Source organism: Pinus tabuliformis, chromosome 1_2 (genome assembly GCF_031772625.1).
Source record: "Pinus tabuliformis cultivar Carrire ecotype Pingquan chromosome 1_2, CPIR1, whole genome shotgun sequence".
In the NCBI taxonomy this organism is placed as follows: domain Eukaryota; kingdom Viridiplantae; phylum Streptophyta; class Pinopsida; order Pinales; family Pinaceae; genus Pinus; species Pinus tabuliformis.
Window position 1 is genome coordinate 42471908 of NC_142298.1, and position 288358 is coordinate 42760265.

General features: G+C 39.3%; 3 protein-coding genes and 1 pseudogene across 3 annotated transcripts; 2 read left to right on the top strand and 2 right to left on the bottom strand.

The window, feature by feature from the left end:
• Positions 1-18205: 18205 nt before the first annotated feature.
• On the bottom strand, positions 18206-184042 carry LOC149204310 (NAP1-related protein 2-like). Its single transcript, XM_089394688.1, has 10 exons — positions 183672-184042; positions 183434-183556; positions 183172-183222; positions 86451-86522; positions 86133-86246; positions 85883-85944; positions 85635-85695; positions 18924-18980; positions 18759-18815; positions 18206-18603 (listed from the first exon to the last, which is right to left on the bottom strand). Exons 1-10 carry the CDS (start codon positions 183774-183776, stop codon positions 18532-18534), a joined length of 774 nt encoding a protein of 257 aa, XP_089250814.1. The 5' UTR covers positions 183777-184042; the 3' UTR covers positions 18206-18531.
• Positions 65163-65920, bottom strand: LOC149204311 (T-complex protein 1 subunit zeta 1 pseudogene; annotated as a pseudogene).
• Positions 184043-185526: 1484 nt separating the features above from the next.
• Positions 185527-238283, top strand: LOC149204312 (uncharacterized). Its single transcript, XM_089397089.1, has 2 exons — positions 185527-186222; positions 238257-238283. Exons 1-2 carry the CDS (start codon positions 185527-185529, stop codon positions 238281-238283), a joined length of 723 nt encoding a protein of 240 aa, XP_089253215.1.
• Positions 238284-239984: 1701 nt separating this feature from the next.
• LOC149204313 (uncharacterized) lies at positions 239985-240716 on the top strand. The gene has a single exon (XM_089397090.1). It carries the CDS (start codon positions 239985-239987, stop codon positions 240714-240716), a length of 732 nt encoding a protein of 243 aa, XP_089253216.1.
• Positions 240717-288358: the final 47642 nt, after the last annotated feature.

Here is a 288358-nt window from a genome sequence, read left to right on the forward strand (position 1 = left end):
TCATCTGAGCCCACTCTATGATTATCATCCAGCAAGCCTCATGGAATAAACTTACCAACTTAATGAGAACTGTACTGAGTTCTCATTTTTTAAAGATCATGATTTTCATGTTGATTTTGAAAAGTGTTGATGCAACATCAACCAGTTTTTCAAAGTATATTTTTGACAATTTAGATTTTGTTATGTATTAAGTATGTACATTTTTTTAAATGTTGGTGATTTTCATGTGGATTTTGAAAAATATTAATGCATCATTAACCATTTTTTTTGTGAGGGCATGTTTTTGACAGTTTAAATGCTCATATGTCCCAAGTATGCACAATTTCTTTTTAAATGTTGGTTATTTAACCATTTTTCAATTTGTCTTATTCTTCTTCTTGTTTCTCATTGAGATGTTTGTTTTTAAGGGTTTTTCAAGCTTATACTTTTTGTTTTTCTTTGCAATGTTTTTTTATAATGAAATTTTCAAATTTTTAGCAAGGTTTTAAAAGAGAATGAAGTTAGGACTTTTTATATATTTATATATCGTTAATTAATATTTCAATACATAAAATAATTGTCACTAAAAAGATAATAATTTTAAACACTTAGACAAGAAAATATAGATTTTTATATATATATACTTAAAAAATACATATTTTGGAACTGTTTTGCTAAAAATGAATGTTAAATAAAAGATTTTTATGCAAAAAAAATTGAATAAAACAATTTTAAAAATAGCAAATTTTATGAATTTTATGTCTAAAGATGATAACATTTGAAGTATTTTTTTCCAAAAATAATGATTCACATAAAATTTTAAGTTAAAATAACAAACAAACAAAAAGTTTAACCAAAAAAATATTGGAAAACAAACAAACAAAAAAATTCGTAAAACAAATAAAAAACATTTAAAACAAAAATTGAAAAATAAAAAACAAAAAATCTTAGCACAAAGAAGAAAACAAACTTAAAACAATATATGAATTTTAGAATTAAAATTTACTTAAAGAACAACTATAAAAAATTAAAAATAATAAAATATAAAACAAATCATTTCAAAAATAAAATAAATAAAACTATAATTAAAAAAATTAAAAAACGAAAAAAAAAAATGCAGTTTACTAAAAACAAATTAAAAATATATTTAGAAAATATATATTACAAAAAATACATTGATTGCTTTAAACATTAAAATAAAAAAAAAAAAATTATTAATGATGACGATGACAATTAACATCCAATAAGACCAATATGGTCTATCGGACTTTAAGAAGGTGATTCACTGAGACTCTTCAATATTTTATTTATATGATCAAAAAGAAGGGAGAGAATTGTTCTTTGATCACTGTAATGTCCCTGAGCTAACAAGTCAAGAAGGTTGGTAGTGTGGCAAATGTTTTATGAAATAGAATAGATGTGAGTGAGGGTCGGGAAATCCAAGAGAAAGTGATTTTCATCATCAATTCCCTTAGTATTGCAAAGGGGGTAGATTCTTTCGTCCCAACATGTTTTTGAAATAGACCAACCCTCGGTTTCACTCTAAAGCTCATGAGAATTAGTCAGAACGATAATTTTGGTTAGCAAGAGTGTGGTTGATCACCTCCTTATAATACCTTAGTTTCCTTTTTCTCTCTAACTCCTTATCATCCCACAACTTATCCTTAAATTTGCAAGTAATAGTATTTTTAATATTATCCTTATTCTCCAAGATGATCTACGCCTTTATCCCCCAATGGTCGAGTCAGGACTGGGATCCTTATGTTAGCCTCACATGGGTCGGAGGTGGGGGTTTTGACTATAGTTAGAAGCAATTTTAGGAGCCTCTTGGCTTCCATGTTGTACAACTTCTTCTACATCAGATACATAAACATAGTCATGCTTACAATGGGGGGAATGTTAACTTTAATCGAGAAAATAAGGTAGGGAGTTTGTCCTTTAATATTGAGGTTGTAAGTTATAAATTTCTTTTGAATCATCTCAATCTTTCTCCACAATTCACTAGATATATTGCAGCCCCAAACTTCACATCCATATAAAATAATAGGGGTTACGAGAGCCTCAAAGAGGAACTTTTTTTAACTCCAAACCCAAAGATTTATCAACTTACAATTGTTTTCAAGCTCATAGTAAGCTTTTCAGCCCCTAGTAATCCTCTTCTCAATGTTATAGTTCCAGTTAAGCTAATGGTGAATGTCAATACCTAAATATTTGTATGAGGAAACCTTCACTAAGTAATTGTTATCATAAACGAAATTATCATAGTTGATCCTTTTAGATGTAATTATCATGACTTTAGTCTCATCAGTATTAACAATCATACCCATATTTGAGCTGCTAGTCAAGATCATTAGGGCTTCTAGCAAGAAGAACAATATCAACAGCATAGAGGAGAAGAGTAATGACTATACTAGTGAGCTTGGGTCCACCACATCCTGCAACTTCTAAAAATTCTTCTAGATTATCAATGTAAATGTCAAAAATGGTAGGGGATAGGGGACAACCTTACTTAACTACGATATTCCATTTAATCTCCTCATACCAACCCTTGGTGGTATTAAGCTTGGTAATAACATCCTTGTATAACCTAGTTACATGACCAACCATCAACACAAAAGAAACCATTATCTCATTAAGCCTTTGCCATAACTTCTTCCAAGGAATAGTGTCAAAATCTTTTCTAAAGTCAACAAAAGAACAAAAGAGATTAGTTTTACTATTAAAGCACTTCTCGACAATGGTCCTAAGAATGACAAGGTGGTCATTAGTTACTGATGTTTGCTCTTTAGCTCTTTACCATGGGTTTCAAACCAAAGGTTAATCTTCTTCTCCAAAATTAGCCCAAACAATTTTGGCTAAAATGTAGCTAACCATGATAGTCCTATAGTTAGAGGGAACGTTTTGTCCCCACTTTTAAAGATATGCACAATAAGGCTTTGCGTCCAAGGCTTAGGAAAGTCAATGTTTCACTACCAAATCGAGGAGTTTGTTTATCCCATATATATATATATACTAAAAAAATTATAAAATTTTAAAAATATATATAAAAATAAAAATAAAAATAAAAATAAAAAAAACCAAAGTTGGATCTATGTCACACCACCCCTAGCGCCCTTGCACACAGCACTTTAATGTCAAGGTGGGTTGGCCTAACTAACCCCCAACCCTGTTGCCAACAAATAGTTTCTTTTTTTTAAGTTTACATTTTAAATATATTCTTTAATTTAAAAAATAATAATAATAATAATAATTTTTAATTTGTTGGTTTTTGTTATTTGATTTTTTTTTCTATTTTTCTATTTTTTTTCCTTTTTGTTTTTTGTTGAAAATTTTTCTTACATTATATTTTTTAAGAGATTTTTTTGTGATTTCATTTTTTATGTCTATTTTATGGGTTCTTTTCTTAAATATTTTACATTTTTTAAGCTTGATTTTTTTGGGACTTTTTTATATAATTTTTTATGTTTGACTATTTTCTTTGGTGTTTTTTTTGTTTTTTTTAAGTGGTTTTATGTTTTAATATATATTTTTATTTAATTGTTATTAATTTTTTAAACCTTTTTCTTTTTTTTTTCTTTTTTTATGTGCAAGACGTGTGTTGATCCTCACTCCAACCTCACTATGTGTCAATTTGATAATTGAATTTAAATTTTTTTCTTAAAATGGATCAAGTCTGCCCCCACGGTGCATTAATTTCATGGTTCATTTTTTAGTTTTTATTGCAATGGGTTGAGTTCGCCCCCACTGCATGTGAATTTGATGGTTGATTTTTTAATTTTCGTTAAAATGTGTGAACTTGACTTAGGCTAAGATTTTAAAATAGTTATACGTTTAGCATTTAAAAAAAAATTACTCTTGGAATAATGACTCTTTCATTTAGATATTCATTTTTAAGGGTTATTTTAGTCACGATATTTGGTTTTAATTCTATGGCCAAAAAATATCAAAATTTTATAGTTTTTTAGAGTCATGATATTTTATATTTAATGTCATCATTGAAAAAATGTCAAAATGTTAAAGTTTTCCGAAGTCATGATATTTATCTTTAACATGGTGATTAAAAATTATTGGAATACCATGGTTAAAAATTATTGAATTTTTTAGGTTTTTTGGAGTTGTGATATTTTATATTAACGCTATTGTTAAAAACTATTGGAATTTTAAGGTTTTTCAGAGTCATGATCTTTTTTTAATATCATTACTAAAAATGTTGGAATTTTAACAAAAAAAATATTGATACAGCGTCAACACCTTTCAATTTTATGGTGTGTTATTATGTTTATTGCAAAAAACAAAATAGTTTTTAATGTCATTGTTAAAAAATATGGTGTTGATACAACACTTTCCATTTTCATGGTGTTTTTTCATGTTTATTGCAGATAAAAAATAAATTTTATATATATATATATATATATATATATAATGAAAAAAAAAAAATTGATGTAACATCAACATTTTTTGTTTGTGGGTGTTTTTTCATTTTTTTATGCAAAAATAGGGGTTTTTGGACTAAAGTTCACGTTTTGAGGTTACGTTTCTCATTAAGTTGGTAACTTTGTTATAGGTTTCTAAGTTATGTTATCACCAGAGTTTTTCTGTGGTTATCAGCCAGTGAGCCTTATGGGTTTCTCAGTTGTGTTTTCAATAGAGCTTCTTGGTGATTTCAACCAACAAGCCTCATGGGTTTCTCAGTCGTGCTAACACTAGATTTTTCTCTTCTCCCTGAATTCTCTTAGTCCTGATATATTCTCTTCCCTCTCAACAATGAGCTTCATCCTTAGGAGCCTCTAGTCCTCCTCTTTTTCCCACTCCTTTCTCTTCCTGTGCGAATTTAATCACATGTCATTTATCTTCAATAGGAGCCTCTTAACCTCCTTTTATTTTCTTCAACTGGATCCCCTCGGCCTCCCTCTGTGTTCTTCTACAAGATCCTCTCAGCCTCCCTCTGCTTTTTTTCCACGGGATCCTCCGACCTCCTCTTCTCGTGGTTGTCGTAACTTTTGTCTCCCCTCGTCCTTTTACTTCGTGAAGGAGTATCCCCCCCTTCTCGACCACGATGGTTCTATCATTCAGAGTGTTCTACATGGTCCCACAACACTAAGCAGCGCAGCCCATACTCCTCACTAACCTTTTTTACCTTCATTGCTCGTATTATTTCCCAAAGGGAATATGGGCACGTATTTGTTTCGCAACCAAATTAATACACAGTTGGTTCATTAAAAACCACTCAGTCACCCCATGATTGATATTTATAACAACCCACTTCCTCAAGCAATGGAATTTGTGTCCCTCTCTCAGCGACTTTAATTTATAATTACAAGGAGAAATTTTTACAAGGGGAATCAACCCGCACAGGATATCATAATCCCCACCCCCTTGAAGGAGCATCGTCCTTGGTGTTCTAATTATCAACACAAAGGAAAACATGATTAACCAAAGCATAATTTATTTGGAGCTTTATATTTATAGCTTGATTACAATTACAGCTCACATATACAGTTGCTCACCCAAATACTAAATAAAAATGAATATTATCCTTGGATCAACCTCTTTTTGTGGCTCCTTTGTAGCCTTCTTGGTGCTTATGTTGCACACTCTGATATCTTCAAGCTGCTACAGTCCTCCTTTCAATCAGCTTCATTCACCCAGACCTGGTAGTTCCCATGCTTTCCTGTAACATGGTATACAATCTCTCATGAGACTCATCATAAAGAATTTGCAAAATTTAAATTATACCTATTGTATTTTCCTTTGAATGATTGCTCAACCATTCACACACGTCTTTAAGAAAACCCATTTTTCAAGTGTTCTCAACAACTCTTCACTGTAGCGCCACAGTGGCCACATATCAGTCATTAACAACTTTGTTTATCAGGTGTTCTCAACAGCTCATCTTTGTTACATCACAGTGGCTACAAATCAATGCAGAGGTTCATGCAGAGCATAGAGAGTCTTGGTTTAGCCTTGGAGAGAGAGATATAGTTAATAGTGTTGATTTTTCAAGTGATATAGATACAAGCACAAATTTTTCAAATACTTATAATTACTTCTAATGATGTAGATCTTCTTTTAACACTTCTAATTTATCATTAAGCAATTACACTTAAGAAATTCAACCATAAAAGCATAAAGACAGTATAGATCTCAATGCATAAAAAGAACACAATATTTACCATGGTAAAACTCACTTCAACCCAGCAACCTTTCCCTTAGAGAAATTTTCCAATTCAACGGGAGATACATCTAATGTTGATAGTCAACTATGAGATCAAATTGATCAACAAGCTATGGTCAAACTTGGTTAAGCAACCCTCTAGTCAAGTCAAGTCAAGTCAAACTTCTACCCTTTAAAACCTCGGTCCTCTCTAATTTGCCTAGGCCAAATTTTGGCCACCTAGAATATGCCCAAAAACTCAGCCTACCCAGAATTTCAGCTTGCCCAGAATATGTTGCCCATAAATTGCTGCCCAAAAACACGCATGCGAGTTAGAAGAGAGAAATCCACACGTGCGTTAGAGAGATGATGTTCGTCATTCTTCTTCACCCTTCTTGTCCTTCTCTTGGATGCCCAGAAGATGTATTTCTTGTGTGAGGTCGAATGGTGGCTTGTGGAGGAGGTTGAATGCTCTGTATATAGTGTTCAGCCTTCGCAAATGGGTGTGTCTCTTCACTGGGTCCGACTTGACTAGTTTGGAGCCAAATATTTGAAATTCAAATTTCAAAATTCTCTTTTAAATCCGACATGAAGAAGATGTCTTATAATAATATTTTGAAGGGATAATTAATGAAAATTACATGAAGAAAATGTCTTACAAGTTCATTATACATTACAAGGGCTAAAATATAAGTTATGAAGACGAACTGTAACTGTCATGCGGAAAGAGTCAATTTTGCGGACAAAACCGACCTCCCTAGAAGCTAAGGCTTTCTAGTGACAGACAAAACAATCAAGCACTATCTTTCCCTAAATATGCATTTAAAATAAAAACAACCAGGTGTTTAAGGCATACCTTTAGTCCAATGCTGTTTGTAGCAGCCAAGCCTCTTCGATCCAGATGAGCTCCTTCTCCTTGAAGCCTACATTCACTAACAAGCAAACGATTACATAGCACCTGAATAACTCATATAATAAAACATATTCATCATAAAGACCAAGGAGTTTATGAAACAAATTATATATAACAACTTGTTGAGAAAAATGAACTTAATTGTATTAATTGGAAACAAAAGAAACCTTACAACCAGTGCCTTGGTGTTGTGCAGGTCCCTCCCAGGGTCCAGCAAGAGTTGTCCTCTACTTTGATCAGCTCACCCACTTCCAAATGAAGCTAAGAAAGGATTGGAATCTCTCCTCTCAAGCTCTATAAGGGAGTCCTAATTTCAGCAGCATCTACCCTTAGGAATGTTCAGCTTTCAACCTCCCCTCCCTCTGGCCCAATGCCTATATTTATAATGCTTTGGAGGAATTTAATCAGGTCCACCATCAATGGGATAATCTCCTCTTTCAAAGGGGTAGCTCCCCTCTTCGTGGGATAAGTTCCTCTTTCATTGGGATGCATGAACCATCTGGAGGCGCTCAATCCACGTCAAACCATCTTCTAGAATGCTCTAGAATCGACCGCAAGTAAGTTTTTTGAAGTAAAACTTGCGCCTTTTGACCTTTACAGGAGTACGCACCCACCCCTTTACAGACAGAGCGTACAAGTACACAGGTATTATGAACTTGAGGTGCATACACGCAGGTAAGAGTAAGAGAAACTGTGTAACCAAAGTTATATTGACTTTTAAAGGCTTTCTCTCTTTTTCGGAGTTTGACATGAGGAGCAGAGGTATAAGACTTGCCAAGAAGGACAGTACGGTTGTTGATGGAGCCATACTGACTGCAAATAGTCATGGTGACAAATTTTAGTGTAACAGATTGCCCCCTAAAGTGCGAGGTCTGTAGTAGATTAGGGTTTTATATCATCTAGGAAGGGTAAAGCAATTTATCATTTCGAGGATCATCTTGTGGAGAGCCCAGTCGGAACCTGCAAATATTCAACACAAAATACATATATGAGATCATATCATCGCTGAGGTAGGCATTCCCATACTCAAATCAAAAACTTAACTAACAAACTAACTACTGCTCTGATACAGGAATGATTTCGCAGTACATCATAATCATAGACTCATGTAGACACAGTATGGACGCAGCCATTTGTTTATAATTAGTCTACTATATAATGAATACAAAACTCCTCGCAGCCTGGATGGCGGAAACAAGATCCAGGGTCTTCATTTCTACTTCCCGAAATAGTACGATTCTATCCATGCGAATAAATGAGTTGATGTCGAACATGGTAGAAACCACTTGATTACCAGTCAATGATGTAAATTGTTAACAAGTGTGAGAGAGACCACCAGTGATGTCAATGGTTCTCAAAGTACCCAGTACAATCCATGAGATGCGAATGAATGTGTTGATGTCGAACATGTCACGGAATCCTTCGATCGAAAGTCAATGATGTAAACTGTCGTCAAAGGCGAGAAATCTGCCACTGAGGCATGCAGATTTCAAGGTACTGACGATTCCTAGATCATCTTTCTAGATAATGTGTTGATGTCGATAGAAAGTGATCCGTCGTAGGCAAGCCCACAACACGAAATCATAAATCAAGTTGAAGAAATGTGGCTGTAAGGACTGACTCATGGATGGTCAAAATGGATGACATATATTTTGCAGATGAATGGTTTATTTGCAGTGACCTCTTGAACACATAACGACACAACAGATGGCTTGGTGACAATTGACCCAAAGTTAATACCCAGAAACCGGCTAAAGATTTTCAATGTGGTTTGATCAACTGTTAGGCAAAGGATTTCCCAACCCAGGTGAATGAAAAGTGTCGTGTTCAAGAGTGGTGATAAGGTTTCTTCGAGACAAAGGATAACAAATAGGCTCATTTTTCTTTCTTTTCCCCCACCATTTCTGGCAAGTACCTCTTTATTTTTTACAAGCTTGAGGAGGATAACATTTGCTTGATTATAAGCTCATCCTTCGGATGAGTCCAACTTAGTTTAGATTCGAACCCTAAGAAGGAGTGGTCCGTTCCTGTTTGTAATCGAACATGTCCTTTACTGTGAAATTTTAACGAGTCCAGTATAGGAGAAACTCGGCGTTTTTCAATTTTAGAGAGTTTGAAAAAACTTAAGAAGACTCTAGGGTTGACCTTTTTCGTAAATTTGTATCTCCCAAGCCCAAAAAAGTATAAAATAATACTTGAGAGAACCGTTTGATCTTTACGACCAAGGAGTATTTCATGATTAGTGTCTCTGACCTGAAAAGTAAAAAGCGATCAAGGACACGTCGTTTTATTTCCAATATCAAATTTGAAACGACAAAAATCTGGCAATCTTTTCATGTTTTTACGGTCAGAAAAGGGCTATAAGAGGACCGTCTTTTAATTCCGTTTTAACAAGTGTAAAAGAAACGCTCGGCAATCTTTTCATGTTTTAGGAGTCAGAAAAGGGCTTAAAGATGACTCTGATGTTTTTGTTTGTAAAAAATGACAATTTTCCCTGAAAATCCTTTATCCTGCACAAAAACCAACACATTACTCATACCTATTGAAGATAGATAAAAATACTTTGAAAAATACCTTTTCATGGTGAAAAATAAACAAATTTACAATTTATTTACGAAAAAAACCTATAAAAAGAGCTTTAACCAATTCATTTTTACCATTTTACTGTTGAGGAGAGAAAAAGGGCTTTTGGCAAGAAACTTCCCATGGACATTGCGGAGAATCCGACCGTCGAAATTGAACGCCGTCTCTTCCAGGTAATTTTCAACATCCTCCTCTTCAATTTCATCCGTTTAGAATTCTTTTTTAGGCCCTAGATTTCATTTTTTGGAGGCTTTGGGGTTTCAAAGACCGCCTCTCGGCGTACGGAGGCACCACATTAGGGACCTGCGTACCCCGACATTTTCTCAGTTGGAAAAATGTCAGGGGTACGCACCTTGCCTTCAGGGACCCTGCGTACCCACGCTCTGTTCCTAAAGGCGAGGTGCGTACTCCGCGCAACAAGTTTTTAAACCCCAAATTCTCCAAAATGGACCAAAAATTTTTGATTTCATGGATTCTAATGGATGTTTTTTGGCATGTAGATTGCTCACCATGCTTGATTGGCGCGAGAGAGAGCACGAAGATGTTGATTTGGCCGTCATTAATCATCAACCGTCAATTGATGCTTTGAATGCATGCGGCTTTTATAAATACTGGGCCATACTTGGCATGAGAGCCCAAGTGAGCTTTCTAGAGTGGCTGGTAGAAAGATGGAACGTTCAGGACCAGTGTTTTTATATTGGAGGGCACCAGCTCGAGATGGAGCCCGCAGATATCTACTTTCTCACTGGTTTGCCCAAGAGAGGCGAACACTTGACTCTGTTCGGGACTAGGCCGGGTGGCCAGTCCATCGCTAGTCTCCGACTAGAGTGGTGTAACACTCAGACTCAGGAGAAGGGGATAGAGATCAAAACTATATCCCGCCCTGAACTTAAGGTGATTGCCTTTACAGTTACCAGACTTTGCGGGGCTGCCACTTTACACATTGCCACTGGATCCCAGATGCGGATGGCGATTGATTGCTATCGAGGTACCATTTTCAACTGGTGTGATGCTGTGTTGGCCAATATAAAAGGCCAACTGACTAGAGCCAAAAACGAACAGCTAAAGACTTTTGGTTATGGGCCTTTAGTTGTGAGTTTTGGCTTAGAGAGGGTTCCGATGCTGATCCCACAGCAGCTCATTGTTGGTGTTGGGCTTCCTCGAGAGCCCAAATTGATGCGATGGGTTGTGGTTATGGCCCGTCATCCTGATGAGGGAACGGAGGTTGTCCGATTTACTCCGGAGTACTTTCGCTGGTTAGAAGACCAGGTCTTTTCTATATAGGATTTTCCTTATGCCGGAGTTGATTTTCGTGGAGATCCGGACATGGTTCTTCCACCGGGAGAACAATGGGATGATACAGGTAACTTCATTTTCCACAAGTTTTTTAAACTATCTATTTTTTTTTTGTTTTATATCGTCTCAAAACTGATAGTAATAATTTTCAAAATGCAGATGTAGGCCCACGTCGTCCAGCCAATCTCCGGCCTTACGAGAGGAGACTACCAGTTGCAGCGGCACCGGCCCCACAGGACAAGGCCACAGAGACTTCAATCCACGTCAAACCATCTTCTAGAATGCTCTAGAATCGACCGCAAGTAAGTTTTTTGAAGTAAAACTTGCGCCTTTTGACCTTTACAGGAGTACGCACCCACCCCTTTACAGACAGAGCGTACAAGTACGCAGGTATTATGAACTTGAAGTGCGTACACGCAGGTAAGAGTAAGAGAAACTGCGTAACCAGAGTTATATTGACTTTTAAAGGCTTTCTCTCTTTTTCGGAGTTTGACATGAGGAGCAGAGGTATAAGACTTGCCAAGGAGGACAGTACGATTGTTGATGGAGCCATACTGACTGCAAATAGTCATGGTGACAAATTTTAGTGTAACAGTAACTACAAAATTCAAGAAAAAGTGAGGAGGTTTTATCAGTGATAATTACTCCTGAAGGAATAAGAGTGCACTCTCTAGCAACTTCTTAGTGGAACTTCCACATGTTTTCTCAGCCTAACCTCGTGGAACTACCATCGGATGTCACTTGCTCACTAGCCCTGGGTGAATCTCCCAAAAATTATCAACCAACATAGCCTCTAGTGCATTTATCATCCCTTTAAGGCACAACCCTGCTTAGTGATTATCAGCCAGCAAGCCTCATGGGTTTCTTCATTATGCTATCATCAAAGTTCCTTTGTGATTATCAGTCACCAAGCCTTATGGGTTTCTCAACTATGATATCATCAGAGTTATGCTCCATAATTATCAGCGAACAAGCCTAATGATTTTTTCAGCTATGTTATAATTTATTCTCTGCTCCATCAGACTCTCTTTTGGCCCCAAATCTTCCATTTGCATTTGCGTTAATTTCTTTTAAATACAACCATTCTTCCACAGGAATTATTCCCAAGAAGACCCTATCAGACATAATGGCACACATATACACACACACACATATATATATATATATATATATATATATCAGCTTAATTATTAACATGCATTTGTATATGTAATTAGAGTCAAGGTCAAGAGAACCTCCTTTGAGACATATTCATGGTTGTCATCTAGTTGTCCAATATCCCCCTGGACCAAACCAACCCATGTATATTTCCTCATTTATGATTGTTGTCACATTCAAGAGCGATGTTCCAATGCACACAAACGATGGTTTTTCTTGACCCGTTTCCCAAGCCCAACATTTCTTATTTTGTTCATCATCTTTATTTATGCATAGGGCCTCTTTGGCTCTCCTACAGGAGCCTTGTGGTTTTCCTGCCATGCCCAACCAATGTTCCCAAGGCCCCAAAGCATGAAAAATGAAAATAAATCCAAAGGAAAAGAGGGCAACAATAAAAAAGAAAAAGAAAAAAATCATGACAATAGTCATAATATCACAAAACAAGATAGCATGGCCATGCACAATTCAATAGTAAAAAGGACAATTAAAACTTAAATCAATCAAGAACACAAAACAAAAAGTCTTCTATAATCATAACTTAATCCCCATGAGTTCCAGTGTTTCCAATAGTTCATAAATAAAAATCAGCCCAAGCCCTTTTCAAGCTTTCATGGCAGCCTTTTAATTTTGTTGTGCCCCTCCAATTTCGCCAAGAAGGAATTCTTTCAATACCTATCAGAGGGTCTTAATGGAATTCCCTCTCCTCTTTCTTTTCTTTCAAAATTTTACCTTCTTGTTTCAAGTGTCCAAGAGCTCCCACCAACTACTCTTTTCTTGTTGTACAAATCTCTTTATGTGTTGCCACTTGCATTTAGTTGATAATTTTATTAATGCAAAATAAATATTCGTTGTTGCCTTGCCATGCTATACCAAGCATGTTGTCCTGCAATTGCACACATATCTCAATTTGTTCATTAGTCACATGTCTCAAAATCCAGAACATAATTAGACATACTTACATCTCAGCGAAATTTTCAAAATTAAAATTTCCATGCACAAGAGCATATCAGTGCATTTATAATCATGCCTACACAATTTTAAAAATCGATCTTTTTACCAAAACCATTAGCATTCATTATAGGCATCCACTTTGTTAAGGCCAACAATTCATTGCATCGGCAATCTCAAGGGGGTTAGAGAATCGTATGTCACATCAACATTTGTCATCATCATCATCATCATCATATATATATATATAACAAGGTTATGCATGGAATCAACTCATGACCATTCCATCACAATGCTACATTCAGCGTTCACTTGCACAACAAACAAACAATATGCAAGCCATGATTATAGTGTTGTAACCAACACCTACAACAAACAATTACCAAACCACTTGACTCTCTAATAGTGTCATGAACACTATGCCTTCATTTCTTCTGTGATAGAGCCCATCTAATCCAAGTGTTGAACCTAGAAGCTTTGATACTACTCGGTGGCATACCCCCTATTATCCCTAGCCCCTACTTAGGGTAGAAGGAGGCAGTTACTCTGATGACCCAACCTTCAAAGTCCAATCATGGAAAAAGGGGTCTAAATTTTTCGACATTTTTCGACATTCTTAAAACTTAACATGGATGATGTCATTGTGTTCATCTCATCAAGAGCTTTCGAACAATATAAAATTTGTCTCAATTTGAATTCTAGATTAAAATAGATTGTCAATTAAAGATTGGTCTATCATATAGTGCCATGTCATCAAACTTGCCACATGGCAACTGCATGGCTCCACAGCATATACATATCATCGCCAAGTGGCAAATATTGACCCACTCATACCAAGTTACAACCCTTAATCAACAGTTCGTGTCTATAATATATTACTTGGGTGACACCGCCCTCTCTCCGCTGCCCGTTATTTTTAACCCTTTCATGCATTATCCCTTCCACCTCATCCTGGATATCAAATCTCGAGAAATCCACTTACAGTCCTCGTTTTAGTTTAATATTTCATGTTTAATGTGGAGCTCTATTGGACACCTCGGAAGAAGTCAAGCAACTAGCCCCTTAGAACTCAATATTGACTACAATGAAATGGTTATTGTCAATCAAATCATGGACACTAAGACAAAGGATACCAGCGAACAACACATACAACTTTATCGAGTTGTGAAATTTGGGCAACTTGGTCACCTAGGCAAGTGGCTCACCAGGAGCCAAATTCAACAAAGGTTTCATCATCTAATGGCAGCACTCAATGCAATGGAAACCACTGTGCCCTAAGGGGAGAGGATTGATCCAAGTGGATATTGATGGCCACCCACCTATTCTAGTGGCTCAAAGCACAATTCTCCATCTTGGCAGTTTTTTGGGTTCTAAACTTCTAGGGTTGTTTTGAGGCCCTAAAGAACATTTTTTTGATGTGGCAGTGACCCAGGCAATAGCAATAGTTATTGTTTTGGCCTATTTGAAATGTGTACATCAACGAGACCTTTCCAACATGTTATCAAGCATGCCAAATGGAGATCATATGCAAAAGCTACAACACCAAAAGTTGGTGTACCAACTAACCCAATCAATTTGCCACAAGCCTTTGGTGTTTCATCTCCCAGGGTTAGGTTTTTAGATGTTTAGGGTTTTCTCATTGATATTTTATGTTAAAAAATGCCTTTCAGACTCATTGTCATAGCTTTTGCAAATGTGCATAGCTGCCATCTCTCTGTTCAAAGATAGCTACCACCATTCTAGCTGGTTTGTGTTCTATAGTATTCAATTATTTCATTTATTACTAAAAGTTGTGTTTTTGCCACATTATTTTAATCTTTGCTATTTTTAAATGTGTTTCATTTCATTCTTTGTACAACCCCAAATTTCCCCAAATGAAATATAAAATTTTGAGGCTTGCTTACCCCTTGGCATATTCACAATGGATGTTTTGTCTTCAACATGCATGACATTAGCATATGTGGAAAGTGTCCCCTATTGTGTTTGTATTAGGACAACATTCTCATTAGGGTGTCCTAATTTTGGATTTAACTTACCAAAACTACTCTAAATTCCAATGGTTAATTTGTAGCTACCCATTGATGTTCAATAGTGCCATGACTCCTACAAAAGCAATACTCGGGAGAAGTGGACACAATCATGTTCATCCTTGCAATCTTTGCTTCGGAATGTTTCCTTCTCACAAGCTTATTAGTTAGAACAAGCATTACCTACCAACCTCTTCGCCTCTCACTCCCAACTTTATATCAATTCATCCTTTTTGGCATTTGTATCAATGGGTGTGATATTAATGTTATATTCCACTCTAATCATGATTGCATCCCTATACAAATTTGGTAGAGTTGTTCGTGCATTAGCTTGAACATTGGGATGCAATCATGATAAGAGCCAATAAATTTCCTTTTTTTGTGCCCTGATATGGGATTGATCTTAGCAATTCTTTGATTCTCTCATCTTACATCAATGCAAAATCTTCTTTGCCTTATCTCCTTCAATTGTGTGAAAGGTGGCTTTGCATCTACATATCACAGTCTCTTTAAATCCAAAGTGATGTCTCAATAAAAAAAGAGAATATGTGCATTGAACTTTCTATACCATGTCATAGTGGTGCTTCATAATAAGCTTCAAAATCAATATGTTTCTCATGTTATAACCATTCCACATTCAAAATCAAGAGAAATATAAATTCATTGCCATGAATAATACCATCATAAATGGGGATGTGCAAATCATCCATTGCTTTGAACTTCTTAAGGTGTGAACATCTCTATCCGTCTACATTGTTCCCATTAGGTATATGTATGTGCACTTCTTCAAAGTTCAGGGAAAAATGTCAATATTTCCTTCATGGGAGCTTGGGAGGAATCCTAGGATCCCTCCCATTCCATTATGTATTGCATCCTTTATGCTGCCCATATCTCTAAAGCTTTGCCTTCTCAATTAATACTTCAATCTGACGCCCAAACTCTAGCCTCTTGTTGGCTCCCTTTCTTTCTCTTCAACATTCTATATGTCTTGTTTCTCTTGCTTACATTCCTATAAAAGTTGCCTTCAAAGTCCATACTGTGTTCACTTCTCAAATTCTAGTTAGCAATGCAATTCTCTCTCTAGCTCATTCAACATCCAAAGTCTCCCTTTTGAGTTGCCTTGATCTTTTCTACCTGAGTTATCTTGGTTTCTTCAATTGTCTTCATCTTCACTAAGCTTCAACATGACTTTTTATCTTTAATTTTGATCAACTTTGATTCTCTCCTAGATCACCTCCTAGATCAACACCATGTCCACCTTCACTCAATCATTTGATTCTCTGCTAAATCAACATCATATCTACCTCCACCAAACAACATGCAATCCAACAGTGAATTATCAACCCCTTGTCAAGTATCGCCCTGTAAATAAAGAAACCACATACACAAACCCTGGGTCCACACATTCACGTTCACTGAACAACCTCACAATCAATGCACAAACCCTAGGTCCGCACAATCATGTCCACTAAAAAAGCTCACAATCAATGACCACTACACCCATTACCATTAGAATGGTGACTTGTCATAAATATCCACTACGTACACGCTGCTCACAGGGGATGTCCACTAAAAAATGGAGTTGTCTATAACGCGACTTTTTGAAAGCCTTTCTGGCGGATTTTTCCGGTCGAAATCCGGCAAGAATTATTGGAATGGCAAGTTTGATAGCTAGTTTCTGCATAATGAAAGCGTCCCAGGGGTTTTTCAGGGTGCTGAATCCAAATATGCAGTTAAAAAACCATTTTAACGGCAAGAAATCAAGATTTGACCTCAATTTCTTCGCCGGATTCCGTCACCGGAATCTTCAAAAAGTCGCATTATAGACAACTCCCTAAAAAATGTTTATCATGAACACTAACTGCACAAGATATATGAACCCCTATGACCAAGTCAAACTTGATCACTAGGGTGGATATATAACATGGTTACATTGGACATTTATAAGACCACATTCAATGGCAGACGCCCATGCAGTTTGCGGAAATTGCTTAGAAGAGTTCTTGGGTCCAAATGATTGCACTATCCCAGGTCAACGGATCCAAATGATGGGTAGCAGGTTTTCAATAATCATAGCCATTATACCAATCATCATTGCCCTGGCCTATCTGAATTAGAGGGAGAACTAGCGTTAGCCGCTGACTCAACGTACATTTCCCTATTTGCAGCCTTGTATGCAATATAAATCAGCAAACTTGCATGTTCAGTCCCTATCGGTATATATACTCTCTATTTTTCTTTAACACTAAACATTTTATGCATATTTTGACTTGCATGTTCGGTCATTGTTAGCATATATATATTTCCTTATTTACACTGATTATTTGATGTATTTCTTATGCCTCATTTAGAGTCAAAAGTCAAGTACATGTTTGATAGATTTCCAATTAACCCATGTAGGCCACAATAAATTCACACGTCCTGTCTATCACAGGAAACAACGATATCAATGCTAGTCTGCAAGATAATTGCAGCTTCAAGTGCATTGCAACTTTAGATTATATTGTAACATTTGTACTTTAGCCACTGCCTACATGTCACTGCAGTGAAACGAGCAAACTTTTCACATTGTGACACTTCGTATCTACTTATATCCTTTCACAACAGCTCTTACTGAATCACTTGGATTTTCCTAAGTTTGATTATTTTAAACACCCATAATCACCCTCATTCATCTAGCTGCAAAATACAACTGCGCTATATGACATCCTTTGAAGTTCAGAATCTTTCGACAGTCCGATTGTAGATTCAGACACTTCCATGTGACAAAATCTAATAAGGTGAGGAAATACAAGTAAACAAACCATCTTTAAAACTACTCTGAGGGTGTGCTTTCTAGTTAAAATATATGCATCCTTATGAATGGGCAGTTACTGGTGGTACATGCTATCACCGTACACTTAAAGTAGTGGGCGATAACAACACCATCCCCAATATCGAGGTTACATGATTGCAAATAATGGGAGCAGTTTTAACACAGCCATGACAAGTTTTCTGTTTCAATTATAGAATCGTTTTAAATTACATTACCAAGGCAACACAAATAAAACAGTTGTGCTAACACTACCAAACTTATAGCCATTAGTTTCAGTACCTTAAATAGTTTTCAAAATGCACTATGCAATCCAGTAGTTCTCACAAATGGTATATTAGTTAGGACCATTACAGATCTCAGCACTTAAATAAATATTTTGTGGAATAGGTCAGAATTAACCTTCATTACATCTTAAACAATTTCACTGTAGAGACGTTATGTTCTTCATTGATAAAGGTTATACATACAACCCAGAATAAGACCTTTTGCACATGGAGCAAAGCTTTTCCTGGCCTGCCGACATGGCTATTACCTTGCTATCAAAAAATATATAATTAAGACTTCCATCTACATTACGAATATGTCTCTTAAATATACAACTTGGATTTCTTGATTTCTCAGAACAAACTAAAGCCCATTCAGAAAACAGTAAGGAATCTCAGACATCATCAACTTCATCATCCTCATCTTGCTCTTCATCATCTTCATCAGTGCCTTCATTACCCGTGCCCTGCCAAAAATATAACCAATACAGGGTAATATGGTAAATTGTCCTACAAAGCAATTATTGAAACAAACATAAATAGTAACCAGGTTATTTACCCTCGGTGCATAACAATAGATAAATATTAGTAATGAATTAACAGAACCATGCTTTTTACTTACACGCTCTTCATCATCATCATTGTCATCATCATCTTCATAATCTTCTCCATCTGCTTCCTGCCATTTTCATTGGAAATTCATGACAGCTACATCAACAAATTTCCATGAATCTAGGACAATACATTTTAAAAGGAAATAATATACTTCATCATACTCTGCACTTACATTGTTGAAGTACCTCAGGGGGTTAGGCCACAAATCTTCTTTAATTATCTCGGCTATCTGATTCATAAGAGGATGATCATAAGATTTCAGTGCTATAAAGGCAAGCTTCATATGCAGAGTAAATGTTATAAACAGTCACATACAGAGTGATAAGACTTGTAACATCAAGCAATTGCAGATAGTGTTTGTTATTTAACACTTCTGCAGATGGGACTAATACGACTGGCAAGAGAGGACAACTGCAGAGGTCAAACCACCACATCCTTACCACATGAATACTGGTGAGAAATAAAACTAACTTACATAAATAAATCCAATAATACTGGCTACAAATAAAAGAACATGTCAGTAAATCAAGTTAACTTTTAAATGAACTTGCATGTTTCCAATATCACAGGCATATTCTTTTTCCTAACAAATGAAGAGAAGAAAAGGGTGGTGCACCCACAAAATTCATGCATAAAGAAAGTTGTGAGACAGAATCAGCACATCATAGGGAATAAACGCTTGGAGAGATAATTGGTATTTAATTTATAAATGTAGATTCCACTAGTGGCTGAAGATGGTGAATTGAGCTGCTAAAGCACAATGACCAAAATGTACAATAGGAGTGCCCACAACCAATGTTACATTTATCGTTATTCGCAATTTATTGCCAGGGGTCTGAAGTTTAAATTATTGGCGATATTGGGGTAAATATCCGAAATTATTGGGAAATTTAACCCAAAAAAAAAACAAAAATAATCATTTTTTTTCAATTTTTTTAACGTATAAAACAACATCCACATCAAACAAACACATTGCTACATAAATATGAAAATATAATCGATATCTAAGATATATAAGATGTCAAGTGATATATTAAACATCGATATTGAAATATGATATTTGTCCCGACTAATGAGATCTAATAGAATGACACAAAATAATATCAAAACAAAAATAAATGTATCTCATGAGATGAATCATGGCAATGAAAACAACGGATTTCCCCTTGTTTGCTTGATGGAAAATGCTCACAGCATCCTCAACAATGTTATTAGAACTGGACCGAAAGATTGGTAGACCAAAATATACATAAAATATTCACTTTTGAAAAGAACATATAATTCATGAGCATCCATATGAATCCAAATTATTATACACAAACAGGAAAAATTCTCTATGTATATAGCAACGGTGCATATAACCAAAATATCACCAAGTGAATCAAAATAGATCAATAGAGAGGCTTTAAATGGCCCCTCTGAAATCCAAAGAAAATCATGTTATAACAAATAACTACATAACATCAAAATCATTGCCTATATTGGGATCCTCCTCATCAAAATAACCCTCTGGGAATTAAAATAAGATAGAAAATGCTTAACATCCTAATCAATGATTTTGCTTGAGTGAAGTGCACATTTTTACTAGGGTCGTGAAGTAGGAGCTCTACAGTGGATGCCACCAACATTGAGGTGCATAGAGGGTTTGGTGATCTTGATTAAATGTTAGTTCCATACCCTTGTACATCACAGAGTGCAGTAAAAACATTGCAACCCCGCCAATCCTAAAAGCTGTTAAGCCTGTTGGATTTTGAATGGGATCTAAAATTCTACTTTCTCCATATGAAATCCAATGAAGTTGGAACCACTCTCAAACATCCTGTGTCAATTAATGGTAATGTTAACAATTTCAATAAAGGATGAAAATTAAAGATAAAGGAAAATGTCACTTTTACTTTAAGAATTTAATATTACCATTAACTACGAGGGTATCTATCTCATGAGATGAACCATGGGAAATGAAAACAATAGATTTTCCCTGGTTTGCTTGATGGAAATAGTCAGAGTACTCACAGCTCAATCCCCTAACTCACTTTTACAAAATTAAAGTCAAAAGTTATTAAAGAAAAATTGGTAATAAATTGATATTGACAAAAATAGGGTGATAATTTCAAAATTATCATGATAAATTGAAATTATCGTGATAATTTCAAAAGGGCAAATTATTGCGATAATTACTACTGATATTATCATCGAGGTTCGTTTTGGCAATATTACCGCGATAATTCCGATAATATCGCGATAAGTGCAACAGTGCCCAGAACATCTTTAAAATCTATGTCCTATAAAAATTATTTATTATTTTAAATTTTAGGTTTATTATTTAATTTTAGGTTAATTAGACGAAAGGGCACGATCATAAGATCATGCCCTTTCCCCAAAGGGTGCCCATGGCGGTATATAGGCCAGGTACCCCCACTGTAAACAGTCATCTTCAGTCAATTAATCATATATATATATATATATATATATATATATATATATATATATATATATATATATTTCTCTGCATATCATGAAGTTTCCACTTCATTGGTATCAGAGCAACGAATCCTCTCGCCTGTGCTGGTTTCACGCACCCATCCCAAGTTCTTTTCGTTGTGCGTATCATTTCCGTTGTAGTCACCCACTCTCTGCCCTTATCACTGATAACCATCGTGTCGCCATCAAAATCTTGTCCGCCTTCGTCATCGTGCCACTGCCTTGTCTACCGCCCTCGACTCTGCTATCGTGATCCCGTCGGCTCCTGCTCCGTCTTGTGACTGCGCTGCCACCATTACCTGTGCCTTGTTGTCTCCACACTATCGCCCGACTCCCAACCTACCCACACGCCTTCCATCCGCTGCCAATCGTGATCCCTGCATCTGTTCTTCCACCTCCCGTTGTTCTTCCACTGTGCTCTTGCCATCATACCTGACTCCACCTCCCTGTCCACGCACTTTCTGCCATACAAATCCTCTGCGGATACGCTAAAACCCTCCGTCCAGCCCACACACCACGTCCCTTGTTGCCTACCGTCCACGGCCGTCATATTGCTATTCCCTTATCAGCTCCGTCCAAATCCGTAGCCCATCGTTAAATCTGCAGTGATATTCGCTAGTTTTTTTTTAACAGTCAAAAGATAAGATGTGACTGTCCATAGTTGACGTATATGATATATATATATATATATATATATATATATATATAAATAATATAATTATAACGTTAATTTAATTATAATATATGTATATGATACATTAATTTATATATAATGTATATATAATATAATTATATACAAGTTATATATAACATTAATTTAATTAATTAAAAAAAAAAAAAAATTAAATAATAAATAAAATTTAAGCTAGCAGATAAATACACGCCCCCACAAACTCGCTCAATGTCGACAATGACAATGGCTGATTTCCAAAAAAAATTGGTTGATGCGGAGCATAAGATGAATAACAACAACAATGAGGTCAATAAAAAATTAGATGATTTCCAGATCAAGCTTAAGGGGCAGGCTGACGATATCAAAAGGCTTCAGGATACGACAAATCGAATACAAATACAGATGGAGCATCACCGTGTCAAATCAGAAGTGAATCAAAAAGAGACCTTAACATTGCTGAAACTTATGTGTAAAAAGATGAATTATACACCCGCACAACTACTACAAGAAGATGAAGAAAATCAAGAGCACAACTCATCAGATTCAACGAAATCAACAGACTCTCAAGGAAAAGCTGAATCCCCAAAAAAATCGGCGACACCACTAAGAAATAAGTAACGCAACTCTTACAAATAAACAACTTTGGGATACCTTTACCAATCAACACCCCTTTTTCGCTCAACCATTAGTGACATACCAGCGAAGGGCAAAAGTCGAGATGCCTAAATTCGATGGAAACGAAAAAAAAAATGTTGCATGGATAAATAAAGCAGAAGAATACTTTGAGATATATGACATCAATGATGTTGACGAAAAGCTCAGGCACACATCCATGAAAATGGAAGGGGAAGCATATAATCGGTATATGTGGTGGAAAAAGACAACACACGTCATTAGTTGGAGAAAATTTAAGGATGCATTCTTTAAAAGATTCCAAGGTGTAAAGGAAGAAGAGTTCTTTTCAAAACTCATCTAATTACGACAAAAAGGAAGTGTGGACAAATACACCCAAGAATGGGAGACCTTAGTAACAGGAGTACCTGGATTATAAGAGTCTCGTCTAATTCAATCACACATCTCGGGACTCAAAACCCATTTACAAGTGGAACTTGAGATGCATGACATTACATCAATAGAAGTAGCAAGACGAAAAGCAAAAACAACCAAAAAGAAATTCGAACAAATATTTTGGTCAAAATCGGGAAAAACATATTCAAGATGAAGAATACTCCAGTATGTGGACTCAAATAATACAAGATATGTTCCACCACATCGTCGTGAAGATGAAAAATCTAATGTGGAAATGCAAAGGATAAAAGAAGGTAAAGCAAACATTGTGGTGAGAAGTGGGACCCCAAACATAGATGTGCTAAAGGAAAAGAACCAAAGAACCTATATAATTGTGAAGCAACAAATGATTCAAACAGTGAAGATTCTGACATAGAAGAAACAGAAGATACCCCAGAATTCTCACCAGAATTAGATGTCGGACGTATTCCGCAAGTGTCGCTATCAGCTATGACAGGTATATCACAACCAGATGTTAAAGTTGAAAGGACATATAAAGAAGAACAACGTAGTGGTTCTCATTGACTCTGGCAGCACCCACAATTTTTTAGATGCAACCATGGCAAAGAGACTTAATATTTTTTCGTTTCCCTTATCAAACATGAAGGTGATGGTAGCTGACAGTAAGAAGATTGAAAAAGTGGAAAAATTCCATAAGGTCAAATTGCAGATTCAAGACTTTAATTTAGAGTCTCCGTTCTTCACAGTACCAATAGGAGGAGTACATGTAGTCTTAGGTATCCAATGGCTACGAACTTTAGGTACTTATGCCGCCAACCATCAAGTACAATTCATAAAATTCAAATGGGGAGGTCAGAAGTACAAACTACATAGATTCCAAGCACCAGAAACTCAAGTTGTATCATCATCTTAGATGATGAAGATGATTCGAAAAGGAGCACCCGCTTATGTAGTACAATGTCACCAATCAGAAACGTTATCTGCAAATATGATCAGTGAAGAGTCACCAGAGATACAAGATCTAATTCAAAAACATGAAAAAGTATTTGAAGACCTACCTATGAAAATGCTACCTAATAGGGAAATTGAGCATACAATAGAAGTCAAGGCAGGATCAGACCCCATCAACATCAAGCCATACCAATATCCACATCACCAAAAAACAGAAATTGAGAGATTAATCCAAGACCTTTTAAAGTGTGGAATCATCTCGAAAAGTAAAAGTCCTTACGCCGCTCCAGTGGTATTGGTAAGGAAGAAAGATGGTTCATTCAGGCTATGCATTGATTATAAAGGATTAAACAAAAAAACAATCAAAAACAAGTTCACAATTCCCTTTATCGACGAAATGTTGGATGAGCTACATGGCGCAAAGTACTTCTCAAAGTTGGACTTAAGATCAGGCTACTATCAAATTAGAATCATATTGGAAGACATACCAAAAACGGCATTCCGAACACACGAAGATCACTATGAATTTAAAGTAATGTCGTTTGGATTAACCAATGCACCAACAACGTTTCAAGCAACTATGAACGAATTATTTCGTCCACATCTTAGGAAGTTTGTATTAGTATTCTTTGACGATATTCTAATTTACAGTAAAACTTGGAAAGAGCACTTGCAACATCTGGACAAAGTTCTTACACTACTTAAAGAACATCAATTTTATGCAAAAAAATCCAAATGCACCTTTGGAAAGGAAGAAGTAGAATACCTTGGACACATTATATCCCATGAAGGCATAAAGGTGGACCCTAATAAAATCAAAGCTATAAAAGAATGGACCAAACCTGTCAATATATCCAAGCTAAGAGGGTTCTTCGGTTTGACTGGATATTACCGAAGGTTTATAAAAAACTATGCACATATAACTGCACCTCTGACAAATCTTTTAAAGAAGAATTCGTTTCTATGGGATGAGGAAGCAGGAAGGTGTTTTGAAAAATTAAAGGAAATTATGTCTAATGCTCCCATATTAGCAACACCAGATTTTTCTAAACCATTTAACATTGTGTGATGCTTCCGGTTTTGGTATAGGTGCAATATTAATGCAACAAGGACATCCAATAGCTTTTGAAAGTAGGAAGCTCAACAAAGAGAATGCCTCAAATCCACATACAACAAAGAAATGCTCGCTATCATGCACGCACTAGCTAAGTGGAGGCAATATCTTTTGGGAAGTAAGTTTTCCATTCAAACAGACCACAACAATCTCCAGCGTCTCCTTCAACAAAAAACACTTTCCAAAGAACAACAAAATGGATTGAAAAAATTGCCGCTTTTGACTTGGAAATACTACATAAAAGAGGTAAAGACAATGTAGTAGCAGATGCCCTATCCAAGAAAGATGAAGAACCAACACTACTTGCAATTTCGGTTGTTGTTCCTGAGTGGCTTAACGAAATTCAAAGTGAGTATGCCAACGATCCAAAAATAACGGCAATAATCAATAACCTTCCCAACATCTCAAAATTTGAGTGGAAGACTGATATCCTTTGGTACAAGGGAAGAATCTATCTAAATACAAATTCCAAGTTTAAATTTAAGACACTGAAGGAATCACGTGACTCACCATCAGCTAGACATGTAGGATTCTTCAAGACTTACTACAATGCACGTCAATCCTTCTTTTGGAAAGGAATGAGTCGCGATATTTAGAAGTATGTAGCAGAATGTGACACATGTCAAAGGAATAAAAGTGAGAATATTACGACACCGGGATTACTTCACCCTTTAAACATTCCAAATCAGAAATGGGAAGAAATTTCGATGGACTTTATTGAAGGATTACCAGTATCTGAAGGCAAGGACAAGATTTTCGTAGTAGTCGACAAACTCACCAAATATGCTCACTTTATGGCAATAAAGAAATCATACTCAGCAAAAGAAATCGCTGAAATATTTTGCAAAAATATATATAAGTTACACGGTTTTCCGAAAGTCACTGTGAGTGATAGAGATGCCAAGTTCAAGGGTAATTTCTAGAAGGAATTGTTCAACCATATAGGAACCTACCTAAATATGAGTTCCGCTTATCACCCTCAAACAGATGGCCAAACAAAGGTTGTCAATAAATGTTTGGAGGCCTACCTACGTTGCTATGCTATAGAAAAACAAAATAAGTGGGCTCAATGGTTACATCTTGCTGAATGGTGGTATAAATCCACTTATCATACGTCTGAAAAAATGATGCCATTTCAAGCTTTATATGGGTATGAACCCCCGAAATGGAAAGATCTAGCTGTTGTCCAGACAAATCTACCTACTGTTAAAGATCAACTAGAAGAAACCCAAAAAATCGTCCAAATATTAAAAGAAAACTTGAATAATGCAAGGAATCGCATGAAGCAACAAGCAGACCATAACAGAACCGAAAGAGAGTTTGAAGTCGAAGAATGGGTGTTTGTCAAGCTCCAACCATACAAACAATTATCCCTAAAACAGAAAGGAAAAAACAAATTGGCACCAAAGTTCTATGGACCTTATCATATCAATCAAAAGATTAGCCAAGTTGCATATGGGTTAATCCTTCTAGAGACAAGTCGTGTTCACAACGTATTCCATGTATCATGCCTTAAAAGGGCACTAGGCAACAATCAATCAACGCAAACAACGCTTCCATCTTTGGATGATGAAGGAAGGGTCATTCTAGAACCAGAAGGTATTTTATCTACTAGAGAAAGAAAGCTTCGACATCGTACAATCAAGGAATATCTGATCAAATGGAAGGACTTACCCGAAGAAGATGCTTCTTCGGAGAATGAATCATTTTGTCAACAACATCCGTCGTTACGTATGCTTTGAGGACAAAGCATTCTTTCGAGAGGAAGGCAATGTTATGTAAAAATTATTTATTATTTTAAATTTTAGGTTTATTATTTAATTTTAGGTTAATTAGACGAAAGGGATCGTCCAAGGGTGACCATGGCGATATATAAGCCAGGAACCCCCACTATAAACAATCATCTTCGATCAATTAATTATATATATATATATATATATATATATATTTCTCTGCATATCACAAAGTTTCCACTTCAATCTAGTATAAATAAAAAGCAAGATTTACAAGAAATACAGTGAAGCCGAAGAAAGACCCAAAGCATGAAAAGGGGTGTGAAACCAGAGGTGGTCACCAAGATAAAAGCCTGAGAGCAATAGCATCCAAGAACTGAAAAATGGTTGGCAATGAGAATTTGTGCTGACAACTAGTTGAGGTTTTCAAAGGCTATAGTGGAAACCTAGCCACAAGGCTAGAGAGTAAACATGGGACTTGATAGTTTGGAACCAGCACCATGGAAAATCCTCTAAGAATATATTGTTAAAGATATAGTAAAGGAACAAGGCAGGACATCTTTGGTCCTTGTATTATACCAAAGTTATGAAGGAGTCATATGAGTCTCTCAACAAACAACGATGGCAACCATAGAAACAGCAAACAAGTCATCTAAATATGAAATGATTCTTGGCCCTGAATTCCAAAATATGAAATCTACAAGTATAGTTCTCCTTCACAAGATGATGATATATCTTGACTCTCCCTACGTAGTTGATAGGAACAAAACAAAAGTGGAGCCAATAAAACTCTCAAGCTACAAGGTAGTTATGTTCTACTATACTCTGGACTTCAAAAACCATCCTAAAATTGAAAGTTGCAAAGGAGTTTTGCAATTTAAGCACTCTAACTCTAATCCAACCACAATGACGATAATATATAACACTGCCTAGCATGCACCAAGAAGCTCCATCAACCTTTTCCAATTTAACACCCACAATTGTGTGCACCAGACCTAGACCATGATATGCAGCACTAGTATTACATTTATAGTTATCGGCAATTTATCACCAAGGGACAATTTATCACCAAGGGACCAAAATTTAAATTGTCAACAATATTGGGGAAAATATCGAAAATTATCGGGAAACTTGAAAAAAATACAAAAATAATCATTTTTATCAACTTTTTTAACTTTTAAACCAACATCAACATCAAACAAAACACATTGCTACATAAATATCAAAATAAAATTGATATATAAGATGTATAAGATCTCAAGTGGTACATATTGTTGATTTTTAATGATTTCCTATACTGATAATTGCTTCCAATCATTACTTCATTATTTTGTCTAGTGTCGCATTTATCATTAAGCAATTACACATAGAAAATCTCAACATTGTAAACAATCAAACCAGTAGGATCATGAAGAGACAACCAAACAAAAAATACACAAAGTTTACCCTAGGAAAACCCCAAACAAGGGGAAAAACCCAACAACCTTTTCTTAGAGAAATTTGTCCAATTCAACGAGAGATACATTATGAATTTTCTAGTCAAGACAAAGATAAATTGACCAATTACCAAACCCAGGACAAACTTGGTCAGACTGCCCTCTATCAGCCTCAGAAATTCAATCTGCTATACCACAGAGATTTTGGTCTGTTGCAGAATTCGTCCTTCAATTTGGCCTCCAGTTTCATCTTCTGCCTCAGATTTCGTCCTATTTCTGCCTCAGACTAGTCCTTGTGATCTGAATTTTTCCCAATAGAGGAGGTCAAATGGCCTTTATCTAGTGATCAAAGGAGCCCAGATGGACGTCCCTTGTGTTGAAGAAAGAGTAACTAGGCTCGATCTTCATAAATGTAATTTTGATCTGTGTACTTGTACAAGAAAAAAAATATTATTTTTGTAAATTATAGAAATGAGTTTCTTGCTCATTGCATAGGTCTAGCACATGTCAAAGTGCTATAGGGTAGTCAAAGAGTCAAAAGAAATATTGAATACCATTAAGGGCATGCTACACCATGTATAGTTATGTATTAGAGTCCAAGAAATACCTCCAAGCAAAGTCACAAGTCTCCTCCATATGTCAGCATCATAAAAGGAAGCAATCCGAATTAGAGGGATCAAGTCAGCCTCAAGTCATCAAGTCAGCCTAATAGGAGGGGCAAACTCCTATACAAAGGGTCATACAACATCACAAAAGAACCATCATCTCATCTCTGAAATCAGCGAAGAAGGAAGACGAGTAAAGGGTATAAGAAGGACAAAGAAAGGTGTCTCTAGTGCAGCGAAGAAGGAAGGAAGAAAATCGAGTTTTATAGGGTTGTCTTAAGGCCTATTACAGTCACACGTGCGAAGGAAGGGAGGCTCTCTTTGTTGTCATAACAGCCCTCCTATTGCAGTCATACAAAGAGAATTGGTTGGGCTAGGAAAGAGTGCCTATTAGGCCTCTTACTCAAGCGAAGAAGGAGACTACTCAAGCGAAGGAAAGAGAAGGAGTCAAGCACCATTTCGTGAAGAAATCCTCACACGTGCAAAGAATTAGGGCCACTGCTGCCACATCAAATCTGCAACTATATCAAAAGAAAGAGCTCAATTGGATAAAGTATAAGGTCCTCTTCGTAAGTGAGAAAGTCTAGAAAGGAACAAAGAGATAAGAATAGGCCTAGAAGGTCATACTCAGTGAACACCCGAGTGGGTATGTACTTTGAGAGACAATGATGATGGTGTCTATAGTCAGTGGTCTCGCCAACATTGTGCTCTGATCTACTGAGAGATAGCGCTGTCAGTCAAGGCCTTGCTATGGAAACAATGTTGGTTACTATAATGCTATAACAGATGGATTATCAATCCGATTTCTCTTATGTGAATTCTTTAGATTGAAAATGGCCAAACACCTTGTAATGATTTATGAATACCTCCCTAGTTAAGAGGGAGTGTTGAAGAAAGTGTAACTAGGTTCGATCTTCATAAATGTAATTTTGATCTTTGTACTTGTAAAAGAAAAGAAATATTATTTTTGTAAAGTATATAAATGAGTTTCTTTCTCATTGCATAGGTCTAGCACATGTCAAAGTACTATAGGGTATTCAAAGAGTCAAAAGAAATATTGAAGACCCTTAAGGGCATGCTACACCATGTATATTTATGTGTTAGAGTCTAAGAAATACCTCCAAGCAAAGTCACAAGTCTCCTCCATATGTCGGCATCATAAAAGGAATCAACCTGAATTATAGGGATCAAGTCGGCCTCAAGTCATCAAGTCGGCCTAATAGGAGGGGCAAACTCCTATATAAAGGGTCATACGACATCAGAAAAGAAGCATCATCTGATCTCTGAAATCAGTGAAGGAGGACAAGTAAAGGGTATAAGAAGGACAAAGAAAGGTGTCTCTAGTGCAACGAAGGAAGGAAGAAAACTGAGTTTTATAGGGTTGTCTTAAGGCCTATTACAATCACACGTGCGAAGGAAGGGAGGCTCTCTCTGCTGTCATAACAGCTCTCCTATTGCTATCATAACAGCCCTCCTATTGCAGTCATACAAAGAGAATCAGTTGGGCTAGGAAAGAGTGCCTATTAGGCCTCTTACTCAAGCGAAGAAGGAGACTACTCAAGTGAAGGAAAGAGGAGTCGAGCATCATTTCGCGAAGAAATCCTCTCACACGTGTGAAGAATTAAGGCCACATTGCTACCACATCAGATCTGTAACTATATCAAAAGAAAGAGCTCGATTGGATAAGTATAAGGTCCTCTTCCTAAGTGAGAAAGTCTACAAAGGAACAAAGAGAAATATATTTTCTAAGGCAAGCATAACTAGGGCTGCTATTAGTTGCTGGAAGAAGAACACAGTGAGAGGACGAAGTGCCAGAAGAAGAAGGACAAAGTGCCAGAAGGAGGATGAAGTTCCAGAAGGAGGACGAAGTGTCGAAAGGAAGACAAAGTGCTGCAAAAGGAAGTGATCTCGGATCAAAGGAAAAAGGCTTGACTTGTGCTTGGAGGATCTCCTTGTCAAGGGTATAGGGTTTGGCATTTGTCAATTGAAGCTTCAATAAGAGAAATTTGAATAAGGGATTTCCTCTCTAGGAGAGAGAGGTTTTGCCCTGTCTGAGAACCAACATCTTGTGTTCTTGTCTCGTGTTTTTGGTAACTATTTGATGAAGTTAGAGAACATGCAATAAAAATAATAAGAAGAAGATTGTGTTAACAAGAAAGGTAAAAGTACTTCACAAATTGTTATCATTGCTAGAAGAATCTCATCATAACTCGGATGCCCTAAATTCTTCAACACCTTGGGTTGGGCCGAATTGGAGCCAACCTTACATTTTGGAGGCAAAGTTTAAGTTTCAAAAATTGTTTTTTTTTTCTCTTTGAAAGCCAACTTGAAAGACAAATTATATTTGTCATTTTCTTTTATTTTGGAGGGCTAAAAATAGTTATGAAGACCGGCCATAGCTTCAAAATTCAACACACCCTCTTAAGTCGAGAGGTATTCATAATGACTTCTTCAGATGTTCTCTTGTTGAAAATTTCTCTATTACAAGAAAAGGGTGAATGAGCTCAGTTATGTTGATGAAACTATCCACCTCATGTTCAACACCAAAACCATGAGGAAAGCATCATCGCATCAGCATCAAAGGAGGCACTAATCACCCACTAGTCCTAGGGTCAACAACTCAACAATTCATCACTTGCAAACATGTTAGGAACTCCACCTAACCCATGGTGAAACCCGGGGCCCATTTACCATTCCCACATTGTTACATGTCATTGAATGGTAAATACTTGCCTAATGCTATCAGGTACAAGCTCAAGCCACTAGCTAAACCCCATGGCAATATGGTTAGAACCCCACTGACCGAGGGAGCAATCCAGGGCTCAATGCTAACAAGGCAATTCTCTCCAACGATAAACCATGGTTTCTCGGTCAAACCCCATGACCTAAGAGAGAAATCCCAGCTGCGATGCTCATAGGGCCAATCTCTCCAACCGTAAACCATGGCTTCCTAGTAAAACCGTATGACCTAAGAGAGCAACCCAAGCCTTAATGCTTAGAGGGCCAATCTCCTTAGGCAAATTCCATGGATTTCAACTCAAACCCCATGACCAAGGGAGCAATCTCCGCCCATAGATGCCACAACACCAACACTCCCTTTAACCAAGGGAAACATTTTCAATCACTCCAAGCTTGTCCCAAAAGTACACCAACTTCATCCAGGGATAAAGGCTTTGTGAGAATGTTAGCAACCAGCTCGATCATTGAAATAAATAGGAGCCTCACTGCTCCACGTGCTTTGACTTGTCACTATGATTGTCTTTGCACTTCATCAAACAATCCTGAGGCTCCCCTACATCACAACTTGTCAAGCAAACTGCAATATACTCTTTTTCAATAATTGTCAGCTTCCTAGTCATCAGAGTGATCCCTAAACTGAATTTGTGCATCTTAGCAACTGCACTCAACACATGCCTTGGCTCAATCATAAATTTTACCACAGCTATTGTTCGGGCATCCTGCCAATCTTGGTTGCCCCCTCTATCACAGAGGCAATTCTTTCTGCCACTATTGCTCCTTTTGACACGAGTCCTTCAAATTTGTTCACTAACCTGTTTCTTCTAAACTCGGAGCCTGTCGGGCATGATTCTAGATATTAATACAATTTCTCCCTCTTGAACACAAATCACTCCAGGGAGAATCCTCTTGTCACACACTTTTCTTTGTTCTTCCAATACTTCCATCGGTTGCCAGAGACTTGGCAACCTTCACAATGTACCTGCAATCCTCACTAGGAGGCCATGGAAGACGACAAGAAGCTAACTAATAGTAAAAGAACAATTATAATAATCAAGGAAGAGAAATATAAGATATATTTTGAGGATTGAGGGGAATTTGTTAGCTCCCTTTTAATCCTTGCCATCTGGTAGAAATCTTTTATCATCCATGACATCATCATTAGATACTTTCCTTCCTTCCTTGCATGAGCTAGGGTTTCTTCTTTCAGCGAAGACATTGATCCATGTCCATCTCTAGGTTTTTATCGACAAATCCTAGGGCTTTCACATCCAAGACTTCAAATCATTTGCAACAAACTTTGTCATGTACAATTTTTCTTTCCATATCCAAATGTCCAAAACCATAGAGCTTTCATGAAATCTATCATGTCATCAAACGATCAAGGATGGTCCATTTGATATCAGTCCAAGCAAAATGTATCAACATTAATGTTAATTTTGGGGCATTTAGCTAAAGATTAACATATGCAGACATCTAAATTTTCATTATCCATATCATTCCATCAGCAATATACATAACAATCATGCAACGTAATAGTAAGGACTAAATGAAAGAAAAGCGAAGACAGTAAGGACACTAGTAATTATGTCAGAGACCAGTGCAAAACCCCACAAGGAGGAAAACCATCCAATTTCTTCTTCTTCTATTAGATTATCATCAAAAATTCAATAAGGCTTGTTCACAACTTCGTTTGTGAACAACTGGTATCTATAATACATCTAATGTCATCATAACTTTATCATACACTGCAATGCTAGCATCTATATAAAACTGTGATACCAATGATTTCCATGCATACTGAAATGTTGGGATGCCATATATGTGATGATGATGTGATGCTAGTGGTGGTGCCATGTATATCTATATAGGAACTAAGCCATGATGTTATATATAGAGGTGTCATTAAATCAGTGATGCCACAATGATGACATACATTAAATATATATTGAATTGGACTAATATTCAACAATGCCATAAATATAACAAAGTCAAATTGTGATCCAAATGATGATACTATCTAGAGAGCCATACTTACAATACAATTGTGATTGCCACTTAACCAGTACAACTTCAGAATAGAGATAAAGAGATCCATCGCAGAGATATAGAGAGCCATTGTAGATATAAAGAGAACCATCGCAGAGATACAAAGATACATATGATTATATGCCACCGAATCACCATACTACAGAGAGACATAGTTCACACCATCATCCTCACCTAAACAGAAATAGAATTCACACTTTTGCTCTGTAACTGAGAGCAAGACTTGAGCAAGTTCTCTAAACCAGAATTGCGCGAGTCACAACAGAAAGATATTGAACCTCAAAACTTATGCCATCGAACCTCAGAACAATGCCATGCGAAATTGCACCTTGAATTAAACCCAATGAGGTATTTATACTTGATTCCATGGGTGAAAAGTTGTGACTCTTTGTAGAGCCGACTTCAACGACATTTGAGGCCAACTTCTATAAATTTGAATTTTCAAATTAACATTTTTCCCTCCAAGGAAAGTGAAGTCGACTTCATCACCTTAATGTAATTTCTTTTATTTAATTCAAATAATTTAAATGCATGCTAAGAGATTTCTCCCTAGCTGCCAACATTAACACTCCCTCTCAGATAGGGAGGAATTACCATCAACATCGTAAGCTTCATCTAGAATATCCATTATAGCAGCATCATGATGAAACTTGAATGAACATCTCTCAATCATAAGGAAAGACCTATCTCATATAGTCACATAAAAGAAGAGGCATTCATAACCAATGGTACCCTAGAAGTCTCGAAGAACAATCACAATTATATTAATAAGACATCCATCATATCATATCTCAACAGAACTTGATCATCAGTTGAACAAGAAAGAGAATCATCATAGGGAAGTATCCGACTTCCATTTGTTGAAGAATGTATCTAGGTTCAGTCTTCATAATTGTATTTGAGTCATAATGAAATGCATTTATCAAAAGAAACAAAAAGAAAATTTTATTATTATTATTATGACCTATTAAAGCATGGGTTTCATGCTTGGGTCATCATGTCTTAAGTCAAAGTCTCCATTAAGGACTTCTAGGTTTTAAATTGAGTCATTAGAGTCATTGTACATTTAATGAGACCCTTCTTGGGCTTTTGAATCATGTAAAAAGAATTATTATTGAGTAAAATATGTAATTTGTCACCTCCAAACCAAGTTGGCCCTTACTTGATCAAGTCAGCCTACATGAGGGTAATTCGAACTCCAGAAAAGGGTATATATACAGAGCAACTCCATTCATTTGGAAGATACACTCACACAAGTTCAATATAGGTGAAGGAGAAGCGGAAAAATGTGAAATTCTAAGAGAAGGATAAAAGTCTAAGTTTTTGGGTTGTCTCTCTCTCACACATGTGAATTTGTTGGGCTATTTGTTGGGAGATTAAAGTGTTGCTTCTAGGTCGAAGTTCTGTTGTTGCTACTAGATCGAAGTTTTGTCGCTGGGTCGAAGTTCTGCCGTTGGGTCGAAGTTCTGCCGTTGGGTCGAAGTTGTGTTAGGTCTAAGTTCTACTGCTGGGAAAGTTGAAAGTATGTTGTTGCTAGATTGAAATGCTAGGTCGAAGTTGTTGCTGGAAGGTTATCATTTATAGAAGAAAGGAAGGGTTGACTTGGTGATTGGAGGAAGTCCGTGTCTAGGTCAAGGAGTCTCAAATCATCTCGTGAAACTATTAAAGGAAGAGTTGTTGACTGGGTTTTCCCCTAGATAGGGGTTTTTCCCTGGCTGTCCGCCTACATCTGGTGTCTTTGATCTTCGTGTTATGGTTATTGATAATTGCCTGATGAACTAAGTTAAAAGAAGAACACAAGAAATTTAATAAGAACATAAGAATATCCAAAGTAATTATCCACATAAAGAAAATATTTTTTCCTTTCTGATTTTCCAATACCATCCTCTATCTAAAAATCAAGCCATATCTTCTGTTCATCTCCATTTGTTGAACAATCTCAAATTTAAAGAAGCAGTAGAATCTAACATCATTGGAGAGCCCACTACAACATCGGAGAGCTTAGCTCAATCTAGAACAACATCAAGGAGCCCTACTCAACCTAGAACCACATCGAGGAGCCCATCTCAACCCGAAATATAGGGGAGTCAATCTCAACCCTCAACAAGTATGATAGAGGCAAGTCCTCATGTCCAAGGGTAGAGCCCCTACTAGGCTTGATCCTTAGTGATCAAGAACATTATGCATCCTAGACATAGGGAGTACAACAGTACACTACGTATCCATTTGTAGTGTTATGGTCCCTAAACACTTTTCCCAACTCATTGGCCATATGAGAGGTACTTCCCAAGAGTCCCACACTGCAAGGGTAGGACCACTCATCCTGCTCATACGCCATAGGAGAAGGTGAACCACTCATCCAATCTATATATCATTAGCCATAGGGGAAGGTGAACCACTCACCCTATGCTCACATATACACCATGGGTATCGTAGGGGAAGGTGAACCACTCACCTTGTACACAGCATGCCTATCAGGTAAGGTGAACCACTCACCTTGTACACACTGTACCTATAGGGTAAGGTGAACCATGCACCCTATGGTCGCACATAGATCCAAGAAGTACCCCCGGCCCACAAGAGCTCCCAGAGCTTCATGTTCAACCCAACCAAGATCCCTCAATATAGGGAATGCTGCTCTCTAAGAACCAAGACCTGTTCTTGGTGACAATAATGATAGCATGTTCGTCCATGGGAGCCTCGTTGCTCCTCCCAACAACATATAGATGATGGCACACAGTTCACTAAAGAGCTTCTTCAAAACACACAATCTTATAGCTAGTCATTCTAGCAACAGCACTTAGCAATCCTCTGTTTCCTGTACATCTAGGATACCAAATCAAAATCATGTTAAAGAAAATATTTAACTAACCTTACTCCCTCTTACTCAGCCAGAGCTAAGCTTGTCTTAATTTATGAAGGTGCCCCAGTGCCTGATCTGCACAATTTTCTTTCTTACGACCAAACTCTCTTTGGTTTAAGGTGCATGCAATAATAGCCTGCTCATCATCGTATCCATTAATCTAAAGAATTTCCAACCAGCCTGCCATGCTTGTGACAGCTCACTTCCATAGCAAAGTCCTTTGCTATAATTATCGAGCGTTCAACAGAGAACTCCCTCTGAGACTGATGATATAAAACCTTCCTGCCAAAGATAAACTACTCATAGAACCAAATGTCATAGACATACCTTTACTTCATCAAATCAGGTTCAGGATAAACATCAACAATTCATACAAGGATCTTATCTTCCCTCAGAAGCCTTTTCATCAATCAAGAAGACTTCAAATACATCCTTCTCAATGAAAATCTGAACCAATTCATCTATCTGGTATACTTCTTGTTCTAGTCAATGTGGGATCACACTATATACACTATCTTAGTCCATCAAATGACTGTAACATAGTGATCCAGTCAACTATCCAGGCCAAATTGTAACTTCTTTGCACAATAATGATTATAAGTTTTCAGTGTATGGAGGTCTACAAAGTCTACATACTATAGTAATCCAGACACCCTTGGCCTTGTCACAGTAACAGTTCATCATATTTTAGTTTATCCTAATCTAGTCCAATCATATTTCTTGGTTCATTTCTTCTTTCACTCTCTTGCCTTGCCTTTCTCCTTGCACTACGTGTGAAAATTCTATCACAGCAGCAACTAATTTACTTTTCCTACTTATTTCACCATAAGTTATTCATGAAATTGCTTCAACAAACATTAAAATAAATATTGCTGCAAATATCACACCATAATACAGAAACAAACATATGCACAAGAATCAACACATTGACACAATTATTTTGGACTAATGTCCCCAGAAAAACCCAATGTGGGAAAACTAGTGCAGCAAGGGAGGATTTTATTATTCGGCGATTTTCTAGTACAACAGGGTGCCAAACTGGCTTACCCACAAATAGACAAATTCTCCAGCACTTCTACTAAACCCGGCGTAAGCCCTATTGAGGCTCTACACAGCCTCTTTGGCCTTCTGCATCACTCCTGCAGCCTCTGCGTGGATGACGCAGGCCTTGCTGGCTCTGCGCAGCTACCTCTACGTGGCTTCTTCTAGCCCCTGCTTCTGCCTCTGCGTTGATCTCCCGTCTCTCTGTTCCATATTCGCTGCCTCCTGACTGCTCTCCAGACCACTAATTCAATTTCTCAGCTAACCCCGCTCCAGAAATTGAACTGACTGGTCTCCCTCAGTGTGTTCTCCAAGTGACCCTCAAGCCTCCTCTTATACTTTTCTTGTTGACAAATCAACGACCGAGATTAAGTCCCTAATCAACGGCTAAGATTAGATCTGCCTTGATCCATGTCTATTGGACCATTCTAACACAGTTTCATATTAATACACATTAATATTTTATTTTCCCTAAGTTTAGACTTAGGGACTCCATTCTAAACTTAGGGACTCCATTAAAAATATTAATTATTTTAATATCTCCTAAAATGTTTAGAATCTGCCCAAACCCTTTCTGGGTATTGGAGATCTCATGTGACCCAACCTCTCCACCAAATTTTGTGGCTAAAGCACATCCGATGCTACCCCAAATCAACATTCCCTCTTAGCGAGGATTGTGCTCTAGTAATACTCCTCACTAAGTATCACCCTGATCATCCGGCATCGGTCCCTGTGCTGATGTTAACCCTACCTGCCCAACATCCTTTGCACTGCTGCATCCTATACTGCTGCCCATGACTCTGCTACTGCCACTGCTGCATCTATACGACAACTCCCTCTGCATCCGTGTTGTTGTTGGTCCTTTCTCCCAACACTGCATCCGCACTGCAACTCCCTCTACATCATTCGTGCTGCTAACACACTACTTGTAAAAGGGGTTCCTTACCATCCCCATCTTTTCCCTGAAGTAGTCAAATTTTGACTTTCCAAGGGCCTTGGTGAGGACATTTGCCACTTGTTCTCCTGTAGGAGTGTAGCTCAACTGTACAGCTCCTCGTTGGACACAGTCTTTGACAACGTGACCCCAGATATCAATATGCTTCGACCTATCATGAAATACTGGATTCTCAGAGAGTTTGATGCAACTCAGATTATCACACATGATCTTGGTCGCCTTCATATTTCTTCTGAATAGGTTCACCAGCAATTTTCTAAGCCATATGGCCTCAAATGAAGCTGTGCTTGCTGCCATATATTTTGCCTCAGATGAGCTCAGAGCCACAGACTTATGTTTCCTACTACACCAGGAGGTCATTCCTGATCCAATGTTGAAATAGTACCCAGAGGTACTTTTCCAATCCACTGAACTTCCTGCCCAATCTGCATTAGTAAGTCCACTCAACCTGATATCCTTCCCCTTGGTGTATAAGAGCCCATAATCAAATTTTCCATGTAAATACCTAAGAACATGTTTGGTTGTTGCCCAGTGTGCCCTCTTTGGTTCCACCATGAACTAACTGAGGTTGTTGACAGCGTACCAAATATCGGGCCTGGTATTGACCAGATACATCAGGGTCCCTATGAGTTGTCGGTATAGGGTATGATAGACATCCTTGTCTTCTGATGCATCAATCTTCTTCTAGTTGGTGATCATTGGCATAGCCATAGGTCTACAGTCTCCCATCCCGAGCCTTTTCAAGATCTATGTAGCATACCTCCCTTGCCCAAGGAAGATATCTCCTTTCTGTTGCCAAACTTCCAACCCTAGGAAGTAGTGCATTTGTCCCAAATCCTTCATATCGAACTCTGTGGCTAGATTCTTCTTGCAGACCTCAATGAGCTTGGATCGTCCTGTCAAAAAGAGATCATCCACATATAATACTAAGATAAGTGGCTCGTTCTCTATGACCAAATAGTAGAGATTCGGATCCGCGTCACTCTTGACAAACCCCATCTTCTGCAAGTAGCCATCTATTCGACCATACCACGCTCTCGATGCCTGCTTCAGCCCATACAAGGCTTTCTTCAGTCTGCATACATGGGACTTCTTCTCATGAGTTTAAAGCCCTCTAGTTGTTCAATGTATACCTCTTCTTCTATTACCCCGTTCAGAAATGTCGTCTTGACATCCATCTGATGGATCTCCCATCCCATCTAGGCTGCAAGAGATATCACGGTCCTAACAAATGTATACTTGGCTACTAGGGCGAAGGTTTCCTCATAGTCAATCCCTTCCTTTTGAGCATACCCCTTACCCCACAAACCTGGGCTTGTATTTTTCAACACTATCGTCTGCAGCACATTTGATCTTGTAGATCCATCTTGAACCTTCCACAGATTTATGTTAAGGCCTTGACACCACCTCCCAAACATCGTTCACCATTATGGAGTTATACTCCTCCACCATTGCATCTAGCCAGACCTAATGCTGAGCTGCCTCCTTGAAATTGGAAGGCTCCCCGTCCTGAGCTACTAACACCTGATACCTATCTAGTTGTTTTTGCTCCCTCTTACTGTTCCTTGGCTCACCGATGAAGTTCTATGCATCACGTAGAATCTGACGAAGTACTCTGCTAGTTCTTCCTCTTCCAACAGGTGCTTTGTTCACTCCTCCTCCTCATCTTGAGAATCTTCCTGGCCTGAGGAAGGATTCTTCACTTTTGTTGGTTGAAGAGGCACGACCAACGGATCCTCTCTTCGACAGCTCCTCGGAAGGCATTTCGCGAGATCTTCTGAAAGCTCTGTCCCCCATGAATTTTACATCTCGTCATACTACTAACTTCCTGCTCTCTGGAAGATAGATTTTGTATGCCTTAGCGTTCTCGCTATATCCCACCAAATACCCCTTTTCTGCAGTCTGATCCAGCTTCTTCCTCTTTTCTTTGGGTATGTGGCAATATGCTAAACTCCCAAATATCCTGAAATCACTGACTTCAGGTGTCTTCCCAGTGAAGACTTTCTCTGGAGTAATCTTGCCCAATCCTTGATGACGAATCTTGTTCTGAACGTAGACATTTGTGTTGCATGCTTCCACCCACAGGAATTTTGGCATATCCTGATCATACAGCATGGCCCTAGCTGCTTCTACAACGGTTCTGTTTTTTCCTTTCTGCCACCCCATTCTGCTCCGGATTATAGGGAGTTGTCCACTCTCTTCTGATGCCCTCCTTAGCGCAATAATCAATGAAGTCCTTATCGACATACTCTCCCCCATTATCTGAGCACAAGACTTTTATTTTCTTACCAGTCAAATTCTCCACTAGAGCCTTGAACTCCTTGAATCAACAGAAAACCTCATCCTTGGTTTTCAGAAAATAGATCCAAGTTTTCCGTGAGTGGTCAGCAATGAAGGTAAGGAAATACTCGACACTGTTAAGAGCTTTGGCGGACATAGGTCCGCAGATATCTGAGTGTATCAATCCTAGTACACTCTTGGCCCTATGTTTGCTCCTAGGAAATGTCGCCTTGGCATACATTCCTAGAGCACATCCTCTGCATACATCATCTCATTCCGTACTCAGATCCGGAACTCCTGTTACAGTGCTCCTGAGAATTCTCAGAGCTCCATGTTGCAAGTGACCCATCCTTTTGTGCCATAGTTTGTTCAAGTCCTTGTCCCCATGACTGCCTATTAGTGCCATTGGAGATTCTAGTTGTAATCTATACAACCGATTACTTTTGACCACGATCTGCACTTTCTTTTTCCAGCTCAGGTGTTTGACGTATACCTTTTCCTTGATGAAGTAGACGTCATAGCCCTTGCCTTGTAGTCGTGACACAGAAAGTAAGTTCATCCCCAATCCTGGTACATGCAGCACATTTGTGACACGGAACCGCTCTCCAAATTCTGTTTGAAAAACTATGGTACCCTTTCCTACTGGAGTACACTTTGCCTTGTTCCCCATGGTGATCTGAAAGTTCATCTTCTCTTCTCGATATTCTGAGAAACATTCCCTGATTCCCGTCATATGCCATGAGGCTCCACTGTCTATATACCATACTTCTGATGATGCAGCACTAGTCATGCACGCCACCACTTCTTCCAACCTGGAAGCCAACATAGAGAAATCGAAATCTCTTTCTCTTGTGCAATCTTCTGAAAATCTGCGTGAGTCCCCTGAGGTAGATGCCTCTGCATCATGGTCTCGACCCATAACTGATTTTCCCTTTCTATCTTTGATTACTTGCTCTGATACCAAGTGAAAATTCTATCATTGCAGCAACTAATTTACTTTTCTTACTTATTTCACCATAAGTTATTCATGAAATTGCTTCAACAAACATTAAAATAAATATTGTTGCCGCTATCACACCATAATACAGAAACAAACATATGCACAAGAATCAACACATTGACACAATTATTTTGGACTAATGTCCCCGGAAAAACCCAATGTGGGAAAACCGATGTAGCAAGGGAGGATTTTATTATTCAGCAATTTTCTAGTACAACAGGGTGCCAAATTGAGTTACCCACAGATAGACAAACTCTCCAGCACTTCTACTGAACCCGACGTAAGCCCTATTGAGGCTCTACGCAGCCTCTCTGGCCTTCTGCATCACTCCTGCAGCCTCTGCGTCGATGACGCAGGCCTTGCTAGCTCTGCGCAGCTGCCTCTACGTTGATCTCCTATCTCTCTGTTCCGTATTCGCTGCCTCCTGACTGCTCTCCAGACCACTGGTTTAATTTCTCATCTAACCCCACTCCAGAAATTGAACTGGCTGGTCTCCCTCAGTGTGTTCTCCAAGTGACACTCAAGCCTCCTCTTATACTTTTCTTGTTGACAAATCAACAACCGAGATTAAGTCCCTAATCAACAGCTAAAATTAGATCTGGCTTGATCCATGTCTTTTGGACCATTCTAACACAGTTTCATATTAATACACATTAATATTTTATTTTCCCTAAGTTTAGACTTAGAGACTCCATTAAAAATATTAATTATTTTAATATCTCCTGAACTGTTTAGAATCTGCCCAAACCCTTTCTGGGTATTGGCAATTTCATGTGCCCCAACCTCCCCACCAAATTTCGTGGCTAGAGCACATCTGATGCTACCCCAAATCAACACTACATACTGACATTGATGTCCATACAAAAAAAACCCATCTACTAGATTACATGGGTCACTAGCTATTGTAATCGCCAGTCCTCTAGGAGTTATTTTCAGGTACATCGTTTCTCAATTTTAATTAATTTACATGCGCATATCCTCCTTAGTGACTGTTGTTGCTGCACATTCACCATGCACATTCTCTTCCTTTTTCATGCTCAGGCCACCAACAAAAATGCTTTACTATTGTCCACAACTCTTACGTCCTGAACCTTAAAGCTTGGTCCATCTTCTACAGATCTGGAGAAGTCGAGGGTCTAGCCACCAATTTTTGCAACCCATTCAATTTGTTGTTGAATTTCCCTCTCACGCAACTAGTCTTCCACCAAATCTGATTGTATTCACTCAAATCCATGTTGTTCCTTTCAGGGCAAGCACACAGCACCTGCCTCACAAAGAAATTCAAGGGTCCCATTTGCAAACCTAGCCAAACACAGCTACCTTCTCCTCTACGAGGAATACACTGAAGAAAATGGATGGAACTCTACAATCACGTGTTGTGTTGAATCTGATCTCACAGCTCGATCATGCCGCTCATGCTGGAATTCACCTTCCATAATTCATCCTTGATCTCTAAATCATCTTCTCAGGCTGGTGACAATGAGACAATACAACCGGCCTCCATGAAAATTCTATTCAAAACCAAATTAATAAAGCTTCTTTGAACCTCATATGCTCGGCAAGAGCCAGTCCACTAAGATCCATTTGTGATGTTGTGGTGGCTCGTCCTGCCTCAATATCTCTTTCAAAAAATTCTGCGCACTTGATATGCCCGCCTTTTTGCAGTCCTGGCCCAGTTTATAATATGAATATTCGTATCTAACAACAATCATACATCCACCAAGCTGAATATTTGAATATAAGTCCCAAGTGGGTTAAAACACGATGACCATTATATTATATTGGTTTTGAAATTGAAGCGGACACTACCATGGCCAATCAGACATCTGAAGCACATGGCTTTGTTAGAGGCGACGAAACGGATCAAGGACATCTTGAAACAAATGGCAGAAAACATTTTCAGCAGGGCAAGCGGGTTGCCTGCACAGCCCAATTCATGGTTTTCGCTCTCTTTTGTCCTTCTGCCGACACGAAATCTATTTTGCATCGCATCCCCATAAACACTCTAACGTTTTCGTCCAAATCGCATTCTTGTTTCCAGTGATTTCTCCTTTAGAATTTGACCACACACTATTCATAACTAATTTGCTGGGCAAATATATCATCGCAGAGAAATACGAACCCATGTCAATGCCTCACAACAACTCGATCATTTTCACACAACCACGTCCATCACTTTGCTAAATGCCTTTTTCAACATTTTAACACACAGATCTAAACAGATCTAAGGTGATCTGGCATCTTCACACATATATTTGCTCATCTGCTTACGTAGATTTGTCCACAATTAAACTTCTAACTGAGATTAATAAGGTTCTGGTATCTGCCATTCCAAATTCTGAACTGCTTTCAGAAATCACCTAAGAGTACCACAGAGTCATGATAATCCGAACTTGGTGCTAGAGTAGCCTTGCACAAGACACAACGAACCTCCATAGGAACTTGGCCTATATGTCATAACAGTCCTCCAATAGAGTCCTCTGAATCATCTTGAAGAAGGATACCAGCTATCTCTTAGTCAAGGAATCATCTCAGTAATGAGATATTGAGGCCCATCAAACATGAAGCTATCAAAGGGTTCGGCTGTGCACTTTTGATTTCATAGATCCTCCCATGTCCAACCACTGTACCATTTCCTTTTCCAACAAGGGTTACTTAATCGCTGATCATATTCAAAAGGTTTCAAATACAGATTTCCAATCAAGGCTACTTCATAAGATTTCCTTTCAAAAACCTTAATCATCAAGGGTTCCTAGGGTTTCCTTCAAAACCTAGGACTGTGATAGGTTTCCTGCAACTCCTTCAAATCCTTAAATGGTGTCTTTCTCACAAACTTTCCTTCAGCCCAGCTCTGATACCATGTTAATTTTGGGGCATTTAACTAAAGATTAACATATCCAAACATTCAAACTTTCATTATCCATATCATTCCATCAGCAATATACATAACAATCATGCAATGTAACAGTAGAGACTAAATAGAAGAAAAGCGGAGACAATAAGGACACTGGTAATTAGGTCAGAGACCAGGGCAAAACCCCACAAGGGGGAAAACCCATCCAAGTTCTTCTTCTTCTATTAGATTGTCATCAAAAGTTCAATAGAGAGGTACAAGGTAAAAATATCATAAGGCTTGTTCACAACTTCGTTTGTGAAAAAGTTGTATCGATAATACATCTATTGTCATCATAACTTTATCATGAACTGCAATGCTACCATATATATAAAACTGTGACACCAATGATTGCCATGCATACTATAATGTTGGGATGACATATATGTGATGATGATGTGATGCTAGTTGTGGTGCCATATATATATATATGTAGAGGAACTAAGCCATGATGCTATATACAGAGGTGTCACTGAATCAGCGATGCCATAATGATGCCATACATTGAATATATATTGAATTGGACTGATATTCAGTGATGCCACAAATATAACGTAGTTAAATTGTGATCCAAATGATGATGCTATCTGAAGAAACCTACTTACAATACAACTGTGATTGCCACTTAAACAGTACTTCGGAATAGAGATATAGAGAGCCATCACAGAGATATAGAGAGCCATTGCAGATATAAATAGAACCATCGCAGAGAAACAGAGATAAATATCATTATATGCCACTGAATCACCATACTACAAAGAGACATAGTTCGCACCATAATCCCCACCTAAACAGAAATAGAATTCGCACTTATATGTTGTAACTGAGAGCAAAACTTGAGCAAGTTCTCTGAGCCAGAATTTCAAGAGTGACAACAAAAAGATATCGAACCTTAGAACATATGCCATCAAACCTCAGAACAATGCCATGCGAAATTGCAATTTGAGTTAAACCCAACAGATTATTTATACTTGATTTCATGGGTGAAAATTCGTGACTCTTGGTAGAGCCGACTTAAACATTTGAGGCCGACATCTATAAATTTGAATTTTCAAATTAACATTTTTTCCTCCAAGTAAAGTGAAGCCAACTTGATGAGCTTAATGTAATTTCTTTTATTTAATTCAAATTTCATAATTTAAATGTGGGTTAGGGGATTTCTCCCTAGCTGCCAATATTAGAACTCCCTCTCAGCTAGGGAAGAATTACCATCAACATCGTAAGCTTCATCTAGGATATCCATTATAGTAGCATCATGACGAAACTCGAATGAACATCTCTCAATCTTTAGGAAAGACCTATCTCATACAGTCACATAAAAGAAAAGGCATTCATAACCAATGGTACCCTACAAGTCTCAAAGAAGAATCACAGCTATATCAATACGACATCCATCATATCATATCTCAACATAACTTGATCATCAGTTGAAAAAGAAAGAGAATCATCATAGGGAAGCATCTGGCTTTCATCCTCTATCTAGTAATCAATCCATATCTTCTACTCAATTCCAATTGTTGAACAATCTTGAATCTAAAGAAGAAGAAGAATCTGACATCATAGCCAAGCCCACAACAACATCAGAGTGCTTAGCTCAATCTAGAACAACATTAGGGAGCCCTGCTCAACCTAGAACCACATCAGGGAGCCAAGCTCAAACCAAAATATAGGGGAGTCAATCTCAACCCTCAACAAGTATGATAGAGGCAAGTCTTCATGTCCAGGGGTAGAGCCCCTACTAGGCTTGATCCTAAGAGATCAAGAACATCATGCATCCTAGACATAGGGTGTACAGCAGTATACCATGCATCAATGTTACTTGGGAGCGGGAGCGGGAGCGAAAACGGGAGCCGGAGCGACCATTTTCAGAAGCTCCCGGTTTGGGAGCGAATCCGGGAGCGATTTTTTAAAATATATATATACTTTTTATATTTTTTAATTTTTGATACATATATGTCAACAAAAACATGTAGAATGATGAATTAGACACAAAAAACATAAAAAAACATAGATTGATCATTGAACCATATCACATCAATCATCTAGAAATTATAATCGTCATCAACCATGTCCACAAGTTAGTAAAATACATATTACAACTGCAACATATTGAGTCTTATAAATCATGATTCATCAAATTCAATCTTAAAGTTTCAACTTCAAGCTTTCAGAATTGAAAATTCAATAACATTTATCATCATTGATCACCAAAGTTGTACTTGTAAGCTAAGTTTAACCATTACAAGAAGTAATATCGAAGATATTTCTAAGTCCTAACTTCTAACTGTTAACACGATATGAAATGTTAAAAATTTATAAAATGAAACATGAATAATGAGATGAAATGAAACAACTTTAGTCTTTCACAAAGCATCATATTCATAATTCACAATCATTACCAATGAGTTATAATTGCCAAGGCCCAACTTCAAACTTCAAATTTTCATTGCCGCAGTGATATAATGTTTACAAAAAATATCATTATGATATGAAAGAGTCAAGAGTCAAGAGTCAAGGACTCAAAACTCAACAGTTATGAAAACTAAAGTCTAATAGAAACTAAAAAAGACAAGTAAACTGTAAATCTACATGTGGCCCTTGCCACGAGAGTCTCCAGGAGTATAAGCAGGTCGTGGTGGTCTTCTAGGAGTCTCCTGCACAAACCGACGACCAGAACTAGAACCTCCACGCGAGGGTGTAGATGGAGGTGGCGACAGCAAAGGAACAAGACTCGGACCTTGAGCACTGCTACTGGATGGTGGAGGTGGAGGTGGAGGTGGAGGTGGCATGGCTGCTGCTTCATTTTCATCCCTTACAAGTTCCTCTTCTAGTTCTTCAATATGTACAATGCCATCCTCCAAATTGTCATCCTCTGGGTGATTGTCCCAAATTTTATATGTGGGATCCTCATTAGCCCGATCACAGTAATGACTCAACAACCTCAAGTTGTAGTGCACATAAGCCAAGCTTTCTGCTCGGTTTTCATTGAGTCTGTTTCTTTTCACATTATGTATATAGTTGTAGGTGCTCCAACACCTCTCTGCAGAAGAAGAATTTTAAACCTGTGAAAGAACTTTTTTTGCCAATTTTGGAAAAATTCCGTGGCCGCCATATGTTTCCCACCATGTGAGAGATTCAAATTTATCTTTGTTGTCCATTGCATGGAAGTTACCATAAAAACCAGTGCCACTGAAGTATCTGCCTATTTCAAGGTGCACAGCTGCACATTCCTCCCTGTCAGGTACCAACTTTTCTAATGCTTCCAAATATCCTTTAGTTACCTCTGGATCTAAATGGGGTTTGGTCCTAACCCCACCCCCTGCTGCAGGTTGGCCCAACCAAGATGTAGAGTAGTATTTTGGCGTAAGGATATACGCCAAGCAATGTAGTGGAAGATTAAGCCTATTCCACCATTCACACACACAATCATGAATCAGTTTGTACAAGTTGGGATCTCTATTATGAACAATGTCTTTTATTTCCCCCAACATGGTATTCATTTTCTCATACACCTCGCCAATCACTGGTTTGTCTGTATCTGCAAACCGAATCATGTGATAAATTGGCTTGGTGAAATCCAATACCTGCCTCACACTTGTCCAAAACTGCCCATCAAGAGCGGCCTCCTCCACCATTTCAAAACCTCCCATGTCAGCTGCATTTGTAGCCCTTTCCTTTAATACCTACCAATGTGGACTTGATACCATGATAGCTAATGCCTCTATTACCTTCAAAAGGCGCCTGAAGGTGAGGTAATAGCTACCAAATCTAGTCTTCGCAATCTTCAGCAACTCCAATCTCAAGTGACTGCGGAAAAGGCCATGGGTATTGTTATGATTTGTAATAAATTTTATCATTTGTTTGCCTTTCTTGTACAAATTACCAATCCATTGGTATTGTTCATTTTTGTTTTTGACAATATCATGCAACAGAAGGTTCAATGTGTGAACCAAACATCCAGACCAAAATATGTTGGGGTATTTATCCTCAATAATTGCTCTCGCTGCCTTACAATTAGGAGCATTATCAGTGATGACTTGGATGACATTGTATGGGCCAATACGCTCAATTGTTTCAAGTAATGCTTCTGCAATGTTGATGGTCGTCTTGAACTTGTCTGAGTAATCATGTGCAGCTAGAAAGATGGGACCACTAACAGACACAGCAAGAACACTTATCAATGGCTTGCCTTTTACATTTGTCCGTCCATCAGATACAATGGACACCCCATGGTCAGTCCAAGAACTTGTCATTTTATTCAAAGAATGTGATATTTTTGCTTTTTCATGATCAAGGCCAACGGTTCTTGCCTTGTCATACCCAGGGCTCTTGTATCCTTTAGGGGCATCATTTATGGCAGAAACCATTTCGTGCCAATAAGGTGAGCGAAGAACATTGAATGGTATCCCACATGCATAGAGAAACCTGTAAACTTTTGAATCCACATCATTCCTACACCCCTCATCAAGGAAATCTGATATGGTTCTACACCTTAAAGATGATGACCCTGTGCCTCCATGTCCATATCCACTGCCTTGGGAGGATGCTGAAGGAGTTCTTTGTGATTGTGAGCTTGGTTCAAAGAAACCCCTTGATTTTTTTGTTCTGTATTGGGCTTCCTCCTCTTCCCTTATGTATTTGGCTCTCTCCGCTGCTGACACTGATGTACAAGTTTTGATTCCTATTTGTTTCTCTCCATCCCATGGCCTTTTCCCGCAGAGGTGTCTTCTAGCACGGGTGTATGAACCTGTGTAATCAGTGTTGCAATGGGGGCAATGAAATTTAGTGGTTCCACCCCCTCTCCCTGTTTCAGCCCTGTTAACATATTTCCACAAAGGAGTTTGGTCTTGTTTAGCTTTTTGAGGGTCATGTTCACCCTCCTCCAGCTCCTCCTCACCGGGGTTTTCACCCATTTGACTTTCTCCGGCTTCTTCATCCCCCTCTTCAGTTTGGGGTTGGCCCCTCCGTTTCCTACTCTCCAGCACCATAATAACCATAAAAGGGACCAGGAAGAGGAAAATGCCAAGAAATATAGCCAAGTCCATGGTGTTTGATGTTTGTAGGGTTTTGATTCTTGAATCTGCAAATTAATTTAATTTATTGGGATTAATTAATTTAGTTTATTAATTTAATTTAAATACATGATTTTTAAACTCAATAAGCTAAATTAAATTAACTAAATTACTACCTAACCAGCTAAACTAACTAAATTACTAAGCTACTTACCTCTGCAGGCTTGCTCCTCGCTCCTTGGCACTTGCTCCTCGCTCCTCAGCACTTGCTCCTCGCTCCTTTGCTCTTGCTCCAGCTCCAAACTCAAGCTCAATGAAGTAACAATGAATATTTTTTTGGCCCATTGGCCTTTTAAAACCAAAAAAAAAATTAAAAAATTATTTTTTTTCGGGTTCACGGAATTTTTTTCCGCCGACCCGCTCCCGGCCCCACGCGAATCGCTCCTGGAGCGCCAGAGCGATCGCTCCCTATAACGATTCCTAACAGACCAGGGAGCGCAAATTTTTTTGAGGGAGCGCGCTCCTGAAAATCGCTCCCGTCCGAGAGCGATTTTGGGAGCGCGCTCTTGAGCCGCTCCCGCCCGAAGCATGATTTGGGAGCGGGTTCGAGGGGGGGGGCGCTCCCCCGCAACATAGCAATGCATCCATCTACAGTGCTATGGTCCCTAACCATTTTTCCCAACTCATTGGCCAAATGAGAGGTAATTCCCAAGAGTCCCAGACTGCAGGGGTAGGATGTATGTTGGGGCATCCGCACAAGAAGGTGAATCACTCATCCTGCTCATATGCCATAGGAGAAGGTGAACTACTCATCCTATGCATATATCATTAGCCACAGGGGAAGGTGCACATATATCACCATGCGGTATCACAAGGCAAGGTGAACCACTCACCCTATACACATCGTACCTATACAGGAAGGTGAACCACTCACCCTATGGTCGCTCATAGCTCCAAGAAGTACCCCAAGCCCCCAAGAGCTCCCAAAGGTTCATGTTCAACCCAACCAAGATCCCTCCATAGAGGCAATGTTACTTCTCTGAGAATGAAGACATGTTCTTGGTGACAATAATGATAACCTGTTCATCCATGGGAGCCTCGTTGCTCCTCCCAGCAGCATATAGATGATGGCACACAGCTCACTAAAGAGCTTCAAAACACATGGTCTTACAGCTAGCCATTCTAGCAGCAACACTTAGCAATCCTCTGTTTCCTGTACATCTAGGATACCAAATCAGAATCATGTTAAAGAAAATATTTAACTAACCTTACTCCCTCTTACTCAGAGAGATCTAAGCTTGTCTTAATTTATGAAGGTGCCCCAGTGCTTGATTTGCACTATTTTCTTTCATACGACTAGACTCTCTCCGCTTTAAGGTGCATGCAGTAACAGCCTGCTAATCATGGTATCCATTAATCTGAAAATTTCCAACCATATTGTAATGCTTGTGACAGTTCACTTCCATAGGGAAGTCCTTTGCTATAATTACTGGGAGAGTTCAACAGACAACTCCCTTTGAGACAGATGAGATAAAACCTTCCTGCCAGAGATAAACTGCTCATAGAACCAAATGTCATCGACATACCTTTTACTTCATCGGATGTTCATCAGATCAGGTTCAGGATAAACATCAAAAATTCATGCAAGGATCTTATCTTCCCTCTGAAGCCTCTTCATCAATCAAGGAGACTTCAAATACATCCTTCGCAATGAAAATTTGAACCAATTAATCTATCTGGTAAACTTGTTGTTCCAGTCAATGCGGGATCACATTATATACACTATCTCAGTTCATCAACTAACTGTAACATAGTGATCCAGTCAACTATCCAGGCCAAACTGTAACTTCTGAGCACTGTAATGATCATAATTTTTCAGTGTATGGAGGTCTACAAAGTCTGCATACTAGAGTAATCCGGACATCCTTGGTCCTGTCACAGTTACAGTTCACCAGATTTTAGTTTATCCTAATCTAGTCCAATCATATTTCTTGATTCATTGCTTCTTTCACTCTCTTGCCTTTCCTTTCTCCTTGTGCTGCACACTGACATTGATGTCAATAGAAAAGGAAACCATCTACCGAATTACGTGGGTCAACAGCTGCTGTAACCGCTAGTCCTCTAGGAGTTCTTTACGGGTACGTGGTTTGTCAATTTTAATTAATTTACATGCACACATATCCTCTTTAGTGACTATTGTTGTTGCACACTCACCATGCGCATTCTCTTCCTTTGGCATGCTCAGGGCACGAACAAAAATGCTCGATTATTGTCCACAACTCTTACGTCCTAAACATTAAAGTTTAGTCCATCTTCGATAGATCTGGAGAAGTCATGGGTCTGGCACCAATTTTCGCAACCCATTCAATTTGTCGTTGAATTTCCTTCTCACACAGCTAGTCTTCCATCAAATATGAAAGTATTCACTCGTCTCCATGTTGTTCATTTCGGGGCAAGCACACAACAGCTGCCTCACAAAGAAATTCAAGGGTCCCGTTTGCAAATCCGGGCCAACACAGCTACCTTCTCCTCTTCAAGGAATACGCTGAAGAAAATGAATGGATCTCTACAATCACGTGTTGTGTTGGATCTAATCTCACAGCTCGATCATGTCGCTCATGCTGGAATTCACCTTCCACAATTCATCCTTGATCTTTAATTGTCTTCTCAGGTTTCTGCCAATGAGACAGTACAGTCAGCCTCCATGGAAACTGTATCCAAAACCAAATCAAGAAAGCTTCTTTGAACCTCATATGATCTGCAAGAGTCAGTTGCTATGCCGCTAAGATCCATTTGTGATGCTATGGCAGCTCATCCTGCCTCAATATCTCTTTCAAAAAATTCTATGCATCTGAGATGCCTGCCTTTTTGCAATCCTGGCCTAGTTTATAATATGAATATTTGTATCTAACAACAATCATACATCCACCAAGCTGAATATTTGAATATGAAGTCCCAAGTGGGTTAAAAATCGATGACCATTATATTATACTGGTTTTGAAATTGAAGCGGACACCGCCATGGCCAATCAGACCTTTGAAGCACATGGCTTTGTTAGAGGTGACAAAACAGATCCGGGACGTCTCGAAACAAATGGTAGAAAAAAAATTTCAGCAGAGCAAGTGGGTTGCCTGCACAGGACAATTCATGGATTTTGCTTTCTTCTGTCCTTCCACCGACTTGGAATCTATTTTGCATCACATCCCCATAAACACTATAACGTTTTCATCCAAATCGCATTCCTGTTTCCAACAATTTCTCCTTTGGAATTTGACTACGCACTGTTCGTAACTAATTTGGTGGGCACACCCATTATCGCAGAGAAATATGAACCCATGTCAATGCCTCACAACAACTCGATTATTTTAACACAACCACATCCATCACTTTGCTAAATGCCTTTTTCTGTGCTAGATCTCAACATTTTAATATGCAGATCTATGGTGATCTGGCATCTTCACACACACATATGCTCATCTCTTTACGTACATTTTTCCACAATTAAACTTCTAACTAAGACTAATAAGGTTTCGGTATGTACCATTCCAGGTTTTGAACTGCTTTCAGAAATCACATGTGTACCACAGAGTATCATGATAATCCGAACTTGATGCTAGAGTAGCCTTGGACAAGACACAACGAACCTCCACAGGAACTTGTACTGTGTGCCATAACAGTCCTCCAATAGAGACCTCTGAATTATCTTGAAGAGGGAAAACAACTCTCTCTTAGTCTAGGAATCATCTCAGTAATGAGATACCGAGGCCCATCAAGCATGAAGCTATCAAAGGGTTCAGCTGTGCTCTTATGATTTCATAGATCCTCCCATGTCCAACCACAGTACAATTTTCCTCTTCTTGAAGACAGGCCCAACTAGGGTTTCTTAATCACTGATCATATTCAAAAGGTTTCAAATACAAATTACCAATCAAGGATACTTCATAAGATTTCCTTTCAAAAACCTTAATCATCAAGGGTTACTAGGGTTCCTTCAAACCCTAGGATTCTGTTAGGTTTCCTGCAACTCCATCAAATCCTTCACTGATGCCTTTCTGATACCATGTTAATTTTGGGGCATTCAGTTGAAGATTAACATACGCAGAGATTTAAATTTTCATTATCCATATCATTCCATCAACAATATACATAACAATCATGCAATATAACAGTAAGGACTAAATAGAAGAAAAGCAGAGACAATAAGGACACCAGTAATTAGGACAGAGACCGGGGAAAAGTCATCCAAGTTCTTCTATTAGATTGTCATCGAATGTTTAATGGAGAGGTACAAGGTAAAAATATCATAAGGTTTGTTCACAACTTCGTTTGTGAACAAGTTGTATCAATAATACATCTATTGTCATCATAACTTTTTCATGAACTGCAACACTACCATATATATAAATTGTGATACCAATGATTTCCATGCATACTGTAACGATGTGATGCCATATATGTGATGATGATGTGATCCCAGTTGTGGTGCCATATATATATATATAGAGAGAGAGAGAGAGAGAGAGAGAGAGAGAGGAACTAAGCCATGATGTTATATACAGAGGTTTCATTGAATCAGCGATGCCACAATGAATATATATAGAATTGGACTGATATTCAGTGATGCCACAAATATAACAGAGTCAAACTGTGATCTAAATGATGATGTTATCTAAAGAGCCATACTTACAATACAACTGTGATTGCCACTTAAACAGTACAACTTCAGAATAGACATATAGAGATCCATCACAGAGATATAGAGAGCCATTGCAGATCTACATAGAACCATCACAGAGATACAAAGATACATATGGTTACGTGCCACCTAATCACCATACTACAAAGAGACATAGTTTGCACCATCATCCTCACCTAAACAGAAATAGAATTCGCAATTCTACACTATAACTGAGAGCAAGACTTGAGCGAGTTCTCTAAGCCACAATTGTGAGAGTGATAACAGAAAGATAACAAACCTCAGAACTTATGCCATCAAACCTCAGAACAACACTATCGAACCTCAGAACAGCACCATGAGAAACTGTGATTTGAGTTAAACCCAACGGGGTATTTATACTTGATTCCATGGGTGAAAAGTCAAGACTCTTGGTAGGGCCGACTTAAACAATTGAGGCCGACTTCTATAAATTTGAATTTTCAAATTAACATTTTTCCCTCCAAGTAAAGTGAAGCCGACTTGATGACCTTAATGTAATTTCTTTTATTTAATTCAAATTTCATAATTTAAATGCAGGTCAAGGGATTTCTCCCTAGCTGCCAAAATTAACAATTAATGATCCATTATGCCTTCATCTAGCACTATAAATAAACAACATCCTCCAAATATCAACAAAGGACAAATATATATACAAATATCTAGTGAGGGTAGGGTATTCCTGTTAGAAAATCCAAAAGGCAGAAAGGTTTTCTCTAGTTGATAATTACTTGTGATATCTTTGCATTCTTATTATTTTTTCTTATGTTCTTTTTTAACTTGGTTCATCAAGCAATTACCAAAACCAAAACACAAAGTTCAAGGGCACAAGATATACGCGCTCAGCTAGGGATAAAACCCTTATATAGGGGAAAGCCCAGTCAAGAACTCTTCCTTCAATAATTCAAATTGAGATGGACCTAGACCCTAGACTAGATGGCCTTATTGAGCTACCTCCAGTTGCTATGGATGAGTAGGAGCCTCAAGATGAGAGTGATTCCTACTTGGAGAGCATGCTAACTGAAGGATCTCAGTGATGTTGATGACATTGGATTGAGGAAGCCATTGTTCACTATTAGCTATTTTTATATTAGTATTCTAAAATTTCCTAGTTCTTGTTTGTAGATGCCTTAAGGAAAATTTTGAAAGTAGTATGACAATGGACATATATCATGATTCTTATTAATATGTAAACTCCAATTTGCACTTGATATCAAACAAGAAATTTTGAAATTTCATTGGGAATGTTGAATGTTCAATGATGTGCATGATTAAATATTTAAAGCTTAAATCATAAATATTTTAGTTTTCTTGTTTAAAGTTGAAAAATATACAAATTCATATATATTATAATTTATAAAACATAATATGTATATATATTATATATATAAATTATAATATATCCCCAATGAGCCCACGCACCCTATTTCAAAAAATGACGTACCCGTCCCCGTCTCCATACCCGTCGCCGTCCCCATCCCCGTCCCCGTACTCGTACCCGTCCTCGAACCCATGTTTCCTGGAAACATAGATAAAAACCCTTAGTTTTTGCATCAGTGTTCCCAAGTTAGATTTTTCTAGGGACATTTGTCCAAAAATAACAGTGTTAATTTTTGTGCGTGTGCGCTAACATATTTCTTAATTTCCAACGCTACTATTTTCCGTAGTTTTATTTGTGAAGGTTGCAGTGTGAATTATTTTATATTTGTTGTAGCAAATAAATTGTTAAATTAATTAACAATTACAAATGATGAAAACTTGACTAAACTGAGAGGGGGGGGTGAACCAGTTTAGTATATTCATGGACATTAAATTATTTTCCTTAACCTCATTAATTGAAACATTGCATGAGCAACTTAACAAATAATGGTCAACATATTGAATATGTGAACAACAAGTAATAAGCTAATCAAAACATCACATCAACACATGATAACAACATATATTGACACCACGATTTTATTATTGTTGTGATGCACAGGCAAGCTCCTACTCCTTATTACGTCTGATTTTTGTAGGCTCCAACCTATAGGAGGTTGCTACCTCAATTTTCTGCAAGCTGCAACATGCAAGGAAGAATCAACTCCCATATGCTTTCTGTAGGCTACAACACACAGGAGGTTCCTACCTCAACTAGCTCCAATTGGATATTTATCAAGCCACAACTTGAAAGGACAATACCATCCCCTAATGCAAACAAGAAATAACAATGTGTTGGTTTACCTGCTCATAAATTCTGCATATCTCCATCTTCATTTCTGCATCTTCTTCCCTTCAAATCTGCTTCACATCAGCTTCATAAGTGCCAAGTAACTAATGCATAATAGCTCAATCAACTCCCTCACATTCTCCCATTCTCTAACCTCTCTATGCCTTCCAAAATCACATCTTTTATAGAAATAGTTTTCTAGTTGTTTGTATCCCATATAGGAATATGAAGTGAATAGGCTTGACTCTTTGCCTTCCACTCATTCGTTTCCAAACTCTTCAGATCTTGAATATTGGAACACAAAAATAAATAATCCATCCAATATTAATTGCAACCATATGTAATGATTAAATGCATCAACCTAATGTCAACAACAAATAATATTTATCATTAATGCATCACAACAATCTTTGCAACATATTTGCCTTTGTCTTGGAGTCTTGCCTTTGCATCACAACAATTAAGCTTAATCAATAATTTCACATCACAAATTCTTCATTAAACAATCCCTGCAACATTATCCAAGCATCAAACCATCAACATGCCATCAAGGTATTTGTTGCTCCTTTGTCCCTTACTCTGTTGCTCCTTTGCTTGTTGTTCTTGTGGTGCTCCTTTGCCACCAATGACAATATTGCCAACAATCTCCCACGTTGGCATTGATGGAAACACATTAGTCCTGTGCCTTTTGTGTTGAAGTTTCTAAGTTTACTCAGTTAGAAACCCTCCATGCACTTTTATCTAATTTATTCCTACCTACTTGTTATTTTCCTTAACAAGTTATTTACAATGTAAATACTGAAAATAAACACTAGTGCATGCTCAACATATTACAGATCAGCAACTAAAAGAAACAAAAGCAAACACACCATATGACACCATTTTTTTTTGGACTAATGTCCTCGGAAAATTCAAAAACCCAATGCGAGAAAACCAGTGCAGCGATCTGAGGGTTTTCTTATTAGGCAATATTAGAGTACAATCTGGGTGTCGAAACTGGCCTGCCCAACAGAGAATTTCCTTAGCAGTAATGCCTCTCTGTTTCAGACAAATATATTGGCTAAAACCCCGGATAATCCTTTCGGCAGCTACTCAGAACCAATCTACCCCTGAAACCCCAGCATCTGCCCAATCTGGACAGCATCAGCGTCTCCTAGCACAGCGCTGGCCCTGCGTTCGCCTATCTTGGCCTGCGTTAGCCCCAAGAGGCCCTGCGTCAGCGACGCTAACCCCTCTGGTGCTTTGCGCAGCACTTAGCTGCCTCTGCGTGAGCACTGGTTGCTCCTGCATCTCTCTCTGGCTGCTTTGTTGTTGTCCCGACACTATCTCTACCTCTCTGTCTCTCTCTACTCAATGCCCCTCAGCTGCTCTCCCGACCACTGATTCTATCTCTCTTAGCAAACCCTAGTCTAGAGAATAGAATGACTGATCACTATGGTGTATTCTACAAGTGACCCTCAATCCTCCTCTTATACTTTTCTTATTGACATCTCCAACGGTCGAGATTAAGTCCCTAATCAATGACTAAGATTAGATCTGGCTTGATCCATGTCTTTTGGACCATTCTAACACAGATTCATATTAATACACATTAATATTTTATTTTCCCTAAGTTTAAACTTAGGGACTCCATTAAAAATATTAATTATTTTAATATCTCCTAATCTGTTTAGAATTTGCCCAAACCCTTTATGGGTATTGGAGATCTCATGTGCCCCAACCTCTCCACCAAATTTCGTGGCTAGAGCACATCCAGTGCTACCCCAAATCAACACTCCCTCGTAGTGAGGACTATGCTCTAGCAATACTCCTCACTAAGTATTACTCTAATCATCCGGCATCAGTACCTGTGCTGATGCTAGGCCTTCCTGCCCAACATCCTTTGCATTGTTGTATCCAGTACTGCTGCCCATGGTTCTGCCACTGCCACTGTTGCATCTGTACCACAGCTCCTGCATCCGTGTTGTTGCTAGTCCTTTCTCCCAGCACTGCATCTGCACTACACCTCCTCTCATCATGTTGCATCGTGCTGCCCACTGTTGCACTGCAACTCAGTGACTGAGAAGTAAGTAACTGGTCCTCCATCTGACCTCCCTATTGGGCTAGAGACACCCACTGATGCTGAAACTCCCTCTGTTGCTAACAAGTGCTCCCTCTCTGACCTCTGTGTTGCTGCAACAACTCCCTGCATCTCGCACCGTTGCACACCTCTCTATGTTGTCCTGCACTGGTCGAACACTCTTGTGCCTCTCGCACTGCTGCAGCCTGCTAGCCTCGCGTTGTCTCGGTACTCCTGCATTGTAGCTCTCTCTGCCGCTCCATCCACATCCGTTTCTACCCACCCAGCCAGTCCTACTACTCCTCGTCAGGGCTCCCGTAGCAAGGTCTAATCCAAAAGGCTGGGTACCTCACAGATCCTGCCCGTCATCGCATGTAGTCCTCCTGACTATAGCTCGATGCCTCCCCACTTCCGCTCAAGTGGCACGTATGCACTCATGGCACAGTCATCGTCTGTCAAAACTTCCTTCTCTACACGTGCTGGCACTACCTTAGTCTCGGAAGACTCTCCCTTACTCTTCTTCCTTGGACACTAGGTCGCATAATGACCCAGCTCTCCACAATGGAAGCACTTGATCTTGGAGAGATCTTTCTTCTTCCACTTCTCTTGCTTTCCCTCAGATGCTAGGGCCACATCTTCCTCCTCCTGCTTGACCTTGTTCCCCTTGCTGCTGCTACCTGTCTTCAACTGCCTTCTGATCTCTTCCTGGAAAGTGTTGCCCACATCTCGTCCCAAGGTGGGAGAGTCCCTCTGCCCAGGATACTCTGGACAAATACTTCCCAATCTTCTGAGACAACATTCAGGACTGTCCTCACCATAAGCTCTTGATATGGTGTCGCTCCTATAGCAGTCAACTGGTCTCGATGATCCAGATTTAAACAGGAACGCAACAAATTACAGAGATAACCATAAACACAGATATGCAGCGGAAATAATACTTCATTACATTAATGTAAAATATTGAAATATGCTTACAAACAGAAATGGAAATAAACCAGCTAGGGCGATGGTAGCTTATCTCTGAGAAGAGATGTGGCGGCTACATGCCTCTAAACTATTACAATGAGGCTGGAAGCCCTATTTATTGTTGAGAAACAATGGAAAACCCTTAACATCCCAAAACCTAACCCTAGAAGATGAAACACCAAATTGTGGGCCCCATTTGGATAAATTGGTACATCAATTTCCCGGGGTTGTACTTTGGCATACGATCTCTGTTTGACGCGTACAATAACTCGTTAGAAAGATCTAACTGAGCACTACAACTTTGGGAAGAGCAACATCGGTCCATCGAACCATGTTGCTCCCAAATTTCCCAAAAAACGTCGTTTAGGGCCTCAAAACGGCTCCGGAAGTTCAAGACCCAAAAAACTGCTAAAAATAGTAAATTGTGCTACAATTACGGAAACTGAAAAACTGAAAGGGACAGTTGTGGGGGTCCAAGTGGGATAGGTGGGTGGCCACCAACATCCACATGGATCATTCCTCCCCCCTTAGGAAGCAATGGTCCCCATTGCGTTGAGTTCCTCCATCTACTGAACTTGGTCCCTGGTGCGTTGTTCTGCAACTTCTGATGTGTCCAGTAATGGTGGGAAGCTTGGTCGACGACGGTCCACATTGAACACTCGGTGCAAGCGAAGGAATGGAGGAATGTTGTGCTCCAAAGCATTGTTTCCCACAACCTTGGTAATGCTGTAAGGACCATGTCGGAGTGGTCCGAGCTTCTGATGGGTTCTAGTAAGGCATTCCTTCTGTCGATGCAACCAGACTTTGCTCCCCACCTGAAACTTGTGTGGTACCCCTGTGGGTGAGGAGAAGTTGTTCCTGTGTTCTGTCATGACCGTATCCCTTTGTTGTTGCCGCTGCGTGGAGGAACCCTTTGCGGGGGTCATGGATGTGGTGATGATCTTCCCCTTACTTTGGGAGAGAACCAAACAAAAAATGAATTTCCTAGTCTAGAAGATGAGCTTCCTGCCTTTCTTAGCAGTGATCAAAGAGGTGGTGGTAGGTGGGGCTACCTCTGGTATCCTGTATAATGAATCGCCTAAAGTAATAATAACAGCGCGAGGCCTTGACTCATACACAGCATGTCGCCTCCACAAGTATGGCTAGCCTAATAATACATCACAAACATCTAGAGGTGTAACATCACACAATACCTCGTCTGTGAAAGGCTTGATGTTGTAGGGAAGGGGCACTGATGGCGAACTTTGAGATCTCATCCTTCATGAAGCCACCCGATATTGTACGGCTACGGGTGTGATGTAGTCAGTAGGCCCAACCGCTTCACAACCTCTGCTGAAATGAGGTTCTTTTGGCTACCAGTGTCGACAATGAATTGCAGTGGCAAACCCTTCACCCACATCTGTGAGTAGAAAAGACGCTCCCCCTCCTCTAGATCTTCGGGCTCATTCTTCTGGATCTTGGCAGTGGCAATAGTGACGTTGGGCTCCGCATCAATGATTTGCTTCCCTTTGCCATTCCCCTTGTCGGGTTCTGACTCAAGGTCAGAACATGCATCTGATTCTGAAGCCTTCAACTCAGCCACCAGCAACTACTTGGTCCGACACTCACTTGTGTTATGAGTGGGACTCTTGTGGAACTCACACCACTTTCCTGTATCCTTCTTCGACTTCGTGGTGTTGTTTTTTTCTTGCGGCTTCGACGAGTTGTCTTCAGTCACCCCGCCTTGGCTTTGTCCCTTGGTCTTCGGATTTTCAGATCCAAAGTCTCGCTTCTTCTGTTTGAACTTTTGCTCGATTTTGACAGCGTATCGATACGTCGTGCTGAGCGAGGAAATGTTCAGAAACTCCATCTCTTCCTAGATGTATATGTGTAGGCAGCCACGGTATTTGAGTACCAAATGCAGCTCAAATTCTTTGATACCCAACTGTGTGCGAAGGGTATGAAAAATGTTTGTGAACTCCGACACATCTTGGTCCCTTCCCTGCCGCAGTATAGTCCATTTGATGTATTTGTCCTCATAGCTTTTGACAAGGTAGTACTACTCCTTGACGGCATCCCGAAATGAATCCCAAGTGGGTGTGGCTAAAAATAGTGACCCCGTACTTTCATTCTTCTGCTCGCAGTAGGTTTCCCACCAGTCCTTGACGTAGGGAGCTGCTTTGAGAAGAAAGAAAACAATCTTTTCCGACTGGAAAATCATGAACAGAAAAATAGCCCTCTAGCAGATTTAACCATTTATCTATGGCATCTGCATCTATTTGACCCTCGAAGATGGGGATTTCAAAATTAACTTGTACCTTAAAGGGTATGGCATTTCCAGAGTAGCCGTTGGAAGCCGATGCGTCGCCTCTGGGTAGCCGCTGAAGGATCTGGGCAAAGTTGTCCATCATCGTGTTCCTTTGTCGCTTGAGGGCTTCTTCAAGCAAGATTTTGATAGCATCTCCTACCCCCTCGTCTTTCTTTTCATCCGCCATGGGAGACCGTCGGGATTTACGACGCTGGTCTTGCAAAGGTTCAACTAGTTCAAGCCCTAACTCCTTATATCCCGACCTCGTTGGGGACATGCAAAGAAAAACGAAGAAAAAGCAGACTGCTCTAATACCATTGATCCGGATTTAAACAGGAACGCAAAAAATTACAGAGATAACCATAAACACAGATATGCAGCGGAAATAATACTTCATTTCATTAATGTAAAATACTGAAATATGCTTACAAACAGAAATGGAAATAAACCAGCTAGGGCGATGGTAGCTTATCTCTGAGAAGAGATGTGGCGGCTACGTGCCTTTGAATTGTTACAATGAGGCTCGAAGGCCTATTTATTGTTGAGAAACAATAGAAAACCCTTAACATCCCAAAACCTAACCCTAGAAGATGAAACACCAAATTGTGGGCCCCATTTGGGTAAATTGGTACATCAATTTCCCAGGGTCGTAGCTTTGGCATATTATCTTCGTTTGATGCGTACAATAGCTCGTTAGGAAGATCTATTTGAGCACTACTAGGAAGATCTATTTGTTTAGGGCCTCAAAACGGCTCCGGAAGTTCAGGACCCAAAAAACTGCTAAAAATAGTAAATTGTGCTACAATTACGAAAACTGAAAAACTGAAAGGGAAAGTTGTGGGGCTCCAAGAGGGATAGGTGGGTGGCCACCAACTTCCACCTGGATCACTCAGATCTCATTCAGTCCTCCGAGGAAGGTGTCAATCGATTGACCCTTCTTCACTTGATACGACCTCATCTGGTTCTCGAGCAGCATTCTTCTCTACACAGAAGTATGCTGGTACAGCGTCTTGAGAGCCTCCCACATCTCAAATGTCGTTTCCTTCTCAGCTATATGTGGTACCACATGATCCTTGACCCCGTTAAGGATAATGCACTTGGCCCTTGACATCGCCTCTTCGTACTTGTCATTATCATTGGGGTCGACTCGGACAGCTATTACCTTCAAGGCGAAGTTCTTGACACAATTCCTATCAAGCACTGATAAGATTCTGGCCTTCCAAACTGCGAAGTTCGATGCTCTGTCCAGTCTATCCTGGTCTCTCACCCCGTGTAGCACCATGATGCTCCTCTACTTCCCTCTTGGAAGTTCTCTGTTCGACTCCTCTGAGTCTCTACTTCATGTCTGGAAGTTCTCTTCTAGGCTCCCTCTGAGTCCTGATTTCCCTCCTAGAAATCCTTTTGCCACTTGTCGAGATCCCCCATACTCTGATCGACTTGTGCAGCTGCACTTCTGATCCGAGCTCCTTGGCTAGAAACCCTTGGTAACAACTCCTCTGGCCCTACTCTGTCAAGTACTGTTCTGACTACAATACCTCACCAGCTCCACTCTGCAATATTCCTGCAGCCTTCTAGACCCCAGCAACTGCCTCTCTGTGAACTGTGTCAACCCCTCTCTGCCTCACATTGGCTCTGCCTTGCCCCGAATGGGTCTGCGTCAGCCCTCTGACCATCTACGTCAGCAACACTAGCCCCTCTGGTGCTCTGCGCAATTCTCGACTTCTTCTGCGTGGCTCTGGCTGGCTCTGCATCACACTTCCTTTGCTTCTGCGCTGCTAGAGACAACTTTTTTCACCTCGGGACAGTTGTTTTCTGCTGCTATTGCTCCGCTCGGCTAATGTTTTTTAGTCCTCGTGTGATCTGCAACCTCGCTCTGATAGACTGATACCATGTTGAAGTTTCTAAGTTTACATAGTTACAAACCCTCCATGCACTTTTATTTGATTTATTCCTACCTACTTGTTATTTTCCTTAACAAGTTATTTACAATGTAAATACTGAAAATAAACACTAGTGCATGCTCAACATATTACATATTAGCAACTAAAAGAAACAAAAACAAACACACCATATGACACAATTGTTTTTGGACTAATGTCCCCAGAAAAACCCAATGAAGGAAAATTGGTGTAGCTATCTGAGGGTTTTCTTATTAAGCAATATCAGAGTACAATCTGGGTGCCGAAACTGGCCTACCCAACAGAGGATTCCTTAGCAATAATACCTCTCCGTTTCAAACAAATCTACTGGCTAAAACCCCGGATAATCCTTCCGGCAGCTACTTAACACCAATCTTCCCTTGAAACCCCAGCGTTTGCCCAATCTGGACCGCATCAACCTCTCCTAGCCCAACGTTGGCCCTGCTTTAGCCTATCTTGGCCTGCGTCAGCTACGCTGGCCCCTCTAGTGCTCTGTGCAGCACTTAGCTGCCTCTGCGTGGCCTTGCGTGAGCATTGGCTGCTCCTGCGTCTCTCTCTCTGGTTGCTCTGCTGCTGTCTTGGCACTATCTCTACCTCTCTGTCTCTCTGTACTCAATGCCCCTCAGCTGCTCTCCCAATCACTGATTCTATCTCTCTTAACAAACCCCGCTCTAGAGAATAGAATGACTGATCACTCTGGTGTATTCTCCAAGTGACCCTCAAGCCTCCTCTTATACTTTTCCTATTGACATCTCAATGGCTAAGATTAAGTCCCTAATCAACGGCTAAGATTAGATCTGGCTTGATCCATGTCTTTTGGACCATTCTAACACAGATTCATATTAATACACATTAATATTTTATTTTCCCTAAGTTTAGACTTAGGGACTCCATTAAAAATATTAATTATTTTAATATCTCTTGATCTGTTTAGAATCTACCTAAACCCTTTCTTTGTATTGGAGATCTCATGTGCCCCAACCTCTCCACCAAATTTCATGGCTAGAGCACATCGAATGCTACCCCAAATCAACATTTCGTCCTCAAACATATTTCTCATTGTTGCCCATAACCTTTGCTTACCTCCTCCTTTGACATCAATAGCAAGGGGTTATAGATATCTTATAGCCTGTAAAAGAGTCCTCAGTGTCGCTGTCATCATTGCTTTAATGCTTTAAAACCTACAATGTATTGTTCTGCATCATTGACTAAATGCTACTCCAGATGGCTTATTAGAGCTCCTCCATATTGAATGAATGTTGCTCAAAAGTGAGCGTTGCTCTATATGACATAAACATTGTAAGAGCGGTGCAAAATATTGTTGTGAGAACACTCTGAAAGCAAGAATATTGTTGAGATAACACTTTGAAAGGAAAACATGGTATGCATGAGAATTGTATGATGATTTAAACCAATAATTCAGATTTTCTTCCAATCTTGAGTACCAACAGAAAGGCTTCAACCCCTTGAACAGTCTTCTTGAATGTGTGTATGAGATGCTGGCTTGTAGCAACTTCAAAATTCTCCAGTCCCCAAGAAAATAGATCTATTTTCAAGTGTGTTTTTAACGTCCTTAACTTGAGCGATAGTATAATCATTATGTCCTTTTATTAAAAATGTACATGAGTGGGGATTCCCAATAATTTCCATAAAAGAATACTTTAATTCTCCTAGGGCATGCTCATATACAAGCCCAACCCATCCAAGAACATTAGGAGTCATATCATCAACAGAATTGATAGCTGCTCACCATGTTAAAACCAATCTCTCCATATTGTGCCTCTTTGCTCTCCTCAAAGCTATACTACTTTCTTTTGCAAGAAGAGCAAGTGGCATAGGGTCTATTCACTTTTAATTAATCACAACAAAATTGTTGTTAGATCCATCACAAACCTTCTTCTACAGGCTAAATGATATTTTGAGTTTTCTCATCTACTTATTTTCTTTTTGCTAAAACCATTTTCTCCCTCTGCTCTGCATTTGAATACAATAAAGTTGTGTTTACTCAAGTATTTCATATTCTAGAGATACATAGCAAGTCAACATGTACCAATTCTCCACTTGTTTCTTCATGTCGGAATGTCAAGTTCCATGACCAAGAAACAGGCTTCAACTGGATGAGAATCTATTCAAACTTATGCCTCATATGAATAATGTCCACCATAAATAGATCAATAGATTCCGTTGGCCTTTAGGTACAAAGCACCACATTCCCAACAAATGTCAGTTAATTGATATGCAACTGTTTCAAGAGCTTTGTCCTAAGATTTGTCCTTGCTACCATTTTTAACATCTCCCTTTCAGGCGCTTCCTCCATAAGAACTAAGTTTTTGAAATTATCAAGAAAATCCAATGTAGTTCTTTTTGCAATATCAAATCCATCCACTAGCATAAGCGGGTGCATTCCTTCACTAATGTAACTTTCTGTTTTTTTTCATTAGCTCCCCAATGAAAAGAAATGGAGATGTTATGCCATCTCCACTTATATCATACTGAGTAGCAGCTGGGATATGAACAAAAGCTGAACTAAGTTTTGCTTTCCTGTGCATTGAGTGCACTCCCCCCTTCTTTTTTTTCACAATTTGCCGCTTTGTTGATGTTGGGTCATCTTCTATAGACTCTTCATAACATAATAGCACCGTAACTTACATCATTAAGGAGGCTGCATTAATCACTGGAAGAACATTGTTCCAAATACATTTGGAAAATAAACATTGCTGCTCAAATAACCCTGGAAAATTGAACATTGTTTGGAAAATAAACACTACTGTTCAAATGAACACTGCTCCAAATAGGCTTCAAAATGTATTAACATTGCAAGAACGCATTGGATAGACACATTGCAAAGCATTGTAAGAATTTTGTTGGGAGAACACTTTGTAAGGCATTGCATTGTTGGCTTTATAAGGTTGTTGAAAGCATGTTGGAATATAAGAGGCATAATAATAATAATAATATGTCTGCATATTAATTCAATGTTTGCAATGAAAGATGGAATATAATAATGCATTATAATAATAACCGTGCAATATTATCACTGCATATGTTGGCAATAATGAATTTGTATTAATGTTGCTCCATCACTCCATGTATTGTAATGTATCAATCAACAACCCCAACAAATAAGCAACCAATACCAATATGAGCCATGTCGATTTTCAACCATATTCACCATCATAACCAAAATAATATTCACTATTTACCAACATATTCACCAAGATAATATTCACTATTTACCAACTATTCACCAAGATAATATTCACTATTTACCAACATATTCATAGAGATAATATTCACCAAAGCTTTGCACCAAGATAATATCCACTTGAAATTGCATGATCATGCTTGACTAATTCCAATAATGATTTACCTGTCAAATAAATTCTCATGCACCATGATAAAAAGAAACACCAAATATATCCACATGTGAATTCCACTCATCATTAAATCTGCCCATGGTTTATATAAACAACTCATGGTTTTTCTTGATAACCATTTTTCTTTCGAACCAAACCCATTACCAAAAGGTTTAGAAAACTATGTGCTCCTCCTCCAAACCATTCATTATTTAATATAACCATTGCTCCGATTATAATAATACTGCCATATAAAAGCTCCTCTGAATATCAACATGGTTATCACACCCCAACTTTGTTATCAACTCAACACTGCTCCATGTAATTGCAATAACAAATTAACCCTGGCAAATAATCTTGGGAATATATATATGCAATTAGATAGGGAAAATATATATATATATATGCGAGGAGATAGTGTGTTGCCATATCTCAATGTTGTTATCAACTCAATGCTGCTCCATGTAATTGCAATACCAAATTAATCCTGGAAAATAACCTTGGGAAAATATATATATGCCAGTAGATAGTGTATTGCCATATAAACATTGTTCCGATTATGTATCTGCAGATTTTGTAGAAGATGGATTTATTGTATCAGTCGGAGCCTGGCACATTTCTTCACGGATTTTCACTTTGCGAGGTGTAAGATCATGGGTAATGAAATCACCGAGGCAAAAATAATAGTTCCACTGTAGTTTGAGTTTCATCAAGGGGTAAATTATGTTATGGAAATACGGGTGTCCAAAGGGCTGTATCCAAGGGACAACAATATCGATGGGGCACTCGTGCTGCTTAAGTTTAATATGATCGTTGCACAATACCCTGACATTGTCTTAAGGTTTAATATAGTCGCTGCACATGATCATATGCTCCAATGTAGTATATATAACACTGTTATAATATATTTGCCATCACATTTACGTATATCACCATTGAGTTATGTAATATTTAAACGTTGAAATTTGTAATGTATCACCATATTAACACATCCTATTGCATTGTAAACACCACTGTCCTTCAGACTCTGTAAGGCATATTTGTAATTGTTTTGGCTTTACCGATTTTGAATATTTTGTAACACATTGAATATATCACCTCACCCATCATACAATATTATATAGGGTTGCACCAGATTGTCAATGCTGCATATGATAATTATATTTTGTTGTAATAAAATCCGCTATGGCCATATAATAATATTATATCGACCAATGCCCACCAACAATATATTTATCAACAGGCTGCACACACTGAAGGTCTCTGGCACCAACACTCCTAAAGGAATATAGACATCCCAGACTTTATGGCAATCGTTTCTGTGAATTTAAAAAAAAAATATTTCCAAGTATAACACTGCCTTATACTGCCTTACTTGTTGCGTTAATATAAATGAACCCAGATGTTGTCCATAATATTATAACGCTTATGTCAATAATGTGCACCACCCTGTACAACTCAATTATCGCTCAATTATAAGAAAGTTGTGTGGGAGCTAGGGCTCAAAACCCTAATTCGTCTCCTTTTTATATATCCAACTTATAATTGAAAGTAGTGGCAAGGATTTGGAGCACCCAGAGGAAAGCGATGTAAATTTTGACAATTCGAGATTTCTTATTATGATCAGATTGAGAGTTGATTTCAAAATCTTCATCACAACATGCAAAGTCGAGCACTGAATTGTTTAGCTAAACCGGATGCAAATTTTTGTCGTCCATGGTAAATATATGGAAGAATGGACTGAATCAAACCTCGTCATCAACATGCTTCTGTTGAGGATGGTGAAATTGTTGTTTTTGCTGTGAAATTTAGTATTTTTCAAGGTGATGCTGGTGGTGTGAGCAGCTCAAACAATTGCGATGAGAGTAAAGTTCTTTCCAGATGCAATGTCTCAGGACAACATGTCTTCATAAAAACTGAAGGTGGTTCTGGGTGTGTACTCGATAACAATGAATATCTGACATCTGACTTTAACAGTAAATCCGAATTTCGGCCTCAATTTCTCTGTGGCTTTGGAAACCTCCTTCTCCACTCAATTTTGTGCCAACCTTCTCTGTAACTGATCAAATCCAGGTCAATTCTTCAAAATTTGGAGTGTAACGCATGCTGGCACATATCAGAACGCCATGTATTCCCTGCATTTGCCAGTAATTTAATGTTGCCAATGCCAATATAATGATAACTGCGCATTAACATATTTTATTCCTCAATAATTCCAATGCCAGCCAATATGCCTCAGTGCTGCACACTGTATAAATAATGTATTTGCCAGATATATATCAATGTCATCATATCATCACCAACCCCTCCATATAATATCAACATAACCCAGGATATTAACCATAGTTGCATGGTATTAACGCACAATGTCCTTTTGATGATTTATTTTTAACCTATTTCTCTGACACTTCCTGGAAAGGATCTCTACCAACATCCGTTTTATTTCAGATTAATACGTTGCCAATTTTATTTAGCATCTGATATCTGTCACCTCTATCTATATCCTATGCCTGCGTTACTCCCTTTGAATATGTCCTGGAGCATCACATCTAACAGTGCCTACATACAAGACAAGAATGATACTTATGTGCTGGTTTACCTGCTCATAAATTTTGCATATCTCCATCTTCATTTCTGCATCTTCTTCCCTTCAAATCTGCTTCACATCAGCTTCACAAGTGCCAAGTAACTAATGCATAATTGCTCAATCAACTCCCTCACATTCTCCCATACTCTAACCTTTATATCCCTTCCAAAATCACATCTTTTATAAAAATAGTTTTCTGGTTGTTTGCATCCCACATGGGAATATAAAGTGAATAGGCTTGACTCTTCGCCTTCCACTCATTCATTTCCAAACTCTTCAGATCTTGAATATTGGAACACAAAATAAATAATCCATCCAATATTAATTGCAGCCATATGTAATGATATGCATCAACCTAAGATCAACAACAAATAACAATATTTATCATTAATGCATCACAACAATCTTTGCAACAAATTTGCCTTTGCCTTGGACTCTTGCCTTTGCATCACAAAAATTAAGTTTAATCAATAATTTCACATCACAAATTCTTCATTAAACAATCCCTGCAACATTATCCAAGCATCAAGCCATCAACATGCCATCAAGGTATTTGTTGCTCCATTGTCCCTTACTCTGCTGCTCCTTTGCTTGTTGTTCTTGTGCTGCTTCATTGCCATCAATGACCATATTGCCAACAACAAAAATAATTTCCAGTCGCTGCAATAAAATTTCATAGCGAAATTTTCTGAGTTGTAGAATAATTTCGTAGCGCCGAAATTTTAACACAAAACCCCAATAAGGGGAAAACCAAGAATCAGTTCTTCTTAGTCAATCAATGTTCAGCATAGTCCAATTTGTACATCAATAACCAGTCAAAGTCAATCCTTTGACTACCAAGAGAGTCAAACCAAGTCAACGCCATTAAAAAATCAACAACTTGTTACCAGTCAATAATCTAGTCAAAGGACCAAATTTCATCTTGTAGTTTCCATAGTAAAACTTAGTCAAAGTCAACAGTCAACCCTGCAATCAATGCTCAGTAGAACAGTCTGAAATTTGGTCAACTCAGAGTCAAAGATTCAACCTTCTTCCTCAGTCAAAGATTTGGACAAATAGACAAATTCCTCCTGCAATTTTCGATCAAATGCCTCAAGTCACATCTGCAGTCAAAGTCCAATCAAAGCCTGTGGTCAACCTCAATCAACATGCCTAGAACAACAGTCAAACAGAGTCAAAGATTCTTGGAATATTCGGCCACCCAAAACAGTCCAAAAACTCAATCAAAACAGATCCAATCAGCCCAAGTCAACACAGATCAAAAGAGAGAGAAAGATGATAGTCAATGCAGAAAAAAAATGCCCTTTGATTCCTTCGCACATGTGAGAGATCCACAATTTCAAACCAAATTAATGTGATCATGGATGTCCAAATGAGGTCCAACAAAGATCTATTTATATGAGAGTTCGGAGGTGGCTTTTCCTCTTGTGGGGCCAACTTGATGATCTTTGGGCCGACCTAATCAAATCCACAAATATGTATTTTCTTCATCATTTTGATGATGAAATTCTGAAGCTACCATTTTCAACACTCCCTCTCAGTGCGGGAAGGATTTTCAGCCACATCATAAGACTCATCTGGAATGTACATGTCTCAACATAAGAGAAGCTCATTTCATCTCATCTCAGCGTAACAATGATGGCTCGATAAATAGAAGAAGAAGAACGATCCACACTAACAATAAGGGAGATCAATTTACCACAACCAAGTCCATTGTAGTGATAAATGACCTCGGTAAAGATCACACACCCTATGTCCATTGATTGATCCTCACCCAACTTGATCCTAAGTGATCAAGTGGTAGAACACCTACATCCAACACTTAGGAGATATCAATTTACCACAACCAAGTCCATGGCAACAGCGTTCAACCTTGTTAAAGATCACACACACCTAAGTCTCCTCAACCACTAGACAAATGGGTGGCAATCCCGGCAAGCTTAACCATCTCTATATGGCCCTTGGTCAATAATTACACAAAGGTGACTTGCAGGTAGGATGCAGATTGGGGTATGTACTCAGCCACTCCATGGCTTCAAGAAGTCCCCTCACACCAAAGAGCCTCACTGCTCATCCCTCCCCCACCAAGTCCATGGCTAGTCAAAAGACTGCGGGAAGAGCATATGCTCAATGTTCCCTCTCGAGGGGGGCTACATTCTCATGCACTCCAAGTTGTTCTTTGAAGAATATGAACTTTGATTTCGGCAAGGGCTTGGTGAGAATGTCTGCAACCTAATCCTCAATCGACATGTGTTAGAGCCTCACTACTCCTCTCTATACCAAACCTCTAATGTAGCGGTACTTAATCTCGATGTGCTTCAACCTATCATGGAATACTAGATTCTTTGAAAGTTTGATCCCGCTTTAATTGTCACAATATATCACAATCGTATCTGGCACATGATCAAACAGCTCTACAAAGAGCTTCCGCAACCACACAGCCTCACAGCTAACCATACTAGCTACAATATACTCTGCCTCGGTTGTACTGAGAGTGACAAAATTATGCGTCCTATTCATCCGGGAAATCAAAGCAAATCACAACCTAAATCAGAACCCTGGTGTGCTCTTCCTGTCAGTAACACTCCCAGCCCAATCCGCATCTATATATCCATGCAATCTCAAATCATTTACAGAGGCAGATCTCAATCCATAATTAATCATCCCATGTAGATATCTCAACACATGTTTTGCAGCCATCCAGTGACCATGCAAAGGTTCCACCATGAACTAGCTCAAGGTGTTAATAGCAAAACATATATCTAAAATGGTGTTGATGAGAAACATAAAAGCCCCAATCAATTGTTGGTACATAGAAGGATTCGCTAGATCTGGTACCGCAGCATCACCACATAACTTCTTTAAACCTTTCCTCCATCAGTGTGGCCATGGATTTGCAATCTACCATCCCAAATCTCTGCAAGAGCTTGATAACATATTTCCTTGGTTGAGGAAAATTTCTACAAGTTTCTACAAGACCTCTAAAAGCCCAAGAAATAGTACATCAACCCAAGACCTTTTAGTTTTATCTAAACATTCAAAGGCAACCTCCCTCTTACACCAGATAATCAGAGGCTCTGCTCCTGTCAAGAATAAGTCATTAACATATAAAACCAAAATCAAAGGCATGCCTTAGACAACCCTGAAGTAAAGGTTCAAGTCAGCATTACTTCTAGTGAATCCTAGCTTCATCAGGTATCCACCAATTCCAGCATACCAAGCCCTAGGGGCTTGCTTCAATCCATAAAGGGTTTTCTTCAATACACAAACATGGGTTTCCCTGTCATGTTACTCAAAGCCCTGCGGTTGCTCCAAGTACACTTCTTCCTTGAGTATGCCATGAAGAAAGGTTGTCTTCACATCCATTTGATCAAGAATCCAACCCTGATTAACAGCTAAAGCAATAATGGACTAGATGGTGGTATGTATGGCAACATGAGCAAATATCTCATCATAATCTACTCCCTCTTTCAGGGATAATCCTCTAGCCATGAACCTCACTTTAAACTTTTCAATGCTACCATCAGTTGCATGTTTGATTTTGTATATCCACTTGGAAGTCACAACAAACTTCCCCTCAGGTCTCGAAACAACCTCCTTTACATCATTTTTCATGATGGACTGATATTCCTTTGTCATGGCATCTCTCCAAACTTCCTCCTCCACGGCTTCTTCATAGCTACAAGGTTTAGATTCTATGATGTCGCTCATCAATGCAGCATATCCCTGGTATTTGTGAGGTTGCTTGCTCTCTCTGAAGGTGCATCTAGGGGCTAAGTGTCTTTCTGCATCCTATAATGTATCACGAAGCCACAAAGGTTTCTTCCTAGAAGGAGGATCAGAAGTAGGAGGATCCAAAGTTGCCATAGGCTCATATAGAAGGTCAGGCTCAGGGATGGATGGTTATGCAACTACATCAATAGTATCATCTCTTCTATCAGTGTTGGCAGGGATAGGAGAGTCCCTTGTTTTTCCAAGGGCAGCATCTTCATCAAAGGTCAAATCCCAGTTGAACTCAATGTTCCTCTGCCCTGGGACATATATTTTGTAAGCTTTAAAATTTTCACAATAGCCAACAAACGTACCTTTCTTTCCTAAAGCCTCTAGCTTTGACCTTTTCTACTTCGATACATGAAAGTAGATAGGGCAGCCAAATATTCTCAAATGTCCAACTTTCGGTTTCACACCTATAAATACTTCTTCAGGAGTCTTGTCTCCCAAGGCTTGATGAGGACTCCTATTTTGGACATATATTGCGGTATTTGTTGCTTCTCCCCATGGAAACATAGGAAGTTTTTTATCATGAATCATGGCTTTGGTTGCTTCCAAGATGGTCTCGTTCCTTCCTCTCAGCAACTACATGTGGTTGAGGGTTGTATGGAATAGTCAGCTCCCTCTTAATCCTAGCATCTCTGCATAAGTCTTTGAAATCATTTGAGGTGTATTCGCCTCCATTATTTGTCCCCAGGGTCTTGATCTTCTCTCCAATTTGATTTTCCACAAGAGTTTTGAAATCCCTAAACACACGGAAAACCTAATCCTTGGTCTTCAAGGAGAAGATGCTAGTCTTACGTGAGAAGTCATCAACAAAGATCACATACTATAGATATCCTCCAAGAGATGTCACCGGCATGGGCCCACAAAGGTTAGAATGAATGAGTTGAAGAATCTCTTTAGATCTACTACTACTAGAAGGGAATGGTCCCTTGACATTCTTTCCACTAGCACATCCCTGACATACACCTTCATGATCCACCTGAATCTTGGGAATCCTTGAAACCATCCTGCTCAAGTCAAGCAAAGCCTTGTAATGAAGGTGAGCAAATCTCTGGTGCCAAAGCTCACACTGATTAGTGGTATCATGGACCAATGCTTGAATTGGTCGACCACACATTCTGTATAGGCCTTCATTTCTGACACCAAGTGTGAAGGTTGCCCTTAAGCTAGAATTCCTTGGCCAAGCAAGGACTTTTCCATTAATGAATGCAACTCTAAACCCTTTGTCTTCCATGGCAGAAATGGAGACAAGATTCTTCTTCAAGCTCGGCACATATAGCACATCTTGTAGATGAATGGTTTGACCAGAATCTAAATGAAAAGAAACAAAGCCAAACCCTTTGACAGGATGAGCAGAATTATCCCCAAGTATAATTTTCAAATTAGACTCCATCTCAACCAAATTTGAGAGGATTTCACAATACCCAATAAAGTGTCTAGATGCCCCACTATCCACTGTTAAAATTGGCAACTAGGGAAAAACTTCATGTGGGTCATCCTATTCATGGCTGATAATATTTTTATTAGATTCCTCTCGTCGAGAGGTGTAGGATTGATATAAAGATTATCCGATTCCGATCAGTATTCATGGAGATATGAATTTATTTTGATTATGGAATTATTATCAAGCCGACCTACAACTCATGTAGGCTCAGAAGCCCAACAGTCACATCTATTCAAACACCAACGTTGCGTATAAATACAGGAGGACTTTTCCTCATTTGCACTCACTCATCTCATCACATCTCTCTCTCTCTACTGCGCAGAAAAGAGTCTCTTCTCTACTGCACAGAAAAGAGTCTCTTCTCTACTGCGCAGAAAAGGGTCTCTCCCTCACACATTTGAAGCCGGACACTACTGAAACTGAACTTGCAACTGCAGAAGTAAAGATTGACCTGCGTGGACTAGAAGATCTCCTCATTTGAACTGCGTTGTAGGTTCATCTGAACCTTCTCTGAAAGCCGCAACTTTTGGTGGTGGAATCAAGTCAATCCGATGGACAGTTTGCAAGATATCGAGTGCCCTAGTTTGAAGCCGGAAGTTGCTGAAACTGAAGTTGCAACCGCAGAAGTAAAAATTGACCTACGTGGACTAGAAGATCTCCTCATTTGAACTGCGTTGTAGGTTCATCTGAACCTCCTCTGAAAGCCACAACTTTTGGTGGTGGAATCAAGTCAATCCGACGGACGATTTGCAAGATATCGACTTGCCCTAGTTTGAAGCCAGAGGCTGCCGAAACTGAAACTGCAACTGCAGAAGTAAAGTTTGACCTGCGTGGACTAGAAGATCTCCTCATCTAAATTGTGTTGTAGGTTCATCTGAACCTCCTCTGGAAGCCGCAACTTTTGGTGGTGGAATCAAGCCGATCCGACGGTCGGTTTGTGAGATATCGCCTGCCCTAGTTTGATGATGAAGCCGCTAATGTTGATGTTGCTGATCTAGGGTTTGCTACTGCTGATATAAATCAGATTTATTGTACTATTTCTCTCTACTGAATTATTGAAGATAAAATAAGATTTGATCAAAGGGTTTCCCCACACATTGTGGGGTTTGTCCCTAGCTAGCCGCCACATCTTGTGTCTCTTGTATTGGCTTGTTTTCTGTAGATCATTTAATGTTCTATCTGCACTTTACTTTATGTACATTTGATTGCTAATCTATGGAACATAATAAGAAAGAGAAGTAAATTGTTATAAGCATAGAACATACCATAACTTAACATCCACCAGCAAGGTATCAATGTTATTTGAAGATAAGCTAGAAAGAGCAGCAACAAGATAGTATTTAGATTGAATATTAGCAACATTATCAACACACCTTTTATTCTATGACCTCTTTTGAGGGCGTTGAGTCTCTTCAAAACTTGCATGGGCAGCAGGACCTCTTCCTCTCCTTTTATTGAGTTTGTTCTTGTTGCCATTGTTGTTGTTGTTGGGCCTTTAGTATTTCTTCTATCAGGACAATCTCAGGTGTTGATTTGGGGTAGCATCGGATGTGCTCTAGCCACGAAATTTGGTGGAGAGGCTGGGGCACATGAGATTTCCAATGCCCGGAAAGGGTTTGGGCAGATTCTAAACAGATCAGGAGATATTAAAATAATTAATATTTTTAATGGAGTCCCTAAGTCTAAACTTAGGGAAAATAAAATATTAATGTGTATTAATATGAATCTGTGTTAGAGTGGTCCAAAAAACATGGATCAAGCCAGATCTAATCTTAGCTATTGATTAGGGACATAATCTCGACCGTTGATATGTCAACAGGAAAAGTATAAGAGGAGGCTTCAGGGTCACTTGGAAAGTACACCAGAGTGATCAGTCATTCTATTCCCTAGAGCGAGTTTTGCTAAGAGAGATAGAATCAATGATCGAGAGAGCAGCACAGCAGCCAAGGAGAGCGACGCAAAGCCAGCAAGGGCTCACGCAAGGCCACGCAAAGGCAGCCAAGCGCTGCACAGAGCACCAAAGAGGCCAACGTGTTTGACGCAGAGGCCCAGAAAACTGACGCAGGGCCTCCTGGTGTTGCTGATGCAAGCCAAGAAAAGCTAACGCAGCGCCTGCTGGGGAAAGAGAGGGGCTGACGCAATCCAGATTGGGCAGACACTGGGGTTGCAGAGCAGTTTTGTGCTGAGGAGCTGCTGGAAGGATTTTCCGAGGTTTCAGCTAGGAGATTTCTCTCAAACTATGAGGTATAGCTGCTAAGGAAATTCTTTGTTGGGTAGGCCAGTTTCGGCACCTAGATTATACTATGATATTGCTTAATAAGAAAACCCTTAGATAGTTGCAGCGGTTTTCCCGCATTGGGTTTTTCCGGGGACATTGGTCCAAAAATAATGGTGTCATGTGGTGTGTTTGTTCTTGTTTCTTTTAGTTGTTGATCTATAATATGTTGAGCATGCACTAGTGTTTATTTTCAGTATTTACTTTGTAAATAACTTGTTGAAGAAAAATAACAAGTAGGTAGGAATAAATCAGAAAAAGTGCATGAAGGATTTCTAAACCAAGTAAACTTAGAAACTTCAACATGGTATCAGAGCGTGATTGCAGATCACGGGAGGACTAAAAGACATCAGCCGAGCGGAGCAATAGCAGCAGAAAACAGTTGTCCCAAGGTGACAGAAGTTGTTTCTAGCAGCGCAGAAGCCAAGAAGTGTGACGCAGAGCCAGCCAGAGCCACACAGAAGAAGTCGGGAGCTATGGAGAGCCTCAGAGAGGCCAGTGTTGCTGATGCAAAGGGCCAGAGGGCTGACGCAGGGCATCCGAGGGCTGACACAAACCCATATGGAGTGATGCAGAGCTAGTCTGAGGTAGAGAGGGGCTGACGCAGTTCATAGAGAGGCAGTTGCTGGAGTCTAGAAGGCTGCAGAAATATTGTAGAGTGGAGCTGGTGAGGCACTGTAGTCAAAACAGTACCTGACAGAGAAAGGCCAGAGGAGTTGTTACCGAGGGTTTCTAGCCAAGCAACCTAGATCAGCAATGCAGTTGCACAAGACGATCAGAGTAGGGGGCCTCTTGACAAGCGGCAGAAGGATTTCCAGGAGGGGAATCAGGTCTCAGAGGGAGTCCAGAAGAGAACTTCCAAACGGGAAGTAGAGACTCAAAGGAGTCGAACAGAGAACTTCCAGGAGGGAAGTAGAGAAGTGTCATGGCACTAAACGGGGTAAGAGACCAGGATAGAATGGATGGAGCATCAAACTTCGCAGTCTGGAAGGCCAGAATCTTATCAGTGCTTGACAAGAATCGTGTCAAGAACTTCGCCTTGAAGGTTATAGCTATCCCAGTAGACCCCAATGATAACGACAAGTACGAAGAGGCGATGGCGAGGGCCAAGTGCATTATCCTTGACGGGGTCAAGGATCATGTGGTACCACATATACCTAAGGAAAAGGCAATTGAGATGTGACCAGTCAAAAATCAACAATTTATTACTAGTCAACAGTCTGGTCAAAGCACTGAATTTCAGCCTGTAGCTTCCATAGTCAAATTCGGTCAAAGTCAATAGTCAACCCTGCAGTCAATGCTTAGTAGAACAGTCTGAAATTCAGTCAACTCAAAGTCAAAGATTCAGCCTTCTTCCTTAGTCAAAGATTTGGTCAAACAGACACAAAGGCCTGCAATTTTTGGTCAACTGCCTCATTCAAATCTGGAACCAAAATCTAGTCAAAGCTTGTGTTCAACCCCAGTCAATGTGCCCAGAATAATGGTCAAACAGAGTCAAAGATTCCTCGAATATTCAGCCTCCCAAAACAACCCAAGAACTCGGTCAAAATAGATTTAATCAACCCAAGTCAACGCAGTTCAAAACAGAGAGAAATGTTGATTTGGGGTTGTATCGGATGTGCTCTAACCACGAAAATTGGTGGAGAGGCTAAAGCACATGTGATCTCCAAGACCCAGAAATGGTTTGGGCAAAATCTAACCGGTTTGGGAGATATTAAAATAATTAATATTTTTAATGGAGTTCCTAAGTCTAAACTTAGGAAAAATAAAATATTAATAGGTATTAATATAAAACTGGGTTAAAATGGTCCAAAAGTCATGGATCAAGCCAAAACTCATCTTAGCCGTTGATTAGAGATTTAATCTCGTTCGTTGATGGACCAACGAGAAAAGTATAAGAGGAGGCTTGAAGGACAGTTGGACAACACACCGAGAGAGATCGAGAACTCGATTTTCTGGAGCAGGGTTTGTTAAGGAAATTGAGTGAGTGATCAGAGTTGCAGTTGAGGAACAGCGAAAAAATAGCAGAGAGGTAGAGTTAGTACCAGGAGGATTAGCATAGAGTTAGGAAAGGGACGCAGAGCCAGCTAGAGGCCACGTAGAGGCAACCAGGAGCTGCGCAAAGACAGAGAGGGTCAGCGTGTGAGACGCTAAGGGTCCAGGGGCTGACGCAGAGGCTCCAGAAGCTGATGTAGAGCCCAGAGACGCTGACGCAGCGCCTAGAGGCAGCGCTCGGAGCTTTTCATTGGACAAAATGAGAGCTGGAAAGCCTGATAACGTGACGCAGTTCCTATCAGAGTGATGCGGAGAAGCAGAAGCTGCACTGTTGCTGTGGGATCGTTCATCCGGTGTTTTAGTCAACATATCTGTTTCCAACTGAGAGGTACTACTGCTGAGGGCATTCTCTGTTAAGTGAGCCATTATGGCACCTAGGTCGTATTCTTAAACTGCATAATAATAAAACCCTCTGAATAGTTGCACCGGTTTTCCCGCATTGGGTTTTTCCGGGGACATTAGTCCAAAAACAACGGTGTCACTTGTGTGCTTGTTTACTTTCAATTGATGATTTGTATGTGTTGATACTGTACTTGTATTTATTTTCAGTATTTACATGGTGAATAACTTGTTAAGTAATTGAACAAGTAGGAAGAAATAAATCAAATAGTACATGAAGAATTTCTAACGGGTTAAACTTAGAAATTCCAACATGGTATCAAAGCATGGTTGCAGATCACATGATAACTGAATGCATCAGCCGAGCAGAGCAGTAGCAGCAGAAATAGTTGTCCCAAGTGATAGAAGTTGTTCCTAGGAGAAAGCAGCAAGGAAGGGGTGACACAAAGTGCCTGTGTCAATAGTTCGAGCCAAGAGGAGGATCAACGCAGTGGTAGAGAGGAGCAGACCTGACCTACGCAATGCCCGGTCATCTTTCTCAGCCAAGAAGGATTGACATTGTGGCCAGGAGGTGCAAATTTTGCTGGTGCCAGAATTGCGCAAAGCCTAGAGGCTCAGTTCTTCAAATTGCTGAGGTATAGGGGGCTGCGGATAATTTGCAGAGCGAAGCTGGTGGGGTATTGAGGTTAGAACAGTACCTAACAGGGGAAGACCAAGGAGGAGGGATTTCCAAAAAGGAAATCGAGACTCAGAGGGAGTCGAACCGAGGACTTCCAGGAGGGAAGTAAAGAGACTCAAAGGAGTCGGAAGAAGAGTAGATGGCAATGAATGGGCTGAGAGATTAGGATAGACTAGACGAAGCTTCCAACTTTGTAGTCAAGAAAGCCAGGATCTTGTCCATTCTAGACAAGTATCGCATCAAGCACTTCGCCTTGCAAACAATAGCGTTCCCAGTTGACCGAGCTGAAAATGAGAAGTACGAGGAGGCAGTGGCCAGGGAAAAGTGCATCATCCTTGATGGGGTCAAGGATCATGTGGTGTCACATATTGCCGAGAAGGACACGGCAAATGAGATGTGGGAGGCCCTGAAGAAATTGTACTAGCATGCTTTCGTGCAAAGGAAGATGTTACTTGAAAATCAGTTGTGGTCATACCAGATGCAGAAGGGAGAGCATATAGATGTCTTCCTCGGTGGATTGAAGGAGATCCGTGATCAACTAACTTCCATAAGGGCCATGCCGAATCAAGAACTGATGGTGAGGACCGCATTGAACGCAGTCTCAGAGGATTGGGAGGTATTTGTCCAAAGCATACTGGGCAGAATGAGCCTTCCAAATTGAGAGGAACTGTGGGCGGCTCTTCATCAAGAAGAGATCAAACGAGTGACCAAGGCAGGGAGTAGCGAAAAAGGGGTCAGAATCAAGGAGGAGGAAGAAGAAGATGCGGCTCTCGCATCTGCGGGAAAGCAGGAGAAGAGAAAGAAGGACCTCTCCAAGGTCAAATGCTTCCATTGTGGGGAACTGGGTCACTACTTGAACGAGTGTCCGAGGAAAAAGAGTAAGGGAGAGGCTTCTGAGACCAAGGCAGTGCCAGCAAGGGTGGAGAAAGAAGTGGAGACAAATGATGACTGTGCCATGAGTGCTCATGCGCCACTTGAGAGGAAGTGGGGAGACATCGAGTTGTAGTCAGATGGACTACAGACGATGAGGGGCAAGATCCTTGAGGTACCCAACCTCTTGGATTATACATTGTTATGGGAGCACTGAAGAGAAGTAGCAGGACTGGCAGATGTCGATAGAGACGGATGCGGATGGAGTGACAGAGGGTGCTACAGTGCAAGAATCCCGGGACAGCGTGAGGTAACAGTGCGAGATGCATGGAGTTGTTGCAACAGAGCAGAGGTCAATAAAGGGAACACTTGTCAGCGATAGAGGGAGCTTCAGCATCGGGAGTGTTTCTAGCCTGACAGAGATGTCAGAGTTGGGAGGATAAGTTACTTACTTCACAATAACTAAGTTGCAGTGCAGCGATTAGCAGTGGCAATGCTATGGGCAACACAATGCAGCATGATGAGAGGGGATGCAGTGCAGATGCAGCAGTGGCAATGGTAGTGGCAGGGCCATGGGCAATAGCACGGATGCAGAGGGAGTTTCCGTACAGACACAGCAGTGGCAGTGGAAGGACCATGGGCAGCAATACAGGATGCAGCAATGAAGAGGATGTTGGGGGGGAGGCCTAGCATTAGCGCAAGGACCGATGTTGGATGATCAGGTTGATACTCAGTGAGGAGTATTACTAGAGCACAGTCCTCGTTAAGAGGGAGTGTTGATTTGGGGTAGCATTGGATGTGCTCTAGCGACAAAAATTGGTGGAGAGGCTAAAGCACATGAGATCTCCAAGACCTAGAAATGGTTTGGGCAGAATCTAACTGGTTTGGGAGATATTAAAATAATTAATATTTTTAATGGAGTTCCTAAGTCTAAACTTGGGAAAAATAAAATATTAATGGGTATTAATATAAAACTTGGTTAGAATGGTCCAAAAGTCATGGATCAAGCCAAATCTAATCTTAGTCGTTAATTAGAGATTTAATCCCAGTCGTTGATGGACCAATGAGAAAAGTATAATAGGAGGCTTGAGGGTCAGTTGGAGAACACACCATGAGAGATCAAGAACTCGATTTTCTGGGGCATGGTTTGTTGAGGAAATTGAGTGAGTGATTAGAGTTGCAGCGGATGGGCAGTGAATACATAGCAGAGAGGCAGAGTTAGTACCAGGAGGATCAGCGCAGAGCCGAGAGAGGGACGCAGAGCTGACTAGAGGCCACACAGAGGCAGTCAGGAGTTGCGCAGAGCCAAAGAGGACCAGCGTGTGAGACGTAGAGGGTCCAGGGGCTGACGCAGAGGCTCCAGAAGCCGACACAGAGCCCAAAGAGGCTGACGCTGGGCCAGAGAGGCTGATGCAGTGCCTAGAGGCAACATTGGGAGAATTTCGTGGGACAGACTGAGAGCTGGAGAGCCGGATAGGGTGACGCAGTCCCTATTAGAGTGACGCGAGCAGCAGAAGCTGCATTGTTGTTGTGGGATTGTTCATCTTGTGTTTTAGCCAGAATATTTGTCTCTGACTGAGAGTGTTGATTTGGGGTAGCATCGGATGTGCTCTAGCCACGAAAATTGGTGGAGAGGCTAAAGCACATGAGATCTCCAAGACCCAGAAAGGGTTTTTGGCAGAATCTAACCAGTTTGGGAGATATTAATATAATTAATATTTTTAATGGAGTCCCTAAGTCTAAACTTAGGGAAAATAAAATATTAATGTGAATTAATATAAAACTGAGTTAGATTGGTCCAAAAGTCATGGATCAAGCCAAATCTAATCTTAGTTGTTGATTAAGGACTTAATCTCGGTCATTGAATTGTCAACGAGAAAAGTATAAAAGGAGGCTTGAGGGTCACTTGGAGAACACGCCGAGTTGATCAAGAAATCAATTTTCAGGGGCAGGGCTTTCTAAGGAAATCGAAGGAGTGATCAGAGTTGCAACTGAGAGGCAGTGAATAGAGAAGCAGAGAGGCAGAGAGAGTACTGAGAGCATCAGCGTAGAAGTCAGGATAGGGTTGACGCAAAAGTAGCCAGAGGCCACGCAGAGACAGCCAGAGGCCACACAGAGCCTTAGGAGGGCCAGCGCGAAAGAGGCAGAGGCTCCAGAGGCTGACGCAGAGCCTCCAGAGGCTGACGCTGGGCCAAAGAAGCTGACGCAGGGCCAGATAGGCTGACGCTGGGCCAGAGAAGCTGACGCAGACCCTAGAGGATGATGCTGGGATATTTCGTGGGGCAAATTGGAGCTAAGAGCTGGCCAGGGTGACACAGTCCCTATCAGGGTGACAGAGAGCAGCAGAAGTGTTGCAGTGGGATCGTTCAACTAGTGATTTAGCTAGAATATCTGTCTCCAACTAACAGGTACTACTACCGAGGGCATTCTCTGTTGGGTGAGCCATTTTTGGCACCCAGATTGTATTCTGAAACTACTTAATAATAAAACCCTCAGATAGTTGCATCTGTTTTCCCGCATTGGGTTTTTCCAGGTACATTAGTCCAAAAATAACGGTGTCACTTGTGTGCTTGTTTTTCCTTCAGTTGATGATCTGTATGTGTCAAGACTGTACTTGTATTTATTTTTAGTATTTACATGGTAAATAACTTGTTAATTAACAGAACAAGTAGGAAGAAGTAAATCAGAAAGTACAGGAAGGATTTCTAAAGATAGACTGAGAAATTCCAACAGAGAGGTACTACTGCCGAGGGCATTCTCTGTTGGCTGAGCCATTTCTAGCACCCAGGATGTATTCTGAAACTGCATAATAATAAAACGCTCTAAATGGCTACACCGGTTTTCCCGCATTGGATTTTTCCGGGGACAATAGTCCAAAAACAACGGTGTCGCTTGTGTGCTTATTTACTTTCAGTTGATGATCTGTATGTGTTGATATTGTACTTGTATTTATTTTCAGTATTTACATGGTAAATAACTTGTTAAGTAATTGAACAAGTAGGAAGAAATAAATCAGATAGTACAGGAAAAATTTCTAACTGGTTAAACTTAAAAATTCCAACAAGAAAAATGTTGGTCAATGCAGAGAAAAGATGCCCTCTGACTCCACATGTGTGAGAGATCTCTCGTAATTTCAAACCGAATTGATGTGATAATGGATGTCCAAATGAGGTCCAACGAACGTCTATTTATATGATATTTAGGAGGTGGCTTTTCCACTGGTGGGGCCAACTTGACGACCTTAGGGCCGACTTGGTCAAACCCACAAATATGTATTTCTTCATCATTTTGCTATCATGTCCTATCTTGAATGTTAAAACCAACCAGTAAAAAGGGAATGCCCTACAAATCACTAAAACATCTTGCAAAGAATATTAACCCTGACCAAAGAAGATAAATGTCATTTGAATTTTCCATTAAAAGACCTTGCACACAATATTAATCCTTAACCGAAAAAAGGGTAAATGTCTGCAATATTCCACATAATCTTCACCCAAAATCCAATATGTTAGCCATAAGAATCCTTCTAAATTGACACCAAGCATCCACGTACAAAACTTTCCTTATAGATCTATCTACAAGGAATTTGTTAAAATATCCAAGCAAGAATAAGAAAATAGTCCACCATTACTAAATACTCTAGTAAATGAATGTCCATCTCCCAAAATACAAAGGACAAAGGGAATTGTATACTAGAAAAACAACAGAGAAAAAGTACGACCAAAATGCATCATATTGTGAAAGGAGTTAAGGGTTACATGGAACGGGTTTTATAACCTGTCTTATCTCTTCCCTCCATTATTTTTGCATCAAATCTAACACTTCTGCACTACTCAATGTTCTCCATCCAATGATAACTTCTTTTCCTCCTGAGATGTCTCCTAAAGGTTCTCATTGCGCAATCTAAATTCTGAAAGAGGCTTTATTACATTACAAATTTTGGCAATAAAATATTATTTTCATTATATGACCCTAGAAATAGTTTCTGTTGAATTCACTCCCAACTTTGCTTCAATAAACTGTATCCCATTAATTCAATGGACTAATCTAAGACTGCTGAACTACTTTGGCAGTAATTTTGCAAACTTGAAAACAGTAAGCAATAGCCTTCGAGCCATGACCACTAAAACTGAATATCCAAAGCATCTATTGAGCCACCACAGAAAATCAAATGCTGTCAAAAGATAAAGAATGTCATCAAGATGGGGAAACATGGATAATTCTAAGTCCTTAATGCCCTCTGTTGCATCAGGTAACCAAGTATGTAATCTTATCTGTGTGGATTTTCCAGCAGCACCAATCAAAAGTCAAAAATATTATGCATTAAATATCATACTGCAGAAAAGAAAAAATTGGGGTGGCATCCTAAACACTTTGGAGTTATGAAAAGGCACTTTAAGGTTCAAATAAGGCACTCGCACAAGCAAAAAATGGTTGAGAGGTCTACTGTTTTAAATTGAGTCAAACAACATCGCATAATACAAGTAATAAAGTACCTCATCATGTATTCCACCAGAAGCATCTTTCGGCTGGGTCGCACTAAACCAACTGAAAAAACTGCAGCATTGATAGTATAGATGTCACATATGGAGAGACATAAAAAAATCTTTTAAAAAGTATCCAATTTTGATGATACAATGATGGATAAATACCATTATAGGGCTGAAGAGAAACAAAAATTAAATAGAATTATCTGCCTTGAAATACTTGATTTTACAATTAAACAGTCAAAGACTCAGGACACCTTTCTTCCTGAAGTGGCCGCTTCCTCCCCTCTTTGTCTGGGCCAACCCCATTTGTGAAGTCCTGCACTACACAGTAATATAGAGATGTTTCATCAGTCATAATACATAGAAGTAAAGGTTATTGACTTTAGCGAAGAAAAATTTCTAAATGCCATTGTAATACATAAAACCAATAACAAAAGCTCCAAATTTGCAACTAACTGGTGGAACTGGTGGAAAGTAACCCAAAAACTATAAATTTTAAAATACCATGCCATCTTTCCATTTTATAGTGTAGCCTGATATCGATGTGGTACCCTCATCAGAAAAACGGAATACTTTCACCAATTTTGTATCCTCAAAATAAGGATTAGGACGAAATGTCTGAAAAAGCATTATGCAGTGTAATTGACATCAATACTTTAGTGTGTCAGAAATCCAAAGTTTGAAACAAGCATTCATTCAACATTCAGTCATAATCTAAGCAACAGACTTTTTTCAACTCTCAAAAAACACATTATTCACAACATACATCATATAGTTTTAAAATTTTGCAACATTCACTCAAAGGAAGATATCACCACTCACAAAAGTAATGCGGTACCCAGACTTCACATCCTTGAAATCTTCAACATCAAGGGATTGCAAATATATAAAAACCTACAAAAAATACAAGGAAAATACATTAGCTTCAGTAATAGAAATAGGCTCGCAAATGACAACTTACTTCTGAGCTAGCTGATGAACCCTAGCACAAAGACAAAAAGTTGCATTACCAATCAAAGGTGCAAAACATATAGAAAAAGTAACGAAAATAATTAAACATGACTTGTGATGGGATAATCTCTCTATAGGCCTTATTCACCTCCATCCAATAGGAGATCTGGAAGCATTTCCGAACTATTAATCACCTCATTAGTTCTAAGGCCAACAGTAACGCTTCTGCATGAAGTTCCACTAAAATCACATATGCATATGTGAATTCACCATAAATAGCATTAAATGATATCATTGATGCAGTGACGACATTATCTAAATAAAGTCATTATACTAAATAAGGAGTGTAGCTACCTTGAAAGAGCAAATTTCAACCTGCAGTTTGCTACTCAATAACAAAATTTACCCAGTATATCATAGTTGGTTTTAGCCTCTAACCAAGTATGCCACATATCTGTAGAAAATATGATGGTAGGTTAACCCGATAATGCAATATAAATCAAAGCAGAATACTATAACCTACTTCTACTACAATTTGCGGAAGCTTAAAGATTGAGCTGAACATTATAACCAGAAGAAGAAGAATCAATGGCACAATACACATGAAAATACTTTGGGGAAAGCATCAGCTAAAAACCCCACATTATTGTATTATCATAAATGGTGGAAATACATAGGAATTATACAAAGCCTTAGTTCTCACAGCTAGCCAGCTCTTAGTACAATCCTCACAGATGCTCACAAGCAATCTTGGCTTTTCTCCAACCTTCTTCTCTGTCCTCCAAGCTCCTATTTCCTTGCGATGTTCCTTGTGGATGATTTTCTTGTTACCAAGTGGAACACCTCCTTCAAAACTGCACAATCCTCAAGGATTAAATCCTTGACTGCATGCATGAATTTTCTCCATGAGAAAACACATGCAACTGATAGTACATTGTCCTTGAACATTAATCTCAACTGAATCTTTCTCAGAATAGACATGCATGGGTTTAATCTTTGTATGCTACTACTCCAAAAGCCCTTTTGGTGAGGCTAGCACTAATATGATATGAGGAAGGCCTACATTTATAACAAGTAGACCCACCTAAAATATAATTTTAACTTCATTTGGAGTTTAATGAAGGTGATATTTTTCTTGTTCATAATTTGGGGAAGGAAGAAAATGCTTATCTACATGGATAGTAAGAGATAGGGTATTTTACAGTACAAATCATTTTCAGGATGTTACAGGGACAAGGCATCAACAATGTCTCATTTTGGAGGAGACGGACCCCTACTCAATGTTCATACAAAAGATGCAGTAGCAAGCCCAACCACACATATTCAGTGGTTGTGGAACAATCTAAACCAGAGAAAAAGTTCAAAAGTAGGCTCCCTAAAGGAAGTGCTGAAAACAAGGAAAACACACAGCTAGAAATCACCTCATTGCAGGTAGGAAGCCATATTTATTAAACGAAGGACAACGCTATGATTTTGTGATGTTTTGATGATTTCCCTGAAAGAAGACATTATATTGTTGCAGATCTTATGAATGGCAACTTAAAGCTCCATCTACACCAAAAAAAATTTATAGTGACCTTTGCACATACAAAGGATTGTGACAGGATCATGGGAGGGGGGGCGGGGCCATATTTCCTCAATTCACCAAGCCTCCATGGTCCTAGTCGAAGAGATTGGACCCTACCAAGAAGGACCTTTTGAAGGCTCCAGTGTGGATGCTGCTATACTTACTGCCATTGGAATTCTAGAACGAAAAGATCCTTGAAAATAACAGTAACAAGCTAGGGATATTTCTTAAATATTCTGAAAAGACAACTTACGAAAAAAATGCACCTCATATGCTCAGATTTGTGTCTTTGTCGATCTTTCTAAACTTCTTCCAAAATATGTAACGTTGGAAAGTCAGTATAAAGAATAGACTTGTTCACCACTCAAGTGTCAACTACCCCATGAGCAGAGTATATTTTTGAGCATTCCATCATGGTCAGAAAGCCAGAATTTTCATACTTCATCATCATCATGCAGCTTTTGGTCATCATGTTGTAATCCAAATTCTGCAGCCCTTCCGGGTCACTATGTAAAAATGATTCTAGTATGATGAATATAAAGACATGTAACACACCTAGGTAGCTTAAAATTTTTGCTAGAGATTTTTCACTCTAGGGAGTTTTTTTCCTTAGCTAATTATTTATGTTTATCAACACTAAAAAATTGAAATAATTGGTTAAGCTTTTCTCCCACTTATACCCCAAAGCTAGAGTGAGGCTTGATGGTAAAGTCTTAGGTGAGTCCTAGTGTATAGAGTCGATGTAAAATGCCATATTAGATCATGTCTAAAGTTTCACAGAATTTGGTTTGTAGAAATTTCTCATTTCCCACCCCGGTTTTCAGTTTCTCCTTATTTCTCCCATATAGTTAAATGCCCTTTCCCATAACCATACATTTAACAAGCTGGAAAAAATAAATTTGCTGAAAACACAAATTCTGGAAATTTTACAGAATGCTGGGAATTGCAGAAATAAAAATCAGCAGTAATAAACAGCCATTAAAACACATTTAAACACTGAGATTTGTGGTCAATGTGACCCTGGAAAAACCCCCTACAACTCTTGGGGAAAACCAGTTTGAGAGCTCTTCTTTATTTCTGGAAAATGCCTTTTTACAGTAAGAGAAATATTCAGCAAAAATCAGCAAGCAAACTTTTACAACTTATCTCAGCCTTGCTGAAACTCCGCCCTATGAAACTCCACTGTACAGACTTGTTGAACTCAGCCTTGCTAAAACTCCGCCCTGCTGAAACTCCGCTGCTGAAACTCCGCTGCTGAAACTCCGCTGTACAGACTTGTTGAAACTCCGCTGCTGAAACTCCACTGTTAAAACTCCGCTCTGCTGAAACTCCACTTTGCTGAAACTCCGCTGCTGAAACTCCGCAGCTCACTGTCCAGAAATCTCCCTTGCTCTCTTGCTCTCCTTCTCTCAATCTGCTCATGAAAGAATTAATGACATTTTCTTCCTTTTCCTCCTTTAATCTAACCCCAAGTGACTTTTGGGTGATCCCTAAATCCAATGGCTGAAATAGATTGAGATCTAAGGCTGAGATTAAATGCTCATTTAAATCTCACTTTTTATTTTTTAATTCACCCCACTTTTAATAAAGACCCACTTAGTCATTTTTTCCAAAGTCACTTTTCCTTTTTAATTTTTCATTGACTTTATAAAAGTCACTTTAAAATTAGACTTAGTAACTTTATCACTTAAAGTCACCTTTAAATTAGATTTAACTTTATAAAATTATAAAGTCTCTTTAGGAGAAAAATTAAATTCTTTTGGACACTTTTCCCTAGGCCAAAGATCAAAGCCTAAGGGAACCACCTGTCCTCCAGTACCAAATTTCAACACTCCCTCTTACCGAGGAAGGTGTTCCTCACCACACCCATCTTGTCTCTGAAGTAGACATGTTTGCCCCGTGGTAAGGCCTTGGTAAGAATATCTGCAACCTGCTCATCAGTGGAAATATACTCAAGCTTCACAACTCCCTTCTGAACATAGTCTCTGATGAAATGATATCTGATCCCGATATGCTTTGACTTGTCATGAAATACTGGATTCTTCGTGAGTTTAATGTAACTCTGATTATCACAGTAAATCACTGAAGGTCTCAACGGCTGACCAAATAAGCCAAACAACATCTTGCGAAGCCTGATAGCCTCACAACTAGCTAGACTGGCAGTCATATACTCTGCTTCCGCTGAACTCAGTGCTACTGACTGCTGCTTCCAGCTGAACCATGACACTACTGCTGAACCCAACCCAAAACAGCACCCTGAAGTGCTCTTCCTATCAGAAGCACAACCTGGCCAATCAGAATCAGTGTATCCTGCCAATCTCACTCCATCTCCCTGCCTGTAGTCCAGACCATAATCCACTGTCCCCTGCAAGTACCGCAAAATGTGTTTTGCAGCCACCCAGTGCACCTTCCTAGGCTCACACATAAACTGACTCATCGTGTTGAGTGCAAAACAGATATCTGGTCTAGTGTTGACCAAATACATAAAGGAACCAATCAGCTGCCTGTACAATGTGGGATCCACCAACTCGGAATCCGAAGCATGAAGCTTCTTCCAGTTGGTGATCATCGGTGTCGACATGGGTCTACAATCCTCCATGTGGAATCTGCTAAGGATGTCCACAATATACTTCCCCTGCCCCAAGAAGAAATGCCCCTCCTCCTGCCACACCTCCAAGTCCAAAAAGTAATGCATCAAGCCGATGTCCTTCATCTCAAACTCCGTCGCAAGATCTCTCTTGCAGTGCTCTATGAGTCTCTTTACACCTGTAATGACCAAGTCATCCACATACAGCACCAGAATGAGAGGCTCCTCACCAATCACAATAAAGTAAAGGTTCGGATCTGCCTCACTCTTTGTGAAACCCATCCCCTGCAAATAATCCTAGAGTACCAAGCTCTGGGAGCTTGCTTCAGGCCATAAAGGGCCTTCTTCAGTCTGCACACATGGGACTCCTTCCCATGCACCTCAAAGCCCTGTGGCTGCTCAATGTACACCTCCTCCTGGTGGATCTTCCAACCCATCTCTGCTGCTATCGATATAATGGAGCGGATCGAAGTATATCGAGCCACAGGAGCAAAGGTCTCCTCATAATCAACTCCCTCTACCTAGGGGAACCCTCTAGCCACAAACCTTGCTTTGAATTTCTCAATGCTGCCATCTGCAGCATGCTTTACCTTGTAAAGCCATCTGGAAGTAACCACGGATTTGCCCTCAGGCCTCGGCACCACCTCCAAAACATCATTCTTCATGATAGAAGAATACTCCTCCTGCATGGCCTCTCTCCAGACCTGTTGGCTAGCTGCTTCCTCATAGCTAGAAGGCTCAAAGTCAAGGATGCTGGTAACCATCGCCATATAGCTACAAAACCTCTCAGGTGGTCTACTCTCTCTGAAAGGCCTCTTCGGCTCAGCAACAGATGAGGCATCTCTCAAGGTGTCCTAAAGCCACTTGGGCTTCCTCTTCCCTGAGCGCACTTCTCCCACTGGAGAATGAAACTCCTCCTCCTCATCATCATCAGGAGCCTGAACTCCTGATTGTCTGTCTGTTGTCCTCCTGCCTGCACCTGAACCTGTAGAAGTTGAGGTACCGTGTGAACTGTCCATCAGTGGACTCCCTAGTGAACTGCTCTGCATGCTGCCCGGAGCACCACCCCTCTGGCTCGGTGAGCCACTGCTCACTGACAGACCTAACATCCTCATAGATGTACCTCCTGATCCTCCTGATCCCTGCCCATTGGATCCCTGCGACTGACTCAACTGCTGCTGAGGGTCTGGCTGATCCAGATACTCTAACTCCCATGACCTCCTAAAGGCCCTGTCCTCCTCGAACTTCACATCCCGTCTGACAACAACTCTCCTCTGTGCAGGAATGTAAGAAAGGCTTTTGAGGTCTCACTGTAGCCCACAAAGATACCCTTCTCTGCGGTGGGCTCTAGTTTGGTCCTCTTCTCCTTGGGTATATAGGAGTATGTAATGCATCCAAAGATATGAAGATGACCAATATCAAGCTTCTTCCCAGAGAAAGCCTCCTCCGGAGTCATGTGCCCCAAGGCACGATGCGGACTCCTGTTCTGCAAGTAAACAGCTGTGTTGCAGGCCTCTGCCCACAAGAACAATGGCAACCCCTGATCATGTAACATGGCTTTGGCAGCCCCTATGATGGATCTGTTCTTCCTCTCTGCAACCCCGTTCTGCTGGGGGTTGTAAGGAACAGTGAACTCCCTCCTAATGCTTGCCTCCGCACAATAGTCAACAAACTCTCCAAGGGTGTACTCTCCTCCATTGTCCGACCTCAGGGACTTGATCTTTCGACCTGTCTGTGTCTCCACAAGAGCTCTAAACTCCTAAAACCGCTTGAAGACCTCACTCTTGGTCTTCAAAAAATAAATTCAGGTCCTCCTAGAGTGATCATCAATGAATAAAACATAGTACTCATATCCACTCAAGGAAACATGAGTATCCCAGTCGCTCTGCTGTCACTGCTGGGAAAAGGGGATTTGGCAAACTTGCCCATCGCACAACCTCTGCAAGTATCAAAGCGATCAGTACTGAAATCTGGCACACCTGTAGTGATCTCCCGCAATGTCCTCAAGGCTCCATGATACATATGTCCCATCCTGCGGTGCCAAATCTCACACAGCTCAAAACTACTAGCTCTGTTGTTAGTACTACTACTCAATGCCAAAAGGGGTTGGAATGCACACTTGTACACCTTTGCATGGCATACACCAATCACTCTAGCTGAATCAGCTGGAGTGCCCTGGGATACATCAACACCTGTCCTCCCCTTAACAGTACCTCATATCCTCTGTCCTCCAAAGCTGAGACGGATATGAGGTTCTTCCTCATCCCTGGCACATAAAGAACATCTAGCACTTTCAAGGGAGGTTTGGACTCCCTCTGAAATGTCAGTGTCCCCACCCGGACTGCTCTAACAACTCTGTCATCACCGAGTGCTACCTCTATATCAGTGCCACTCTCTGAAAGCTCTGAGAAGTACTCACAGACTCCTGTCATGTGACGTGAAGCCCCACTATCCACATACCAGATACCTGAAGATGCTCCGCTAATCGAGGGAAAAGCATGCTCCCTCTGAACCTGTGTGGCAGATGATCCTACACTAGAGGACTCACACGTAGTGAACACAAACTCCCGGTCAAAATGACCTGCAAAGTCCGCAATCTCTGCTGAATCTGCCACGTCTTGGTTCTTCCCCTTCTTCTTCTCTGGACACACAACTGCATAGTGTCCCATCTTTTGACAATTCCAACACTTCACCTTGGAATAGTCCTTCTGTGTGTTCCCCTGTTTACCTTTACCTTTGCCTTTGCCCCCACCACTGCTTGTGGAAGCCTGCTTCTTCCCTTTGCCTTTCTTGCCTCCTGCCACCAATGCTACATCCTCATCCTGCTCATCTGGCTTAGCTGCCCCAAGCTGACCTTTCCTGATCTTTGTCTGAATGCAATCATCCCAAAACCTCTCCCATGTGGGAAGGGTCTGACGTGCACAAACCCCATCAGCAAAGTTCAACCATGAACGGGGGAGGCCATTCACTGCAATCCGCACCAACTCAGTGGGTGGAATGGCCTCTCCAATCGCTGCCAACTCATCTCTCACATTAGTAATCTTTGTGAGATATCCAGCTGCACTATCATTACCCATCTTAATGTTCTTCAGCTTCTCCTTCAGGACCATCTTCCGGTTCTCATTGGTACTCTGGTAGAGATTGGACAATGCTGTCCACATCTCATGGGCATTGCTCTTTCCTCTCACATGAGGAATGCAATGGTCTTTGATCCCGTCTAGAATCAGCCTCTTACCCTTGTTGTTCTTTTTATTATAAGTTGTCAACTAAGTAGCATCAGTAGGCACAACAACAGGGTTCTGTGTGGTATGCACCATGATATCCCAGACTTCTGCCTCCTCAAAGATACTCTGCATTCTCTCCTCCCAAACGTTGTAATTTGTATGCCCATCCAGCCTATCCTCCACCCCTCAATCCCAATGACATCCTGTTGTCCTAAAACTGAAAAATAGCACTGTTGTAGTAAAGATAAAACTGTTGTTTATGAAAAAAATCAACTTGCTGGAATTTTCTGAGTGAAAAATCAGCAGCTGTAATTTTTCCTTTTGCTGTCCCAAACTGTCCTTCAGCACTCAAGCTCTAATACCATGTAGAAATTTCTCATTTCCCACCCCGGTTTCAGTTTCTCCTTATTTCTCCCATATAGTTAAATGCCCTTTCCCATAACCATACATTTAACAAGCTGGAAAAATAGATTTGCTGAAAACACAAATTCTGGAAATTTTACAGAATGCTGGAAATTGCAGAAATAAAAATCAGCAGTAGTAAACAACCATTAAAACACATTTAAACACTGAGATTTTTGGTCAATGTGACCCTGGAAAAACCCCCTACAACTTTTGGGGAAAACCAGTTTGAGAGCTCTTCTTTATTTCTGGAAAATGCCTTTTTACAGTAAGAGAAATATTCAGCAAAAATCAGCAAGCAAACTTTTACAACTTATCTCAGCCTTGCTGAACCTCAGCCTTGCTGAACCTCAGCCTTGCTGAAACTCCGCCCTGCTGAAACTCCGTTGTACAGACTTGCTGAAACTCAGCCTTGCCGAAACTCTGCCCTGCTGAAACTCCGCTGTACAGACTTGCTGAAACTTTGCCTTGTTGAAACTCCGCTGCTGAAACTCCGCTCTGCTGAAACTTCGCTCTGCTGAAACTCCGCAACTCACTGTCCAGAAATCTCCCTTGCTCTCTTGCTCTCCTCTCAATCTGCTCATGAAAAAATTAATGACCTTTTCTTCATTTTCCTCCTTTAATTTAATCCCAAGTGACTTTTGGGTGATCCAAGTGACTTTTGGGTGATCCCTAAATCCAATGGCTGAAATAGATTGAGATCTAAGGCTGAGAATAAATGCTCATTTAAATCTCACTTCTTATTTTTTAATTCACCCCTTTAATAAAGACCCACTTAGTCATTTATTTCCAAAGTCACTTTTCCTTTCTAATTTTTCATTGATTTTATAAAAGTCACTTTAAAATTAGACTTAGTAACTTTATCACTTAAAGTCACTTTTAAATTATATTTAACTTTATAAAATTATAAAGTCACTTTAGGAGAAAAAATAAATTCTTTTGGACACTTTTCCCTAGGCCAAAGATCAAAGCCTAAGGGAACCACCTGTCCTCCGGTACCAAATTTCAACATGGTTGTGCCTAGGGGTCAGTTTTTAATTGTTAAAATTCCCCTTCTGAAAGGGATTTTTATATAATATTTGATGCAAAATGTAAAAAAGTGTTGTCAATAGAAGTTCTAGGAGGTATGAGTACTTAAAATTACACCTCAACTTTCTATCTAGACATACTTTAAGGGTGGAAAAATATGTTTACACCCCTCTAGAGTCATATTTTCTATTTTTCGACAAAAAATGGTAAATTTATTAGTCGGAAATGGGTTAAAAAAATAAAATGAGAAAAAATAAAAATTCTCTCCAAGTGAAAAATATTTTAAAAAGGATGTGGACTTTCCCAAGAAAGGAATAAAGAAAAAATTTGTGGAATCTCCACAAATCAAGCAAGGAAACGTCCCACAAGAAATTCGATGATCAAGAAAAGGAATTAATTTCCCAGAAAAATTGATTTTTTAATGAGATGGTCCAAGTTGGTTAAGTTGAATGAGAAATTTTCGAGAAAAATTGGAAAAAAAAAAAAAAAAATTGTCCGAGATCAAATTTTCGAGTTAATCCAGCTCCATTTTCAAGGAAATCGAATTCTTCCTTGAGATCAGTGCTGGGAACCAAGGGACAAGATTAATTGGACGTAGATCAAGCCTTCAACTAGTCGTTTTCTTCTCAAATCAAGCCAAATTTGTGCAATTCATCGGATCTAGCCGTTTTCCCTTGAAGAGGGATCTAGATCTCTCATTTTTTCTATAAAATGAGCTCAAAGCTGCTCATTGTAACACATTGTAATCGAGCTCTTGTCTAAGCGGTGCTCTGCTGGATCTGTAATTATATCTGGAATAATATAAAGAAGTCTTTGGGGTTAATTCATGGTGTTGTTCCTCTTCTATCTTCTATGGTAAAATCTTTCTGAATTTTGTTCTTAATCCTCTACTGGTTATAAAATTTAAATTATTGTTATTTCACTAGCCAGTTTGTGGATTTACTATTTGCACATGTATCTTGCATTAGTATGAGTTTAGAAAAGCATTTTGAATTAATCGATCTTGCAAGTATCTCTAGATCTTTTGTTTCATTGTGTTATCTAAGTCCTCATGATCTAACAATTTTATCTTAAGTGTGTAGAGATCATTCTATTCAAATCTTGGGCGTCAGGGGCATTTTTGGTTGAACCAACCAACTCCCAAGACATAGAAGTTGAAGAGCATACTTTGGTTGCTATCAACAACTTATGTAACAAAATTTTGCAAGGGTTTCCTAGCTATTTGTAATATCCCTAAGGGAAATTAACACGGATAAATAAAGCATGCATTGCAAAAACACATAAAATTTCACACAATATTTAACACCCAGAAAACTCCAAAATCTACGCAAAACTGAGCCATTTTATTATGAAAAGCAAGGGGTACAATATGAGTTCGGAAAGTATGCACCTGGGCTTTCCCAAGGTAAGCTAACAAGACCCAAGTGATGAAATCAATGGCTCAACCACTAGGAATTGTCCCCCACAAAATCTCAACGCTGGCCCCAAAAAACTACACTGCTGGCTACAAGAAATGGCTGCTAAGTACTCCTCTGGTGCTCAGAAAATTCCAGGAAATTATCCCCGGTCTTTCCACCAAAACCCATAAAGAGTTTGGCCAAACGCTGACCTCAGAAATTCAGCCCAATTTCCTCCCACTCTCCAAGTGCTGGGTGTATCGAACCACCTGAAAATATCACTGCTGATGGTCCCCAAAATGGCTTCAATACTCAGCAAATCTCCTACCAGAATTACCCCACAAGCCTCAACCCTCAATTGCTCCTCCCACGTGTGGTACGAATGCCCTCTATGCAGGCCCACGCAATCACTAATGATGAACTCATGTGCACAGGAAATCCCCTCCAAATTCGTACTCCACTATCACTCCAACCTCCAACAATTTGTGGCTCCAATCACCCCTCGGAAAGCCCAAAGAATTCCCTACTCCAAAATCAACTCCTCCAAGTCGTGTGTATTTCCTTTTCTGCGCCCAATCCTACTAGAAAACCCCACGAAATGCTATGCCAAACTCTCAGACAGCTCCAAATGTAGTGCAAATCACCTCCTTGGGTTGGCACTTGAAGTCCACCGAATGTAGGGTGATATTTTCACATGAAAATCTCGCATGTTCAACAGCACATGCAGACTTGGCCCTCAACTCAAGTGTGCTAGTCAATAAGTGAATGGCAAATGATCAAAGATGCCAAAATGAGGAATGCCTCTCCTGTTTGATCTTGGGCCTCCAAATCTACATCTGGGTCCCATACATCGACCCCCTCCTCTCTTGTTAAAATTGGCAACTAGGGCCAAACTCCATGTGGGTCATCTTATTAATGGCAGCTGATATTTTTCTTGGATCCCTCTCATCGAGAGGTGTAGGATTGATCTAAAGATCATCCGATTCCAATAAGTATTCATGGAGATATGAATTTATTAGTGTTATGGAACTATTCATTAAAGTCAGCCAGCAACCAACTAAACCCCACTTGTGCTCAATGTTTTAGTATAAATAGAGGTGGCCTTCAAGTCATTTCAACACACACTTGGGATCTCTTCCTCTCTACTTGTCTTTGGATTTTAGTAGGAGGAGAGATCCTAAGGGATAACGCTGCCCTAATCTAGAGGGAGTGCCCTAAGCCCTATGCAACACTATGGAGAGGCCCTACGTTGCCCTATGGAGAAGCCCTAGCGTAGCCCTATGGAGGGGCCCTACGCTGCCTTATGAAGAAGCCCTAACGCAACCCTATGTAGAGGCCCTACGCTGCCCTATGGAGAAGCCCTATGGAGAAGCCCTACGCTGCCCTATGAAGAAGTATAATACGTAGTCATGAATGGTATAGGGAGAGACCTTAAGACACTATCAAAAGGAAGCCTATACGCTTTGCTAAGGGTGGTATGAATATACCCTAGCCGCAGCAAGCCTAGAAGAGAACAGCGAAGAGTTAGGGGGCTATTCCAAGAGGCCGAGGAGCTGTTGAAGAGGGTCGCAACCCCTATCTTGAGGTTGAGAGGCAAGGGGAATGTTTTGGGGTGGTTAGGTGAAGGAATATCCCTTAGAAGGGTTGCCGCAGCTAAGGGACAGCTTGTTGTAGCAAGCCGCATTAGATAAGAGGAGGTTGAAGGGTGGAATAGGGGTTGGAACAACCGAGCATTGCAACTAAGGCTTTCCTCCCCTTCTAGAAAGGCAGCCGCAGTTGTGGAGGGTTATTCTTGCCACATTTTGAAGGTTGTTAGGACTGCTATTAGGACTGTTGTTAGAATGCCCTAATCAGTGATGCAATGTAGCAAACAGAAAAGCCCCAAAACAGTGATGATGATACATTGAAGCAGCATGATGATGGAAGCAGCAATGATGATGATACATTGAAGCAGCATGATGATGGAAGCAGTGATGATGATGATATATTACAGCAACATGTTGATGAATGCTACAGCATGATGGGTATAGTGAAGAAGTGTATCATAGCATAATGAGGTGCAGCAGTATGATATAGCAAGTTCATGGTGCTGCAAGTATAGCAAAATGGTACAGCAGCATGCAAGGGACATCAAACTAACATTGGGACAGTTGTATGGTACTTAGCAGCATGTACACCAAGCATGCAGTGGACACTAAGCATGCAATGGTATAGCAAGCATGCAAGGGACAGCAAGCATGCAATGGGACAACTAACATGGACAACATGGTTCAATCATGACACATGGGACAGCAGTACAGCATTAGGTGCAACAGTCATGAGGTCCAGCATTGTGATGATGGGTGCAGCATGGTGCAGCACAATGAGGTGCAGCATGATGATAGGTGAAGGAGTCACCTTGGAGAATCAGTTGAAGCAGCATGTCTTCAACTGATCTCATGTATCATCTTCTTAGAGATGATCTATGCTCTCATCTAGATAAGTCAAATTTTGACTTCAGTTGTAAATGTATTATCTCTCTCTCTCTCTCTCTGATGAACTATTGAAGAACATATAAGAAGAATTGATCAAGGGTTTCCCCACATTGGGGTTTGTCTCTGGCCAGTGCCACGTCTTGTGTCCCCTTGTCTTGGCTTGTCTTCTGCGATTTATATTTATGTTCTATCTGCAGTTTACTTTAATGATGATGTGATTGCTAATGTGGAAAAGATATTGAGCTAACTGTGAAAATTGAAATAAATTGCTCTAGCATAGAACATACCTAAAATTAACATCTCTCTTCCCTCCAACAATGCATGTAGCTAAGGAGAGCTTATTTTTCCTCTTGGCGTGGCCCCCACCATCCACTAACCATTCGCTTTTCTCCTATGTTGGGCCCTTACTTTAGCTCAAAACTTCAAGTGGGGTCCTACAACCCACTTTTCCTAAGTAGTAACCCAAAATTTGACAAAAATGACAAAATTGATATTTCCCTTAGCAATATTGTTAATGGGAATATCACACTATAGCTCGTGAAAAAAAATATTTATCTTCCTATTTTTTTAAACTATTGTGCTTTAACTGAATAGATTTGTTATTTTAAAAGCTTATTATTTGTTAATCAAGAAACGGAGTTGTACTCATATTCCTTTGATTTAGCTATTGTAAATTTGTAAACAAATTTTGTATAAAGATCAAACCCTTGTTTTTATAATTTTGTTCATCTTGTATATATTTTTGGGGCTCTTCTCTTACAATTTTCTTGCAGATCTAAAGACGAGACTAAGGGTTTGATTTGGAACTCTTCATAAATATTTTTTGCAGGTGGATTTGCTTCAAGATTAAAGGAAAATCGAAATTGTTTTGAAGCCAAACCCTCTCCTTGCCTAGATGACTAGGGTTTCTAAGTGCATCGATTTTTTGGAGGCTGCCCACCAATTTTAGAGCCTCTCTCTTCAAGCCGCAAGAAAAATAAGGCTCTCTCTTGCATCTAAAGCAAAAATCTTCAAAGCGTTTCATTCAATAATTTTTATAAAATTGTTCTAAAATATTGTTTCAAGATCAATTTAGAAGGATCTCACTTGGGGTTTTAAAATTTTTTGCAGAATTTTGAGTAAGTCGCAAGCATAGGAGGCCTTTCTTAGTCTCTAAGTGAAAGGTTTTGAATTCTAAAAATTTTTGTGGCTTAAACAATTAAAATTTGAATTTTTTTTGGCAGTCACAATCATTTTTGGAGTCAATTCACTGAGTCACAAGCCCAAGGAGACTTGATCCTTCTCTTCATGTCAAAACAATTAACCCTTTAAAGTTTTGCAAAGAAAATTGAACTTGTGTAAGGGGATTTTTCATTAAAATTTGGCTTGGAATTAAATTCTAAATTTTGAATGCATAGAATTAAAGGAATTAAATTCTAAATTTTGAAGGCTTGGAATGAAAGGATTTTTCATTTGAAGGCTTGGAATTAAAGAATTTTCCATTTGAAGGCTTGGAATCAAATTCTAATTTTTTCTTGAGAAGGCCGCAAAGCCTTTTGGAGCCTTCTATCCCTTGGCCAAGAGCTCAAAGAGGCCGAGAATTTTCTCTGGTTCGAAACCCTTTTCTGGCTTGGACGTCTTGTAGAAATAGCAGAATTTTTCGAAGATTTAAGGCTTAAAAATTTAAGGAATTAATCATAATTTTTTTGTAAAATTTAATTTAAAATTTGAGCCAATTTTCTTGCTTGGTTGTGTAATGTTCCTAAATAGGAAAATAAGTGATATTAAGCAAATAAACTGTGCAACAGAAAATAAAAATGAAAACCATATCAAACATCCAAGGAAATGTTGCAAATAAGGAACCGCTGAGCAATATTATTAGAAATCTGCAGGCTAAATACAATATATATTGGAATGGTGCACCTGGGCTTGTCCCAATGAATAAGCAGGACCAACCCCAGGTGGGAAAATGGCTGAGCTTAAGGCTTCCCAGTTGCTGCACCACTCTGCACTGCGCTACCCTAGAAAACTATTGTTATACTGCACTTCGACTAGTTGGAAAGTGCTAAAAAATTGCCCAGAAAATTGTGTGCTTTTAACCCCGGACTCCTTAGACAAAACCCAGATAAACCCAGAAGGGAATTTAGCTGGTTTTTACTTCAAATTTTCAACCCCATTGAAGCCTCTCCCTAGCTATGGCTGCAAAATTCGACCTGCAAGAAACTGCCTACAAATCCCTCTGAAAACTCCTCCAAAATATTGGATTTATATCCAACTCCTAACTACCCACATGGCTCTTGGCCAAGATCAGTTCCTCCCCAAGTCCCCACGAATTGCTGCTGGAAGTCTCTGCTCATAAATGCGATTGACTAATTGCTGCTGAAAATGAAGTGCCCTCTGTCCTGCCTACGCTGCTCACTGCTTGACTTGAAACTAGAAACTGTGTTGTTGCACCCTAAACATCCTTGCTTACTTCGCAAACATACAGACATTGGCACATCGAATGGAGGCTAAGCCTCCAGCTGACATAAGCCATTCTTCCTCCAACCTGCGCCTATGTGCTCACCCGGCATCCTCAGGGCCCATGAGAAGCAAAATGGTTGAGCTTCATCCAGTGCTGCCTTCACCTGTTGTCCCAACACCTTCTTCAGGCATGAGACATGAAACACATTATGGATCCTACTCCCTAGAGGCAACTCCAGCTCATAAGCCATCTCCCCAACTCGCCTAGTCACCCGGTAGGGCCCATAGAAGCATGGTTGTAGCTTCCCAGCCCCCTTCTATTTCAGCGTAGACTACCTGTAAGGCTACAACGGAGGTATACCAAGTCCCCCTCCTCAAAGTGTCTCTTTGTCCTGTGTCGGTCTGCATAAAGTTTTTGCTGATTTTGGGTTGTCACCAATTATCCTTGAGAGCCTTGAGGATATCTTCGCTCTCTTGGACCCAGTGTTTGGCCTTTAGGGTTGTCTCCAAAAACAATATCAACAAAAGTTAGTGCATCATATCCATAAAGGGCACGGAAAGGAGTCATACCGATGGACATGTGGTGCGTGGTGTTTTAACAGTACTCGCCCAGATGCAACCATCGAATCCACGTCCTCCGCTGATCTATCACATAGTTTCTCAAGTACCCCTCTAGCCACTGATTAACTCTCTCGATTTGCCCATCTGTCTGAGGGTGATTACTGGTGCTAGGAGTGAGCTTCGTCCCAACCAACCTGAAGAGTTCCTACCAAAAGCCACCCATGAATCTGTTGTCTCTGTCACTCACTGTGTTCTTGGGGAGCCCATGTAGTTTGAAAACCTCCTGGAAGAACAACTCGGTAACCTGTGCATCCGTGTACCTAGTGGGGATGGCGAAGAAGTGGGCAAATTTGGTCAACCTGTCGACCACTAAGTATATGCAGTCCTTCCCTGTACTATGGGGAGCCCAATGATGAAATACATCGAAATACTTTCCCATTTCCCCTCCGGAATGGGAAGTGGTTGTAGTAATCCTGTAGGATGGGTTAGCTCCCCCTTGTTCCGCTGACAGGCCTCACACTCCCATACGTGCTGCAGCACGTCCTCCTTGAGACCCTTCCACGTTAATCTCTCTCGAACAACCATATAAGTCTTTCGAAACAACTAGTGTCCGGACAGTGGTGAATCATGAGCTGCCTGGAATATCCTCTCCCTCAACTGCGAGTTGGGCACTAAGTAAATGCGCCCCTTGTAATAAATGACCTCATCCATCACATGGTAACGCTCATTTGCATATGTCCCCTCCAATACCTCGCATGCCCTCCTATCCTTGGAGTACTCCACTAACAACTGAGCCTTCCAATCCTAGCAGATGCTCGTGAGAGATAACACAATTGGTCTCTGGGATAGAGCATCAGCCACCACATTGTGCTTCCCCCGCACATACTCTATGTCGATATCATAGGCCTGCACCTTGTTGACCCATCTTTGTTGCCTGTCATTGAGGCCCTGCTGCCCCATGAAATGTTGAAGACTGTTGTGATTAGTCTTCACTCAGAACCAATTGCCCACCAAGTACTGGCGGAGCTTGGTCAATGCATGCATAATGGCCAGCATCTCATTGTCATATATGGAATATGACAGCTCATGTAGTAGGAGCTTTCAACTCTCGAAAGCTATGGTGTGCCCCTCCTGTGACAATACTGCTCCAACTCCTACCCTGGATGCATCACACTCCACCGTGAATGGCTGAGAAAAGTGCGGAAGTGCCAAAACAGGGCAACTGCTCATCACCTCCTTGAGGTGATCAAAGGCGACCTGTGCTCCATCAGTCCATGCAAATGCCCAAGAAGCCCCTCAACGTAGTCAAGTCTCGGGGTACTGGCCAATCCCGGATGGCCCGAATCTTCTCCTCGTGAACTTTCACCCCATCTACTCCAATGATATGCCCTAGGTAGAGCATCTTTGTCAACCCAAACTCGCACTTGGAGAGCTTGGCATAAAACTACTGCTCCTCCAGAATGCGCAATACCTCCTCCAAGTGTTGGAGGTGCTCCTCCCATGTCCGGTTGTAGATCAGAATGTCATCGAAAAACACTAGCACGAACCTCCTCAACTGTCCCCGAAAGACATGGTTCATGCATGACTAGAATGTGGTCGGAGCGTTGGTCAGCCCAAATGGCATGACCAGAAACTCAAAGTGCCCATAGTGGCACCGAAAAGTTGTCTTAGGGATATCCTGATCCCTCACCCTGATTTGGTGGTACCCTGAACGCAGATCAATCTTAGAGAAGTACTTGGCTCCTCTAAGCTCATCCATTAGCTCGTCAATGCGGGGAATAGGGTACCGATTCTTTAGAGTCTTCCAGTTGAGGGCCCGGTAGTCAATGCACATCTAAAGGGTTCCATTCTTCTTCTTCACCAGCACCATTGAAGAAGCGAAAGGACTGGAACTTGGCTTGATATGGCCCAATGCAAGCAGCTCCTGGATGGCCTTCTCTATCTCGTCCTTATAGGCTTTGGGATGCCTGTAAGGAGTAGTGATCACTGCCTGTACACCCAGCTCCAGCTCAATGGTGTGCTCAAATCCTCTCTCTGGTGACAACCCTGGTGGAATGTCCCCAAACACTACTGCATACATGTCCAACAAAGCTTGTATGTCTGCTAGTGGTGGTTGCGCCAGTCCCCCAACCTCTGAGATCCTCAGCTCAACTGCCCAGGCAATGTCCCCATGTCGTAGATTTGCTTCCATCCTATGGGTCGAAACCGTCTGAGGTGGGTAAGACTGCATGCCTCTCAAGACTACTAGTTTTCCATATGGCCCAATGAAATCCATCTCTGATTTCCTCCAATCCGTCGTGACACGCCCAAGGGATATAGCCACTGGACACCCATCATCACATTGGTGTCTGGCACATCGAACACAAAGAAGTGGTTTGTATCGAGTAGTTCCCCATAACTATTGTCAAGGAGGGCACATATCTAGTGCACTGGATGGTTCGGTCACCTGGCACTAGGACTGAGAAACCCTCAAACTCTGTTGTGGTGAGGCCCCTCCTCTGGACCAGCTGGGCATCTATGAAATCGTGGGTAGCCCCACTGTCCACCATCACTAACACCCTTTGTCCATGTACAATGCCTCTAATCCTCAATGTCAAAAACTTAGGAATCCTGCATAAAGAAGCAAAAACTCCTCCTGTTGGATCAAGAGATGCCCCTCCCTGTGGAGGTGGTGGTGGTGGCCCTCTGTCTGCCGGACTCTCTGCATCTGTCGCACCACAATCCTGCTCCACCTCATCCTCCCGGTCACTGTCAAAAAATACCTCAATGTAGTGTGTTCTACCTGCAGTGAACCTATGGCCAAGTGCTCAGGGCTCGTTGCATGTGTATCACAGCTTCCTCCTCCAGAGGTCCTTCCGTGTCCCCTCATCTAACTGCCCCCTCCCCTGTGTGCTCCTCGGCGGTGGGGGTCTAGTCTCATGCCCCTTCTATGGGAAAGGGGTCAGTGCAGGAAATGGTGCTCTCGTCTTGGGGATGGCCCCCTGTAGATCTCTGGCACACAAGATTGCTTTTTGCAGCGTGGAGGATCTTCGTGACTTCAGCAATCCACGCAGAGGCTCAAGAAAGCCCTCAATGAAGGTATACACCCTCCTTGCCTCAGATAGATCCAGGACCATCACTGACACACGCAGAAAATCTGAAAAGTACTGCTCTGGGTTGCCTGTTTGGCGCAGCTGTGTCATCTTTCTGAAATAAGCCTCTGAATCCCTCTGATCCTAAGTAACCGGATTCGTTAAAAAGGGGCCATGTGTCTGAATCCTGCGAATCAGACACGATTCCCTGGGGATTCGAATCCCAGAAGGGGACACGGCATGTCCTAATGGGACACGTACGAATCCTCAAAAATGAAACCCGCGAGCATAAAAAAGGCATTGTTCTTTATGTTTTTTACCATTTCTCTCTTTCAGTTTTGCATACTTTGAGCTGTGGGCAAGGAGCTAAGTGTTTGCAGCAAGGAGCTAAGGGTGTGAAGTGTTCGGCAAGGAGATTCAAGCACCAAGTAAGTGCATTTCATCTCTATTTTTTTGCATTTCTATTACAGCAATTTGTATATGATTTTTTTTTACAAATTTGTGCATGTTTTGTTTTTTTTTTTTACAGTATTCATGGCTCAATCAAGGGCAGCAGTTAGGGAGCAAAGGAAGGGGAAGAATGTCTCCATTGGAGATGCCCCTCCTCCCCCAATATTAGAGTCTGTTGCAAGTAATGTTGAGGGAAGAGGAGGACCTAAAGACAAAATTGAGAAATATCCCTTGTGGAAATATGTCACAAGAGAGGATGGGACAAGCACCAAGGGGAAGGGAGGAGTCAATGTGCAATGGAGATGCAACTTTTGCCACATTTCTTTCAAAAGCACATGTTACCGTGTGAAAGGCCATTTGTGTAAGAAATATCTAATTTGTGCAAGGAATAACTAATTTTTAATATATATATATAGATAATAAAATAATATATAACAGATCCTACGTGTCCTGTTTCGGGGGGTCAACGTGTCTGAATCCGACACTCGTATCCCCGTATCCTACGAATCCCGAATCCCCGTGTCAGGTGACTTAGCTCTGATCAAATCGCTCCACCACCCTTCGGGTGAAGTCCTCATAAGAAACTATTTGGGCATGCCCTAAGGTGGTCAAGCCATGAAACCACCAATCATGGGCTCCCACCTCCATGTGCAGCATTCGGGTGAAGTCCTCATAAGAAACTATTCGGGCATGCCCTAAGGTGGTCAAGCCATGAAGCCACCAATCATGGGCTTCCCCCTCCATGTGCAGCGTGGCCATCTTAATGGCTTCCTGCTCTGTCATCCGTTTGAGTTGAAAGTATGTGTCCATCTTTTCAACCCAAACCTTGGTCGTGCACTTGGCAGTGCCATCAAAAGTTGGGAAATACGTCCTCCCTATGGTTCTCTGCAACTCATAGTTTTGGGTCCCTTGTCCTACATACCCCTTGTTCTTCTCACTCTACTTGAGCTTGCAGTAATCTCTAAAGGAGAGAGCTTCCTTGAAGTCTTCATCGATAGACTGCCACTCTTTGAAGTAAACCCCCATCTGAGGACGGTCTTCCTCCCTTGGAGGCTCGATTTGTGCCACTCGCACGAAAGAACGTAGTGTAGCCCGAGTCGACACACTGACTGAAGGGCGCTGCACTGCTGGTGAGGGGTGATCGAATGGCTGAGAGGCCTCAGAAGTTTCCCCACATAGAAACCCTTTGGGCATGGTCCTTTCTCTGTTCTGTGACTTGATCTCCTCCAGCGTGTCTTTCTGCCCCTTGGCCAAGTCACTCAAGGCCCTCAGGAGGTTGTCGAAATCCATCTCCTCCCTGCTCTTGGGCTCTGTCATTTCCTCCTCTCTAGCCACTGCTTCCCCCTGTCCCCCGTGTCTGGAGTAATCTCTAACTCCCTTTCTCTGCTCATGTACCTCTGCCTACGGTAGGAGATATTTTGCTAGTCCCCTTCTCTCATAGGAGACAATCCCCACAGCTGAACCAAGAACTAGGCTCTGATACCACTGTGATGTTCCTAAATAGGAATACAAGTGATATTAAGCAAATAAACTGTGCAGCAGAATATAAAAATGAAAAACACATCAAACATCCATGGAAATGCTGCAAATAAGGAACTGTTGAGCCATATTATTAGAAATCTGCAAGCTAAATACAATATATATTGGAATGGTACACTTGAGCTTGTCCCAATGAACAAGCGAGACCAACCCTAGGTGGGAAAATGGTTGAGTTGAAGGCTGCCCAGCTGTTGCACCACTATGCATTGCGCCACCCCAAAAAAATTGTTGCTCTACTGCACTTCGACTAGCTCGAAAGTGCTCAAAAACTACCCAGAAAATTGTGTGCTTTTAACCCCAGACTCCTTGGACAAAACCCAGAAGGGAATTTAGGTGGTTTTGATTTCAGATTTTCGACCCCCTTGGAGCCTCTCCCCAGCTATGGCTACCAAATTCGACCTGAAAGAAACTGCCTGCAAATCCCTCTGAAAACTCCTCCAAAATGTTGGATTTACCTATGCTATCCAACTCCTAACTACCCGAATCGCTCTTGGCCAAGATCAGTTGCTCCCCAAGTCTCCACAAATTGCTGCTGGAAGGCCTATGCATTGTCCCTTTGCCCAAAAATGCAATTGACTGATGTGTTGGTCCAGCTAGCTACAAACTCCAGCAAAAATGCATACATTACACTGCATCCTCAGTTCCCGCATCTCCCAACAAGCAATGAATCCCCTTGCTGGCCTCCAACTCCTGCGTGTTTTTTGGCTGCCCAGGAATACGCAGTTCCTTCTCTGCGCTGATGACTGAAGTGTGTTGTTGTCCCTGACTCCCTGAAACTCCTTTAGAACAGCCTCCCTAGGGCGGGCATTGATGGTCCCTCGAAGTAGAGGTTGAATCTCCCGCGTGAGAGATTCGCGGCTAAACAGTTGGTAGACTTGCTAAGGAGCAAAGCGTACAAGTGAGTGTTTGTTTGCAAATGTAGAAGATAGTCCAAAATGAGAGTTGATCCCTCCTTATATTCCCTTGGGCCTCCTTAGCCTCATCCACCCATTCGATATCCCCCCAAGCATATCGAATGTCCAAGTTCGAATTTCCCATGTGGGTGGCCCCCACATCCCACTAGCTACTAAATAAAGTTGAATTTGCCCCAAAGTTCCTAAGTCTATGTGTGGGGTCCTCCTCCTAAGTCAAAATTGTGCCAAAAATGTGTAGCTGCACCCTGTGACTAATGTTTGTGAGAAGGGACATGACAGGTTGTGAGTTGTTGAGGGTTGTTTTTCTCCGAGGCCGTGAGCAAGAGGAGACTCCATTTTATCTTTGTGAAGGTCGTATTCAGTTGAGGGTTTTAGAGCGAGTTCCTTGTGAAGATTTTAATTAAATTTTGAGGTAGATCCATTGTATTAATTTCCTCATTGTTTCTTTGTAGCTTGAGGAGGGATTTTCCTTGTTATTATAAGAATCTATTATTTGTAAACCTCCTCAAGGCTATAGAACCCTTCTCACTGTCTAAAAGGGTCTCTATCTTTGTAACATCTAATAATAATAAAATCTCTTCTTTTGAGGGAGCTTGGGGTTCTCTCCATGGTATCCCACCTCCATATTTAAAAGGGGGGATTTTTTGTGGTGGTGACTAACTTCTTAGCTTGGTTTTCATCTCATTATCATCTTAGTCTCTAGATCTAATTTCTAAATTGTTCTCTTGCTCTCATTAGATTAGTTTCATTTTCATACTCATTGCATTTTAGTTCTAATCTCTTGAATTGGCTATTGTTAGATCTAGACTTCATTGTTAACCATCTAATTGCTATCATGATCTTACTGGCTATTTGATCTAAACTACATTTGAGTAATTCTTGTCTTTATCTCACTTGTGTTTTAGATTAAAGTAGTATATCTTTAATTCACTAATTAGCAATCTCATTTGCCATCATTTAAATAACTACTTGTGCTCTATAATTCACATTTTCCTTGTTGCTCTTGAACACTCTTAAAAGCATATTATAAGTGAAGTGACAATCTTAATCTAATCAATAACTCATTTCATGTTAAGAGCATTTTCCATTAAAGAACTTGAGTTATTTCTTTAACACTTTGTTTCTTTGAGTAATATACTTGCTTCATTGAGTCATTGTTGTAACGTAATCTCATTTTGTGTTTGAAGTAATCTCGGTTATAGGTGGCTTGGTATTTCATTCTTTGAAGCATCTTGTTCTAATTGTATCTCATTGAAGCATTGCATTAACATTTGCATCTCATTGCATATTAGATCTAGTTTTGCATATCAAAAAATTTACCTCCAAGCATAAGCTTGGTTCATAGAAATTTTAGGATAAATTTCTCACACTTTCATTCAATTTCATAAGTTTGAGTTTGGAGTAAGGTTAAAACACATGACCTCGCAATTCTCTTGTGGCTGAGCCCTTGTAGGAACAAAGGCACATTGGTTGTTAAGGAGGCTAGGTGGGCATCGTTAATGATGGACTAAGCGCCTCCTCGACCTATCGTTCTTGCAAGTCACCCCAGTCCCTACCAAGTTTTGAGAAATTGAGGGGAATCTTCACCATAATTTAGGCATATAATTTAAAATCAACCAAGATCTCTTGCATCACACATAGTCTAATCTTGCATTCATTCATCTAACATTGCCTCATCTTGCATTTGTTGATTTGTGAGCATTTCATCTTACTTGCAACATTGCATTATATTTCTCTTGTACTTGTCATTTGAATTACTTGATCATTGCCCTATGACATTGTTATATATGTTCTGAGCATCTCTTTAAAGTGCAAGTTTTATTTATCTTGCAAATTCTACCTTAGACAAGGGAAATGCCAACACTACTCTTATCAACAAACATAGCTAACAAACCTAACCCTAAGGAACAACCAAAGGAACCTAGGTTCATTGATACCAATCCCTTTAATCCTTAGTTAATCAACCTAAATCAATTATACTAATCGAGCAAAAAGCCTTCTTCACTCACACTTTATAAATCATGTTCATGTAGCTACATGGACAACTATTCATTAACAGCAGCAATAAAAAAAAACAACATTCTTAATAATTGATTGACTCACTCCAACTCCCTACCATAAGATAAGATAACATAAGATAATTTTATTGAAGTCCAACAAATGACCATAAATTGGTCAATGGAACTTAAGGATACAACTAGTATGAGTATAATGTGGGAGTGCAAACACAACTCCTAAAAAATGCCAACTCTCAATCTAAGATAAAATGAAATGAAGTAAAATGGATACAATGATAGAATAGCCTCATAAACATGTATATAACCATATCATGCAGAAGGCTAAGTGAATAAGTCTAGAGCTAGAGGTTGATGATGTCAAGAATGCTCAAGTTTGATAGTTGACGGCGAGGGGCACAATAGTGGCATTGTCTCACTATCAAAGTCTCCTAGATTCACCAAGGACTCTGGTTGCATGATCCTGGGGGGATGTAGGAGCGAGAGATATTCCTAACATCAGAAGCCAAAGGAAAGAAACTGTAGATAAGTCTTTGGCCGCTCCGCTGAGGCTAGGCAGGAACCAATCGAGGGGGCGGGGGGTGGTCTTATTCGTGTACCATCCAGTACTAGACCCTCTGACAGTATGGGTGTGAGTGGAATGATGTGTTGTTTGGCACCTTCACAACAGTCTCAAGGGTAACGGTTCGCTGCCCAAAGGGGGGTTGAGCGGAGACCGAAGGTCTCACTACTCTACTATATTGAATACCCTGGAACTCAGCTTGTTGTTTATTGCCTCAATCGTTCAAGTCAACCTAAAAGTATGATGTGATTGTCTAAACCATCCCTGAGTGAGGCAGGGTATGTAAAATCTAAGGTTTGTGTCTAAATATCTGCTTGATGAAGAGGGCTAGGCATCTCTAGTCCAGATACCAGAAGAAGGTAGAGAGCGATCCTTTGAACTCTCTAGATAGGCAATGATATTGTCCTCTAATCACGTAGTATACGAGGCACCGAAAAAAGAGGTGCATCTTGGTCTCTAGCTCATGTAGGTGGCACAACTAGCAGACCTTGTCAGATCGTGGCATATGGTGATCCATCTCCACCCAAAGTCGATGGGACCCAACTCAAAGCTACCCCAATGGGAACTTGAGTGAGTGCATCCAGTGTCTCCAAGTATAAGTGGGGCAAATAATGAGACCATCCTGCAGCTCCAAAAAATGCTCTATGTAGAAAGACATCTTTGCACTTAGGCTCACCAAGGGGAATGTCCAAGTGACTTGAATGTATAATCTATAGCCTCTTTGATGGCCCGATTCAATTTTCGTCAAGTCAAAAAGAGATGTGTTGGTCCATCAAGGGAGAAACTAAATGGAGGAAGGCTCACTCACATCTCAACATAGGCATTCTATCACCTTTCCCACTAGACCTTCCATTGACAATGTCAATTGTGATATTACAACATTCAATTATTATTCTTCCTTGCAAGAGATGCTAGTTTGATAGGACATAATATGTTGGATTTTTCAACACTTGCAAACTTTACAAGGATGGTCAAATCTACTAGATCACATTTTCTCGCCCTCAATTTACACATAGATAATCTATCGCTTTTCCTATTGGACATTCCATTTATACAATCAATTTTGGTATTATAATATTGGATTATTGTGGCAAACTTCCTTGCAAACCTTGGAATTTGATAGAAGGAAATATTATAATGGATTTTCTAGGATAGTAAAATCTAGCAAATCGCATTTTCTCTGTTGATTATTCCAACAAGCTATTAAGACAACCTCTACAAATTCAAAAGTCTAAGTCTTTCTCTAGTTCCCATCCCTACCACTCTACCACAATCTTCCACATTTGCTTTAGACTTCAACTAGTTTGTTCCATTTGAAGCATCAAGTCCACATCCTACTTCAACCCCTCCAACAAATATTTCAGCTCTGAATTATAAATGTCATTACATTTGTCTTACAAAGCCCAAGTTCAAGGTTCCCCTTCCCACATGAATCTATAAGTCATAAGTCTTGCGCCTACCATTCAACAAAGTGTACTAAGCATGAAACTTCAATAGGGAAGACTTTTCTTCTAGCTAGACATTGGAAGTTACACCAAGTCACCTTCTCGATAGATGTTCAACTCATAGTATAGTCAAGACATTCTAATCAACACATAGACCCTTCAACCTATGCTATCCACATTTGCTTTAGACTTCAACTAGTTTGTTCCATTTGAAGCATCAAGTCCACATCCTACTTCAACCCCTCCTACAAATATTTCAGCTCTGAAGTATAAATGTCATTACATTTGTCTTACAAAGCCCAAGTTCAAGGTTCCCCTTCCCACATGAATCTATAAGTCATAAGTCTTGCGCCTACCATTCAACAAAGTGTACTAAGCATGAAACTTCAATAGGGAAGACTTTTCTTCTAGCTAGACATTGGAAGTTACACCAAGTCACCTTCTCGATAGAGGTTCAACTCATAGTATAGTCAAGACATTCTAATCAACACATAGACCCTTCAACCTATGCTATCCTTTGTTGCATAGTCCACACCATCAAAAATGTATTATATTTCTAACTATATCTCCTAATCATTTAAAGCTTTTATCTTTATTTATTGAATGAACTTTATTTGTAAAATGTGCAAGATATGAACGATTTGCATATCATTTGTGCATTTACATCCCAATTTTCATCTCTAGATGTACCTCATAAATGCTTAAATGAATTATAGAGGACAACATGTGAACAATTCCAATAATATTCCCTCCAACGCATATTTGCTCCCTTTTGTTGTCTGTCACTATCTTTCTTCCATTGCTAGTATTGTGTTTTTATTAGAACAAAGGGCTAAAATGGAAGAGGAAATGAGTTAGATTAAAAAAGTCACTATCACAAGTGATCTTATAAAAAAATTAGCAACAAACAAAAGCACACTTCTAAAGGATGTGGAGGGCCATGAATTTGGGTAAAGATGACTTAACAAAAGCAAGAAAAACGTAAACTTATTTCATCAAACAACTATGAAACACAAAAACGCTTAGGTCACAAAAAAGAAACTCCCTAAAAACCCAAAAGAGAGAGAATGGAACTAAGATCATAATTTCAAGATTTTCATATCAAATCTCAAACCAAGAGATGATGCAACTAGAGAGAGATACAATAATACAACAAATATCAAAGGAACAAAATGGAAGACTCTTTGAAGAAGTCTCCAGAGAAGAAATTCAAGATGTCACCTTTGATTTAGCAGAGGAAAAATTCCCTTGTGAACAACATTTTGTACAATTTACTTCAAGAGTTTTGGAGACAATAAGAGGGGAGAATCTACTAGAATTTGTTCAACAATCAAGAAAGTCTTGCAAAGTCCTCAAATCTCTGAGTTCCTCATTAATAACTTTGACTACAAAGGAGCCAAAAGCTTCATCTGTTGATAAATTTTGCTTGATTACTTTATGTAATAAAAAATATGCAATAATAAGAAAGTTGATTGTGAACAAGCTAAAGGCAACTTGGCATATTCCAAATGGTGTATAATTACATTTCAAGAAATTATCCATACCCTAAACAATGCAAGAAAAAGTGGAATCATGTTAGATATCTAAAGCAATGTTGTTGAAACCCTCCTCCCCACCATGATCTCGCTCTTGAGTTGCGCTTCCAACAAAGGTATTACAGTAGCAATACCAAAAGGAATTGCTTTTGAGAGCATTCTGGGGAGCATACTCCCTCACCAAAAAAATGCCTCTTTGGTCCATTTCGCACTCTTGTGATTGCTTAAGAAACAATCCCATGCAACTACTTGGACACTCTTAATATGCTCCCTAAACACTCCTAAAATGCTCCCTTGCCAATCCCGCATGTTTCATATTCCACTACTAAGATAACTAACCCAATGATGGGCTAGCTAATTCTAAGCAAAGTTTATTTCTAAGCAAAAAAGGATATTGGCAAGCACAACTATAGAACATAATCAAATGTGAAAGATGGCAATGCAATGTAATGTATCAAGGCATTTAAGGTAACGCAACATGTGATGGGTTGACAAATTATAAAGATACAAGTTATCAATGATTGTGCTCTTAATATGAGTATATTTCAATCTAAGTCTGGAAGGGACTAGTCCTAGACATGTCCCATTAGTTTCCACCTAGTTTCCTATACATCTTGGTTACTATCAAATGAAATTTGTAGGATTTTTAGCTCTATGATAAGCTTGTGGTGTGATGTGTTTTAGTAAAGTTTGAAATACGTATTTATGAGATTACATGCTTGTAACAACCACTGAAAGAAGAAAAGAGAAATTATTCTATTATCTCCATATCATGTTTGTATTAATCATTAACAAAGAGATTTCGCAGTAGACAATATATTTCCCCTGCAAAGAATCAATATTTATCAAATGTGCCCTCATGAGGCAAAAATATGAATGCAAATTTACTATCGTCTTGCTCTTTAGAGTCTATACTAGCAATAGTAAGATCATCTAGCAAGTAACCATTTAAGTTTATCCAAGTAACTAAATGACGTTGAATGGTCTAGGAAATTAATTTTACTGCCATTGGAGATGAGCTATTAAGATTGTTGCTCCAATAAAATAATAAATGACATGACATAGCTTTAAGAGAAAGATTCTAACTATTCACTGAGGTTCTACATAATAGCGGTAGCATCTGGCAACGCTACTTTTATAGATTGTGAACACTTTCTCTACAAAGAGGAGTTGGAGCACCTATATATTATACTTCTATAATTTGGTTCAAAATTCTGTAACTTTGAACTGCTAGATGGTTGATGTTATATGTATAGTATGTACTAAATGGTTGATGATCAAATCATTAATCTGCTATATTTGGCATTCCAAACTTTATAATGTAGTATTCATCTTCAAAAAGCACAAATATGTAAGCTTTCATATTTTATGCAACTAATTTGAAATTTTGCTTGTTCTTTATCTATATATATATATATATATATATATATATATATAACAACCCTCGAATGCTTTGCTTCCAAGTTTGTTTGGGAAATGGTGCTAAAAGCACTCTCACTCTACACTATAGGAGTTCATCATTCAAATGCAGAAAACTTCTCAATTTCATGATTAATGAATAAAATGTTCATTGTTGCTTTCTACAACATGATTTCCATTCTCATTGAAAGTATTCCAACAACACCCTTAAGTGTAAGTCCTTTTCCACTACTTTTAACTCATCGACTGAAATGCCATGGATGTGAAAATTTCTAACAGAAAATTCTACTGCAGTAACTAATTTATTTCTCCTACTTATTTTCCACAATAAGTTATTTACAAAACCTTCAATAAACATTAAAATAAATTCTACTGCAGTTATCCAATAATAGCATAGAGAAAAATAACAGTGATATACAAGCACAATAATCAATCACATCAACACAGTTATTTTTTGACAATTATCCCCTTAAAAACCCAATGCGGGAAAACCGTTGTAGCAGATGAAGGTTTATTTATTAATCTTCAGCGACAATCTCTTTACAAGGAACGATTCTACAGAATATTGAGACACTTTTGAGAGAAACACCTAAGACAATTTTTCTCCTCCTCCTGGAGAAGTCCTGACACCCTGGAGACCCTCTACCCTCCTCTGCATCACTTCTGCATGAGGACTGCGTCTCCAATTGCGTTGTCTCTCTGATCTTCCTTCTGCGTTGTCTCTCTGATCTTCCTTCTGCGTTGTCTCTCAGATGCTCTGCGTCAACTCTTCCTCAATCTCTCACTGATGCGGATACCCTCCTCTTCCTTCACCCTACTACTCTCCCTCTGAAATTGAACTTCTTCTCCTTGAGAATCGATTTCCCTCGAGTTACTGAGTATTTGCCCGGCGTGTCTCCAAATGACACTCAAGTCTTCTCTTATACTTTTCTTGTTGATGAATCAACGGTCGAGATTAAGTCCCTAATCAAAAGCTAAGATTAAAACAGACTTGATCCTTGTCTCTTAGAAGCTTCTCACCCATATCTTTATTAATACCCATTAATATTTTTATTTTCCTAAGTTTAGACTTACGAACCCTATTAAAAATATTAATTATTTTAATAATTCATCATCCGGGTGGAATTTCTCCAAACGATTTCTAGGTCTTGGAGATCTCATAAATTCTAGCCCCTCCACAAAATTTCAGAGCTAGATCACATCCGATGCTACCCAAAATCAACAAAGGAGAACTCATAACTATTTGAAAGACACAAGAGAGTTGAAAGATATTAGACCAGCAATAGACTCGAAGGCTATCTCACACCTTGAATTCATAGATGATATACCTCTCATAGGTCAAGCAACCACATAAGAGTTCCAAAAACTAAGAAAAGCTTTGAATCACTTCTTACTTGCCTTGAATAAGTTGTTTCAAAGTTATTTTCTTCAACATTAATTTGGCCATTGAAAGGCATTTCAATAGAACCCTTAATTTCCAGAGAGATTTCCTACCTAGTAAATACTTAGGAGTTCCTTTTATTGCAAGCTTATGTTAGACCTTTTCGCGGAAAGAAGTGAATAGTAAGATGACGGCAAAATTGCACAGCTAGAGCTTTATTTCCTCTCTAGCAAGCAAAATCCCACTCATCAAAATTGTCCATCAAATAATTGTTTATGTTCTCTCAACATTAGCCACCCCAATAAAGGTAGTAATAGAAACTGAAAGATTGCAAATAAAGTTTATATCGGGAGAAGCTCAAATGGAGAAGAAATGGCCTCCAATTAATTAGAAGAAAAACACTTACTGCAATAAATCAAAAGAAAAAAATAGAAAAAATAAATTACAGTTCCTAGATATAGCCTCACATGGGAAGATGATGGAAATGAGAGGAATGTTTAGCTTGGAAAACTAAAAATGCGCATCCTAGACACAAGGATGACAAAGAGAATGAAATTTTGATCCAAATGGCTTGATTCTTCATTCTTCTAGTGAAAAGAAGCCATCTAAGTTCTTGGCTTGACATAGTCAAAAATAGCTATTTAGAAATGATAAATACATCTTAGCTACTTGCAGAGATCTTCAAAGCTCGTGCATTTACTTAAAACAACTAACCCTAATCTAGAGAATCACACCCTCATGGAGAGACATCCTTGATCATATCAAATGCTCCCTATTTAGGCAGAAAATGCCCCCACTTTCTCGACCATATGAGGGAACTAAGTTTAAGAGTCTAACTCAAAAAATGATAGGCCACTACACTTAGTATCCAATAAGGTAAGAAGAGAATTGTTTGTGTCTAGTGGAGAAGGGATCCATGTCCATCAAAGCATCTTCTACAAAAGGAGGTTGGAAATCTAGAATGGCTTCTACAAGGTGGAATACCAAAACTTCATTTTCCGAAAGAGGAGGGTCGTACAACTTGAGATGAGTGACACTGACCATATTGCAAATGCCTAGTTCAAAGGGGAGATCCTAGCGATCGGCATTGTCCCCAATTTGTTGAATAATGGTATAGGGACCATGTCTGATGGGCTTGAGCTTAGAATAGTGTTAACCCTTCATGCATTTTTTTCCAAATGTAACCAAACATGTTCACCCAACTTAAAATGTGCCCACATCCTGTGATGATCTTGGAGAAACTTGTAATGAACTTGAAAGGCTTCTAATGCTACAGCCACCTAAGAGTGAATATGTGCCAACACTAGGACAAAAGTCAAAGCACTATATTGTTCCTTGTGTTGACAAAGCATGGTGGGTGTTGGAAAAGTGACAAGGAGATCATAAGGGGCCAATAGCTAATAGCCATTACATGCCTCAAAAGGGGAAAATTTGTAGAAATACAACTCCTCTATTGTAAAAGTGCTCCTTGTGTTGACTAGTGGTGAGTGTTGGCAAAGTAACAAGGAGATCATAAGGGGCCAATGGCTAATAGCCAAGGCATGCCTCAAAAGGAGAAAAAGTTGTAGAAATACTAACTCCCCTATTGTAACAGTGTTGAAGAACATGGAGATGAAAGTCTTGTTGTTTATTTTTGGTGTAATAGATGCAAACAACGTGGAATAGGCTACAGTTAACCAATTTCATCTATCCATCAATTTGTGACTAGAATGTTGTAGAAATATGAAGTTGACAACCCAATAGGTGCCACACTGTCTCCTAAAATGTCCCAAGGAAACATGAGACAAAATTAGAAATAATGTTGATATATGCAAAGCAAAGTGAAATCAAACATGAGAGAAAAAGAGTCTAGTTGTTTGTTGAAAAGTAGTCGTCTTGGGCAAGGAATAAAAATAACTGTCTTTGATAAACAGCAGACCATTACAAGAACACAATCAAGTTTCATAAGTGTCATAGATAGCCCACTCAAAAAGGCCATAGAGATGGATTCCAAAACTGTGAAGGAACCAGAAAAAGTTGATAAAGGCCTTGTTTGCGACTAGTTGGTTTGCTAGTGCTACATAAAGAGCAATGGTGAATAAAATACTCCACTTGACATCGCATACAAGGCTTGAATAAATAATGTTGTAAGTGTTAGCATGTTTTTAGCTTTACCAAAATGACCTACATAGGAAAGGCATAGACCTCCTAGATAAGCAATAAGCAGTTTGGCCTTTGGAACCTGCAATACACAAAAACTGATTGAGGTAATATGGCGAACCATCATGAACTAAATAATCCAATGGAGTCTAGTTGATTTCCATCAAATGATGTAATGCATGCTAGATTGGCCTAAAGAAAGGATCTGAGCCATATATGAATTTCTAGCCATCATATGCAACCAATGAACATTCAAAAGATATTGATACCTGTTAACCCTAGTAGCATTTCTTCCTATTTAAGGGTTATGGTCCATTGAGACTTAATCACACAAGTCTATTTCCAAACGCTTCATGGCATAACCATTGATCAAAGGAACTTATATATTCAATTCCATCTGATTTGTCAATTTCATAGAAACTGCTATTTTGGGAAATTCTGCTTTTTCAATATGTGGCCTATTGGGGGCCCAGACATCATATTTGACTACTACTACTTGATACTAGTGAAAAAGCAAGTCCTATGGGACCATTTTCACTCAGATCTAAAATGGCACTTTTCCTTTGATTTTATGTTTTTTTGCTTTTTGTTTTTTTATAATTATGCCCCAATATGTTATTTGGCCAAAACTTTGCTTTTTGTTTTTTTGGGGGCTACCTCTTTAGGCATGTATATAATCAGTAAGTTTATATATTTGGCAGCTGTCAGTGTTGGTCATGGTTCCTAGTTAGCAACAAAGGGGTGGTTTGAGCTTCCTTCGCATGGAAAAGTGAGGAGTTGAGTAGCATCTTTCTCACTAGCTCATGTCTTGAGGCGACACTTGGCATGGACCTAAATCATATATCTTGGTAAATTTTCAAGGATTATGACTTCAAAGTCATATGTTGTGAAATAATTAAATAATTAAATTTTTATTTAATTATTTAATCACATAGAAAATACGTCAAATAGTTTTAATGAGAGAATGGGAGCTTTTACTAAATGTCTTCATGAGTAAAGCTAGAGGAAAAGTAAGATTTTTCCAATTCAATAAGGAGATGTGAAAAGCAGATTTTGTTGATGTTTCCACTCAAGAAGTGAAGTAAAGAAAGCATATTTTGTGTTTTTGCCAAAATAATTGAAAGTGGAAAAGGGGAAAGGATGGCTTTATCTACAAAGCTTTTTGTCTTTCCAACCTTTCCTTGTTTTGAACCATTCGATCAATTGGTTTGAGAGAGGAAATGTTTCTTCCATATATGCATATTGGAGCATCGGTACTAGGGTTGGACAATTTTTCTTAGATGCTTTGGTAGCAATGGAAAATTCACCTTTCTATGTTTTAATCTCTCAGACCACTACCTCCACTGCAAGCGAAAGAACTCATAGTAACCTGTCACTCAGTACTCATTAAAATGCAACCAACTTCTTGGGTATTTGTGATTTCATCCAATTATGTTTAATCCCAACTCTTTGAATGTATTAGAGGCCAATGAATGAATTTTTTTGTAGTGTGATGGTACACTGAAGTGCACTTGTTTTGAATTATTTCACTCGAAGCGCACATTTGTTTCTCGCATCACTTTCAATTCTGTTGCTACTATTACTCTCAAAAATCTAATTTCAACCATTATAAATGTCATTCTCAAGGACTACTTCACTTTTGGTTGCTTATTGGAAGTCAAAAGTGAAGCTTTGTTGGGTGCTAGTCAAATTGCAGTTTTAAGTGGGAATATTAAGTAGATAATAGCACACATCATCTAGGGACACCCCCCAGAATTTGGCAAACAACAGTCTGAATTGAGAGACTTTCAACCATGACAGGGTTGATTGTCTAAAATTTTTGTGTAGGTTTGACAATACATATTTGCATGATAACTGCAGCAACTGATATATTTCACCTACTTATTCTTCACGATAAGTTATTTACGAGATCCTTTCAACAAATATTAAAATAAATTCTACTACAGTTATCACAATAATTACACATATAAAAATACATGCACAAGAACCAATCACATCAACCTAATTGTTTTTGGACAATTGTCCCTGGAAAAACCCAATGTGGGAAAACCGATGTAGCAAATGAGGGTTTTATTAATCTTCAGCAACAATTGCTTTTACAAGGAATGATTTTACAGAGAATTGAAAGAAAACACCTAATACTTTCCCTTTGAAACTTTCTGACACTTTGGAGACCCTTCTCCCACTCCTACGTCACCTCTGTGTCACCCGGTGTGGCTCAGCGTGGCTCTGAGTGGCTCTGCATCCCTTTGCGTCAGCCTACGTCTCTCCTCTAAACTACGTCTCTATGTTCTGTCTCTCACTATCTCTATGTCACCTCCTCCTCAGTCACTAACTGTTGTTGATGCCCTCCTCTACCTCCACCCTGCAACTCTCCCTCTGAAATCGATCTCCTTCACTTGAGAATTGAATTTCCTTGAGATACAGAGTATCTACCAGTGTGTCTCCAAATGATCCTCAAGTCTTCTCTTATACTTTTCCTATTGATGAGTCAACGGTCGAGATTAAGTCTCTAATCAACGACTAAGATTAAAACAGAGTTGATCCTCATCTCTTAGAAGCTTCTCACCCTTATCTTTATTAATACCCATTAATATTTTTACTTTCCTAAGTTTAGACTTAGGAACCCATTAAAAATATTAATTATTTTAATAACTCCTCATCCAAGTGGAATTTCTCAAAACGATTTCTGGGTCACCCTTTGGAGACCCTTCTCCCACTCCTGCGTCACCTCTGCGTCACTCTCATGACTCAGCTTGGATCTGAGTGGCTCTGCGTCCCTCTGTGTCTTTCCTCTGGACTGCGTCTCTCTTTGTGTTGTCTCTCACTGTCCCTGTGTCACCTCCTTAGTCACTGACTACTGCTAATGCCCTCCTCTACCTCCACCCTGCAACTCTCCCTCTCAAATCGATCTCCTTCACTTGAGAATCGATTTTCCATGAGATATTGAGTATCTGCCAGTGTGTCTCCAAATGATCCTCAAGTCTTCTCTTATACTTTTCCTGTTGATGAATCAACGACCAAGATTAAGTCTCTAATCAACGGCTAAGATTAAAACAGACTTGATCCTTGTCTCTTAGAAGCTTCTCACCATTATCTTTATTAATACCCATTAATATTTTTATTTTCCTAAGTTTAGACTTAGGAACCCATTAAAAATATTAATTATTTTAATAAATCCTCATCCGGGTGGAATTTCTCAAAACGATTTCTGGGTCTTGGAGATCTCATTTGCCTTGGCCTCTCCTCCAAATTTCAAGGCTAGAGCACCTCTGATTCTACCAAAAATCAACATTGTCATCTATCCTCCAAAATCTATGACGACATTTGGTGAGTGTATTTCATTTTGTTTATTTTAACTCACCTAGAAACTCCACTGTGTAGGATCAAAAGCATTTTGGAAAAGTCGTGAAGATCATCTAGATTCGATCCTTCTCAAGGACTATTTCTTGTCCTTTATGAACCAAAACACTCGTTTCGGAATAAGGAAAATACTTTACCTAGATTTCATCAACTTTGCAGTGCAGCAGTTAGCAGTGGCAGTGTTATGGGCAGCATGATGCAACATGTTTAGAGGGAGCTGCAATACAAATGTAGCAGTGGCAATGGCAGAGCCATGGGCAGCAGTACAAGAGGCACAGTGTAGTGGATGTTGGGCAGCAGGCCAATAATCAGCACAGGTACCGGTGTTGGATGATCAATGCGATGTTCAGTGGTGGAGCATTACTAGAGCACATTCCTCACTAAGAGGAAGTGTTGATTTGTGGTAGCATTGAATGTGCTCTAGCCATGAAAATTGGTGGAGATGCTAAAGCACATGAGATCTCCAAGACCCAGAAATGGTTTGGGGAAATTCCACCCAGTTAGAAAGATATTAAAATAATTAATATTTTTAATGGAATTCCTAAGTCTAAACTTAAGAAAATTAAAATATTAATGGGTATTAATATAAAACTGGGTGAGAAAGTTCTAAATGACATGGATCAAGCCAAATCTAATCTTAGTCGTTGATTAGGGACTTAATCTAGGCCATTAAAGACTCAACAGGAAAAGTATAAGAGGAGACTTGAGGATCAGTTGGAGATACACCAACATTGATCAGTTAGTTCGATTTTCTAGAGCGGGGTTTGCTAAGAAAAATCGAGCAAGTGATCCGAGTTGCAGCGAGGAGCAGTGAGCACATAGCAAAGAGGTAGAGATAGTGCCAAAGGGCCAGCGCAGTGATTGAGGAGGCTACGCAAAGGCAGCAGGAACCACGTAGAGGCAGCTAGAGACTACACAGAAGCTGAGGGGTCTGCATGGGTGACGCAGAAGGCCAGAGGGCTGACGTAGAGGGTTCCAGAGCTATGTAGAGGCTAGCACGGCTAACGCAAAGCCTTGGAGAAAGCACCAGAAGGATTTTCGTGGGGCAAACTAGTGTTGAGAAGCTGAATATCTGCTTCTGAGAAGAGGTATTACTGTTGTGTAGAAATCTCTGTTGGGTGTGCCAGTATGGCACCCTAGTTGTACTCAAGAAAGTTGCTTAATAATAAAACCCTCAGAACTGTTGCATCGATTTTCCCGCATTGGGTTTTTCCGGGGACAATTGTCCAAAAATAACAGTGTCCCTTGTGTGTTTGTCTATTATTTCAGTTGACGATCTGTATGTGAGTTGAGACTGCATTTGCATTTATTTTCAGTATTTACATGGATAAATAACTTGTTAAGGAATAAACAAGTAGGTGAAATAAAACAAATAATGCAGTAGGAATTTCTGACATGTCAGACTTAGAAATTTCAACATGGTATCAGAGCATTGTAGATCACAGGAGGACTGAAGGCACCAGCATAATCAGAAATATTTGCAATAGTAGTAGCTATCCCGAGAGACAATGCTAATCCTAAGCAGAAAGCAGCAAAGAGGGAGTGACGCAAAGGGCCTACATCATCATTTCGAGCCAAAGAGAAGGCCAGCGCAGAGGCAGAGAGAGGCAGAAGAGGCTCACAAAGAGCCACGTCATCCCACTCAGTCAGGTAGGCTTGACGCAGTTGACCAGAGGAGTGATTCAGCCTTTGCTGGATTGCATAGAGCTGGAAGGCTCAATTTCTTCAGTTGTTGGGGCATAGTGAGTTGTGCGCAGATTGTGGATTAGGAAGTTGGTGGGGTGTTGTTGTCGAAGCAGAATAGCACCTAACAGGACAGAACCAAGGTAGAGGGAGTCATTGCCTTGACGGATTTCTAGCCAAGAAATCCAGATCCGAGTTGCAGTTGCAAAGAGTATTGGAGAGGAGTGGATAGACAGTTGGCGAGAAGATTTCCAGCAAGGAAATCGAGACTCAGAGGGGGTCTAGGAGAGAACTTCCAGGAGTTTGCAGTTGCAAAGAGGATTGGAGAGGAGTGGATCGACAGCGGGCGAGAAGATTTCCAGCAAGGAAATCGAGACTCAGAGGAAGTCTAGGAGAGAACTTCTAGGAGGGAAGTTGAGACTCAGAGGGAGTCCAGAAAAGGAGCGAAGATGGCAATGAACGAACTGAGGGATCAGGGCAGGTTGGACGAGGCCTCCAACTTTGTCATCTAGAAGGCCAGGATCCTGTCTGTTCTAGATAGACATCGCATCAAGGGCTTCGCCTTGAGAATTGTGGCTATCCTAGTCAACCTAGCTGATAATGAAAGGTATAAGGATACAATGGTAAAGGCAAAGTGCATAATCCTTGATGGGGTCAAGGATCATGTAGTACCGCAGATTTCCGAGAAGAGCACAGCAAAGGAGATGTGGGATATCTTGACGACATTATATCAGGGCACTTCCATGCAGAGGAAGATGTTGTTGGTGAATCAGTGGCGGTCGTATCAAATGCAGAAGGGGGCGCAAATAGATCTATACCTTAACAGGTTGCAAGAGATTCGGGGTCAACTTACTTCGATAGGGGCCACACCAGATCAGGAGTCATGGTGAGGACCGCCCTGAATGCAGTCTCCGAGGATTGGCAAACATTTGTCCAAAGCATTTTTGGGCAAAGCTAATCTTCCAAGATGGGAAGAGATGTGGGCAGCTCTTCGCCAAGAAGAGATCACATGGTTGACCAAGGTGGGAAGTAGCAACAAAGGAGGTCGAATCAAGAAAGAGGAGGAGGATGCGGCTCTAGCGTCTGTGGGACAGCAGCGGAAGAGGAAGAAGGACATCTCCAAGGTAAAGTGCTTCCATTGTGGGGAGTTGGGTCATTAGGCAACCCTGTGTCCCAAGAAGAAGAATAAGGGAGAGCCTTGTGACTCCAAGGCAACTCTGACTAAGGCGGAAAAAGAAGACGAGACTAATGACGATTGTGCCATGAGTGCTTATGCACCTCTAGAGAAGAGGTGGGGAGACATCGAGTTGTAGTCAAGAGGACTACAGAAGATGAGGGGCAGGATTGTTGAGGTACCCAAACTCTTGGATCATATCCGGCTATGGGAGCCCCGAATGACAGTAGCAAGATGAAAAATGTCAGTAGAAGCAAGATGCAAATGGAGCAACAAGGCAGCGCTAGACTGCAAAAGTCTATAGCAGCGCAGTGGGGGTTGCAGCAATGTGAGAGGCATAGAGGTGGTTGCAGTAGTGCAGAGAGGCACAAAGATGGTTGCAGCAGTGCGAGAGGCACAAAGGTGTTTGCAGCAACGCAGAGACAACAGAGGGAGCACAGGATAGCAGCAGAGGTAGCTTCAGCATCAGGAGGCTTCTACACTGACAAGGATGTCAGTAGTTGGGTAGATCAGTTACTTCTAGGTAACTGAGTTGCAGTGCAGCGGTTAGCAGTGGCAGTGTTATGGGCAGCATGATGCAACATGTTTAGAGGGAGTTGCAATACAAATGTAGCAGTGGCAATGGCAGAGCCATGGGCAGCAGTACAAGAGGCACAGTGTAGTGGATGTTGGGCAGCAGGTCAATAATCAGCACAGGTACCGGTGTTGGACGATCAATGGGATGTTCAGTGGTGGAGCATTACTAGAGCACATTCCTCACTAAGAGGGAGTGTTGATTTGTGGTAGCATCAAATGTGCTCTAGCCATGAAAATTGGTAGACAGGCTAAAGCACATGAGATCTCCAAGGACCAGAAATGGTTTGGGGAAATTCCACCCGATTAGAGTGATATTATAAATAAATAATATTTTTAATGGAGTTCCTAGGTCTAAACTTAGGAAAATTAAAATATTAATGGGTATTAATATAACACTGGGTGAGAAGGTTCTAAATGACATGGATCAAGCCAAAACTAATCTTAGTCGTTGATTAGGGACTTAATCTCGGCCGTTGAAGACTCAACAAGAAAAGTATAAGAAAAGGCTTGAGGGTCAATTGGAGATACACCAAGATTGATCAATCAGTTCGATTTTCTAGAGCGGGGTTTGCTGAGAAAATTTGAGCAAGTGATTTGAGTTGCGGCGAGGGGCAGTGAGTACATAGCAGAGAGGCAAAGATAGTGCCATAGGGCCAGTGCAGTGATTGAAGAGGCTAAGCAGAGGCAGCAGGAACCACACATAGGTAGCTAGAGATTGCACAGAGACTGAAGGGCCTGCGTGGGTGACGCATAAGGCCAGAGGGTTGACGCAGAGACGCAGAAGGTGGACGCAGAGGGTTCTAGAGCTACGCAGAGGCTAGCAGGGTTGACGCAGAGCCTTGGAGAAGCGTCGGAAGGATTTTCGTGGGGCAGACTAGTGTTGAGAAGCTGAATATGTGCTTCCGACAAGAGGTATTATTGTCGTATAGAAATATCTGTTGGGTGAACCAGTATGGCACCCTACTTGTACTCAAGAAAGTTGCTTAATAATAAAACCCTCAGAACTGTTGCACAGGTTTTACCACATTGGGTTTTTCCGGGGATGATTGTCCAAAAATAACAGTGTCCCTTGTGTGTTTGTTTATTATTTCAATTGATGATCTATATGTGAGTTGAGACTGCATTTGTGTTTGTTTTCAGTATTTATATGGATAAATAACTTGTTAAGGAATAAGTAGATGAAATAAACCAGATAATGCAGTAGGAATTTCTTACGTGTCAGACTTAGAAATTTCAACATTAAGTTTGGCAAAAAGAGGAGGATTTTCTATCACTAGTTAGCACCCATTGGAAAGCTTTTGATCCCCATCAACGTTCCTCTATAGCTTGCCAATTCAACGCCAATTTAAAACTCATCAATCAAAATACGAAAGAATGGGCAAAGAAGAAGAAGATGGCAAGAGTTCATGAATTGGCAGAGATTTAAAAGCAACTTCAAGATCTTTCCAATCAAGAAGATGAAGGGGGTTCAACTCTCCAGAATCTGGAGAGGCACTCATAAATTTGGAAAAGAAAAAGGAAAAGAGTGCTCCTAGACGAAAGGGAGATGGAATGGCACTTAAAAAGGAGGACCATTTGGTTGGAAAGTGGAGATGATAACACCAAATTCTTCCTAGCCTATGCCAAGGGAAGGAAAATGCACAACAACATATGGAGTCTCCAGGATCCAAATAACAAAGATATCTCGAACTTCGAAGGCTTAGAGGCAATGGAAAAGAGTCACTTCGAGAACCTATTCCAAGCACCAATGAGTGCCTCAATGTTGAAGTTATCAAAATTGTGCAACTTTTTCCAAGGTTTGTTGAAGAAGAGGAGAACAGGGCCATCATGGATGAAGTTTCAAAGGAAGACTTAAAAGAGGTATTACAAAGTTTTCAGAAAGATGAGCCCGAGTTTGGATGGTAGGGCTGTTGAATTTCTTCTTGGGTTGTATGACACTATTAGGAATGACCTCTTGATGGTGATTGAAGAATCTAGAAGGGATAGGAAAATGTTTCCAGCCTTTAACTCGACCTTCATAGCTCTCATCCCCAAGGTGAACCATCCTGCATCCTTCGATGATTTCCGCCCCATCTCTTTGTGCAATGCTATATATAAGGTAGTTGCAAAAATAATTGCTTATAGAATCAAACCCATTCTTTCAAAATCAATTTCCAAAGAACATTTTGCATTTTTGGAGTGGCGAAAAATCCAAGAAATAATATGCGTGGCACAGAGGATTTACACAACCTAAAAAATCAAAACTTAAAGGGGGTTGTCATCAAGATTGACTTGTCTAAAACCTATGACAGAGTCAATTGGATTTATTTAAGGCTTCCTCTAAAACATGTGGGTTTCAACCCAAACTTCATTTCTTGGTTGATGAGTTGTATGTAGACAGTATCGTTTGTAGTGTTAATAAATGGATCAACCTATCCTTTCTTTCATGCACAAAGAGGATTGTGCAAGTGGTATACCCTCTACCCTCTCATGTTTCTACTAGTAGTGGAAGGGCTTAGCCATCTACTAGCAAAGGAAAAAGAGCGATTTCCAAGGAACTCTCATTGCTCAGGCTCTAGCTATTATGCATCTTCTCTTTGTCGACGACATACTCATTTTCTGTAATGGATCTCCTAAAGAGGTGAGCATGCAATGAATTGTGCATAATTAATACCTTCTAAGTCAATTTGAGATAGTATAATCACAAATGGTGATTGAAATACACAATAATGATTGAATAAAGTTAACTTGCATTATCAATTAGGCGCGCCTTGTTGTTCTGAGGTTTCTGGGCACGGGGGAACAGTCTGCTTCAATTGAGAAGCTTACTGGACTGAGTAGCGAGGTTTTGCTCAGTTTGGCTGGGTGGTTTCGGTCTTTTGGTAACCGAAGCAGGAGCAGCTTGAGGCATCATCAACCGCAGGAATACAGGTAGGTACTCTCATCAATTCTGTCAGTTAGATTTGTAAAATTTTATGTAATTTTATCATAGGTTCATGATGATTTTAAGAAACCCCTTTACTGTTTTTGCAATGGCTATAAAATTCTGTACAGTCTTTACAGTGGCCATGGCGTGAAATGATGCTCTACACATGATGGGAGTCTCATGGCTCTCAACACTTCACTTGAGGATGTCAATATGATCCTTTGGTGGACTTGGGCCCCAATTAAGTTGCCCAGCCCATGATGAAACCACCTGACAATCACATATGATATCCATTGTTGCATCCTCCTCATCAGGTACAATAATTCATTAGTGCATCTAAGTGAACTAAGCTTGTTAATCAAGGGCATATTGGGATTTCATATGAGGCTTCCCTTCCAAATTTGGGGGTTTGATCTCAAAGTAGTGTTACCTCCCTAGGTAGGAGTGGTTAATAAACGACCCTATTGGGTGTTCCCAACCTTTAGGGGGGAAGACAGGTCCTTGGTACATCCTTCAATTGATAGGTGGCATATGAATGATGATGAAATGGATGGGGTCACAAGGGTCTCTAGGGCAAATGTCATGGGTACAAGGATAGCAATAATGAGGGATGTCCACATATTGGGTATATAGATGTAGGAGGGAGCAATCGTGGATACATGAGTTACCCCAACCTTTGTTTTTCCACCCCTCTTTATTTGCCTTTTTCCTTTTCTTGATTTTTCTTTGTATTACTACTTTGGGCCCCGAGAAATTAGAGCATGTTGTGAATTATATAAAGCAATTATTACCACCTTAAGGTGGGGTAGTTCATCGCCCACCAGGGGTTGGGACGTGCATGGGTACCGTAATGATGTGGGGGCAATCATGGGGCCATAGGAGCTAGGGTGATCGCCATGATAAAAGTGTTAGAGCTCATGTTTGGCTTTTGACCACGTGCTATATTAGTTGTCCCGACCATATTTTGCATTTTATAATATTATTTTCTTTTGATTCTTGCTTGTGGCCATGATATGCTTTTAACGTTCTTTAGTTGCATCAATCTCCAAGGAAATGTTTCTAGGCATGACCCAGATATGTGGACAAGGGAAAGGGGGAGTTTTAGTGCCTTGTGAACCTAGTGGACATGTGGACCCAGAGAAGAAAAATGATGAAATGGAGCTTGTAATGTGCTGAGGGGAGTGAAAAATGTGGAACAAGAACACAGAACCACACTACCAAAATCGGGGTTTCCGAAGTAGTACCCTTCCTAAAGCCATTGTCCAATAGGGAAGATCCCACGAGACTAGGATTGAGAATTAACCCCCCATTTAAGGTGAGGGAACAAAACAACAGTCACAGCCAATAATCCATGCCCAAGGTACCCAATAAAAACAAGCCTAAGCACCTAATTGCACAATGAAAAACATACCTTTTAGGTTGGATTGCCCCCTTTCTAACATATGCTCTCGACAAAGGGGCAAGGGGACATATGATTGATGTTGGGAGCACAAATCAAATGACACAATGTATCAGCTACATAAATGGTTATTAAGGGTTGCTAAGTATTGGCTAAAGAGATATCTAAGAGAAACATTCTCCTATGGGGTCAACTACTTTTGGTGGGTAACATGTCCTTCTGGTGTGACCTACTCCATTTCCATGGTACGTTAATCAGTGCAACGCCTCCCTATGGAAATGAGCCATTGTACACCTAGCACCACGTTTGTGTCAACAAGCTCAAATAGAAATCATCCACTAGGGTGTAATTTCCCATCTTCAACTCCATTTGAGGAACCTTCCTCAAACAAGCCATCCTTCATCCTCTAGTTACCTCTACGCCAAAACCCTTGAATTCTTCTATAGCCAAACACCTTCCAGCTACAAGGGAAGCATCTATAAAAATATGAGTGGATCCTCCATCGATGAGGACCGTGACCCATTTCCATTGTATGACTACCCTTACTCTAAATTTGTTGTACCTGAGGATGAATGAGAGCTTGGCTATAGTGGACCTAGTTGGTTTTCTCCTTGGTGGTTCTTCATCATTGTTGTTGTTGCTATGCTCCTCTTCCTGTGTTGCAACCTGTTCTTCCTCCTCTTCGTTGTCCGACATTACATCTATATAATGTACCTTTCTCTTGCCCATGCATCAATGCCTACAACCCATGGTTCTTTGCAGCTATAGCAACGCTTCTTTCTTCTCAGCTCGTTCTTGGTTTCTTCCATCCGATTTTTCCCCTACCAAGGCTACTTCTCCTTATTCTTCTACGGGGGAATAAATTTGGCAAGTGGCTTCTTGGGCACTACATCGACCATATCCTTGGTTTTGGCAATAGCAACTTGAATTGTACTAGGCCTAAAAGCCTTCAGCCAGTTGTCCAATGGATTCTCTTGAATCTGGCGATCGTTCAAACTAGGCAGGTCGGTGCTCCCCCCGAACCGACGGCAAGCAACGAAGCAAGTAATGAAAGCAGTACTAATTCACTGATTGCATTATAGTGGACTTGGCTTTCAGTTCTGTAAGAAATTGTATAGCCACTTGTCTGTAGCATATGATCCTCGAATTGTGAATCAATGTAAGTAAGCATCGTCATTCCTTCAATCTAGCCCCTCCAAGAATAGCATCACCAACCGATCATGAGATATTTCGTCACCGTCACTGCTAATCTCTGGAACTTCGTGATGTAGCTGCCTCGGTTCCCTGTTTGCTTAAGTTGTGCTAGATCTCTAAAATGTATCTCCGGATTTTTCTTATCAAATCTTTGGATCTGTGTATTAGTAAACTTCAAATAGGAGGTGATGTTAGCATGCCCGAGTGTGGACAACCCATGATACCACCATTCATGCACTTCACCATCCAAATGTAGCATGGCACACTGGATTCCCTCTGACTCCCTCACTAGGTTAAGCTGGAAATATGTATCCAACTTTTGTACACATGCTCTAGCTATGCCACTAGAAGTCCCATTGAAGGTTGGGATATTTATCTTTATCGCCTTCTTTGAAACATCATCGTTCATCCACCACTTGTCATGATCCCTTGATTTATTCCTATGATTGATGGCACAATAATCCTAGAGTGACATTTGTGCATGGAGCTCTGCCCCCAATGCCTCATACTCCCTCATATAGTCCAAGAAACTTTCATCTTGTCGTTATCAGTTATCTTCTAGTTCATCCAATAATTTGGGCAACAGTAGCCTTGATTCATCTTTATTCGTTGGTGGGGGAACTGGATTGGATGAATTACTAGCCTCAACATGATGATTGTCATTTCCTCTAAACAAGCTATAGTTTCTATGTGAACCTTATGCTCCATTGTTGGGCTAACTCCCATGAAGGCTAGCCAGGAATGAGCTATGCTTTTCATGGCCTAGGCCATTTCATGTTGTCCTCTAGTTATCTCCTGGGCCATCTCATGTTGTCCTCTGGCTATCTCCTATTGTCCTTTGGCTAATCATTCAAGACATGCTTGAGGCTTTCCCATGGTTGACCCTCGCAATCCCCCATTCTTCCTTCTTCTTCCTCCAATTCTAGGTAGAGATTCTCCCTTTCCTTCTTCCTCCAATTCTAGGTAGAGATTCTCCTTTTCCTTCTTCCTCCTATAAGTTACAAACCCTTGATCCCCTAGAATCATCCACTGTGGTAACCCTTTCAGGCTAGCAAGATGCTCAACTCTGATACTACTGTAATATCCTCGAGAATTTAATTTTCCAAAAATTTACTTAAAAAAAAAATACACCATAAAAATTCCATCGGAAATACAGTAGAATTAATTCGTCAGCACTTTTGATTAAAGAAAATCTAGAAATAAGTGAGAATATTGTAAATCCCTAGCTTCTTTTATTAATAGATTGATGGAGGAATTTTATATAAAATCTTTGGGACCAAAAACCTGGTGGGTGAGCTCTTGAAATTACTTGTCCAGATCTCCTACTAACTCAGCAGTTACATAGAGAAATTTGACCTCCTTTCAAATTGGTGATCTGGCCCTCCTCTTTACAGCAATTCAACCTTACAACTGTAATAATTTTGGCCTCCTAATTACTTGTGGCCCTCTATGAAAATGTAGCTTGATCTCCCTAATAGATGGCTTACAACAAATGTAATTTGTCCCCTTCTGATAATCCACAAACCACACAAGCAATTCAATCCACAAGAGGGATAAACTTGCTCCTCTAAAGGCAGTAATTCAGCCCACGAGAAATTGACGATAATTGATTTCTTGGACTCCAACATTTCACACCGATTCTCTTTGATGAATTTGGCCTCGATAAATTATCGGTTAATTTGGCCCAAGAACAAGACTTCGACTACCAATTAATTGACTCAGCCCTCACAGATTCACTCTAGCAATTCGCTCTAGTTCGATAGGAAAATTCGAGCTTCAGTAAGCCAAGTCATTACCCTGAAAATAGAGACTCGGCTCCGCAAAATAAACAAGCTCAACCTCCTAGATAGGCAATAGATCAGCCTCCCTTCTGATGGTTATGTGTTCCCCTCAATTTCCGATTCCATCTCCCTGCAGCGTCAAAGACCAGCTAGGGTGGCTTGACAACCACCGAAATTGGCTGCCACCAGCTGAGGTGTATATTTTAACACTGAAACTGGGAAAATAACGAGGGTTTCTCCCTCTCACTGTAAGCCACTAGAGCTCTTGACAATTCACCAATAATTCTTCACATATCTCCCCTTGAGTCTCCTTTCAATAATATTTTCCTCCTCTGAAAACCATGGATGGTAAGCAAAAACCATGGGTCACTTTACTTTTCCTAAAGTGACTTTTACCAACTTTATTTAATTATTTAATTTGTATTATTTTATTCTAGTGACTCCCTTATTTTCTGTCAATAGCCCATGGGATCTAGATAGGCTATGACACCAACCCCTTTCATGCTTCTATGGGTTGGAAAGGGACATCACACAGATTCAGACCAAGCAAAGGCGGTTTGATAAGGAAGTTGATGTAGATGAGATAAGATTAATAAATTTATTAATATCCAACAAATGACCAAAAGTAAGTCAACAGAACTGCTCAATAAATAAGTAGTGATATAAAGTGGGAGTGCAAAGGCCACTCCTATAAAGGCAAGAATCAGTACTACTATAAAAGACAAGAAGAAGAAATACAATGTTCTAGAGCTGAGTAAAATGAAAAGGGCTTCAATGCTCCAAATATCTATTGTCTAAAGAAGAAGAGTGTGAGCGCAAGAGGGAAGCTCTACTACCATCTGAGGCCGAAGGAAAGAAACTTTGTATAGAACACTGTCTACACGAAAAGGTGGCCCTCTGCAATGAGCTGGTATAAGGGAGTCACCTCCTAGTCTTGAATGAATTATCTCAATATCTGCCCAGGGTTAGACTGCCTCTGAGGATCAAACACATCTGGGAGCTAGAATGGTGCTGCACTCTACCTGCTTCTTGGTGCTCCTCAAGGAGCATTGGAAAGAAAGTTGTGACCTCTATGTAGAGGGTGTGCTATGTGAGAGAAGCTAGAAATAAATCAGCAGTAAAAGTTCAGGCCACCCGGAAAACTTTTCATGCAATTGTTGTGGCAAGGACTAGCCAATTCGCAGGAGCTTACAGGCTCACTCTCAGAAATCACCAAAAGGTGGCCCCATCAGATCCAAACCTGATAGGGAAGATAAGCAAAAGCAAAGCAACAAAGAACCCTTCTCCAATGAAAACAAGAGTATGAGTTATAAGCAACATATAGGTGTGCAGTACGAGCGATACCCTCTACTATCTGGAAGCTTAGTTGCAAGCATGTTTTTGATAATGTGGTACTAGACTTTTTGTTGTAATTGGTGGGAAGCAGTATGTATTCAACTGTCGGCCAAAGGCTTTCTACTGATTAATGTTCTAACGATATAGTTGCGGCAACTTATCCTGATTTTATATCTGCTCCAGTTGTGTTGAGGAAGAGAATATCAATTTCCATTGTATATACCCTTCTGCCTTGGCTTTTTGTAGATTTTCCTATGTTAAATAAGACAAATTTTTTAATTAAAAGATGTGATTTTTCTATGGCATCTTTCGCACTACCCACTCCATCATAAACAAACACCATATATTATGGATCATTCCAATCAATTATTCTCAATATTTTAATATTCATCTTAAATGTTTTTCTGATTTTATCTGTATCCTTCTAAAAAATATTCCCAGATATAATTATTGCAGTTTTTTTCTCAAGTCTTCTGTTAACAGCTGAAGTCAAACAGTTCTATGCTAATTACTAACTTTTGTAGAATTGATTTATTTTCCAAGGCCCTTGCAGTGTGTTGAAAGTGATGATAAGTCCCCTATCACGTAATGAGAGCAGCTCTCCCAATGAAAACTTGCAATCAAATATCAATGTGACATAACAGTTTAGTATATACTATAAACTTAACAAATCCCCCTATAAATGGCCTGAAACATGCACATAGCAGTGTCATAAAGGTCAGAAAATCTGTGTATAAGCACTTACCATATATGGATCGTACCAGTCAATCATTCCCAACGTCTTAATATTTGTCTCATGCTTTTTTATTTTATGTGCACCCTTCCAAAAAAGCTTCCTTGAAATAAATATTTCAGTCAAGTCTTCCTTTTTGACAGCTGGAGGGAAACCACTCTTCACCTGTTACCAACTTTTGTATAATTGACTGCAAGATGCTGAAGGTGGTCATAAATCTAATGTCACCAAATAATAACAATGCTCTCAATGAAGTTTTGCAATAAATTCTCAACGTGACCTGATGGTTAAGTATAAACTTACCTAATCGTCCAATAAATGGCATGAAACATAAACAGCAGTGTCTCATATATTAATCAGAAAACCTTCTCATAAGCACTTTACTGCCTCATTTGTAATCACATTATGTGTTTCACTTGGGCAACATTTTTTTCCAGATATCGCAGTGTCTTCAAGAACTCTCAAATGTAATACCAATCTTCTGTACTTCAAATTCAATCCATACCTTTCCAAAAAATATCTTTGCAAAATAGAGTCAGATCACTAAAATATGAGTTCTATGTTTGTTGTCTGACTAGCCATCATTCATCGCCGTGGTTCTTATTCTCTCTCATATTTTCAATTTGTTCTAATATTAGAGAAAATGTCACAGAAACTTCTCCTCTGAAATGATTGAAAACATTGTATATTGAAAAGACAAAAGATCATAAGTAACCAGTAACATTGAAGAGAACGGCCTCTCCATAAATATATGTGGCAAGTGTTCCATCCACATCACATTTTTCTTTTATCTCCAACATATCTTCAACTAAGCCTGTTGATGTTGACTTTTAGCTACACTACTATACTTAATGCATCATTAATTATCAAGTTTTGTATCTCCAAGGAAAATAATTTTGTTATGCACTACTGCATTCCAGCTTTCTTACGTAAATTTGTAAAAGGACTGTTTATGGCATGGTTTATCCTTGGTCATCTTTCTTTCAACAATGGATAGTTATGCTTCATATCACATCCGTACATACTCCCACCAATGTAATAGTTTTTTTTCTCATGTCATTTTAAAAAATTCACAATCACACGAATTGCAATTCATTTTTCCCTTAAAACTGTAAATACGATAAAACATTTCTACATTCATCCACTAGTGATTTACTGAGAGAGTATATGTAAGGTTATCGAAGTAAGAGTCTTAAAAGTGGTCATCTAGTTGTAATTATTTAACAAACTTCCATAGTTATCAATTTCTAATATTAAAATGAAATGACATCGAATTAGCCCAATTGATTAGTACAATATCACAATTTTTAATTTCCTTTCTGCCAAGGAGATGGAAGTTTTAGGGAGCTGTTGCTACTGCAGACAAGTAACAAATTTTACAGCAAAATGTCCAAATACAATTAAAACAAACTGACAGAAATTACCGCATTGGATAACCAATTGACTACTAGAGAAAGAATTGGCCACCATAAAGAGGATTCCACTAATGGGATAGAAAGGGTCTCGAGGTAAAAAGACGATAGCCAAATGAGCATAACATTTCCGAATGATGCTCAATACACAAAAAGTAATAATGAAAATTGTCATTATACAAAAGATGAATAAAATCCACCTCCAATCTAAAACCCAGTTAAAGTGCCATATATAAAGAGGGTACACAGTAGAACTAGCACAAAACCTGCTCAAACTCACCTGAGGACACTATGACTTCATCAATGTCTGGAATACACCGTTAAAAGCATTGATGAAAACCACCTGAAAATGCGACAAAACTGCTAGCCTGACACATATCTAAGCCTCCAGATCCAAGACCTGCAAAAAGCCCATTGATTCAACCTCCAAAAGCATAGAAATTGCAGTCTACGGCATCGTCATAAGTATTAAGAAGAGAGTCAACCTGTGAAGGAGACTGTTGTTAAGCATTTAATGATCAAAATAATTAAGCAATTATTCATGTTAGAGTTTTGGATGCCTGTTTCAGGTCTGAGTCAAGACAAACTAGTGATATCTCGTCTTTAAAAATAAACAAATATCTGAAAATAAAGGCAAAAAAGTCCACACTTGATAACTATGTATTCAAAAATCTTCCTTGTTTAACAGTTTCTTAACTGATGAGTATTACCTTCCTATGGTGTTCCAAACAAAACAAAATCACAATGAGCAATTCCATCCATCTAACTACAAGGAGCATCATAATGTTTATAGTACTTCTCCATCCTCTCCATGCTTCAACCTCTTTGCTTGTGATACTACTGCTTCCAAACATCAACATCTCTGCCTATCATAATATTTTGTTCCCTTTCATTGTCAGAACCACCTTCTAGTTTAATGAAAAAACATCTCTCTTGATGCTCTTAGTCCCCTCTCATTAGGGTCCTACCCTAACCTTCCTACTTTACAGATACTTAGTAGTTAATCAATTTATGTATGACGTCATCTTCTTTGAACAAGGCCCACTAGATAATTAGTGAGTAATTGGATAATGTAAAAGCGTCATCTTTATCAAATAAGGCCCACTAGGTATTTTGTACTCATTCATGATGGGACCACAATTACTTTGGGTTTTGTTACTAAAAAATCTATTTATAGAGGTCAAAGGATCTTAGCTTGAGTGATTTGGTGAAAATTTTGTTTCTACAACTACATGGGTTCAAGTCTTTGGAGACATATTGTAACTGACCCATTTGTGGCATTTAGAATATAGTTGTATCTGGTGTAATAGTGGCAGCTGATCTTTCAAAGTTACCATTCTCCTGAAATTCTCGTTCCAGTTTAATTGGAAAAAAAATATATATATATATATATATAGAGAGAGAGAGAGAGAAAAAGAAGGCTATGGAATGTTTTGTCAAGTGTTATTGTTGTAACTGGAGCTTTGCTCATGAGAGGTTGCCCCCTCAAAGAGGCACATGATCATTGCTCTCTCTTTTAAAAATCATTGATAGAAGGGTTTCATTTCACATGTTTAATCTCATTGTCTCCTGTATCTGATTTTCTGCATTTATTTTCTCTAGCTATCTTTTTTGTAGTTCAATTTCAACAGTTAAGGATCACTACAAATGCTATTAGAGCCCTTTCCTAAGCCAACGCATAACCAGATTTTAGGAAAAAAATTAGGCTACCGACTTGTTTCAACATTTTTAAATAACAAAGAGAACTACTGTTAAGCAAGTAAACTTGCAATTAGGGAAGAATACACAAAAAATACAAGTCGCTCACTTGGTTGGACACCCTTGTAACCTCTGTTGGTACCCCTACAATTAGTAGCACATCAAATCGCATTTATGTAAAAACCTCAAGTATATTGGAATCCCACAAGATGTACCTGAAACCAGCCTTACGTAAACCTATCGACCAACTTGTCACTAGAATAAATTGAGAGTAGACAATCAACAAGATCACTCTTGCATGCCAAGGAATAGGGTAGTAAGGCTAAGGGTATGGCCTATCCTCCTTATTTAGCACTCTGAAAGATTACACTGAATAATATTGTTGGAAACCCATATGTATATCAAAGAGCTATAGCACCTTACAATCTTTTGACATTGGGGCCCTGCAAACCCTAATCTTTGCAAAATAGGCAATAAAATTCCTACACAATTAAGGATATCAGGTATTTGAGAATTCTATCAACACATTAATACTAAGATGGGATTAATACTTCAAGACTATATAAACAAAAAATAACTTTAGGTCCTGAAAAAACCATTGTGGGACACCTATCTCAAAAGAGTCCCTGTACAGCACTAATTGCAATGGTACTACTCTTGAATAGACCCAACCATACCATTACAAGGGACCTATCTCAAGAGAATCCTTTGTGAAGCTGATCGCATTAGTATATTTCTCTAATATCCCTACAAGGGGGCCCAAAAAGGTTCCATGATGGCACTCAAAACACATCCACGGATCACAAGCTCAATGCCCTAGAAAATGATATTTTGGAATCTCACGCAAAGTCTCTAAGATAGAAGGCATCAAAGAAGATATTGAAAATCTAAAAGCAGACATTACATCCATAAAAGCCAAACTAGCCAAAACCAATAGCAATATACAATCTCCCCTTTCCATCTCAAATTCAAAGTTTCCATTGGGCACATTTGCAAGTTATTTCAGCTGGTAGGTGTTTCTTCCAGGGCGTAGAAGTGGTTCGAAATGCTTGTGGGGACATCAGTTACGGAGGAGTAGAACACTGGAGGATTTATGGGGGGTTTCCCCTAATTTAGCCAGAGATTTTGTGGTGATTAACAGGGCTGAGTTTTAGAGAATTCTTAGGGCCGAAATTCTACATTTCTAGAAGTGCACAGGGGTCTCGAGGTAGGCTTGCGCTGGGGTTGGAGGAATGGAGGATGAGGAGAGATAAGGGCCGGAGATTGGCGGTATCCTCAAGGGAGAATTTGGCCAGAGTTGGAAGAGATTTCCAGTGGTGCATTTGGGCTTAATTCAGCGGTGTCAGTATTGTGGGGCGTTTTCTGGCCAAATTGGGCAATTTGCACTTGTTGGGGGTCACCAGGGGTCGATGGATTCAACCCAAACCCTTTCTGGGTTTTTGTTATAGAATATTTCGGGCGATTCGGGCCTAAAATCCTCATTCTTATAGCAAGGAGAATTTCTAGTTAGCTGTGGAATTTGCATCATTTTGTCGACTCAATTTTGGCTTGGATATAGGCCAAACCTTTTCTAGGTATTTTTGGGTTTGAGGTGAGGAGCTCAGGACTACAATTTCCTAGCATCTCGGGCATTATTGTAACAAGACGACCAATTCTATTTAGTAGTCAGCAAAAGAGTTTCTGGGCAAGTTCAAGCTACAAATTTGGGCCAATCCCAGCACCTGATCCTACACATTCTCACTTGGGTTTTGTGTTGCTTGTTGTAGCAAGCCCAAGTTCTATAGATTTTGTCCTATTCTACTTGATCTTCCATGCATAATTAATAAAATGGCTCAAAAGTATTGCTCGGATTTTGGGATTTTCTTATTTGTGCTCTTGGTCATATTTTTATTGATGTAGTTTAGTTCATGCATCTGCTATTTGTTGTATTTTCCTAGTTTGGAATATTGCAGTGGTATCAGAGCCACATTCTTTGTCAGTTGTGGGACTTAAAATGTTTCCAGGGCAAGAAGAATTTGCTCAAAAATTTGAAGACTATAACAAAACTTTCTTGAAGGTGGCAGAACTCATGGAAGCATGGGTATCATCAGAGATGGCAAAGAGAGAAAAGAAAAATTACAAACCTAAGACTCAAGACCCTGAAGAAGGAGATGAAACAAGCCCTAAGACAACCCTTCAAACATAATTAGAACCATTACATGACGCTGCAAAAATTGAAGAAGACCAAGGAACAATAAGGGACTCTGACCAGTAGAGTGGGAAGGAGATAGAAGGGGCCATGGTTGGCAAGGTGACATACGGGGCGCTCATTGACTCACATGATCATGGGGAGTATTATAGCTCAGATCTATACCATGAGGATTATAAGCTTCCACCTTTGGAGAGCCCTCCCATGGCTCAAGAGATAGAGATAGTTGAGGCGAGTGAGTATTCATCTTTGGGGCCAGCCATCGATGAGGTACAGGTGGGTACGAAAACATCTAGTGTGGGCCCAAGGTTGTCAGATGAGAAGCACCAAAGGAGATTTGAGCACATAGAGGGACATGAGCTTGATGAGGATGTTATGCATAATGAGATAGCTACGGAGGGGCATCTAGTGACTCAAGTTGGGACCATCACGGATGAGGATGGGCAGTCATCATTTGGACCAACCACCGATAGGGAGCACATGCAAGGACTTTAGCACAAATCACTTCAAAGGCAAGTTGACGAGTCTTACAGCATTATTAGCCCACCTCTATGCATTGGACAGAGAGGTAGAGTTACCAAGACAAATCATATGGGATGATCAGGCCAATAGGATAGAGCGAGGTGAGCCGAATATGGCACAATATCAGCATGGAGGGCTAGTTCCGTGTACGGGGGTTTCAATCCCTCTCTTAGGGTTGGATGGCAAGAGATTTTAAATTGGTGCATGTGGAGTGGGTTGGACTTATGGAGATGATCGTAGTCAAGAGTGAAGCTCAGTAGGATCTCCCATACATTGGGGATATTGGAGGCCCAAGTTGGCATTGGGATCCAAGTGGGGCCTCCTACCATATGCTCGAGACACAGGATGACGGATGTTGGGATCCAAGTGGGATTCCCCACCACATCATGGATTTGGCTAGTGAGGGTATTGGCGTTAAAATTGGCAACTAGGGCCAAACTCCACATGGGTCATCTTGTTTGTGACAGCTGATATTTTTCTTGGATTCCTCTCTCTGAGAGGTGTAGGATTGATATAAAGATCATTTGATTCTAACATGTACAAATGAAGTTATGAATTTATTTTGATTATAGTCAAATTGTCAAGGTCGACCGACAAACTTATGTAAGCTCAAATGCCCAACAATCACATCTATTCATCCTCAACGTTGCATATAAATAGAAGGTGACTTAGCCTCATTTGGACACACTCATCTTCACACTTCTCTCTCTCTCTCTCATTGATTGGGTACAGATTTCTGGGCCTCTCTCTCTCCACACATCTGAAATTTCAGGCGAGCGAAATTTCAAGAGACCGAATTTCTGGACAGTTTGACCAAGTGTTGACCAGCATGCGTTGACCTCCTTTGATTGTGTTTTTGTGAGGGTTATCTCTGTTTGGGCTGGCCGCATTTTTGGGCACAGAAATCGAGGCTAAATGTTGATTGTTGACCAGCGTTGACTGCAGCTAAGGCTGGCCGTGGGTAGGCTGTTTGACAAGATTTTGACGAGGTTGTTTTTGGGTTGTTTGACCAGATTTTGGCGGGGTTGTTTTTGCGTTGTTTTGAGGGCTAATTCATCTGATTGTTTGAAGGTCGAAGTTGACTGAATTTGACCAATTTGTTGAGCATTGACTTTTCTGGTTAGGGCTCTTTTGCTACTGTTATAAATTATCAGATTTGTAAAGGACAAAGGATTCAAGGTGGCAATCATGGATGGAAAGGTACATATTTGGAAAAGAAATTTTAAAGATGCTTTTACTCTTGGGTTCAGGGTTGACACTTTGTATCAAGTTGGAGGAAGTCCATTGGGAGCCATGTCTTGCGACACATCTCTACAATCTAAACTATGGCACCAGAGGTTTTCCCATCTTCATTATAAGGCCCTACCCAATGTGAGACAGATGGTGACAGGTATGCCCGAGTTCAAAGTAGAGCATGAAGGTGTATGTCTGGGATGTGCCGAAGGAAAACTTACAAGGGGACCATTCCCCTCAAGTAATAGCAAGACCACAAATATATTGCAATTGATCCACTCTGACATATCTGGTATGATGCCTGTAAACTCTTTGGGAGGATACTTATATTATCTCACCTTTACAGATGATTATTCTCGCAAGACCTGGATCTACTTCTTAAAGAAGAAGGATGAAGTGTTCACCTGGTTCCGACACTTCAAAGCCTTGATCGAAAACCAATCTGAGAAGAAAATCAAGATATTGAGGACTGATAATGGGACTAAGTACGAATCCAATGAATTCCAAGATTATTGCAGAGAAGTTCGCATTAAGAGGGAGACTACGACACCATACACTCCTGAGTAGAATGGTATGGTTGAAAGGAAGTATCACTTTATTGTAGAAGCAGTTCGTGCCATGCTTCATGATCAAGGCCTTCTAAAGTTCCTATGGGCTGAAGCTGTAAATACCGTCGTGTATGTTCAAAATCGATCCCTCATCAAGCATTTAACTCCAAGACTCCCGAAGAGATGTTCACTTGTAAGAAACCCGATGTCTCTCATTTTAGAATTTTTGGAAGTCTCGTATATTTTCATGTGCCGCCGAAAGAGAAAAGACGCAAATTGGGTGCATCTCGGAAGAAAGAAATCTTTGTGGGATATAGCGAAAATTCTAAGGGATATAGAATTTATGTGGCTGGTCAAAAGGAAGTTGAGATAGGTCATGATGTCACCTTTGACGAAGATATGGCCCTCAGGAAGATCAAGAACCTTCCTATCCTAAGGAAGGAAAAAGAAGCTGAGACCGGAAATCAGGGTGCAAAAGAAGACGAAACGATGCCTGATGTTGATAAACCTATGGATCCTATTGATCCTCCTCCTCAAGAGCCCTCCTCCTCCAAACAGAGACCCTCATGGCTTAGGGAGACTCTCGAAGATGCTGAGACTCGAGAGACACATTGCACCAAGGGGGACTTTCTGTGAAAGCAAGAAGCCGAACAGGTATCAAGGATATTTGACCGCCACGAGCGCTATCATTCAAAATGAGCCTTCATCATTCGACGAAGCCGTGAAGCATCAAGTATGGAAGGATGCTATGAATGAAGAATACGAGTCAATTATGAAGAATGATGTCTTGGATGTGGTCCCTAGACCCCAGGACAAATCGGTTGTCACCTCTAAGTGGCTCTACAAAATCAAGCATGGAGCTGATGGAAGTGCAAACCCTCTCATTCACATATGTAAGAGGGAGTTGGCTTCTGACTTTGAGATGAAGGACCTAGGACCGACGCACTATTTCCTAGAGTTGGAGGTTTGGCAAAAGCCAGGGGAAATTTTCCTCTCTCAAGGAAAATATGTTGTGAAGATACTGGAAAGACTTGGGATGGTGGACTGCAAGCATGTGACTACTCCGATGGAACTTAACTTTAAGAAGTTATGTGGTAGTGTTGCTGGACCTAAATTGGGAAATGCTTCAAAGTATCGTCAACTCATAGGAGCACTGATGTTCTTAGTGAACTCCCGTCCGCACATATGTTTTGCAATTAACACATTTAGCCAATATATGGTTTGAGCCTCATCATATACTTTGGATTGGTGCCAAGAATCTTCTAAGATATCTTCGGGGCACAATCACTCATGGACTGAGATACACTGTCGGAGATGTGAGGTTGCATGGTTATTCTGATGTTGATTGGGTTGGCAGTGTGGTGGATCACAAGAGCGCTTCTGAATGTTGTTTTTTGGGTTTTGCTTCGATATCCTGGATGAGCAGGAAGCAGAAATCGGTTGCCTTGAGCACCGCCGAGGCCGAATACATACCTGCTAGTATGGCCTCCTGTGAAGTTGTCTGGTTGAGGAAGCTCTTCAGTGAGTTGTTTGGACATGTGTTGGATACCACCCTGATCCTCTACGACAACCAAAGTGGGATCCGATTATTAGAGAATCCCGTGTTTCATGATCGCTCCAAGCACATAGATATCAGGTACCACTTTATCCAAGATATGGTACATCGAGGAGCAATAAGGCTCCATCACATTGGGACTGATGAGCAGGTCGTTGATATTCTGACAAAGCCCCTGGGGAAGGTCAAGTTCTTGGCCTTCCAAGAACGACTTAGAGTTGTGGAGAGACCCTCTCATGAGAGTCCTGTATGAGACGGACATTGAGCTCTGGGAGCTCCGGGTGGCTTGGGGTATTTCTTGGAGCAATGAGCAACCATAGGAGGAGTGGTTTAGCCTTCCCCTACAACACCCCTGGTGACAAGTAAGCAGGATGAGTGGTTCATCCTTCTCCTGCTGAGACATCCTACCCATGTAGTCTAGGACTCATGGGAAGTACCTCTCATCTGGCCAATGAGTAGGGAAATGAGGATAGGGACCATAGTACTACCGATGGACGCATCGTGTACTACCGTACTCCCTAATGCTAGGATGACCAATATTGATCTGGGATCAACTAAAACTGACTTCGGGTCAGTAAGAGTGGTATGAGGCACTCTTTTGATTGGAACTAATTTCGGGTCAGTAAGAGTGGTATGAGACACTCTTTTGATTGGAACTGACTTCGGGTCAGTAAGAGTGGTATGAGACACTCTCTTTTCATTAGAACTGACTTCAGGTCAATAAGAGTGGTATGAGACACTCTCTTTTGATTGGAACTGACTTTGGGTCAGTAAGTGTGGTATGACACTCTCCTTTGATTGGGACTGACTTCGGGTTAGTAGCGAATGGTATGATACATTCTCGATCACTTCTTTTTCTTCATAGTTCAGCAAAGCAGAGCAGTGCAAAGCAGTGCATTGATGGCAGAGATAGTACAAATTGCCAGACGGATTAGCAGATGGAGTTCTCCCTAGTTGAGAGGGAGTGTTAAAATTGGCAACTAGGCATGGGTCCTCTTATTTATGACCACTGATATTTTTCTTGGATTCCTCTCTCCGAGAGGTGTAGGATTGATCTAAATATCATCCGATTCTGACATGTACAAATGAAGTTATGGATTTATTTTGATTATGGTCAAATTGTCAAGGTCGGCCAGCAAACTTATGTAGGCTTAGAAGCCCAACAGTCACGCCTATTCATCCTCAACGTTACATATACATAGAAGGTGACTTAGCCTCATTTGGACACACTCATCTTCACACTTCTCTCTCTCTCTCATTGATTGGGTACGGAATTCCAAGGCTCTCTCTCTCCACATGTCTGAAATTTCAAGAGAGCGAAATTTCAAGAGGCCAAAATTTCAGTAGACCGAATTTCTGGACAATTTGAGCAAGTGTTGACCAGCATGCGTTGACCTCCTTTGACTGTGTTTTTGTGAGGGCTATTTCTGTTTGGGCAGGCCACATTTCTGGGCACAGAAATCGAGGTTAAACATTGATTGTTTGCCAACATTGACTGTAGCTAGGGTTGACCGCAGGTAGGCTGTTTGAGCAGATTTTGACTGGGCTGTTTTGAGGGTTGATTCATCTTATTGTTTGGAGGCCGAAGTTGACTGAAGTTGACCAATTTGTTGAGGGTCAAATCTTCCTTGTTGACCAGCATTGACTATTCTGGTTAGGGCTCTTTTGTTGCTGTTATAAATTATCAGATTTGTAAACTGTACTAACTCTCTTTGCTGAACTATTGAAGACTAAAAGAAGATTTGATCAAGGGTTTCCCCACATTGGGGTTTGTCCCTCGTTGGTGCCACGTCTTGTGTCCTCTTGTCTTGGCTTGTCTTCCACTGTTTATGTTTATGTTCTATCTGCGTTTTACTATCATGTTGATGTGATTGCTAATCTGAATATTGATACTGGGCTAATAAAGAAATTGAAGTAAAATTACTCTAAAGCGTAGAACATACCATTGTTGCCTAAAATTAACAATTAGCAATGTGACGAAATAGGTGACTAGGCATCCACACACTTGCAGATCTCCATCAGCATTAGTGACGGGTTGGATTGAAAGGGGAACAAGTAGACTCTGCAAGTCATTTGGGCATGTTGGTTGTGCATGGGGTCGTAGGATAATTAGCATCCTCTGGCAGGAGTTGGTCAGAGGAGTTGGCATGGTAGGCCACCAGACTGAGCATTGTATGGAGATGATGCTCTCCCATTGATGTATTGGGCACAGGAGTCACCACGGATCGACACAAGGTGTGGAGTTAGGCCGCTCAAGTCTACCAGGATGGATGAGGAGATATGATGTGTCATGGTGGATTCACTAGCAGAGTGGCAGATACTTTGGCACATGCGGGATACCATATGTTACAAAGTGGTACGACAGTAGGCAGTGGTCCCCAAGACTACATAGAGTTATGTCGCAGATTCCAGTGTTATGTAGAGGGATGCAGCCTGATGCATACAGACCCAATTTTAGACCATATCATCCAGTGGTGTATAGGGCTATGCAACAAGGAGCAGAGGCTTGCAAAGGAGCATGGAGATGCATGGTGGTGTGCTGTAGCATCTCGATTTGCGTTGTAGAGTAGGAGGAGTGACTCACATCGCATTGAGTACATGCGGGCAGTGTCAAGTACCGTGACATAGGCAGGATACGAGACGATACAAGATGGTACAGCAATAGCAAGGGGTATTCAGTTGTACAGTTGTGTACAAGGATAAGCTGCAGTGTACAGTGGCATGTCGAGGAGTACAGGGATACTCGGTGGTATGTAGGGGCATATGGTGCTGCACAACGGGGTCTTGGAGTGTTGCCTCCAAGGAGACTTATGGACGAGGACACCAAGCACACCCTTGGGTGTAGTTCACCTAGGATCGATGAGGATGCAGATGAGCAACATTTGATAATATCCGTGGGGACTCACATGCATGTCCCTCCTTTACATCGCTTGCAGGCACAGATGATTTGGTTGTTGTCCTTTGACATTTTGGGCACAAGTAGCAAGGTGCGGGGAGCTCACCTGAGATATTCGGATGGGACTCAACGCAGCAAGGGAGAGACTTTTTAGTGGTGGCATTGGATCAAGGCACAATTTAACATGTATCGATTTGGGCAATGTGTGGTTTGTTGCAAAGCTAGCATATGATCCACCCTTGAGTTCACACTTAAGGGGATGCATGACACATTTTGGGAGAGGCACTTCGAGGTATTAATAGAGCATATATAGCAGGTGGTCTTTCATACAAGTGGATGTTTAGTCTTCGGGCAATATCAAGGTGTGCTTCCAGGAGACAGGATAGCAAATCCCCCAGTGTGGTATGACAGGCACAGGGCAGCTTTGCTTGCACTACATTGATTCATGACGTGCAGAATCTATATATCGATTGCATGCAGGGAGGAGAGTTGTGGAGCAGGTGGATTTTAGTAGTCGTTAGGACTACACCGCAGCAAATGTTGTTATGGGATCCAGGGGTTGCGTTGGCTGACAAGCCACTCCATTTCTTGGGGAGCAAAGGGTGATCTAGCTCACTTTAGGGTTCACACATGGGGGATCAATGAGGCCTCCATTGTATGGCGAGGTAGGTTTTTCCATTTGCAGTTCAGGATCGAGATTAGCAATGGATGGGTAGATATTGACATCATAGAGATAACTGGGCAGGATGAGGTTGGCCTTCATCGATATTTCACCACCAAACTTCAAGGGACGAGGATACAGTATGTGCCCGATGGACAGTTTGTTAGAATCAGAGTGGCGCAGCGACAACATGGTGGCACCCTTCTGAGACTAGCATGGGACCCAAGCATCATAGTACTTGACAGCTCACTTTAGGGATGAGCTGGCTACTACAAGGGAAGATCATTCAAATCTTCTATTAGGCTTTATTGACTCGTTGATGGCATGGAGAACTTCATTAGCATGGCAGGTTGATCAGCAATATGATATCAAGCGAAGCTCATGCGGGAGAGACTTCATCCTCATAGGGATTGGGTTGTATCTTCAGGAGTAAACTCCTCGAGTGCATGAGGTGGACTACTCAGTAGGGCAGCTTCATGGGGAGTTGAATAGTCCTACATTACCATGATGCTCTATTTAATGGCAGTAAGCGGAGGACGTTTGGTGCATATGTCGGGCCAAACAGTGATTGGAGCCAAGGATGCTTCATGTTGATCACGATGGGTTGGGATCCTGGTATTTAGGGATTTCCCCATGGCAGGACAGTGGAGAGATCTGGGATGACTTAATGGAAAATTTGGGACACCAATATTGTTTGCAGTAACTATTTGGGTCTGTTCATCGAGAGGGTGTTTGTTCAGGCATTGCTCGAGGACAAGCAATTTTTGGTGTGGACTCTAATATGCCCAATTTTGGTCTTCCACAATAAACACAATTTTGGGAAAAAGGGAGACATTTTCGGCATTGGGACTTAGGAGGAAAAAGGAAAATTACAAGGTGTGAAATTCCGACTATGAAAGGGGTGTGAATTAGTCAAGGTGGGGACCACCAAGGGATAGAGGGCCAACAATTATAAATAGAGCTTAGAGGCATCAATTTGGTATCTTTGATCATTTGACAATTTAACATTAGTTCTATTGAGTTGCACAACGAATTTCGAAGCGAGAATTCCACCCTCATTTCGGAGAACTTCGAGTGTCTACCTAGTGAGGCAATTTGGGGAGTTCAATTCAAAGTTTCCATTGGGTGTATTTGCAAGTTATTTCAGTTGGTACGTGTTTCTTCTAGGGCGCAGAAGTGGTTTGAATTGCTTGTGGGGAGTTCAGTTACAGAGGAGTAGAACACCGAAGGATTTACGGGGGTTTTCCCCTAATTTAGCCGGATATTTTGTGGTGATTAGCAAGGCTGAGTTTGAGAGAATTCTTGGGGCCGAAATTTTACATTTCTAGAAGTGCGCAGGGGTCTCCAGGCAAGCTTGCACAGGGGCTGGAGGAATAGAAGTTGAGGAGAAATAAGTGTCAGAGATTGGAGGTATTCCTCAGGGGAGAATTTAGCTAGAGTTGGGAGATATTTCCAGTGGTGGATTTGGGCTTAATTCAGCAGTATCAGTATTGTGGGGCATTTTTTGGCCAAATTGGGCAATTTGCACTTGTTGGGGGTCACTGGGGGTCGATGGATTCAGCCCAAACCCTTTTTGGGTGTTTGTGGGTTTATTGAGAGGAGTCTCCAGCTAAATTTATCAAATTTTCCGAGCGATATTCAGGCCTAAAATTCTCATTCTTATAGCAGGGCGAATTGCTAGTTAGTTGCAGAATCTACATCATTTTGTGGGTTCGATTTTGGTTTGGAGATAGGCCAAACCTTTTTTGGGTATTTTCGGGTTTGAGGTGAGGAGCTCACAGCGACAATTTCAGAGCATCCCGGACATTATTTTAAGCAAGACAACCAATTCCATTCAGCAGTCAGCATTAGAGTTTCTGGGCAAGTTCGAGCTGCAGATTTGGGCCAATCCCAACACCTGATCCTACACATTCTCCCTTGGTTTTTGCATCGTTTGTTGTAGCAAGCCTAGGTTCTATGGATTTCGTCCTATTGTACTTGATTTTCCATGCATCATTAATAAAATGGCTCAAAACTATTGCCCAGATTTTGGGGTTTTCTGATTTGTGCTTTTGTTCAAATTTTTATTATTGTAGTTTAGTTCATGCATTTGTTATTTGTTGTATTTTCTTAGTTTGGAATATTACACTCTCCAACGCCCTAGTTTACAAGCTCTAACTAGAAAGATGTTCCAACACCCTACATAGGCTCCAACTCGCCCTAGCACCACCCTACTACCCTGAAGTCTTCTCAAGATTCAACCTGAAGGAGACTCCAATCTCCTGTCTTGCACCACCATTGCACCCTACTTAGCAAGCTACCACTTGCCTTAAAGGCTCTAACCTTTAATTCACCACAGCAAACGACATTTCACAATTTTTAAACTGGATCCACCTGTGCTCAATAATAATACAAAAACAAATTGCAAAACAACCTCTGGAGTCTGCTCAATCAGATCTGTTTCTGCTCAATATGTACATCAATAGCAAACACTAGCATCACAATAATAGTCAGTAACGAATCTGATCTATGCAATATCGTGAAACCCTAGCACTTCTTAGCAACATCATCATACGTACATCTCTCTGTTATAGTAGCAACAACAAACACCCAGCCATAACAATATATATAAGAGCTATAGCAGTATACATCGGCCTTACCAATACACTCATCATCACAACATACCAAACCATACCTTTTGCTTACACAATATGTCTCACTGACAAAAACCTAGCAGCATCTTAACAATACACTGATCAGCAGTAACATCAACCCCTGTCGCAGCATACACTTTTATAGATTATAATGATCAACTCTGCCAATTAGCATCAAGCCCTAGAGCATACCATTTCACTTGATGAACTCAAGCACCAAGATCACCGACCAACAATATACACTCATTCTCTGTTTAAAACATCAATACTGCTCAATTGCAAATTGCAAATTGCACAGATAAACCCTAGCAATACATAGCTCAAGATATTTTTAATAGTGCACCAAACCCTAGCTGGTCGCTTCTTGCTGAGCCATATATCATCATGTAAACTCAACCAGATAACACATGCCAGTGACATATATAAGGGACAGTACTGATACAATTCGTTATGACAATAGGAGATGAAGCAGTGTATGCATGTCAATGAACAAACTCTCTGTAATGGTGAAACATCAACAACCCCTTTTTGTTGATGTAAGCTTTAGATGAACAATAATAAATCGAAGTGTGTTAACTACCAAACTACAGATCTGCCTCCTTGAACACTGTCTATATCCTCTTCAGATTGCAATACTTGACCTTAATATCTGAATTGATTAAGGTACTTTTAAGTATTCTATTAGTGGAAAATAGAATATCCGGCTAAATTAGGGGAAAACCCCCGTAAATCCTTCGGTGTTCTACTCCTCTGTAACTGAACTCCCCACAAGCAATTCGAACCACTTCTGCGCCCTAGAAGAAACACGTAGCAACTGAAATAACTTGCAAACACACCCAATGGAAACTTTGAATTGAACTCCCCAAATTGCCTCACTAGGTAGACACTCGAAGTTCTTCGAAATGAGGGTGGAATTCTCGCTTGGAAATTCGTTGTGCAACTCAATAGAACTAATATTAAATTGTCAAATGATCAAAGATACCAAATTGATGCCTCTAAGCTCTATTTATAATTGTTAATCCCTTGGTGGTCCCCACCTTCACTAATTCACACCCCTTTCATAGTCGGAATTTCATACCTCGTAATTTTCCTTTTTCCTCCTAAGTCCCAATGCTGAAAATGTCTCCCTTTTTCCCAAAATTGTGTCTATTGTGGAAGATCAAAATTGGGCATATTAGAGTCCACACCAAAAATTGCTTGTCCTCGAGCAATGCCTGAACAAACACCCTCTCGATGAACAGACCCAAATAGTTACTGCAAACAATATTGCTGTCCCAAATTTTCCATTAAGTCATCCTGGATCTCTCCACTGTCCTGCCATGGGGAAATCCCTAAATACCAGGATCCCAACCCATCGTGATCAACATGAAGCATCCTTGGCTCCAATCACTGTTTGGCCCGACATATACACCAAACGTCCTCCGCTTACTGCCATTAAGTAGAGCATCATGATAATGTAGGACTATCCAACTCCCCATGAAGCTGCCCTACTGAGTAGTCCACCTCATGCACTCGAGGAGTTTACTCCTGAAGATACAACCCAATCCCTATGAGTATGAAGTCTCTACCGCATGAGCTTCGCTTGATATCATATTGCTGATCAACCTGCCATGCTAATGAAGTTCTCCATGCCATCAACGAGTCACTAAAGCCTAATAGAAGATTTGAATGATCTTCCCCTGTAGTAGCCAGCTCATCCCTAAAGGTGAGCTGTCAAGTACTATGATGCTTGGGTCCCATGCTAGTCTCAGAAGGGTGCCACCATGTTGTCGTTACACCACTCTGATTCTAACAAACTGTCCATCGGGCACATACTGTATCCTCGTCCCTTGAAGTTTGGTGGTGAAATATCGATGAAGGCCAACCTCATCCTGCCCAATTATCTCTATGATGTCAATATCTACCCATCCATTGCTAATCTCGATCCTGAACTGCAAATAGAAAAACCTACCTCGCCATACAATGGAGGCCTCATTGATCCCCCATGTGTGAACCCTAAAGTGAGCTAGATCACCCTTTGCTCCCCAAGAAATGGAGTGGCTTGTCAGCCAACGCAACCCCTGGATCCCATAACAACATTTGCTGCGGTGTAGTCCTAACGACTACTAAAATCCACCTGCTCCACAACTCTCCTCCCTGCATGCAATCGATATATAGACTCTGCACATCATGAATCAATGTAGTGCATGCAAAGCTGCCCTGTTCCTGTCATACCACACTGGGGTATTTGCTATCCTGTCTCCTGGAAGCAAATCAATTCAGATAGCAAGTTCCATGCCTCATATGTGCTAATGCAAACAGAGCCATTGATTACCGCAGATGTCTGTCACTGATCTGACCTTGTGCTCTAATGAAGTATTTTTCTGCCACACACTGATGTTTGTATCTGCAGCTGTAGATGAGACCACCCCTTTCATAGCTAAGGATGTTGAACTGGTCTCAATCTAACAATAAATGTAATTGTCTTCTAACAATATGCTTCAAGAAGGTTCCATGCAATTGAATTTGTCTCCAAAAGACCTAGACAATTCTCAGATTCATCAATGGCTGTTGTCTCGAAGAGGGGCTCGAATAAGGGCTAAGAGACACCGCAAAAGTTAAATATCAGACATTAAGCACAGATTTGCCTTCAGAAACAAAGATGCAATAACAGGTGTCAAATGTGCCAGCAATTTCAACACAAAACAGTGTAACCAATGAACAATACCCTCACCTCAAGTCTTTGCCTTCAAAAACAACTTCTTAAACAATGATCTGAAGTCTGTCAAGAGAAAATAAGTTTTCAATATTTGTATAAGCCCTTAGGTCTGCCTCAGACTTGTCGTCAAGGTCTTGTTTGTAGCTTCTGAAGTGCACACAGTAAGCCTCATCAAAACTGTGCCAATGTCTTAAGCCCAACGAATGATGCCTCAGCAAATCTGCCTCAGTGAGAATACATCCTCTGAGCAAGTCAGAAATTCACAGCAACCACAGAGATGAACCTTCATTTCAATGCATCAGTGAACGGATCTAAGGGTTTAGCCTTAGACTTAAAATTGTCACACAAAACAGTCCTGGAATAGGCTTGATTAGTCTGCAAAAGAATATTTATTTGAAGCACGCTTAGGGCACAGTTCTGCCTTCAAACCATCAATTGAAGCCCTAAAAAAATAAGACCGAACCACAGATGGAGATCCTGCAAGGTGTGAATTGGCCTTTGTTCTCCCATGAAGTAACCTCAAACATAGACGCAAAGATCTCAAAAGATCTGCCTCAGAGTGTGAATATACCCATAAAATACTTCAGAAAAAAGCACTCAGATTAGCTCAGAAGGAAGGTTGAAAGCTAAGTTGCACTGAACGGATACGGGAATGGATCCGGATACAGGGTTTGAAACGGATACGACAATTTTCAAAAAATCTGGATATGATATGGCAGGAAACGGCGCACACACACACATATATAAATATATATAACAAAATCTAAGCCAATCTCTAGATTATATCTCAGAATACATAATCAATTATCATTTATCATCATCATCAATTCAACATAAACATTGTCATCATCATTAATGATTATTATAACATTCATGATTCAACATATCATCAAGTTTCTGTTTCAAATTTCAATCATCATGACAAATTACAACATCACCACCAAAATTAATAATGCATACTACATACATAGTACAAAGCACAAAATGAACTATGACGGACAGTCTACTATCATTATCCATAATTCATATGGTTGTTCAAAAGTTTAAAAGTTAAAACACCATCATAAATTACATTTACATATCATCAAATATGTCTTCATTCCTGTCACTAAGAAGTTCCACGTCGTCTCCAGAAGTCGGAACATTGCGGCCATGTCCACTTGAAGATCCACCTATTTATTGGTGACTCCGCATTAAACAAAGTCATATGAGACCTGGCATTCAACATCATATCCAAGTCAAGCAACTCTAGTTCCACATCCCATAATTTGGCTGCCCCAAATTTGTATTTGTCTCTCTTGTGTGAGAGAAGGCGAAGATTTGAATGAACATACACTAGTTCCTCAGCCTTCTTAGAGCCCAATCTGTTTCGCTTCACCGAATGGATGAAGCCATATGTACTCCAATTCCTTTCTGTTGAAGAGAAACTAGCAACTTGTGACAAGATCTTGATGGCCAATTTTTCGATATGTGGAAGTTCCCCACCATAGTAGTTCCACCATTCAATTGGACTCATTGCCCTCTTGTCCCGCATACAATCAATATCAAAACCCCAACCCTCTGATCCCACAAAATGAGCAAACTTTGCACGAATCCGAAGCCCAATTTTAGGATCTACAAAAAGCTTTCTAAAAGCCTTTTTAAATCCTTGTGAGACTTCTGGGTCTTTGCTTGGTGCAGTTCTTTCTGGATCACTTAGCAACTCTGCAGCATAATATTTTGGATTCACTGCATAGGCCAAAAGGTGCAATGGGGTGGTCATCTTGTTCCACCTTTTGGTCAATATATCTTTTACTTCTCTGTAAAATAATTAATCTGGATCATTCTTCTTGGCATTTATAACCACCCTTATCTTCTTTATCATGGAATCAATGCCCTCATACACCTATCCCAAACTAGGCATATCTGTATCAAACATATGGAACATATCCACAATTGGCTTAGTAAATGCCAAGAGGTACTCATCATCGTCAACAACCAACTTTTTCACTGCCTGTGCTCTATCAGATTGGGATTGCCTCCATTGATTCCAAAGAGAACTGCATACCATTGATTATAATGCATCTTTCACCTGCATAAGCCTTGTTAAGGCTATCATGTGAGAAACAAATCGAGTCTCGGCAACCTGCAGGTGCCCCATTGCCAGTGTTTCAATAAATTAAAAATCATAATTTGATTGAATAACTATTATTATTCACGAATAATGACATTTGAGAATCCAATTTACACATTTGAGTTTAGAGTCATAGAAATTAGAATTTATGAAATAAACTTTAATGCCGTGGGACATGTGGTGGTTTGTGATGAATGCTTGAATTTCTTTTGCCTCTTTAAAAATAACTCGAATCCACTCAATTTGCTTCCCCATCTTGCTCAACATGAGGTTCTATAAATGTATAGCACAAGAGGTCCAAAAGATGTGTTGATATTTGCCTTCAATAATTAGGCTTGCTGCTCTACACACCATTGCATTGTCAGTTATTACCTGGACAACATTTTTTGGCCCCACCAATCAAGATGTCAGCAATGAATTGAGAATCTTTCATCTGCCCCTCACAATCCACTGCCTTCAAAAACATTGCCCCCTTTGAGCTCTGAGCAATCGCATTGATCAAAGGCCTATTCCTTTGATCTTTCCATCCATCAATCATTGCCCCCTTTGGGCTCTGAGCAATCACATTGATCAAAGGCCTATTCCTTTGATCTTTCCATCCATCAAGATTGATGGACACCCTTGAAATGCGCCATGAATTACAAATGGGGCTTACTTTAGCCTCCAAATCTAACGTTTCAGCACTCAACATTGTGGTGCGGACCTTCTCATATCAGGGCTCTTGAATCCTTTTGAGGCTTCATTCACTACTTTTATCATCTTTGCCTAGTAAAGAGATCGCACAAGGTTAAAGGGAAGGCCATTTGCATAAATGCATTGACCTTTAGCTGCAATTGTCGTCTCTCGAGCATCATTAGACTGCTTTGAACCAACAATTCCATGAGAATGAAGTGGAGGCTTTGATGAAGATGCTCCCAACCTTGTTGGGTGTTTTAATTGAGAGGTAGGATTTGCCTCATTTGCTTTAGCATCTGCCTCGTCTTGTTCTTTTTTATATTTTCCAAGTTTTGTCTTACTTAAACCATTTCCATCTATCCCATTCTCTTTAGGCGGGCCACTGCATATTCGAACCCCGTTGCCTTTTAACCCAAGTAAATGTGCTTTAACATGTGTGTATGATCCCTTATACTCCTTTTTACACTCACTGCAAACCCATGCCAATGATCCCCCTCCTTGGATCTTCCCAACAATAGTTACATATTTCCAAAGCGGTGACTTTGGATCAACTTTAGGGGCAAATTCAATTTCATGTTCCACTTCCTCTGCCTCACGAATGGTTGAGCTTGAAGTTGCCATGAATGATGTTGATGATGTAAATGAAACTACAAAATAAAATTGACAAATATGTATTTCAAAACAAGTTATAAGTTATGATTCGTAAGTCAAAGCTATTTTTACATAAAAATTCAAAATTGTTGTTGAAACATGATATGGCACTATAGTTGTCTTCCTTCCCTTTTTTTCTAATGTCTTGACTCTTCTCTCCCAATGTGACAGTCTTCCTTGATTAAAAGAGTTGTGGGTACATCTCCATTAAACTTTTGTTTGTGTTTCTACTATCTAGGCCACATACCTTGGTGACTGGTCCCTCTGTTACGAGGTGAAGTCGATTGTTTCAAAGTTTGCCTTTAATTATAAAACAGAGAATCCCAACAAAGACATAATGCATTGCCCTCCTCTACCAAAACAAAGACATAATGCATAAATTTCAAACTATATTTTGGCTCCCAAGCATAAATTTCAAACTATAAACTTAAAACTTTTGAACATAACATCTTAGGCACATACAGTTGGTTTAATGTCTTCTAGAATTTTGAGTCGCTCTCTATAGTCATTTACATTGCCTATGAAATAAGGGCAAAGTAATTCTCAAGGAGGTTTTTGCAGGATTTGTGCAGGGGAGTCGGATTGGAAGCCATTTTGATCTGTATATGTCAGCCTTGATGGAGTGGAGAAAGAGGATTAGGCTGTTAATTTTGAAAATGTAACTCACAACGAAAATGGCGGCTCAGCACTCACAGCGAGCAATCGGGCCTCACTCTCGGCGGCGACTCTTAGTCTTAATTTCGGCACTCACAATGGCAGCTCTCAATCTCGGCAGCGACTCTCAGTGTCGAGTTTGGCACTCACAATGGCATTTCTCAATCTCGAGTTTGGTTGTCGCCACTCAATAAGACTCTAGTCACAGCAGCAGGCAAAAATCGGAAAATGGCAAGTCCAAAAGGAAAATCATCGCAAACCGTTGGGGTAAATACTAAATAGGTTAGGTCGACGATCAGTTAAAAAAATAAATAAGAAACTCGTTCCCCACGGTTTGAAATCATAAAAATCGTGAAACGTTTTTTCTCCCAGACTTTCAAGCAATTTAGTTTCCAAGCTTTACTTTCAAGTTTATCTTTTGCACTTGGATTATTTGCTTGCAAATACTTACATTCGACACTGGTATCTTTTTCTTTATCTTGCAATATCTATACTTATGGATGTTTATGTTCATGGAATAAATCAATGTGTCTTGAATTCTTATGTCACTTTTACATAAGTTGAATTGTATCTTGGTTATTTTCACTAACTCCTAGAACTTAACTTGTAGCATTAATTAATTAAGACTTAGTTATTTTAGTAGGGTCCACCCCCTTTGCTTCGACTAGAAGTAAGCCTAGACGAAGGAGTTGAAAATTGAGTGATAGCCTCAACTTAAAACTTGCCCCCAAAGCCACAACAAGTGGAATTAAATATTTTGTCCACGATAATCCTAAGTGTAGATTAAGGTGGGAACATTTTTTCCGTTGTTGTTGGGGATAAATCTTTTTAAACCCAAAATACAACTTATTGCTTCTTGACTTTTGGTTTTTGTTTTGTTTTATGCATGATTGGTTTTTAAAGATTGGTTGTCCAAGTGATGACTCCATTGAATCAAAACATTGCAAGGTGCTCTACTAGGAGAAACTGAAGTAGCTTGCTTAGCCCCGTTCTTGAACTTGAGAGGGTTTATAGGAAGAGGTTAAAAAAACTCTCTTCTAGTAGACTTCTTACTAACCTGAGGAATTTCAGCTTATGTGTGAGCAAGTGGTTCACCAACCACAACCATGAAGACATGAAGATGAAATTGTTTGTATTATCCTTGGAAGGAGATGGCTTGGACTAGTTTTTAAAACAAAATGACAACAGCTTCACAAACTTTGCACAGGCTTTATGTTAATTTTAGATAACAATGGTATGTTCTATGCTTAAGAGCAATTTACTTCAATTTTTCTTATTAGCCCAATATCAATTTCCAGATTAGCAATCACATTAACATGATAGTAAATGCAGATAGAACATAATAAAATAAGCAAAAGACAAGCCAAGACAAGAGGACACAATATTTGGCGGATGCCGGGGAAAAACCCTAATGTGGGGAAAACCCTTTGATAAAATATTCTTATTTTTCTTCAAAATTTCAAGAGAGAGAGAGAGTACAATATACAAAATTTACTTGCCCAAACACAGTCAAAATTATCCAGTCAAACTGCAATCAACAGGATGCCCTGACCTAAAAGTCAGCGTTGGTCAAACCAACAGAAATTCTCCTCCAATTCAGCTCGGTCAAACCCAGTCAACTCGGCCTCCAAAGATAGTCCAAATCAGCCCAAAACAATCCTGGAAAATCTGGTCAAACTCGGTCAACACACAGTCAACTTCTGTGGTCAAAGGGCGACAGTCAATGCTGGTCAAGTTGCCCATAAAATCTCGTTTTCTGTGACAAAATATGTGGCCTGCCCAAATAGAAATTCTCCCACAAAAATCGCAGTCAAATGAAGTCAAACACTGCCCGGTCAAAGCTGGCTGCAACTCAGTCAACACAAAGAACAGAAATATACTGCCCAAAAAATCTCTATTTTTGTCCCAGAATATGCACCCCGCCCAAACAAAAATTCTCCCACAAAAGTCGCAGTAAAATGAAGTCAAACACTACCCAGTCAAAGTTGGTTGCAACTCAGTCAACACAGAGAACAGAAATATCCAATCAACTCTTCACGTGTGGAGAAGAACAGGCTACCTGAAATTCGTACGACCCAATCAGATGAAGAGAGAGAAAGATGTGTGATGATGAGTGACCAAATGAGGAAAATGACTACTCTATATATATATATATATATAACGTTGAGGATGAAGAGACACATCTGTTGGGCTTCATGAGCCTACACTAGACTTCTCGCCGATCTTAACAATTTGTCCATAGAAGAAATAAATTCATGATTCCATTTATACTTGTCAGAATGAGATAATCTTTAGATCAATCCTACACCTCTCGGAAAGAGGAATCTAATAAAAAATATCATCTCCATCATATGATCTGTCCAAGGTGGAGTTTCGCCCTAGTTGCCAATTTTAACTCCCTCTCAACTAGGGAGAACTCCACCTGCCAAACCATTTGACAATCTATACCATCTTTGTCATCCTTCCTCTGCTCTACTCTACTGAACCATGAAAAAATAATGAAGAAGAAATGATCGAGAGTGTATCATAACACCCTCCACTGACCCGAAGTCAGTGTCCATTAATCCCAGATCGATATCAAACATCCTAGCATAGGGAGTACAGTAGTACACGATGCATCCATCAGTAGTACCATGGTCCCTATCCTCATTTCCCTACTCATTGGCCAGATGAGAGGTACTTCCCATGAGTCCCAGACTGCATGGGTAGGATGTATCGACAAGAGAAGGTGAACCACTCATCCTACTCATATGCCATAGGAGAAAGTGAACCACTCATCCTATGCATATATCAACCATCATGGGGTATCACAGGGGAAGGTGAACCACTCACCCTATGGTTGCTCGCAACTCCAAGAAGTACCCCCAAGTCCCCCGAAGCTCCCAGAGCTCAATATCTAACTCAAACGGGACCCTCATAAGAGGGTCTCTCCACGACTCCAAGTCGTTCACGAAAGGTTAAGAATTTAACCTTCCCCAGGGGCTTCATAATAATATTTGCGACCTATTCATCCGTCCCAATGTAATGGAGCCTTATTGCTCCCCATTGTACCATATCCCGGATAAAGTGGTGCCTGATATCAATATGCTTGGAGTAGTCATGAAACACAGGATTCTCAGAAAGACGAATCCCACTTTGGTTGTCACAGTAGATCACGGTGGTATCCAGCACATGCCCAAACAACTCACTAAAGAGCTTCCTTAACCAAACAACTTCATAAGAGGTCATACTAGCAGCAATATATTTGGCCTCGACGGTGCTCAAAGCAACCGATTTTTGCTTCCTACTCATCTAGGATATCGAACCAAAACCTAGTGAGAAGCAACATCCAGATGTGCTCTTGCGATCCACCACAATGCTTGCCCAGTCAGCATCAGAATAACCATGGAGCCTCAAATTCTCGACAGTGTATCTTAGTCCATAGGTGATTGTGCCCCAAAGATATCTCAAGAGATTATTGGTAGCAATCCAATGTATGTGATGAGGCTCGACCATAAATTGACTCAATGTATTCACTGCAAAGCATATGTCCGAACGGAGTTCACCAAGAACATCAAGGCCCCACGAGTTGACAATACTCAGAAGGATTTCCCAAATCAGGCCCAGCAGCACTTCCACATAACTTCTTGAAGTTAAGTTCCATCGGAGTAGTCACGGATTTACAATCCACCATCCCAAATCTTTCAAGTAGCTTCACAAGGTATTGTCCTTGGGAAAGGAAAATATCACCTGGCTTTTGCCAGACCTCCAAGCCTAGGAAGTAGTGCATCAATCCTAGGTCATTCATCTCGAATTCAGAAGCCAACTCCCTCTTGCATTGATAAATAAGAGGGTCTACACCTGTCAGAAAGAGAACGTCCACATAGAGTACCAAGATGAGAGGTCTATTGTTTTCAATCTTAAAGTAAAGGTTCAAATCAACTTCACTTCTGGTAAAACCCAACTTCATCAGATACCTGTTGATCCTCTCATACCAAGCCTAGGCAACTTGCTTCAACCCATAGAGGGCTTTCTTCAACCTACATACATGTGTCTCCCGATCTTGAACTTCAAACCCCTCAGGTTGTTCAACATAGACTTCCTCCTTAAGCAAGCCATGTAAGAAAGCGGTCTTCACATCCATTTGATGTAAATTCCATCCTTGAGAGGCAGCAAGGGCAATGATAGAATGGATGGTGGTATATCGGGCAACAGGTGCAAATATTTCATCACAGTCCACACCTTCCTTTTGAGAGAAGCCTCAAGCAACAAACATGGCCTTGAACTTTTCAACACTCTTATATCAACTCCATGCTTGATCTTGTAGAGCCATTTCGAGGTGACAACAGATTTGTCCTTATGTCTAGGGACTACATCCCAGAGATCATTCTTCATAACCAACTCGTACTCTTTGTTCATAGCATCCTTCCAAACTTGGTGCTTCACAGCTTCTTCGAATGTGCAAGGCTCAGTTTGAACAATGGTGCTCATGGCAGCTAAGTACCCTTGGTACCTATTCGACTTCTTACGTTCACGAAATGTCCCCCGAGGTGCAATATGTCTCTCGACGTCTTCAAGAGTCCCTAAGCCATGAGGGTTTCCTTTTTTAAGAGGAGGGCTCGTGAGAAGGTGGATCAATGGGATCCATCGATTCTTCAACATCGGGCATCGGCTCATCCTGTTGTTTTCCCTGTTTTCCTGTATCTACTTCTTTGTCCTTCCTTGGAATAGGAAGGTTCCTAATTTTCCCAAGGGCAACATCTTCATCGAAGTTGACATCATGACTTATCCCACTTCTCTTTGACGAGGCACATAGATTTTATATGTAGCCCATTGAAGTTTCATTGTAGCCCACAAATGTTCCTTTCTTCCCAAATGCATCCAATTTGCTTCTCTTTTCTTTCAGCACATGAAAATATACAGGGCTACCAATAATTCTAAAATGAGAAACATTAGGTTTCTTACCTGTGAAAACTTCTTCGGGAGTTTTGGAGTCCAATGCTTGATGAGGGCATCTATTTTGAACATACATTGCAGTGTTGGCAGCTTCTCCCCATAGGAACTTCGGAAGGCTTTGATCATGAAGCATGGCACAGGTGGCTTCTATAATGGAACAATTCTTTCTTTTAGCAACTCCATTTTGCTCATGAGTATATGCGGTAGTAGTCTCCCTCTTAATGCCAACGTCTCTACAATAGTCATTGAACTCATTTGATTCATATTCGATTCCATTATCAGTCCTCAATATTTTGATCTTCTTCCCTGTTTGATTTTCAACCAAGCCTTTGAAAGAGCGGAACCATGTGAACACTTTGTCCTTCTTCTCCAAGAAATAAATCCAAGTTTTGCGAGAGAAGTCATCCCAAATACAGCATAACATAAATATCCTCCCAAAGATGTCACGGGCAACATACCAGATAGATTAGAATGAACCAATTGCAAAATATCAGTGGTCTTGCTATCACTTGAAGGGAATAGTCCCCTTGTATGTTTTCCTTCAGCACATCCCTGACAAACACCTTCATGTTCTACTTTAAATTCGAGCATACCGTCACCATCTTCCTTGCATTGGGTAGAGCCTTATAATGTAGATAAGCAAACCTCCTCTGCCATAATCCGGATTGAAGAGATGTGTGGCAAGACATAGCTCCCAATGGACTTCCTCTAACTTGATATAGGCTATCAACCCTGAATCCAAGAGTAAATGCTTCTTTGAAATTTCTTTTCCAAACATATACCTTTCCATCAATGAATGCCACCTCGAATCCTTTGTCTTCCATCGTCGAGATAGATACCAGGTCCTTCTTTAGATCAGATACATATAGTACTTCTTGTAGATGAATGGTGTTACCTTGATTCAAATGAAAAGTAACTTTCCCGACTTCTTTCACGGGATAGGTGACATTGTCTCCGAGAATGATTTCCAAATTTGTATCATTTTCTATCATATTTGAAAGAGCTTCCTTATACCTAGTGAAGTGCCTTGAGGCACCACTATCAATCAACCAATTTCCCAAGGTATCTGAAGGAGAGGCAGTAGAGGGCAGATATAAAATAAAATTATTTTTGCTTGTTATCTACAACATTAGATTCATCATACCTGGATTTTCTTGATCTTCTAGGAGGTCGACCATTTCCGTGTTGAGTAGCGGGAGCATTCCTTTTTCCTTTGTTGTTGAACCTATCATTCCTTTGATTGTTGTTGCCCCTAAAATTGTTGCAGTTGTTGTTGTCATTATCCCAAGGTGTATCCCTTTTATTAGGACACTCCCTAGCATAGTGGCCAAACCTCTTACGAATAAAGCATCTACCCTTTCTTCCATCTTTGAATCTCGATCTTCCTTGACATTGCTTCTTTGAACCTGCATTATTCTTTCTTTTAGCATGAGCGGAGAATGCAATAGGATCATTCCTATTTGAAGGCATGTCTCTCTCTATCATCCTTGTTTCTTCTTGAGTACATCTAGTCAACAATTCATCAAAACCTAGAATCCGGTCATTGTTGAGGATAGTAGTGTTGAACACATCCCATTCACGAGGGAGACCTCCAAGGGCAATGAGAGTGAGCTCCTTGTCAGCAATAACTTCTCCAGTTTTAAGAAGATCATTTTTTATTTCAATAATCCTCATGAAGTAGAATTGGATATCTTCTCCTCTTCCCTTCTTTATGTCCTTCAACTTGTTCTTAAGAAAGACGACTTGGTTTGCATTGCTAGCTTTGAACATGCTAACCAACTTGTCATACATCTCCTTAGATGTGTTCAAATCAGAGATGTAAGCAACTAAATGCTTATGAATAGAATACTTGATGATCTTCTTAGCTTTGACTTCAGCTTTCTTGTACTTTGTCTTAGCGGCAGCTAGTGCATTTGAAGGAGGTTCAGTAATCTTTCCCTGCACATAGTCCATAGCATCATGCTCTTCCAAAGTCAAGTCAATAGACATCTTCCATGCATGATAATCAAACTTATCATTGAGCTTGTCATCAGATTTGAAGTAAGATGAGGAGGCCATTGAATCTTGTCCCTGTCCAACAAATGTTAGTGATTGCTCTTCTCACTCTTGCTTGGACTTTGTCTTCACCTCAGCGCTAGTTCCATGTTAATTTTAGATAACAATGGTATGTTCTATGCTTAAGAGCAATTTACTTCAATTTTTCTTATTAGCCCAATATCAATTTCCAGATTAGCAATCACAATAACATGAAAGTAAATGCAGATAGAACATAAATAATAAGCATGCCAAGACAAGAGGACACAATATTTGGCAGATCTCGAGGAAAAACCCCAATGTCGGGAAAACCCTTTGATCAAATCTTCTTATTATTCTTCAAAAGTTCAGCAGAGAGAGAGTACAACATACAAAATTTACTTGCCCAAACACTGTCAAAATTGTCCAGTCAAATTGTAGTCAACAGGATGCCCTAACTAGAAAGTCAGTGTTGGTCAAACCATCAGAAATTCTCCTCCAATTCGACTCGGTCAAACCTAGTCAACTCAGCCTCCAAAGATTGTCCAAATCAGCCCAAAATAGTCCTGAAAAATCTAGTCAAACTTGGTCAAACCTGGTCAATGCACAGTCAACTTCTAAGGTCAAAGGGCTGCAGTCACCCAGAAAATCTCGATTTCTGTGCCAAAATATACAACCTGCTCAAACAAAAATTCTCCCACAAAAATTGTAGTGAAATGAAATCAAACATTGCCCGATTAACACTAATCAAAGCTGGCTACAACTCGATCAACGCAAAGAACAGAAATATCCAATCAACTCTTCGCATGTGTGGCGAAGAACAGGCCACCTGAAATTTGTAAGACCCAATCAGATGAAGAGAGAGAAAGATGTGTGATGACGAGTGACCAAATGAGGAAAATAACTCCTCTATACATATAACATTGAGGGTGAAGGGTGAAGAGACACCTCTGTTGGGCTTCATGAACCTACATTAGACTTCTAGCCAACCTTGACAAATTGTCCATAGAAGAAATAAATTCATAATTCCATTTATACTTGTCAAAATGAGATGATCTTTAGATTAATCCTGCACCTCTCGGAAAGAGGAATCCAATAAAAAATAGCATCTCCGTCATATGAGCCATCCAAGGTGGAGTTTGGCCCTAGTTGACAATTTTAACATTTTAGCTTCCTTCAACACTAAGTGAGCAAATAAGAAGGAGGATCGCCATCTTTTGGCTGCTTTGAATAGAATCAAGAAAAACGAGAATGAGACAACAAACGAATTCAAAAAGTTCAATGACATAGTCAAAATTCTACCTCAAGATATTAAACCCCCAAAAAAGAACATTCTCATCTCTTATGTTATGCATTTAACACTGATATCCAATATGAGCTACGAGGTAAGGAACCTAACAGTTTAAGGGAGGCTCAAGCTATAGCTGAAAAGGTAGAAAAGTATAGACGAACCTCGGGAAAACCAAATATTCCTGAGTTTACAAGAAACCTTTCAAAAGGTAAAGATGAAGCCAAGGAGGTAGATCATGACCCCATCAAAGAGCTAGCACAAATGATAAAGAACACGGAGCTTAATCAAGCCCAATTGATAAAGGTTGTGGAAATCAACCATGCAAAAGAAGTAAATGTTATGCAAAGTAAGTTAATTGCCATGGAAAGATTGCAAGCAAACAGATTCCCACCTAGGCAGAATGATAGATGGCAGAAGAAGGGGCCACTTCAAGATCAAAGACAACCAAATTCTTTGGAATCAACTAACATGGCAGATCAAGTCCCTCCTTACTATAGGCCTTGTGATGACTTCCGTGAAAAATCCACTTGCCCCGTATTTTGTCGGGTTGTTGGAGGAGAATATGCGGGAACCAGTGAGAAGATCAACATGTTTACTCTTTCAATGGAAAATTGGATGGAGAGCATAGAAAGAAGTCATAAGGTGAATGATACACATGTTGTTGGCGGTGTTGATAGCATGACTTGTCTAAATGATAATGTCACAAAGATTTATGGTGAAATGCCTATGCAAGAACAAATCCTTGCAATGGCCAAGCAAAAAGGGGTGACATATCAAAGGAAAGAAAATAAAGAACAAAATGAACCCAAGGTTTTCACTTCCCCCATTTCAGATTTGAACTTTGATCTAGGTGATTGGATCAACAATGCAAAGGTTTCAATTCCAGTATCGAAACTTTTGAAAATACCATCTCAAAGATCAAAGTTGCTAAAAGCTATTGAAATATCTCAAGGAGGGGTTAGTGAAAAGATGCCAAGGGATGTTCCAGAAGATGCTCCAATAATATTGCTAAATATGGATAGATATATGGGAAACAAAGAGCATTAGCCTTTCTTCATCATTTTGTTGGTAAATGGCCTCCTTTTACATAACTGCATGTTAGACTTAAGAGCATCATCAAATGTCATGACTAAGAAAGTCATGGAGCAATTGAATCTTAAAATGTCTAGGCCTTATCACAAACTTTTGCCATGGACTCTAAAAAGATTGAAGTAGGTTTGATTAAGGATCTTCAAGTTCACTTAGCAACATACCTGAATATCACGATCACCCCGGAGATTGTTGTTATTGATGTACCCGATGCATGGGAGATGCTTCTATCAAGGAAAGGGCAACTAATTTGCGTGGTAGCCTTCAAATGGATTTATCATATGCTACCATTCCTAGCATTGATAACAATATGGTTAAGCTTGATAGAGAATTGGAAAAGAGATATCATGTGGAAAATCCAAAGGAACCTAACAATGAGATAATTTGTGGGTCATACAAGCCTAGGAGCTATGCAGTGTTAACAAATTTTCCAACACCTATGACAGATCAAACTAAGGGTGAAGAAGTTGGGCATTCCGCAAAACACTTTGGTACATCAAATCTTTCATCAACACTTGAAGAATGAAGCAGAATTGACGGCAAGGCAAATAAATTGAAAAGGGTTGCATCATCACATCAGTGTGAATATAAAACAACAAAAAGGCAGAAAATAAACACCCATAAAAGAAAAAGGAAAAAGCAGAATACATCTGATGGCAACAAACACATCAGCATTGGGACAAGTCAAAGTCCCAAAATGGTCAAGATTGGACAAGTCACGTCAAAGAAAGAACCTGCGGATTTGCCAATGAGCGAGCAAGTACTCAAGATGGAATTCAATGAAAACATCTTATGCCCAAGGGGCATGTTGTAATGTATTTCTATCTTTGCTCTTGTTTTTTCTTTCATTTCTACTTTCAGCATTTTATTTCAGTATTTCCTACTCAAGCATTTTATTTTTGCAAATAAAGTAATAATGACTTTATACGATGCATGTGCTTCCAATATCCTTTGTTGTGAGATGTTTATTTATTGCAGATTCTGGATTCTCTCACGTTGTCCTGATGATCAAGCACATGTCCCCATGTGGAGCCAAATTTTACTTGCTAATTTGTACCTAGCAGGAAACTACACCCCTTATGCCCAATGGGCATGGCATCCAATCAAATTTTCAAGATCAGAAGTTAGTTGGGCATCCATGCCCCTTTTCACTCTCCTCTCTATACCTTCTCTCTCAAATTCCGTACCCCTGCGGGGAAATTGTAACAAATGTTGCTAACATGATGAACTTATGTAACAAGCTTAGGGGACTTGGGACCCAATTATTAAGTAATTCCACTCTAGAGTTTTTTTCACTTGACTAATTATTTTCGCTCTTCAACGACAAATAACTAGTCAAGTTTATTCACCCACACACCACCAAAGATAGAGTGCCACTTAAGAACTGGGCTTTGGGTTCGTCCTAATGTCTAGGGTCAACATATATTACCATGCTAGGTCAAATCTAGAGTCTTGCGGAATTTGCCTTGGCTTTTCTAAGACTTTTCAATTAATTAAAATTTCCCACACGACAAGATTTTTAATTAATTTCCTATGTAATGATGTAAATAAGTGGCACTAGGCTATGTTGGTGGCATGTGAGAGCTCGAAATTCATACTCAAAACACCAACATTATCCTAAGACCAACTTTGGGGGCCAAAAAATGAATATTTCCATTGAAAATCCACTTCCTCTAATCAAAGTGGAGAAATGGATGAGGAAAATCAAAAAATAATAAGTGAAGGGCATATTAAATATGTTTTTTCCAAGTCAACGAACAACTCAAGTGATGCGGCATGAAAGTGAAGTCAAAGTTGAGTTAAAAGGTGATTGGGCATCCACCTAAGGCCCACGACTTCAGTCACCAAATAAGCCAAGTCAACTACCACCTCACAATCTCTACACAGGCGATTAAAGAGGCAATACGCAGAGCTTAATTGACAATTGAGTCACTCATGATTTGCTATCAGTTTAGTGGGGGACAACACTGCCACTTAAAGCAAATCTTGTCCCCCACCTTTTCCACTACCAACCAATCAAAAGAATATATATATGTTAACTATACACTGCTAGTTTAGACAAGTACGTAGGCTTATCTTTAGCCTATACACAACAAGTTATGAGCACATGTTTGCACACGATTTTGACTGGGAGTTCAAGTAGAGTTAAGTGGGAGCTTGCCTCTAAATGTACCAACAGTCATCCCCTACGTTGATCCTCTACAACAATTCGATTTAACACTTGGAGAGTTAGCTCTACACTTGTAATTCGACCTTACTTTGGCATCTCTGTCACATTCGCCACTTGTTTGATTAGTTACCATTGGGATTTCCTCCCCCACTTGTATAAATAAACCCCTTTGGCTCTCATTCTTCCAAAGTTGGAAGCTTGGAGCTTAGGTATACTGTGCGAAAAATTGTATTCATTCATTGATAATAAAGCGAGACTTTAGAGGTCTATTGGTACTATGTTATGTTGTTTTTCCTTGACACTCGAGGTAACATTGTATATTGTTCAGTGATTTCATTCTTAATTGTTTGCAATTATTTTGTGTTTTTAGCCTAAGGTATTTATTGTCTAGGGAAGGAAAACTACAATTGCTTATAGCTTTTCTTGGGTTTGCTTGCATCCTAGGCTTGGTTGGAACTTGTATGTTCTCGTTTGAACAAAATGTTCAATCTTGCCATCATGTGAGCAAGCTGTTAGAAAATCAAAAAGGCAAAAAGATTTTCTTTATGTTGATAATTACTTTGTGATATTCTTATGTTCTTATTAACTTTCTTATGTTCTTTTTTAACTCAGTTCATCAAGCAATTATCAATAACCATAACATGAAGATCAAAGACACCAAATGTAAGCGGACAGTCAAGGGAAAACCCCTATCTAGGGTAAAACCCAATCAACAACTCTTCCTTTAATAGTTTCACGAGATGATTCAAGACTCCTTGACCTAGACACAGACTTCCTCCAATCACCAAATCAACGCTTCCTTTCTTCTGCAGATGATAACCTTCCAACAACAACTTCGACCTAGTACTTTGATCTTGCAACAATAGAATTTCGATCTCCCCATCCACAGAACTTCGACCCAACAGCAAAACTTCGATCCAGCGGCAAAACTTCGACTTCTCTAGCAGCAGATCTTCGACCCCAGTAGTAACCCTGTAACTTCGTATGGATGAGAGAGAGAGATAGCCCAAAACTTCGACTTTCATCCTTCTTTTGCAATTCACCTTCTTCTCTTGGAATTTCGCACTTTCCTGCTTCTAATGCTTGTATATTGAACTTGTGTCAGTTATGTTCCAAATGAATCGAACTGCACTTCTATATATACCCTTTTTTGTGGATCGAATTACCCTCATGTAGGCCAACTTGATCAGGTAAGGGCCTGACTTGGTGTGGAGGTGAAAAATGACCTATTTTACTCAATAATAATTCTTTTCACGTGATTCAAAAGCCCAAGAAGGGTCTCACAAAATGGACAATGACTCTAATGACTCAAGACAAAACTTAGATGTCCTCAATGGGGACTTTGACCTATAACATAATGACCCAAGCATGAAACCCGTGCTTTAATAAGTCATAGTAAAAGATTATTTTTCTTTCTTTTGATAAATACATTTCATTATGACTCAAATACAATTTATGAAGACCAAACCTAGTTACATTCTTCAGCACAAGCTCCCTTGATGTTAATCTTTGTATTGCAAGGTTGTCGTTATACCGTTATTCTGATGCGGGTTACCAAGAGTCTTGGAGTTGGGGATGTTTTTGGCCACCTCCAAGCTAGTGAAGGAACACAGAGCTCAAGTTGAGTAAGGACCATCCAAAGGATTCAAAAGAAGAGATCAAAAGGGGGTTTCCAAAAGCCTTGAACTCCTTTTTCCCTTCCATCACTCAAATCAAAAACTTTTGGTCACTTTACTTGAGCTCTTCTTGCAAAAATCAAGCATTTGGCTTCCTATATTGTTATAACAACAGTCATATATTGTCTAAGAAGGGACCAAGTTTACTTGGTTTTCTTAGGCAAGCTAGAGTAGCGTTAACTGGATTTAATTTGGCAATATTGTAGACAATTAAATCTAACACATGCTAGAATTTTGGGGGTTGATTTCAAGCTTTTCATGATTATTTACCAACTGTCCCTCTTGGTTGATTTTTTGGGTAGATTGTAGACACGGAGGATCTCCTTCTTGACTGATCTTTGGGAGAAATTTGAACAAGGAAGAGCATTGGTGGATTTTGCAACTTGAAGAATTGGGGCGCCAAATACCAACTAGTTGTTAAACCAACAACCTCTTACCTTGTAATCCCTTTCAAAGGGGTTTTCCACTCAAATATTCTTCAAGGATCCTATTATAACCTTGTGAAGGGTTTTTATCCATTTTTATTTTCCCAAGTGGCTTGTTGTAAGTTTTCCATTTAACTTCTATTGTAATTCTCCAAGTTGACTTTCACTGTAGCTCTTGAAGAAGATCCTTTTAATCATTTGTAATATTTGGAAGTACTTTATCCCTTTAACAGATTTCATTGTAAGCTCCTCCCAAAATCACTATTTATCCCTCATTTTATAAGAGGGGTCTAATCTAATAAAAGGCATTTTTTGGGGAGTTCAAGGATTTTCCCTTGAGCATCCCCCTTCCTTATTTGGGAATGTGTTAATGTGACGCTTGAGTGGTTTTTTTGATTAACTAAACTAGAGGAGAGTAGATCAATCAACTATGTATATCTAATTCCTTTTGCAAGCTATTTCCATTTCTTCATGTCATTCGGTTTATCTTGCAATTTTCTCACTTGTGCAATCTAACTTTTCACTTTATTGTACAATCTAATTTAGCTTAATTTCTTTACTTGCTAATTTATTTTGCATTTTATTCTTAGACTTAATCAATTTACCTCCAACTTAACTAGTTGAAGTAGTTTTTAGGGACCCTTCATCCCCTATTGACTCCTTACTCTAAGATCAGGGCCCACGCAAGGGTAAGCTCTGGGGATCAAGTTACTTTGAAGCTTGTTTGACAATCTTGAAATCCAATTTACTTAATCCTAAGTGATAACCAAATTAAATCTAAAATCAACCAAGAGCATTTCACTCCATTCTTTTTGCAATTGTGGTTCTTGAAGATTTGTTTCATTTGCTTTTATACTTTGCAAAGTTCATCTATCTTGAGGCAATTGTCATTTCTTTCAAGTACACATATATCATTTGTTGAGCATCTTGATTTCAAGTCTTTACATGTCCAAGTATTTTCATTGTTGTACATGCTTGTCTTTTCTGCCACATTTACTTTCTAAAGTATTTATCTTGTGGGGCATCTATCTTTCAAGCAATTTAGTTTCCAAGCTTTACTTTCAAGTTTATCTTTTGCACTTGTATTCTTTGCTAGCAAGTACTTACATTCAGCACTGGTCTATTTTGCTTTATCTTGCAATATCTATACTATTGGATGTTTATGTTCATGGAAACAATGAATGTATCTTGAATTCTTACGCTAGTTTTATATAAGTTGAATTGTATCTTGGTTATTTTCACTAACTCCTAGAACTTAACTTGTTACAATTAATTAGTTAAGCCTTAGTTATTTTAGTAGGGTCTACCCCCTTGGTTTCGACTAGGAGTATGCCTAAACGGAGGAGTTGAGAAGTGAGTGACAGTCTCAACTCAAAACTTGCCCACACCAAGGCCACACCAAGTGGAGTTAAATATTTTCTCCACAATAATCCCATGTGTGGATTAAGGCATCAAAACACCATTAATGTTAAAAAGTGAACTCCATAGCAATGAGCTCATCCTAAATGATACTTGTAACATACCCCCTACCATCACTAGTCCCTACTAAGGATAGAAGGAGGCAATCACTATACTGACCTGACCTCCAAAGTCCAGTTATGGAATTGGGGTCCAAATTTTCCGATATTTTTCAACTTCCTCAATATAAAACAGATGACATTGTTGCATTTGTCTTGTCGAGACCTTTCCAACAATATAAATTTTTCTTCAATCTGGCTCCCAAATCAAAAGATATTGTTGTTCAAAGATTGGCCTATTAGACAATGCCACATCACTCTGGTATGCCATGTGGCACCTACGTGGTGCCCACATGGCTACCCAAGTCATAGCCACATCACTGCCATGTGGCAGCACTACCCCAGTTGTCAACTCGTTCATGTCTGATGTCACATATGCAGGTGCTCCCCTTTCCATGGCTCGCGAAACATGCACATGTATTATCATACAAGGGTTAAACCCCTTCCAACTATATATAAATATCGTGTGGGCCCCCTATTCACCACCTCACGCTGGAAATAAAATCCTGGGAATTCTCTATGTAGTCCCCCATCAAAATTGTCAAGGAAGATCTTCTGGGGCTATGTGGATCCCTCGTGGAACCCTCATCCCACATGTCTCACATCAATCGCTACAGTTGTGTGCTCGGCTCCGCCCCATGCCACATCGTCCCAACCCTTTCCTTTCCTTGTGATTCATTCGTAACCGTAACCGTCGAGGTGACTTGGCCTTGTAAACCTTCGGGGTGACGCAAATAGCCAACGAGGCTTCCCTGCTCCAATACAACATGTCCATTGGCCCTCCTTGCCACGTCCTCCCAAAATAAAATCTTGGGAATTTCCCACTCAACCTCTTTTGAAATCTCAAGGATTGAGGTGTCGAGATTACATGGAAGTTGCCTCGTCATACTACCACGACCCTCCGTTGAAATGTGCTCTAAGCAATCACGTGGGCTCTGTCCCCCTTCCTCCTATGTGTTGCATTGTTTTACCTTACAACTAGGCATGTGGGCTCCACCACGACCACTTCGGCCTGAGAATAAAATCCCAGTGGGATTGTACACAACACCACGAGAAGTCCCCGTGGTTAGGGTGTCGAGGTGACACCAACGATCTTTATCGCTATGGTGACATCACACCCTCCAAGTGGCTCCACTCTTAGAGTGCCATGTGTCACCCAATTACAAGCTACTTGGCCCCACAAAAGCCCCAAAATCAACTGACAAGTGTCCTGCCTACTAGGTTGCCACGTCACTTGCCACGCTCGCCATCCAACTTCTGCTGCAATGGTAAAATTCATTTTTACATTATAGTTTAACTCAAGGTCCTCTGCCCTGGTACACCCTAAGCCTAGCAACAACCCCACTGCACCACGTCGTCCCGACGATTAATTCTCAGCGAAATCGTTCAAGCCTCCTCTTGAAATCTCTGAGGTAATTCTTCCAGGACGCGTGGATGGTGCTAATGCTTCATCAACATATATGGCTCTGGGCTCCCCTGCCTACGTGACCTTAGTCATGGCTCCTAGCCACATGACCTGACTCTGCCTACCTTCTAGCCCCAGCAAATAAATTTCAACCTATGAGCATATACGCTTGAGCCCTGCCTTCAGCGCTTGGTTATAGCACCCGCACACATGGGTTGTCACGACTCAATGCTCGAGCCCTTAATGTCTAAGGGCTCAACCCCCGCTCATATCCATACAAGTACGATACATATAGTGGTAAAGCTCTTTAGAGCTACCCCTCCTAAGCATATTTGTGTGTGCATACACAGTATTCAAACTATCCTCCCAAGCTTACAGAGGCTTCGACCCAGTCCTAAAAACGCACACATGTATGTATGTATTCATTCCTCACTTCCCTTCCCTTGTGCTTGAGGAAATACTGGCCTAACCTGACCATACTACATATGTATAACAGCAATATCTCTCCTAAGTTTTTGACAGAGCTCGGCCCGACCCATTTAATATGTGTGTGTATGTGCATATGTATATGTATGTATGGTATATGATTTATAACACATAACGTTATCCTTCCTGAGCTTAGCACTGATAAAATAAAGCATGTAAGTCAAATCTGTTAGTTACATAATAATTGGGACAAAGATATGTCCATCCATTTATACTTAGGCCCATTGAACCAAATTCATGCTCATAACTATTCAGAGATTTACAAGCCTCTTAAGTTGATGATAAGCAAAAAAACAAGCTCAAGAATACATACAAGGATCCATTCCTTTACTCAGAAATTACGTAGGAAAACCATCATTCCTTAAGCATGTAGGAAATCACATTCCACTTTATATCATAAGCATTAGACAAGCACATCAAACACATGCACAACATTCAATGTACAGAGGCTTGTGTATATATTTATCTTATTTATCTTATTGGGACTTCAACTCTCCACCCAACCTTATACACACTGCAGCCAAGCCTTTCTTATAGTAGTCGCACCTGAGTAGGATTCTAGAGCTTGAGCATGAGTGCTTAAGGGATTAAACCAATACTACCAACTAAAACAAGGACTCCAAATGACCATCCACCTCTACCCACCAGCTACTTCATCCAGTGAATATATCACAAGGAATCTAGAGGTCTTCCTTCTCCACCCTTCAACTACTTCAATAAGAATTGTAACTCTACCATCACAAGCTGAAACAGGATGTCACAAGGCCATAATGCCTTCACCCACTAGCCAACCAGATAAACAAATACACAGAGACTCACCTCCCCCAACTATTCTCAACAGCTTCCACTGTCATGCCACAGGGCTTGATATTGATCAACTTCATCAAAGGAGTCTTTTATAAGCACAGAGATTGACACCTCTAGTCCAAGGGAATGATTTTATTATTGTATGGGAAGGCTCCTTAGTGGAAAACTACTGATAAATCAGTAGGTTCTTCAAACCACAAGCGTCCCAATGGTATACCTCAACCTTAAGAAAACCACTACTTAATCTTAGTAACTTTAACTCAGTCAGCTTTCAGCACAAGGGTCCATTGTTTCACAGAGAACCACATCTCTAAACCAAGAGAGGAATCCTATTATGATATGGGAAGGTTCTCCAATGGGTAAGCTATTAATAAATTCGTAGGCCTTCAGACCAGAAGCTTCTCAGTTGTTTCTTCAATCCTAAGGCAAGCCACTATTAGTGGTTTCTTCAGCCCTAGACCAGCCACTGCTCATTTACAAAAGGAGGAGAGCTTAATATGTAGATATGAGAAGGTTCTTCAATGGGCAAGCTACTGATAAATCAGTAGGTTCTTCAGACCCCAAGCTTCCCAGTGGCTTCCTAAGGCAAGCCACACTGGGTGGTTCCCTCAGTCCTCCGGGAACCACAGGAGGATGAGAGTTCAACATGGGAAGGTTCTTTAGCTAGATAACCTACTAATGTGTAAAGAGATCACCTCTCCAAATACTTCATCAGTGAGTCAAGCACCAGAGCTTCAGCCCCAAGGCAACTCTTGGTGGTTCATCAACCCTCACAAATACCTGAGTGTCCCTTCCCAAATCCAGTAGTTTCATCAATCCATAAACTTCCCAATGGGTTCTTCTATCCAAGGCAAACAACTATTGGTGGCTTCATCAGTCCTTGGCAAGCCACTGCTCTCTATCACCCACCAGCAAACCCTCTTGGCTTCTTCAATTGGTCTGTTTTTCAGTCTGAGTTCTCCCTCTCTATCAAATTTCCTCTTCTTGTTTCCTTCCTCTGCGTGAGGAGTTTCTTACTCTCTTTTTCCCTTGTGCTGACTCTACCCCTTCCCAATGGAAGAATGAATGAATGTTACCCTCAGAGCCTCTCAGCCTCCCCTATGTTCCTTCTCTATATGTCATTTTGCTAACGTGTTGCAACCGTATTCTTGGACTAGTGTAGCATGCATATATTGTTGCCCATCCTCGAGCTCGACCATGGTGGTTTTGTTGTTCTCAAGTGGTGATGGGGATGTTGTTGTGTTAGCTCCTCTCCCCCCACTTTCCTGTTGGTTGACATCAATAGTCCCAGTTGCCAATGTAGCCCATCATCCATTAATTTTGTCCTTTCTACCTTGTGAATTCACTCCATTAACTGATATGATCATCCAATTTAAAGCATACCTACCAACCATTCATGGCTATCATGAAAACAAGTCAAACTTTTCTCAAATCCAAAGCAACCTCCTTCATAAAACTCCAGAATTTGTCTCCTAATTCTCAACCTTTTTAATTATAATCAAGGCATATGAAATATTTACAATGAAGGGGAATTAGCCTTGGGTTGTCACAATATCCATAAACATGTATTGTAGGTTAACACTTCGATTTATAAGGTCAAATCAGATGTTAATTATGGCTCCATCTAGGGGACAATATCCCCTTGCAAAATTTTCAAAATCTTAGAACTCTAAATGAAGCAAACATGCGAGATAAACATGTGTAACAATAACGCCTCACATGCACTAGCTCCAAAGATAAGCTAAAGCGATGTTAATCCTGCTCAAGACAACAACAACTTCCACCTTGCAACCCCACCATGCACAAATTCTCCTAATCAAAGAAAGAGTCATTATCGACCATGGGAAAAACCATCTAGTCAAGGACCACTAAGGTTAATCCTTGCTAGACACAAGCTAACCCACCACAAATGCCTATGGACCCCAAGGTACAAGTACAACCCTATCATTGTGGACAAATCTTCTAATGTGGAACAATAACAACAATCATCTAGAAAAAGCCCAATGATGATGCAAGTTAGAACACTAATAGGGCTTCCAATCACCAAGGTACTCAACTTTCTAAATCAACCCCTAGAGAAAGATGTGTAATAGTGGATGGGGAAGATCGATTGGAAGGAAAGTGATGAAAATTCCCTCCAACCAACACAAAGCATACATGTGGATAATACAAATAACTATTGTGATTGAACTTCAAAGTACAACTCTCAACTCCACTCAGCTTCTTCAGACTCAAGGCAAAATACATTACCAACAAGTGAAGGGATCAAAGGTGAAACTTTGGATCCCAAACTAAGGTTTTCCATACATAAATGAGTGAAAAAACCATCTAAACAAGACCCTACACTTTCTTCATATGACTTGATTTTTTGACCCAATACCAAGGAAAGATATGACTCAGTAAACTAAAAAACCACCATTCTAAATTGAAAACTAATGACCTATAAACACCCCCAAACTCAACTTTACCAAAACCAAAGCAAATACTAGGAAATCAATCTAAAGTTCATAGAAAATATTGAACTTCAATTTAAGGGAAAAGGAAGGCACAAAACATGACTCAAACTACCTAATAGTTAAAAAGGGAACAATTGAACTAACCTATTCTATTAACTTGATTATTTCTTCTTTGAACTTTTTCTCCTTTTTTGGCATCATCTACTCTAGTTCTCATAGATCATTGAAAAAAATACCTAAGCACTCATCATAATCAAATGATCAATGTAACAAAGCATGGAGATGAGAAGCCTTGTGCAACCACTCAACATAGTCAAAACATAAATAATCATGTAATAGACCTAGTACATAATTAGAGTATAAACACGCATGTAATAGACCTAGTACATAAAGCTCATCTACATGATGATCTATTGAAATGAAAATATATGTTGATAGTTGATCTCTACATTAATTTGCCAACAAAGGAGAGAACACAAGATCCTTTTGCATTCGTTCTGGAAATAAATCTTACGCATACCACTCATTGCGTCGAGAGGCGCTCGACAACCTAGTATAGGGGAGATGTGTAGATGTAATGTAAGAACGTTTGTCAACATTCTTAAATGTCGACTCAATTAAATAATAATAAAAAGTTAAAAGTAATATAGAGCCCAGTATCGGGGATGAGGGTAAACATTTAAATGTAGTGCTCAATTAATAATAAAAATGTAAAAGTAATAAATAAAAAGTTAAAAGTAATATAAAAGTGTAAACATTTAAATATTGGCTCAATTAATAATAAAAAGTTAAAGTACTAAATAAAAAGTCAGAAGTAAATATACACACTAGTATTCGGGATGAGGGTAAACATTTAAATGTTGGCTCAATTAATAATAAAAAGTTAAAGTCCACGGGGTCTTGGACTGTGATCGAGTGCTCTATTAGGGCACTCCTTGATGTGAAGTCACCAATTCAATTCCCCACCCCGATTGGGGTGATATATTGGACATGATGAAGAAAAGTTAAAAAAATTATAAATAAAAAAGAATAATTTGTTATATTTTGATTTTGTTTTTATTAATAGAATTATGAACAAATTTTTAGATAAAAGAAAATCATAATATACATATCGGATTAAAAAATATTAGTAGCTGTAAATTAATATTCATTTTACCTTCTAAATTAAAATAATGATTCCATAACCATATTTAAATTTAATTAATAAGCACATAAAAACTTAATAATTACAATAAACTTACAATATGACAAGATTCTTAACCATTGATATTCACCACCACCTTATCATTGACATTATTAACTTGTAAAAAGACTTTGTTACAATACCATGAGCCAATATCATGGCTTATCAATATCACATGCCCAATAACCATAACTTTTTCACAATCAAAATATTTTATAACAATACAACAAGATTCTTAACCTTGGATATTCACCTGCACTTATATTATTAACCTATAAATAGGCTTTGTTACCATGGATATTATTAACTTTGTTACAACACCATGACTTATCAATACCACATGTCCAAAAACCCTAACTTATTTCAAAATATTTTAGCAACTTCGACCCCAGCAACTTCTCCAACAATTTCGACCCCAACAGTTTCTTCTACAACTTCAACTGTTGCAGAAACCCTAGCTCTTGCACGTGTGGCAGAATATGGTGATTTCTTTCTTCCTTCTTTTTCGCTTGACTTGGTTCTTCCTTCTATGGAACTCAACTTGCAAAGTATATCCTAGCTTGACTTCTAGCTCTTGCACGTGTGGGAGAAGATGGTGATTTCTTTCTTCCTTCTTCTTCGCTTGACTTGGTTCTTCCTTCTATGGAACTCAACTTGCAAAGTATACCCTAACTTGACTTCTTGTAGCAAGTCTGCAATTCAGTCTAGTTGTTGCAATAGGTGCCCTAATTCTCTCGCACGTGTGACCAAAGACAATCCCAAAACTTCGCTTTCTCCTTCTCCTCCTTTGTTAGGTATTCAGCGTCCTTTTTCATCCTCTTCTCCTCTTAGATCGAACTTCTTGAGAGTTGATTGGATGATCTTCAAATGAGGTCGAAGTCTCTTATATATAGGCTTCTTACTAGGTCGAATTGTTGTCTTTAGGCCAACTTGTTCTTTTAATGATGACAAGGTCTTGGAGGGTCTTTGACTCAAATAGTTTTTTCTTTACAATATACAATATGCCCAAGAAGGGTCTTCCATACATGAGAATGACACAATTGACTTGTTGACTCAATGACAAGCCCTAGAAGCACTCAATGGGTGCTTGACCCATAAATCAAATAACCTTGAGCATGAAACCCATGCCTCAAGAATGACAATAATAATTTTATTTTCTCTTTACATCAAATACATAGAATCATGATTACACGTCATTATGAAGATCAAACCTAGTTACATATTTCAACAGGGAAGAGAGAGAGGGGGAGACAAAGATGGAGCAAAGAGAGAAAATGGGAGAGGGAGGGAGATAGTAATAGAGTTGGAGGGCGGAGAGAGAGACAGAGAGTGATGTGGGAGGAGACACAGAAAGTGATGTGGGAGGAGAGACAAAGAGAGGTGGGAGAGAGGCAAAGAGAGGAAGGAAGAAAGAGATGGAGTTCGAGGGGGAGAGAAAGGGAGGGAAGAAGAAAGACATGTAGAGAGAAAGGTGGAAAGAGAGAGGGAGTGACAAGGGAGAGATGGACAAAGAGTGAGGGAGAGAGGAGAGTGAGAGGAAAGAGAGAGAGAAGGAAAGAGGGAGAGAAAGAGAGAGGGAAAGAGAGAGGGAGGGAGAGAGAGAGTGTGGATATTTGGGGGGTGAGATAGAGAGAAAAAGAAGAGAGACGGAGGGAGATAGAGATATAGTTAGAGGGGGGAGAGAAGGAAGAAGAGAGAGACAGAGTGAGGGAGGGAGGAAGAGAGATAGATATGGAGAGAGAGAGAGAGAGGTTTTGTGTTTGGGGAGGTGAGATAGAGAGATAAAGGAGAGATGGAGGGAGATATAGATATAGACGGCAAGGGGGAGATGAAAAAAGAAAGAGACATAGAGAGGGAGGGGCAAGCAGAGAGCGAGAGAGGGAAAAAGAGAGAGAGACATAGAAAGGGAGGGATGGGCAAAGAGAGAGAGAGTTGGGGAGAAAGAGAGATTGGGGAAAGAGGGAGGGAGAGAGAGAGAGAGAGAGAAGGAGAAAGGGAGGGAGATAGACATAGAGATGAGGGGGGGGGGGGGGAGACAGGGAATAAGAAAGAGACACATAGAGACAAATATAGATATTATATAGTATTATTTAACCAACCTAGATCCATATTAATCCTGAATCTATCAAGCATCGAGAGGGATCAAATCTCTCAAGGTGCAAACCTTGCCTCAAGTTTTGCACTCAAAAAAGAGGTTTGCACCTTGAGAGATTTGATCCCCTTCGGTGCTGGATAGATTTGGGGTTAAGATGGATCTAAGCTTGTACATATCACAATAACCCTAGGTAGTCTCACTTGCAAAACCCAAAACACACTTGGGAAGTGTCAGAACTACAAATTTTTCTTCTTGTTTGGAAAAAAAATAGCAATTGTTTTTACTCCAACATGTTGTTTAGAAAAAACATTAGTGCTTGCTAGTCCCTTCTTGCTTCAAACATTATCCATCATGAAACAATAACTTCTCTTCATCATGTAAAACTACTATATTAGCATTCTCAACAAGATTATCGAGAAAAATCACTATTCATGATCCAAATCTTTATCCACAAGCGAAGATGAATTTGAAAATAACATTTGTTCTAAAGAGGAAGAAGGATCATGACAAGCAATAATTATACTAGCAAATTTGTCTTTGAACATGGACATGCAATCATCTATCCTTGTCTTTCCAAACTACAATCTCTAACTCTTCATTAGGTAAATCCATATTGAACATTAATTTGGATTAGCACTTCATTTTGCCCAGCTAAACATTATTTTAGATTAGCAGTTCACTTTTCCCAACTAATTAGGACCAACTAAAACAGCGGTGTACGATAAATCCATTTGTAATGTATCACCCAAAGTGGCTCCTAGAAGAAAGCATGCCCCATGTCTCAAGCACCTCAACTACGACCACATCCATGCATATGATTCTATCAAGGAATGTGACTAGTCAAACTCCCAAATCCTTAATCAATCCCCACACCATTGACGTTTTTTTTATCCATAACATAAACATTTTGATATGGCCTTCTGATTCTTCATCCCAATTATCTCATCACACCATATGCCATGATGTTGTTGGAGGTGCACGAGTCCAACATACAATTAGCAACACCAAATCACCAATAAGCAATGACACATAGAAAGGCATATCTTTAGAGTTATCTCCGACATAAATTTGTGGGCAATCCTCTATCACATGAATTGTGTCACTAGCCTCTACTGCTTGTAAAGTATCAGTAATGTTCATAACAATAGGGCCATCTGATAGCACACTAGTGATTGCGTAACAGTGCATCTCTACCCAAGAATCTTAAACAAGTCAACTAGATGAACAAGGATCCTCACCTTCAATAATTATGGTGCAACATCAAAACTTACTAGTGGATCCAAGAGGCAAAATGGGTTAAAGTGAGTGCAACAACCTATGGAACGGTCTCAGGAGCTAACTGCTTATTCTGCACTCTACTTTGAAAGCTTCCAACGTACTGTCCTTTCCTAGCTACATAAGTCTTACGTTGGGAAGCAACTGATTTGTTAATTGGAAAAATGTCTTGATCAAGAATGGTAAAAAATTCGAATTTTTAGTTTTAATCATACATTTTTAGTTTTATCATGCACTCTTCATATTAAGGGATCAATACATATTGTTACGAGTGGGCTAAAATCTGTACTTGATGACTAGTATCAACTATCAAGCTCCTCCTCATCCCTTCCCCAAAAGGCATTCTCAGGTAAAAACCCCCAATTTGTGTCAAGCATAATTTTGAGATACCAAGGCGGTTTTACAAGAGTCCTCCCAATGCGCAAGGTTACATGGTCTACACCAAGTTGAAAGGGAAGCATCAACAAAATTAGAGGTGGGAGGAGATGGATTTACCCCAACTTTCTTGGCTTTATCCTGTGAATTGAACCCTTTAAGTGGAGGTACATATGGTTTATTTTGAGCTATTGTTAGTTCCTCTCTATCTTCACAACCTCGCTAGATAACGCCTGCAAATTCTCATTAAATTGTTGTTCAGACTCATCTGTAAGGACATTCGTTTAAACACTGATCAAGTTTATCAACATGCAAATCAAGACCAAAAGTAGATACCTTATCCTTTTTATCTGATTTTATCCTTCTTTCTATCGACATCATGCAAAATGGGCTTGATAGAAGCAACCCAATCATTCTCTAAAGACAACGCAATAGTGCATGCAGCAGTCCAGTTCGCAGTACAGTCCAGAAGAATGACATAAATCAGCACTAGGATGCTAGGACACAAAATAAGCAACACGAAAATCCTGTGAAGATAAAGGTAATATCCCAAAGGAGTAAGGAACCTAGTTCTCGAGGGATTTTTTCGATCAGTACAGCAAACTAAGAAAGCTGCCTTCTTTGGGATTACCAAGAAGATTTCTTCTTTCAGCAGTTACTTTCGCGGAAAAAAAATCAAAACAAAACAAAAAACAAATAGAGTTATTGGGCCTTACAACACTACGAAGCCCCACTACAAGAAAACAACTACTTGACCTGCTTCTTTGAATTTTTAAGTGTATTTCTCTCTGCAAAGGCCATCTGATTCACAAGTGCCACTGCAGAGCATGGAAACACTCAGAAGCACTTTTCACGAAAAATATGACAGTATGCCCATGTTTCAAAAAATGTGTTCGCTTGTGTGTGTTGTGTGTGAGAGAGCGACAAAGAACGAAAGCGCGGAACACAAAGAAATACGCACCTTCTGATCTTCTTCAGTGAGGAAATCCAACAATGTCCGATGACTTAAAAACTGTAATAAATCAAGGCACCAATGTCAGACTTATCAACGCCCATATCATCCCAAGATCAAATTTAATCGCCCAAGTTTTAAATATAGCCATTTCTAAAGTCCCTATGTAAATGGAGATGAGGGTCTCAGTTATATATGGATTTGAAACCAGGACCCTTAATTGACAGGGCAGAGAGATCACCCCTGGTAGAAAAATGCATAAATTACATACCGCAGTGAGCCAAAAATCAGGGATTGCTTGAATGGTAGAATTTCTCTTTTCATAAATCGGACGTCGTATCTCATTGTACTTCTGTTCCACCTCCAACACTCTGTCGCTTTCTTCCTCGTTAACCTGATTTAACAATAACCATGAGTATATCTCATAGGCCCTGCTAAATAAAGAGATTATCATATCATATCAAAGTTTTCAGAACAGAAACCCCTGATGTCCTTCACATCGATCTTACTTTCTCAAGCTCGTCCTGAATTTCCTGTAGCTTTTCGATGGCGAGAATGAGGTCTTTGTCTGGATTGTCGTCGTCCACACTCCCCTTCTTGCCTTTGTCCGCCATGCTCAGGTCGGCTCAGGCTCGTCCTCTTCGTCCAACTTCAACTCCAATTCCGCAAAATTTGGCAGGGCTTCAATTGCTGAAGGGGCAATGAACACCTTGACGGTTGTTGTGCCATGCCATGTGATTCTGACTTTGGTGCATACTCAAACGTCATGGAATGCATAGAACACTCATCCGCAAAATCCTCGAATCCCCTAAACCCTTTGCATACCCGCCGACCTGCTAAGCCAATGACAATAATTACTCACAAAAATTGATATCTTTTAACCATGCACCAAAGTCGCAGTGTATCTAGAGTGGTTACCAGGGCAGCCATTTACCATGGCAGTGGTCTATAAGGCGATTTTTTGAAAGTTTTTTTGGTCGGTTTTTCGGTCGAAATCCGACAGGAATTTATTGGAATCGCAAGTTTGATAGCTAGTTTCTGCACAATGAAAGCGTCTTAGGGTTTTCAAAGGTGCTGAATCCAAATATGTAGTTAAAAAACCATTTTAACTGCAACAAATCAAAATTTAACCTCAATTTCTTCCGCCTACCAAAATCTCCAAAAAAATCTTATTATAGAAAACTAAATCTTATTATAGAAAACTCCTTTACCATGCACCAAAGTCGCAGTGTATCAGGGCACCCATTTAAAATCTTTGGGTCCAAATTTTTATACGGTATGTAAATATTTTTTCGTTAACATTATACTTTATAATCACATTTTTTTTCGTTAACATTATACTTTCTAATCACATCAGTCGCAATGTGTCTCGAACAACATGGATGGGATTCCAGTGGTTACAAGCGCAGCCATTTAAACAGTTTGGTTTAAAAATTTTAGGCGATAAGTAAATATTTTTGGTTTATTCCCCGGTGTAACCTTTTCTTTAAAGGTATTTGATTTTTCCAAATTGGTTTCTCACTTTTGATCTTTTCAAATTGGGTTTAGGCTGGGTTTAATTTGTAAAATGGGTAAAGTACATTTTCAAAGTTAATTTTAATTAAATTTCAGTAAATATTTTTAGAAACTCAAATTTAAGTTATTTAATTTATAGAATTTGAATTTTTTTTTTTTTAGGTTTTGAAGGTATTAATTTATTTATATATTCAAAAATATATTTTAAATAATAAAAAATTTACAATTTACTTGAAATGTATTAATGGATTTTCTTATAAATTAGATTATATCTTATTTGAAATTGTATTAACAGATTTTGTTATAAATCAAACTATATTTTAAGTGTTCCAATGTTTTTAAGTACTTATTTTGTTATAAATTAGACTATGCATCAAGTGTTCTAATGTTTTTAAGTACACATTTTTATTAATGCCTTGTTTTTTTATTTTGGAAAACAATAGAAATTTAAGCATAATTTTGAAAAGATCTGGTGGAAATCTTTTAAAGTGACCTAAAGTTTCTTGATAATGTTAAATCCATTTCCAACTATTTGAACACTCCCAAATATCTGTGGAAAAAAATTCTCACTAGATTTTAACACAAAATTCACTGTCCAAATAAAATTATGATCTTAATTTTAACTTTTAACCTATATTTTATAAGTTTTAGGAATATTTTTATAAACTTTATCAAAAATTATGTTTAAAAAATATTAAAATTATTAATTAGTGGTTAGGATTAAAAAAATTGAATTGATAGTCTAAAATTCGTCGCTATCGCTCAAGACCGGAGCCTTGGCCTGCGCGCGCCCTCTGAGACTGCACCCCTCCTTGGGCATCGTGGCTGTCTGGGCCTTGGCCTCCCACCATGGCCCCCTCGGACTCTCCTCGGGAGGAACTCGATCCTCAAAAGGCCTTTTCAAATCTTGTGAAATCACTCCCTCCTCAACGCCCCAGACCTACGATTTCGAAATTTGTCAAGAAATTAGATGTTCTTCAAGAAGTTCAACTGCCTCCAACCTTGCCTCGCATGGCAGCATTATCTCTTGCTGAAAAAGGTCTCATAGGGCAATTCACAGGCCTCTGGCCCTCTCCAAGAACAGTTCAAAGATGGGTTGAACGAAACTGGTCAAATAAAATCCAAGGGAAAATATCAATTAGGTTCTATGGAAAAGGGTACTATACATTCCACTTCGAATCCAAAGAGGACAAGGATTTGATCTTCATAAATGGGTCGTATTTCATGGACTCCAGGGGTCTCTACCTCAACAAATGGACCCCAGATTTTGACTCTGAGCTGGATGTTCCCAGTGTTGTTCCGGTTTGGGTCCGTCTACCTCACCTCCCTCTCCATTGCTGGGGAGATGAGTCTGTTCAGGCCATTGGGAACGTTGTAGGCAAATATATTGATCGTAGCGAGCCGAAGGATAACATGCAAGCATGTGCAAGGATCTGTGTCGAAGTGGATCTAGGCAAAGGACTGCCTGAAGCAATAAAGCTAAAAGTGGACGAATGGAGTCATGTCCAGCAACTGGACTACGAGCAGATACCATTTAAATGTAAGGTATGTCACGAATACGGACACTTTGCTAATAGGTGTTCTAAACTTGTTGATGCAGAGAGTGATGAGCAGGAAGGCCATTGGGAATCAATCAAAAAAAAGAAGTTTGCCCCTTCATCCAAGCCTCCCCTGGTTTCTGATAACCCTGGACCCTCTGCTCCGTGTCCTTCTTCTTCCTCTACATCTGTTCCCCTCTTACCTGATCCGCCTCTCCCCCCCTCTTCTAACCCCTTTCTTGTTCTCTCTGAGACTCCTCCAGAAGATCCCCCCTTGCCCCCCTCAGCCCTATCTGAGCCTCCTGACCCCCACCCTTCCTAGATCATCTCTTCGCAAGAATCCCTTAAGCCCTCTCTATCCAGAATAACCAAAAGCTCTTCGAAAGAACATGGAACATCTAGTAACATTTACAAAAAACCGGGACCTAGAAGGAAATCAGCCAAGCAACATAGGGATGAGAACGCTTAGAAAGATATAGCCAACTGAACACAAACACCAATAGAATCTTTCATTCTGGGGCATCAAGAGAAAAAGACAAGCCAGACAGAACAAGAGAGGCGAGCACCTCTCCGCATGCCCAATACCCAATGATGAAAATCTTATCTTGGAACAGCAGGGGTTTAGGGCACCCCTCCAAAGTTGCTGCCCTCAGAGACCTAATTCACAATGAAAAGCCAGAAATTATGTTGATTCAGGAGACAAAACAAGATCAACATGAAATGAGAAGAATAATAGACCAGCAGAAACACTATATAGGATGTATTAGTGACTCAAGAGGAGCCTCCGGAGGAATTGTCACCATCTAGGACAATAGTAAATGGAACTGCACTTCAACAAATCTCCACCAGCACTGGATCAGAACCGTTTTGGACAGCAGAACAGGCAACCATACAGTAATTATTTATAATGTTTATAGCCCCAACCATTACAGAGAAAAGGAAATGTGTTGGGATGATCTCAGGGCAAGTATCGATGGGGAGCCAAATTCAAACATCATAATAGCAGACGACTTCAATCTAGTCTTGCATGCCAATGAAAAAAGGGGAGGATGTTTTACTCCAGATCCCTTCAGAGGTCGAATGGAGGCTATCATTCAAGACCATGAATTAGTTGATGTTATTCCTAAAAATCATAGGTACACTTGGAGTAACCGTAGGATTGGCATCGGCAATATAATGGAGCGGCTTGACAGATTTTTAGTTAATATCTCATACCTCTCTTCCTTTTCTGTAGGATATGCCAACGTCCTCAACACTTCAGCATCCGATCACTACCCTATTACTCTCACTCTGGAAACGCATTGCCCCCTCGGGCCTATCCCATTTAAATACAGCCCCCTTTGGAATTGGATTCCAGCAGTTAGAGAAATTGTTCAGAAGGTGTGGAGCCAGCATGTAGAAGGTTCCCCAGGCTTCATCTGGGAAACTAAATTAAAAAGAACCAAATAGGTGATAAAGGAATGGGCTAAAGAGAACTATAAGGAACCCGAGAAGGTTAAAAAGAAGATTAAGAGTGATCTTGAGAGCATTCATTTAAGGATTGAATAACATGGCCTATCTCATCAAAACAAGGAGCAAGAAAACGCTCTCTATACACAGCTGAGCCACATAAACAGGGAGGAAGAAACCAAATGGCATTTAAAATCCAGGCAATTATGGCTCCAAGGAGGAGACAAAAATACAGCCTATTTCCACAAACAGGCCACAGCTCGAAAGCTTAGGAACAATGTAAGCTCAATTTTGGATAATGAAGGAAATCTGCACAGCACCCAAGAGACCATTAGAAAGGTCGCCTCTAAGCATTACAGAAATCTCCTAACCGAAACCAAAGGCGAAGAGGATTACACTGATTTGCTCCAACACTTACCCAAAGGAATCACTAAGGAGATGAACGACAGTCTAAACAAGGAAATTGAAGAAGAGGAAATCAGAAGAGCGATTTGGAATTCGCATCCTGATAAGGCACCTAGGCCTGATGGATTTCCCATCTGCTTCTATAGGGCGTTTTGGGGTCTTATAAAAAGGGACTTGATTAAGATGATCAGGTGGATGCAGAGAAAGGGTAAAATAGGAGGGTTCACCAACTCCACCTTTCTTGCCCTCATCCCCAAAGAAAACCGGCCCACTTCCTTCTCCAGATTCCGACCCATCTCCCTCTGCAACTCTTCCTATAAAATTATGTCCAAAATTCTAGCCTCTCGCCTCAAACCCCTCCTTCCCTCTTTGATCTATGAAAATCAAGGAGGTTTCTTGCCTAATAGGCAAATCACGGATTCCATTCTTCTTGTGCAAGAAGCCATTCATTCGAGCCTCTCCAGGAAGGAAAAAGGGTTCATCCTCAAGCTTGACCTGGCTAATGCCTTTGACAGAGTCCGGCACTCCTTCCTCATAGCTGTCCTAAAAAAGATGGGATTCGAGTTTGCCTTCATTAACCTTATAGTTGCTTGCATCTCTAGGCCCTGGATTTCCCCCCTGATCAATGGCAGACCAGGTGAAGCATTTCAATCTTCCCAGGGTCTTAGACAGGGCTGCCCCCTCTCCCCCTATCTCTTTATCCTCATGGCGGAATCCTTCAGTCAAGCTCTGGATCATAACAGGAGAGTGGGCCTCATAATTGGAATCAAATTCGGGAATGGAGCAAAGAACATCAATCACTCACAGTTTGTTGATGACACCTTGTTAATAGGAGGAGCTTCCACCACAATAGCAAGGAGGTTCAAGAAACTCCTTGACCAATTTATGGGGTACTCTGGAGGCATGGTCAACCAGCTTAAAAGTTGTATATATGGATGGAATACTTCAATCCAGGTAATTCATAGTATTGCAAATATATTTGGTGTCTCCTGCAACCTGGAGTGGACTCATTTCTCTTACCTGGGCATGCCAGTGAGCCTTGGTCCTTTGAAGGCTGGTACCTGGGATGAAATCATTGATAAGGTGAAGAGGAAGGTGCAACAATGGGGATCATTGTGGCTCAACCCAGCAGGCCGCCTTATTCTTCTCAAGTCAGGTATCACCTCTCTCCCTCTTTACCGTTTCTCTCTTTACCAAGCCCCTGCTACCTTTCACCATAAAATGGAAGTTGTTCTCCGCCAATTCCTTTGGCAAGGAGGGAAGAACGACAAAAGCAAGTTTAATTTAGTCAGCTGGAAACATGTCATCCAAACCCAAGATAGAGGCGGTCTCGGTATTAGGTCGCCCAAGTTCTTAAATCTTGCCTTTGGTGGGAAAATTGTATGGAGGCTTATTACAGGTCCCTCTTCGTGGTGGAAAAGAGTGTTGGAGACCAAATACCTAAACTTCCCCAGGCAACAACTTCTTGACTCTGATATTCCTAACAGAGACTCCTCTAAAATCTAGCGGCTATGCAAAAAAGCCATTCCACTCATGATTCAGAACACTTCTAAAGTTCCCGTGGGGGGAGCCAGTATCAATATTGGAACGGATAAAATCCTGGGGCAACAACCTATAAACATGCATGAAGAAGCCATACCCATCATCAATTTCTTCAACAACAGGGGGATACACCACCTGGACCAAATTTCCAACTGGGTTCCCCATTCTCACATTTGGACAGGGTGGTCCTTCCCGGAAATACCCAGCGAATTAAATCCTAGCCTTTGTTATCTGCAGACTCTCCTTCACAGTAAAGCTCCCATTAAGAAGAATGAGAGGGATGGTTTTCGTTGGGATTTAACTGGAACAAATTACACAATCAAAGTAGGCCACCAATACCTCTGCAACAGCACCTTTCTCATGACCTTATGGAACTATTGGAAAATGGCTTGGAAGTCAGAGGCGCTCCCAAAAATAAATTTTTTCATATGGCTTCTGCTGAAGGGTAAAATTTTAACAGCAGAGGACTTGAAAAAGAGAGGCATCAATGGCCCATCCAGATGTCCTAATTGCTACAACGCCGAAGAAACGATGCACCATCTCTTTGTAGAATGCCCCTTTGCTATTGAATGTTGGAAAAGTTTGTCCTTCACTGGCAATTTACCCTGGAATTCTCAACATTCCATTGTCGAAGCAATTCACATTTGAAAAAAAAGCTGCCCCTGGAAAGAAAAAAGAAGTAACCTGGTGAAGAGAGTATGGAATACTCTCTCTTATACCCTGCTATGGCGAATCTGGCTAGCAAGAAATCAGAAAATATTCCAAGACAAGAGCTCAGCTACAAGAATAGTTTGCAACAAGGCCAAAAATCTCACCTTGGAAGCTATCTCAATCAAAACCCCAAGCAGGATAGATGCAACAATGTACAATGTGGAAGAGCGAGAATTTATAAGTTTCATTCTGGATAAAAATTACAAAGCCCAGAATGGTAGCATGGCGAATGAACAACGCAGTAAAGAAACCAACTCCTGGAAAATCAGATTAAAAGAAGAGGAGTTTGTCAATTGGATACAAAATTGCACAACTTCTATCTTTTTTTTCAATGGGGCATCTAAATCGAATCCAGGAACAGCCAGAGTAGGGGGAAGTCGATCATCAACACTAATGGGGAATGCATTCTGCACTATGAATGGGGCCTAGGGAAGGTCTCGAACAATAGAGCGGAAGCATTAGCCCTGTTTCAAGGACTAACTCAGCTCAGAAATTTGGGGATAAATTCGACAAGAATGTTAGGAGATTCTTCTGTTGTCATCTGCCTCATGGTCCACCAGAAAGAATCGCCCAACACCCTCCTCCAGCAAGTCATCAGGCGAAATCAATTGCTGCATCAAGCAATGGATAACTTGCAGTACTTCCATATCCTTCGTAATCTCAACAAGCAGGCCGATGGATATGCTAACAGAGCGTGTGAAAGGACAGTAGGCAGTTTGTGTTGCAACGCTGAGGAGATCCATCAGCCCTTGCCATGATCCGAGTCAAGCCTTTTTGCACCAAATCGGACAGTACTGACAAAAAGGATTGGAATCATACCTATCAGGCCTTCAGCAAAATTGCTATCCACATAGGGATATGGCAAAGATATTATCCTCTCCAAATTCTTCTCAATCTCAATAACCATGCTGGTCTCTATCTTATCAATCCTGTTCCTCGGGCTTCACTGGACAGTTCTCTGACCTTTCCGTGCCTCTCTCTGGACTCCCTCTCATTTCTCGTGACCGGCTCTCACCCCTCCCGCCTCTCCTTATATCCTCCCTCCCCTCTCCTTATCCCTGCACTCTACCCCCCGATTGCTCCTCTCTGCGACTCATCGCAGCTATTCATTCTTGCCTCTGGTTCCAAGTGGATCTATCAATCTTCTAACTGCATCGTTATCCAATTTTCTTCTCCTGCCTTTATAACCTGGAAGATTTCTGCTCCCCGCGTTGTTGACCGAATCCATTGGCAGTCCCTCTTCGCCCCCATCCGCCCTCTATTTTCCCCTCCCTTAGCATCAACTATGGCCCGCAATGAGGATTGTTTGCACTGCTTGGACCTGCAAGCTGAGCTGGAAGAAATCAGAGCCCAACAGCATATCTTAGACAATCAACATAGGATTTTGGAAGCAAGAATCGATGACCAGAATCGCATCATTAATGACAAATACCGAGCAGAAATTGATCTCTTCTTGCACAGGGTTTCTTCTCTTCATCAACAGTTCAACCATTTGTCAAGCAGGTGTAGCCATGCGGAAGAGTCCATAACGATTCTGAAATATATGATGGACAAACGCAACAAAGCAACCCCAAGCTCCTCAAGCGGCAATCAAATAGATGGGGATGAAAAACTGGAGGAATCTACAGCAAGGCATATCGGTGATATTAACATAGATTAGAAATGATTTGTAAATGTCAGTTTTTGCTACTACAATATGTAAGAGTTTACAATAGTTTAGAAGTCCTTAAAGACAAAACAAGTAGGAGAAGGATCAAGGAGAGATATCTGTTTTGTAACTCCACTGATCCTGGCTGCCCTCAGCACTTAATGTACCTCAGGAGTCCTGACTCCCATCTTTTTTTCAATTATTAATACAGCAACGAACTATGTAAAAAAAAAAAGGATGAAAAAACTGATTTATACTTTAAAAATCTCATTTCATTAACAATCCCATAACCAATTTTTAATAGCAAATTATCGAGTAAAACATTTAAACTTTTCCCTGGTATATCTCTTTTATGAAAGAATATGCAAGATTGTAATTATTATTAACCGAGTAAAATATGGTAAAAAGAATAATATCAATTGTATAGGTAAGGATGACAAAAATATGTACCTTCTAGTACCATGTGACAATAACCTTGCCATGAAACAATAACGTTGCGACGTGACCGAGGTCAACAATTAAAGTTCGTCATATGCGTAGCCATTAAAGCTTTTAACAATATTTTGTTGCGTTCAAAGATGATTAACCTCACCACGAAAATACACTTAATATTAAACCTCTATCCTTGAAAAGGTGATAAAATTTGGCATGTTTTTGAGATGGAAAAAAGGTGACAAAAAATATATTCCATTAAAAGAAGTATACAATAAAATACAAGATTAGTGATTTTTTGGGCTTAACATGTGATGATTTCATATTATAAGCCATTTACAAAATTGTAAAGTACTCTGTCATATATGTATCATAAATGTATTTGTAGTGTGAATATATTTATGGTTATTTTGTAAAGTACTCTGTCATATATGTATCATAAATGTATTTGTAGTGTGAATATATTTATGGTTGGACATTCTTTTTCCTTTAGTGTAAAAATAATAAATAAATATTTCTTATTAATAATATTTTATAGTATTTCACATGTTTTCTTACACTAAAGTTTATAATATTTTTTCCACATGTGTTTTTATAATAATTTTTATTACTAAATCTATAAATTTATAGTTTTAAAATATAAACATTAAATTTGCAAAGTCATATTTTTTAGAATCATTTTATAACATAAATATATTTTTTTAGTTTAGAGATTTATAAATTAGAGAATGTCAATCTATGTAGTTATTAGTCATGAAATGTCAATCATCAATATTTTAAATAAAATTGATTTATTAAAAAAAATGTTATAAATTTACTGCATTCTATTTTTGCATGTTATAATAGGATTGAAATCAAAATTTTCATAATCATCTTATTCGAGATTATTATAATTGGAATTTGAAAAATAATTCTTTGATTAAGGATAATCTTCATTGCCACAATGTTAAATCTAAATTTCAATACTCTTTCTACTTGACCCTTCTCTTTTTCAAAAGGTTTGAAAACAAATTTTTTATATTTCTCATATTTTTATTGAAAAAAGTTATAAAATATGATTTAAATATCAAGTTCTCCTTACTTCCCAAACTTATATATTTCAAAAAAAAAAAAAGAAATATAAACTAGCCAATACTTGGTTTCTTCAATAATTCTAAAAAGTTGCTTTGCAGGAGAACATTAATCCACTTCCCATGAGCATATTTCAAAAACATAAATGTGTAAACTAAATAGTGACTTGGTTTCTTCAATAACTTTGAAATGAAGATAATATTTAATATTCATGCCGTTGACAAAACTTATATATAACTTTATATTTACAATATTTCATTGGATTTATGTAATGTTTCTATTTTTAAGCTTCCTCCATATTACAACCATGATGGATTTCCACAGTATGTGATGGTAAAGCCACAAGAGCAAAATTACATCATGAGAGATCCCAAAGGCATTTGGAGGGGTTTTATAGGATCCCACAATATTCTCTTGGTATATTCCATCATCAAGGTCAGTTTTGGCAGAACTTGTTTTTGGTTCTATTCCATTCTGATAATTTCTTTAAAACATGGTTATTATTGAGCCTAACTTAATTAAGTATGCTTAAGATGGCATTCCGAGAGGAATATTTGATGGAACACCTTAACGTAATAGCTCGTTGGAACCGGAACAAGAAGATCTACAAGATGGGACATTGAGAAGTGAGTTCTAGTGGCTAGAGAAAGTATGGTGAGTGATTTACCATTTTCCCAAATAAAAAATGACTTTAATTAGTCAATTAAATAAAAGAAGGTAGGAATTATTAATATAAGGAAAAAATCCAAATTTGACTTAAGTAAAATTAAATTAAATTAAAAAGTCACTTAAATGAAGTAAAGGGGGGGCTTCTAGAATAATATTAAAGTAATCAAAATAAAATAATTCTAGAAGATTGGAGATCTATATGTTAAGCCTTTAAAAGGAGGCGGGGGCATCATTTGGGACATCTTGGTTTGGTTGATTATTTGTCATGGAGAGGTTTGGAGAGCGAAGTTCCCAACTGCAACCAGCGCCTTCGACAAAAACCCTTCTTATCCCTTAGTGAATTCATTTAGAATTCAGAGGTGTTTATTGATTCTAATTCTATTTTGGAGGTCAATCTAGCATTGAGCATATGTTCTAATAACTATTATTGTAGCTATTTCCTATGGAAAGTTTGGGCGTAATCTTCCCCAGTAAATAAATAAGATGTATTACTTATATTTCTCATGTTATTTATGGGTTTTACTGCATATTTTACTGATGTTGTTAATTTTATGGTGTAAATGTGAAATTTTAATTGGGGTTAAAGAAGAAAGTTTATGTCGTAAATTTTAAAGCAAAATCTCGAGAATTTATAAATGGGATATTACATTGGTATCAGAGCATGATTTGGCCAGTTGTGGGTTAAAATCCAAGTTTGTCGCATTTTCATATTGTTCCTGAAGAATAAGGGAGCCGAGTTTGTGGATTGAAAATTTTAATCCATTTGTTGGATGATAATTGTTGCAGGTGTGTCGTCCATGGGGTCTTGGATAAATGGTGATCGAGTGCTTTGTTAAGGCACTCCTTGATGTGAAGTTATTGGTTCAATTCCCTGCCCCAATCAAGGTGATATATTGGAGATGATGATGATGTAGTCCCACCAAGCTTACAAAAAAGAATGTTGTAGGTGTGCCGAATAAAAAAAAAAATTAAAAAAAAAAAATATATATATATATATACTGGACCAAATTTATTGCAAGCTAATTTCCAATGATTTCCATGTGCCAAAGTGACACATTTTGTCGGAGCTAGATTTATCTATTCGTTGGACCGAGTTTATTTGTCTATTTTGTTGGACCAAATTTATTTTGCTAAGTCGAATTCTTTTTGTTGGGTCCAAATTATTTTGCTAGGCCAAATTTGTCTTGTTGTGCCGAATTTCTCTTGCAGGGCTTAATTTATTTTGTTGTGCCAAATTTCTCTTGATGGGTCGAAATTATTCTGCAGGGCAAATTTATCTTGTTGTGCCAAATTTCTAGTGTTGAGTCGAATTATTTTGCTAGGCTGCAATTATTGTTGGAGTCGTTGATTTAATTTTCCAAGTAAAAAAAAAAAAAAAACAAAAAACAAAAAACAAAAAACAAAAAAAACAAACAAACAAAAAACAACAAACAAAACAAAAAAACAACAAACAAACAAAACAAAAAAAAACCAAAGATTCTACCTCAATATTATTGATTGGGTTTTTTGTTGTGGCATTTTTCAATTGAAAAATTGTGATTTATCGGCTGGAATTTTTTAAAATTTTCAGCAAAACTACTTCTAGAGATTCGTTCAAGAAAATTGAAAAAAGAAATTGTGATTGACATGTTGATTATTTGTAAAGGTGGAATTTGAAAAATTGGCTCAAGGATGATCCACCAAGGATTTGGAGTGGCTTGGCTAAAGGCCAACAAAGGTTGGATGAATCACTAAGGTAGCCCGCAACCATTAGTGTTGACCCTCTCGCCAGAAGAAATTTGATGATGAGATTTTTTGGAGGATTCAGATCTGGAAAAGATGAAAACAGTTCCCTGAATTTCCAAGGAAGAGCAAAAATCAAATGAGAAGAGAACATATATGTTTCACATGTTAGGGAGCATGGACACCAAATCACAGATATAAAGTTAAAATGGATATAGAAGCAAGTGAGACTACAAAAATTAAAGCAAAGCGTGAACAATCATATGGAGATTATGGTAGCTGCCCTGATATGCGTTAATGTTTAATAGATGAGCATGATGAGATTCAAAGTGTCCCCATGAGTGGAGAAGATCGAGGAGGAGACATTTAGGGTGATAAGTTATTAGTGATGATCCAACAGGGGAAGCACATAAAGGAGCATGAGTCAGATGAGGAGGAGGATAGGCACAGTGTGCATGATGAACCATATTTTGAGACCTAGTCAAAGGCACAAGTTGGAGTCATGGTGGAGGTGGTTGAGCATCCATCTTTGGGTCCACTCAGCAATGAGATGAAAATGGGTGCAAAGGCAGCCACCAGCGCTGCAGTACTTTCAAACAGTACTTTTCAGGAGAAGATTGAACATTTCTAGATAGATCTAATTACCTTTCTCTTGAAGCAGAAGATCCAGACAATCTGATGCACCATCTTGCAACAGAATAATAACATCGAGGACCTCAAAATGAAGTGTGTCGAGTCAACGAACAAGTTATCTAGTGTTGAGGATGTTGAAAATAGCAACAAGAAATGCTAAATATAGAAGTGTTAAATTTAGTACTGCTATAAATAGCATTTCGGGATACCTTCCTATTTTAGTTAGTCCCTGAACTAAAACAGAGAAGTAAAAATTCAAACTTGATCTTAGTAGCTATTTGTAAAATAATTAATTAATTCACCATGAGTTAATTAGTTGTAGAAAATCAAACAGGAAGTCTATGTGGGGACATGCAACAATTTCTCCATTAATTGAGGAATTTATCCATCAGTTAAAGAGATAAGGATGAGTTGTAATTTAAGTTGTAAATAGTTGGCTTAATTAACTGAGTCAAGTCAAGTTAGATTAATTCAAACAGTTTGTTGAATTAATTGTGAGTTCAGTTAGTTAATGCATGCATGCATGTAACTACTGCACTTAAGATAACTGAATATTCTCTCATAAATAACTCATGCATGTCAGTTCAGATAGAGACCCAGTTGAGATCAGATGGAGGGACAGTGTACTATCAATTGCTAGAATATTCCATTGTGAATATCTCTTGCATGCAGAAGGAATTATTTCCTTGAGGATTGTGTAGTTAATTCTTCAGGTTTTGTGAGCGTGACAAGGCCAATTCACACATGTGGCATCACTAGACCCCAAGAAAAATTGTGCAAGGAAATAGGAGGCTTGGAGGGCTTGAGGAGGACATATATAGTGTCTATTCAGTCTATGAGTTGTATTGTTTGATTGCAGAGAGAGCAGGATAGCTTGAGAGTTGATTCTTTTTGTAACTCGAACATGTTTCCACTTGTATGATAATACAGAGATTGGGGTTTTAGGCTAAGGCTTTCCCTAGGTTATTTCTTCTGTGTTATGTGTGATATATTTCTCATTCTCAGTTATATGTGTTCTCATTGATCTTGCTCATATTCAATTAAGCTTCCGCAAAGTTTGTTGTAGAAGTAGATCTTGTATTTTTCTTTAGTCTATTGCATAATCTGTTGATCTACAGTGGGAATTTCTACATGGTATCAGAGCAAAGGTGATCAAAGGAGAAGAACATTATACAAGAGGGGAGAAGTTCGAAGGTTGAGGTTCCTGAATATAGAAATCGAGTTCTTATCACATCTCAATTTCACCAATGGCGTTCAACGGTTTAAGACTTGAGTATGCCCTTGACGGCAGCTCGAATTATATAGTCTGGAAGGATCGTATAGAAGCAATATTAGAGGATAACAGTCTAAAGGACTTCATTGATCAAGAAGTCCCAAAGCCAACTGATGCTACTCAATTGGCGGAATGGAAGAAATGTGTGGCTAGAGCAAGGAGAATCCTTCTGGAGGGAGTTTGAGACCACATAGTCTCGAGTCTCCATGGGAAGGAGACACTATTTTCAATGTGGAAAACATTGAAAAATCTATATCAGAATAGCAGCAATTAGAGGAAGCTGGCGCTAAAAGACAAGCTTCGGAAAATCAAGTGTGAAAAGGGCGACACGATCTCTACATATCTGAACAAGCTCACCACCTGCAAGGATGAGCTTGGAAATGTAGGGATCACGACTGCTGATGATGACATGGTGAGTCTTGCACTCCTCGGTCTTCCTAAGAGCTGGCAAAGCTACGAAGACTCGGTTAATGGAAGATAAAAACTGCTAGATTGGGAACGACTTTGGTCGGATTTGATGCAGGAGGAAATAAGAAGAAGCACTAGAGATCGATCCTCATTAAAGCAAGATGATGAGGAAAATCTAGCCTTAGCGAGTAAGGCGAGGAAAGGGAAAGGGAAGGCGTCCCATCCCAAATCTGGTTCTTCCTATGGTGGGAAGAAGTTTGACAAATCGAAAGTGCGATGCTTTCATTGTCATGAAGTGGGCCATTATGCTACAAATTTCCCACATAAGAAATCCAAGAAGGGTTCCTCAAAGGATCTGATGGTGAGGCATTGGCCTCATAGTTTGAGCTGGATTTCTCGCTTATCACATGCATGGTTTCATCCATGGCGGGATGTGTGTGGTACCTGGACAGTGGAGCTTCATTCCACATGTCAGGTGACAAGAATCTTTTTAGTACCTTGGAGGAGAAGGATCTCCAGATGCGGATCGAGATGGGCGATGATGGAAAGTACCGTGTTTCAGGTGAAGGTATAGTTGTGTTTCAGAGGGAGTGTGGAGCTCCCCTCACCTTGACTGATGTAAAGTATGTGCCAGGTCTGAAGAAGAATCTTGTATATGTCGCTATAATAGAAGATAAAGGCTATGATGTAGTATTTAGTAAAAGAAGGTATTCCTGAGGCATATCGGTACTGGACAACAAAGCGAATTGGGATTCGAGTAAAGAATCTCTACAACCTGGAGGTAGACGACTATGCTGCATTGAGTTCCAAAGATAACATGGTGCAGAGCCAAGATTTTGGCGAGCTATGGCACAGAAGACTGGGCCACTTGCACCATGGAGCCCTGAAGATCATGTAGTAGATTTCTACCGGATTACCCAAGGGAAAACTTGAGCAGAGGAATACATGCAAAGGTTGTACCTTGGGTAAGTATGTGAAATCTTCCTTTCCAGATCGAGACAGTAGAGCTGGAGCAATCCTGGAGAGAGTTCACTCAGATGTTTGTGGACCATTCTCTACAGCCTCCACCACTAAACAAAAGTACTATGTTATTTTTATTGATGATTTTTCTCGTAGATGCTAGATCTACTTTATGCCAAAGAAGGATCAGACCTTCTTGAGGTTTTGTGAGTTTAAAGCCTTGGCAGAGAAAGAATATAGAAAGAAAATAAAAGCCTTGTGTAGCGGCAATGGTGGAGAGTATGTCTCCCAATAGTTTAAAGACTTCTGCGCTGTAGAAGGAATTAAACGGGAATTGATGGCACCCCATAACCCACAGCAGAATGGGGTGGCCGAAAGGAAGAATAGATCAATTGTGGGAGCAGCTCGAGCGATGTTGCATGACCAAAGCCTACCACTGCATTTGTGGGTTGAGGCATGCAATATAGCAGTATACTTGCAGAACATAAGCCTACACCATATACTAGGGACGAAGACACCTATGGAGGCCTTTTCCGGGAAGCTACCAGATGTGAGTCACTTCCGAACCTTTGGATCATCAATTTACTATCATGTCACCAAAGATGCCTGGAAGAAGCTAGATCCAACAGTTGAGTTGGGAATACTTGTGGGGTACACAGATACACCCCACAACTATCGAGTGTACCTACCTACCAGTCAGAGGACAGTGGTACGCAGGGATCTGAAGTTCGATGAGTAGAAAGCCATGCGATTATCACTTGAGAGGGAGCTTAAGTTGCATGCAGAGGAGGAAATTTCAATTCCTAAGGAGGAGGAGCCTCAGATTGATGCGGAGCAACCGAATGCAGAGGATCCGGGAGTGGAGACATCCACTCATGCTAAGACTTCCAAAGATGGGTGGAAACACTCAAGGGAAGTTGACAGGTTGATGTTGGATGTGTGGGAGAATGTGGGACAAACATCTTCTCAGTGCATACAGAGGAGATACATGGCCCTGGTTGGGGAGTGTGTAGATATCGAACCTTCTTCATTCAAGGAGGCAGTGCAACAACCAGTCTGGGTTGATGCAATGGTAGAGGAGTATGACTCTATCATTCGGTGTGTGGAATGTTGTCCCAAGACCTCAGGATAAGTTAGTGGTGAGTTCCAGATGGCTTTACAAAGTAAAGTAGGTACCTGATGGCAGTGTTGAGAAACATAAGGCAAGGTTTGTTGCTCGGGGTTTCTCACAAGTCGAGGGGATCGACTACGATGAGACTTTTGCTCCCATAGCAAGGTACTCATCAATTAGATCGATGTTGGCACTATCAGCTCAGATGGGATGGAAGATCCACCAGATGGACGTGAAGATAACATTCCTCAATGGGAAGATTGAGGAGGAGGTGTACATTGAGCAACCAAAGGGTTTCGAGACCTTCGATTGTGAGTCGCATGTGTGCCGACTCAAGAGGGCTTTGTATGGGCTGAAGCAAGCACCACGTGCTTGGTACACCAGGATCGACAACTATTTCACTGGGTTGGGCTTCACCAAGAGTGAAGCAGATGCAAACCTTTACCACATCATGGTAGAAGGTAAACCATTGATCATTTTTCTTTATGTCGATGATTTGATTTTGACAGGTGATGATCAGCTGATACAGTGTTGTAAGGAGGACCTTGCAAGAGAGTTTGAAATGAAAGGCATGGGTCTTATGCACTACTTTCTAGGCATGGAGGTGTGGCAGAAAGATGGTGAAGTATTTGTGTCTCAAGGCAAGTATGCCAATGAGATACTCAGATGCTTTCACATGGAGAAGTGCAAGCCCATGCAAACTCCTCTAGTTGGGAACTAGAGGAAGGAAGATGCTACTTCAGGTGAGGTAGTAGCTGCTACTGTTTATCGGCAGCTGGTGGGTTCACTTATGTATCTGGTGAACACACGACCCAACTTATGCTTTGCGGTGAACCAGCTGATTCAAGCTATGGGAAGCCTACCAAGCTGTTTTGGAAGGCAGCGAAGCATGTGTTGAGATATCTCAGAGGCATATCTCAGTTTGGATTGCGGTACAGACGGACAGAGGGAGTGAAGCTTCAAGGCTTCACAGATGCAGATTGGGTAGGGAGTGGAGAGCACTTCTGAAGGAATCTTCAACCTTTGTTTAGCTGCAGTTTCCTGGTTCAACAGGAAATAGAGATCAGTTGCACTTAGCTCAATAGAGGCTGAATACATGGCTGCTAGTCAGGCTGCATGTGAGGCCATTTGTATGCGGAAGATTCTAGTGGGATTGTTTGGTCAGAGGATGGATCCAACCGTGATCTAATGTGATAACCAGAGTTGTATCAAACTCTTTGAGAATCCAGTTTTTCATGACAGGTCCAAGCAGATTGATATCCGGTATCACCATCTTCGAGACTGTGTGGTCAAGAGGACCATGTTGTTGCTGTATGTTTTGACCGAGGAACGGGATGCAAATATTTTGACTAAGGCATTGTCAAAATGCAAGGTCGAGTTCCACAGAGACATGATTGGGGTTATTGATAATCCCTTTCTTGTTGAGAGGGAGTGTTGAAAACAACAACAAGAAATGCTAAATATAGAAGTGCTAAATTTAGTACTGCTATAAATAGCATTTCGGGATACCTTCCTATTTTAGTTAGTCCCTGAACTAAAATAGAGAAGTAAAAATTCGAATTTGATCTTAGCAGCTGTTTGTAAAATAATTAATTAATTCACCATGAGTTAATTAGTTGTAGAAAATCAAACATGAAGTCTATGTGGGAACATGCAATAGTTTCTCCATTAATTGAGGAATTTATCCATCAGTTAAAGAGATAAGGATGAGTTGTAATTAGTTGGCTCAGTTAACTGAGTCAAGTCCAGTTAGATTAATTCAAACAGTTTGTTGAATTAATTGTGAGTTCAATTAGTTAATGCATGCATGCATTGCACTTCAGATAATTGAATATTCTCTCATAAATAACTCATGCATGTCAGTTCAGACAGAGACCCAGTTGAGATCAGATGGAGGGACAATGTACTATCAGTTGCTAGAATATTCCTTGTGAATATCTTTTGCATGCAGAAGGAATTCTTTCCTTGAGGATTTCACAGTTACTTCTTTAGGTTTTGTGAGTGTGATGAGGCCAATTCACACATGTGGCATCACTAGACCCCAAGAAAAACTGCACAAGAAAATAGGAGGCTTGGAGGGCTTGAGGAGGACATATACAATGTCTATTTAGTCTATGAGTTGTATTGTTTGATTGCAGAGAGAGTAGGATAGCTTGAGAGCTGATTCTTTTTGTAACTCGAACATATTTCCACTTGTATGACAATATAGAGATTAGGGTTTTAGGCTAAGGCTTTCCCCGGGTTATTTCTTCTGTGTTATGTGTGATAGATTTCTCATTCTCAGTTATATGTGTTCTTATTGATCTTGATCATATTCGATTAAGCTTCCGCAAAGTTTGTTGTAGAAGTAGATCTTGTATTTTGCTTTAGTCTATTGCATAATCTGTTGATCTACAGTGGGAATTTCTACAGAGGAGCGGTTAAGGGTCTTAGCAAGGCAACAACAGGAGTACACTTGGTAGTTTCAGAGCATCCCTCTTCATAAGTACATTGAAAGGGCTTGCAACACTATTACCCCACCTCTGTACATTGGAGAGCGAGGGATAAAGATTTTTAGGAGGATCATGTTGCATGAGTTATGCATCAAGCAACATCAACATAGTAGACTTGTTTCATGCGCAAGTATTCATGCATTCAATCCTTCCCACGGGATGGAATGATGAGGGATTATGATTTTGTACTCTATTGATGGGATGACTCTTAGGAGGATATGCTTAGCTAGGGGGCATAATAGAGCATGAACCCTTAGGCACAGACAATGGTGGAGGGACAAGGTGGTATCATAACTATAACACCCTCCTCTGACATCTACCCAAGCAATCGGTCAGCGGGGTAAACATGCGACGAGAGGCTACTATGATATGATTCAACCTCCTAGGTAACCTTAAGGAAATGGAATCGATGGAAACACAACACACAGACCTCCCTCAGGTGCTTCAGGACCCCCAGGAGCTAATCCACCACTCTAGGTGCCCAACCCCTAAGTTAACCTATCATTTACATGAATTAAACCCAGAGTTTCTCCCATGACAAGGCATACATGCGACTGTAAACCTATAGTCACTCCCACAGTGCATGCAAGGGAGAGATTGCAGTCTCTATCAACTAGTTCTGTGTTAGAGACTGCGAGATTTAAACCACTTTTTGAGGGCTATGCTCCAAACCAATGCCTGGAACTTGATGAGACTCTCCAAGATATTAAATGACACCAAGGCAAAGCCTCTAACACCAAAACTTGATCAAGGGCTTGACCTAATCATGACAAACATTTTATCAAACACTTAGTAAATATGCAACCTACATGTGTAAATAACAGATCTGAGCATAGGGGTCTCATACTTATCTAAGATTCACTATGAAGCATTGTCTCCTTATCACATTAGCTGCCATTTCATCCATTAGGTCATAGATACATTGATCATTCAATAACAAGTAAGAACATGATGAGATCCACTCATGGATGTTGTCATAAAACATGTAAATAACCAGCATAATAGGGACAAAAATACCAATGAAATCATAGCCATATAAACCACATATAATCCATCATAATTCTCATAGAGATACAAGGATAAATAAACTTTCATTAATGATGAAAAATCCAAACCCGGGATGGGACTTCCACATTCCACCCGACCCTAGAATGGTTGAGGTAAATCTCTCTTCAGTTATTCATGCTTGTGCCATATTCCAAGCATGAATGTGGGATCTCATAGAACACATCAATCAAAACTCATCCAGGGCTTCCAGAGGCCATCCACCTCAACCCATCAAACAGTGATTCCACCTCACGGTTGGACATCACAAAACCAACATTAGATCGGTTTCTATCTCAGCCTTCCGGGGCTCCAGAGTGTTTGTTCCAACCTAACTACCAGGACTAGTAACTCAACCCACAACTTTTACCGTGATCTGGAGTGTTTGTCCAACTAAGGCTACGGGACTAGTAACTCAACCCAAGTTGTTATAGGGTTCCATAGCATTTGTCCAACCAAGGCTACAAGACTAGTAACTCAACCCAAGTTGTTACAGGGCTCTAGAGCGTTTGTCCAACCAAGGCTTCCAAGAACTAATAGCTCAACTTAGGCTAAGGAAACATGAGAACCAACCAGAAACAAAGCAAATAAACCCACAACACCATGATTATCCAAAAAATGGCAAGTCTAGGCAAATCCACTGCCAATCCAGGCAATCCTTCATGCCAATGACATATCATGACCAAGAAATCACATGCATGTGCCATGCATGCCAAAACTAATGAAGAAATCATACATGGAACTTGGTACCTGCAAGAAAATATGATGTAGTTATTGTTCCCGATGCCCTCTTGAACTTTCCTTCTCTTCCTTTGTCTTCTCGCTCCAAGAATCCAAATATGCCACACCATCCAAGAGTGCTCCAAGAACACTCTAAGTCTCCAAGAGTATGAGAGAGAGAGAATAATGAGAGCTCCAAGACTGAACTGACCAAGTCTTGCCCATTGATCCTCAAAAGCCTTCTTATTAATGAGGCCTCTATTTTATTCATTTTCCATTATTTTCCTTAATTTTTCCCCTCACATGCAACTTGTGACCTTTCACCTTCCTTTTCTCCTAATTTTCATTATTTTCATAAATAATTGTGCCAAAATACCTTTTTGCCTCTTTAATGCCTTGGCCATTGTCGATAAACAACCAAATCAACACCCATTAGGATGTTTCCCCCGCCATTCAGCTTGGAATACGTGTCCCATCATCCGTGGTATTTATATATTTTTACATGGAATTTTCACCACGGATGTTACAATAACACACAAGTCCCAAAGCTTAGGTGGCATTGGGATCCAAGCAGATCTATTGATGGCATGATTGTTAGAGGTTTGTTTAGGATCGAGGTATTGAGGGATCCATTTATACATTGGTGGCACGAAGCATAGTTTAGCCCAGTGGTTCATATGGGATCCTAAAATCAATGTGCAGAAGCATTTGTTATGGACAAATACAAATAGATTGAGGGAGAGTAATATTGGGGCAAGAGGACATGTAATGTCCCCATTTTCAACTTCCTTTTTAGTATAACCATGATGGATTTCCACAGCATGTGATGGCCAGGCCATAGGAGTAGTGTAACAGCCCTAGGTTAAAAATCCATGTAATAAAGATATAAAGGCAAAATAAGACCAAGTTTATGGAACATGTTTTCCAATCTGAATGTTGGGCAAAAAACATAGTGATGGGGGTCACTTGTGATTAATAAATGGATATGGAAATCAACAAAGGCAATGGCAAAGGCTTTGAAAAGGAATGAGGTATTTATTGGTATTTTATTTATGAAAATAATGGAAAATAGGAGAAAACGAAGGTGAAAGGTCACAGGTTGCATGTGAGGAGGAAAATGAAGAAAATAAAGGTCTCAATAATAAAAAGGCTTTTGAGGATCAGTTCACAACTTTTGTGAGTTCATTTTTCGACACTCTTATTCTATTCTCTCTCTCTCTCATACTCTTGGATGGAGTTTTCTTGGAGCACTCTTGGAGGAGTGTGGTATACTTGGAACTTGGAGCAAGAAGTCAAAGGAAAAATAGGAAAGCACAAGGGGACAATAAGATCAACAACTACAACAACTTTTTCTTGCAGGTATCAAGTTGCATGTATGCTTTCCTTGTTAATTTTGGCATGCATAACACATGCATGTGGTTTCTTAGTTAAGGTTTGTCATTGATATAAAGGATTGCGTGGATTGAAAGTGGTTTTGCCTAGCCTTGCCATTTCCTAGATACCCATAGTGTTGTTGGTTTTATATTCATTTTGCAGTTGGTTCTTGATGAGCCTGAGTATTGCAACAAGAATATCGCAACTCCCAACTTTAATTATCAAGTCGGGGTTCGTACAAACTTAAGAGGTATCAACACTATATGTGCAACATACAATGTGTCCTTCTTTCATTGATATGAGGTAATGGAGTGAATGTCATGAAATCAAAGCCTAAACTAATTGCAAAAATGGAATTGTTACTCTATTTGCAATAAATGGAAATGTTACTTGCTCAACTTGTAAATACTAACTAATCAATTCATAAAATGACAAAGGTTAATCTACTTGCAGAAAGAAATTTATTTGATTGCATAATTCATGAAACTACCAATCATAATTGCATGTACCATCTACCTAGTTCACACTTGCTTGTAAATTAGTAACCTACTTGCATCACACTTGTGATAAAGAAACTAAGTCGACTATGTTTTTGCATTGAATAAAAGGAAGGGTTGGAGTGGATGACGAGCTTCCCCTGATCATAAAATCATAGTTGGGGAGCATTATTCATCTAAAGTCATAGTTGTAGTGGGGATCAAAACTGATTAAGGAAAGCAGTGTTACAGGTTTGCTACAAGAAAGAGCAAATTTGCCATAAGAGAAGACAACTCACCGAATGAACACGTAAATCAAATGCAAATGGGATGGGAATATTTTTTATATTAAGTAAGATGTCTTAAGTCTCCATTCCAAGTAGAATCACTCCAAAATACCCTTTTTCGCACGTGCTAAAAAATAGCAGAAAATTACTAATCTAAAAACTTCAAAAACTAGTGAGCTAGTTAACCTATTAAATGTCTAGCCTAATCAAGTGAAAATGCGTTAGGGTAAATTTTGTTATTAACTGGAATGTTTTTATGACCTGATCCAAGTGGAATCAACTCAATTTAAGCTCATTAACATGTTCTAAAAATAGCAGAAAATTACTACTTTTTGCTACAAGGGACTTCCATAGATTCCAGATTTGTGAACTAGTAAACCAATCCATGTAGCTCAATGATGAATATGACTTTTAAAATCTATCTTAAGGATGTATCATACTCGTGACTATGTAAATAACCTACAAAAAAACTCACTTGAATCATTTAACCCAATCCTAAAACAACATAAAACATCAATACTAAATGCAGAAATAAGAAAAACAAGAATAAGAGATGCATGTGAATAAGAAGTGAAAAGAAGAAAAACAAATTGTAAAAAAGGCCTTGAGGCTCCTGGTATGGCCAAGCCCAAGGACACTTAGCGTCCTATGAAGGAGAACAAACTTTAGAAGCTAAAAATGACACCAAACTTCATTTTGAATCAATCTAAGCACATCGTTGCTAGAAATGAAACTGGAGTTGCAAAAATACAAGTTTTTTCCACAAGAAGGCTAAGAAATACCTGTCCTAGAGGTAAATTCAAATTGGTACTCATAAAAAATGATGAGGAAGCATTCTCCTTGAAAGGAGGAAGTTTTCCCCTCCAAAATCCCTCAAATAGTGGATCTGTTTCCCAACACTAAGAATTTGCATTAAATGATAGGGAACACATTCCTAGATTTTCTCAATCACTAGAGCTCCATAATTTGTGCAATAATTTCATAATATCTTTTTGATTTATCATCCAACCTTATTCCTCATGTAGTAGGGAGAAAGTCCCTAGATTATCTCCTCCTCCAAATCTTCATAATCTTCCCAATATTCTCACAATATTCTTCAAAAATAAATAATATTAGGCACATAATATGCAATCATCTCTAAACCTTCCTAAGAACATATTAAAGCAAAAAAACATTATTAAGTGTAGAAGGAGAGGTTTAATATAACCTTCAAGTGCCTAAGAAAGGTTAGATGGGCCTTAATTTGTGTCTAATTTAGAGGCCCATCATACCCCCTACTGAAATTGTTGCTCATCCTCTGAGCAACCTATCCATATTCTTGTCTTGTTTTTCTTTTCTTATGCCTCAAATGACTTTCATGATGTCCCATACTGATGTGGATGTAACTTCTCTTGTTGGATAAGATTTATGTTTATCTCAATTTCCCATCATTCCTTTGATTCTCCCTCTTGGTTTTAGTATTTCAAAAGTATCTGTTGATTCTCCTCCTCTCATGACTTCAATAAACTTTTATCAATGTGAAACAAGGAGTTTCTCTTTTCTACTACAAGAGTGAGAGTTTTTATGGAAACAAAGGTAGAATAAATGTTATTTTTATGATGTTGAGGAGAAGGTAGAATTCAACATGCAACCCAAGATACTTTATCCTTAATGACACAAATTCACTGAAATTTAAATATGTGGCAGCTACAAAGTATGATTTTGATAATTGAGAGAGTTTTAAGGGTTTTCATGCCAAGTATTGGTGGAGAAAATTTGTGCTTACCCTTTCCCTGATGATTCTTTGCTCCTTCTTAGGGTTTAAGGAAATTTTGTCCACTGACAAGCTTCCTGTAGCAACCTATGACTTTCCTGTAGCACTTTTTGCAGACCCTGTAGGTTCCCATGCAGTGGAGGTTGTTATAGAAGAAGAAGTTTTTGACAGTCTTATTTCAAGGTTAAGAAAAAAAAAATTATAACATGCACCCTTTCCATATTCAAAACACCATATTCTTAAGCAAATGCTTAACCAATCCATCAGTTTTCTCTATCTAGAATCCAAACTGTAAATTTGTACAATATTTTTTCTTGATGATTGGGGTGATTTTGGAATCCTTATGCAAAATGTTTTAGAGAAGGAATTTTTACTTACTTTTCCTTTGAATATTTCCTTGCTTCCCAAGGCTCTAGTGGTTGTTCTCGGTGAAATTTTCGTTCCTGTAGCACTCTGTTAGCTTCCTGTAGCAAATATGTTCTTCTTGTAGCAGTTATGTTCCTGTTGTAGCAGCGGTTTTTTCTCTTGTAGAAACCAACCTGAATCCTGGAGCGGCTACTGCTTGCACGCAAAGAGGTGGTGGGTCCACCTTTTTGTTCTTTTATTTTTATTTTTCATTGATTTTTCCATTATTTTTTATTTTTCAAATTTTTCTCTTTTTTTCTCATTGCATGCAAAATAAACTCAAAGTGCTTTGAGTTAACTGAGTTGGCCCCCAACTAATTTTTGAACTCCACGATAACATCCCACTTTCTTAATTCTTTTTTCACTATTGTCTTGTTTATCTCCCACATGTGTGGTTGTCCTTTAGAGAAAAGTTAATTGACTTGCTAGATAAGATCGAGGCTTCCTGCTATTAATTTTGGCTATAAAAGACTTTTCCTTCTCACACTTTAAATGTTTTCTTAAGCTAGAATATGTTCGAAGGGTGAGGTTAGAGGGTTGCATACTTGTGCCTTACCATGAATGTTTTTGGAGGTGATGCTGGAGCCAAATACTGTGTTGCAAGTGTTGCATGGTGGCCTAGTTCATCGTTGATGCCTGTTGTCATAGGTATGCTTGCTGATGTGTTGATCCTTTGATGGTTGCATGGCAGATCTGGACGTGAGTGAGGATGCTCTTGAATGTATTCTGAGAGATCATTGCCTTTGTATGCTGCTTCAGGAATAATGGTTGATTTACTGCCTCCTTGTGGAGTTATCTTCCCATGTTTGCTACTCTATGCCTTGGCTCTGTTCTGGAAATATTTTTTTGACATGTACTTAACTAATGGAGGCTTATCACCACAAGTTTTTTTTAATCAAGTGTTGTTGTTGGATATGAACAATGATCTTGTAGCAATCTATAGAGGTCATGTAGTTGCCCAAAATTTGATGAAATGACTCTCCAATGTCTTCATGATGATTGATTCTTCATTCTGGTGCTCTCAATTGTGGTCTTGTAAGGTAATTGTGGGCTGCTGCATGAATGTATTTCTTCTTGTAGCAATCACAAAAACCTTTCTATAACAACAGTATCCTTCAGATAATGCTTCCAAAAGCACTGATAATTCATGATCAATTTATGGACAAGGATCAAGAGCCTTGGTTGTGGTGAAAGTAGTGAAAGAAAATGGGTTCTTTTCATGGACATGGATGAAAATGAGAGTGGAGAAGAGGTAAAGTGGTGTGGAAAATGAATGATGAGGCTATGGTGGAAATATCTCAACATTTCCTAAAGAATACATGACCTTTTGGCCTCTTTCTCAGAGCGGATCTGCCCCCTATAGCAATTTTGGTCCCTCCTATAGCATTTCAGGACAACCTCCTGTAGCAGATTTGTTTTATCCATATCTCTCAAACGGTAGACTAGATTGACCTTAAATTTTTTGAACATGTTTCCATCATCCTTATGTACCTCCCCATAAATAATCTTGGCCATTAGATGCACAAATATCAACAAAAAATAAAAATGGTTGTAGGTGATGGAGGTTGATTTCTCGAAAAGTGTATACTGGAATTTGCTAAAATTTCTTGGGCATGTTACCATCATCCATATGAATCTCCCCATGAAACTACTCGCCCAATGGATGTATGGTTTTCGAGATATAATAAAAACAATTTTATGCTTTTTGTATTTTGGCCTCCTGTAGCGAAACAAAGCCCTCCCGTAGAATTTTAGGACAACGATGAAAATGAATGGAAAAGTCTTGCAAATGATGGTGGGATGTTGGAAATGGATGAGGGTGTTGGATTGACATGGGCTTGGTCCTTTTGGAGCACCTGAGCAAAGGAGGACAAAGTTCAAGTTTGACATTCTTTTACTAGGTTTTTGATCAACTTTTCTTTTGGTAGCTAACTTGTTTTTGTTGCTTATAGAGGTTGGAGAGTACCTACATTCATAAGAGAGAGATACATGGAGAAAATATTTTTTTCCCATTTCATTTTTCATTTTTTATTTTAGGCCTACTTGCTGCCTCAATGAGGTTTTCAACTAGTAGGTTTGCTTAGGCGTCTCAAATGAGGTTTTCATCTAGGATATTTTCTTTCTTTTTTTTTTCTCTTTTTCCAACCCATTAACCACCTCTTGGAGGTTTTCAATCAATGAGCCAATATCATACGCCTCAAAGGAGGTTTTCACCTAAGATTTTATTTTTTTCCTCTTATTTTTCATTTTTTCATTTCTTTTTTTCTATCCTACTCTACTTAAAAAAACAAAATCTCTTTCAAGTATAGGAATAATTCCAATGGAGTCGTGTGCACATAAAGATGACAAATAAACTCATGTGTAGGTTCGAAATGTATGCTTTGACATGTATCCTTTAACGATATCAAGTATTGTTGAAGAAGAGGGTGATGCTCCATCTTGTTGATTTTCTGGAACCAAACCTCAATATAGCTTTGATGCCCTTGGTTTGCTTGTTCATCTAGATCATTCTTCATGTCTTCTTCTACCATGACATTCAAATCTTCTTGTTTTTGCAAATTATTCTCTTGAACACATGGAGGCTTTGATGGTAAACATGAGGGAGTTTTCTCAATATATCATTCTGATGTCTGCTCTTCATCAAGTGCAGCCCATGATTATTTGGTCTTCTCATTTGAATCTTCTTTTTCTGAATGTTGTCCTTCAATGACATCAAGAGAATTTATTTTTTGCAATACTCTTCCTAAGCTAAGATGAATACCATTGAGATCAAGAGGAGATGTTAGGAAGTGTTGTACCTCAGCATTGTAAGTGGGTTGAGCTACTTCCTTGTGTGGGTTTGGAAATGGTGGTATAGGTAGTTGAGTGGGAGTGGATCTTTTATATGGATGTGGTTGGGGTTGGGGTTGTGGTGGAGGTGGATGGTAGGGATAACATGGAGTTGGGAATGGAGGATATTGAGGAAAATATTGAGGGTATTGTGGATTACTCCCATAAGGTCCTTTCAAACCTTGTTTCCAAGATTTGTTTTGGGGTTGAGATGGCAAAGGCTGCCAAGGAAAGGGTGTATTCCAATTACTTTGGGATGGATGTGCATAACCTTGAAATTCTGAATTAGGTTCTTGCATCATACTAGGTTGACTAGGCTTCCATGGTCCTCTTGGAGCTACATAACATAACTGCTTTGATGTTTGGCTTGCTTCATTATCCTCTTGGTAAACTTCTTTCAACCTTGGTAATGATGTGAAATATTTACTAGCATGTGATTCTGCATATACAACACAACTATCATCATCTTTTTACTCATCTTGCATTCTTAACATTTCTACTTGTTCACTTAGATTGCTAAGATTTTTTTTTTTAAAGTCATCAAACAAATTTCCAAGTTTAACTTGACTTACCGATCTTGATGTTGATTTATTTACTCTTGATATGTGTTTGCATGTTTCACAAATTTCTTCAAATGATAATTGGTATACATCACATCTACTCAGGAGATCAAGGAGATCAATCCACTCATCCCTAATTATTCTAAGTAAGAGGGTTTTTAGTGTGTCAGATCCTAAATGATGTAATTTTTTCCTCTTAACATTACACATGAACCTCCTATAAGATCCTCAAGGCTTTCATCTTCTTTTTGATTCATTCTAAATATTTCTTCTTTAAAATCATGCTCTTTATATTTTTTTAGAAATATATTTTGCATATCATTCCATGATCTTATTGAATTAGTCCCTAAACTCATGAACCATTTAAGAGCTCTATCCTTCAATGTTGCCGGGAAAAAATTCAACTTTTGAGTGTTTACTAAGTAACCATAAGATCTACAAAGGATTTCAAATTCAAAGAGAAAAGTTTCTGGATCCTCTAACCTCATACCATGGAAGTTGGGAAGGAAATATGGAGGGATGTTCTTCATATGAACACTGACATTAGTATCTTGAATGGGAAATCTAATAGGATCTTCTTCATTGTCATCATCTACATCCATTTATTCTATCTTGTTTGCCACCTCTTCTTCTTCTACCTGCAAAAGTGGATGGTGTTGTGGCTCTTACTGCACCACGTGATCAAGTGGGGGGCGAGGTTGGTGTTGGAAAAGTTTTTTTGTTTTTGTTTTTATATAATAATAAAAAATGAATTAGAATTCTAATGTAACGCAATTTTATGTTCTTTGAATGAAATATGCCTAATGCAATTTTTATGTGTTTTTGCGAAAAGTAAATGAAATGAATATACTATGGAAGAAAACAATGCATACTTTGACACCTTCCCAACAACGACGCCAAAAAGTGATGAGTCTCAGTATTACAACAAGAATGTTGCAACTCCCAAGGCTACCAACTTTAATTATCAAACTGAGGTTCGTACAAACTTAATAGGTATCAACACTATATGTTCAACATACAATGTTTCCTTCTTTTGTTGATCTGATGTAATGGAGTGAATGTCATGAAATCAAAGCCTAAATTAATTGCAAAAATGGAATTGTTACTATATTTTCAAGAAATGGAAATGCTACTTGCTCAACTTGTAAATGCTAACTAATCAATTGATGAAAGGACAAAGGCTAAACTACCAAACTACCAATCATAATTGCATGTACCATCCACCTAGTTCACACTTTCTTATAAATCGGTAACCTACTTGCATCATACTTGTGATAAATAAACTAAGTTTACTATGTTTTTGCAGTGAATAAAATGAAGGGTCGGGGTGGCTTAGGAGCTTCCACTAATCATAAAATCATAGCCGGGGGTCACTATTCATCTAGGCTAAGTAATAGTTGCAGTGGGGATCAAAACTGATTAAGGAAATTGGTGTTACAGGTTTGCTACAGGAAGGGACAAATTTACTACAGGGGAAGACAACTCACCGAATGACCAATTAAATCAAATGAAAATGGGATGGGACAAATTTTGTTATTAATTAAGATGTATTAGGTCTCCATTCCAAGTAGAACCACTCCAAAATACCCTTGTTCACACGTGCTAAATAATAGCAGAAAATTACTACTCTAAAAACTAGAAATTCAAGAACTAGTGAGCTAGTTAACCTATCTAATTTCTAAACTAATCAAGTGAAAATGCATTGGGGTACATTTTGTTATTAACTTGAATGCTTTTATGACCTAATCCAAGTGGAATCAACTTAATTTAAGCTTATTAACATGTTCTAAAAAATAACAGAAAATTACTACTTTTTGCTACAAGGGACTTGAACCAGGTGGATATTGGTGGCCACCTGCCAATTCCACTTGGACCCCCATCATTGTTTCTTTCAGTTTTTCAGTTTACTTATTTGTAGCACAATTTACTATTTTTAGCAGTTTTTAAGGTCCTAAACTTCCGGAGCCGTTTTGAGGCCCTAAATGACGTTTTTTTTGGAATCTTGGGAGCAACATGGATCCATGGATTAATGTTTGTCTACCCAAACTTGTAGTCCTTTGATAGATCTTTCTAACGAGGTATTGTGTGTGTCAAATGGAGATCGTATGCCAAAGTTACGACCTTGGGAAGTTGATGTACCAATTTACCCAAAAGGGGCCCATATTTTGGCGCTTCATCTCATAGGGTTAGGGTTTTGGATGTTTAGGGTTCTCCACTGTTTATCAACAATAAATAGGCCTTTGAGCCTCATTGTAAGATAGTTCAGAGGCATGTAGCCGCCACATCTCTCCTCAGATATAAGCTGCCATTGCCCGAGCTAGTTTATTTCCATTTTTGTTTGTAAGCACATTTCAGTATTTTTACATTAATGAAATGAAGTATTATTTCTGTTGTATATCTGTATTTATGGTTATCTCTGTAATTTGTTATGTTCCTGTTTAAATCCAGATCAGTGGTATTAGAGGGGTCTGCTCTTTCTCTGTTTTTTCTTTGCATGTCCCCAACGAGGTCGGGATATAAGGAGTTAGGGCTTGAACTCATCGAACCTTTGCAAGAACAGCCTCGCAAATCCCGACGGCCTCCCATGGCAGATGAAAAGAAAGACGAGGGGGTAGGAGATCCTATCAAAATCTTGCTCGAAGAGACCCTTGAGCGACAAAGGAACATGATGATGGACACCTTTTCCCAGATCCTTCAGCGACTACCCAAGGGCGACACATCTACTTCCAGCAGCTACTCTGGAAGTGCCACACCCTTTAAGGTACAAGTTAACTTTGACATTACCATATTTGATGGTTAGATAGATGCAGAAGTTGTATATAAATGGTTAAATCTACTAGAAGGGTATTTTTTTGTTCATGATTTTTCTGGCCGGGAAAAGATTACTTTCGCTCTTCTCAAAGCTGCTCCCCACGTCAAGGACTGGTGGGAAACTTACTGCGAGCAGAAGGATGAAAGTATGGCCTCACTGTTTTCAGCCGAACCCACTTGGAATTCATTCTGGAATGCCATCAAGGGCAGTACTACCCTGTCAGAAGCTATGAGGATAAATACATAAAGTGGACCACGCTGCAGCAAGGAAGGGACCAAGACGTGCCAAATTTTACAAATATTTCTATACCCTTTGCACAAAGTTGGGTATCAAGGATTTTGAGTTCCATTTGGTACTCAAATACCGCGACTGCCTACACAAGTACATCCAAGACGAGACGGAGTTCCTGGACATCTCCTCAGTTGGCACGACGTACCGATACGCTGTCAAGATCGAGCAGAAGTTTAAACATAAGAAGTGAGACTTTGGATCTGCAAATCTGAAGCAAGGGAAAGGCGCCCCCAAACCACTGAACAAAGGACAAAGCCAAGGCAGGGTGGCCCAGGATAACTCGCCAAAGCTGCAAATAAAGAACAACACCGCGAAGCCGAAGAAGGACATGGGAAAGTGGTGTGAGTTCCATAAGAGCTCCACTCACAACACAAGTGAGTGTCGGGCCAAGAAGTCACTGGTGGCCAAGCTAAAGTCTTCGGAATCAGATGCATATTCAGACTCCGAGTCAGAACCCGATAAGGGGAATGACAAAGGGAAGAAGATTATTGATGCGGAGCCCAACGCCACCGTTTCCACCATGAAGATTTAGAAGGAGGAACCCGAAGATCCAGAGGAGGAGGAGCGCCTCTTCCACTACCAGATGTGGGTAAAGGGCTCCCCGCTACAGTTCATTGTTGACAACGGGAGCCAAAAGAACCTCATTTCGGCAAAGGTCATGAAGAAGTTGGGCTTACCAACCACAACACATCCACAACTGTACACCATCGGGTGGCTTCACCAAGGACGGGATCTTCGCGTGAGCCAACAGTGCCACCTTCCATACAACATCAAGCCCTTCATGGATGAGGTATTGTGTGACATTGCTCCCCTTTATGTTTGTGATGTATTATTAAGCCAACCATACTTATGGAAGTGACATGATGTATATGAGTCAAGGCCTCGTGATGTTATTGTTACTTTGGGAAATAAGTTGTACATGATATTGGAGGTAGCATCGCCTACCGCCATCTCTTTGGTTACTGCAAAACAATGCAGTAAGCTCATTTCCAAAACCGGGAAATTTGTTTTCCTGATGATATGCCCTCAAGGAAAGAAGAAGACAGTGGCCACGACCTCCAGACAGGGCCCCTTCGCATGATAACTACAAATGGACAAGGTCATGGAGGAGTACGAGGACATATTCACCTCCCCCACAGGGGTTCCTCTGCACCGTCAGGTCAAGCACTCCATCGATCTGATCCCAGGTGCATCGCTGCCCAATGGACCAATTGACTCTCCGTTTTGGAGAACGATGAAATCAAGAGGCAGATTCAGGAGCTACTGCAGAAAGGTCACATCTAAATAAGTTCATCACCCTGTGGGAGCCCGATCGTGTTGGTACAGAAGAAGGATGGGACTTGGAGACTCTGTATTGACTATTGGGCGTTGAACAAGATCACTGTTCAGAGTAGGTACCCAATCCCACGGATTGATGACCTTCCGGACCAACTGAAGGGGGCAAAATATTTCAACAAGATCGATTTGAAGTCAAGATATCACCAGGTACCAATCGAACCCTCCGATGTGTGGAAGAATTCCTTCAAAGCTAAGGAGGGCCTTTTCGAATGGTTGGTTATGCCTTTCGGGTTGACGAATGCTCCTGCAACCTTCATGAGGCTAATGGATGACATCTTGCGACCATTCACCAACTCATTTTTTAGTGGTATACTTGGATGAAATCCTAATCTTCAGCCAGAGTTGGGAAGAGCACCTCCACTACATCTGATAGATTCTCCAAACACTGAGGCAACACAAGTTATGTGCCAGTTTGGAGAAATGAACTTTTGGCATGACCCAAGTTCAATATCTGGGATACATTATTGATGAACAGGAGGTGCATGTGGATTGAGCCAAGATCCAAGTCATTCAGGATTGACCATCTCCGACCACTCTAATAGAGCTCTACAACTTTCTGGGTCTTGTCAACTTCTACCACAGGTTCGTGTTGGGATTTTCTCATATCACTTGGCCCTTGAGTCAAGTCACCAAGGGGGAGCGAAAGCAAAATTCTTTTGGTCTGAGTTTCAACAGAAGGCATTCACAGAGTTGAAACATTGCCTCTGCTCGGCACGAGTGCTTGCATTACCAGACTTGCAACAACCATTTGAGATCGAGACAGATGCCTCTGACTATGCTATTAGGACAATCCTTACTCAACACGGGCATCTAGTGGCATATCACAGTGAGACACTTTCAGACACAATCCGAAAGTATCCCACTTATGACAAAGAGATGTATTCCATTGTGTAAGCCTGTCGACAATGGAAGCATTACATTTTGGGGAAGGAAACAATCATCCACACATACCACCGACCCCTGCAGTTCATACATATGCAAGGGAAGTTGCAGAATGATCGCCATCAGAAGTGGTCCACATACCCGCAATAGTTCCATTTGAATATCAAGTATAAGAAGGGCAACACCAACAATGTTGCAGATTGCCTCAGTCGACCACCGATCATGGCATTAACCACTGTGCTCAACTCTTGTGGGCACGAGACTTCTGATTGGCCACTTCTCTACAAAACCGACCTAGAATTTGGCCACACATACCAGACACTCTTGGAGGGTTAGCATGTTCCAAATTTTCACCTTCAGGATGCCCTGTTGTGCCACCTGGGTCACCTTTGTGTTCCTTCAAGCGAGCGTGCCAAGATGATTTGGGAAGCACACTACAGTCGGGTTGTTGGGCATTTCGGGGTCGAGAAAATGGTGGCAGTACTGGAGAAGTATTTCTATTGGCCGAATCTTCGACAAGATACCAGGAAGTACATCAGATCCTGCACTGCCTGCGTCATTTCCAAACCAACCATCAAGAAGCAAGGCCTCTATACTCCGCTGCCTACCCCTAGTCGACCTTGACAATCCATCTCCATGGATTACATGTTGGGCCTTCCTTCTACTAAGCATGGAAACGACTGTGTTTTTTTAGTCGTCGATAGGTTCTCAAATATGGCCATTACGGCGACCTGCAAGAAGAATATCATAGCAGAAACCACTGCTAAACTCTTCTTTGAACAAGTGTGGGTACACTTTGGGATCCCACAATCTATCATCTCATATCAGGAAAGCAAGTTCCTCAGTACATTTTGGTCCAGTTTCTAGTCGATGTTTGGACACCAAACTCACTAAGTCCACAACCTTCCATCCCCAAACTGATGGCCAGACAGAGGTTATCAATAGGATGATCATACACATTTTGCGCATGTACAACTCAAAGCATCCACACACATGGGATGATAGCCTCCCCTATGTTCAACATAGCTATAACCAGGCTCTCCACAGCTCGACTGGCCACAACCCTTTTTAGGTGGTCTTGGGATTCCAGCCACTATATGCCATTGATGTGGCCATGCCATTTGCAGCTACTCAAGCATATTCGGCTCATGTCCATTCCGAAACAGATAAGGCAAACAATTTCATTGAGCACATCCAACATATCTGCCAACAGGTCCACAACATTCTGGAGAAATTAATGGAAGAAGTGTCCTCAGACACATAATTTTATTAACAAGAAAACCAATTACATCTGGAATTTTGCAAGAGTTTACACCCGAACAACAAAACACTCTTGCAATGAGCTATTTATAAGCTCAAATGTCCTAACTACCTCTAATTATGGATCACTTATTAAATAACAAGTGTCCACTTACAATAAAGGCTATTCAAACAACATGCTAACAAATATCCTAAATTAGAGCCTAAGATATGACGCATTTGTAGAGTCATATCTTGTTACAAAAATATTCAAATTCTAAATGTCTCCATTAAATAATTAAATATTCTAGGTTAATAATTATTAATTTAATATCTTAAATTAATAATTATTTTATTCCAACTTTATAACCTATGATAATATTTAATTTTTGGATCATCTAACATTCCCCCCTATGATCCAAAGATACATTACAATAGATGCCAAGTTCATCCCTGAACTTAGTAAATTTTATTCTGACAAGAGGTTTCGTGAAAATGTAGGAGATCTGATCTTCTGAAGCACAATAAATTGGCTTGAGGACATCTTTGGCAATGAGAGATCTGATATGATGATACTTGGTGTCCACATGCTTTGTCTTCGAATGAAAAACTGGGTTCTTGGCAAGTTTGATGGTTGTCAATGAATAATGATGTAGCTTATGCTTGAGAAATGCCCAAGTCTTGCAAAATTCTGCGTAACCAGACAATTTCACATGTTGCTTCCCATGTTGAAATGTACTCTGCTTCTGCTGAAGAAGTGGCCACTGTAGCTTGTTTCTTACAACTCCAAGACACTGTTGTTGACCCCATGTTCATTAAATAACCTGATGTTGATGCTTGATCATCAATACTTCCAGCAAAGTCGGCATATGAAAATCCACCAAGTACAAAGTTTTTAGTCTTAGTGTAAAGAAGACCAAAATCTTTTGTTCCTTGGATATATCGAAGAACTCTTTTGGCTGCATTCCAGTGGATGTCTCTTGGTTCCTGCATAAAAAGTGAAAAAATACTGACGGCATAAGACAGATCACAATAATGGCATAAGTGTCCTCAGACATGTAATTTTATTAATAAAAAAAACAATTACATCTGGAATTTTGCAAGAGTTTACACCCGAACAACAAAACACTCTTGCAATGAGCTATTTATAAGCTCAAATGTCCTAACTACCTCTAATTATGGATCACTTATTAAATAACAAGTGTCCACTTACAATAAAAGCTATTCAAACAACTTGCTAACAAATCTCCTAAATTATAGCCTAAGATACGACACATTTGTAGAGTCATATCTTGTTACAACAATATACTAATTCTAAATGTCTCCATTAAATAATTAAATATTCTATATTAATAATTATTATTTTAATATCTTAAATTAATAATTATTTTATTCCATCTTTATAACCTATGATAATATTTTATTTTTGGATCATCTAACAGAAATCAAATACCAAGTACAAGCAACGACATGATCAACATTGGGTGCCACACAAGTTTCAGGTGGGCGACAAAGTCTGGTTGCATTTGTAAAAGGAATGCCTTACCGGAGCCTATCGAAAACTCAGACCACTCTGATATGGTCCTTACACCATTACCAAGGCTGTGGGAGAGAACGCATTTGAGCTCAACATTCCCCCATTCCTTGGCCTGCACCTAGTGTTCCATGTGGACCGCCTTCGGCTATACTTTCCACCATTACTAGACACATCCAACATTGCAAAACTGCTCACACCAATAGAGTTAAATCCAGATTGCATGGAACAAGCTGCAACTGGTCGGATCATGGACACGCAGATCAAGCACACTTGCCAACAGAAGATCCTATTATATCGAGTTGTCAAAGCAGGCCAACTCCTTCACCAGGGCAAGTGGCTCACCAAGGACCAAGTTCAGCAGAAGTTTCCTCATCTCATGGAGGAACTCAACACAATGGGGACCATTGCTTCCTAAGGGGGGAGGAATGATCCTGGTGGATATTGGTGGTCAATTCCAATTCCACTTGGACCCCCACCATTGTTTCTTTCAGTTTTTCAGTTTCCTTATTTGTAGCACAATTTACTATTTTTAACAGTTTTTCGGGCCTTGAAATTCCGGAGCCGTTTTGAGGCCCTAAACAACGTTTTTTGGGAAAATTGGGAGCAACATGGAACCATGAACCAATGTTGCTCTTAGTAAAGTTGTAGTCCTCGGATAAATCTTTCTAACGAGGTATTGTGCGCGTCAAACGGAGATCGTATGCCAAAGTTACGACCCCGGGAGGTTGATGTACCAATTTACCCAAAACGGGGCCCATATTTTGGCACTTCATCTCCTAGGGTTAGGGTTTTGGATGTTTAGGGTTTTCCATTGTTTCTCAAAAATAAATAGGCCTTCAAGCCTCATTGTAAGACAATTCAAAGGCATGTATCCGCCACATCTCTCCTTAGAGATAAGCTACCATTGCCTGAGCTAGTTTATTTCCATTTCTGTTTGTAAGCACATTTCAATATTTTTACATTAATGAAATGAAGTATTATTTATGCTATATCTCTGTATTTATGGTTATCTCTGTAATTTGTTGCGTTCCTATTTAAATCCGGATCAGGACTTCCAGAAATTCTAGATTTGTGAACTAGTAAACCAATCCAAGTAGCTCAATGATGAATATGACTTTTAAAAGCTATTGTAAGGATGCATCATGCTTGTGATTATGTAATAACCTGCAAAACAACCAACTTCAATCATTTAACCCAATCCCACAACAAAAGAAGCATAAATACTAAATGTAGAAATAGGAAAAACAAGAATAAGAGATGCATGTGAATAAAAAGTGAAAAGAAGAAAGACAAATTGTACAAAATGCTTTGAGGCTGCTGGGATGGCCAAGCCCAAGAATACTCAAATTCTATTGAAGGAGAACAATTATTAGAAGTTAAAAATGACACCAAACTTCATTATTTGAATCAATCCAAGCACATCGCTGCTAGAAATGAAAGTGGAGCTGCAAAAATACAAGTTTTTTCCACAAGAAGGCTAAGAAATACCTGTCCTAGAGGAAAATTTGAATTGGTACTCATAAAAAATGATGAGGAAGCATTCTCCTTGAAAGGAGGAATTTTTCGCTTCCAAAATCCTTTAAATAGTGGATATGTTTCTCAACATTACGAATTTGCATTAAAATACAGGGAACACTTTCCCAGATTTTCTCAATCATTGGAGCTCCATAATGTGTGTAATAATTTCATAATATCCTATTGATTTATTATCCAATCTTATTCCTCCTGTAATAGGGAGAAAGTCCCTAGATTATCTTCTCCTCTAAATCTTCATAATCTTCCCAATATTCTCACAATATTCTTCAAAAATAAATAATATTAGGCACATAATATGCAATCATTTCTAAACCTTCTTAAGAGCATATTAAAGAAAAAAAACATGATTAAGTGTAGAAGGAGAGGTTTAATATAGTCTTCAAGTGCCTAAAAAAGGTTAGATGACCCTTAATTTGTTTCTAATTTAGAGGCCCATTAGTTCTCATGTTCCCTATAGTTGTGGGTTGAGTTATTAGTTCATGGAACCTTGGTTGGACAAACGCTCTAGAAACCTTGTAACAACTTAGGTTGAGGTAATAGTCTTGGAAGCCTTGATTGGAAAAACACTCTAGAGCCCTTGGTGGGTTGAGTTACTAGCTCGAAGATTTGGTTGGACAAACGCTCTGGAGCTCGATGGCAGATGTGGGTTGACTTATAAGTCTTGGAAGTAGGGTCGGAACAAATGCTCTGGAGCCCTAGACAACTTGGGTAGAGATCAATATGGTGATGGTTAGTGATGTTCGACTGTGAGGTGGAATCACTGGTTGAGGTGGTTTGGCCTCTGAAAGCACTGGTTTGGTTTTGATTGGTTATTCCATGAGAGACCACATTCATGCTTGGAATATGGCATGGGGGTGATTAAGTGAAAGAGAGATTTGGTTCATCGCAATCTATGGTCGGGTGGTACATGGAAGTCCTTGAATTATTTGGATTTGCATTTGTTAATAAGAGCTCTTTTTCTCTTATGTTCCATGTATAAATGTACTTGTTATTATGTGGCTATGATGGTTGTTCTGTTATTGTGATTTATATGGTTATATGTTGGTTACAAGTATGGTTTAATGACAGTCTTGAGTTATGGCTCTAATCATGTTTTGGTTAGTAGAAGAAATGTTAATGAATGAATGACCTAATAGATGATAATGCAACTAATGTGAGAGGGCATTAGACCTTCTTGATGATTGTCAGATAAGTACGAGGTCCATATGTTTAAATTTGTTTTTATGACCTATACAATACATATTCATGGCGTGTTTGATGAAATTCCTGTTATGGTTATGGTGAGTTAGGTTAGGTCCTTGTTCATTTTTTTGCATTAGAAGCCTTTTCTTCTTATTATTTATCATTTATGAGAATTTCATCAAGTTATGTGCAAAGTCTTGAGTCCTAGCCCTGAAATGTGGCTCATATTTCGGGGTCGTTAGCACAGAACTTCTTGAAAGAGACCGCAGTCGCATGTAGGCCTTGTTGTGGGAAAAACTAGAGGGTTACAATCACTTAGAGGGATTGTCATGGGAGCGACTGGAGGTTAGTTCAGTTAAAAAACAAGTTAACTCACAGGTTGGGCACCTGGAGCAGGTGGTTAGCCCATGGGGATCCTATAGCTCCTGAGTAAGGTTAGTTTGTTCTTGCTTTTGTCGATCCCACTTCCTTAATTGTACTTGGGGAGTTGAATCATATCATAGTAACTCTTCATCACATATTTACCCCGGTGGACAGTTTGCTTGGGTAAGTGTGGAAGGAAGGTGCTACAAAGTGGCATGAGAGTGGGTTTCGTTCTCTTTGGGTGATGTCAGGTTCTGTTCTCTTTGGGTGATATCTGATACCACAGAGTGGTATCATAGCATGGTTCAACCCTTGGACTGGATGAGCAGAATGTGTTTATTGTGCATACATGTCGGTTGCATATGTGTTTATTATGCTTGTGGTCTATGAGTTTGTTATGTATACATGGTGGTAGTCATTGTTACAGTTGTGTTTCCATGTAAGACTTGATGATGTTGTTGTTGGGATGTTTTTGTTATGAATGCATGTTGGTTGTATATGCATTGGTTATGCATGTCAATGTCTATTTGTTGTTATGAATGCATTGTGTCTAGTTGGTGTTATAATTGTGACACCATGCATGGTAATTGGGATGATGATTGAGAAGATGTCTACATACTGTTATCCTCCCCTAAACTATACTAAGATATGTTGGTTATGTTTATGTTTTGGTTTAACTGAAATGATATGCTTACAGGAAGAAGAAGATCAAATATGACTAGAAAAATGGTAGATTATAGATCACAAGAATTTCTGTATAGATCAGATGAGAAACATGGTGATGATTACTCTCCTAATATATCAGCCACTTTGAGAAGTTTGAAGGCATAAATAAGGAGTTACAAAGTAGATAATGACAGAATCATTCAGTCATAAGAGAGACTTGTCAAGGCACAGGAGAAACAAGCAGAGGTTAATGTAGTCATCCTTAGGATCAGAGACAGGGACCGCTTAGGATCAGTCATGGACGAGAGGACAAGACTAATGGAGCCTATGGTAGCAGGTCTCATGGTGGGCATAGGTTGGATAAAGATGACATGGTCAAAGATGGCAGATTCTTGGATACACCTAATAGACGAGGCAGTGAACATAGGCTTTACTCTAATTCTAGTTCAGACAAGTACCCTAGTCATCATCATTATCATCTGTATAGGAGGAATGATAGGGGATATTTATCGAATGAGTTCAAGAAAACAAAGCCACCTACATTTGACAGTGAAATGAAGAAATCACAAGATGCAAAAGCATGGTTGCTTGGAATGAAGAAGTTCTTCAAATTACATGATTACTCAGAGAACGTGAAGGCCATAATAACTACATTCAATCTTAAATGTAAAGCAGGCACTTGGTGGGAAGATGTAAATAATTTCATAGGTATTCATGAAGAGGAGTTGACTTGGAGTGATTTCGATTTTTTTAATAAGAAGTATCTATCGAATACATACCATGATGATAGGGCAAAAGAATTTTATGAGCTAAAGATGGGATCCATAACCGATGATGATTACACTAGCAGATTCTTGGAGTTGTTGAGGTATGTGCCTTATCTAAAGGAGGAGAAAGTGAAGATTCAAATATTCATCAGTGAGTTGTCAGTAGCATTCAAAGACAAGATTTAGTTTGATGAACCTAGATCATTGGAAGAAGCCATCAAAAAGCTAAAGCATTGTTATGAGCAATCAAAGTGCAAATTTGAGACTAAGAAGGATTGGAAAGGTAATGGTAAGAATAAGGGAAAGTAGGATAAGAAGCGGACAAGACCTTAGGACACGTGTAACAAAGAGAATGCAACATCACCTAAGAAGTTCAATGCATCTGGCAGAGGGCAGGGATTTCAGTTTGAGGAGCAGAACAAGGGTGATGGTAGGAAGCCTTTACGGTGTTGGATTTGTGGAAAAGATCATCGTAGGAGAGATTATCCACAACATTAGGATGGTAGAACACAAATCTATAGTGCTAAGGAGGCATAGGCAATGGGGGATATTGGACAGAGTATTCCTCGGATTTATGTAACATTGGATAATAGGCAAGCAGATAACCATGCATCTATTATCGAGATTGACAATAAGATTTTTGTGATCGAGTTGTTTCTATTTTTATTAACCATAGATCTAATTATAGTTATGTTAGTCCTAACCTAGTGGATATGTGTGGTTTGAATAAAGAACTGCATGTAGAATCTTGGTTAGTGCAGTTGGCTACAGGTACTAAGAAAAGAGTGCATCACTGTGCAAGATCTTATGCATTTGAGTTGAATGATATGTCTACATCAACGCATTTGAATGTACGTCCATTGCGATCATAGAATATGTTGTTGGGTATGGACTGGTTGTATCTTCATAGGACCAAGGTGGATTTTTATGACAAGGTTATGCATTCTTGGATGACAATGGAGAATAGAAGATCTTGTAGGGTAAGAAGAAGGAAAAATCAGTTAGAATGGTGACAACTATGCAGGCAAAGCACAATCGTAGGAAAGGGTGTGTGTTGTTTGTAGTGCATATTTCTAGTGACAAAGGTAAGGAAGTTGAGGATGAAATTTTTTTGAACAGGTACCCAGTTCTACAACAATTTTAGGATGTATTTCCTGCAAAGATTTCAGAGTTACCACCTCATAGGGAAGTGAAATTTTCTATTGAGTTAGTACCATGGGAAACACAAGCATCAAAGGCACCATACAAGTTGAGCACACCAGAGTTAGTAGAGTTGAAGTTGCAGTTGAAGGAAATGCTTGACAAGGATACATCATGTCAAGTGTATCACCTTGGGGTGCACCAGTGTTTGTGAAAAAGAAGGATGGTACTGTTAGATCTAAGGCTTTTGTGATCAATAATGTAGATATAAGTCTTCCAGATTAATCACATTGTTAGGATTTGGTTGACATTTCAAACCAACTAATGTGGTTCATCCTCAAGACAAGGTGATAAATAAATCGATCTATAGGAATAAATAACATGGATGCATCATTGCCCAGAGTTAGCCTTTAGAAATTAGCCGTTGGTAAATTAGTTGTTAAAATTTTTTAGCCGTTGGTAAATTAGTTAAAAAAATTATTTAAGAATTGGTGTTAGGGAGATATTATATAGCTAGTTTTTAACAGATATCTACCTAACACCAATTCTTAAATAATTTTTTTTAACTAATTTACCAACTGCTAAATTTTTTAATACTAATTTACCAACGACTAATTTCTAATGCCTAACTCTAGGAAATGATGCATCCATAGTATTTATTCCTACAGATCAGTTGATTTCTCACCTTGTCTTGAGGATGAACCACATTAGTTGGTTCGAAATGTCGACCAAATCCTAACAATGTGATTAATCCGGAAGACTTATATCTAAGGATGGTACTATCAGGTTATCCATTGATTACAGGAAATTGGACAAGGTAACCATCAAGAACAAGTATTCGTTGTCGAGGATTGATGACTTGTTTGACCAGTTGAAGGGAGCAACAATGTTCTCAAAGACTGATTTGAGATCAGGATACCATCATGTACGCATCAAAGAAAAATATATTTACAAGGTTGCTTTCCAAACCAGGTATGGGCATTAAGAGTTTATTGTAGTTCCTTTTGGTCTAACTAATGCTCCAACTACTTTTGTGTGCTTGATGAATAGTGTGTTGCGTCCTTATCTGGACAAGTTTGTTATTGTGTTCATTGATGATATATTGACATGTCTTAAGGATGAGGAAGAGCATGCTGAACATTTAGCAGCAACGTTGAGATGTCTAAGAGAGCATCAATTGTATGCCAAGCTTAGCAAATGTAGTTTCTTTTAGAGAGAGGTACATCACTTAGGGCACGTTGTTTCCAAGGAAGGCATAACAGTGGATCAAGAAAAGATAAAATCCTTCATGGAATGGGCAACTCCTAGGAATGTGGATGAGGCAAGGTCATTTATGGTGTTAGCAGGTTATTATTACAGGAAGTTCATCATGAGCTTCTCAGAGATTGCTTATCCTATTACACCATTGCAAAGGAAAGCTAAAAAATTTGAATGGACAAAATAATGTGCAACTAATTTCGAGTAGTTGAAGCAGTTGTTAACTAATACTCTAGTTCTAAGGATCATAGATCCAGACAAAGAGTTTGTGGTGTGTATAGATGCTTGCAAGAAAGGACTTGGTGGGGTTATGATGCAAGAAGGACAAGTAGTGTGCTATGAATCAAGGAAATTGAATGAGCATGAGAATAATTATGTGACATGTGATCTTGAGTTGGCATCAATCATCCATGCATTGAAGATGTGGAGACACTATCTTCTTGGCAGGAATTTTGTATTGATGAGCGATCACTATGGGATGAGGTACCTATTTGACCAACCGAATCTAAATGCTAGGAAATCTAGATGGTTGGACACACTCGATGAGTTTTACTTAGAGATTAGGTACATCAAGGGTAAAGAGAACGAGGTTGTAGATTCTCTTAGCAAAAGAGTACAGGTAAATCATGTGACAACTATGAGCTCATATGAGATAGATTTACAGGATCAGATCTTACAGGCAGGTCTAGAGGATGACAAGTATAAGGAGCTTAGGCACATGTTACTATAGGATACACATGATCAAGATGTGGACTATCATCTCACAATGGATGGTTTGGTGAGATTTAGGGATGAGATCTATGTGTTGGACAATAGTGAGCTCAAGAAGCTTATCTTTAGTGAATTTAATGCTAAGTCGTATTCATTCACCCAAGATATCAAAAGACATTGACAACGGTGAAGAAGTTCTATTATTGGTCGAATTTAAAGAAGGAAGTGGCAGAGTTTGTGGCTAGATGCTTGAATTGTCAATAGGTAAAAACAAAGTGTAAGCACCTAGGTGGTTTACTACAACCAATTTCAATTCGAGAGTGGAAATGGGAGGTCATTTCCATGGATTTCATTATAAGTTTGTCAAGAACATCTAGACAACATGATTATATTATGGTCTTGGTTAACAGTTTGACTAAGGTAGCAAACTTCATTCTAGTGAAGTCTCCTTATTTAGCTAATGACAAGTCTTCATCAGAGATGTAGTGAGGTTTCATGGAGTATCGAAGAAGATTGTGTCGGACAGGAATGCTAAGTTCATTTCTAGATTTTGGAAAGAATTGTTTGCAAGATTGGGGACAGAGTTGTCCTTCAATACAACTTATCATCCACAGATAGATGGAGAGAAAGAGAGGGTCAACATGATTTTGGAGGACATGTTGAGAATGTATGTCATGCATTAGCAGTGAAAGTGGGAAGAGTATCTTCCACTGGTAGAGTTTGTGTATAACAATAGGTACAATGAATCTTTGCAGATGAGTTCATTTTAGGTGCTTTATGGGAGGAGTTGTAATACTCCCATTAGTTGGAGTGATCCAGTGAATGAAGTGTTGATTGGATTGGACATGTTGACAGAGATGGAATAAGAAATGTAGGTAATCAAGAAGAATATAAAGGCATCACAGGACAAACAAAAAAGGTATGCTGATCAACACAAGTTGTTTAAGGAGTTTCAAGTTGGGGAACATGTGTACTTGTGCATCAAGCCTAAGAAGAGCTCATTGAGGATTGAATCATGTGTGAATCTGACACCCAGTGGCCTATCGACTTGCACTTCCTTCGACAATGAAAGTCCATGATGTTTTCCATGTTTCATTACTTAAAATATATGTGAAAGATGTTGATCATGTTATTAATTGGTCTATATTGCAAGTGGATCCAAAAGGAGAATCCTAGCTGGAACCTCAGTGCATTTTTTAGAGAAAGATGCTCATGCTCCATAACTGAGCAATCGAGCAGTTTAAAGTGTAGTGGAAGTACTTTGGGCTCGATGAAGCTACATGGGATATGGTTAATCAGATGTCGGCTATGTATCCTTCATTGTTTGTCGGATGATACAAAGTAATTTTGGTATATGTATATGTATATGGGTGTAAATACCATCACGAGATGTGTTATAAAGCTCCAATAAGCAGTATGGTTGTCATGTTGGTGTTTCTTTTAAACAGGTTGTTCATTGTAAACACTCCAATGAGCTAATTTATAAGGCCCCATGGGCAATATGTTTTTGTTTTCAGCTGTCTCACTGGTTGTAGGTGTCATTGAACACTGAGGACGATGTTCCCATAAGGGGGAGGGGTTTGTTACAACCCTGGGTTAAAAATCCATGTAATAAAGTTAATAAAAGAAAAATAAGACCAAGATCATGGGACATGTATTCCAAGTTGAAAGTTGGGAAAAAAACATAGTGACGGGGATCAATTGTGATTAATAAATGGCTATGGAAATTAGCAAAGGCAATGGCAAAGGATTTGAATAAGAATGAGGCATTTATTGGCATTTTATTTAAGAAAATAATGGAAAATAGGAGAAAAGGAAGGTGAAGGGTCGCGGGTTGCATGTGAGGAGGAAAATGAAGAAAATAGAGGCTTCAATAATAAAAAGGCTTTTGAGGATTAGTTCACATCTTTTGTTAGTTCAATTTTTGACACTCTCATTCTATTCTCTCTCTCTCATACTCTAGAACACTTGGAGTTTCCTTAGAGCACTCTTGGAGGAGTGTGGCATACTTTGGATTTGGAGCAAGAAGGCAAAGGAAAAGCAAGAAATCACAAGGGGACAGTGGGATCAACAACTACAATGAGTTTTTAGTTAACCCTGTACATAAATTACCTTCAGACGAATTCTAAAAACAAAAAATAAAGAATGTGTTGGGTGTGGATCCTAGTTATCTCCTTTATTTATAGGTATCACGACGTTGGACCCCGGTTCATATTAGGGTGACAATGCCAATTTGCAGTCAATCTGGGTCGTTCATTAGGCAGAGGATCTGACGGTAAAAGTTATGTTAATTTAAGTTTTGTTGCCCTAGAAGGAAACCCTCAGTTTATATGAGGGAATTATATTGCGGTTGTGTATCTGAATTATGAGCGAGAAAGAGAGAGGAGACTGTGCGAGAGTGAAGAGGAAATTACAACGGATCTATTGTAGGTTGTATCTCTTCATTTTGTTGGATAATATAAAAGGAAGGACTGACTATTTCTCCGTGGACGTAGCCGAAACTGGGTGAACCACGTATATCTGTGTCTCTCTTGTTTTATGTGTTTGCGTTTTTGCAATATTTTATGTCTTCCATTACTCTGTAATATATAATTTTCTAACACAATGACAAGAATATAAAACAAATACACAGATTTTCCCATGGATCTCAAAACCGAGACTACCAGATTGATTTTTCATTATGTTCCTTTCAATGTTATAATACATATATATACATGTTGAAGAATTCATAAACCCCAATCCATTAACCCTGGATTAGAACATAACCGTAGCTCCCTTGACCGGATCTACAAAATACCATGAGAAGAAAACCATCTTTCCAAAAACCATGTGCAAAATCCATGCACAAAACCATAGGTAGGTTATCCCACCTAATACAGCGTCAAAAAAAAAAAATCTCGGGGCACTGCCCTAGACCCCATGCAGGGGGGCTAAATCACCCCGGAAACTCCCCAACAAGGGGGGCTGTTCCTGGTGCAACGAACAAGGGAGGCTGTTCCTGGTGCAACGAACAAGGGAGGCTATTGCCCTCTTGTGCATGCGACTAGTCGTGGAAAGAATATAACACACACGCAACATTCTCCCACTTGTTGTTTCCTTTTCCACAGAGGGGGTCACAATAGAGCTTAGTCATTGGTCCAACCCTGCAACACCCATTATTTATCTACACCAAGAAAACTTCTTAGTGCTCATAGACTTCATTAATGCATTTGCAACATTCTTCAAAGTGTCAAGCTTTACCAATAATACCTTTTTGTCTTCAACCATATCCCTCACAAAGTGATACTGAACATCAATGTGCTTTGTCTTTGAATGATAAGTAGGGTTCTTTGCCAAGAAAATTTCACTTTGGCCGTCACAATATATCCTTATAGCTAGTTGTACTAACCCCATGCTTGAACACAATATTTGCAACCAAACTGCTTCCTTGCTTGAATGAGTGGCTATGATGTATTATGCCTCTGTAGTTGAAAGTGCCACTACAGATTCTCTCTTGCTCATCCAAATGACTGCACCTCCAAATAGGTTAAACACATACCCACTTGTAGATCTTCTCTAATCCAGATCTCTAGCCCAGTCTGCATCAACAAAGCCACGGATGTCCAAAACTCTGTCCAATACTGGCCTTCCTTGTTAGCATAGATCATAATCACTAGTGTCAGAGAAATACCTGAAAACTCGCTTCAATGATGTCCAATGCTCGTTCCCTGGTTTTAACATAAACCCGCTCAATACTCCCAGTGCATGTGCAAAGTATGGTCTAGTACAGACCATTGCATACATCAGGCTACTAAATGCACTTGCGTATGGAACACAGGACATGCCCTCTTCCTCTTCTTGTGTCTTAGGACATTGTTCAATAGATAACTTTACACCTACATGAATAAGAACCTTCACCAGTTTATTGTCCTGCATATTAAATCTCTGTACTATTGTCTTGACATGCTTCCTCTTTGCACGATCTCATTTAATTTCCATGCCCAAAATATAGTTTGCAGCACCAAGATCCTTCATGTCAAATTTGGAGAACAATTGGGTCTTCAAATCATGGATAATTTCTTTGTCATTTCCAATCAAAAACATATCATCCACATACAAGACTAGATAAATAACACGATCACCAATTAATTTAAAATACACACAATGATCCACTTTGATTCTGGTGAAGCCAAGTCCCTGTATATATGTATCAAATTTCTCATACCACATCCTTGGTGACTGTTTTAACCCATACATATACTTTTTTAACCCGCATACCAGTTCTTTCTTTCCCTTCACCGCAAAGCCTTCAGGTTGCTTCATGTAGATCTCTTCTTCTAGATCCTCATGAAGAAATGTTGTATTCACATCCATCCATTCTACCTCAAAATCAAAAGAAGTAGCAACATATAAAAGTAATCTAATAGAAGCTACCTGGGAAATAGAAGAAAAAATATCACCAAAATCAATTCCAGCGACATGGGAATAACCTTTTTCTACCAACCGAGCTTTTTATTTCTCCACCTTTCCTTCTACATTCATCTTCTTCTTAAACACCTGTTTTCTTCCAATGGGTTTCCTTCCATCCAACAACTCCACCAGATCCCAAGCCACTTTTTTGTCCAAAGATGCCATTTCATCGACCATGGCCTCTTTCCAGAGTTTACCATCCTCTGAATCTACTGCCTCCCTAACAGTTTTGGGATTATCATTAGTAAAAGATAAAGAAAATTTTGAACAAAAAACAAATGGACTGTACCTTTCTTGTTGCCTTCTTTCTCAAACTGATCCTCTCGCAATTGGAGTGTGTGGTTCTTCATCTTTTGTTTCTTGTTCTGCTGTAGAGTCCAATTCTTCCTCCTTTAGCTCAAACTCTATCTTCTCAGGTTCCTTGGGTAGGACTTCATGTTTAATAACATATTTTACCTCTCTAAAAAACACATCTTTGTTGTACACAACCTTCCTTATTTCTGGGTTCCAAATCTTATAACCTTTTAAACCAGCCTCATACCCAATAAAAATGCACCTTTCAGATTTACTATCCAACTTGGTTTCTTACCAGTCCATACCTCACGTGGAGTGTTATCCTCCAATGCTGATGAAGTTGATCTATTAACCATGTAACTTGCGGTCTCCACTACCTTTGCCCATAATTCCTATCCTAACTCGACACCACTGAGAATGCTTCTTGCCTTTTCCATCAACATCCTATTCATTCTTTCTACAACTCCATTTTGCTAAGGTATGTATGGATTAGTCTTCTGTCGTGATATACCACACTTATTATTAGAATTCTTCAAATTCCTTCTTACAAAAATCTCCACCATTATCTATCCTCAACACCTTTATCTTCTTCTTTGTCTGGTTTCCACTAGAGCCTTAACTTCTTTAAACCTGTTAAAGACTTCAGGTTTCCTCCTGAGGAGATATATCCATGTATTCCTTGAGAAGTCATATATAAATGATACATAGTACACAAAATTACCCAGTGATGGAACTGACACAGGTCCAAACACATCACTGTGCACAAGTTCTAATATCCCTTTCGCCTTCTTAGCACCAGAGGGGAATCTCACTTGATTTTGTTTCCCAAATACAGAATGTTCACAAAAATCTAAATCTAGAGAGCAATTAGACATACCTTCTACCATACCATTACCATGAAGTATTCAAAGGCCCTTCTCTCCAATATGTTGAAGCCTTTGATGCCATAGAATGATATTTTCTCCAGAGACCACTAGATTTTTTGCTCCACTTTCAGTAACCACATAACTATTTCACCCATCAATAACAATACTACCCATAAGATTGTACATAGTTTCAATCCGAACTGCCCGCATCAATACCAGTGCTCCCCGAACCATCTTGCATGTATCTTTCTTGAACACTATTTTTACACTTGCATCATCCATCTTGCTTACAAAAATCACATTTTTTGCTAATCCAGGAATATGCAGAACACCTGGAAGTGTTCTAATCCTTCCACCTTGCAACTTAAGCTTGAATTTTTTGTGTCCAACGATTCTAGCCTTCCTTTCATCCAGTAAGAAGACATCACCACCATCTTATTTCTCATACTCGCAGAACCACTCCCTATTGGGAGTGAAGTGAAAGGATGCACCTGAGTCAATCAACCATGCCTCATGATCTACATGTGTACTTGAAGAAGAAGCCAAGTACACATCCCCACCTTCATCTGAGGTGGTTTTCACCTCTGCAAAAGGAGCATCATCATATCCCTTTCCTTTCTTAGGATCTTTAGATCTACAGTCCGTTTTGAATTTCCCTTCCTTTCTGCATTTCCATTACACCTTTACACGTTTTCCTGGAGACTTAGATCTCCCTCTAGATTTAGATCTCCCATTTGAGGAATTATTTTTAATTCTGTTCTGGGACCGTCCTCGCATAGACAAGGCATCTCCATTCCGGCCCTCCATATTTTTCCATCTCATCTCCTTTGACAACAAGGATGAGTCTATTTCATCAAACTTCGAGGTAGTTGTATTGCTACATATTGCTACAACTAAACTATCCCATGAATCTGGTAGAGAACACAACAAAGTGGTGCACTTATCTTCATTTAAATTTTAATATCAACAGATAACAACTGGATTACCACAATATTAAAGGCGTTTAGATGCTCTGTCACTGAGTCTCCATCCTTCATCCTCAGGTTATACAACTTTTTCCATAGGAACAATTTGTTCACCAGAGACTTAGATTGGTACAAAGTCCCTAACTTGTCCCACAAAGCCTTCGTCATAGCTTCCCCTAATACATTCAACAATACTGAATCTAAGATATACAACCATATTGTGCTCTTTGCTTTCCGATCTAACTTCGCCTAGTCTTCATCGAACATTGTCGTTGGTTTACTACCCAGATCTACCTCGATCCATTGATCTTTATCCACCAACCGATCCTCCATCTTGAATTTCCACAACTTAAAACTCTGACCATTAAATTTCTTAATCTCTATATTTCCATTGCTCTCTATCTTCTTTCACTACAAGAATCGATCCCACAAATCTCCCAGTGAACAGGTTCTACCACAGGACCGAGAAAAACCCCTCAGTAGCAAAGGTGTTCCCTTGAAGTCGAGACAACTCTGATACCAAATGTAGGTTCTAAACCTGTATAGAAATTACATGTAGACGAATTATAAAAACATAAAATAAAAAATGACGAGAATATAAAACAAATACATGAAGATTTTCCCCTGGATCCCAAAATGAGGACTACCAGATTGATTTTTCATTATGTTCCTTTAGATGTTACAATACATATATATACATGCTGAATCTTTCATAAGCCCCAATCCATTAACCTTGGATTATAACATAACCGTAGTTCCATTGAATAGATCTACAAAATACCATGGGAATAAAACCATCATGCCCAAAACCATGTGCAAAACCCATGCACAAAGCCATATGTAGGTCTGCCCACTGAATATAAGGTCCAAAAAAAATAATTCTTGGGCTGTTGCCCTGGACCCCGTGTAGGGGGGGTACCGCCCCCCTGTATCCCTCCGATAAGGGGGGCTGCGCCCAGTGCAATGAACAGGGGAGGCTATCCCCCTCCGTGTGACCCCCTCCGCATGTGTGACTAGTTGGGGAAAGAATATAACACACACCTAACAAGGTTTTTCTTGTAGGTGCCAAGTTGCATGTATGATTTTCTTGCTAGTTTTGGCATGCATGTGGTTTCTTGGTTATGATATGTCATTGGCATCGAGGATTGCTTAAATTGACAGTGGATTTTCCTAGACTTTCCATTTCCTGGATAGCCATGGTGTTGTGGGTTTTATCTTATTTTTTTGGTTGGTTCTCATGTTCCATATGGTTGTGGGTTGATTTATTAGTTCCTAAAGCTTTGGTTAGACAAATTCTCTGGAAGCCTAGTAACAACTTGGGTTGAGTTACTAGTCCTGGAATCCTTGGTTGGAAAAACGCTCTAGAGCCCTTGGTGGGTTGAGTTATTAGTCTTGGAAGGCTTGGTTGGACAAACTCTCTAGAGCCCGATGGCTATTGTGGGTTGAGTTACTAGTCCTAGAAGCAGGGTTGGAAAAAATGCTCTGGAGCCCTTGACAACTTGGGTAAAGACCAATTTGGTGATGGTTAGTGATGTTCGACCATGAGGTGGAATCACTAGTTGAGGGTTGAGGTCGTTTGACCTTTGGAAGCCCTGGTTTGGTTTTGATTGGTTATTCTATGAGATCCCACAATCATTCTTGGAATATGGCACGAGAGTGATTGGATGAAAGAGAGATTTGGTTCAACCCAATCTATGGTCGGGTGGTACGTGGAAGTCCATACCTTGGTTGGATTTGCATATGTTGATAAGAGCTCTTTTCCTCTCATGTTCCCTATGTAAATGTACATTTTATTATGTGGCTATGATGGTTGTTCTATTGTTGTTATTTATCTGATTATATGCTGGTTACAAGTGTGGTTTAATGATAATCTTGAGTTATGGCTCTCATCATGTTTTGGTTAGTAGATGAAATGTTAATGAGTGAATGATCTAATAGATGATAATGCAGCTAATGTGAGGGGGCATCAGACCTTCTTGACAATTCTTAGATATAGTACGAGGTCCCTATGTTCAGATGTGTTTTTATGACCTGTACATTACATGTTTGATGAAATGTATGTTATGGTGAAGGTGAGTCGGGTCAGATCCTTATTTAAGTTTTTCCATTAGAAGTATTGTCTTCCTTTTATTTATAATTTATGAGAATTTCATCAAGTTTTGTGCAGAGGGCTAAGTCCTAGCCCTGAAAATTGGCTCAGATTTCAGGGCTGCTAGCATAGAACTGCCTGAAAAATATTGCAGTCGCATGGATGCGTTGTTGTGGGAGCGACTTGAGTATTACAATAACTTGGAGGGCTTGTCATGGGAGCAACTAGAGGTTATTTCAATTAAAAATCAAGTTAACTCAGGGGTTGGGCACCTGGAGTGGTTAATTAGCCCCTAGGGATCCTATAGTTCCCGAGGAAAGTCAGTTTGGTATTGTTTTTGTAGATTCCACTTCCTTAACTGTACTAGGGGAGTTGAATCATATCATAGTAACTCTTTGTCACATATTTACCTGGTGGACTGGTTAACTTAGGTAATTGTGGGAGGAGGGTGTTACAAGAAGTATTACATCATCAGGGGTACCAGAGGGGTTTTATGGAATTTGATGAAATTCACTTGGCATATTCCATCATCACAATCAGTTTCACACAACTTACTTTTGGTTCTATTGCATTGTGATCATTCTTTTTAAACAAGGTTATTATTGAGCCGAACTTAATTAATTACGCTTAAGGTGGCATTCCAGGAGAAATATTTGATGAAACACCTTAGCGTAATAGCTCATTTGCACTGGAACGAGAAGATCTACAAGATGGGATATTGAGAAGTGACTTCAAGCGCCTATATAAAGTATGGTGTGCGATTTACCATTTTCTCGAATAAAAAGTGACTTTAATAGTTACTTAATCGAATACAAGAAGGGGAAAATGGTTAGTAGAAGGAAAAAGGTCAAAAGTGAATTAAGTAAAATTAATTAAAGTAAAAGTCACTTAGATGAAGTCAAGGGGGGCTTCTAGAATAATATTAAAATAATCAAAATAAAATACTTCTAGAGGATTGGAGATCTATATATCAAGCCCTTAAAAGTATGAGGAGGGGATCATTTGGGACATCTTGGTTTGGTTGATTATTTGTCAAAGAGAGGTTTGGAGAATGGAGTTCTCAACTTCGCCAAGCCCCAGGACAAAATCCCTTGGGTTTCCTTTTTTTATATTGGACGAAACCCTGTCACTCCTTGAGGAGACTTCATCCAGAAGTTTCACAGAGCTTCAATGATATTGGAGTGAGGATCATTCAGATCCTAACTTGGTGCTTCATTTCTTCTGGTTTTGTCTCACCTGTTTTTGTTGTAATAACTTATATCATATAATAAAGATGAGTTCTAGTATTTGTTCCATCTCTCTCTAAATTAGCATGGTTTCTCATTTCGATTATTTCTACAATTTTATGAGAGTTTATGTTGTTAAGAATTTTCAAAATTATAATAAATGGAACATTTTATATAGTATCTCAGAATCATTAAAAATTTATCTATTTGGGATATTACAATTTATTGATGCTAATAGAGACCAATGGATGCTAGATTGATAGATGTTGATAAAAGATTAATAGAAGAATAAATTAAGATACATGAAGGGGTTAAGTTTGGCTACGTATAATATCTTTTTTTTTTAAGGAAAATCTAATGATTATGTAATGCTATTTATTTATGACTTATCCATTTTGTCCAAGAAAAATATATCATTATATTTCATGATTAAAATATGCATGTTACTGTTTTACAGGAGGTTGAAAACCCATTTTTGGTTTAGATTGTTGTTTTCCTCGTGACAAGGGCTTTGTTGCTTTGGGCACAAAATTGTGTACATCTTTGTATTTTTTCTATTGGTGAGTACATCGATCTCTTCAATGACATTGATTGCACCAAAATTTAGTAAAAACAAAATTGTATAAAGAGAGACATGAGACATTAGACCCTAAGGTCCACTGATGTGGTTTCACCATGAATAGTTTCACATATGCTAAATGTGCCTAGCGAAAGCTCCAATGCTTCCTTGTAAGGTTGATCAACCTATTTATTCAAATCCTTGTAAATGTGCTTGAAAGATAACCAATCAAACTATTGTAAAGATTCCTTAATAATTTGGAAAAGAGATTTTAAGCACAATTTCTTTTAACAAAAATTTGATTGTTTGCCCATTTTATTACCATCGTGAATCTCCAAAATCTTGTAATTTCCTAACGCCTTTATTATTGGCCACCTCTAGCTTGGACCATAGGCCAAGGAAACTTTCTTTTTTTTTAGTGCCTCTCACATGAGCATAGTGCACATGGATATATTGGTGATGAGAAATATACAAAACTACGCCAATTCCACACATTGGGGGATTTCCTTGGCAAGGCCCATCAAAAAACTCCAAGGAATTTTTGTCAATATACTACATGATTGGAAGCCTTGATTGTTTAGTCTTCCACTTGACCTCATATTATATAACCATCCTTATGATGGAAGTATAAGTGATGGTTGGCAGTGTGTTAGTGCTTCTAAAACACTTGAATTCCTTGCTCACAAAATATGAAATATAAATATATAAGGCATCCCTTCAATGATCATTAGATTGTGGTTGGAAGAAAAAATGAGGAGACGAAGGAAGCAACCTGACGAGGGTTAGGGTTTTTTGCTACAGCTGGCAACCTGAAGTTTGAAGCTACTGTCCCCGTGACCTGGAAACGGTGCAGTCCTTGGGCCGTTGTCGTATGGCCACCCTGTTTCCTTTTCTGCCATTCTTCCGTCACGGGCAGACATATTCCAAGCTCCCTCTTCCGTTTCATTCTACCTACTTCCCAGCCTCAACAGCGACGAGCACAAAATTTTTTGAGACGGCAGCTAGCGTGGGTTTTTTGGAGTGGTTATGGAGGATTTAGTAGATTATTCGGAGGACCCTTTGGAGGGAACTCCCATCTGGAAAACTCCACATGCAAACTCGTCGGTCTTGCATCGGTACAACAATGAGCTTACGGACGAGATAGAGACGCTGCCCTCTTTTTCTGGACCCTCGAGCTCGGTTTCCACTCATCCAGTGCTCACCCCCTCCTGGCCGCCTTTCTCATCCATTCTAGAGCCGCCGATAGCCAAAACCCTTGTGTTTAGCTCCGAAGGAACCACTCTTGCTGGCTCATCTACAGGCTTTGCTTCTTTCCCCCCATCTACAAGCTCTAACAACCCCTCATCGGCTCCCCCTGGTCTCTCACCAGGGATCCCTGCGGCCTTAATCTCCACGGCTCCCCCTTTAGGTAGCTTTACTCTAATTCCGCCAATCTCTGGATCTTTCCCAGTGGGGCATTCCTCGGCGCCTTCGAACCCTAACCCTCCCATAGCCCCGCCTTCGAGAGGTCCCCCACAAGCCCATTTTGAGGTAGGGCTTCGACCAAATAAGAAGCCGAGGTGCGTAAGATCTAAAGTAAAAGAAGCATTCCTCTGTTTGGGAGAGGACATCCAGTTGGGAGACACAATGGAAACAATAGATAGGGTTCTGGTAGGTAGAGTACGAGGAAGAAATTACACAGCAGCTAGGTTGAAGCAATGGGCGGCCGAAGTATGGGGCCATCATCTAGCTGACCTCCCCTTTGTACAAACCTTTGTTAAGGGTTGGTTTGTGCTAAGATTTGCACGAGCTGAACACACAAACTGGGTCCTCTCATCAGTATGGCACATTGAACAGGCTCTTGTCCTGCTGCGTAGATGGAATCCACTTTTTGATCCAGAGAGTGAACACCTGGGTGCAGGCCCTCTTTGGGTGCGATTACCAGGTCTTCCCCTTCAGTTCTGGTCCGAGGATGTATTTAGGTGCATTGGAAATACCCTCGGCACATATTTGGACCACGACAAAGCCTATCTGTCAACTGGTATGATGGCTTATGCAATAATCTTGGTCCATTTGGATACCACAGAGGGTTTACATAAGCACATTACCCTTCAATGGAGAAACATATCAAGAGCGCAAATGGATTACGAAGGGGTGCACTTCTGTTGCAGAAGGTGCCATAAGGTTGGCCATCTCTTTCGAGACTGCCCTCTTAACAATAAGGCAAAGGCTAGGGTGACAGGCTCGGAATTTCCAACAAGGAATCTTCAAGCAAAAGAAAAACCCCCTCCATTAGGAGAGGCAGCGATACACGCTCACTCTGAAGAAGTCAAAGAAACCCCTTCCAAGGAGGCCTCGAAGAAGCAGGCTAAATCCTAGTACCGACCTCCCTCTCCTCCACTCACCAAGGCAAGGGTGACTGCCAAGGGCTATGGGTCTTATGGGTAAGAGATCTTCAGTTCCCTATTCATCTCAAAATTGTGCTCCTTCTAATAGTATCTCTCATTCAACATTTGCTAATTCTAAGATTAATGAAGGTCTGTCTCAGTCCCCTGCCACTGCGACTTGCCCTCTCCTTTCTCCCCTCCCCTCTGTCTCCTTCATCCCTCCCTCCATTCCGGAACCCCCCCCCCTTCCCTCGCTCAGGAGTCTGACCTCCCTCCTCCCTGTTACCCGACTCATTCCAAGACAAAGACCCTTGTCCCAGACCTGTTAGGCATTGATCTTGACTCGACCCCTTTCCCTCATAAGCTCCCCCGCGGTCGTCCATCTTCTCTATCCAAAGCTAAATTACAAGTCGGGGAGGACGTAGCCTCAGGGAGGCAAATCACTATCCACAGGGCTCTTAGAGCATTGAACACCCTGGCAGAACCCCCCCCCGCCCATGAAGGTCCTCTCTTTCAACTGTAGAGGGTTAGCTAGGCCCGATAAGAAACTAGCCTTTCGAAGACTGATCATGGCAGACCCTGTTGATGTAATTCTCCTGCAAGAAACCTTGGGTAGCGCTGAAGCTATCTCTAGTTTGCTCGTTTCGATGCTCCCGGGCTGGTCTTTTCAGGCCCTTGATGCATCCAGGAGATCAGGAGGCATGGCCCTAGGCTTTAACACCCAAACCATCAATCTTATTAACTGCTGGGGCGGCCCTGGGCATTTGGGGGTAGATATTTTCTTAGCAGAACTGGGTACCGAGATCAGGCTCATTAATGTATACGCCCCTTGCCACCATAGGACTGAGTTTTGGGAAAATCTTTTGAGCTCTGAGATTTTTCGGAAGGACCTTATAATACTGGGAGGGGACCTTAATTTCTCATTAGGCCACTCGGAATCCTGGGGTCACCATGCCCAGTCTAACCCCCAATCAGATTTCTTTGAGAACATTTTGGAATCGCACAGCCTGGTGGACATCCCCTTAGCAAAAATGCATCCCACCTGGAGGAATAACAGATTCGGGGAAGCTAGCCTTTCCAGAAGACTAGACTGCTTCCTTCTCAAGGAAGGCCTTCTAAGCATAGGGCTCAACCTCAGGCAATGGGTTGGCTCAAGAGGACTATCAAATAATTTTCCTATTTACTTTGAATCGGAGGAAGGATTGATAAGCTTAAGGGTCCTTTCAAATTCAACTCTTCCTGGCTAAAAGAGGCATCCGATACTCTCATGGTCAAGAACTCCTATAAGGCTCACCCCCTAATGCCAGAAGGAATATTGCAGAGGGCTTTGTGTCTAATCTAAAAGAATTGAAGAAACTCTCTAAAATTTGGGCACATAATAAGAGAGTGCAGGATGACAGAACCCTTCGAGAGATCGAAGCTGAGATAATTGATTATGAGAATGATAAGGGTGGAGTCTTCTCATCAACTGATCAAAAGGACAAGCTCACATCTCTATATGCCTCTTGAGGAAAAATTTTGAAGGATAGAGAAGAGACATGGAGACTGCGAAGCGGGGCAATTTGGCTGCTTAAAGGTGATGAGAACACGAAATTCTATCACGAATTTGCAAATGGGAGGAAATCAGTCAACACTATATGGCAGCTCAATAATGAGAATGGGATCCCCATAAACACATTCCCTTAGCTATCAGCTATGGCAACTTCTCACTTCAAGCAGACTTACAAAGCTCCCACTAATGTCTCCCTAGCGGAAATCATTCACGTAGCTCAACTCTTCCCCCATTTTGTGGATCAAGAGGAGGCATTGGATTTGGTAAAGGAAGTCTCAATGGGAGAGATGGAGGCTACTCTCAAATGCTTTAAGAGAGACAAGAGTCCAGGATCGGATGGTTGGACAGTGGAGTTCTTTTTGGCTTTCTTTGAAACTTTAGGCCCAGATCTCCTTAAGGTTGTAGAGGCTTCCAGGAGTGAAGGCAAGATGCCTAAAGCCTTCAACTCCACTTTTATTTCCCTCATCCCCAAATCTGCCAACCCAACCTCCTTCGATGATTTTAGGCCCATTTCTCTGTGTAATTGTATCTACAAAATTATAGCTAAGATCATAGCCAATCGCCTACGACCTATCATATCCTCCCATATCTCACCAGAGCAGTTTGCCTTCCTCCAAGATAGGCAGATCCATGAGGCGGTTGGAACAACACAGGAGGTTCTACACTCCCTTCAGACTAAGAAAAAGAAAGGTATGATACTTAAGGTGGATCTCTCAAAAGCCTTTGACAGAGTAAGCTGGCTCTATTTAAGAATGCTTTTAACTCATATAGGGCTCCCCTTTATATCCATTAAATGGATTATGTGTTGTAACTCTAATATACATTTTAGTGTGCTGATAAACAGAGTGGCTTACTCCTTCTTTCACTCAAAAATAAGTCTTAAACAGGGATGCCATTTATCCCCATTGCTCTTTCTGCTTATCATGGAAGGTCTTAGTAGGATCATCAAAGATGACTACTCTAGAGGCAGACTTCAAGGAATCAAAATCACTGATGGATGCATTTTGAATCACTTGTTATTTGTGAATGATGTCTTGATCTTCCTTAATGGAGGCATAGGGGACCTGACATCCCTGAAGAACTCTCTCTCCCTTTTTCAAACTAGAGCCAGAATGATTGTAAACTACAACAAGTCCACATTAACAGCACCTGGCTGCTCGCCCCATGAGACTCATTAAGCTCTCTGTCGATTCAACTTCACCTTTCTAAGAATGGAGGAGGGGCTTCATTATTTGGGCTACAAGCTCAAACCCCTGGGTTGTAAAATAGCAGACTGGGTCTGGCTAATAGCAAAACTGGAAAAAAGGCTGAATATTCGGTATCAGAAGTACTTATCTAGGGCCAACAGATTAACTCTAATAAAAGCAGTACTAGAGGCTACCCCGGTGTATTAGATGCTCTGGCTTGGATTACGAGAGGCATTCTTGCTAGGATTCAAGCCCTATGTAGCTGGTTCCTTTGGAAAGGCAACCAACCCTGCATAATCTTTGCCTGGGTCAAATGGGAGGCTCTATCTATTCCAAAAAATAGGGAGGCTGGGGAATTAAGAAGTTGGAGGACTTCTCCTTAGCTTTAGCAGCAAAGCTCGACTAGCATCTCATCACCTCAAATAGCTTATGGACAAAGGTGGCCACATCCAAATACATTTATCCTCTAAATGTGTTAGACTGGCTTAGACAACCCTTAAGAGCCACATCAGGGATATCTGTAATATGGAAGGCAGTGCTAAAATCTCTTGAGATCATTAGATTTGGCCTCACATGGAGAATCCAAGATGGCAAAGCTGTAAGGATCGGGGAGGATACCTGGATTGGATGCGGAAATGCTCATAGATTGCCCCCAAGCTTAAAGTCTACCTCAACGAAGTGGGTATTACTCACATCAACCAAATTGCAGACCCAGAACATACCTCTATTTTTCAACAAGCCTAGAAACCAGCTCGAAGCCTACTCATTCCTCTGCAATGGGAACAAACCTGGAAAATTTATACAACGGCTTTGACCGAAGCACAAATCAGAATCTGAGAAGGGGCAGATGAATTAATATGGGCACATGCAAAGTCTGGGAAATACTCTCCTAAGGAGGGTTATTTGGTTCTAGCAGAAAAATACAAACCTCAAGCTCTCGAGCCATGGTGGCAAAATTTATGGAAGCTCAAGGCCCCCCCCATAAGACCCGACTCCTCATGTGGTCAATCCTTAAAAACAAGACCCCAACAGGGGACAACCTCCTTAAGCGTGCACACCATGGACCTTTTTGGCGCTGTTTGTGTAAGTGCAATAATGAAACCGTGGATCACCTTTTTCTGGAATGCGAGGCTACAAAGGACCTATGGAGCTTGTCCTCTTCTTTTTTAACCACCCCGAGCAGATGGCAGGGTGAGTCATTTCATGAGGCCTGGATAAATTGGTGGGCTAGTGCAGCCCCACCTAAATCCAGGAATCTCCCCCTTCTTATTTGCTGGGCTCTCTGGATAGCTCGCAACAACCTCATCTTTCAGAATATTTTGCCCCACTGGCCTTCCATTTCGGCCTGTATTATGCATGATTACAACATTATCCCTGATGAGGAAGTCATCCACTAGCCCAGATCCATTGTCCCTGAATCCATCAACCACCTGCTTCCCTGGGCTTACTTTGATGGCTCTGCTCAAGAGCAGGGCTGCGGGGGTGGGGCCTTACTGTACTTATCAGACTCCTATTATTTCAAACTGCAAATGGGCCTGGGAAGAGGCACAAACAACTATGCAGAACTATCCTCAGCCAAATTTCTCATTCAATTTGCACTGGAAAAACACTGTAGAGATCTTCAGTTATTTGGTGATTCAAAAGTTATATGTGACTGGCTAAATAAAAAATCAACTTGTTCAGCTTTTTCTCTGAGACAGATCCTGGACGAGGCACTTCGACTTATCACTTTTTTTGACTCCTTTGTATGTTATCACATTTACAGGGAATGAAATACAGCTGCCGATATCTTATCCAAAGAAGCTGCAGACAGGCCTCCCGGCATCTGGCTGATCCAGGAACAGAGGGACGAGGCTCATTATTAGTACTATCACCGACCGTACATAGATACATCAATTTAAAGGGCTCACAAGGAGCCTGGTATATGTTTTTTTTATCACAAGCTATCATATGTAAATGTTCATATATGCTTTTAAATTATTACACAGATAACTGACAGGTACTCTTTGCTAAGAGTAATTTTGATTAAAATTTTGATGAACTAGAACATTTGTGCCTCCCTGCGTGGATCAAGGCACCTTTATTTTTGCTACTCTGGAACTTTTTTAAGTGTTGACAAACACTCTGCCTCTACTATAGCATATGCAATAAGCATGCACAACATGTAATTTTCTTCTTATAATGAAAATTAGGATTTTTTCTAAGGGAAAAAAAAGGCATCTCTTCAAAATTTGTAAATGGCTTATTAGAAAGTTAGTGTTGTAGACAAACCAGAAGTGAGTATTTTCCCCTTTTGTCCTACGTTTGAGCTCATACTACATTGAAAAGAATATATGTTCATTATAGGGGCAATTGATAAAATGTTGTAAAGAGAGGACAACATCCCAGACCACTCTAGCCCCACTTGAGAAAATTGTCCCATGATAATAATTTATTATTATCTACAAGCTAGGAGCAAATATTGTATTTGAGAGGAGCTTATATCTTCCATAGTTGAGACCAACACCCTGATGGATCTCCCTGGTAAGAGTATTTACACCAACTTTTGTATCCCATTTTTCTATATATTCTTTGTTTGATGGTTTTTTTGACCAAACCAGGGAGTCAACATCATCTTCTCGCACGATAATATAGTAAGATGCCAACAAATTGAGATAAGTTGTCCACTCTTCTACTTGAAAATCGTCAAGTCCCAAATATCTATAAGATTTCAACCTACTTGCCCCAAGGGTTGAGGATCCTTGGCCTTAAAATCAACCAAAAGGAAGACATAAACATTGTTCGAATTTTTTCTAAGATCTGTAAACAACTTATAGTGATTGCTAGCACCAACTAATGGAACTTCACCAAATTTGGTACTTTTTATGTTTTCTATCTTCTAGGACACCCAATTACCAATGAGTGGGAAAAAATCTAGAAGAACCTTCCATATTATTAACCCTTTGAGTTATTTATTACGATGTCTTAACCAATCAACAAAGCATAGATGTTTTAGGTATTTAGATTTCATCTTGACCCGCAAGAGCCTCATTCTATTACAATCTTCATAAGCTTCTAACCACCAACATTTTGGATAAAAGGAATATATTCTTGAATCCCCACCCACCCAAAGACTTGGGGGAAGAAATTTTATCCCACTTCACAAGCAGGATTGCACTATCCCTGGAAGCCCCCCATAAAAAGATGGAGCCTACGTTTTTATCTAGGACATGATGGATATTGAACCATTGCAATAGATATCTCAAAAACTCGGATGCTCTCCATAACATATTTTTACTTAATCAATTGATCCAAAATGGATCCTAAAACCTCTAAAAACACTACCGCAGAGAAAAACCAAGAAGAAAGGCGAAAAACAGAGCTAAGTGGAGGTTCAAATGGCACTGCATAGGAGTCGTTGGATCAGACAGATCAACGGTCCATATTGAATCGGGATATCGCAATCGGAGCAGGCCAGCGAAACATATTGGAGATAGCCCATTGGGAAATGTGATCAGCGATCCAACGATTTAACAAGAGCCATCGGATTGGGCGTGCAAATCCAATGGTGGAGATCATATAATCACATCGCAAATATTACCAAAGGCAACACTTACCCGTAGGCCCAAAGTCTACGCGATATGCGATTTTCGCTTTATCGCATCGCTATAACACAAAGGAGGACTTACTAAGGGCTTGAGGACTTGCGATATGCGATCGCAATATATCACATCACAATATTGCATCACAATGATACAAGGGGTGATACCAATGGACCCGCGACCCCGCGATATGCGATACGCTGATATCGACGATCGGGTAATACAAAGGGCCGTTGACATAAGATATGCGATTGCGATTAGGGTGGACCTGAAAGGAATTATAGATGTGGTTCTATAAAATTTGAAGTTCGATAATAATCATTTTCCTATGTATTTCTGTGTATTCCCGCTATGGATCAAATACAAAGGGATTATGCTCGTAGCGCTTACGACTTGCGATAGCGATACAACAACGGACCTAATAGGATTATAGGTCGGATTTGATATCATTTGAAGTCTGGCTTGGCAGATTTTTCCACTGTTTTTAGATTATTCTTGTGTATTTCTCTATGTAAACAGAGAAGCGATTCTTTGGGATTTTCACCGGCGCTGGTCCTTTCCGTTTGAAAATAGGTGGCCACAATACCCTAAGCATTTTACAATGATTGTTTAACGCTCAACAGGGAGTTGAATGGACAACGACCGAGAGCCAGAAAGCCCAAGAATTTAGATGAACAGACAGAGTCGAGAGGCTTAAAAACAACTATATGGCAGCAAAAAAGGATAGAGAAGGGAGCAAGAGAAAGCAGAAGACAAAGAGCAAGAGGGAGAGTCTGTGCACTCTTTTAGACTCGAAGATTTCGAGTAAATCCCTATTATGTTGAGACTCTATTCGAGCTTACACTTGTAATCATCTGCTCTTGAAGACATAATATAGAGGTCAACATTGAAAGCTTGGACCAAGAGACATAGCCAGGGGGTCTGGTGAACTCCTTCATTATTTTGCTTGTGTTGATGTGTGACTGTTATGTTTTCTAATTCCTCATTGTCTATATTATTCGCAATATTTTCGATCCGTTGCACTAAATGATATAGGCATTCCTGCACACGAGTCTATAATACCTTAAAATTGATTTAAGATCTCATTTTCAGATCAAGTGGTATCAGAACATTTGGTTTTGTTAAGGTTAGACAAGCTTGTGCTGGATTTTGAATGCTAACTAGATTAAAGCTCAGACTAGGAGAAGGAGAACTTGTTGAGGCTAATCCAGAGATTGGAAGAGTCTTTTCTCAGAGGAGAATGGCAGAAGAAACTCCATTGGGATCAGAATCTCAGTTCATGGACAGTTTTATGGCCATGCGAGCCATGGTGGAAGAGATGTATCTGGAATTTAAGAAGGGTCGAGGTGGAAGCACTTCAACACCTAAACCAGACAAAGGAGCAGAGGAACCTTTTCTAGTTGCTTCTCCAGAAGGCAAAGGAAAAGGAGGAATGCCTCCTCCACCATCTCCTCCATCATCACCTTCATCACCCTCATCATCTTCTTCGCATAAAACTAGCCCTGATAATAAAAAGAAGAAAACTTCTTTGATTAAATTAGATGTGAACTTTGATTTGCCAATTTATGATGGAGAACTCAATGTAGAAAAGCTAGATAATTGGATAAGACAAATTGATGTATATTGCAGGGTACAGAATGTTGATTTAGAAAGGAAGAAGATTCATCTGGCTAGCCTTCGACTTGGAGGAACTGCACTAGTATGGTGGGAAGGCAAGACACAGGCTGATCTGCAAAAACATGGAAAAATCATTTCTACCTGGAATGAATTTGTTTCTGCTATCAAAAAGAAATTCTATCCTTTAGCTTACATGCAACAAGCAATGATGAGTTGGCAAACTCTTCGACAGTTGAAGGGTCAAAGTGTACAAAGTTATACTTAGGAATTCAGAAAGAGAGCTTTAACTCTAGGTATATCATTAGATTCACTTGAGACTTTATTGAAGTATATATGTGGTCTTCATAGCTATTTAAAGCATACTATTCTCATGTTTAATCCCACTAGCTTAAATGATGTATTAGTTCAAGCCATACATCTAGAAGCTAGAGGTAAGAATGTAAACCCAGAGGTTGGGGGATCATCTAAGTATTCTGTAAGCAAGAGCAAGGAAAAGAAGAACCTGAAATGGAAGGAGAGGAAAGCAAACATTGTACAAAAGGATAAACCTTCATGCACTCATTGCAAGAAAGAAGGACACGATGAGGCACACTGCTGGCTTTTGCATCCAGAATGGAGACCTAAGAAGTTCGGTGGAAGGAATAAAAAGAATGCTGCTACTGTTCAGCAGGACTTGGGATCAGATTCATGCGATGAAACAATAGTTACAGCCACAGGTATTAAAGGTAAAGATTCTTAAGCATCCACAAGTAATTCTTCACAATCTGTTGATAATGAAAGTAATGCGAGGGAAAGAAATGAGCTTTTTCGTATTAGAGTAATTTCCAAGCACAATAAGATTGATAATTTGTTTGATAGTGGATCACAAGTAAATTTGATTTTTGAAACAATTGTAAAGAAGTTGGGATTACAAACAAAACCTCATGAGAAGTCATATCCATTAGGTTAGGTGTGTGATAAAACAAAGCTACAAGTAACGAGACAATGTAAACTTAGGTTTGCTATTGGATCAACATTTGTAGATGAGGTTGAGTTAGATATAGTTCCATTGGATATATGTGGTATTGTTTTGGGAAGTCCATACTTGTATGGTAGGAAAGATATTTTCTATAGAGCTAAAAATAAGTATCAACTGACTAAAGATGGAATGGAATATATTGTATGAGCTCATAAACTCAAAGGTAACTATTCTATCATAAACTCAGGAGAGATGAAAAGAATTGTGAATTCAAGTAAGCAATTTTTACTAATGGTTGTAAAGGAAAAGGATCCTGAAAAATCCAATGCATTTGAAGGCTGTGATTCTAAACAAAAAGCTGATTTAGTTAAAGTTGTTTCAGAATATGATATCCTATTTCAAGAACCTAAAGGTCTGCCACCCAAAAGGGAAATAGTACATGATATTTGTCTGCAGCAAGATGCTCCATTACCTAACATTGGAATGTACAGGTTGTCAGCTTTAGAGAATGCAGAGATAAAGAAGCAGGTATAGGAGTTGCTCAATAAAGGGTTTATACGACCAAGCACATCACCATGTGGATCTTCAATTGTGCTGGTGAGAAAGAAAGATGATTCGTGGAGAATGTGCATTGATTATAGAGCACTAAATAAAATAACGATCAAGAATCGTTATCCTCTTCTTCGTATTGATGATTTATTAGATCAATTAAAATAAGCAGTTTACTTTTCTAAGTTAGACTTGCGAAGTGGTTATCATCAGGTCAGAGTTGTAGAACAAGATGTATGGAAGACTGCTTTCAAGACAAAGCAAGGACTGTATGAATGGTTGGTTATGCCTTTTGGCTTAACTAATGCTCCTGCTACATTTATGAGAGGTATGAATGATGTACTCAGACCTTTTATTGATGACTTTGTAATTGCTTATTTAGATGACATTCTTGTTTTTAGTAAGACATGGGAAGACCATGTAAAGTAGACTTTAGATGTTTTACAAAGAGAAAATCTCTATGTAAAACTGTCAAAATGTGCATTTGGCAGAACATCTTTAAATTATTTGGGTCATATTGTAGGGAGTGGTGAATTGAAGATAGATCCCTCTAAGGTTGAAGTCATTGTGAACTAGCCTAAGCCAAATCTGCTACAGAGGGTAGGAGTTTCCTAGGGGCAGCACAATACTAGAGAAAGTTTATTGCTAACTTTTCTTTGATTGTAGCTCCATTACATGCTTTAACAGGATTGAAACAGGTGTTTAAGTGGGGAGGCAAAGAACGGAAAGCCTTCGACACCTTAAAAGAGAAAATTAGTACAACACCAGTACTAGCACTGCCAGATCTTCATCATCCATTTGAGATTGAGACAGATGCCAGTGACTATGCCATGGGAACAGTGTTGATGCAACATGGAAAACCCATATGCTATCGTTCTGAGACATTTACTTCTGCAGTAATTAATTATCCCACATATGATAAAGAATTGTATACATTAGTACAAAGTGTGAAAAATTGGAAACATTACCTAATGGGTAAAGAAACAATCATACATACATATCATCAACCACTTCAATATTTTCACTCACAAACTAAATTGCAGCAATCAAAACATTATAGATGGATGGGTTTTCTACAGCAATTTCATCTTGTCATCAGATATAAGAAGGGAATACATAATAAGGTTCTAGACATGTTATCAAGACCAATCATAAATGCATATACTATACTTAAGCATATCTCAGCAATGCATGAAAGTTACATTGGAATAAATGATGGTTTGGATCAAGCCAGATAACCATTTCAACTATGTTTTTTACTCAAGACATGCATGAACACCCTCAGCTTACAAAGCTTTAGACCACTAATGCTCAACAATTTGCAGTTTCAATGAATGGATGGAGAATACTGACCATACTGGCAGATGCATACATAAACATAAATGAATGGCTAGCTATAGGCGGCAAAATAAAATACTGACTGTACCGGCAAATGCCTATATGACCACATATGAATGGCTAGCTATAGGCAGCGAAGAAGCTTGCAAATTTGTTTTATCAAAGCAGAGATAAGATGACAGTTATCTGGCCTTAGACACAAAAGAAAACATGAACAAATTGTTTAAGTGCAAGATTAGAACAAAAAGAAAATGGAATATTGAACATATAACAACAAAAGAAGCTTGTATTACTAATCAATGAAGATGAGACGCTTGAGTAGTAAAGTCTCTACAGTCTCCAGAAGTTTGAACCTGTATTACATCTTACTTCCAGCTATTTATAGCCTGTTTACAATGCTCCTGAGCTCTAAGAGGCTTGGAGTCTTAATCTTGTCTGATCTATCCCTTAACTGTTTGATTTCATCCATGGGAAAGCATGGCTCGGAGGTTTTCATCTTTTGACAGAGGAATAACCATATTAAGATATTTTCGATAGCTTGTTGCGCTGTCTGGGGGCTCTCTCGTGTTAGAGATGCCTAATAATGTTTGTTTTGATGAGTTGTGCTAGGCTATTGATGCGTTTTTCTTCTTCTCGGCCTCTATGTCGGTTTGGGGAGGAGCTGCGTGTGTTGTGGCCCTTTCAATGGTTTAACAATGCATGCTTTCTGTTAAAACAGAACAGCGTTGCCCTATCGTGGACCTCTATTGAAAATAATGAATATTTCCATTTTAAACAAAAAACACAGCAACGCTGAGAATTCCCGCCCCTCTCTGTCCTTTTCGGACTTCAACAGTTCGCAAAAATGATTAATTCCTTTAACGGGTCTTGGGTTATCGCAAGTCGCATTCGGCTTGCTTGCTTTGAATTTCGTTAAACAACGAAAATACATAAAAACTGCGAAAAAACATTGAAAATGGGCCTTCCGCGGACTTCAAATTTTATGTAATTCACTTCCAGGACCCTTTCGGGTCCAAGCTTCATCGCAATCGATGCTGCCTTGAGGTTGCTTTGTATTTTTTTATATAATGAAATACACGAAAAATGCATTAAAACTGGCTTTGGCGCGGACCTGAAATCTTATGAAACGTTGTTGATAATACCATCTGGTCCGCAAAATCGGGTCGCAAAGGCCCTGCTGCATGGTTTTTGCCGATAGCGATCTGCCGATGTGATGTGGGTCGTCGATATGCACGCGTGATCGACGGTCCACGTTGAATCGGCGATCGCAATCGCTCATTCCACACAACCTGCGGCGATACCTTCATCGATACTTCCGCCGATGCGACTTGTCGATAACGATCATCGGCGATCGTTGATCGACGGTGTCCAGGTCCGATTGCCACTACCTGCGACTGCCGATTTGCGAATTGCCGCTTAGATCTGGGCCGTTGATTGGCCAAAGCTAACGATAGCTGTGCGTTCTTGAGTTTTAAGCCTGTGATAAGGGTTTTTTCATGATTTTGAAGTAATTTAGCCTCCCGATAATGTATTTCTGCCCTTCCAAGGGCTCTCCTCCCTTACTTGTTTCGATCGATGGATGATCTTAAGCACTTTTGAAGACTTAGGGAGTGTTTTGGAGCATATTTGGATATATTTACATGATTTTAAGCAAACTTTGGAGACTTTGGGAGTGTTTTGGATCCATTTTTGGGCCAAACACCAAGAAAACTAACACTGGCTCCTTCTGGGGATGAAAGCCTCTCTGTGAGGTTTCAAGAACTACAGAACAATGCCTTTCTTGTAAAAAAACAAGATCAAATCTTCCTCCTAGTGTTTCATTAGGCATGGAGTCTATTTAGCGTGAAATAAAAACTTGAAAACAACATAATTACAATACCAAGGCTTGAAAGCCTTAACTGAAATAAAGTTTGAAGAACATCCCATTGAATGGGCCATCAAAAACATCTCCTCCTTCCTTTAATGCATTCCTCTTGAGAAAACAGTCACCAAACTGAAAGTTGACCCTTTTTACCTTTCTATGAAAGGTTTCTTTCTCTTGGTCAATGTGCATATCAGCCAATTCATCAAAGACTTGCAAAAGCCTATTGATTTGATCCTCTACTTCAAAAAATTTCTAGCATTTGACATTATCAGGCAGAGATGGTCTATATTTCACCTCATCTCTGTATGCTTTCAGCCTTGGATGTTTTGCTTGGAAGGTTTTGTACACCTGCTGAATAATAAGGTCTGCTTTATACTATCTGTGTCGCTTGTGACCTGAAAAGTTAATATAAAAGATGAATCAATGTATTCCTCTGTGGGGGACACAAGGACTTCACCTGTTCCTGCAGCTTCCTTAGAGCAAGCCCCATCAAAGAACATGTCCCAAATCTGTGGGTCTTCTTCCTCTGTGATCTGGAAAAATGGTTTTTTAAGCTGCGTAGAGGCCAACTGATAAGGCTTGGTAATGTTAAGACCGAGCTTATCCATGACAGCCTTGGGCATTGGATTATGGCTGGCTCCAGTGTCCAAAAGGCAATTATGAAGGATTTTATCATGAATAGTCAGAGAGACATAAAATGATGGGGAGTTGTCTTCACAATTTTCAATCATTGGGCTGAGAATAACAACTGGTTGGTAATCTTGCAGATTTACATAGTCAGTGGAAGCTTGGAGGGCATTAGGCTCAAGAGCCTCAAGGATAGACTTCTTGAAGGAGTCAGTATTGACTGGTTCAATCATAGGCATAGGTATTCTTGGCTTCTGAATTTCTGATTGAAAACTGAAAGAAGAAGGGGACTTGTTAAGGCCTCTTACCTCTATGGCTGGAACTTTGAGGATGATAGGATCAACTGCTGGTTGCTTTTGCTTATTAGCTTGCTGTTCTGCAGGGACAACAACTTTATGAACATGAGTTTCCTTGACATTATTCATCATAAACCTCATATTATATCAGTGCTGATCTTTAGTTTGTAGAACAACTTCACCATCCCATTCTTGGCTGATCTGGTCATTGAATAATGATTTCTCATAGGCAACTTTGGTTAAAATAATGGCACTGCCTTTGTCTTCCATACAATGGATCTCATCATCTTCCTCAAACTGCTCTTCTTCCATGACTGCATTCTGAAAAGGGACCTTCACCCTTTGGTCTTCATTGGCCTCTTTGCTTCTTTGCAAAATTTGCAACTGCTCATTAGGTCTTCTATATGGATTTGGATTTGGAGGAGCAAAAGTATTAGGAACCCTTCCTTTCCCAGAATGATGCTCAACCTTTAATTTGGAAATTCAAGAGGCTAATGACTCTATCATCTTGGCCATATTATCAATATTGGGATCTGAATATGATGAAGGCTCGCCCATCTGTCTTCTTTTATCAACATTACCTTTGAGCTTTTCTGCAGCGATGATGTTTGATTCTACTTCCAAGGCTGCATCTTGCATATCAGCCAAAGAAGTACATCGCCTCTCCCTCAATAGTAAACAGAAGTAAGAATCAAAGGTGTTGGCATAGATGAGTCTAGCAGAGGTAGTGGTGGGTTTCATTTCAACTGGTATCTTGCTATACATGTGGTTAAATCTCTTATTAAAATCAGACAGAAGCTCACCATTTTCCCTTTGTAAGTTCCCAAACTCAGTGTGGTAGTAAAGGAGATCCTTCTTATCCCCCAAATGCTTTAGGAATGCACAATCTAAGGCCTTAATATCTGCTATAGATGCTGGGGTCAGTTCCCTGAACCATTTTCTAGCCTCTCCATCTAGGCTTTGAACAAAGACTCTCATCCAGACATCATCTTCACTAATGTCCAGGTTATCAGCATAGCTAAAGAATGACTCAAGATGTTCTTCAGCTGAAACACCTTCAGTTCAAGTGAACTTAGGCATATATTTCTGATATTCTCCAGTAAGCATAGCATTCAAAGGAGTGGGAAATATTAGAGGTCCATACCTAGAAGCTATGATTCTTTCCATTTTGGTAGGTGCTTGTGGACCTGCCATAGCTGTGGTGGCTAAAAGAGTACTGGCAGTTTGAATGATAGAGGGTTGAGGAGTGATTGATAGGACTGAAGGAGTATGATGGATAGGAGGTGAGGTTTCCTTTGGGCACATAATAAAAGGAAAACCTAAAGAATAAGGAGCTTTATGAATCTCTAAGAGTTTTTCTTCGCTGCTAGTATTAGAAGCTATACTCTCAACATATATTTCTTCTATTACCAACCTTTCTTGAAGAGATATAGGAGATTGTTTAGGTTTACCTGAACCTCATGCTCCTTTCTGCAATACCTTTCTTTCTTTGATGATATTTTCAGGGTCAGGTATTGGGTCAACTTGTGACTTCTGAGGATTTCTCCGCGTATGCCTCACAAACTGAGCCAGAACTATGATGTGGAGTCACCAAGAGGTTCAGCCTCGAGTAGAGTCGCGAGATAGATGATTACAACCAAAAAAGTGCCCAGACTTTGTCTATCATCAAAGCTGGATCTATGTCGTTTCCCAGGGAAGCCGAGCTTCAGTTTCCTCTCCCTGACAATGATGCCAATTATGTTAGCACTCCAGGAAACTCTCCTAGGCTGTAGATCGGAGATGCCTGGTAACATATAATCATCAATATTGTTCTCTAAACTATTGGAATAAATGATGGTTTGGATCAATCCAGATAACAATTTCAACTATGTTTTTTACTCCATGCATGAACACCCTCAGCTTACAAGGCTTTAGACCATTAATGCTCAACAATTTGTAGTTTCAATGAATGGATGGAGAATACTGACCATACCAGTAGATGCATATATAAACATAAATGAATGGCTAGCTACAGCAAAAAAAGAAAATATTGACTGTACCGACATATGCATATATGACCACATATAAATGGCTAGCTACAGGCAACAAAGAAGCTTGAAAATATGTTTTATCAAAGCAGAGACAAGATGACAGTTATCTGGCCTTAGACACAAAAGAAAACATGAACAAACTGTTCAAGTGCAAGCTTAGAACAGAAGAGAAAATGGAATATTGAACATATAACAACAAAAGAAGCTTATATTACTAATGAATGAAGATGAGACACTTGAGTAGCAAAGTCTCTACAGTCTCCAGAAGTTTGAACCTGTATTACATTTTACTTTCAACTATTTATAACCTGTTTACAATGCTCTTGAGCTCTAAGAGGCTCAGAGTCTTAATCTTCTCTAATCTGTCCCTTAACTGTTTGATTCCCTTTATGGGCAAGCATGGATCAAAGGTTTTCACCTTTTGACAGAGGAATAACCATATTCAGATATTTTGGATAGTTTGCTGCACTGTCTGGGGGCTCTCTCGTGTCATAGATGCCCAATAATGTTTGTTTTGATGAGTTGTGCTGGGCTATTGATGCGCTGTGTTACTTCTCAGCCTCTATGTCGGTTTGGGGAGGAGATGCGCGTGCTGTGGCCCTTTCAATGGTTTAACAATGCATGCTTTCTGTTAAAACATAACAGTGCTGCCCTATTGTGGACCCCTGTTGAAAATAATGAATATTTCTGTTTTAAATAGAAAACATAGAAACTTGAGAATCCCCGCCCCTCTCTGTCCTTTTCGGACTTCAACAGTCCGCAAAAATGATTAATTCCTTTAACGAGTTCGCCCTTGGGGTTATCGCAAGTCGCATTCGGCCCAATCCCTTTGTATTTCGTTAAACAACGAAAATACATAAAAATTGTGAAAAAACATTGAAAATAGGTCTTTCGCGGACTTCAAATTTTACGTATTTCACTTCCCAGACCCTTTCGGGTCCAGGCTTCATCGCAATCGGCATTGCCTTGAGGTTCCTTTGTATTTCGTTATATAACGAAATACATGAAAAATGCATTAAAACTGGCTTTGGCATGGACCTGAAATCTTATGAAACGTTGTTTATAATATCGTCGGGTCCGCAAAATCGGGTCGCACACATGTAAATATGCAAAGGCCTTGCCGCATGGTTTCCGCTCACAGCGATCTACTGATGCGATGTGCGTCGTCGATCTGTGCGCGTGATCGACGATCCACTTTGAATCGGCGATCACATCACTGATTCCACACAACCTGCATCGATACCTCCGCCGATACTTCCACCGATGCGACCAGCCGATAGCGATCATCGACGATCGCTGATCGGCGGTGTCCAGCTCCGATTGCCACTGCCCGCGACCACTGATTTTCGAATTGCCACTTAATCTGGACCGTTGATTGGCCAAATCTAACGACAGTTGTGCATTCTTGAGTTTTAAGCCTATGATAAGGGTTTTTTCATGATTTTGAAGTAATATAACCTCCCGATAGTGTATTTCTTCCCTTCCAAGGGCTCTCCTCCCTCGCTTGTTTCGATTGATGGATGATCTTAAGCACTTTTGAAGACTTAGGGAGTGCTTTGGAGCATATTTGGATCTATTTGCATGATTTTAAGCAAACTTTGGAGACTTTGGGAGTGTTTTGGATCCATTTTTGGGCCAAACGCCAACAAAGCTAACATGTCCTACATTTGAGGTCGTTCCCGTAGGGTCCAAATCCTCCGCTTCTTCCAATTCCTTAAAACCTGCAACTCATTCAAGAAAAGCATGTACAACAACAATAATAGAAAGCATGTTCATGATATAAGTGTTAGACCATATAAGCATTTAAGAAAATAAGCATTAACATAAGATTTAATAAGCAAATCATAACATAAATTAGTGCATAAAGACCATAATCATTAGGAACAAGACAACGCTTCTTTATTGATGTAAGCTAAAAAAAATACAAAAGAACTACAACATGAGTCGTCCGCCGGCTCCAAGCGAAACCATCCTCCGGATCCGTTCTGTCCAGGTCTTAACAATCCTCCTCCATAGGTATACACAAGGATGTCATGAAGGGATGATGGAAATCTCAAGAAGGAAAAAAAGGTTTCCTATGACTTGGGAGTGCAGAAGGCACAAGGATATCTTCAGACTTGATCAACGATGTAATCAACTATAATATCAATATCTAATATTTTTTCCTCCTTTAGGCCTTCCCATGGAGGTTTATTTATACTTCTCCAAATTAGTTTTTTTAGTTGGGAAATAGTTGGGCCACAGGCTATAGTATGTGAGTATCAGGTCAAACCTGTAAACTCCACCTGAATTAAAGGAGATTATATATTTTTTAATGTTTTAACACATATACACGGGTTGGGTATAGATTGACCCGCGTGTGCAAGCACTTTTTACAGGGCATAATCGTGTATGGGATTTAAAACATTGTTTTTTATAATTTGGACCAAGTCTGGTAGGGAAGGGTTTCCCTAGGCCATATCATAGAGCATCAAATCTACCAAGGGTGCTAAATGGTGCTATAACATAAAACTTGGATTTCTGATATGTGGACCAATCTGGGTCTGTTGAACTGTTGCCTGGTCATCCAAAGAGATTTTCTCCATAATCTTCTCCATAGTCTTGACCAATGTTTTAATTGGCATCTACAGAAGTGGTAAGATCCTCCTTTATGATAACTCTTTTCTCGGACTTCAACTTATACTACTTTGCTAATAGATTAGCCTCCACACTAACTGCATTATTTTGCATGTCCTCCAATGTTGCCGAATTTCTTTCTCTAAGCTGATAAGCCATTTCAAGGTCAAAATAATATGGATAATGCAGAAAGGCCAACCTAGGAGGAGGCTTAATCTTTGCAGGAATTGAATTGTACAATTTGTTGAACCTTATAGAAAAATATTGAACAATTTCTCTGGGTTGCATTTTCAAATTATTGTACTCAACCAAGATTTGCGAGGGGTTCTTCTTCTCACCCCACCTTGTAAGAAATGCATCTTCTAACTCCTAATAATTTGCAAATGCTCCTGGGCAAGAAATCCTGAACCATTTCTTGACATCACCGGGAAAACTCTGAGCAAATAATCTAATTTTAACATCATCATGGTCTACTTCCTCCAAGTCTAAGAAATCACTAACCTTTTCAACATGTTGCTTAGCAGTAATTTCTACTGTGCCATCATACTATGGAAGCCTCTGCCTGTAATTGAGAGGTAAATCATGAAGTTGGGCAGGCAAAACCATATGAGCATACCTCCCTGCCATGGCTATTACTTGAGTAGTTGGGTGACTAACTGGCAGTGTAACAACAATAGTAGATGATGGAAGGACTTGATGAATGAAAGTTAAAGCTGATGACAAAGGACTTTGGTATGAGGTCATAACAGAGCCAGTAGTCAAAGCAATTTGAACAGAGATAGTCTTCTGAAATAAGACTATGCTTTCAGCAGCTTTCTGCAAATTTTCAACTAGGCCTTTGAGTTTACTGAACTACTGGATGATATTTTGACTAGATTCAATCTTTGGGAATGATATACAAGAACTTAAATTGTCTGAATCTGCTAGAATTTCAGAGATACTAGAGCAAAATCTCGTTCTGAACAATGGGTTTTCAGAGGAAATTTCCCGTGAGAAAATAGATTTCTTGAGGGGACAATAACTAGCTTGACTTTCCACCATGACTCTCTCCTTCCTAAGAAGTTTTTCAGGATCAGAAACCACTATAGGGGGATTTGGGTCAGGGTTCTGCCTGGTGAACCTCCTAGAAGGCAGATCTTCTCAGACAAAGGTGCATGCACTGAACATTTATAATAGTCAAAACAATCTTTAAACTTCAGCCTATGATGTAATTCTGGACATAAAACTTCCTGGGATAATTAAAATTTCAGATCCATGGAAATGATGCCAATATGTTAGCACTCTGTAGTTTCTCTAGGTTGAAAGGAGAAACTAAGAGGTAACTACAAACCTCTTTTGGTTGATAGTTTGGTCTTCTTCAACCTGAGGGGGCTCTCTCACTCAAAAATATAAAGACTTTAAACACAAATTTCAGCAGAGACCAATTTTGACAAAGGAGTTTTGAAGATATTTGGTTGAAGTGTGAATGGTCGGCTAGGTTATAACTCATGATCAATTTATCCTTCTACTCATTTACTTATGCAAGTAAACCGACAACTATTGCAAGGGATTTTAAGAATGACTTGGGACACATTGACAGGCTGTAGTATAAAGGAGATAAACTAAAACAAAACAAATTCTTCCTTTACAATAAGAAAATGCTGTTTATATAAGAGAAAGAGAGATTAAACATAAAATATAACATGCATGAGTAAATAACATTTCATTTGCAACTGAAACATGAAGACAATTGAAAGAGAGAAACTAAATTGAATTCTAGATCAACTCAGATCAAAATACTCATAAAACATAGAGAGAAAATAGAATAACTTAACAGTAAACAAAAAACATCCCAGACATCATACCATAAGAATCCTTGTACAGTGGAATCGATAACCCTCAATACATAAGCACTCCACCATGAATTGATCACACAAACATAACTTTCAAAAAATTAGCACCAACACAACGCTGAACCATCAAAAACCTATTCTCTATTCATTCATCAAATATTTAATCAATACATAGGATGCAATTATGTCTAAGTTCCTTGCATCTTCGATCCAACACAGGATTGGTCCAAAAATTGAAACAAAAACACAAAACTGATGTTTTTATAAATTCCTTTCCTCAAGACATAAAACATAAAGTATCTTTTGTCCAAAAAAAAAAAAACCTTTTTATACAAAATAAAACAACATGTCATCGAATTGATCATGATGACTAGAAATAGGAAAAACACAAAAACTGCTTTTCTGACTGCTTAAAAAGCCTACGTAGTAGCAGTGTAGCACCCGAAACTTCATCCTTTTAGAAATGGCATGTGGCGAGCTACTAAGGAGATGAGATAGACACCACATGTACCCCATGTTAGCCTCTTGAAAACTTGATAGGTGTCTCACCTTCAACATGCATGTGATGGTCTGGGCATGACCTGCGTAGCGGTTGCGTAGTGCCTGTGCAATGAATTTTCTTCAGCTGTTCACTGAGTGCCTTCCAGTCCAAAATTGCCATCATGATCCTATATGCCGCTCAAAACATGGAATTCATAATATTAAAACAACAGAAATTAAACATAAAACTTGGAACCATGAAATGAGGCTTGATGACCTCCTCAACCACCTCCTCTTTCTCTTGCCTAAGACCTTGGTGATGGAAGCCTTGGTGCTGGAAGTCTGAGAAGTGAAGCCATGCTATTCAGTAGGTACTAACATGGTGGGATTGAATTTAGTCATGAGTTTGGAATCCACTTTAGGAAACCTTTCAAGAGGAGGTATCACAATTGCTCTTTCACACCTCTTTAACAATCTTTGTGCCTCATCCAAGTCTTTCCTCATACTTCTCAACTGGGTGTTCAATACCAAGTTTCTAACATATAAAATTTTGCATTTCCTCCTAACCGACTGGGACCATTTGACAAAGTGTTTTCTCCTATTGAGGGCTTTAGATGCTTCTCTAACTTCATGATCACAATTCTCAAGAATGTGTTGTATTGAATTTTTATAATCTTGATTCTCTTTTCTGAACTGGTTCACTCGGTCCTTGCTTTCCTCCAACTCCTCCAAACACCTTTGATATTCTTTCCATTGATTGAAGGGGGGTTTTCCAAGAGCCTGAGCTATCTTCTTCATTTGTTGCACATATCCTGGTTTGAACTTGGAAATCCTGACTACTGACCCTCTAGGCTCTACTACAACATTCTTGGCCCGCTCTGGAAAAGCAACATGCTTCCCCTTTCCCTTGACAACTGATGCTATAGGTGACTTTGACTTGTCCTCTGCTAGTTTGACTGGTCCCTTAAGATCTCTGTTCTTTTTCCTCAAGAGCACTATTCTCATTTGATATTTGGAGAGTGCTTCTTTCATCTTGGTCATTTTCGGGTCCTCTTTTTCATAATGCATGGCACATGTTTCAGGTTGTGTTATGTCCTCTTCCTATTTTGGATGTACTATTTCAGGTCCCTTTACTTCATCCACTTTGTCATGATCTTGCACATCTACATGCCTGTCTTCAGAAATCTTGACTATTGCTTGAGGGGTTGCCTCTTCTTAGGTCTTTTTGACTCTAGACCTTGTCTTGGGTCTCATCACAAATTCATCCTGCATTGTGTCTTCAATTTTGATTTTAAGTTTAGCATGTTGAGTTGATGTCACCTACTCTTTTGTTTCTTTGACTGCCTTGTCATCATTCATGATTTTCACTTTAACTTTCTTGCTTAGTCTGCCTATAGGTCCCTTGCTTGGCTTCTTACCTTCCTTCTTTATTGGTTTGATCTCCATGGCTGAATGTATGTTTTCCTTTTTTGGGTTTTCCTGCTTGGGCTCTTCCTTATTTGTTCTCACTGATGGTGACCCAGTTTGTGGCAAAAAATCACCACTAGCAAGGAAATCGGAGCAAAAAATTTTCTTCCTCTCAACTACATGCTTAACTAAATTTTTGATTAAAGATAAATGATAAAAACTTGAAGCATGGTTGTCCTTTTGAATTTTTACTTTGATAGCCATTCTTTCTAAACTCTTGAGAAAAAAATAAGGGAGATTTTTTGGCTTGCTCTCTGTGAAATGCCATAATAATCTCAAATGGTATTGATATATTCTACTGAAGCTTCCCTCACAAGTGAAGTATCTTTGAATAACTTTTAGAAGGCTGACATACTGTTCTTGGAAATAAATATTGGGGAAAGTGGAGGCAAACTTATCCTGAAACTTCGACTTCACAAACTGTTTGTAAGCTAAAATGTCGAATTCATCGCCTTTAAACCACTTCTCCCCTATTGTAGGGAGGTTAATTTCATCAAAAATAAATTTCTCAGTTAATAAAATCTCTAGGTCCCCTAGTTTTACTCTGCAATCTTGGAAATTAAGAGCAAACAAACTAGCAAGTCTAGTGTTGTGACTTATTTTCTGGACCTTTTGACAAAAAGGAATGCAACCTGCATTTTCAAAGGCCACTCTAATGGTAGGGGATGAGTTCAGCAGGCTCAAGGTACTGGTTTCAGTATGCACAAGGTCTCCACCCTTTTTACTGGTAGTAGGGGCCATCCTATCTCAATACTTGACAAACTTAATTTAACTCTAAGATAGTGCTATGTGTACAGACCCAGAGAAATAAATATGATTAAGGGTGACAACACAATTTTGCTTCAACAATTGTGACAATGAGATGATGACAACGAAGTTTTATGGGGTCAAATGCAAGCAAGAGAATTTGAGGATTATAAAACAACTAATATGGACCCTTCAGGAAACATCTATTGGCACAATTTCATCTCCATGGTGTGCGACACAAAATCTAGAAGTGATTGTGTATTTTCCAAGCAAAAGAAAGTGTGCGTAGTGTAAATTTTAAGCAAGAAAAAGACAAGGTACGACAACAAGGATATGAAATAGAGAGAAATTTAGGACAGGCCCACGACTTCCTACTTCTTTAATCACTAAAGGTGAAACTAGGCATTGGGAACTGGCCTACGAAACAATTCAATGACTTAACCCTCTTTGTGTAGAAAAACGTAACACAATGCGTGAATTTCTCTACGGCCTCTAGTTTTCTCTGGGACCTCTGAATTTCTCTACGACCTCTGCTTCAGAATACGACCAATTCACCCATTCCCTGCATGAAGAACGAGCCTGTTACCTATGATTAGTCATGGAGAAAAGTAGTGGTTTTTTGCAATTATTTCAAATTATTTTCTGATGTAATCGGGTGTGATAGTTAACTTGCGTTGCACTTGAAAATCACATGCAATGCGATCACTGATTTGAGTGTTGTATGATGGAGAAGAGTTTAGGAATAATGGGATTATAATCAAAGTTCACTGGAAGTGGAAAATGACATAATTAGATCATGGTATGCCATAGTGCTTAGGCAAGGGGTATTTAGGCCTAGGGATTTGTAGTTAAGATAAGATGGGGGTGAGGGTCTAGGCCTAAAGTAGGGAATAAGGATAATGAAAATATTTGGGAATAGGGAAAAATTAAATTAAAGTGGGAAATAAGGGAATAGGCAAAGGGGAAAATATGACGTCTAAAAAGGGAATAGATTGAAACCTTTATGATAACGACTTTTGTGAGATCTTTCCTTCAACTACAGACACCTTGACCATGTATTCATCCTACCAATACCTAATACCCAAACTCAATGATTTATTACAATAGATTTCCACACATAGACACCCCTTCCCAATGACTGACTTTGATGACCCAACTCATGATAACTCTTTAGGCAGTGTCAAGTCATATTATGACAGTGAACATGTTTATGGATTTGACCTCCTTTAAATCAGCAAAAATTTATTTCCGAATACCTTTCGACTGACAAATTAACCCACTCTAACAATGGTTACATACATGATAAATGCTAGTTAATCAGCGTGGTCATACACACACGTGTCAGATAGTCATGAATGATAGTAACTCGTTGTTATATGCATTGCAGTCATATGCATGATGAGTATGTTCATTGCATTTGAGATCTTGATTATATATATATATATATATATATGTATATATATATGTATGTATATATATATACATATATACACACACACACACACACATATATATATATATATATATCGTGTTAATCTGGACTGATCTATGAAGATGATTTTGGTCATGATATTCATGTATGAGTCGATATACTTGTGATATTCTGTCATACTAATTTGGACTAATTATGCATATGTGATAACATCCCCTGAAATACCTTGAGGTGTGATTTTGATTATGTCATCTATTTGGTTATCTAACATGATATGTTTATAGGTTGTTTGAATGTTTGAATAATTGCATGATATGAGTATGTGTCTATGAGATTGCTTGAAGCAATGTTCCTTTTTGAAGATGGTTGCACTAACACAATATGTGTTGAGATAACTGATATGTAGTTGAGTGTAAGTAGGTGATGGTTGTAGCATTATGTCTAATTACTATGAGTTGGTTCTTGATTATGACATTACTGTTAATCCTGGTAAATGATGATTTCAAATTAATAGACATGATGTATTTATCCTTGGAATAAGTGATTGACATGTGTGAACAGTTGCAAGGTAACATGCTTGCTAATAACATGACAAGGTAACATTTAATTTGTTTATATAACTAACATCTGGGTGATGTGATAGTACATAATAAGACTCAATTTCAACAATGTAAAAGGTAAAAGGTAAAAGAAAGAAATTGGGTGAGAATTCCTTTGGCTATGTTTGGAAACTACAATTCCAAATAAATGAGTGCTTTTCATGAATACGGGAAGTATTCTTAACCTTTATTTTGTTTGACCTTATGTGGATATGTATTATGTTAATGGACATGTATTTGACAGGTATAACAACTGGTTTCCAGTTATGGCTGGATCCCTCAAGGAGATGGAGTTCCTTGAGAGATGATATATATGCAAGTGATCATGGCAACTTGCTTGATACATGAAGGTAATGTAATTGGTAAATTGTTATGTTTTGCATTGACAATTATGTTCTTATGGAAGTATGATGAAGAGGATTTCATGGAAAAAGAGACTACCATGAAATGTTGAAGAAAGGTCAGGTTGAGCTTTCCTTGGGAACCCTGGGGTTTAAGTCATGGTGTTTGTTTCTAGTCTTGTGCTTTTGATCTTTTGTGATTTGTTGCACTTGATTGCGGCTTTGTTTATGTCTAGTGGATGGCCATACCACTTTGTTTGTGGTGTCATATTGCTATTGGGTTTTCATGGTTTTCTTCTTGGTTGCTTTTTGGTTCTTGTCTTCTATGTTTTGAGGGTCTTAAGAATTGGTTGGAGAAGAGGAAAGTTAATGGATCTTAGGGAGAGATGAATGAAACACAATAGGTAATGTAAGAGTTGAATGAATCTCTATGCATGAGTAAAGGGAAACTAAAGGCAAGAGTATGACAAGGGTTGGATTAGTTGGGTCCATTGGGATAAATGGACGGTGGCAGGAAAATCATGAGAATGTAACATGAAAAGTGAAGTAAATGGATCTGAGGTGTTAGATGCCTTGGCTATGTTGGGAAGTGTTGTTCTCAATGTTGTGCATGTTGCGCACAGATAAAGGGAGTTCTCTTAACCTTGATCTTATGCTATTTGGTAATTATGTTGTGATCATGATTATGCTCATGTCTATATATGTATACATGTATGTATGTATGTCATTGTCTAACAAGATCGTTAGGGATCATGATTGTTTTATGCTAGTATTTAGATATATATATATATATGTATGCATGCTCTTGTCTGACAGGGTCATCAGGGATCATGATTGTTTTATGCTAATGTTTATATGTATATATTTATGTATGTATGTTGTTGTCTAACAGGGTTGTCAGGGACCATTATTGTGGAGGAATGATTTCTTATGCAAGTTAATGGCATGAAGAGGTTAATGGTTTATGAGGAATCAAGTGGGAAGAGTAGCCTTGATAGATCTATGAGGTTAGTGTCATGTGGATATGATTTTATATTATGTGTTTGTACTATTCCTATGTTTATGTTATGCACAAGCTATGTTGAGGGGTACTTTAGCGGAATGAAAAACGTGATTTGTGGCATGTTGGGACAAGCATGGATGGTGGAAATACACTGGAAGCAAGGTTGCTTGGTAGAGTCAGTGTGTGGTTTCTGGATGTGCAATACTACTGTTGTGAATATGTTGTACATATTGTACATGTGATGTTGTGTACATGTGGTGGTGAGTACATATGATGCTGTGTACATTTTGTTTATGCAGTACTAGTATTAGATGGTGTTGTGTATATGTTGTTTATGCAGTGCTATGTACAAATGGTGTTGTGCGTAGATTGGATATGTGGTGCTGTGTACATATGGTGTTGTGCGCATGTTGGATATGCGGTGCTGTGTACATATGGTGTTGTGCGCATGTTGGATATGCAGTGTTGTGCTCATGTTGGATATGCGGTATTGTGTACATATGGTTCTTTGTGCATGTTGCATATGTGGTGTTGTGTACATATGGCATGGTGTGCATGTCGTACATATGGTGCTATGTACATTTGGTGTTGAGTGCATGATTGTACATGTGGCATTGTATGCATGTGGTGTTGTGTACATGTTGTTCATGGGGCGCTGTGTGAAGGTGGTGTTGTGTACATGTTGTGCATGTGGTGCTGTGTACATGAGGTGTTGTGTACATGTTGTGCATGTAGTGCCGTGTACACATCGTGCATGTAGTGCTATGTACATGTGGTGCTCTGTACATGTGGTGCTATGTACATGTTGTACAGGTGGTGATGTGTACATGTGGTGCTGTGTACATGTTGTGCTTGTGTACATGTTGTGCAGGTGGTGCTGTGTATAGGTGGTGCCATGTACATGTTGTACACATGGTTTTGTTGTACATATGGTATTGTGTACATATCATACATGATTTTGTTGTATACATGTGGTACTATGTTATGTGTAGTCCTTGTATCATGACATGTGTATTCATTGTGTTGTACCCTGTGTATGTATATGTATTGTGCTGTACACTGGGTGTAGGTGTATGTATTGTGTTGTTATGTACACCGAGTGTGGGTGTATGTATTGTGTTGTATTGTACATCGGGTGTAGGTGTATGTGTCATGATTTATACTGGGTGTAGGTGCATGTATTGTGCGATGTTGTACGTTGTGTGTGGGTGTATTTGTTGTAATGTATACTGTGTGTATGTGTACATGATTTAAGAGGAGAGAAGGCACTAGGTGCTTGCCAAGTGTGGCAACCAATCCGGTGTGTGTATGAAAAGGACAAAGGAAAAAGGTAGAAGAAAAAGACTGATTAAAGGATAAGTATCAATATTTTATTTCAATTTTATTATGCATGTGATCTATGATTTTGATTTATGATGGTTACATGTGATATATGATTATGGTTTATGATGATTGCATGTGATTCATGATTTTGATCTATGATGGTTGTGTTTTGAGCTAACTGGATGTGATATGTTTATTTATGATGATTTGATCAAACAACTAGTTTGACTTGTTGTGACAAGAAGTAAACAGGATTGCAAGTGTACCTTATTGACAGGTCATCAATGAGGTATGATTTGAAATTTTTTAAGTTTATTTTGAATCTAATGAAAATCATGTGCTTGGTATAGGAAAGCATGGAAACACCTAGTTTGGGTGGTTAAAACTGACTGCAAGAATTAGCAGCAACAACATAAGGAATTGGAACAGGAAGGACTTCAGGAGTAGGGCCATTGTGGGACACTGGTACCCAATAATGTCCATTTATTTCCATGAGAATTCTATGACCGGTATGATGGTTTTGAGGTAGGAATATGCCTTGGTTTTTGGACCTTCCAATGCGAGGAAACCTTGCCAAGGGATGGATCACCCAGGATAGGGGATGCCGAAGAACTTGGAAGGTGAGTGACTACATGGAAGGGGGTGACTGGATTGCCCGAGGGAATATGTAGCAGAGAAGGGAAGGCATAGGGATGGATTTGTTTTTGGTCATTAACATTGCTAGATGGAATCAGATGCACATTGGGAGTGTTCCCTGGAACAATAAGTCGAAAACTGTTCACTGAGGGGACAAGTGATGTAGGATCGTAGAGCTAGACAATGGATGAAGATTTGAATTTGGTAGTGGATTCTAGACTTCTTGGGAAGGAGGTGAATCCTGGTACTACTTGGAGGGTGGATGCATGAGTCTTTGGATTCCCTTGTTGATTGATACATGCATCATATCCTTTTATTTTTTGGTTGGGCAAAAGTGCATATGTATATATGTGTATATTATTGTAAATACTTTATCGAGCTAGATTTATAAAGCTCCATTGATAGTATGATTATTTATTGGCCGAAGAAAATGTGTATGAGTATATATGTGGTTGTTATTGTAAATACCGCAATGAGTTGTATCATAAATATCTAGTAAACGATATGTTTGTCATGTTTTCAGCAGTGGTCATTATAAATACTGCAATGAGCTATGTTATAAAGCACCATAGGTAGAATGTTTTTCTTTTCAATGGTCTTGCTGGTCGTAGGTGTCATAGAACATTGAGGATGGTGTTTTCCTAAGGGGGAGGGGTTTGTAACAACCCCGAGTTAAAAATCCATGTAATAAAGTTAATAAAGACAAAATAAGACCAAGGTCATGGGACACTTATTACAAGATTAATGTTGGGCAAAACATCCTAGTGTGGGTGTTCATTTGGTTTATGATGGCTAAGGGAAATTGGAAAATGCAATGGAAAAGACATTGAAAAGACTAAGAGGCATTAATTGGCATTTTATTTATGAAAATAATAGAAATTAGGAGAAAAGGAAGGTGAAAGGTCACAGGTTGCATGTGAGGAGGAAAATGAAAGAAAATAATGGAAATTGAAGAAAATAGAGGCCTCAATAATAAACATGCTTGGGAGGATCAGTTCATGTCTTTTGTTAGGTCCCTATAATACTAGTGATTCCCCCATTACTATTGTCATTGTATCCCTTATTGTTATTGTTGTGCCCCTATTGTCCCCATATTGTTATTATTGTTCCCCATAGAAGCCCAATATTGTTATTTTTGTGTCCTTATATTATTATTGTTAGGTCGACTTTGGTTATATTGTGACCCCTTAGACTCCTATATATAGAAAGGAGGTTTTGTCATTTGTATCATCCAAGAATTGTTCATTTGTGTAATGTAAAAGAGGTTGCCCCCTCAAAGAGGCTGAATTCTAAGGCGTTGATCTTTCTTTTCTATCCTTTTGTGAGCTGGTTTCATAACATTTGGTATCAGAGCTTTGGATTCTAGGGTTTTGCTGCTCCAAACAGGTCATTGTGGCATTTTCGCTATAACTTTTTTCGCTACGAAGTTTCAGAAGCAAAAAAAAAACCCATTTGAGAAGAAATTGGTTTGAACCTCAGATCCAAATTTTAGATCTTTTATCACTATATTTTCAGACATATGATCTAAGGAATTTAAGGTTTTTGCAAGCTCCAGAATTTCATCTCAAACAATTCATCGTGGAAGTTTCGCTATAATTGTTTTTCTATGAAGGTTCAGACTCTAAAATTAAAACCCATTGGAGCCGAAATCTTGGTGAAGTTCTGGTCCGAATTTCAGATCTTGTCTCGCTATATTTTCGTAGATATAATTTGAGGAAGTTAGGATTTTTGCAGACTCTCGAATTAAATTCTAAACAGGTGACCTTGGGAAAATCGTCATAACTTTCTCTCTAAGCATCATATTGAAATTTCGTAAGAAGCTATAGAAAGAGGACGGAATGTACTTTTCTATGTATTGTTTTTAGGTCCGAAGGTTGAAACAGTAACACGTGGCACTTCGTACAATCTAGCTCTACTAAAAAAGTATATAAGTAGGTCATCTTGGGAGGTGGGGCCTAACTCTTTCTTGGAGAATCCAATTTCGATCAGACTGGTGGCATTGGAAAGAGGGCACATAAGGATACTGGAGGTTGCAATTTTATACCTTGCAGGTCCGAAATTACAGAGTTACAACTGTTTCAATATCGAGCTCCTACAAAGTGAAAAAAGGTGTGTAGTTTTTTCAAATTTTTGCATAAGTTTGGTTTGAAAAATTAGTTTGAAGGAATTCAAAGGGCATAGAGAAGCATTATTATCAGTAATTGATGCCTCGAAGAAAGAAAATGGAAACACCTATTAAGTAACTTGAAAGCTCTAGCATGACTCGTGAAGAAGAGGAAGAAATGCAACATGATATATCAAAATTATGAGACCAAGTGCAACAAATTTCACTCACAAAAAAAGTAATAAAAGCTAAGATGGATGGTTTAAAGAAAGACGTAGAAGCTAAGATGGATGGTTTAAAGAAAGATGTAGAAGCTAAGATGTATTGTGTGGAAGCTAAGATGGATGGTTTAAAGAAAGGCGTAGAAGCTAAGATGGATGGTTTAAAGAAAGGCATAGAAGCTAAGATGAATGACGTGGAAGCTAAGATGGATGGCATGGAAGCTAAGATGAATGGCGTGGAAGCTAAGATGGATGGCGTGGAAGCTAAGATGGAAGATATGAAGACAAATTTGAAAAAATTTCTACAATAAATGCTTACTAATGGTGAAAGGGTAGTAAAGGAAACTAATGATGAGAACAAAATAAATGTTAATCATGATTTCATAGACTCTAACATTGGATCGAAGAACCACCATGTTCCAAAGATCGATATGAGGAAGTTTGATGGCAAGGATCCCACAACATGGATACTACAGATGGAGCAATTTTTCGATCTCCATAATGTCCAAAACACACAAAAGGTATGCATTGCAACTTTATATTTGGAACCAAATCAGTCTGTATGGTATCGATGGCATTACTCTTGTAAACAAATTGTCACTTGGGCTATTTTTACAGATGAAATGATAGCACATTATGAGGATACAAAAAGCAACACTTTTTTTAGCCAATTAATAAATCTCAAACAAAAGGGTTCAATTATGGAGCACATTGAGGACTTCCAAAATTTGAATATAAGGGTAAAAGATATTCCAGAGGAGCATAGGATTGATGTGTTCATAGGGACTTTAAAGGATAGCATCCAACATGAGGTTCGCCTTTGGGAACCTGATTCATTGGAGAAGGCGTTCAGGTTGGCAAAAGAAATGGAAAGCAAAATTATGGCAACAAGGAAGCCTACCTTTAACAATTATAAAGATGGAAGTGTTGTTGCCCCTAACCATCCACAACCTACAAGGTTGACACCACAACAATTGGAAGAAAAAAGAGAAAAAGGGCTTTGTTACAGTTGTGATAGCAAATACACTAAAGGTCATAAGTGTGTTGAGAAGAAATTATTTTACATAGATTGTGAAGAGGAGGAAGAAAAGGAACAAGAAACGTCAAAAGAAGAGGATATACACCAAGAACAAACCTTAGAGAAAGAAGAAATGAATCCAACCATATCTTATAATGCATTGGCTGGAATTACCACTCCTCAAACTATCAAGATAGAAGGGCATATCAAGAAGAAAAAGGTAATAGTGTTGATTGAATCGGGCAGTACCCACAATTTTATTCATTGTAAGATAGCCAAGGAATTTAATTGCTTCCTATATCCAGCACCAGACTGTCAACTGATGGTTGCAAGTGGAGGAACCATAACTTGCTCAGGAAAGTGTGATAATATCAAGCTATCCATGGGAGAATATGTATTGAATAGCCCAATGCTTTCCATTCCAATGGGTGGTGCTGATGTTGTACTAGGAGTCCAATGGCTACAATCCTTGGGTACAATAGCTTTTAATTTTCAAGAACTTTTCATGAAATTTTCTTCAGAAGAAAAGGAAGTTGAATTAAGGGGTATCGTAGGGAAACCGGGAAGGATAATCATCTCTAACGGAATGACAAAACTTATAAAGAAAGAACAACGAGGCATAATTGCACAATTATGTTCACTAGAGGTTCCCACATCGAAATCATTTATTTCTCCAGATCTCCAAAAAGCCTTGGATAATCATTCCAAGGTATTTGAGACTCCCAAAGGCCTCCCACCTATTTGTTATCATGATCATGCTATTCATTTGATTCCAAGAAGTGTTCCTCCAAACATCAGGACTTACAGATATCCATATGCCCAAAAGAGTGAAATTGAACGTATGGTTGCAGAAATGCTAGAGGCTGGTATAATTCAACCTAGTCAAAGTTCTTTCTCTACTCCAGTAGTATTGGTTCACAAGAAGGATGGATCATGGCGCATGTGTCCAGATTATATGGAGCTCAAAAAGCTCACTATTAAAAATAAATTTCCCATTCCTGTCATTGGTGAATTATTGGATGAATTGCATAGATCAATTTACTTCACCAAGTTGGATCTTCGTTTAGGATATCATCAAATCAGAATGAAGGGTAAAGACATTCCAAAAGCAACATTTAGAATTCATGAGGGCCATTATGAATTTTTGGTCATGCCTTTTGGCCTTACCAATGCACCTTCTACATTTCAAGGTTTGATGAATTCCATTTTCAAACCCTTCCTTAGAAAATTTGTGTTAGTATTTTTTGATGATATACTAATCTACAACAAGTCTTGGAAGGATTGTGTTCAACATGTTGACATGGTGCTCAAACTATTGGAGGAGAAACAATTATATGCAAAAATCTTTGAATGTTTCTTTGGAGTACAAGAGGTGGAATATCTGGGTCATATTGTATCTCATGAAGGTGTTAAGGCAGACCCTAGCAAAATTAAAACCATTAAGGAATGGAAAATCCCCACATCCATAAAGCATCTATGAAGATTTCTGGGGTTGACAGGGTATTATCACAAGTTTGTTAAGAATTATGGGAGAATAACATCACCTCTAACAACATTATTGAAGAAAGATGCATTTTCATGGACTCTAGAAGAAATGAAGGCCTTTGAACATCTTAAAGAGGCAATGTGCCAAGCACCGATCTTAGCTACACTGGACTTCACAAAAACCTTTATTATGGAATGTGATGCCTCAGGAAATGGAATTAGTGTTGTTTTAATGCAAGAAGAAAGACCCATTGCTTTCGAAAGTTGTCCAATCAAAGGAAAGTATTTACAAAAATCTATTTATGAGAAGGAAATGTGGGCAATACTACATGCACTTAAGAAATGGCGACCCTACATAATGGGAAGACACTTCAAGGTAAGAACAGATCATGATAGTCTTAAATACTTTTTAGAACAAAGATTATCTTTAGAAGAGCAACAAAAATGGGTCACAAAGATTTTGGGTTATGAATTTAAAATCATCTACAAAAAAGGGAAGCAAAATGTTGTGGCAGATGCACTCTCAAGAAAGGATGAGGATGTGGAAGCATTTCTTTGCGCCATTTCTATTATCCAAGCAGATTGGATAAACAAATGAAGGGATGAATGGAAGAATGACGAAGAAGTGTGGGAACTCATTCAAAAGTTACAACAAGATCCCAGTACATCTGATAGATTTAGCTGGAAAAATGGTTTGTTATGGTACAAAGATCGGTTATACCTATGTAAGAATTCCCAACTCAAACAAAATATTCTTAGGGAATTGCACACCTCTCCCTTAGCAGGGCATTTAGGATTTCTAAAAACTTACCACATGGTTAAGAAGGAATTTTTTTGGGATGGCCTTAAATCAGATATTCAAAATTTTGTGGCAAAATGTTTGGTTTGCCAACAAAATAAATTTGAAACAATTAAGACCCCAGGTCTATTACAACCTTTATCCATTCCAAGCCAATGTTGGGAGGAGGTTTCAATGGATTTTATCACAGGTTTACCCAAGTCCGAAGAAAGAGTGTTATCATGGTGGTAGTTGACAAACTTACCAAGTATGCACACTTTTGTGCATTATCTCATCCATTTAAAGCGGGTACAGTTTCTACTGCATTTATGGAAACAATTCAAAAGCTACATGGAAACCCAAAGATTATTGTAAGCGATAGAGATCCCATTTTCACTGGAAATTTTTGGACAAATTTATTTTCCTGTCTTGGTACTCAGTTAGCTCATAACTCATCTTATCATCCTCAATCTAGTGGGCAAATAGAGATAGTAAACAAATTGTTTGGAAGGATATCTTCGTTGCTTTGTATATGATAAACAGACACAATGGGTCAAATGGTTGCCTCTAGTTGAATGGTGGTATAACACTTCCTTCCATATTGCAACAAAAATGACCCCATTTATGGCACTTTATGGATATCATCCACCATCCATCACATCATATTTAAGAGAAAATTCTAAGGTTCAAGCAGTGGAAGATCACATCGAGCATCAACAACAAGTTCTCCAACTCTTAAAGGATAACCTCACCTTGGCGCAGAACAGAATGAAACAACAGGCAGATCACCATTGTAGCGAAAGAAGTTTTGATGTAGGTGATTGGGTATTCCTATGGCTACAACCATATAAAAAAATGTCCCTCAAGAAAGCTAAGAAGGATAATAAATTATCACCAAAGTATTATGGTCCATACAAGGTGTTGCAAAAGATAGGTACTATGACATACAAATTAGAGCTTCCTGCAGCTTCCCGAGTGCACCCAGTTTTCCATGTTTCATGCTTAAAGAAGGTTATAGGTGACAAGCTCCCAGTTCAAACAATATTGCCAGAACTTGATGAGGAAGGAAAAATCATATTGGAACCTGAAGTAGTCAAAGAAACAAGAACTCGACAGCTACGAAATCGATCAATTTCAGAGTATCTCATCAAGTGGAAGAACTTACCTATTGAAGATTCCACATGGGAGGATGAGAATTTTATACAAAAGCATCAAGAACTACTCAAGCATTGAGGACAACACTTTTTTGAAGGAGAGGGGCATGTTAGATCCCTATAATACTAGTGATTCCCCCATTACTATTGTCATTGTATCCCTTATTATTATTGTTGTGCCCCTATTGTCCCCATATTGTTATTATTGTGCCCCATAGAAGCCCACTATTGTTATTTTTGTGTCCTTATATTATTATTGTTAGGTCGGCTTTGGTTATATTGTGACCCCTTAGACTCCTATATATAGAAAGGAGGTTTTGTCATTTGTATCATCTAAGAATTGTTCATTTGTGTAATGTAAAGGAGGTTGCCCCCTCGAAGAGGCTGAAGTCTAAGGCTTTGATCTTTCTTTTCTATCTTTTTGTGAGCTGGTTTCATAACAGATTTTGTCAGTACAACCTTTTTTGTTAGTCAGTTTTAGAGCTCTCTCTATTCTCTCTCTCTCTCTCATACTCTTGGACACTTATGGCATTGTTGCAGCAATCCAACAATGGAGGAAGGAAGGCAAAGGAAGGACAAGAAAGCAAAGGGTATCAAAGATCAAGCAAGAAAGAGTTGGATCAAGGGGCTACAAAAAGATTACCTACATGTATTGAGTTTCATGTATGATTTCCTTGCTAGTTTTGGCATGCATGGTACATGCATGTGTGTATTTGGTTCTCTGCTGTCATTGGCATGGGTTTTTGTAGGTGTGACAGTGGTTTTAATCCTTGCCTTGGCATTTTTGGATAGCCATGGTGTGATGGGGTTATTTTACTTGGTTGAGCTGGATTGCTGGATGGTTTCGAAGTGGGATGGTCTTAGGAAAAATCAAAAGGCCTAGGAATCCCTTGACGTAATGATAGGATACACGGTAAAGCCTGGTTGTGAATATCCTCGTTAGGCCTAGGTATCCCTTGACCGATAATGGCGGGATACATAGTAAAGCCTAGAGGTGAATACCTTCATTGGGCTTAGGAATCCCTTGATCGCTAATGGTGGGATAGACGGTAAATCCTATAGGTGAATACCATCGTTGGGCTTAGGAATCCCTTAACCGGTAATGGTGGGATACATGGTAAAGCCTAGAGATGAATACCCTCGTTGGGCCTAGGAATCCCTTGACTGGTAATGGCGTGATACATGGTAAATCCTAGAGGGTGGATAAGGATAAATTTATCACAGTTTAGGTGGATAGATTTGGAGGCATCCATGCTTGTATAAGCATTGTGATCCCTGGATTGATATATGTTGGGATTTCGGTAAATCCTGGTAGTGTATGTTTCTTGTTTGGGCCTAGAAATCCCTTGGAGGGATTGTGGTAAATCCTAGTTGTATAAGTGAGGGTTTCAGGCCTAGGAATCCTTGACCGGTATTGGCAGGATATACAGTAAAGCTTGAGGAAGCCCTAGTCAGTTTTGTTGTACGTCTCACATTCATGCATGGAATATGGCACTGGGGTGATTGACTGAAAGAGAGATTTCATTCAGCTCAATAATGGTCAGGTGGTACGTGGAAGGCCTTGACTTGGTTTCCGTTTGCATATGTTAATAAGAGCTCTTTTCCTCTTGTGTTCCATGTGTAAATATACAAGTTAATATGTAGTTTTAATGGTTGTTCTATCATTGTTATTCTGCTAGTTATAAGCATGGTTTATGACAAACTTTGGTTATGGATATCATCATGTTTTTATTAGTAAATGAAATGTTAATGAATGTATGACCTAATAGATGATAACGCAGCTATTGTGAGAGGGCATCAAACCTTCTTGATAGATCTCAGATAAGTATGAGGTCCCTATGTTCAAATGTGTTTATATGACTGTATATTACATGTTCATGACATGTTTGACGAAATTTCTATCATGGTTAGGATTGGTTAGGTCAAGTCCTTGATTAATTTTTGTGTTAGAAGATTTGTCTTTGTAGCATTTATCATTTTGGAAAGTTTCATCAAGTTTTGAGCAGTGACCTGGAGTCTAGCCCTGAAAAGTGGCACATATTTCGAGGTCTCAGGCATAAAACTGGCTGAAAAAGACTACAGTTGCACACTTTAGTGGTTATACATGCAATTGGAGGCTTACAGTCGCATGGATGCAGACTTGTGCATGCAACTGGGAGTCTAGATTAGTGAAAAAGCAAGTTAATTCAGGGTTTGGACACCTGGAAGGGTGGTTTAACCCTTGGGGGTCCCGTAGCACATGAGGAAGGTCAATAAGGTTTTTTTTTTTCAATTCCACTTCCTTAAGGTGATCTAGGAGGTTGAATCATATCATAGTAACTCTTCGTCACATATTTACCCCCGTGGACCGATAAACTTGGGTAAGTGTGGGAGGAGGGTGTTATAATAGTCTAGTTTGATGTCCAATCCGTCTCTTTCTCTATTGTTCATAGTAGGCATCCTTAGGTGCTTACTTATGCTTCCATTTCCTCAACTCTCTTGTCACTCATATACTTCTCTGTTATCTGTTGACACTTCAGATTATTTATCTTTACCCGCAGGCACTAAATTTCTGTATTTTGACTCAATAGGAATTGTTCTAAAATCCTCCTCATCCCCTTCAATTCTTCCTAGAGAGATGCTCGAGCCATTGATCTTCAGTTTGGAGCCATCTTTCCATCTAGATGGCTAAACTTACTCCAGATTCTTCACTAAGATGCAACCCAACTTAATTGCAAACATAATTCAATATTTTTGGGCTCTCTGACCATGGGTTGTTAATAGGCCATTTTGAGATGTATGCGTGATTTGAGTTTTTCTTGATATCAAATCTATAGTTGCTATTCTATTTGCATAATATCTGTTCAATGGGGTGTGTGAAAGTAGCTGATGCACTGGAATCATTTGACTAGATTTAACAACAACTCAAATAATCTTTGAAGGATGACATTTGAAAGGAATGATTTCTTATTCGTTATGATTACTAGTAATGATGAGTTTTGTATGCAAGTTAAGGTTTTGACCCCTGATCAAAGTGTTGGGTCCAAACATTAAAAAACATGACCTTCAACTAAATTGTTGGTCTTGGAACCCAATCTCCAAGTAAAGGTAAACAATAAGTTTCTCCCCGTGTTCCTTATGAGCTCCCTTGACCGCTTATCTCCTTGTTCCCTTTGGCTACCCTAGCATATTGTGAAAAGTTGTTACCAATAAAATTTTGTTGCTTTTTAAAAGAATTTTAAAACACTCAATGATAAGTGAATGACAAATGGGAGGGAGGGAGGTGCTTATAAAGCATTTCTTCTCTCCATTTTCCCTTTCCCTCCACATGATCTAAAAAAGAAAGAAAAAAAAGGTTGAATTTTGAGGGTCTCCACGGGTCTTATGAGGATCTCATACAGGTCATATGCGGCTTTTCATGGGTTCAATACGAGTATCCAGGTTCTATGCATGTTTTGACGAGTATCGCGGGTTTTATGTGAGTGACTTGTCTCGCTGTAGAACCCGTCAAGACCCGTGGGTACTCGTGGGTCTTATAAGAGTTGTGAAACAAGCGAAATTAGATTACCAACCCTATTATTTGATAAGCATGCACCTATTGAGGAGTATCTTTCTCAATTCAGGTCATTTTGTGCCAAGTAAAAGCATGTGGCAAGGAGAATATGGAAGCGTGATGTATTTTTTGATCTTGCCAAATCTAAAGGGTCATTTTCAAGTTTTCTCATATGCCTTATATGCAACAAGGGACACCATTGGTGTCTTATTAAAAATGCCTAGTTTTTTGTGACATTTTGTGATCATATCACACGAGAGCAATCTAAGCTCAGGTAGCTATATTTTCTCTCTAGCTCTTCAAATCAATCTTTGGTGGCTCATAACTCCAAAGGTTAGCATAAAGCATAGTCTCAACAAAATAAAAATTATTCTCAAGTCCACCAGTCTCCCTCCAAGTCTTAACATAATACTAAGTCTCCACCTGTAGCTTCCATGAATTATGGATCCTCCTCAAAGACAAAGAATGACCAGAAAAATAAGAAGACAAAACAGATGAAACATGTACTTTTTGTAGCAAATATGGGCATACTAGAGCACGATGTTTTACAAAGTTGCAGGTATTAGACAATTCCACAAAGAATCAAAATATCTCAACATGCAAAGGACATGCTTTATCAATCCAAGCCCTAGGTAGATTGGCAAATCATCATATACATGATTTAGGGGCATCACATCATATGACTCCTTGTCCAGATTTGCTTCCTTCTACATCCCATAGAAAAATTTCACAAATTACGGTTGGTGACTCTCCTCAACTTGAGGTTTTGGGGTCAGATATTGTGCAATTGACCAATGGGTGCATTGACAATGTGCTCCTAGTCCCTAAGATCTCTAGAATTTTATTATCCATCTGTTAGATCTGTCATTCTGGAAATGGAAAAACAATGGGCTTTTCTCCTAATCAGGTAGTTATTAGAGAAACACATGATTCAATAGTTATTGTTTCTATTGGATATGTTGATCATGCCTCTAGATTATATAAGTTTTTCAGCTTTCAATCTTCCTCAACATCATGTTTTATAACTCATGCTAATTTCTTGAGTAGGTTTTGGCATGAAATATTTTTCCATCTAAATTATAAATATTTGCAACAAATGTTCACTCAAATTTTGGTGTCCGATCTTCTAAGAGTTTCTTGTACTTATGGGGTGTGTACAAGTTATGCTCTTGGAAAAAAACACTAAGATCCCTTTCCCAAAGGGAAATAGCTATGGGAAACAACACCTATTGAGTTGGTGCATGGTGATTTAATGATTTTTTTAACTCCTTTTTCAGTAGCCAAGCATGCATTGACCTTTCTTGTTGATTTCTCATGCCATTCTTGGGTATACTTCCTTAAGGACAAGAGTGAGGTCTTTGTAACATTCAAAACCTCTAAATATTTTATTGAGAAACAAACATCATACTCCATCACAAGTATATGCACCAATAATGGGGGGAAATATGTCAATAAGTAATTTCAAAATTTTTGTAGAGAACATGGCATTATTCATCAACACTCTATTCCCTACATCCCTAAAAAAATGGTGTTGTTGAAAGGAAGAACTGAACACTCAAAGAGATGGCTAATTGCATGATTCGGTCCAAGAAATTGGCACCTATCTTCTGGGTCGAAGCAATTAAATGTATCAATTATATTCAAAACATAATGCTTCATAAGGCAATTCAAAATATGACTCTAGTGGAAGCTTGGACACATGATAATCCTGATGTCTCTTCTTTCAGGGTATTTGGAAATACTTATTGGGCATAATGCCAAATGAAAAACGCAAAGCCATGGACAAGAAGAGTTGAACACTGATATTTTTTGGTTACTGTGAGGACATGAAGGCTCATCGACTCTTTGATCCTATCTCTATGTAAGTTTTTTTCTAAGGAGATGTTCATTTTTATGAGAACAACAATCCAAGATCCTATTCCCCTCCTCCCTCATCTTTAACTATTGACAATGATTAAGATCATTGCGACACTTTTCTAGATTTGGTAGAAGAAGAAATTTCTGCTGAATGTCCTCAGCCAAAAGAAAATCTATCAAGAACACCATTGAAACCTAAGCAGTCAAATCAGGAGCAACCTGTTCCAGATGAATCCTTGAGGAGGAGCCTTTGCAAGAGAAAGAAACTTGATAGATATGGCTATGATGCAATTTTTTTTAATTATATAGGCTTAAATCAAACATAGTCAAAATGAATCTCCCTTTTTGGTAATTCCATTTCATAAGATCCACAATAATTTTTCAATGTTGTTGGAATACTTGAGTGGAAGCTACCATGAAGGATGAATATTCTTCTTTGATGAAAATTCATACACTTCCAAAGGGATGTAAGTTGGTATGTTGCAAGTGGGTCTACAAAACTAAATATGTTGTAGATGGCTCTGTTGACAAGCATAAGGCACATCTTGTGGCCAAGGGATTTTCATAGGTTGAAGGGATTGATTCTTCCAAGAGTTTTGACCCTATTGCCAAGATGGATTCTATAAATCTTATGCTTTCTTTGGCCACGTTCCAAGGCTGGTTAGTTACTAGATGGATGTAAAGAGTAGGATTTATGCATATATATATATATATATATATATATATATATATATATATATATATATATATATATATCTACATGAGGATATTTACATGGAGTAACCTCTTGGTTTTGTGCAAGAATCTTCACTTGTTTGTAGGCTTTAATGTTCATTGTTTGGTCTTAACCAAGCTCCTAAATCTTGGTATGGGAAAATGGAAAATTTTCTACTTGCTTATGGATTCAACCATTCTCATTATAATCATATAGTTTAAACTCATAGACAAGGCTATAATTCATTGATTCTAGTTCTGTATGTGGATGATTTGATCCTCATGGGGAGTTCTTCATCTATGATTCTGAATGTTAAGGAAACATTAATGGGATAATTTGCTATGATGGGTCTTGATCCAGTACAATACTTTATCAGCTTGTAGGTTCACTAGTCTTTAGAAGGGATCACCATCTTTGAACAAAAATATGCCCTTGATTTACTTTATTGTTTTGGTAGGTATAATTGTAAGCATACGCCTACCCCTTTTCAGTCCAATATTACTCTTATCACCAGTTGCACCTCACTATAGGCGGATCCTACATTGTATCACTAATTGGTTGGTAGTTAACTCCATTTGACACACACTCGATCTTACATTGATTATAGAGTAGGGTTGGTTTCTAGATTCTATCAATATCCTCTTTAGAGTCACTAGAAACCCTCAAAGCATATTCTAAGATATATGTAGGGCACTTCCAAGTTTGGTATTAAATACACAATTGGTTTTCCTGACCTTGTGGGTTTCACATAATCTAACAAGGTTGGATCAATGGATGACTCGAAGTATACCTTTGGAATTGTTTTTGTCTTGGTTTTGATCCTATTGCTTCGTCTTGCAAGAAACAATCAATGAGTGCATTATTTACAACAAAAGTTGAGCATCGATTTGCAATTCTTGCAAGTCAAGAATTTATTTGACTGTGATAGTTATTGCTTTAGTTTGGAATTGAGTAGGATCAATGTACTCTTCTTTGGTGTGATAATTACTCTAAAAATCTTATGGAACATCAATGGCCTAAACACATAAATATCCATACGCACTTCATTCACCAACTTATTCAAGACGTTGTTCTTAGCTTGGAGTATGTACCTACTGAAGAATAAGTAGCAAATATTTTCACAATGTCCTTGGCATCACCAAGGTTTCTTCAATTATGACTAATGCTTGGAGTGAAGGAAGTTGTCCTTGGGGGGTCATATTGAGTCCTCCTTCTTTCACCTCTTCATTTTTCTCTTTATTTCTTAATTTTTATGTACTCTCTTTTGGGGGGGGATTTTTTTTCCTATGGGTTTTTCTCCTTTTCTCCACTTATGAGAGGTTGTACATGGGTACCTAAGTAGGCCTTGTTTCCAAGACACATTCTTTGTTTTTCTTTCCTCCCTACATTTCACTTATGGAGGGGGGGGGGGGGGGGGGGTGTTAGAGTTCCAATAAAGGAACCTTGGAACTCGTAAGATTACATAACATCCTTATACATTGCATTTTCAGTCTTATCTTCTAGCTATCACTACAAGCTTCCATAACTCCTATAAATTAGGTGATGTACAACATATTTTCCTCAAGTAATGAAGTATTTTTCTTCGTTCTCCAAATTCTTTAATCTTTTTGTAGAAAGTTTCTATTTCTTGCAGTATGATCCGTGGGTGTTTTTACTCTCACAAATAGATTCTAGCCTTAAAATTTGGGTACTACTCCATTTCCGTTTTTTTTTACATAATGAATTTAACCAAATGTTGTATGTTATTGTTTAGCTTATGTTCACATTATACACAATCCTTCTCTATTGTAACATGATTCCTCTTTATTGTAATATGTGCACTAATTAGATCAATGGAATGTACAGACTAGAGAGCAATGAACCAAGAAACGTTAACGTAGTTTAAATTATGTTTTTATATCCACATATAGTCAAGTTATATTGTAACAGGTCCTTAACTTTGTATTAGTTATTCCAAGTATAAATTTATTTCTAAGAGTTAAAATTTATAAAAAGAAAAATAACAATTCAGCAAAGTTTTTCAGTAGAAATCACATAAGAGAATTTTTTGGCCGATGCGTTTCGAACCAACAAGTGTGGTTCATCATGAGGACTAGATGAAGAGGCAGACCATGACAAAGACTTAAATAGAGAGCAATGTAGAGACATAATTTCAACTAATGGCTATATTTGAACAATAATATTTAAATTATGATATTAATTTATTAATATATTAAAAACAAATATTAAGTAACGACTATATTAAAAGACTAGTTTTTTTGAAAAATAATATTTAAATAATGATATTTATTTATCAAATGATTTTGTCTCGATTAGGGTCTTGACTCGTTTTTATAAATATTTTGACTTCCCTCGTTTAGAGTTTGATTTTTTTTAATAAAATAATTTAAATATTGTTTTTCAAAAACTAGCTATTTAATATAGCGGTTACTTATTAGTATTTGTTTTTAATAAATTAATAAACTAATGCCATAATTTAAATATTATTTTTTAAAAACTAGCGTTTAATATAGTCATTGCTATTAATATTTTTTAATAAAATAATAAAATAATATCATTATTTAAATATTATTTTTCAAAAACTAGTAATATTTGGTTTTAATAAATTAATTTAAATATTATTTTTCAAAAACTCGCTGTTTAATATAGTTGTTACCTATTAATATTTTTAGTAAATTAATAAGCTAATATCATTATTTAAATATTATTTTTCAAAAACTAGGCGTTCAATATAACCGTTACTTAATATCTGTTTTTAATATATTAATAAATTAATATCATAATTTAAATATTATTGTAATATATTAATTTAAATATTACGTTACTTAATATTTGTTTTTAATATATTAATAAATTAATATCATAATTTAAATATTATTGTAATATCATAATTTAAATATTATTTTATAAAATCTAGGCGTTTAATATAACCGTTACTTAATATTTGTTTTTAATATATTAAAAAATTAACATCACAATTTAAATATTATTGTTCAAATATAGCCGTTACTTGAAATTATGTCTCTGCATTGCTCTCTATTTAAGCCTTTGCCAATTATGTCTCTACATTGCTCTCTATTTAAGCCTTTGCCAATTATGTCTCTACATTGTTCTCTATTTAAGCCTTTGCCATGGTTTGCCTCTTCATTTGGTCTTGATGATGAACCACACTTGTTGTTTTGAAACTCTCATGTGATTTCTACCGAAAGACTTTGCTTAATTCATTATGGATCACAAAAGCTTGAATACGGAAAAAAAAAAAAAACAATTTTAAAGTATATTAAAAAATGATTCATTCAAAATTTGATTATTTGACTAACCAGTTTACATGTTATTTTTTGTGGAGTTGAATTTGAAAAATAAATTATAAATATGAATTAGCACAAGGTTCATTCTACAACCCAAAATGAGGGTGATGTGTGATTTCGTTTGTGCTCGACGTGGAGTTGACATGTGTCCCTCTTAAACTAAAAATAAAATATTCTCTAAGTAGACAATCAATGTCATATCATGTGGACATCGAAATATTTTATTTATGATTGAGAGTGAGTGAAATAGTTTTACCACTTGGGTTGTGATAGCAACAACAAATCGAGCGACCATAGTGAGGTTAGCATTATTGATGTTTTATGATGCTTTTAATTAAAACTAACTAAACATGCATATTCACTTTTATTTTCTTATTATAAGAGGCATTGCTTTTCTATTTAAGAATATTTTATTTTTATTTTTAAGAGGGAGATGTGTAAACTCCACTTTGAGCACAAAATAAATCAAACATTGCCCTCATACTGGGTATGGAATGTGCCTCTCGGTCTAATGAATGTAAACATTTAAATGTTGGCGCAGTCTCCGGTCCATGTTGTACTAATTGTAAATGAGTCTACATATTTAAATGTCTAGTTAATATAGGAAAAAATGTTGTAGTGTTTGTAAAAAGAAACATTAGTAAAAATTAATAATAATAATAATGATGTAAACTCAATTAAATAAGTAATGCAAAACAAAAAGTAATAAAAATAATAAATTGATTCAATTCAATAAAATTAATAAAATTACAAACAATTTGGATTAAGAGGAGCCTAGAGGATTTTTCACTCTTTTGGTCTCATGTCCAATATTTAGTTGAAGCTTATGCTCTTTATCAAGAGTTAAAGCAAATTACTAGCATTAGAGTAAAAAAAGTAATAGTTATTGAAGACTCTAGAAGTAATAGTCATTTATACTCTAGAACTCTTCCCTTAGACATGAAGTTGAAGTTAAGACATATCTTCAAACGGATCCATTTTTGGAATCAATCTATCTTGAGAGGTCAATTCCTTCGTACTTAAAGGGGAAACAATTCCAAGGATGACCTCTTCGCTAACCAAGGGGTAAGTTTAAAGAAGGGAGCAAATTTCTTCCTAGGGGAAAAGAGTTATGACGCCCTGCATTAGTATATTAATAAATGATACTATAGGATTTAAACCCAAGATGGGGTGTGAATGGAACCATTATGGAGGCAGACGAGATACTTGGCCATCGAATTTAAGTGGGGAAAGGTCTCTCTATGTAATTCCTTCGGTTTGGTTTCATCCTTTTGGCAAGCAAGATCGTGGGTCTATACACACCGAAGGGTGCAAGAGGTACAATGTCAACTCCTCCATTTGCGGCATTTGGTTATTTAAGGAGATGACGACTCAAAGATTTACAGTTGAGTTTGCATGTGATCTTTGGACTGTTTGTGGTACCTCGACCTTGTAGCAACTGGATATTTTAGCTAATTGATGGAGGGAAGTTGGAGGCGTGCTAACCCTTTGTTAAAGGCACCACACACATGTCCCCTCGGTCTTGCCACTCTTCTTCGTGGCAGTTCTAGAATTCATGGCTCGTGGTGAAAACAATCAATGGTTTGATATTATGCTTTGATCTATGCATCAGGAAATTTCAGAAATATTAGGGTCTATGCTACAACCTCAGAATTGAATCCAACAAATGGATGATAAGCTGGACTATATTAGATCACTGTTGGAGGAGGTAATGAAAAAATGGAACATGAACAACAATGCACTGCTTGACAACAAAGGAAACAACAAGCCAATGGAATTGGCTTCCAAATGGTTAATATCTGAATTGTATATGTGTTCTGAATTTTGTCTTTTTGATAGAAAATTATTGATGAACTTATAAATGGAACAATTTGGAGTGTAGTACAATATTTTTGGGGAAATCATGTATGAACTTCACTAGATGGATGCATCCACCTTTATTTTTTAGGCTACGGAATTAACTACCTTTCAATATTTTGTAAGATGTATTTTAAGCGAGCAATTTACTCAACTATTTTAATGTAAAATATTCTCAGGTTTTATTAAAAATAAAAATAAAATTATAAACAATTTTTTCCAAGAAAAAAATCATAATACACATATTACATTAAAATAAATTTAAATAATAATGATTCATATTTCAAAATATATAATTAATAAACATATATATATGAACTCCACGCCCATAGGGGTTAAATCTCTCAAGATGCAACACTCATTTTGAATGCAAAACTTGAGGAAAGGTTTGCACCTCGAAAGATTTTATTTCTTTCGGTCTTAGGATAAATCCATAGTAAAATGGATGATGTTAATTCCTAAATTATTATTTATATTTCCTTAAATTTCACGTCTCTCTATATATAGAAATATTCTTATTTTTAATTTTACTAAAACATTGATAATACATATAGATACATATTTTATTATGCATGTGTGTGTGTGTATATATATATATAGAAAGAGAGAGATGTTTATTGTAAATATTGAATTTTGAAATGTTTATTAGTTAAATTTAAATATGAAATTGTGAAACCCACGAGGTGTAGAGTAAACCGTTAGAAGGTGTGTGAGAAGGTGTTCTTTTAAGGCACCATGTCCTGTAAAGGCTTCATGGGAAATAATCCAACCATGTTAAGGGTTGGTGTGGCCAAGGTTGGGTGCGATCCCCAAGTGATTTTGATAGCTTAGATACTTATGGGTCGTTGCTAATCAGGCCACAGGTTAGGTGTACCAGTGATCTTAGAGCTCACATCACCTAGCAAACAAAAAAAATATGAAATTTTGAAATATAATAGTTATAAATATGAATCATTATTTTAATTTATATGATCAAATGAATCTATATATATGTAAGTCACATTTCTATTTTTAGAAATAATTTTATTTTTAATTATATATTTATTAAGTTTTTATATATTTATTAATTACATGTTTTGAATTATGAATGCATTATTATTTTTTTTTTTTTAATGTGATATGTATATTATATATATATATATTTATGAAAAATTATTTTTAATTTTATTATTAAAAACAAAATTACAATACAATAGTTTGTATTGAATAAATTCATTATTTATTTATTTACTTTTTTAATTGAGTCATTATTATTATTGTTATTATTTTGTTTAATGCTTTATTTTACGGACACTACAACATCTCTTCCACAAAATATTTATATAAGACAGATCTACCTAAAAGGATCACTTCATATTGAATCAACCATGGAGCCTGAACCCGAGAGTGTTGAGAGAATTAAATCTATGATTATTTTTAGGTGACCAAGACATAATGAGTCCTTGAACACTTTGTCCTCTTCTAGGACAATCAATAGCCATCCCCCTCTCACCACCCCTGGGTTTTGTTTGGAGGCACCATCAAAATAGA

Bases quoted from the DNA above. Each gene is read 5' to 3' on its own strand.
- LOC149204310 (XM_089394688.1), bottom strand. From the start codon at position 183,776: ATGGCGGACAAAGGCAAGAAGGGGAGTGTGGACGACGACAATCCAGAC. The intron at 183,223-183,433 runs GTATGTAATTTA...GATTTATTACAG, and splicing joins CTGATTTTTGGCTCACTGCG to TTTTTAAGTCATCGGACATT. The intron at 86,247-86,450 runs GTGAGTGGTGAT...ATGCTTTTTCAG, and splicing joins CTGGGTACCGCATTACTTTT to ACATTTCGTCCTAATCCTTA.
- LOC149204312 (XM_089397089.1), top strand. From the start codon at position 185,527: ATGGCCCCCTCGGACTCTCCTCGGGAGGAACTCGATCCTCAAAAGGCC. The intron at 186,223-238,256 runs GTATGTCACGAA...ACTGTTTTACAG, and splicing joins AGATACCATTTAAATGTAAG to GAGGTTGAAAACCCATTTTT.
- LOC149204313 (XM_089397090.1), top strand. From the start codon at position 239,985: ATGGAAACAATAGATAGGGTTCTGGTAGGTAGAGTACGAGGAAGAAAT.